This window comes from Salmo salar, chromosome 17, assembly GCF_965601325.2.
Source record: "Salmo salar chromosome 17, fSalSal1, whole genome shotgun sequence".
Lineage (NCBI taxonomy): Eukaryota > Metazoa > Chordata > Actinopteri > Salmoniformes > Salmonidae > Salmo > Salmo salar.
Window position 1 is genome coordinate 10,303,957 of NC_138307.1, and position 288,358 is coordinate 10,592,314.

At 42.7% G+C, this 288,358-nt stretch overlaps 5 protein-coding genes across 12 annotated transcripts; 2 read left to right on the forward strand and 3 right to left on the reverse strand.

Annotated features, from left to right (window-relative positions):
* Positions 1 to 35,285: 35,285 nt before the first annotated feature.
* LOC106575271 (gamma-aminobutyric acid receptor subunit gamma-3) lies at positions 35,286 to 83,205 on the reverse strand. Of its 2 annotated transcripts, none has more exons than XM_014151690.3 (9): positions 82,445 to 83,205; positions 81,699 to 81,850; positions 67,627 to 67,694; positions 61,978 to 62,198; positions 58,372 to 58,454; positions 45,644 to 45,781; positions 43,295 to 43,447; positions 39,539 to 39,747; positions 35,286 to 37,065 (listed from the first exon to the last, which is right to left on the reverse strand). In XM_014151690.3, exons 1-9 carry the CDS (start codon positions 82,495 to 82,497, stop codon positions 36,754 to 36,756), a joined length of 1,389 nt encoding a protein of 462 aa, XP_014007165.1. In that variant the 5' UTR covers positions 82,498 to 83,205; the 3' UTR covers positions 35,286 to 36,753. The 2 variants fall into 2 exon arrangements, with proteins under 2 accessions (XP_014007165.1, XP_014007166.1); XM_014151691.3 differs by having other exon boundaries at positions 35,286 to 37,035; positions 82,445 to 83,198.
* A 3,423-nt stretch (positions 83,206 to 86,628) lies between these two features.
* On the reverse strand, positions 86,629 to 122,157 carry LOC106575273 (gamma-aminobutyric acid receptor subunit alpha-5). The gene is made up of 10 exons (XM_014151698.3): positions 121,334 to 122,157; positions 120,591 to 120,675; positions 120,282 to 120,406; positions 118,687 to 118,754; positions 112,505 to 112,725; positions 109,401 to 109,483; positions 94,651 to 94,794; positions 90,053 to 90,205; positions 87,799 to 88,010; positions 86,629 to 87,537 (listed from the first exon to the last, which is right to left on the reverse strand). Exons 1-10 carry the CDS (start codon positions 121,350 to 121,352, stop codon positions 87,232 to 87,234), a joined length of 1,416 nt encoding a protein of 471 aa, XP_014007173.3. The 5' UTR covers positions 121,353 to 122,157; the 3' UTR covers positions 86,629 to 87,231.
* LOC106575272 (gamma-aminobutyric acid receptor subunit beta-3) lies at positions 90,234 to 155,687 on the forward strand. Of its 4 annotated transcripts, XM_014151693.3 has the most exons (11): positions 90,234 to 91,263; positions 123,041 to 123,088; positions 123,758 to 123,849; positions 123,988 to 124,055; positions 140,974 to 141,194; positions 143,345 to 143,427; positions 145,122 to 145,259; positions 147,911 to 148,063; positions 151,499 to 151,746; positions 151,917 to 152,000; positions 152,392 to 155,687. In XM_014151693.3, the coding sequence occupies exons 1-11, from the start codon at positions 91,136 to 91,138 to the stop codon at positions 152,746 to 152,748; spliced, it is 1,620 nt and encodes a 539-aa protein (XP_014007168.1). In that variant the 5' UTR covers positions 90,234 to 91,135; the 3' UTR covers positions 152,749 to 155,687. The 4 variants fall into 4 exon arrangements, with proteins under 4 accessions (XP_014007168.1, XP_014007169.1, XP_014007170.1 ...); XM_014151694.3 differs by lacking the exon at positions 151,917 to 152,000 and having other exon boundaries at positions 90,235 to 91,263; XM_014151695.3 differs by lacking the exons at positions 90,234 to 91,263; positions 123,041 to 123,088 and adding an exon at positions 123,164 to 123,672.
* Positions 155,688 to 175,007: 19,320 nt separating this feature from the next.
* nfip2 (NEDD4 family-interacting protein 2) lies at positions 175,008 to 183,613 on the forward strand. 3 transcript variants are annotated; one of them, XM_014151630.3, is made up of 8 exons: positions 175,008 to 175,283; positions 178,853 to 179,033; positions 179,390 to 179,526; positions 179,900 to 179,987; positions 180,436 to 180,560; positions 181,590 to 181,656; positions 181,872 to 181,976; positions 182,440 to 183,281. In XM_014151630.3, the coding sequence occupies exons 1-7, from the start codon at positions 175,254 to 175,256 to the stop codon at positions 181,973 to 181,975; spliced, it is 732 nt and encodes a 243-aa protein (XP_014007105.1). In that variant the 5' UTR covers positions 175,008 to 175,253; the 3' UTR covers position 181,976; positions 182,440 to 183,281.
* Positions 183,614 to 214,873: 31,260 nt separating this feature from the next.
* Positions 214,874 to 219,863, reverse strand: LOC106575275 (protein sprouty homolog 2). Of its 2 annotated transcripts, none has more exons than XM_014151701.2 (2): positions 219,611 to 219,863; positions 214,874 to 218,014 (listed from the first exon to the last, which is right to left on the reverse strand). In XM_014151701.2, the coding sequence occupies exon 2, from the start codon at positions 217,961 to 217,963 to the stop codon at positions 216,902 to 216,904; it is 1,062 nt and encodes a 353-aa protein (XP_014007176.1). In that variant the 5' UTR covers positions 217,964 to 218,014; positions 219,611 to 219,863; the 3' UTR covers positions 214,874 to 216,901. The 2 variants fall into 2 exon arrangements, with proteins under 2 accessions (XP_014007176.1, XP_014007175.1); XM_014151700.2 differs by having other exon boundaries at positions 219,340 to 219,858.
* Positions 219,864 to 288,358: the final 68,495 nt, after the last annotated feature.

Here is a 288,358-nt window from a genome sequence, read left to right on the forward strand (position 1 = left end):
TGAGCACGCCCCTATTCACATCGACGGGGCTGTAGTGGAGCGGGTCGAGCGATTCAAGTTCCTTGGTGTTCACACATCATAGTCCAAACACACCAACACAGTCGTGAAGAGGGCACAACTACTCCCCTTCCCCCTCAGGAGGCTGAAAAGATTTGGCACAAAGTTATACAGTTGCACCGTTGAGAGCATCTTGACTAGCTGCATCACCGCTTATTATGGCAACTGCTTGGCATCTGACTTGTAAGGTGCTTACAGAGGGTACATCACTGGGGCCAAGCTTCCTGCCATCCAGAACCTCTATACCAGGCGGTGTCAGAGGAAGGCCCTAAAAATTGTCAAAGACTCCAGCCACTCTAGTCATAGAATGTTCTCTCTGCTACCACATGGCAAGCGGTACCAGAGCGCCAAGTCTCGGTCCAAGAGGCTTCTAAACAGCTTCTACCCCCAAGCCATAAGACTCCTGAACATCTAGTCAAATGGCTTCCCAGACTATTTGCATTGCCCCACCACTGCCACTCTCTGTTGTCATCTCTGCATAGTCACTTTAATTAACTCTACCTACATGTACATACTACCTCAACTAACCGGTGCCCCCGCACATTGACTCTGTACTGGCACCCCCCTGTATATGTTATTTTTTTACTGCTGCTCTTTAATTACTTGTTACTTTTATCTCTTATTCTTATCCGTATTTTTTGAAACTGCACTGTTGGTTAGGGGCTTGTAAGTAAGCATTTCACTGTAAGGTCTACACCTGTTGTATTCGGCGCATGTAACTCATAACATTTGATTTGACACCAGATAAGACATGAGAATTTTACCAGATAGGACAGACTGGCCCTAGCCCCCCAGCACATAGACTATTGCAGCATAGAAACTGGAGGCTGACATCACCAACAGGTAGAATATATACTGTAGAGAAAACAATAGTGGTCCTAAAACAGAACCTTGAGGAACACCGAAACTTACCATTAATTTGTCAGAGGAAAAACCATCCATAGGCAAATTGATATCTTTCCGACAGATAAGATCTAAACCAGGTAAGAACCTTTCTGTGTAGACCAAATTAGGGTTTCCAATCTCTCCAAAAGAATATAGTGATCGATGGTGTCAAAAGCGGCACTAAGGTCTGATGCCATTAAAAGGTACCACCTTCAGAAGCTTTTAAAAACATTTTGTTGAGAGGAATGGGAGATTTGATATAGGCCAATAGTTTTTTTTTACATTTTCTGGGTCAAGGTTTGGCTTTTTCAGTAGAGGCTTTATTACCGCCACTTGTAGTGAGTTTGGAACACATTCAGAGGATATGGGAGCTGTTTATTATGTTCAACATAAGAGGGCCAAACACAGGAAGTTGCTCTTTTAGTCGTTTAGTTGGAATAGGGTCCAGTAGGCAGGTGGAAGGTTTAGAGGCCATGATGACCATTTTCGTGAATGTGTCGAGGGATACAGGATAAAAAAAACATTAGTGTCTCCATTGATCCTAGGTCCTGGCAGTTCTGTGCAGACTCAGGAAAACTGAGTTTTTGAAAAATAAGCAGATTCAAGAGGAGACTGTAATTTGCTTTCTAATGATCATTATCTTTTTGTCGAAGAAGTTAATGTATTTGTTCATCCTCACTTGGGGAATGCTTCTTTTCGACAGTATAAAAAATAAATGTTGGATTATTCTTATTCTCCTCAATCAGGTTGGAAAAGTAGGCTGATCGAGCAGCAGTGAGGGCTCTTTGATATTGCACGGTACTGCCTTTCCAAGCTAGTTGGAAGACTTCCAGTTTGATGGAGTGACATTTCCGTTCCAATTTTCTGGAAGCTTGCTTCAGGGCTCAGGTATTTTCTGTATACCAGGGAGCTACTTTCTTGAGATAAATGTTTTTTGTTTTTAGAGGTGTGACTGCGTCTAGGGTATTATGCAAGGTTAAATTTAGATCCTCGTTTAGGTGGTTAACTGATTTTTGTACTCCAATGTCCTTTGGTAGGTGAAGGGCATCTAGGAATCTTTGGGTTGTCTGAGAATTTATAGCGCATCTTTTGATAATCCTTGGTTGGAGTCTGAGCAGATTATTTGTTGTGATTTCAAATGTACTAAAATGGTGGTCCGATATTCCAGGATTATGAGGAAAAACATTTAGATCCACAATATTTATTCCACGGGACAAAACTAGATCCAGGGTATGACTGTGGCAATGCGTAGGTCCAGAGACATGTTGGACAAAACCCACTGAGTTGATGATGGCTCTGAAAGCTTTTTGGACTGGCTCTGTGGATTTATCCACGTGAATATTCAAGTCACCAAAAAATGTGAATATTATCTGCCATGACTACGAGGTCCGATAAGAATTCAGTGAACTCAGTGAGGAACGCCATATACGGCCCAGGAGGCCTGTAAACAGTAGCTTTAAAAAATGATTGAGTAGGCTGCATATATTTCATGACTAGCATCTCAGTCATTTTGTTTCTTTGTAAATTGAAATTTGCTTTCGTAAATGTTAGCAACACCTCCACCTTTGTGGGATGCATGGGGGATATGGTCACTAGTGTAACCAGGAGAAGAGGCCTCATTTAACACAGTACATTCATCAGGCTTGAGCTATGTTTCAGTCAGGCCAATCACATTAAGGTTATGAATTATGATCAGTGATTAGTTCATTGACTATGACTGCCATGGAAGTGAGGGATCAAACATTAAGTAGTCCTGTTTTGAGATGTGAGATATCACAATCTCTTTCAATAATGACAGGAATGGAGGAGGTCTTTATTCCAGTGAGATCGCTAAAGAGAACACCGCCATGTTTTGTTTTTCCCGACCTAGATCGAGTCTCAATCGGGAAAGCTGAGCTGACTACACTGACTGTGCTAGTGGCAGACTCCACTAAGCTGGCTGGCTGGCTATCTCATTGGGGAGCTAGAGGAACCCTGTCTATGTTGATAGATAAAATGAGAGCACCCCTCCAGCTTGGATGGAGTCCATCACTCCTCAGCAGGCCAGGCTTGGCCCTGTTTGTGGGTGAGTCCCAGAAAGAGCGCCAGTTATCTACAAATTCTATCTTTTGGGAGGGCAGAAAACAGTTTTCAACCAGCGATTGAGTTGTGTGAGTCTGCTGTAGAGCTCATCACTCACCCTAACTGGGAGGGGTCAGAGACAATTACTCGATGCCAACACATCTTTCTAGCTAAGTTACACGCTGAAGTTATGTTGCGCTTGGTGACCTCTGACTGTTTCATCCTAACATCGCTGGAACCGACGTAGCAAAATCCTTACCTCTGTCAGTCTGTGGGTTGCTTCTATGAGTGAGACAGAGAGACACAAGATCTCATCCAAAACGAACCAAAATACAGTGGTTTGTTATGGATCAAATATGAATATGTGCTGTACTGTATGTTTGGTTGAAATGACAGTTTCTCACCTGAGTGAAGAAGAGCTCAATGTCTCTCTTTAGGCCCTCTTCAGTCTGTCATCTGCCTTTTTTTCAATCTCCCTCCTCGTGTTCAATATTTTCACAGACTGTCATTGATTTCAAAGCCTCTGCCGTTGTTTCCCGACACCACCTCGATCCTCTCCAGCAGTCTTCTGACCTGTGTGCCATCATCGTCCCCGCTCACATTGTCAAATACACGGTACCTGTTATTGCATTTCTCCACCAGCTGCTTCCAGCTGACTTCTCTCTCCAAGAGCTGCTCTATCCTCAAGTCCTCCCTCAGAGCGTCACCCCCAGTGAACAGCACGATGGTGTATCGCCAGAAACTTTCGATGGGAAACTCCAGCTGCTCTTCCACCATCCACTCCTTCCCCCTGAACGTGTGTCCATGACTAGCAGGAAAATGTGTGGTCCCCTGGAGGACTCATGAACACGTTGTACGCCAACCTTTGCTAGGCGCTCTCCAGGGAGTCCAGGGGGAAATAGTGCCCCCTCTAGGCGGGGATGTCCATCACAGTGACCCTTCTCCCGAATACTTCCGCTTCTCGCCTCACACACTCCTCAGTTTGGGCTCTGACAGCGAACTCCTCTTGGCCTAGGATGGTGTTTCCTGTTGATCTCTTCCCAGAGTGGCGGCTCCCCAGGAGGTCAATCCTCAGCTCTGAGAGACTACCTTGATTCCTGACTGTAGAACAGATCTAGGATAAGTTCCTCCCCTGTCCATGTGATATTATTCATTATGATCTAAAAGTCTAAACTGATCCTAGATCAGCACTCTGAGAGGCTTTATGAATACAGGCCCAGGCATACTTTACCTTCAGCTAACATGCAGTACATACATCTGAAAAATCACATTTTCTTATTGGCAAGAAAAAGCCATATACTGTACGGTATCTACCCTGCCAAATATGACTATTAACACCATTAATGTGACATTAGGTCTACTATGTTGTAGGCCTACACATTATGCAACCCAAACAAACTTTGATTAGAATGCAGGCTTACTATTGTCACAGTCATGTTCACACATTTTGTTGCACTCCCGCTTTCTTCCAAATAGTAGAGTCATCTAATCTTGTTAATTTTGATGGTAGAATCAGTCATTAAATTGTCAGGAATGTCTAAATTCCGGTATACGGCATGTTATGACTAGCAGTGCTGTTGTCAGCACCACTCGTCTATTTGTACTTCTTGTTGCAGTGCAGTTAAAAACGTTTAGGCTTTTATGAGTCTCAAAGTCCCTCACTCATTTAACTCTGGAGGAGGGCCAATATCATGTTATTTAACTCTGGAGGAGGGCCACTATCATGTCATTTAATTCTGGAGGAGGGCCAATATCATATCATTTAATTATGGAGGAGGGCCGATATCATATCATTTAACTCTGGAGGAGGGCCGATATCATATCATTTAACTCTGGAGGAGGGCCAATATCATATCATTTAACACTGGAGGGGGCCAATATCATATGATTTTATTCTGGAGGAGGGCCAATATCATGTCATTTAACTCTGGAGGACGGCCGATATCATATCATTTAACTCTGGAGGAGGGCCAATATCATATGATTTTATTCTGGAGGAGGGCCAATATCATATCATTTTATTCTGGAGGAGGGCCGATATCATATCATTTAACTCTGGAGGAGGGCCGATATCATATCATTTAACTCTGGAGGAGGGCCAATATCATATGATTTTATTCTGGAGGAGGGCCAATATCATATCATTTAACTCTGGAGGAGGGCCAAAATCATATCATTTAACTCTGGAGGAGGGCCAATATCATATGATTTAACACTGGAGGAGGGCCAAAATCATAATTAACTCTGGGGGAGGGTCAATATCACTTATCTTTTTTTAGACTGTATTTTCCATGATGTCTCACCTCTCCCACTAAAATCAACAATATGATATATATATATATATATATATTAATAATATATGCCATTTCACAGACACTTTCATCCTAAGCAATTCATGCATACATTTTTGTATGGAGGGGCCCCAGCGGGAATTGAACCCACAATCCTTACGTTGCAAAAGCCATGCTCTACTAACTGAGCCAAACAGGAGCACCGTGATGAAGATCAGGATGATAATGATGATGATTATGAGGATAATGATGATGCTCCACTCACTTACATCACAATCTCTTTGTCCATTACAGCATTTACATGTCAACATGTCAATTGTGTACCTTACTGCATTGGAGAGGATTAATTTACCATTACCTTAATCTCAATCTAATCCATTTTCTGTGTGAAAAGTGATTTAATTCCAGGAATGGACACAATTAAGACATTTTATTTCCCGTGAATCTCATAATTCTTTCTCACGCTTTTTATCTCAGTTGGAGAGGCGAATAACTCTAATTTCTCTGTTACTTGTGCCAGAAAATAATTACAGACAGTCTCTACAGTCAGTTTCTACAGTGCCTTCGGAAAGTATTAAGACCTTTTTGACTTTTTACACATTTTGTTATGTTACAGCCTTATTCTAAAATGGATTAAAAAAAAAAATCCTCAGAAATCAACACACAATACCCCATAATGACAAAGCAAAAACGTAGATATTTTTTCAAATGTATTAAAAATAAAAACCGGATTTTATTTACATAAGTATTCAGACCCTTTGCTATGAGACTTGAAGTTGAGCTCAGGTGCATCCTGTTTCCATTGATCATTCTTGAGATGTTTCTACAACTTGAATGGAGTCCACCTGTGGTAAATTCAATTGATTGGACATTATTCGGAAAGGCACACACCTGTCTATATAAGGTCCCACAGGATTGTGTCGAGGCACAGATCTGGGGAAAGGTAACTTATTGCTGCAGCATTGAAGGTCCCCAAGAAGACAGTGGCCTCCATCATTCTTAAATGGAAGAAGTTGGAACCACCAAGACTCTTCCTAGAGCTGGCCACCCGGCGAAACTGAGCAATCGAGGGAGAAGGGCCTTGGTCAGGGAGGTGACCAAGAAACCAATGGTCACTCTGACAGAGCTCTAGAGTTGCTCTGTGGAGATGGGAGAACCTTCCAGAAGGACAACCATCTCTGCAGCATTCCACCAATCAGGCATTTATGGTAGAGTGGCCAGACGGAAGCCACTCATCAGTAAAAGGCACATGACAACCCACTTGGAGTTTGCCAAAAGGCACCTACTGTAAAGACTCAGACCATGAGAAACAAGATTCTCTGGTCTGATGAAACTAATGTTGAACTCTTTGGCCTGAATGCCAAGAGTCACGTCTGTGGTAAACCTGGCACCATCCCTACAGTGAAGCATGGTGGTGGCAGCATCATGCTTTGGAGATGTTTTTCAGCTTCAGGGACTGGGAGACTAGTCAGGATCGAGGCAAAGATTAATGGAGCAAAGTACAGAGAGATCCTTGATGAAAACCTGCTCTAGAGCGCTCAGGACCTCAGACTGGGGTGAAGGTTCACCTTTCCAACAGGACAATGACCCTAAGCATACAGACAAAACAACGCAGGAGTGGCTTCGGAACAAGTCTCTGAATGTCCTTGAGTGTCCCAGCCAGAGCCCAGACTTGAACCCGATCAAACATCTCTGGAGAGACCTGAAAATAGTTGTGCAGCAATGCTCCCCATCCAACCTGACAGAGCTTGAGAGGATCTGCAGAGAAGAATGGGAGAAACTCCCCAAATACAGGTGTGCCAAGCTTGTAGCGTCATACCCAAGAAGATTCAATGCTGTAATCGCTGCCAAAGGTGCTTCAACAAAGCACTGAGTAAAGGGTCTGAATACTTATGTAAATGTTATATATTTTTTATAAATGAGAAAATATAAAATAAAATGTTTTTGCTTTGTCATTATGGGGTATTGTGTGTAGATTGATAAGGGTGAAAAAACAATTGAATCAATTTTAGAATAAGGCTGTAATGTAACAAAATGTGGAAAAGGGGAAGGGGTCTGAATACTTTCCGAAGGCACTGTAAATGTCTCAATGTTATGGTTGTTCTAAATTATTCCCCTTTGTCTTTTATACAATAGACCAGATGTGCAACATGATTAACTCTCTTAAATAAAAAAAATAAATACAAGTATAATATAAAATGTACTAAATTTAATTGACGTCAGTTGGCTATTTGAACTATTCAGGATATTCACTCCCCCCCCAAAATGTCAGGAGATTAGTTTGATTTAATCCCTCAACTTCATATTTTAAACCCTTTATCATTTGATATCTCATTTTGTAGTGACAGCGTATTTGGACCTGTGCCTAAAAGCATTAACAATACAATACAACAATCCTTCACTCTCCTGTAGGCTGCTGTTGTCTATGATCTCTAAACCAACATATTCTACACAGCTCATACTCTTATGCATCACAGATCATGATATCAATGAGTTGTACTTTTCCTTTTGAGTACCTCCGTTTTAAAGAGGAGTAGTGGGTACATCAACACAATTGTGTTTTCTGTTAAATCCTTCAATCGTTTGACTGTACTACGTAAGTATGATGTGACTCTATTTAAAATGCACTGGCTATAAGAGTGGAAGAGTGGTGATGAAATATAATTCATTAATCTGGCAGTCACACAGGTTTTGTGTAGATTTTGTACTGATGGTTTTTGTGTTGACAGCCTCTAACTAGTGCCACTACTATCCTTAGAAGAAGTACACAAAAATAGCCCTTTATTTTAGGACTTTGTTTACACAGATTTGAAAGGCTTGGGAGGCATGGGGGCCTGGCTGGGGTTGAGGTCATTTCCGATCTTTCTTTTTAATCACGTCAAATGAGAACAGAGAACAGATGATTCCACTGGCGGTGTGGCACAGAGTGACCCAAGCCAGACGGTGAACTTGGGTTGGCAGATGGGGGCACTGCATGCTTCTGTCTCGCTCAAATCACTCCATCCATCTGCACAGGCAGAATATATCTGATTTTAAAAGGGGAACCCACGTTCACAGCTGTGGCGTGTTCAGTGGGGAGCTACTAGCTGAACACCATTTTTTTGGTTCAGTTGCAAAATGTTTAATTATTGTGTGCCCAATTGAACACAACCCTGACATGCAACTTCAGAGATGTACAAGGACTACAGTATCTGTCCACCTTGTGGCGCCAAAGCCCTCAATTGAGAATCACCTCCTAAACTGATGGTGCCTTGTATGAGACAGCCAGGCCTCGTACCTCACACAGGGCACAGTGGTCAGGTGCTTTGTCTGCTAGCTGGCAGAACACTTCGTTACTTTGGAGAAAGATCAGAATAGGACAGCTGTTGGTGTATTAGTTGGATGACACTTTCATTCATTAGGGTTAAATTGAAACAATAAGAATCACAGATGTGCCCAATCATTGCTTTTCACAAGGGAACTGAAGACAGAACATTCTGTAATAAAAACAACCCAAAGGTATGCCTATCCTGATGATAGTTGGGATTAAATATAATTTTCCCTTTCTTAGATTACGCCGTTCTTAAAGCTGTAGCATTTATATTATTGCTGTTTCCAGTTGTTGCATTGCAGCACCAAACTAATGATTTTAAAGCGTTTGTTCATAGAGTCCTACAGTGGAGGTGTCATAATACCCATAAACCTTGCGGTCAAACAGGGAAATGTTTCCAATCGTTTTTCCACCATTCATTTTTCACATAGGGGGTTTAAGAAACACTTAAAATAAGGGCTGTGTTTTGTGTAGGCTTACTCTCGCGTGACATTTTGAAAACCATGTAAATCTCTCTCGGACAAGGTGACGTTTATCAATATATCTGGCTCTATTTACTCTCAGATTCAAAAAATGCTAATTAGCATCAAAGTAGACATCATGCAAGACTATGAATCCCTGCAACTCCTTCATGCCATCTCTATCTGATACCTTTGCTAACAGGTATTGTGTCAATTTAAAACTTGCACAAGACAGTTCATAGAATTCTCTATTTAAAAAAAATGTAGCCTATTTATTCATTACTACATTTAGCTAACATTAGATAGTTAATCTAGAGATTCTTACTTTAGTATTGATTGGGCAGTCTCATCCAGATCATCATGGGATTTGTAGTTCTTTATGATAGCCACGCAGCTAATTAGCATTTTTTTGAGGGGGGGGGGGGTAAATACTGTCGACTATATTGATAAAAGTCACCTTGTCCTAGAGAGATTTACACGGTTATAAAAACGTCAAGCCTGGGTAAGCCTACACGAAACACAGCCCTTATTTTAAGTGTTTCTAAAATCCCCAATGGGAAAAATGAATGGTGTAAAAATGATTGGAACCATTTCCCTGTTTGACCTCTAGGTTATATGGGTATTATGACTCATACTGTGGTACTCTATAGCCTTTTCTAATGTTATGATCATATTCTCCCTATATCTATCAGCCTCAAGCCGCTGATACTGTAGTTTAGTAGTAGCAGGAGCTAAAGAATCCTTTCAATTAAAACATGCATTCATTGGGATGTGGGATTATTTGGCCCTGATTTAGCCTGCTTGGGTTTCATCAGAGTGTGCTCTGCTCAGGGATTAAGCACATAGGACCTGCTTAATCTTGGCCACAGATTACAGTGTTCTCCTATGGCCTGCCCTGTTTGCCGAGGCTACCCACAAACCCACCCACATGGAAGACAGACAGATGATAATGCTCCAGTGGGACATTTGTGCATAGTGTTACATATCATTTACCTCACTTCAGACATGTCCATTCGCCTCATACCTTGACTGGAATGTACTTACATATATGCATATGGCGAAGTATGGATGGATGGATGGATGTTCATAAGATTTAAATCAGGAAATTATTCTGTGTTAGTAATACTGTGTACTGTACGTAGCCTGCTTTCCATTAACTCACTACTTAGAGATTTGATGGGTTGAGGGGATTGGTTTAAACGGTGACCTACTAGTTCCATTGCATGAAGCTACTGCTTATCTAGCAATGTTTGGCTACCACGCGGTTCACGTGTGGCGTGTACTGATTTCTGATTTCCTACCTCAACAAGTCCTTACCCTGTGCACCTCGTGCCAGCCCTGTGTTGCACCGCTCGAGTGCCGTGGACAACATGAATCGAGTCACGTTTTTCCCAAACAATCTTATCAAGCCCATCCTGGTCGGTTATTAATCAGGAGTGCTGTGCAGACGTGCACTCCCACAGTGCACACTAGTGTGTATACACGCCCCCTGGACATAATCTGCCCAAATATCAGTGACAACAGCACAGCTGGAGAATTCTCTCAGGATCATCGTCGGACTGGAGCGATAGAGCAGAACCGCCCGGGATTAGGAAGAGAGTATCACCCGTAGCATTTTGCGCACAGTAAATAAGTGCGTGCGTGCGTGCGTGCGTGCGTACGTGCGTGCGTGTGTGCAGAGCCATATATAGACTAAATATATGGCCCTGGGTGTGTAGCTATGCATGTGTTTGTGCTTATGTGGGTGTGTCCAGAAGGGATTCCCTCAACCCATCCCCACTTGGTTGACCATACATACATTGTGGACACAGCCACTGCTGCCACATGCAATAAACAGACAATTACCTGCTACAGCAGATATTACATTTGATATATTCCTCATAGTATTGATACATGTCTTGCTAATAAGGTAAAGACAGTACAGTATGATGCCGTATGTAAGTGCTTAGAGTAACATTGTTCCATAATGCACACACCGATCTTCATATCATTTGATAGATGGTATGACTGACGGGACTTCAATAGCGATGTGTTCTATAAATCCTTGCCACTGTAAGATTGGCCAACAAACCTTGACCTGTAGACCTGCAGGTAGCCCTTACTGATTTAAACCAGGCCTCTGCCTCGATACGTTTTTTTTTAAACTGCTCACATCATAGAGATGGATAGATGGTGCTTCTACATCTGCATTGCTTTCCGTTTGGGGTTTTAGGCTAGGTTTTTGTTTAGCACTTTGTGACATCTGCTGATGTAAAAAGGGCTTTATAAATACATTTGATTGATTGATGGTACCCCTCCTATCTTTGCCATTAATCGCTCTGGGACAGCATGGGCAACACCATGGATGGCTATCTCCATATTAAAGTAGTCAATTGTCTTATTTTGTGTTTCAAACAAGCTTAAAGCCATCGTTGGCAATATACTGACATCATGTCATGCTGGAATGTTTTAACAGGAGAATACTTCATTGGCTGATCCCTCCTACTGACCTGGATTAAATTCTTACAAAGTACAGACAAACTCGTTTGAGGAAGACTAATATGCGTTGATCATTGGCCGATCACTCAGAAACCCTAGCAAATCCCACCAAGTTAACTCTTTGAAAATGCTGAAAGCCCTCCATGGTGTTGCCTGTGCTATCACACCATCACAGTATTTTGTGGCAAGTGGGCTCTCTATCCATCTCTATGGCTCACTTCTACTACAGTTGAGTGGACTAAATTAAGATAAACTACCGATCAGATGAATTATAGATTTTTCCGACGCATCTCTGTGACCTGACCTGAAAAAAACTAAACACTAATGGTTCCTGTCATTTCCTTTATGCACTATGTGGTAAACTGTGAATTATCCTCATGTTGACAGGAGGACATAGCCAGGTTATATTGATATTTGCTCAGGGTTAGCTGTCGGGTAGGTGGGGAGGGAGTGTTGTTTGTTGGGGTGGTGGAGGGGAAGCCATTGTGGTGGTCTGACAACCTGGATCCCCCCTCAGACGTTAGCCAGGCAAACCTTTCCAAATAAAAGCCCTATATTTAGGGAATTGAGGTAGAGGTAACATATTCTCTTAAGTTTATTGCTCATTTCTATTCCTCCTTTTTGATAGAGACAGACATTCGTTATTTGTTCAGTTGTTTGTGCTAAGCTAGGTTGTCAGAGGAGCAATGTGTTGCCTCAGTTTTAGGACGGGTGTGGTGAAGGTACAGTGGATGGGGGTGGTGGTTAGCCGTCACAGAGGCATGGAGATTCTGGCGGATGGATCAAACGCAAGCCTGTGTGGTTGTGATGCAATCACAGCCAAAACTGAGCAACCGTGACAACATTCGACATTGTGACTTGTATTTAGCCTACTCCAACAACATACAGTACATGCACACTCATTGGGTATTTATGTTACTGAACAACTAGCTATATGCAGCACGGGATGAACCTTCCGCACAATTACAACAAACACTCAGTCATTGAGAATACATTATCTTTTACAATAACGACCTGACCAAGATGGAGGAATAAACTGTGCAGCAAGCAGACAAGTGACCACGTTACAGACAAAGCAGACAATAAAAAAATATATATAAATCAACTCATAAACGGAAAAAGAAAAATGCATATTTACAACACATCGGTGGGGTGCAACAAATATCATTAAAAACATAAAGGACACAGCTACAGTTAAGGCAGTGTTTCCCAAACTCGATCCTGGGGACACCAAAGGGTACACACTTAGGTTTTTCCCTAGCACTACACAGCTGATTCAAATAATCAAAACTTGATGATGAGTTCATTATTTAAATCAGCTGTGAAGCGCTAGGGCTAAAATCAAAACGTGCACCCAGGGGGGCCCCCCAGGGTTGAGGGCTAAAAGCAGTCACGGGATGGATAACCAGGTTGTTTGGACTGTTGACGAAACTGGAGAGATGAAGGGATCATTAAGTGATCATTGATTATGTATATATCTGGGTGGTTGAAACTCTGAATGCTGATTGGCTGACAGCCGTAGTATATCAGACCGCATACCACGGGTATGACAAAACATTTATTTTTACTGCTCTAATTACGTTAGTAACCAGTTTATAATAGCAATACGGCACCACGGGGGGGGGGTTGTGGTATATGGCCAATATACCACGGCTAAGGGCTGTATCCAGGCACTTCGCATTGCGTCACGCTTAAGAACAGCCCTTAGTATGTTGACCATTTACCACACCCCCTCGGGCCTTATTGGTTAAATATAAACCATGCGTGAGAAGAAACACCCTATAATGAGCCTTGTGTTAAGCTCCTCTCTCTCACTTAACCCTTAGCATCAAATGGATCATTAGTGAGTGAAAAGCCCATATACATCCTAGTTGCAGGGATAATAGCAGTAATGTATTCACTCAATAACTTCAACCCCTCTCCAACCCCTGGTTGTGCAGGTTTTTGCCCCATCTTTCCTATAATACACCTGATTCAGCTAATCAATGTGCTGAGGATCAGCCGATCAGTAGAATCAGGTGTGTTATAGTCGGGGTTGAACTAGCTCCAACAGGAGTGTACTGCTCCCTAGAAGAAAGATCAGCCACCCATGCCCTTTAATACGTTTCCACACCCGCATACTGGCCTCTTTTCACTCTTCACCTACGTCTGTGTATTACTTATGCACATTTTAACAGCACTGTGGTGACAAAGCCTGCAATTCTCACCGGGCGGGTTCCTTCACAACAGAAGAATTGAAATGCCTCCATTATACCGAACCGTGTGTATATCCCGGTGTCCTTGTGACAGTGAAAGAGGATTTGCTCATTTATCTGCCATACAGGAACGAGCGATAAGGTTTCCTGGAGACGGACAAACCAGGGTCGTATTCATAAGGCACCAAACGAGAAGAAGGAAAATAAAAGAAACAGGGAAGGACTATCTGAACTCGTCCAATAAGAAACACTTATTTTTGTTGTCCATTGCAAAACGTTTTGCTACGGTGTGCACTAATGAACACGACACAGATCTGGTTGGCTGCCAAACACACCAAGCTTTTCGGCAACACAGCAGTGTCACCCACAAAGCAGGCAATTAACACGAGCTTCTCACCCCTTAATTATTTCTAAGCTTTCTTCCATTTCCCAAAGATAGAAATGTAGAGTTGTGCACCACACACTCACTTGTTATCACAATGGCAAATTTCCAGCCTCTACTTTGAGATATTTAGCTGTAAAGAGTCATCATTAGGATAATAGCGGGTATAGTAAATATGATCCGTTTGCATCGGTGTCTCTACTTTTTTGTATGTATTTTGTGTAACTCATGAAACCATTTTCCACTTACCCCAACTACCAGGATACGTATGTGGCCCAAGGTGATTTTGTTATGGGATTTCAAACCTTTGTGACTGATTGGTGACTGCATATCAACCATCCAATCAAAGGAGAAGGGAAAGTGGTGATTTCTGATTAGAGTTCACACTTAACTGTATTTGTTCTACTGCTCCTGATAGCGGAAGTAGTGAACATTTCCTACTAGAAATGTATGCATAAAATGTGTTGAAAATCAATTTATTGTGGCACAGCGGTCTAAGGCACTGCATGTCAGTGCAAGAGGCGTCATTACAGTCCCTGGTTCATTTTCAGGCTGTATCACATCCGGCCGTGTTTGGGAGTCCCATAGGGCGGTGCACAATTGGCCCAGCGTCGGCCGGGGTAGGCCGTCATTGTAAATAAGAATTTGGTCTTAACTGACTTGACAAGTTAAATTTAAAAAATGTAATATAGATTTTTTTACCCCCCTAGAGTCTCTTGGCGCACCCTTGCGTCAATCGAAGTAACATAATCAAAAAAATCCCTTTTCAAAATCTGTCAATTTAAACTAGAGATATCTGTGTAGATATAGGACATACACTTCAAAACCTTATTTCTTATTATTTATTTTTCACCATTTATTAATTCAGTATTTTCTCTTTGTTTTATATATATCTAATGGAACATATGAACCCTAATGGAACATATTAACCTTGTGTGAAATGTTAGTAGGAAAACATAGGAAGCCCTCTCAGCTATTCCTGCCTCCCATTAAAGCTCAGCACAATGCATTTCCACGCACGCACGCACGCACGCACGCACGCACGCACGCACGCACACACACACACACACACACACACAAAGACACAAAGACACACAAAGACACACACAGACGGACCTTAGGAACTGGTTTAGTGTGTGTTAACTACAACAGTAGTAATCTGATACAATTCTGCAGTCTGCACACACACAGACAGACAGTCTCATGCACTGTATACAGAGATAGCTCCGTGGATTAGAGTGGGGGAAAAGGAGGTTACAGTAACAGGCTTGTATGCGTGTGTCTTTACGGGAGATTTCCCTGCATGTGCCTCCAGTGGAAAAGAACTATGGGATCTTGGAGTGAGAGTCCTGCACATGAAGTTTCCTTGTTGGGACAGAACTGCAGGAATGTTACTACTAAGGCAGAAGGAACAGCCCGCCCTTGGAGCACCAAACCTTTCAAAAGGCTCATCACTTATTTAGACCGCTGAGCATGTAGTTCACGAGGGACTACTGTCAAGTTTGGCATGGTGAATCATTTGTTCTTGCCGTGTCGTGTATGCAATACAGTAATACCTCACCCGAAATGTCTCTTTCTCTACACTGCCGTTTTAACCTTCAATTTTGCTTCAAATCTTAATAGTGAACTCCCTGATGACGGTCATTTGGCGTTGAGGTCAGGGATGGGGGTCAATTCTTTATAAACAAGGAAGTGATTTTCAATTAGGAACGTTAACATTTTTGGGATTGTAATTTCAGTTTACTTCCTGAATTTACCAAACTGAAATGGAATTGGCCCCAACCCTGAATAGGGTGGTCTGTGTGTTCTACACTGAGTATACAAAACATTAAGAACACCTGCTCTTTCCATGGCATAGACTGACCAGGTGAATCCAACTAAAAGCTATGATCCCTTATTGATGTCGCTTGTGAAATCCACTTCAATCAGTGTAAATCAAACGAAAATGTATTGGTCACATACACATATTTAGCAGACGTTATTATGGGTGTAGCAAAATGCGTGTGTAGATGAAGGGGTTGGAGACAGGTTAAATGATTTTCAAGTCTTGAGGCAATTGGATGACATGTCTCAAAAGACAAAAGATTGAATTGCCTTTGAATGGGGTTTGTAGGAGGTGCCAAGCTCACCGGTTTGAGTGTGTCAAGAACTGCAACGCTGCTGAGTTTTTCACTCTCAACAGTTTCCCGAGTGTTTCAAGAATGGTCCATCACGCAAAGGACATCCAGACAACTTGGCACAACTGTGGGAAGCATTGGAGTCAACAGGGGCCAGCATCCCTGTGGAACGCTTTCAACACCTTGTATGATGAATTGAGGCTGTTCTAAAGGCAAAGGTGGGTGCAACTCAATATTAGGAAGGTGTTGCTAATGTTTTGTACACAGTGTATATCTGACAATAGAAACTCTTCAGGTAGCCTACAGTACCTGTGGCAAACCACTCTGAATGCTAATCCAGAAACATACAGTACCCAACTGAGAGTTGAATTTGATTCAATCAGTTTGGATTCAATTTTCCCACATCAAGTGTGATGCACATATTCAAACCAATTATAAACTAAGGAGGGAGTATTTTCGTCCTTGATTTGGTATTCGTGAAAAATAACACACCCAGTTCTCAATCAAACACTTCACTGTAGTGGCTCAGTCTATCATACGAGTTAATTCAAAGTAAATTGAGTTTAGTGGGCTTTATTTTCCCTGTTTGTTTCTAAGCGGAGTTCTACCAGTCCCACTGTAGCTCAGTTGGTAGAGCATGGCGCTTGCAACGCTAGGGTTGTGGGTTCGATTCCCACGGGGGACCAGTACTTAAAATGTAATAAAATGTATGCGCTCTGGATAAGAGCGTCTGCTAAATGACTAAAATGTAAAAATGTACCAATCTCTATAGCCTTCTGTTCTCCGTGCTGACCCCCCATCTCTCCAAATCCACTGGTGGTGTCTGTAATTGTCAGTGCCGCTTGGCGATTGGCTAGTCTTCGCTCCACTCGCCAAGGGTGTTGGATGATTCAATCTTCACCTTCCGAAGCATAGCTGGTGGCATTTTAGACCAAACACTTGGTTTGAAGAAAGTACATTGCATTGATTTGGTTGTGGCTTTGTTTTTATGATAAATAAGTCAGTTTCAAAATCTGATTCCGCTAATTAGCATTTTTAAGTCCCTAAGTTTTTCAGTTTTCAAAGACCACTAATGATCTATGCTCTCTGCTAAATAATCACTTCACACAAGCATGCATGAATTACTACTATAGGTAAACAATACCTCTATGTAAGCTATGTAGAAGTTTTTACTGGAGTTTCAAATCTGCAGCACCACACTACTGATTGTTTCAAAGCAGTTTAGTCTCAAACATGCACTTTTTGTCCTTAAAATAAATACCCCTTTTTTTATCTCAGTGGGACAAACTGGTAAAATTATAAAGGGGAAAAAAAAGAATAATCCTGAAATATTCTGATAGTGTTGTGTTAGATAATAATGTAGAAACAGTCACAATGACCTAAATCCTTGTCCTGCTAGCAGACTAGCCACACAGCGGTGGAGACAAGACACCCCTTGGTTTATGTTCTATTCTCTGCCCCACCACCACAGGGCATCTTTGGCTCCTCTCAGCTCCCATGGAAAAACATAACATAGCAGACCCAACATCTCCCAGACTAATGCATTTTTCATTTGCCATTAATATTCATTATTGTCAGCCGTACAGGAACAGGAAGCTCATCATATATCCTTCCCCTTTAATGCCCGGAGCCTGCTACCAACTGGTGTCATAGGTTATAACTGGATGTCTCAGTGTTCCAAATGAAATCTATCAAGGTTTTGGGGATATGTCAGGGATTGTTTTCCTTATGCATTATTCATGTCATAAAAACAGTTTTAAGGAGTTGGAGATTAACAGAAATAAAGGAAAATTCATATTATAGACTTTGCAAATTACAAAAATCTGGTATCTCTCCACTAAGCAAGCTTTACCATCTATTGTTCCTATCTTCCCATCTTCCTATGTGCCCACTTCGATTCTTTACCTTATGGACTCATACTGTAAATAGGCCGTTGGTGAGAAAAACTCGTCTTTTTGAGTGTCTTTTGGTCAATGTTGATTGAATGCTGTATACATTTACAGGGAGAGTGTAAACATTTGGAGCAATTTCCTCCCGTGTCATCCTTTCATTTCAATGTCATTTCCCATCGGCTGATTTATGCTGTTTGTCTGTAACTGAAACCGTCCCAGAGTCTCTGCTTTACGACTTTCTCACCGCTGCCTCCACCACCCTGCCTTGAATTATTATGGAATTTATGAACAGGAGGTTATATTTTCATTCCAGATATCACTCGGCAATATAATTTGAGAGTTTTATCTGTAGGAGTGAAGTAGAGTGTATTGTACTGTATATATCAATGATGTCACTCTTGCTGCTGGTGATTCTCTGATCCACCTCTACGCAGACGACACCATTCTGTATACTTCTGGCCCTTCTTTGGACACTGTGTTAACTAACCTCCAGACAAGCTTCAATGCCATACAACACTCCTTCTGTAGCCTCCAACTGCTCTTAAATACAAGTAAAACTAAATGCATGCTCTTCAACCGATCGCTGCCCGCACCTGCCCGCCCGTCCAGCATCACTACTCTGGACGGTTCTGACTTAGAATATGTGGACAACTACAAATACCTGGGTGTCTGGTTAGACTGTAAACTCTTCTTCCAGACTCATATTAAGCATCTCCAATCCAAAATTAAATCTAGAATCGGCTTCCTATTTCCCAACAAAGCATCCTTCACTCATGCTGCCAAACATACCCTCGTAAAACTGACTATTCTACTGATCCTTGACTTCGGCGATGTCATTTACAAAATAGCCCCCAACACTTTACTCAGCAAATTGGATGCAGTCTATCACAGTACCATCGGTTTTGTCACCAAAGCCCCATATACTACCCACCACTGCGACCTGTATGCTCTCGTTGGCTGGCCCTCGATTCATATTTGTCGCCAAACCCACTGGCTCCAGGTCATCTATAAGTCTTTGCTAGGTAAAGCCCCACCTTATCTCAGCTCACTGGTCACCATAGCAGCACCCTCCCATAGCACGCACTCCAGCAGGTATATTTCACTGGTCACCCCCAAAGCCAATTCCTCCTTTGGCTGCCTTTTTCTTCCAGTTCTCTGCTGCCAATGACTAGAATAAATTGCAAAAATCACTGAGGCTGGAGACTCATATCTCCCTCACTAACTTTAAGCATCAGCTGTCAGACCAGCTCACAGATCATTGCACCTGTACATAGCCCATCTGTAAATAGCCCATCCAACTACCTCATCCCCATATTGTTATTTATTGTTTTGCTCCTTTGCACCCCAGTATCTCTCCTTGCACATTCATCTTCTGCACATCTATCACTCCAGTGTTTAATTGCTAAATTGTAATTACTTCGCCACTACGGCCTATTTATTGCCTTATCTCCCTAATCTTACCCCATTTGCACACACTGTACTGTATATAGATTTTTTTCTATTGTGTTATTGACTGTACGTTTGTTTATTCCATGTGTAACTCTGTGTTGATGTTTGTGTCGCACTGCTTTGCTTTATCTTGCCAGGTCACAGTTGTAAATGAGAACTTGTTCTCAACTGGCCTACCTGGTTAAATAAAGGTGAAATAAAATATTGGGATGTCTGAGAATTGAGGGTATCGAAAGTATAGGGACCATAAGAGCATTCTGTGACTTTTCTTTATAATCAATCCATCACTCATAGTTCTGATCTCCCAAGACAACCCTCCAAAGCTGGACGTTCCGATGGTACTTCAAGCTACAATACAAAACACTTTCTAGGAACTACTCTCATATCCAATCTACCAAGTTAATTCCATACATATTTTCGTAACTGCCAATTCAGTTACTGTTTTTCTCGTAATCTCTTGATTAACTCGTCCCAATCCCAGATGAAGATGCAGCCGTCAGTCAGTGCATAAATTATAATCACCATCAGTAATATAGAGCATCGCTCAGTAAAATGCAATGAATTGCAATTTTGCTGTCGCTTTTCCACGTGTAATTCTTTTCCTGAGATATTTAGTACAGTGTCCATTTTAGGACACCCTCAGCCTCAAGCCGAGTGAGGCAGAGGGTGTCCTAAAGTGGACACCATAAAGGAGCTCTACTGAGAAGAGAAGCAGGGCTATATGCATTTATCTTCTCTCAAACCAATCAATATGCCACTGTAACCCAAGGCCATGCTATCGGAAAATTGCCACTGCAGATCACAATACCAGGCAGCAGGAAACTCAACAGAAACTCACTTTATCATATAGGCGGCAAAACAACAAATGACTTCTGTCTGTGCATGGTTTGGTCAACATGCCATCAATACCCTCGGGCTACAGACTGAGGTTTGAGGTATCTGAAATCCATCCCACTTTAGGCCTGGAATCCATAGCAATCGACCCTTTGTGTGACCGCACCATCTTGCCTTGCTCTCGGCGACTGGTACAGGTTCCCATCGTATTTTAGTCTTATTATAGTGTCACTCTGGAATCTCACCAACTGAACGTTTGCCCAGGTATATCTAAAGGGCATGTCACATTTCTACACTGGAGGGGTATTGCGGAACGTGCAAAGTCAGTATTTGTACCATAAATTGGGGAACAAATAGCCTGGTCCCAGATTAGTTTGTATTCTACTCTTATAACAATTGCTTAACAAATGTTTGGCATGACAATGACCAGGAGTTGGCAATACAGCACACACAGATCTGGAACCAGGCTAGGTAACAGATATGTAGTTATAAGGGCTCAGGGTCACACCCAGATGCAGACACGGGAAGCAGATAGTTTGAGTGTTTGATATTTATTAGTTCCAAAAGGGGTAGGCAAGAGAATAGTTGTGGACAGGCAAAAGATCAAACCCAGATCAGACTCCAGAAGGTACAGAGTGGCAGGCAGGCTCGAGGTCAGGGCAGGCAGACTGGTCAGGCAGGTGGGTTCAGAGTCCAGCAAAAGCACGGGAAAAACACGCTGGTTGACTTGAAACAGACAAGATGAACTGGCACAGAGAGACAGGAAACACAGGGATAAATACAATGGGGAAAATAAGCGACACCTGGAGGGGGTGGAGACAATCACAAGGACAGGTGAAACAGATCAGGGCATGACAGTAGTAAAATAACTGCACTATTAATTATGCAGTGAAAACCTCCTGTGTATCTCTTTTTACATAGTCTTGGCACTGTAAACTACAGTATAAATCAGCGTTGTAGTGACTCAGACTCAAGTTAGGATTTTCATGACTCGACTCGGACTCAACCAGGGGTGACTCGGACTTGACCAGTTATCACTTTGTAGTCAGAAAATCTCTCTTTTTTTGCATAACTCAACATACTAGTTACGTTACAGCAGCAAATGTTGGATAGCTGTATTATCTGTTTAGCCTTACAAATGTGCCACACTGTAATGAAATATAGCAACAACAAAAAATGGTTGGACAACAACTTTCAGCGCTACCAAGGGAGTTGTGACTCGAGTATAAAGGACAGGGGCTTGGACTCTAACACTGGGGACTTGTGACTCGGTACTCGACTCGGACTCGAGGGTTAGTGACTTTACTACATCACTGATATAAATTGCAGCTGAAAATCAATCCAGTCCATTCATCATACTGTAGAACCAGCCAAGCTTGTCTTTTGATATGTGTCGAATGAGATTTTATACAGGTGACACTCAAGGCAGCTTGATTTGAAAAACGTTGATGATTGTCACGAGACAACGAATTTTACAGGGCAGTGACAAGCAGAAAAGTCGGTCCTTTATGTGTATAGCTAAATATCTATTTTCGCTGCTGATTCTCCTTTGAGCCCCGCCACCTGCAGCTGTTGTTTTCACGCAGGCGTCAGAGGCAGATCTCTTGTGGTTTCACAGCTTTGGTAGCATCAGCAGTGCCACTAGAAGAAGGGGAAAAGGAACGAATACAAGGCTGATTGGGTTATAAATAGTCTTGACGGGGGTCTCTGCCTCGTAATGGGCCTTTGAAGCACAGAGAAAAGCAGAGTAAAAGCAGCATGCATTCAAAGTCACACAGAAATGTTTTATTCTACCTACCAAATATGCTGTAACATTCTTTTGAGTAAGAATACAGTAGACTATTTTGCGATCTTGTCTCATCTCTACGACTCCCCAACGGGCTCGGGAGGCGAAGGTCGAGTCATGCATCCTCTAAAACATGACCCGCCTAACCGCGCTTCTTAACACCTGCCCGCTTAACCCGGAAGCCAGCCACACAGACCCGGGATCAAACCCGTGTCTGTAGTGACGCCTCTAGCAATGCAATGCAGTGCCATAGACCTCTGTGCCACTCGGGAGGCCCGAAGTGATCTCACTTCTAAGTGAGATCAAGCATGTGAAGCAACATTCCATGAATGCATTCATTTTATTTTGAGTATGACTGTGTTCTGGGGAAAGGCTAGCACAGTGTATCTATTGACTTACCCATTTTAGATATCTAATTTGCAAACTGAGAGACGTGACCATATTACAAACCTGTGGTTCAAAGACACGTGATATGTGTGTGTTTAGCTATTATACATAAGCTGTGTGTGTGTTTAGCTATGATACATAAGCTGTGTGTGTTTAGCTATGATACATAAGCTGTGTGTGTGTTTAGCTATGATACATAAGCTGTGTGTGTGTTTAGCTATGATACATAAGCTGTGTGTGTGTTTAGCTATGATACATAAGCTGTGTGTGTGTTTAGCTATGATACATAAGCTGTGTGTGTTTAGCTATGATATATAAGCTGTGTGTGTGTTTAGCTATGATACATAAGCTGTGTGTGTGTTTAGCTATGATACATAAGCTGTGTGTGTGTTTAGCTATGATACATAAGCTGTGTGTTTGTTTAGCTATGATACATAAGCTGTGTGTGTGTTTAGCTATGATACCTAAGCTGTGTGTGTGTTTAGCTATGATACATAAGCTGTGTGTGTGTTTAGCTATGTTACATAAGCTGTGTGTGTGTTTAGCTATGATATATATAAGCTGTGTGTGTGTTTAGCTATGATACATAAGCTGTCTGTGTGTTTAGCTATGTTACATAAGTTGTATGTGTGTTTAGCTATGATATATAAGCTGTGTGTGTTTACAGGGATGCAAACTAGTCATCTTTTGGCGAAATTTGCAGTTTTGAATCCAAAATAGGCGACCTACGTGATTTGTGTAGATCTGATGAGAAATGTTTGGGAGGGAGGGCTTTGGATCACTACTGGCTGTAAGCGAACAAGTGATGCGCGTTTGGAACAATACTGGCTGTATCCAAAGCTCAGTCAGTTGTTCACATAACAACATAATGCAGCACACGACTGAAGAGAGAAGAGACAACCAATTTGCTAGTTACAGCATCAGCGCGCGCTCTGGAAAGACAGCAGAGAGTGGAAAGACAGTTTGCCATTTACAGCAGCGCGTCCCCTGAATGATAACAAAGAGGTAGGTGAAAAGCTTGACCACGAAGACGGGGGGTGAGAAGGTGATGAAGCGTACTTCATGAGCTGTAACCGAAAAACAACTGGCATTTGGAAAGGTTAAGGTGAGGTAGAAAGTGTGGTGGCATTGTTAAGTACAGTATCTTGCTAGCTGGATCGACTTCTCTGTTAGCTAGCTAATGTTGAGCAACATTAGCCAACTTAACTGATCAACTAATGGAGTTTATGGTGTAAAAATTAGCTGGCTAACACAGTCAGACAGCTAGCGTTATCTAGCTAACGTTACATCAGATGAGCTGGGCCCGGCTTAAGCTGGATGCCATTATAAAGGTGAAAGGAACACCACACACTTTCCCTCTTTCTCACCTTTTCAATACAGTGGATAAAAGGGGTATGCCAGGTGTACTCTGCCTGAAAGAGATCAATTATGTCAACAAAGGGTATCATGCTCTGCTGGCACATTGTAGAACATACTTCCACAGGCAGAAGGTGTACAATGTAATAATGTGCAGTGTAGCCCAAAGATATTGCTTTTGTTGTGTTGAACTTGACAGTAACACTTGTGTGAGTGAGGTGGGGATTATTACATTTTATACTCAGTGAACGTTATTTTGCACACGTAGCCTTGTGCACTTGATCGATGTCTACTATGTGGCCACTAAGTGCAATATTTAGATGTGTGTGGTCACTAGTGTTCTATTATAAAGGCTAACTGCAAAATTAGTGTATTGTTTTTTCTCAAGACTTGAGTGTCATTTTCAGTTAAGTCTAGGCAACAAATTACATTGGATTGCTTTCTTTACATTTTTTAGCTGTGAGTTAGGTTCACATGAACCACTTTTTATTTTACACACAGACTGATCATGTAGATCATATGTTTTGTTGTTTATTTAGTTAAAACCTACATTTCCCCCTAGCAGGGATTTATTGCATGTTTCAGTGCCAAAAAAAAGTGTTACCCTTTTGGGCCCTCACCAGTTTGCATCCCTGATTGAGCTATTTTGTCTGGTTTTATAGGTATCGCCTGTTCTTCTAACCCCTGTCCTCTCTAGGAACCAGTATGCACACAACACACACATTTGTTTGACTATCAAACAATTGATTCCCATTCCAATTATTTTTTTCCCCTAGTCCTAACCCTAACCTTAACCCCTAACCCTAAATCCTACACCTAACCCCTAAGCATAATATCGCCTTTTTCCTTGTCGGAACTGGCAAAATGTTCCTACTTGTTTTACTCCTTCCTTGTTTTACTATTCTTGTGAAGACTTCGTGCCCCCACAAGGATAGTAAAACCAAACACACACACTTGGAATGCCCAATTCCAGGAAAGGCCTTTGAGGAAACAGCTGGTCCATGCGATGATATAGCCTCGGGTCTCATAACAGATTCCTGAAAATGAACAGTGTGATAACAGATGCAGGACTAATGGTTCATTCTTCATCAACACTTTCCCCATTATTGGCATATACAATTTAGAGATGATAATCATTATGGGCAGCTAATGTCTTTGGAGATATCAACATACTCCATTTGGCGAGGTTCTCACTAGTTAGGTGTTGGGAGAGGGACATCTGAATGTTTGCACTGATGCATAGTTTATGTATATGGACAGACTGTGGGGTGATGTGGGCATTGATACCACACAATTTTGTATTAGTACTGTAAATTGAAGTGCTACCCACTTTATTGCCTTTATTGTCAGATCCTCACATTGGAGCAAGTTTAATTTTTTTGTCACGTCCTTCGCACATTTTTCAGATTTATTTTCATCTAACCTTAGTGTCGACAGTTCAGTATCTTCGGTCGGTGAATGTCAATGAATGTAGGTAAGCCCAAGGTCAAGATTTGATATGCATTCGGTAACTAGTTGACCCACATTGGATATTGGGGAAATAAACAATGGAGTCTTCCCATTGGAGCATCAACAATGAATACTTTTTCCATGCGTGCAGCTCAGTATTATGCCTGGGTCAGCTTTGGTCATACATTTTAGACCTGTTGGTGAATTTCAGTGAATGGAGGCCCCACTGTAGATCAAGAACTTGACCTTAAGTCGCATGTGTCAAGAAACAATTGGTCACAATGTTCATCAAGAAGACACATTTTAGAGACGCCAGAAGGGCCAATGAGAGCCTGTGGAAAGGTTGACCCACACACCAAAGTCAATGACACTTTGACAAATGATGAGCCTCAGCCTGCACGTTTTTGTGACATATAGACATTAAAGGTGGCCAAACAGGAGAGCAATTTGCGAAAGGCAGCAACTCCGACAAGTGAGGAGGAAAATATTGATAGGAGGTGAGAACCGTATGGTGCCACATTTGCACGTGTGTCTCTTGAGAGGATAAAGGAGAGAGGCTTCCAAGTGTGGGTTTGTTTCAGCTTGTTGTTCTCACTGTGCTTCTACTCAACCTCTGCTTGTGTACACAATTTACAAAACGGCCTGACTGGTATGGCATTATTATAGATATGCCTTTGCTAACGAAGAGCGTGGACTGACAGGTGTGTAGCGTCTACCTTCTGCAGCTTAAGGTTTTTGTAGACAGCCTTGTTGCTTGAATTTACGTTTTTTTAGAGCTGCAAGACCTCACATTTGTATTTTTATTTATTTATTTATTTCCCTTTTCTCCCCAATTTCGTGGTATCCAATTGGTAGTCACTGTCTTGTCTCATCGCTGCAACTCCCGTACGGACTCGGGAGAGGCGAAGGTCGAGAGCCATGCGTCCTCCGAAACATGACTCTAACCAAGCCGCACTGCTTGACACAATGCCCGCGTAACCTGGAAGCCAGCCACACCAATGTGTCGGAGGAAACACCGTACACCGGCAACCGTGTCAGCGTGCATGCGCCTGGCCCGCCACAGGAGTCGCTAGAGTGCGATGGGACAAGGACATCCCTGCCGGCCAAACCCTCCCCTAACCCAGACGACGGTGATCCAATTGTACGCCGCCCCATGGGTCTCCCGGTCGCAGCCGGCTGCGACAGAGCTTGGACTCGAACCAGGATCTCTAGTGGCACAGCTAGCACTGCGATGTAGTGCCTTAGATCACTGCACCACTCAGGAGGCCCAAGACATCTAATTTAAGTGTGGAATTGGTACAGTGTGTGACATCGGGAAGTACAGCCATTCTCTCAGTTTATTTCTGTTTTGGGGCAGTTATGCGTTAAACCTTTATGCTTTCCTTATGCCATGTCAAAGTTGGAGTATACCCAGCCTCTTTTTTTCCGACAGGCAAAGTGCCACTCAAACCTACAGCTACAGTGACCGTTTGGGTATCCAGGTGCCCACAGGAAACAGAAGGTTATAAAGAGGAACGTATCTATACAACCTTGCTACTCGACTGCTTCTGAATGGGGGCGGCGTGTGGGGTCGGCGGGGGGGGTGAAATTCCGAAATCGGGAAGTGCATCAACAGTTTCTCTTGTCATGTTAGTCATTGCATACCTTAGAGAGCTATTTCTAACTTGTCAGAAATGTCCAGATCAACTAGCCCATGTCAGCTAATGTTTTTTTTAGTCTTTTTTATTATCCCATATATATTGTTGTAATTTTTTGTCACTCAAATATCACATGAATACACATTAGACATGGCAAAATGTATAGAATTGCAAGAAAATGTGCATTAAAAGTGTAAAATGTTCTTTGCACACCATGACAAAATGTGTAGTATTGCAGGAAATAAGCATTAAACCTGCAAAATTCTCTCCACTAACAAGAGGTGTGTGAACAGTATGTATCATGAACAGTGCATGTGGCCATAGAAATAGAGGTGGCGCGTGCACATGTGCGCAGGGGGTGGGCTCGGGATGTTCTCCAATGCTGGAAGGGGGCCCCCAAGTGAAAAAGTTTGGGATCCCTGCTGTAGTCGACACAGTACAGGTGGGATTGGCTCTATACTACAGCATTTTGGATTTGAGCTCAAATGTTTCATATGAGGCAACAGTACAGAATGTCACCTTTTATTTTCATATATATCTGTTGAATGAAAAGCACTTAATGCAGGGGTAGGCATTCCTCGATACTGGAGTGTCGCAGGCACTTCATGTTTTTGACTTAACTGACCTGGAAGACCAGGTGTGTTGAATTTAGGCAGTCATTGAACTGATCAATTAGCTCAGTTGATCAGGTGTGGTGCCTATTTGGAACGATACTCCAGGAAAACCTGGTTGGCTACCACTCACTTAATATATCTAGTCGCCCCCATGTGAAGAAGTCATAGGTATTTGGACAAATATACTGATGGTATAATTAAGTATGACTCAGGGCCACTTTTTCCCATCTAACATGGTCATGGATTCTCGTAATCCTTTTGGGAGACCAGTCAGGCATATGCAGTCTTTTGTGTGCCCTTAATTTACTGCTAATTGTAATTACAAATCAGTTATATGAGCAAAACACGATAGACCAGAGTATTCTTTTTTTTATTGAGTGTGCCTTCAGCCCTGTTTCTGGTTTTCTAGGATGTAAATTATTTTTAGTAATTAGTTTTTCTTGCTTTCCATGGGTTATGATTCATTACTTGGGAACTATACATGTTTGTGATTCATATAGGTTGTTTCTACTGAATATATTAAAGTCACAATGGACTGGACCAAAATTTGTATGCAATGACGTATAAACAATGATTCATATGTACAGTGCATTCGGAAGGTATTCAGACCCCTTGACTTTTCCCACATTTTGTTACGTTACAGTCTTTCTATACTCTATACTCTCAAGCTCTGTCAGGTTGGATGGGGAACGTCGCTGCACAGCTATTATCATGTCTCTCCAGAGAAGTTTGATCGGGTTCAAGTCTGGGCTCTGGCTGGGCCACTCAAGGACGTTCAGAGACTTGTCCCGAAGCCACTCCTGCATTGTCTTGACTGTGTGCTTAGGGTCGTTGTCCTGTTGGAAGGTGGACATTTGCCCCAGTCTGAGGTCCTGAGCACTCTGGAGCAGGTTTTCATCATAGATCTCTCTGTACTTTGCTCCGTTCATCTTTCCCTCGATCCTGACTAGTGTCCCAGTCCCTGCCGCTGAAAAAACATCCCCACAGCATGATCCTGGCACCACCATGCTTCACCGTAGGGATGGTGCCAGGTTTCCTCCAGACGTGACTCTTGGCATTCAGGACAAAGAGTTCAATCTTCTTCAAATTTCATCAGACCAGAGAATCATGTTTCTCATGGTCTGAGTCTTTAGGTGCCAAACTCTAAAAGGGCTGTCATGTGCCTTTTACTGAGCAGTGGCTTCCGTCTGGACACTCTACCATAAAGGCCTGATTGGTGGAGTGCTGCAGAGATGGTTGTCCTTCTGGAAGGTTCTCCCATCTCCACAGAGGAACACTAGAGCTCTGTCAGAGTGACCATCGGGTTCTTGTTCACCTCCCTGACCAAGGCACTTCTCCCCCGATTGCTCAGTTTGGGCAGGCGGCCAGCTCTAGGAAGAGTCTTGGTGGTTCCAAACTTCTTCCATTTAAGAATGATGGAGGCCACTGTGTTCTTGGGGACCTTCAATGCTGCAGACATTTTTTGGTACCCTTCCCCAGATCTGTGCTTCAACACAATCCTGTCTTGGATCTCTACGGACAATTCCTTCAACCTCATGGCTTGGTTTTTGCTCTGACATGCACTGTCAATTTTGGGACCTTATACAGGTGTGTGCCTTTCCAAATCATGTCCAATCGAAATTACCACAGGTGGACTCCAATCAAGTTGTAGAAACATCTCAAGGTTAATCAATGGAAACAGGATGCATCTGAGCTCAATTTCGAGTCTCATAGCAAAGGGTCTGAATACTTATGTAAATAAGGTATTTCTGTTTTTCATTTTTAACGCATTTGTAAAAATGTCTAAAAACCTGTTTTCGCTTTGTCATGGGATATTGTGTGTAGATTGCTGAGTATTTTTTTTAATCAATTTTAGAATAAGGCTGTAACGTAATAAAATGTGGCACTGTATGTGTACAGTTGAAGTCGGAAGTTTACATACACTTAGGTTGGAATCATTAAAACTTGTTTTTAAACCACACCACAAATTTCTTGATAACAAACTATAGTTTTGGCAAGTTGGTTAGGACATGTACTTTGTGCGTGACACCAGTAATTTTTCCAAAAAATGTTTACAGACAGTTTATTTCATTTATAACTCACTTTATCACAATTCCTGTGGGTCAGAAGTTTACATACACTAAGTTGACTGTCCCTTTAAACAGCTTGGAAAATTCCAGTAAATGATCATGCCTTTAGAGGCTTCTGATAGGATTATTGACATCATTTGAGTCAATTGGAGGTGTACCTGTGGATGTATTTCAAGGCCTACCTTCAAACTCAGTGCCTCTTTGCTTGACATCATAGGAAAATCAAAAGAAATCAGCCAAGACCTCAGAAAAACAATTGTAGACCTCCACAAGTATGGTTCATCCTTGGGAACAATTTCCAAACGCATGAAGGTACCACGTTCATCTGTACAAATGATAGTACGCAAGTATAAACACAATGGGACCACACAGCCGTCATACCGCTCAGGAAGGAGACGCGTTCTGTCTCCTAGAGATGAATGTACTTTGGTGCGAAAAGTGCAAATCAATCCCAGAACAACAGCAAAGGACCTTGTGAAGATGCTGGAGGAAACAGGTACAAAAGTATCTATATCCACAGTAAAACAAGTCCTATATCGACATAACCTTAAAGATCACTCAGCAAGGAAGAAGCCACTGCTCCAAAACTGCCATAAAAAAGCCAGACTACAGTTTGCAACTGCACCTGGGGACAAAGATCGTACTTTTTGGAGAAATGTCCTCTGGTCTGATGAAACAAAAATAGAACTGTTTGGCCATAATGACCATCATTATGTTTGGAGGAAAAAGGGGGAGGCTTGCAAGCTGAAGAACACCATCCCAACCGGGAAGCACGGAGGTGACAGCATCATGTTGTGGGGGTGCTTTGCTGCAGGAGGGACTGGTGCACTTCACAAAATAGATGGCATCATGAGGCAGAAAATGATTTGGATATATTGAAGCAACATAGGAAGTTAAAGCTTGGTTGCAAATGGGTCTTCCAAATGGACAATGACCCCAAGCATACTTCCAAAGTTGTGACAAAATAGCTGAAGGACAACAAAGTCAAGGTATTGGAGTGGCCATCACAAAGCCCTGACCTCAATCCTATAGAAACTTTGTGGGCAGAACTGAAAAAGCGTGTGCGAGCAAGGAGGCCTACAAACCTGACTCAGTTATACCAGCTCTGTCAGGAGTAATGGGCCAAAATTCACCCAACTTATTGTGGGAAGCTTGTGGAAGGCTACCCGAAACATTTGACCCAAGTTAAACAATTTAAAGGCAGTGCTACCAAACACTAATTGAGTGTATGCAAACTTCTGACCCACTGGGAATATAATGAAAGAAATAAAAGCTGAAATAAATAATTCTCTCAACTATTATTCTGACATTTCACATTCTTAAAATATAGTGGTGATCCTAACTGACCTAAAACAGGGAATTTTTACTAGGATTAAATGTCAGGAATTGTGAAAAACGGAGTTTAAATGTATTTGGCTAAGGTGTATGTAAACTTCCGAATTCAACTGTATGTCATAAAGTAGGTCAGCAGTAGCATCTGTGAGAGCCTGCTGTTCCAGGAGAATCTCCCTATGTGGATGAGGAAGTCCCCAGTTAGTCTCCAGATCCAGCTTTAAACGTCTAACGCAGGCATTTTTATCTTAATATCAAATCATTTCTGTGTGACAATTAAGTACCTTACCGTGATTCTTTTAAATTAAAATGCTCAAAAAGAAAGAAAAATATCTTATCAAAGGGACTGTCTGAGTGGGGAGGGGAAAACTGATATTAGCTGTTGGCAAAGAGGTTTCAAACTCTTTTTCTTATTGGTCTAATTTACCGCATAGTGATGTCACTATTGAAGGCCAAAACTCCATCCCACTAAAACAGGCAGAAATTTCAGGCAGTCTTTTCATACAGCATTAACACTAAAAGGGAATTATCATAATTTTCACAATTTCCCAGTATTATTCCAATCTCATAGTGTGGAAATATATACTGCTCAAAAAATAAAGGGAACACTTAAACAACACATCCTAGATCTAAATGAAAGAAATAATCTTATTAAATACTTTTTTCTTTACATAGTTGAATGTGCTGACAACAAAATCACACAAAAATAATCAATGGAAATCCAATTTATCAACCCATGGAGGTCTGGATTTGGAGTCACACTCAAAATTAAAGTGGAAAACCACACTACAGGCTGATCCAACTTTGATGAAATGTCCTTAAAACAAGTCAAAATGAGGCTCAGTAGTGTGTGTGGCCTCCACGTGCCTGTATGACCTCCCTACAACGCCTGGGCATGCTCCTGATGAGGTGGCGGATGGTCTCCTGAGGGATCTCCTCCCAGACCTGGACTAAAGCATCCGCCAACTCCTGGACAGTCTGTGGTGCAACGTGGCGTTGGTGGATGGAGCGAGACATGATGTCCCAGATGTGCTCAGTTGGATTCAGGTCTGGGGAACGGGCGGGCCAGTCCATAGCATCAATGCCTTCCTCTTGCAGGAACTGCTGACAACTCCAGCCACATGAGGTCTAGCATTGTCTTGCATTAGGAGGAACCCAGGGCTAACCGCACCAGCATATGGTCTCACAAGGGGTCTGAGGATCTCATCTCGGTACCTAATGGCAGTCAGGCAACCTCTGGCGAGCACATGGAGGGCTGTGCGGCCCCCCCAAAGAAATGCCACCCCACACCATGACTGACCCACCACCAAACCGGTCATGTTGGAGGATGTTGCAGGCAGCAGAACGTACTCCACGGCGTCTCCAGACTCTGTCACGTCTGTCACGTGCTCATTGTGAACCTGCTTTCATCTGTGAAGAGCACAGGGCGCCAGTGGCGAATTTGCCAATCTTGGTGTTCTCTGGCAAATGCCAAACGTCCTGCACGGTGTTGGGCTGTAAGCACAACCCCCACCTGTGGACGTCGGCCCTCATGCCACCCTCATGGAGTCTGTTTCTGACCGTTTGAGCAGACACATGCACATTTGTGGCCTGCTGGAGGTCATTTTGCAGGGCTCTGGCAGTGCTTCTCCTACTCCTCCTTGCACAAAGGCGGAGGTAGCGGTCCTGCTGCTGGGTTGTTGCCCTCCCATGGCCTCCTCCACGTCTCCTGATGTACTGGCCTGTCTCCTGGTAGCGCCTCCATGCTCTGGACACTACGCTGACAGACACAGCAAACCTTCTTGCCACAGCTCGCATTGATGTGCCATCCTGGATGAGCTGCACTACCTGAGCCACTTGTGTGGGTTGTAGACTCCGTCTCATGCTACCACTAGAGTGAAAGCACCGCCAGCATTCAAAAGTGACCAAAACATCAGCCAGGAAGCATAGGAACTGAGAAGTGGTCTGTGGTCCCCACCTGCAGAACCACTCCTTTATTGGGGGTGTCTTGCTAATTGCCTATAATTTCCACCTGTTGTCTATTCCATTTGCACAACAGCATGTGACATTTATTGTCAATCAGTGTTGCTTCCTAAGTGGACAGTTTGATTTCACAGAAGTGTGATTGACTTGGAGTTACATTGTGTTGTTTAAGTGTTCCCTTTATTTTTTTGAGCAGTGTATATAGACACAGGAAAATAACATTTTTGACTGCACTGGACCTTAAACACCCCCACAACCCTCATCATCTCATACCTTTACTTACACACACACCCCTGGGATTTCCTGTCCAGGTGTCCTATCTCTCAGAAAATTGTATGCATGACTAAGTTAATTTGTTAAGTACTGTACAGTGGAATACGAAAGTGTTCACCCCCTTGGCATTTTTCCAATTTTGTTGCCTTACAATCTGGAATTAAAATAGATTTTGGGGGGGTTTATATCATTTGATACACAACATGCCTAGCACTTTGAAGATGCAACATATTTTTTATTATGAAACAAACAAGAAATAAGACAAATAAACAGAAAACTTGAGAGTGCATAACTATTCACCCCCCCCAAGTCAATAAGTTGTAGAGCAACTTTTGCAGCAATTATAGTGCCTTACAAAAGTATTCATCCCCCTTGGCATTTTTCCTATTTTGTTGCATTAAAACCTGTAATTTAAATAGATTTTTATTTGGATTTCATGTAATGGACATGCACAAAATAGTCCAAATTGGTGAAGTGAAATGAAAAAAAGTAACTTGTTTCAAAAAAATTCAAAACAATTCTAAATGGAAAAGTGGTGCATGCATATGTATTCACCCCCTTCGCTATAAAGCCCCTAAATAAGATCTGGTGCAACCAATTACCTTCAGAAGTCACATAATTAGTTAAATAAAGTCCACCTGTGTGCAATCTAAGTGTCACATGATCTGTCACATGATCTCAGTATATCTACACCTGTTCTGAAAGGCCCCAGAGTCTGCAACATCACTAAGCAAGCGGCACCACCAAGCAAGAAGACCAAGGAGCTCTCCAAACAGGTCAGGGACAAAGTTGTGGAGAATTACAGATCAGGGTTGGGTTATAAAAAAATATCTGAAATTTTGAACATCCCACGGAGCACCATTACATTCATTATTAAATTCATGGCACGCTGATGATGCTGGTGGCCATCACTTGAACGACTGTATCTTTGTCAAATAAGCACCAATCGTGTTCAAACAAAGCTAGCTAGATAGGCTTTATGGGAGTATCCGGAAACCATGTAAAATGTAGCTACTAACCTTGTACGACAGCATGCCTTTTCATTTTGGTCAAAAATTATAAGGATATTCAGAGTTATTAAGTTATGAAAACTGGTTGTTTTGTAAATGTTGAACTTATAATATGGCTACTAATACTTGGAAATCTAAATCAAAGTCCAAGTAAACAGATTTGACGATATTCTTGCAGATAGATGTAATATGAACGTGAATTTCTCCTTCACGATTTGCCCAAATGTACCTGGGGACTTCACACTAAAAGTCTTGTAGTTCACTCATACTTCAAGTTATCCATCTGAAACTTGCACATACAATTCCATCTTGTGGACACTATCGGAATTACAACCAGAGTGATGGCTAGAACTATGACCTTTCACTTGCATTTCAAAGATGGTGATAGAAAAAAAAACATTAGTTTTTTATTTGTATTTTCTTCTACCAGATCTATTGTGTTATATTGTCTTACATTCAATTCACATTTCCACAAACTTCAAAGTGTTTCCTTTCAAATGGTACCAAGAATATGCATATTCTTGCTTCAGTGAGCTCCGGGATCGTATTCAAAAAGTATCTCAAAGTAGATGCTGATCTAGGATCAGGTGTCCCCTGTGTATATGATCTCATATGATCTACACTGCTGCTCTGAAATTTTGTGAATACAGGCCCTGAACAATAACATCTGGTTATTTCTATATGGGGACACTAATTGTATAACGTTCTACTCTGCAATAGACATGAATCGTGTGTAGAGTTAATTTCCTTCTGTGGGAATTAAAGGGTCTGTTTTAGATTTCCTTGGCCTATTTCCTAATAGGTGTGATTATTATGCATAATGACTTTTCATTGACTTGCCTCCATAATTTGAAACAACAGGATGCACAGTGTGAGGTTTAAAGTGGGCTATCGCAACCACGTCAGAGACAAAACCATTCCTACAAAACCAGACCTACATGTGAATGCAAGCACCTACACACACGCACCTACCCACACACGTGCACACACACACTCCAGACCGTGAGCAAAGATAATTTTATTAATTTAAGCAATACCACAGACTGGATTCTCTAAAAAGCATAGCTGTACCTAGACAGTGGTTCTCTCAGATCTGCTGTAACAAAAGGGTGTGTTCCATCAGACTTAGAAAATAGTGTTTGATTTATTGTAAATGCATTATATCAAACTAAGACACTTATGAAGTGCAATATTTGTGTTCTTATACAGAGTTGAAAACAACTATTTGTTGTTGGTCTAAAGTATGATCTACATTCAACTATGAAAATAGCATGAAAACATCTCTCACATACAAGTTCTCTTAAAACATAGAATACAGGATACTACCATACTTCTAAGTCAAACCACTGCAGAAACAACAGTGAATAAACAGTGAATACAGTAAATAAAACGATTTTTAACTCCAAAAACACCTTTCACAATTCTTTGTGATGTTATTGTCTGTTTTTGTACAACAGCTACTGTATGATATAACATGAACTATACATGTTCTTACTCAAGAAAATAGCAATAGTGTTGCTGGAGAGAAACCATAAAAAAATGTATTACTACTGTACTGAATACTAGCACAATATATACAGTACTGTATTGACCCAAATGCTACCCTGGCCCTCAGCCTATGATGTATTGTAGGCCTGCTATATGGAGATAAATGTATGTCCTCATTCTGTAAATTAATTAAACAACATCTCCATATTACTTTAGTTTGAAACCTTACCATTCCTTGTCCTCAGACAATTTATTTATTTATCAAATAGTCTGTTAATACTTTCTGGAAAACTCTATATGTTACAAAAGAAAACTTTATTAGATACATTATTTTACAAAAGTAGTCTTTTCATCTTTAAATTATGTTATGGTGTGTTGTAAGGTATACTATGCATGTTCTTGTTGTATATCACCCTTGGCAGGAAACATAATTCAAATGTTTATGATATAAATGTATATTAATCTAAACCAAATCAATGTTATCAATGACCTAATATTTAAGATCCTGTTGATGCCTAAAATTAATAATATTGAGGTTCTATATATTTCAAATGGCTTGCAATGACTATGCAACTAAGAAATACAAAGCAACAATAGGATCATTTCATAGTGCAGTCCACACTAACTATTCATTGCTTTTAATGAACAGTATAGCATGCGTTGAAACGGCGTATGTGGGATAACCTATGTAGGAAAAACTCCAAAGCTTCTAGTCCTCTTATTGCACCTCTGTATAGGTGATGGCCCCTTCCTGAAGAAGGCACTGTGGATGCTTCATTACCTCTTATCTGGCTAGCATCCTGGTGTTAGGGTCTCACAGCTGTCTATTGATTGGCTACACTAACCCACCAACCAATCAAGTGTCAACGTGCACAAAGCTACCACTGAGTGACATCTTATGTCTTGTGACATCTCCTCTTCCCATTTGAGTCTTTCCACACTTGTCCAAACGAATTCTATCAAATCCAACTGAAACTGCTAAAGGTAGAGATAAGAGACCCAGTAGACAATGTTGAACAGGAGGAACGACGTAGGGAAGAAGACTCTCGAGTAAGCGTCCAGCTCCCTAATGTCGACATGGATGCGTCCTTTCCTCCACCCTCCCCCCTTACACTCCTCGTAACAGCAGAAGAAGCTCTGGCAGTCCTTCCCGTCCAGACACTCGTACACGTCCTCATAGTCCTGCCAGTATGAGTAGTTGTTGTTCAACGGAACCACGGTCGTGGGGGACCTGAGCCCCATGTCTAGCATCGAGTAGGTCTGTGGGAGGGGACAGAGGAAGGCCATCTCCTTAGATGTGTAAGCGATAAAGGGAGAGAAAGAGAGGGAGTGTGAGAGAGGGTGAGAGAGCAGGTAGGGCAAGAAATGTGGGGAGGGGGCAGAGGAAGGAAGGCCTCATACAGGGATGCAGCTTAAGCCCCACCCTCTTCAACATATATATCAACGAATTGGCGAGGACACTAGAACAGTCTGCAGCACCCGGCCTCACCCTACTAGAATCTGAAGTCAAATGTCTACTGTTTGCTGATGATCTGGTGCTTCTGTCACCAACCAAGTAGGGCTTACAGCAGCACCTAGATCCTCTGCAGATTCTGCCAGACCTGGGCCCTGACAGTAAATCTCAGTAAGACCAAAATAATCGTGTTCCAAAAAAGGTCCAGTCGCCAGGACCACATTTACAAATTCCATCTAGACATCGCTGCCCCAGAGCACACAAAAAACTATACATACCTCGACCTAAACATCAGGTAACTTCCACAAAGCTGTGAACGATCTGAGAGACAAGGCAAGAAGGGCATTCTATGCCATCAAAGGGAACATAAAATTCGACATACCAATTAGGATCTGGCAAAAAATACTTGAATCAGTTATAGAACCCATTGCCCTTCATGGTTGTGAACCAAGAATTCACAAAATGGGACAAACACCAAGTTGAGACTCTGCATGCAGAATTCTGCAAAAAATATCCTAGTAAAACACCAAATAATGCATGCAGAGCAGAATTAGGCTGATACCCGCTAATTATCAAAATCCAGAAAAGAGCCGTTAAATTCTACAACCACCTAAAAGGAAGCGATTCCCAAACCTTCCATAACAAAGCCATCACCTACAGAGAGATGAACCTGGAGAAGAGTCCCCTAAGCAAGCTGGTACTGGGGCTCTGTTCACAAACACAAACAGACCCCACAGAGCCCCAGGACAGCAACACAAACAGACCCCACAGAGCCCCAGGAGAGCAACACAATTAGACCCAACCAAATCATGAGAAAACAAAAAGATAATTACACATTGGAAAGAATTAACAAAAATACAGAGCAAACTAGAACGCTATTTAGCCCTAAACAGAGAGTACACAGTGGCAGAATACCTGTCCACTGTGACTGACCCAAATTTAAGGAAAGTTTTGACTATGTACAGACTCAGTGAGCATAGCCTTACTATTGAGAAAGGCCGCCATAGGCAGACCTGGCTCTCAAGAGAAGACAGGCTATGTGCACACTGCCCACAAAATGAGGTGGAAACTGAGCAGCACTTCCTAACCTCCTGCCAAATGTATGACCGACCATATTAGAGACACATATTTCCCTCAGATTACACAGATCCACAACGAATTCGAAAAACAAACCCAATTTTGATAAACTCCCATATCTACTGGGTGAAATACCACAGTGTGCCATCACAGCAGCAAGATTTGTGAACTGTTGCCACAAGAAAAGGGCAACCAGTGAATAACAAACACCATTGTAAATACAACCCATATTTATGTTTATTTATTTTCCCTTTTGTACCTCGTTACAACACTGTATATATACATATATGACAATAAAAATGTCTTTATTCTTTTGGAACTTCTGTGAGTGTAACGTTTACTGTTAATTTCTTATTGTTTATTTCACTTTTGTATATTATCTACTTCACTTGCTTTGGCAATGTTAACATATGTTTCCCATGCCAATAAAGCCCCTTGAATTGAATTGAATTGAATTGAGAGAGGCAACAGGGAGGGGGCGGGGGGACAACAAAAGCCAGACAGGAGACAATAAATACACGTGGGCAAACAAGGGAGAAAGACAGATGGAAAGATGAAAAGAGACAGAGAGAAAGAGATGAAGAGAGAAAGAGAGCTGATGCGTTGTGAGTGGAGCTGTGCTGTCATGCATTTAAGCTCCGCAGCGGGCCGTGTCCTCCCACACCCAGCAGGACGCTGTCATAGCCCAGGCAGGCAATGAGATAGAACCCCTCGGCTTAGTGCTCTCCCTGAGCTGGGACTCACTCACTGGCTCGACAGCACTACACGACATGACATGATGACATGACACGGCATTTACCAAGTACACTGTGTGACCGGTCGGCAGTGCAAGAGGATGGATATATGAAGGATGGGGGGATAGACCAGACCTCAACCCTCACCGGGGGGCAACCTCCCAATTTGCTACCATGCAGGCCAGAGACACTGACTGTAATACTATCCCAGCCCATGCACAGTGTGACTGATGCAAGAGGATGGAGATATGAAGGATGGACTAGACCTCCACCCACTGAGACCATAATCGCTACCATGGCTAGTGCTATTGACTGTGACAACACAAACAACTTCGGTCCATGTCTATAACAGCATTACACTGCGTCGAGAAAAGTTACACCATTTCGTCATATGGAGGAAAGGTACACCATTACATGGTACGGAGGAAAAGTACACCAGTACATCGTATGGAGGAAGGGTACACCATTACATTATTACATGGTACGGAGGAAAGCTCACCAGTCTCTGTGTCTTGTTTGTCTTGTTGTAGCGGGGCTTCTGTGCCCTGTAGGCGTAGTAGTTTTGGATGGCGTACTCCATCATGGCCGCAAAAACGAACAAGAAGCACACAGTGACGAAGAGATCCATGGCCGTCACATAGGAGACTCTGGGTAGGGAGGTCCTGGCCACTGTACTAAGGGTGGTCATTGTCAACACAGTGGTGATACCTGAAAGGACAAAGTCAGCGTCATAACACAGATTTTTCACCTACTCAGCTTGGGGATTCGAACCAGCGACCTTTCGGTTACTGGCCCAACACTCTTAACTGCTAGGCTACCTGCCACCCTGTACTAACTGTTTGATATCTCTCTTGGCAAAACGGCGCCAATATTTTTCTCTGGCAATAGTCTGAATATATTTTGCAAATATGTTTTTAAGATATTTTATCAATTACCGAGGGTAGTTTGTGTCTCTATGTAATTTTAACTTTAGAAATAAATGGACGCTTACATCAATACATTGTCAGTGCTTAAATATGCTGAACAAAAATATGAAGGCAACATGCAACAAGTTCAAAGATTTTACTGAGTTACAGTTCATATGAGGAAGTCAGTCAATTGAAATAAATTCATTTGGCCCTAATCTATGGATTTCACATGACTCGGCAGGGGTGCAGCCATAGGTGGGCCTGGGAAAGCATAGGCCCACCCACTTGGGAGCCAAACCCACCCACTGAGGAGCCAGGCCCAGCCAATCAGAATGAGCTTTTCCCCACAAAAGGGCTTTATTACAGACAGAAATATTCCTCAGCACCACCCCTCAGAGGATCCCGTATGTGAAGAAGTCGGACGTGGAGGTCCAAGACTGGCGTGGGTACACATGGTCTGCGGTTGTGAGGCCTGTTGGACGTACTGCCAAATTCTCTAAAACAACGTTGGAGGCAGATTATGGTAGAGAAATTAACATAAAATGATCTGGCAACAGCTCTGCATCAGTGCTAGCTGTGCCACCAGAGATTCTGGGTTCAAGCCCAGACTCTGTCGCAGCCGGCCGCGACCGGTAGGCCCATGGGGCGGCGCACAATTGGCCCAGCGTCGTCCGGGTTAGGGAGGGTTTGGCCAGCAGGGATATCCTTGTCTCATCGCGCACTAGCGACTCCTGTGGCGGGCCGGGCACAGTGCACGCTGACCAGGTCGCCAGGTGTACGGTGTTTCCTCCGACACATTGGTGCGGCTGGCTTCCGGGTTGGATGTGCATTGTGTCAAGAAGCAGTGCTGCTTGGTTGGGTTGTGTTTCGGAGGATGCATGGCTCTCAACCTTCACCTCTCCCGAGTCCGTATGGGAGTTGCAGCGATGAGACAAGACTGTAACTACTACCAATTGGATGCCATGGAATTGGGGAGAAAAAGGGGGTAATTTTTTTTAATAATTGGCCTTTTGTTCTCTCCAGCACAATGTGCACCTGTGTAATGATCATGCTGTTTAATCAACTTCTTGATATGCCACACTTGTCAAGTGGATGGAATATCTTGGTAAAGGAGAAATGCGCACTAACCCATTTGTGCACAACATTTGAGAGAAATAAGATTTTTGTGCTTGTACAACATTTCTGGGATCTTTTATTTCAGCTCATGAAACATGGGACCAACCTTTTACATGTTGCATTTATATTTTTGTTGAGTATATATAGTGAAAAGTGAGCTAAATGTACCGGCTGAGATTTTGCATGTTTAGAGCCTTTGATATAAAGTGATGGGTGTGACACGCACACACACTCATATGCACACACACCCTATATACAGTACACACACGCACACTCACACACACTCACACACACACACACACACACACACACTCTCTCTCTCTCTCTCGCTCTTTTATGCACAACACCAGGAACCTCTCATTTGATGACTGAATGTGGTGCTGTTTCCTAGCAGTTACCATGGAGACAAGAAGGCCCATCTATTTTGAGCTGATATTTCATACTCAATCCCCCCTTCCTTCCTTCAGACTCTGCTGGCCACGATGATTACCTTCACCTATTTCCCTTACCTTCTATACATACTTTGGCACTTAGTCAGCAGAGTTCCTTCATAACTTTCAAACAGGCAAGGTGTAAGAGCAACTTTAACTGGTTCCTCCAAATAAAATGGCAAAAATGTAATAAATGACAAAAGGGTATCGTAAAAAATACAAAATAGAACAGAAAATAATATAGATACAAAGAATGCATGTGGAAAGATGTCAGTACACCTTCACTAAATTAGGGACACAAAGACCCATAGATGTCATATGAACAGATACAGCACATGGAAAATAATACAGATAGAAAGAACATCGTACAAAGATATCAGTCTACAGTGCTGTCGTGACACAGAGAGAGAAAGAAAGAAAGAAAGAAAGAAAGAAAGAGAGAGAGAGAGAGAGAGAGAGAGAGAGAGAGAGAGAGAGAGAGAGAGAGAGAGAGAGAGAGAGAGAGAGAGAGAGAGAGAGAGAGAGAGAAAAAAGAAAGACAAAGAAAGTGACAAAAAACAGGGAGGGGTCACACTGTATGTGTCACTGAACTGAGCATCCCCATCCCTTCCTGTCCCTTACTCCCTGTCAGGTATAGCCTGATAGTCATTACCATCTGTGGTGGCCCTTGAGAACCTGACTCTTTGGGAATGTCACCCAGTACACCCTGTCACTGCCCCCCAACCACACTACACCCTCAGGGGGCACCCGCATGTCAGCACCTGCCTCCTCCTTAGCCCCCTTACCACCCCCACCAGCCACTCTGACATATCTCCTGCTCTTTGCAGTCAAAGCCCATTTTCCTTATCACTCCTCTTTCTTTTCAACCGCTATCAATCAGCGGGGAGGCCCGGAAAATCAACGCTGCGCTTTTGTGCCCCAGAATAGACACTAAATGACTTCTTTTGTCAAGGAGAATGGGATATTTATCTTTGCTCCTACAGTCAGCATCCTTACCTGTTAGCTAGGGGAAAGACAAACATGTTTCCGGGCTTATCTTTGTACTGTGTCGTAACAGGTGTCAAGACTGTCGAGGGAGACTATTCGATGTGATTGTGGTGGTTCAAGGATGGTTCGGTGATGAAACGGACTCGTTAATACACTTTAAGCTTTGACTTGTTTAACCACCATTGCAAATGTGGTTGTGTTGTCACTTAATTAAAGGCCATGTATAATGCTAATACTGTAATTTGGACTAAATGTGATATATTTGATCTTGAAGACAAAAAATGACCTGGTCAAGGTCACCTACAAGAGCTGCCTGGAGGAATTGAATCGTACTTACCGCAAAGTTCAACTCAAACTCCAAATCACCTTCAACAACATAATCCAGACGAATGTACATGCACTAATGGAAAGCATCGGGGGGAAAAAAATCATGAATGAATTACAAGTGTAAACAAAAAGGTGATTGTTAAGCCTTGATGAATTACAAGCACATCGCATAAACAAAATAAAACGGTACAAGAATCTGAAAAGCAGAACATAACATTGCATAATTGGACTCTAGTCTAAACAATAAAATATCAATTTTTCATGCAATCTTCCATTGTGGTACGCATCTTTTCAACCAACCAGCTAGACTCAGATGTATTTGTTTTCCTTTCAGAATAACACATGCAGAGGTAGTCATTTCTGAACACATACAGTGCACTACATAAACACTGGTGGAACACGTTTGATTGAAACCTTGGGGTTCTTCATCTACTTATTATCACATCAGTGTGTATCCTGTCAAATGGTATTCTTCAGATCAGGTACCTAGCGCTGTTCTGGCGGGGGCGGCATCGCTATTGATCCAGAAGGAGACCCAGGAGAGCACCACGGTGAGGATACAGGGAATGTAGGTCTGGATGGTGAAATAACCCATTCTCCTGCTCAGGTCAAAGTACACTGTCATGACCACATAATCACCTGGGAGGGGGGGGGGGGGGGGGGAGGGGGGATTTATATGGAGTGAGGGGCGAGGAGGAGGGAGCAAGTTAAGGAGGAAGAGAGTGAGGGAGGGGGAGAGTGAGGGGGAGTGAGGGAGAAAGAGAGCGATTGAGGGAGAATCAGAGCGTCAGGTGGAACAAGAACGAGCCAACATGGGGAGGGAGAGAGGGATGGAGGGAGGGAAAGAGAGAGATTGAGGGAGAATCAGAGCGTCAGGTGGAACAAGAACGAGCCAGCATGGGGAGGGAGAGAGGGATGGAGGGAGGGAAAGAGAGAGAGAGAGAGAATCATGAGAGATAGCATCAGGGGGAACCACAGAAGAAGGCACCATACACAATGCTTCAGGGAGTCTACTTTGGTGGGTTTTGAAGACGGATGCTGTAACAATAGAAAAAAAGGAGGCAGATATTACAGCGGTAGAACCAGAAGTCCCTGATGGCAAGGTGGCATGGGAACTGTCCACTCGCCACTGTCCTCATTACCACAATACCTATTCATTTCATGCGGGATGAAAAACAACAAGAAGAAATTTAACGCTTTGTTTTCCGAGTTTGTTGAGATGTAAATTAATGATATGCTATTTTTAGCTGCAGGAGCAAGCTAGCTAATCATCATGCAGCATGATGCAAGCTGGGAGTCAAGAGAAAGTGAAAACAAGATGAGAAACGTCTAATTTCCTTCAACAGAACTGAAGGAAGATCTGTGGAAGAACTCTGGCTTTCATGAGTTCTCCACTCAGAACTTGGACTTGTATCACAGTGCACCATACGTAGAATACATCATTTATTGGATCACCTGAGTTTTCAAGACAAGACTTCAAGACTTTCTTTTCAAAATGGAGATGAAATCATCGTTCTCCAAAAGGAATAAAGTACAGCAAGAACAATGTCACCTATGAAATTTGAGAATGGGTCAATATGGGTTAATTACAGCTTGAGGATTCATACATAAAATCAATTTATCAGCCCCTTAAAACGCTGCTACATTAATCTTCAATGCTGTCACGAATGCATTAAAAATGTATTGCAAAGTCATTCCAGCAAGCACCACTCATGAGTATAATTAGATACCTGTTTGTAAAACACGACCTTAGTCGCAAGGAATGATTGTTGGAAATAAATAGATGTAGAATTCAGTATTAAAACCAAACCACATCCTAGGCCTCTGAAAATCATTTAAGTGAATAATTAAATATTTTGAATCTTTAATCCAGATGGTTTGTATAAAGATATGTTTGCCTTTATACTGGAGGGGACTACTGATGAGCTTCAAGCAGCCTACAGAGAAACAATATGTTAAATGTCACATTGACTTATGAAAACAGGTAAATGCACTTTCATTGGGCACTATTTTATTGCACAGTGAATGATAAAGACAACGTCTACTCCCTGAGCACTACTCTTAAGTTCACTACCAAAGTACTACTCCTAAGTCTACCACCACAGTACTACTCCTAAGTCTACTACCACCGTACTACTCCTATGTCTACTATCAAAGTACTACTCCTAAATCTACTACCAAATTACTACTCCTAAGTCTACTAAGTCTATTACCATAGTACTACTCCTAAGTCTACTATCAGAGTACAACTCCTAAATCTACTACCAAATTACTACTCCTAAGTCTACTACCACAGAACTACTTCTAAGTCTACTACCAGAGTACTACTTCTAAGTGCAATTTCAACCTGTTTTCTGCCCTGCCAAATGCTGTCTTTGTCATTTCCATGGCACAATAATACTACATATCTTGACTATCTTCCAAGAAAAGGTATTGTCTTTCCTCTCTGGCAATATCTTGCAAAGCTGGCAAAGCAATTGTCTTTGCAATGCGATAGCTAACAAAGACTGGAAATGCAATTGACTTAAGCCAGAGTGGTGGCACCAGACCTCAAGACACCAGCTGGTAATGCCTGCTGTCCCCCGCTGCTAACAGACAGGAAAATATGACAGATCATTTACAGTAAATGTAGACCATTTGATTAAAAAACAGCTAAAAATAGCACTTTGTCCTTTTTCCTTTGAATTTTTATCAGTCAGTATCTAATAATTCAGAGAGAAATTGGATGGAGAACACAGGAGCCAGCGAAGGGCTGTGATGAGGATTTATTTTATTGCTTGTGAAAAACAGGTCAGCTGTTTGGGTATTAAATGTACGATAACTAATTTACTGTACCTGCTGTTGTTTTTAGGACGTCTGTGGTATTCCGCAGGCCCATGAAGTCAAACTGGTAGAGGCGCCAGTACTTCTGGTCTGAGGTTTCGATGGAGTTCCTTTTCCATCTGTAAATCATTTCATCCTTGGGGTAACCATCTGTAAGTCAAGTAAATACACAGTGACCCTGTGACCCTATGGTAGCATTTCATTCTAATAAAATACGATTTATGCTTCAATCTGACCCATACATGTTTCATTGTTTGATGGGTCTTACTGGACATATTCCTATGTATGTATTATATAACCTACTAATTGCATACTGCTAAATACACTTAAATCCGGGAACAGCACACGCACACGCCGGCACACAAACACACGCACAGTATAGCACCACTAGACTTTTAAAAAGTAAAAAACAGGGCCATAGTAAAGTTCTGTAAGAGCAGATGAAAAGGGACAGAACAGAGTGTAATAGGATACTTTGAGTTACTGTGAGAGAGCATTGTGTTGATGCTAGAGTTGACCTTCGCTTTTCGCAGAAGTGTGTGTGTGCCTCTGAAATCTAATTTGAAAGCCATGCAATGGAAATGAATCACTTCATTGTGCTCTGATGATTTCAAGCAGGTGAACTGTATCCCATTGACATGTTATTATGAGGTGTGTATCTCACACACACGCACACAAAGCGACAATGTTATTCACATTAGCGAAAGCTACAACAAAGGGAAGCTGGTGAGAGGATGTGGAATGTGCTGAGTATGTCCATATCTTAGAAACTATTATGCCGTGAAAGTACAATACAATAACGAGGAGGCAAAAAGCTAAGTTTAGGCTAGTGCTCAGCTGAAAGTTGGGTATCAGGGTTTGGCTCTGCAGTTGGCACTGCCTTCTAAAGGCGTGGTGTCCAGGGCATCCAGATCAATGAGAGAGGGGGCTGCAGCTTCGTGGCCCTGCAGCTGATCCACATGGAGGCGGTGCACTTTACCGACAGGCGTCCGAGTCCTGTAAGAGGCTGGTCCAGTTGCTTCTTCCACAACTGCAAGGACCTACATAGGGCCTCGAGAGTAGTTCCTCATGTGCACAGACTCGTCAGGTAGAAAACACCTTAAATGATCATGGCCCCTGTCTGCATCACCCTCCTGCCATGTCCGGGTGCAGCCAATCTAAAGCAGTTGTCAATTGCCTGTTCATTAACAGCTCGGCTGGACTCTTCCCAGTAGACGCCGTCGTAATATGTTAGTACAGCAGGAACCTAGACAGTCAGGCCTGCCAGTCACCCACCGAGATCATAGATAGATCCTCTTTGGTTGTCTGAACCATGTGTTCAGCTTGGCCATTGGAGGACGGATGATATGGGGCTGTGGTGACATGCCTGATTCAGTTCCACACAGCGAACTCCTTAAACTCAGCAGAAGTGAAGGCAGCTCCATTATCTGACACCAGGACGTCACACAACCCATGAATGGCAAACAGCAAATGGAGTGTGCTTATTACAGCACCACAGGGCATCAAGATAACCATGGCTACTTCCATGCACTTTGAATGGGAATCTACTATAATGAGAAAAGTATTTCCTTTGAATAGCCCAGAAAAGTCCATATGAAGACAAGCATTTCTTTGTGGTCCACTCCCATGGGTGCAAGGCAGCCTTGGGTGAGCAGGGTGTGACTCCTGACAGGGAACACAGCGGCGCACCACAGCCTAAATTTCCATGTGCATCCTGGGCCACCACACATAGCTCCGTGCCAGTGCCTTCATCCTCACTATTCCAGGATGCATATCATGCATCATGGAAAAGACCCCCTCGCTCGCCAGGCCAGGTACCCACAACCCGACTGGCCCACAACACACAGTTCTTGTGAACCGACAGCTCGTTCCGACGATACCATTGAAGCCCAAACTGTCTGCCAGGAACCTCAGAGGCCCATCCATGCAGCACCCAGCGAAGCACTCGGGATAGGACAGAATCCTTGAAGGTCAGTGCGGCTATCCTAGAAGCATGGAGAAGGGCATCAGGCACCATCTTCTACAGCATCCCTTCCCAGGGAGATGGTGGCTCAGACAAAGGGATAGTGAGTGACAGGCAACTCAGGGCATCTGCATTAGCCAACGGCTTCCTTGGATGATAGCAGAGCTCATAACTATGTCCCAGTATCAGACTCCATCTGACCATGCAAGTGAAAATATTTTTGGGCATAGGCTTCATATGATGAAGCACACCTAGCAAGGGCTTGTGGTTGGTGTAGACCACAAAATGGCAACCTGACAAATACTGATGTAACTTCTTGACAGAAAAAAATGTTCGCCAGGGCCTATTTATCCGGCTGTGCATAGTACTGTTCAGCGATAGTTAGGGTCCTAGATGCGTAGCACACAGGTGCTTCCCGACCATCAGATTCCACATGACTAAACAAAGCCCATATGGAGATGCATCACAGATCAGTAACAGGGGTCTTCTACCATCATAGTGGGCTAGCAGACCATCTGCTTGCAGCAGCTGCTTAGCCTCTTCATAGACTTCTTCATGAGCGGCAGGGTCCAGTAGGCAATGCCAGGGCTGTAGCTTTATCAAGCAGGAAGCAGTTGTAAAAATGGAGATGCCTCAGAAATGACTGAAGCTCAGACTTGTTCTGGGAAGAAGGTGCCTCCTTAATGTCCTTTACCTTATCCTGGGTTGGTCGCATGCCATCCTTGTCAACGTGGAACCTCAGGAACTCAACACTGGGTGCAGCAAAAATAGACTTCTCCCTCTCAGGCTGTGGCCCCCCATGGGTACTAAAGACAACATACTTCTCAGGGTCTGGGTGACAGTTTACCAAGTGTGTCTGTTGTGTGGTCCTAGTGGGCATGAATGAACTGCCTGAGGCCTGGGACTGGGACTGGGACCTTTGTCAAACAAAGTCGAGCTATATGTCCCCTCCGTTTACAGTAGTGACAGGTTGCAACCCTAAACTTACAGCTGTTGGAATTATGGGCACCTCCACATCTGAAACAAGCTTTGAAGTCCTCTCTGGACTCTGACTCCGCCCCCTCCGTGAGCACCGGCCTACTACGTTCAGTGAGATGAATGTCAGGCACAGTCGGAGGACCTGGTCTTTCAGGGTGAAGCAGGCAGGCATTATTTGCAGCAGTCTCAGCTGCCAAGGCTTTTACCTCAGCCACTCTAAATATCTGATTGGGCTCAGCCAATAGACTCATCTAACAATTCTGTCAAGCAGCATTGGCTCCAGCTGATCTCCAAAATGATGGTGCACCGAAAGACTGCGCAGACCAGCAATGAAACTGGAGATATTCTGATTTGCCTTTTGTTTACAATTATGAAAATAAAATCTCTGCACAATTTCTGACGGATCTGGGCTGAAAGGCCGCTTCAAACATGCCACTATGTGATCATAACTCTTTGCAGTGGGCAGGGCCGGAGCGAATAGAGAACCTAATGTACACTGAACAAAAATATAAACGCAACATGCAACAATTTCAAAGATTTTACTGAGTTACAGTTCATATAAGGAAATTAGTCAACTGAAATAAATTAATTAGGCCCTAATCAATGGATTTTACATGACTGGGAATATTGATACAGATACTTTTAAAAAAAGGTAGGGGCGTGGGTCAGAAAACCAGTCAGTATCTGGTGTGACCACCACTTGCCTCATACAGCGCAACACATCTCCTTTGCATAGAGCTGATCAGGCTGTTGATTGTGGCTTGTGGAATGGTGTCCCACACCTCTTGAATGGCGTTCCACACCTCTTCAGTGGCTTTGTGAAGTTGCTGGATATTGGCAGGAAATGGAACACGCTGTCGTACAGGTCAATCCAGAGCATCCCAAACATGCTCAATGAGTGAAATGTCTGGAGAGTATGCTGTCCATGGAAGAACTGGGACATTTTCAGCTTCCAGGAATTGTGTACATATCATTGCAACATGGGACCATGCATTATCATGCTGAAACATGAGGTGATGGCACGGATGAATGGCATGACAATGGGCCTCAGGATCTCATCACAGTACCTCTGTGCGTTCAAATTGCCACCAATAAAATACAATTGTGTTTGTTGTCCGTAACTTATGCCTGCCCATATTATAACCCCACTGCCACCATGGGGCGCTCTGTTCACAATGTTGACGTCAACAAACAGCTCGCCCACACGACGGCATTGTTACACGTGGTCTGCATTTGCGAGGCCGGTAGGACGTACTGCCAAAACGACGTTGGAGGCTGCTTATGGTAGAAAAATTAACATTAAATTATCTTGCAACAGCCCTAGAGGACATTCCTGCAGTCATAGCATGCCAATTGCACACTCCCTCAAAACTTGAGACATCTGTGGCATTGTGTTGTGTGACAAAACTGCACATTTTAGAGTGGCCTTTTATTGTCCCCAGTACAAGGTGCACCTTTGTAATGATCATTCTGTTTAATCAGCTTCTTGATATGCCACACCTGTCAGGTGAATGGATTAGCTTGGCAAAGGGGAAATTCTCACTAACAGTAATATAAAGAAATGTGTGCACATTACTTTTGAGATATAAGGTTTTTGTGCATATGGAATATTTCTGCGATCTTTTATTTCAGCTCATGAAACATAAAACCAACACTTTACACGCTGTGTTTATACATTACATGACCAAAAGTATGTGGATACCTGCTCGTCAAACCTCTCATTCCAAAAATCATGAGCATTAATATAGAGTTGGTCCCCCCTTTGCTGCTATAACAGCCTCCACTCCTCAGGGAAGGCTTTCCACTAGATGTTGGAACATTGCTGTGGGGACTTGCTTCAATTCAGCCACAAGAGCATTAGTGAGGTGAAACACTGATGTTGGGTGATTCGTCCCAAAGGTATTCGATGGGGTTGTGGTCAGGGCTCTGTGGAGGCCAGTCAAGTTCTTCCACAATTATTTCAACAAACCCTGCCTGAATGGACCTCACTTTGTGCATGGGGGCATTGTCATGCTGAAACAGGAAAGGGCCTTCCCCAAACTTGTCACGACTTCCGCCGAAGTTGGTCCCTCTCCTTGTTCGGGCGGCGTTTGGCGCTCGACGTCACCGGTTTTCTAGTCACCACCGATCCATGTTTCATTTTCGATTTGTTTTGTCTTCATTATACACACCTGGTTTCCATTCCATAATCATTGTTCCCTATTTAACCCTCTGGTTTCCCCCTTGATCTTGTGCGTGATTGTTATTGTCAAGTTGTCTCGTTTTGTGACCTGATTATTTGTCTCCTTTATGGAATATTGTTTTTGAGTAAAGTTACGGTTATTACTCATCTCTGTGTCCTGAGCCTAACTCCGCCTTACCCGCATCACCTAGACCTTTGACAGAAACACGCACCCGAACCAATGGAGTCAGCACACAGCCCGTCCCCTACCTGTGGAGCAGCGCGTCCAGCAGCACGCGACTATGTTGCAAAGTCTCGGCACAGCCATGGATCGCGTGCTGCAAACCATGGAGCGATGGGAGAGAGGGGGTTTTCCAGCAACCCCATCATCATCACCCCAGCTCCCACAATAACCCACACCGCTGTCCACCCACTCCTTCACCTGGACCCAGTGGGATTCGGCTCGCACTCCCAAGGGAATATGATGGGACGGGTGCCAGGGGTTCCTACTCCAGCTGGAGCTCTACCTGGCGACCGTCCACCCGGCTCCTTCGGGACGCGAGAGTGTGAACGCCCTCATCTCGTGTCTATCTGGGAAAGCACTTGAATGGGCCAACGCCGTCTGGGGAAGGGAAGGAGCGACGTTGGATAACTATGAGGATTTCACCCGCTGCTTCCAGGTGGTTTTCAATCATCCACCTGAAGGGAGAGCGGCGGGGGAACGCTTGTTTCATCTCAGACAGGGGATGAGGAGCGCACAATACTTTGGAATGGATTGAGCGGGCCCTGATCGACCACTACAGGTGTAGTCTACGCGAGGACGTTCGTCGGGAGCTAGCCTGCAGGGACACCACCCTTACATTTGACCAGCTGGTGGACCTATCCATCCGGCTGGATAACCTGTTGGCCTCCCGCGGGCATCCGGATCGGGGTCCGTCAGTTCCATCCCCCAGCACCTCCGATCTGACACCTATGGAGCTAGGAGGTGCTGCTCTGAGGGGGACCGGAGGGGGGGGCATTCCCTGTACCACCTGTGGCCGCAGAGGGCACACTGCTGGTCGGTGCTGGGGAGGTTCCCCAGGGAGTCGATGTAGCAGGCAGGGCACTGTTGGATCATCCCAGGTGAGTAGGCACCTGACTCACCCAGAGCTCCCTGTTGCTCACATGTTTGTGTTCATAGAATTTCCTGAGTTTTCCCCACATTCCCAGCATAAAGCGCTAGTAGATTCAGGCGCAGCTGGGAACTTTATTGATAGTTCATTTGCACATAGCTTAGGGATCCCTATTGTTCCTGTTGATGTGCCCTTCCCTGTGCACGCCTTAGATAGTCGACCATTAGGGTCAGGGCTGATTAGGGAGGTCACCGCTCCCCTATGCATGATAACGCAGGAGGGTCATGAGGAGAGAATTCAACTCTTTGTTATTGATTCTCCTGTGTTTCCCGTGGTGCTGGGCCTACCCTGGCTGGTCTATCATGACCCCACTATTTTGTGGCAACAGAGGGCTCTCAAGGGATGGTCACGTAAGTGCTCGGGGAGGTGTGTAGGTGTTTCCATAGGTGCAACTACGGTGGAAGGTCCAAACCAGGTCTCCACCGTGCACATCCCCTCTGAATATGCCGACATGGCCCACCGCAATCTGTAGTACATCCGGGCGGCGAGGAGAATGAACCCACGCCAGGCCAGGTGGGCCATGTTTTTCACCCGTTTTGTTTTCACCCTATCTTACAGACCAGTTTCCCAGAACGCTAAGGCAGACGCACTTTCGCGGATGTATGACACAGAGGAGCGGTCCACAGATCCCACTCCCATACTTCCAGCTTCTTGCCTGGTGGCACCGGTGGAGTGGGAGGTGGACGCGGACATCGAGCGGGTGTTACGCACAGAGCCCACTCCCCCCCAGTGTCCAGTTGGACGTCTGTACGTTCCGTCTGCTGTCCGTGACCGTTTGATCTGTTGGGCCCACACGTCACACTCCTCTGGTCATCCTGGCATCGGTCGGACAGTGCACTGTCTTATTGGGAAGTACTGGTGGTCTACCCTGGCAAAGGACGTGAGGGTTTATGTTTCCTCCTGCTCGGTGTGCACCCAGTGCAAGGCCCCTAGACACCTGCCCCGAGGGAAATTACAACCCCTACCCGTTCCACAACGGCCGTGGTCACACCTATCGGTGGATTTCTTGACGGATCTTCCTCCGTCACAAGGAAACACCACGATCCTGGTCGTCCTGCCGTCTCCTTCCTTTGCCCGGTCTCCCTATGGCCCTATCTCCCTATGACTACTTTAAAATGGTGGAAGCCCTCAATGTCCAGGTTATATGTAAGAGGAGTCCACTGATTCGCTTTATCTTGGCCAGGTCGCAGTTGTAAATGAGAACTTGTTCTCAACTGGCCTACCTGGTTAAATAAAGGTGAACAAAAAAAATACATTTAAAAAACAGCACTTACAGTTGACCGGGGCAGTTCTAGCAGGGGAGAAATTTGACGAACTGACTTGTTGAAAAGGTGGCATCCTATGATGTTGCCATGTTGAAAGTCACTGAGCTCTTCAGTACGGGCCATTCTACTGCCAATGTTTGTCTATGGAGAATGCATGGCTGTGAGCTCGATTTTATACACCTGTCAGCAACGGGTGTGCTTGAAAAATATACTTTTGTACATAAAGTTGAAGTCAGAAGTTTGCATACACCTTAGCCAAATACATTTAACTCAGTTTTTCACAATTCCTGACATTTAATCCCAGTAAAAATTCCCTGTTTTAGGTCAGTTAAGATCACCACTTTATTTTAAGAGTGTGAAATGTCTAGTGGAGAGTAACAATAGTGGAGAGAATGATTTATTTCAGCTGTTATTTGTTTCATCACATTCCCAGTGGGTCAGAAATGTATATACACTCAATTAGTATTTGGTAGCATTGCCTTTAAATTGTTAACTTGAGTCAAACGTTTCAGGTAGCCTTCCACAAACTTCCCACAATAAATTGGGTTAATTTTGGCCCATTCCTCCTGACAGAGCTGGCGGTTTTGGAGCAGTGGCTTCTTCCTTGCTGAGAGGCCTTTCAGGTTAAGTCGATATAGGTCGTGTTTTACTGTGGATATAGATACTTTTGTACCCGTTTCCTCCAGCATCTTCACAAGGTCCTTTGCTGTTGTTCTGGGATTGATTTGCACTTTTCGCACCAAAGTGCATTCATCTCTAGGAGACAGAACGCGTCTCCTTCCTGAGCGGTATGACGGCTGCGTGGTCCTATGGTGTTTATACTTGCGTACTATTGTTTGTACAGATGAACGTGGTACCTTCAGGCGTTTGGAAATTGCTCCCAAGGATAAACCAGACTTGTGGAGGTCTACAATTGTTTTTCTGAGGTCTTAGCTGATTTCTTTTGATTTTCCCATGATGTCAAGCAAAAAGGTGCAGAAGGTAGGCCTTCAAATACATTGTAACGGCTGTCTGGAAGAGGGAACCAAGGTGCAGCAGAGGATGTGTTCATCATTAGAATTTTAATTCAAAAAACAAGAGAACACTACAAAATGAACAAAAACGACAGCAAACAGTCCTGTTAGGAAAATACTCAAAAACAGAAACAATTACCCACAAAACCCAAAGGAAAAACATGCTCCTTATGTGTGACTCCCAATCAGCAGCAACGAGCTTCAGCTGTGCCTGATTGGGAGCCACACACACACGGCCCAAAACAAAGAAATACCAAAACATAGAAAAAGGAACATAGAACGCCCACCCAATGTAACACCCTGGCCTAACCAAAATAAAGAACAAAAAACCCCTCTCTATGGCCAGGGCGTTACATACATCCACAGGTACACCTCCAATTGACTCAAATGATGTCAATTAGCCTATCAGAAGTTTCTAAAGCCATGGCATAATTTTATGGAATTTTCCAAGCTGTTTAAAGGCACAGTCAACTTAGTGTATGTAAACTTCTGACTCACTGGAATTGTGATACAGTGAATTATAAGTAAAATAATCTGTCTGTAAACAATTGTTGGAAAAATTCCTTGTGTCGTGCACAAAGTAGATGTCCTAACCGACTTGCCAAAACTATAGTTTGTTAACTATAGTTTGTTAGAAATTTGTGGAGTGGTTGAAAAAGGAGTTTTAATGACTCCAACCTAAGTGTCTGTAAACTTCCGACTTCAACTGTATGAGGTATTTTTGTTCAGTGTAGAATAAGTCACCGCCCCGCACACACAAAGCAGCACAGTGCAATTATTTTAGTTATTTTCAATGTCATTAGCCACAAAAAAAACATTCCAGCTTTCCAACATACTTCTCCCAAGACCTATGCTTTTCATCAACAAACTCCTTAATCTTCCAATAAAAAGCCATGATCACATCAGAAAAGGAAAATCCACTTTTATTTATTGAACCTTTATTTAACTAGGCAAGTCAGTTAAGAACAAATTATTTTTTACAATGACGGCCTACCTCGGCCAAACTCTAACCCAGATGATGCTGGGCCAATTGTGCACCAACCTATGGGACTCCCAATCACGGCCGGTTGCGATACAGCCTCGAATCAAACCAGGGTCTGTAGTGACACCTCTAGCACTGACATGAAGTGTCTTAGACCGCTGCGCCACTCAGGAGCCCATTTTATGTTTACTCACAAATCCTCTTCAAACATTCCAGTCCAGATCCGCCTCGTGTTCAGTACTATGTCCGTGACATAGTGAAAGTACAATCCAATAACGAGGAGGCAGAAAGGCAAGTTTAGGCTATTTACTCCATGGTGCAGGCAATAAACATGAATGCCATGTCGGCAGGTGACTGAACTTTTACACCCACTGTATGGGGCGGGCACACTATATATGGGAGTGTCTGTGCGCGCTCCTTAACGTGCCCACAACAACATTACCCAATACACAACAGAAACCACATACTCTCCCGTCTCCATTAAGATGGTAGGAGTACACTGTAGGATTGACTCTTCACTGGTAAATGTCAGTTATTGACATATCCCACTCTGTACTGTAGGTTACACAGAAAGGAGCCATGGTAGACAGCCCAGCCAACCTCCTCTCTCCTCTGCACAGATAATAGCTTGGGTCAAAGCAAAGAGAATGTATAAGGGACAGATGTCTATTAATCCTTGTATAGCAGCCTATATGCACTGTGCTCTAGGTTTGGTCGTATATAAACTCTTCAATGGACAGAAATGACTAATCTCTTACCTGGGATTCTTTTTTTCTCATTAGATTGACTCACGATGCGCTTCCTGCTTAAAGGGATAGTTCACCCAAATTACAAAATGACATTGGTTTCCTTACCCTGTAAGCAGTATGTGGACAAGGTATGACATCAATCCATGCTTTGGTCTAGTTTCCCTGGCACTGTTTCCAAATGCTAACGTTTTAGCATTTGTGGCACAAAGCCCATTCAAGTCGTGGGCCCGATTTTAGAATTTTTCGCTAATAAGTGACTTTGTTGAGCTTCACAACACATTTGAGATACTTTGGGGATGATTTGGACGATGTGCGAACATTTGTAATATCGGTCCCATGACACAAATGCTATGAGAATTTGAATCAGTGCCAGGAAAGGTAAACCAAAGCACGGATTTGCTGTCATATCTAGGCTGCTTACAGGGTAAGGAAACCAATTATGTCATTTTGTAGTTTGGGTGAACTATCCCTTTAAAGATCTGAAAGATGAGAAAGTCCACATTGATTTAATAACCAAATAAAATGTTTTAGAGAAATCAGTGGAGGCTGCTGAGGGGAGGACTGCTCATAATAATGGCTGGAACGGAGCGAATGCAATGGCATCAAACACGTAGAGACCATGGGTTTGATGCCCTTCCATTTTTTACACTCCAGCCATTACCACGAGCCTGTCCTCCCCAATTAAGATGCCACCAAACTCCTGTGAGTGAAATGTGTTATTTTACAGGGTCAGCCATAGCAGTACGGTGCCCTTGGAGCAAATGATGTGCCTCAAGGACACATTGGCAGATCGTTCACTTTGTCGGATCGGGTATTCAAACCAGCCACTTTCGATTGCTGGCCCAACGCTCTAACCGCCAGGCTACCTGCCGCCATTGTCGCCATGGGAGCACAACACGCCACATGTCCAATGTTCTTTTCCCTGGGGTAAGTGAAAATATCAAACAGCAAGGATGTGTCTGCCGGCTCTGCCACGCCAGTGGGTGGGTGGTGTGGAGGAATGGATAGAGTTTTCCCCTGTTTCCAAGTCAGAGATTAAGCCTATTCTCTATTGAGCATGCTTTTTAAACCAGGACTATGCTCAATCTGCGTCTGGGCAATCAGACCAAGATGTTGACTTACAACAACAACAAAAACATTCAAATCCATAATAATATGATAGGACTATTTTCTGAAGGTGACATTTTGAGGATGACTTACTGTATGGATGTACATAGAGTATATAGGCTGTGGATGGTGAAGCAATGGTGAAGCAATTGGAAGGGTGGGGAAATGGAGGAGGCATACGTACACTGGTGGGGGGTGATTTATTGTAGACTGAATAGAAGTAAGATCAAGGTCTTTATCTGGGAAACAGCTGGAAATCCATTAGCTTCAGTGTGCATGGCCTTCACATCCTGTTCCCACCAATCCTTTAATAAGGGTAGAAATTCAATGTTCTACTTCACTTAATAATAACGCTCTATGTTCACTTCCCATTCTGCCTGAGCTGAATTTTGTCCCATTTTATTGCAGGTGACGTGCTGTTGATGTGTTGTTAATGGACTGCCCAGAAAGCCTGGTCCTTTTCCATGTGGCTTTAAAGAATGGAAAAGAGGTACAGAGTAGCTTTGCGTCAAGCTTTCACATTGGTGACTCATACATTCTCATGAAAAGCTGCAGTCAATCTTTCAGGCTACAAACCTATATACCTTTAAGAGAATCTGCCCAACAAGCCTCCTACTCAAAACAGTTGTATGTGCATCGACCTCATACTGTGACATAATGCAAACGGTATCATTTGGATCTAGTACATTGGACCTGTAGTGACCAATGGCGTTCATTGCAGGTACATCCGTCGTTTATATAAAAGCGAGTTGTAAGACTACAGTACGTGGGTGAGAAGAAAATGCCCGGGATAGTATGGTCTGGCTTTTGGTGTCTATTGTGTATCATACTGTGACTGTCTTGTGCGTATATAAGACGTTGATTGTTGTACAGTATATATTAGAGGTATGTGTGACAAGGGAGATGCACCTGTCCAGAGTTGATTATTAGGAAATGGAACTGTACTAATTTGCTCAATTTATGAAACAAACAACAATTTTGTCTGTCATTGTTTGTTGCCAATACCATTGCTGCCTAACCTTGCTGCACTCAACCCCCCCCCCCTTCCCTCTTCAAAAGGATCAGAATGGAACTAAGCTTTCAAGCTTTGTGTTACCCTAGATGATTTTCTTAAATTGTCTGTGGAGGCGTCAATTAATCAATCTATATGAAATACATTTCTTCTTCTCATGTATTTTTCATATATCTATATGAAATATGATGTTTTCCGATGTATTGTTCATATATTAAATATGTTACTTTCCCCCATACATTGTTCATAAATGCATATGATTTCTCCATATATTTCTTATGTTTATACAAAATATGACATGAATGGGTGACATTATTGCCTGGCCGTACAATACTCACAGCTAGAGAAGACCAGGGGACAGGAGTGCTCATCCATAGGGAAGTTGTGAAGCTGCAGCTGGCACTCTGCATTGATGGTCAACCTACAGCACGAGTCAGAGAAAGGCCGTGAGTGAGCATTGCCGTCGTTTCTCACATGCAGTTCACCTCTGCTCTGAGAGGGCAGTGCTACAACAACCACCACTGCGCTAAACACATACACCACTGGTGATGTGAACGTGTAATTTATTGATGAAGACAGCATAGGGTGTGAAATAAGGGAAGGCTGACTCTTGATGTTGTTCTTACATGCTGCACATGCTGAGAAAGAGACAGATAGCCATAATGCTGATTTTCGGCGGCTATGCTGTTTCCATTTTTTTTGTTAGTGTGAAAAGAATGAGCGATTGCGGGGATAACAAACTGGCACCTTGTTGCATGCCTGTGAGAGACCTAATGGGCCACCTATTATCCTGACATGACTGCCAGTGCCAAGGGGCTGTAGATTGCTGGTTGGCTGGCCGGCCGGTCGCCTCCGAGTGTGGTGAGCCTTTCAAATTGGTATTTTCCTTGAGTAACAAACTCCGACAGACTAGTTAAGAAAAATGAATGGATGAAGAAATGCTCTCGTCCCGGAGTTATGTAGGTCATCAGACCGAATTTCACCCTATTCGTCTTCTCTTTTTTTTCTCTCCTTCTCCTCTTCCTCTGTCTCCCTGATAAAATGTCACTCTTGTTTACGTTGGCTTGACTGAAGTTCACAGTGAAGAGGAATTAATGGGAGCTTAGATGGGAGCTTGATTCACTCCATTGTTTTAATCAGACCAGGATGCCACTCAAGAAGATTTATAGATCTGCTCAATGATAATACTGATGAATAACGCTAACTGAATGCTTACTGAAAATGCTCATTAATAATGCAAACTAATATTGCTCACTGACAACGCTCAATTATAATGCTCAACAATAATCATCACCAGTAAATCAAATCACATTTTATTGGTCACGTACACATATTTGGCAGATGTTGGGGGTGTAGGAACATAAGCATTTCGCTAACTCCAAAAGTGCAGTAATACCTAATAATTCACACAAATCAAAAAAATCGAAAGAAAGGAATTAAGAAATATAGAAATATTACAACGAGCAATGTCAGTGTCCGGAATATAAATATCTATGTATATGATGGTGTGTATAGACATTATGGGGATTATATGATGCTAACTAACAAATCTCAGTGATAATGTGCAATAATAATGCTCAGTGATAATGCGCAATAATAATGCTCAGTGATAATGCTCATACACTGTATAATGCTAAAAGACAATACTCAAAGATAATACTAACCGATACAGCTTACTGAGAATGGCTGATAATGGCAGATCTTGTATGATTCCGCCATGTGGAGCCAGCCAGGTCAGTGCTGACAATAATTAACCTGCCCACACATTCTTTTCCTTTGTCCTGTGCTTTGCCTGTTGCCAAGGGAATGCCTTAGTCAGTGACGCAAACAGCAGGGTGATGTCTCTTTTCTCAGTGGAGGTGAGTCCACGGTTGAAAACGTTGCAAAAAAGGACTGAAAGGATGACATTTACGCCCTAAAACGCATGACCTCCCTGAGACAGTGTACTTCAGTGTGTAAAGTGAGTGTACCAAGTACAGTGAGGGAAAAAAGTATTTGATCCCCTGTTGATTTTGTACGTTTGCCCACTGACAAAGAAATGATCCTCCTATAATTTTAATGGTAGGTTTATTTGAACAGTGAGAGACAGAATAACAACAGAAAAATCCAGAAAAACGCATGTCAAAAATGTTATATTGATTTGCATTTTAATGAGGGAAATAAGTATTTGACCCCTCTGCAAAACATGACTTAGTAATTGGTGGCAAAACCCTTGTTGGCAATCACAGAGGTCAGACGTTTCTTGTAGTTGGCCACCAGGTTTGCACACATCTCAGGAGGGATTTTTTCCCACTCCTCTTTGCAGATCTTCTCCAAGTCATTAAGGTTTTGAGGCTGACGTTTGGCAACTCGAACCTTCAGCTCCCTCCACAGATTTTCTATGGGATTAAGGTCTGGAGACTGGCTAGGCCACTCCAGGACCTTAATGTGCTTCTTCTTGAGCCACTCCTTTGTTGCCTTGGCCGTGTGTTTTGGGTCATTGTCATCCACGACCCATTTTCAATGCCCTGGCTGAGGGAAGGAGGTTCTCACCCAAGATTTGACGGTACACGGCCCCATCCATCGTCCCTTTGATGCGGTGAAGTTGTCCTGTCCACTTAGCACAAAAACACCCCCAAAGCATAATGTTTCCACCTCCATGTTTGACAGTGGAGATGGTGTTCTTGGGGTCATAGGCAGCATTCCTCCTCCTCCAAACACAGCGCGTTGAATTAATGCCAAAGAGCTCCATTTTGGTCTCATCTGACCACAACACTTTCACCCAGTTGTCCTCTGAATCATTCAGATGTTCATTGGCAAACTTCAGACAGGCATGTATATGTGCTTTCTTGAGCAGTGGGACCTTGTGGGCGCTGCAGGATTTCAGTCCTTCACGGCGTCGTGTGTTACCAACTGTTTTCTTCGTGACTATGGTCCCAGCTGCCTTGAGATCATTGACAAGATCCTCCCGTGTAGTTCTGGGCTGATTCCTCACCGTTCTCATGATCATTGCAACTCCATGAGGTGAGATCTTGCATGGAGCCCCAGGCCGAGGGAGATTGACAGTTCTTTTGTGTTTCTTTCACTTGCAAATAATTGCACCAACTGTTGTCACCTTCTCACCAAGCTGCTTGGCGATGGTCTTGTAGCCCATTCCAGCCTTGTGTAGGTCTACAATCTTGTCCCTGACATACTTGGAGAGCTCTTTGGTCTTGGCCATGGTGGAGAGTTTGGAATCTGATTGATTGATTGCTTCTGTGGAGAGGTGTCTTTTATACAGGTAACAAACTGAGATTAGGAGCACTCCCTTTAAGAGTGTGCTCCTAATCTCAGCTCGTTACCTGTATATAAGACACCTGGGAGCCGAAATTTTTCTGATTGAGAGGGGGTCAAATACTTATTTCCCTCATTAAAATGCAAATCAATTTATAACATTTTTGACATGCGTTTTTTTCTGGATTTTTTTGTTGTTATTTTGTCTCTCACTGTTCAAATAAACCTACCATTAAAATTATAGACTGATCATTTCTTTGTCAGTGGGCAAACGTACAAAATCAGCAGGGTATCAAATACTTTTTTCCCTCACTGTATGCTAACCCACATAGTGGAGTAATGATGAAAGAGAAAAAACAATGTTTGTCTTATCGTGGAGTAGACAGATGTTTATTTTTGTGTATTGTTGTAGCAACAGTATGTGGCACAGACGTCAGTGTGTTTGTGGCACCTTCTTATACTGTGTTGAACTCTACCTGAGTTCTGAAGAAGTTAGAACATTCTAGATGTAATCTTCAGTACAAAGACAGGTAGTAATGACACTATTTTAATTTATATTGTCTTTTTCTTTCCTTTCAAGGGAAAACCCAATGTTTCCTACACTGTAAATTCTGAACTCAGATGGAACGATAGTTGGCTGTTCAAAACAACAATGTCTGTGATATCTGATAAAGAAAATCCACTTATTTTACCTCAGCGTGTATAATATCTTCCCATCGTTCCAGATACGCAGAAGCTGATTGGGCATCGTAATCCAATGAGAGTCTGCGTTCTTGGAGTTTCTGAAGATGGTGTCAGGGACCCAGATCATTCCCACCATGTTGCTGTTTAGAGTCAGGATCTTCATAGAGCTGTTGTATTGCAGACGGCTGTCGATCCACGTCTGTGCAAAAATGATGTCAATTTCGTATTCCTGTAACAAAACAGAAAAAAATGACCTTTAACCTACATATATTATTACATATTTTATAATACATTTTGGTCCCAACTCTGGAGAATAATTTTTTGTTTTGCAATCCACAGTCATGCAACATATTTTTTTTCATTGAGAGAAGCTGCACGTCGCTGTGTTGATGGTCTACCCGAACATAGAGACAGGACGAGACAAGACCTTTATTCTCTTAGACAAAACATACCATAAATGATTCTATGATAAGACAAGTATAAATTGCCTTAACATTTAAAAGTGCTAAAAAATAGAAGTATTTCTCTTTTCCTAATCCCTTATGTTGACGTCCCCCAGAAACCACATCTTGATTCTGACGGGTGACCTTTTGGAAACTTTTACAGGCACATGGGAGCTGACTTTAATACAGCACTAATTAGAGTGTGATGGGTGCAGCATGACTGTAGCTGTTACCATGACCTTAAGGAGTAAAAGGACAGTTGATCACACAATACGTCAGTCTAAAGAGTATATTACTCAAGCCTCCCAGACAATAGCCACTGTAATTTATAAGATCTGGTTTGGCTCAGTTGGTAGAGCGTAGCGCATAGCACAGGTTTAATGGGTTTGATTCCCGCTGGGGCAACCCTAAGAAAAATGTATGCATGCATGACTGCAAGTTGCTTTGGATAACAGCATCTGCTAAATGGCATACATTAATGTATGAGAAATAAAGTGAAATGGGTTTGATCAGATAAACTAGTATCACAGATAAGATACATCATTTACCTACTGATGGCTACATTTTGAATTAATAATGCTGATCTAACATTTTACAATGTTATTTCACCCATGAGTTTCTCACTAGCTAAGTTACGAAGATAAATGCGATATGAAATCAGTGATTAATCGCTAAGGAAATCTAAAAACCCAAAATACCAAGTATGCATTTATTCCGCTCTCTCCCCCTCTAACAGCTTTTGTGTAGTCCTGTAATACCCTTTAAATGTAAGATGAAGGTCAATAAACTTTGTATAAATATGAATAGATATTTTCCTCAGAGGCATCACAATTAGTTTCACTTCAGTAAATTAATTACAACCTTAAGACTGCAATGACATTTCATAGTCTTGAAAGAATTGTTAAAACAAGAAGATTACTTGATTCCTAAACCATTGTTAGACCTGGCTTCCTTACATCATAAGGGTGTGTACAGTACACTACTATGTCATCCGACAGTAATTCAGGGTATCTTTTATATGTTTTATTTATTTAACCTTTATGTTCACAGCGAAGTCGCACTGAGATGCAGGTCTCTTTTACAAGGGTTAGTGCTATCCGGAATCCTTGGGACGTCCCTGCCCTAAACCCTAACCTTAACCCCTAGCATTACCCTAACCCTTACCTTAACCATTTTACATTTCAACTTGAAAGTGGTGATGTCAGAGTTGGACGTCCCAAGGATCCCAGTACAAAACGCACACATTAGGGAAGAGCTAATCAATCCAGGCATGTGCACTCATCACTCAACGTGAGTAGCCTAGGTCTCTAATTAAGGTCTTAACATGCCTGTAGGGGACTACATTTTCCAAATTCAGTCTACCCTGGAGTCTATTCCATCTCTACACTAAATGTAAGGAATTTAGAAAAAGCCTTGTTATCTACCTCAGATGAGGGCCATAAGCAGCTGGATATGAATGGGAGATGATTGCTACTGTTAAAATCATCACGCTGGCGATAATATTTGGTTCTAAAATACACGCTGTGCTCAAACAGCTTATCAATGTAGGGATGGAAAAAACCACATCCTCTTTACTCGTTCTGTGTCATTAACTATTATGGAAATCATTACGAAAGCTCACACCCACGCTTTTAATGACTGACGCTACAGGACGAGAAAAAGGCAAAGCAACAGTCTTACCGCCGTGAACGTGAGTTCAAATTAAACACGTAAAAAAATAGGTAACTTATGTATGTACCTTGGCCTCTGTCGGTCATTACAAGGCTAAGAATTACTCCCGGAGCGCAACGTCCAGGCAAACACTAAGCACCCCTCATGAATTTAAAGTCCAACGGCAGGCACTAAAATGAGCACGTCAAATGCGACATTATGAAAGGTCAAGTGAGGAAAAAAAGATGCTCGGAGGAATTACAGCATTACAGTACAATGCTACGACCTGGAAACCACAATATCAACCCGTTAGAAGTACTCACAGTCTTGTGTATGATTCATTACACTGGCTTCCACACACATTTCTTTTCCACATTGTTTATTTAGCCTGGTCCCAGATCTGTTTGTGATCTTGCCATCTCCATTGCTGTCATTGTCAAGCCAAACTTTTTTTTGTTGCAAATGTATTCTTTTATTTTTTTAGAAAGGCTCACAGTGAGGGACCAAAAGGTCAGTCTTGTGTAAAAGGTTGGCCAACAATGGGCAGCTTGCTTGTAGAGAGCTTTGAAATGTTTGCATGTTGTGTATGGCTGGCTGTGGCTTCTGTTACGGGTAGCCCCGTTGCCTTGGACACAGAGTGAGCCTCCCAGATATAGCCTAAAAATAGCAATTCCTTTCACAGAAAATTGTGAAGATGTCCCTTCAAACAAAATGTGTCAATAATTCAGTGAGTACATCAAGTAACCAGTGTCATTAAACGAGGGTAATTGTGGTTGAAATCTACAATCCAGAAACTCAATGTGTGGATACTTGGAGATTCTGTGAAAACAATTGTTGAAAACAAGACAATGAAAACATTTTGAAATGTCTCACATTTTTCTTTTCTGATATATACTGTACTATAGTAATGGTATTGGGTTAGTCCAAGGGAGTCACTGCATTCCTGTGTTGGCTAACAACAACAAAATTATTGTATATTTTTTTACTCTAATTGTAACTGTAAATCCTAGCTGACTGCTGTCAAACTGTATGAGTATGGATATTGGATAGCAAAGCTAATGGAATCCAACACACAAAATATTTCCTATGCTTATTGCTCTATGACGACAGAAGTATGATGACACCAATTATTAGAAAGGAGAGATACGATCTGGGCCTGTAGCCTTCATATAGTCCCATATAATCCTATAGCGATCTATTGGAATCTGGAGGAGGGTAGACAAAGTCTAAAGTTCATACTAGCACACCGCATAGAATGCACACCAAATTATGAATATTAGCTGTTAAAAGCATTGGACCAGAAACTGAAAGGTTGCTGGTTCGAATCCTGAAGCCGACTAGGTGAAAAATCTGTCGATGTGCCCGTGAGCAAGGCACCTAACCCTTATGCTACTGCAAATCCCTCTGGATTAGAGCGTCTGCTAAATGACTAAAATGTACATGTAAGTGGTATAGTATGGATATTGAGACAGATGTCATGATGCAATCCCTTAGAGATCTATCAGAAACTGAAGGTTAGACAGACTGCTCAATAGGATGAGTTCTCTGTTGGTCGAGTAAACACTACCCACTGATCTACTGTTGTTCCCCTGAGACCTGGTGTCACATCTTAGATGCACTCCATTTTAAACATGGCGTCGTCAAACATCTCTCTTCCTCTCTGTGGGGTGGCTCCTCACCAGTTAACATTATGTAACCCGTTGTTATCTAGGTTAGACGTTTTGGCAGACTCTTATCAGTCTATTTTCATTCTGAGGAGAGCAAACAATCAGACAGGTTCTGAAGAACTTATTTTTGTCTTTATTGGCGCTAATCCTGTGGAACATAAAAATAACCATGCCCTGTAGAAGAATATTGATTCCTCATATTAACACAATCTGTTTTCACTCAGCAAAAATGCACCAAAATAACATCATAGATCCATCATTTTTCAATGGCACCACATGAAGCACTGTAGCGTTGTGAGATCTCATGGAGAGAGAGTCATTATCTTTAACTGATGGACTGTAGGCCGAGATTACTGTGGCATAGTGTCCTCTTTTGGTCGGTTAATTCGACGTGCTATCTTTCCCGAATAGCACCAGCAACTATGACCACTGCGCTCTGAGTTAATGGTACTTAATCAGACATGCTCCCATCACACTCTGTCCTAGATTAATATCTGCTTCAGTGACGTTGACTCATCCGAGCACTCAGTCCCGTCGGTGTAAATAAACCCTAACCACTCCCCGATGGCAAAGAATACTCTCCTTCTCTTTGGATTGCTAACAATGCCGATGGAACATCAGGTCTGCGTGACTACATACTAGGCTTATACTGTAGATATGGCTTAAACAGAAACAATTATAGTAGAGTACATACCATGAACATAGAAAATCATGTCTGAGTGAGTAGCCTTCATTGACAATTTAAACCCAATATATATTATTGTACATTATCAATATGGACAGTTCCAAATTATATCAAATACTATGTCCATAGAACATCATGCCTGGGTAAGTCCATTGACTGCTAACCCTACTGTATATGAAGATGTAACAATTAGGGTAGATGATCAATATGGACGCCCTGTTCCATACAACCCATCGACTTGACCTGCTGATTCGTCTTCCAGAAACAGAGTTCTGATGATCTAAATACGTTAAATGGACATTCAAGGCATCGGAGATCAGTTCACAGGGTGATGCTCTGGGTGCACTGAAGTGTGACGGGGATTCGCAGCTAAACCGAGCTGAAGAAATCGGTTGTTTTTCTTTTCTTCCTGCCTTTGTAATGTTGCCAGGACAAACAGTTACAGGGGCGAGGCTAAGGGAGGGTGTCGGATGCTCCTATAGGCTATCGTAGTCTAGCCAAAGTCACATCGTGGTGGAGATCTGTGTGACTCACTAATCACTGTGTATCTGAAATAATTAGGTAAAAATCCAAGGTGGGGTGAACATCAGTAGCTGTTGATTCTAAACAAAAATGGCCGTATGCCCTGAATGAACTTCACAACAATAGAAAATAACAGCACACTACACTACCCAAGACCAGCTTAAAGTTGATTACAAAACATAGGGACATTACATATAGGATCGATTTAAGTAAATAAGCAACGAGGCTTAAGCACCCTGATGTATATCATGAATAACACACTAAGGGTTGTTCTTACTACAATGGGAGCTAGAGTTGTATTACATCATCATACAGTATGCATTCAATATTCGTTACGCTATCACTACTAAGCATTTGAGCCATGTACATTTGAGTCATTTTACATGTGAGTCATTTACATACAGAGCATACCGATACAGTTACTACGGTATAACAGTTGTCTGAGCACTGTGACCACAGGCTCTATTTCTCATTCCTTCACCCACACATCCCACTTCACCACCAGATACAACTGCTTTCCTCTGCAGCCCAGCTCACAGGGGATATGAAGGATGATGGAAAGTGCATCTTGCCTTTACTCTCTTGGCCCACTGTTGGCCTTTTTTTCAAGCGGCACAGAAAAACTAAGTAATCAAATTATGTTCATGATAAGCAGGAGAGACAGAGAGAGAGAGAGAAATATTCACTTACCATGTCTATTGATGATACAGGTCCGATGCTATTGACGTATATGTCGACGTCGATAAGCGTTGGTTTAACTGTAAAAGACAGAAGGAGAAATCACTGTAAAAGCACATTTTAACACTAAGCAAGTGCAGTAGCACTGCCAAGCCTAGGGTGCCATGTCGAGAGTGTTTGAAAGGACATGCCTACATATCTGTCGTTTGACTCTGGTCGTCTTTCAACCACGTCTGAGGGAGGAAAACACCTGAGTCATATTGATTTTGGGGGTGAACTATCACTTATCGTAAGTGATGCTTATACGAGAAGTGGTTCACCAGTTTCATTCCAGGCAGTCACCTTTCACTTGAGACGTAGGGAACTGTTTTCCACACGGCTCAAATCTGTTGAATAACATGCCATACACGAATCCAACCCTACATTTCACAATTCAATTTAAAGCCTGTTCTCTATACCTAATCTTACAAGGCGTCGCTGTAATGAGCAGTTCACGCTTATGTGGCTAAGTGCACCTCTGTCATTGCACATTAGCCTCTTTCATAGGCTTTGGCAACTGCGGCAATTAACTGTTGAGGTGGTGCAGTACACTCACATCAGACTATGACAGAAAGATACGCACAAATACCTATTTTAATTGCGACAGGGTGTAATGGAGGAATAGATATATGAGAGTTTTGCAGAATTCAGACGCAAGAAAATAGCAGAGTACATCTTGTCTTTTTTTTAAATGTGTCTTTTTATGTATTTATTGTTTACTTCAGTTTATTTAGCAAATACTTTTAAAAACATTTCACTCTAAGGTTGTATTCACCTGTTGTATTCGGCGCATGTGACGAATACAATTTGATTTGACAAGACATTATTAAGTTCCACTTTAGCCACTATCATCAAATAACAATGTACATGTATGGCAGCAACTTTTTTTGAAGTCACTGGTAAAGTACTTTCCTGGGGTTCCTGGGCACCCCTGGGTGCACGTTTAGTTTTTTTGCCCTAGCACTATACAGCTGATTCAAATAACCAACTCATCATCATGCTTTGAATCAATTGTGCAGTGCTAGAGCAAAAACCAAAACATGCACCCAGGAGGGACCCCAGGACCGAGTTAGGGAACCCCTGCTTTAAATGAAGTATAATGGCGCTATTGGAGTATTATTCAAAGTAGTAGTACAGTAGTTTTACTGTCAAATTCAATATAATCATGACATTTGGGAAGGTGAATGCACTGCCCATACAAATCCTCTGTTGAGTTTCCCCATATGTTTAATCTGCGCTGCTTTGACTTGAGTTTGTTCACTTACTGTTATCTGTGATTGATTTATTCGCGCCAAGGCCGGCCCTCCCTCCCTCCCCTTCCTGATCAAGCAAGCATGATTACAACTCCCCATCTGCAGAGTAAAATGCCCCCATGAGGGTTTTAATGGAGGAGCAGCTTTTACACCCAGTTAGCCTGTCAATGTGATGAGAAATCCATTTGCCCTAGTCAGCCCCGCCGGTCTCATTCACCATGACCGCTCAATTCTCCTAGTTTAATTCCCCATACATTGTATTAAAATGTTTTCTGTTGCCTTTGCATTGCTGTTGTCTGGTCTGATCTTTTCTGAGCTGGTGTCATATGTATCAAGTGTCTCGGGTAGGAGTTCTGATTTAGGATCAGTTTTGACTGTTAGATTACATTGAATATGATTCCATGGACAGTGGGATCCTGATCCTAGATCAGCACCCTTATTTTGAGATGGTAATAAGCTATATGACAGGCTCTCCAGTGTCTTTGTAGCACATGGGGATGTGTGAAACATACTACTCAGTCTGAAGCGTCACCACTTGCGCTGCTGAATCATTAACTGTTCGGTGCCGCCATTTGGTAAGACAATTCGGGAGGGTGGTCACGTGTGCTAACAAAGCAGATGTCCTGGGTTCGAGCCTTGGTGAGCCGCGTGACAGACGTTATACCTTGTCCAAGGTCTGCGTCTCTAGCCCAGTAAATGAGCACAATACCCCCAGTAAAGCCACTCTCGTCAGCCTCCAGTTGCTTTCTTCCCCTCTATCTCCTGTCAGCCAGAATTGTGACAAGCTAATTTCATCTTTCACAACAACAATCCAAACACAAACATCTTCAGATGAGATCAATGGGCGCCGGGTGATATCTGTCATCTGTCTTAGGAGTCGTGTTAAGTGTCTGTATCCCAAATGGCACCCTATTTCCCATATTGGGCTCTGGTTAACAGTAGTGCACTATAAAGGGAACAGGGTGCCATATGGGATGCAGTGAGGGTTAGATCGAGCCTTGCTGCACTCTGTCTTCTACTTCACTCTGCCAGACAGACAGAGGTCATTAAAAGCGAGGTGGTAGACAGAAATGACCTAGTGTGTTCTGGGAGTTTGGGGACAGAGTATATTAAAACAGGAAGTGAGACATCTCAGGTGGCTGTGTCCCTGGTCTCAGCTGCATCCTGAAACTAATATCCTCTACTTGTCCTTATCAAAAGAGAGACTAGGGGGGAAAGCCAGAGAGAGCTGTAGTTAATAACTACAAAGCATTTATTGGTGACAGTATTGCTGTACAATTAAAGTACATTTGAAAATGTTAATGAGACCCAATTCAATCAATCACACATAGTGGAAAATAAATTCTATGGGTATAAACATAACTACAGAAGGACAGGTGTAGTTTTTGTGTTAATTTGTGTTAATTTGCTGAGAAATACATATAGAATCCATACAGGATCTCTGAGACCTGATTTGTGGTGTGTTGGTTTTGTCACAATTAACACTGGCTGCATTTACACAGGCAGACCAATTATTGTTGTTTTTCCACTAATTGGTCTTTTGGCCAATCATATCAGATCTTTTTCAGAGCTGATTTGATTGGTCTGTTTGGGCTGCCTGTCAAAACACAGCCTCTGACTAACATTTTGAGTGAACCTGCAATGTGTTTTCTCCTGTATCTGCAATTGATTGAATTAGGGACCCAAGTCCACATCATCTCAACATAATTTCATGTTGCCTCTAACCATTGAATTGATTTTCATCTGCTCCCCATGTCTTGTTAGGGTCCCTAACAAGACTTATTAGGCAATTTTCTTGAAAAGTAGACATAGACTGGGGACACCATGTTTTGGGACATGCATTTCGATCTAATCTCACCAATTACGCACCAAATAGCATGAGTATATGGGGCTGCTTTGGGAGGAGAAAACAACAGCAAATTAATCTGTTGCTGGGTTCCAATGTTTGTGAATGCCCCGGCAAAATTGCTGAGCGTCCCTTTAACGATAGCACAGGGAATGGGTTAATAGCTTATTAATCCACCAGGCCCTGCTTTACTGGCGCTGAGACCTGAGACCCACACTAACAGTATTAAGTTCAGCAGAATGGGAGGGGGCATATGGCTATAGTTCATTATATGAGAGAGACTTTGAACATGTATTGTGCACCTCTGGCGATCCTATCTTCATTAGGATGTGTGGTTCTGTTTCAGGTCCTGCCATTGTGGCTCCTGCTAACCTGATCACTGTAGAGCCGGAGGAGATGGCTGAACTTTATCTGATGGGAAACAGGTGACATTAGGTTGAGTGATCGCTGTTATTTTCTGATGGAGGGGAATCCAAGATGGAGGCTCAGTTGCTTGATATGACCAGTGAGGTTGTTTCCTCGATGTGTCTGTGGGTAATTTATAGCATCAATCTTGTACGGCCCAGAAGTGGGACAAGTTGGTTGATATACAGTACCAGTCAAAAGTTTGGACACAGCTACTCTTTCAAGGGTTTTTCTACATTGTAGAATAATAGTGAAAACATCAGAACTATGAAATAACACATGGAATAATCATGTAACCAAAAATCGAAATATATTTTATATTCTTCAAAGTAGCCACCCTTTGCCTTGATGACAGTTTTGCACACTCTTGGAACTTTCTTAACCAGCTTCATGAGGTAGTTACCTGGAATGCATTTCAATTAACAGGTGAGTCTTGTAAAAATGTATTTGTGGAATTTCTTTCCTTCTTAATGCGTTTGAGCCAATCAGTTGTGTTGTGACATGGTAGGGTTGGTATACAGAAGATAGCCCTATTTGGTTTACTGACTAAGTCCATATTATGGCAAGAATAGCTCAAATAAGCTAAGAGAAATGACAGCCCATCATTACTTTAAGACATGATGGTCAGTCAATCCGGAAAATGCCAAGAACTTTGAAAGCACTGTATTAAAGATGTTTCGTCTTACACATTCTAAAAGGGCAGATGGGGAATATAAAGAGTAAGCAAACAGACAGACAGACAGACAGACAGACAGACAGACAGACAGACAGACAGACAGACAGACAGACAGACAGACAGACAGACAGACAGACAGACAGACAGACAGACAGACAGACAGACAGACAGACAGACAGACAGAGAGAGAGGCCCCCTACGCACCCCACCACCCACCCTGAAGCATATTCAGTTCCATATTACATCCCCTCTTTCACAAAAAAAAACAGAATAAAGATTAGTTGTGCATTAAAATCGTCAGAAACTGTTGCTTCCATTAGTATTATACTGTATATTTCACAGTAGATTCTGACAAAGTCTGGGGATTACACTGAGCTGGTTCCAAAGCCCTTTGCATTTCAACTGTGGAAATAATCATTTGTATTCCCCCCTTAAACACCCTAGTAATCCCTAACAATGGGAGGGTGGAAGACACTTAAGAAGTTGAACATCCATAAGGATAACCTCCATTTACACCCTTGCACCTCAGCAGTGCCCGTATCAAACCAATCAAAGTATTGCATGATTCTCTGGGCACCTGCTAGATTCAGGAAGTGGGGATGGCCATGGTGGAACTAAATGAGGAGTCAGAGATGAGTGCTCCCCTGATCAGATGTGGGTTCCATTTAATTGAGTGTCTGTCTGTCTGGGAATCTCGGCTCTCCTCTCCGGTGGGTGATCTAATCTAATTAAATTTCAGGGGGCTTAAAATAGAGAAAGGGGTATCAGGCATTCCCTGTCTGCTGGAAGGTTGCGTCAATGTGTCACTGTGGAGAAGCTTGAGAGGACTGAGTTTTCCCAGATTAGCCAAGCTAAGCCTATAGTATTCTAAAAGTCTACTAATCTACGGCCATTATCCATCTACTACACCTAAAGCAGATACAATGACAAGACCAATTTTGTGGGCCCCTGTTCTGAAATCAATTTAAATAGCGAACTGGATTTTGCGAGAGGACTGAGACTATCCAGTGCAGTCAAGCTAAGCCTTTAAGATTCTACAAGTTTACTACTCTCTGACCGTTGTCCATCTACTAAACCTGAGTAGATGAAATGTCCAGACCAATTTTGTGGCCCTCTGTTCAAAAAACTTTTTTGATCGAAAACTGGGTTCTGTGTCTCTGATGACATCAATCAAAACCAGGGATAACGGCTCTGGAAGAATGCATAGCTATCATCAAGGATATGAATGCCTGATAGCCCTGCAAACAGCACAAGAAAATCAATGGCAATACCGTCCAATAGCATACAGTCAATAACAGTCTACACAATCCAGGTAAAGTTGCACCACTTCTGCAGCCAACCTTGCCGAAATATCTAAAACAGATTCCATCTGATTGTGATCCAGCCAATGCAGCTTTAGCGCTGGAATCTCCATTCTGAAGAGATTGTCTAAAGACATTTGCTGAAGGCAAATGTGGAGGCTGTGCAGTCACATCTGACCCAGTGGAAATGGGTCAGTGGAAATGGGTAGTGGGTGTGCTGTTCTGTGCTGTACAGCCAGTCGAGCATTGCGTCTGGGTGAGCAAGGTTCATCTCCCTGAATAAGTGCCATCCAAAGTCAGAAAGAAAAATTAGTGTTGGCCTTGGATTGCCTTCATTGTGAATCTGGATGGTGTGATTTTGAAAATGGTTCAAACTCAACGTGGGGCCAAACTTTGCATTGTGCTAAACTACAGTAGCGCTACCCCCTCCAGAGTTATTGTCAAAGGTGAAAATGTATAACTAATGTTTTAAAATGCATCTTTGGGAGGGGATAAGCATTTCCGTTGAACAAATCGGCCACCATGAACAGGGATGTTCAGAGAAGAGCTGCCGCATTCATTCTAAATCCATTCGTGTCTGAGGGCAATTTACATTTAACAGTGATGCACCTGCGTTTTGTCAGAAATCAAAGTCCCTCTTCAATCATTTCCAACAGCAGCTTGACTAATGCCGGGGTTGTTAATTCACACTTCAAAAAGATAGACTGGAGTGAGGATCTCCTCTTACCCACCCACACACTCTATGCAAACACACTCACACACCTTCACATGCCATGCTCAAACACACACAGGCAAGCAAGCTCTCTCTATCTCTCTCTCTCACACACACTAAAACACACACACTATATATATATATATATAAGCCATGTTTTCGTTACTTGTCAGAACTTTTTGGGAAGTAAATATGTATTCCCATTAGAAATCCTAACCCTAACTCTAAACCTAACCCTAACCTTAACCCCAAACCCTAAACCTACCCCTTAAACCTAGAATAGCATTAGAACTTTTCAGGACACGCAAAATGTCCTGACTTTTCAGAATTGTTCTTGTCTTCCTGTCTTGTCAGGACATTCTGGTCCAGACAAATAGGAAAACAAGTCCACACACACACAAACACACACACACACACACACACACACACACACACACACACACACACACACACACACACACACACACACACACACACACACACACACACACACACACACACACACACACACACACACACACACACACAAACAGACTGATGTAGGTACGCGTGTGACGAACGTGACACTTTCCCATGTGCTACAACAGCTGGCAGTGGGTGGCCATGCCACTCAGACAATTAGCAACATCAAGTGTTACTCACACTCTCACACCCTTCAACATGGAAATAAACCCGTGACTTACATCTTTCAAGCGGACATGCCCTGTCAGTCATCAAACATAGCCCAACACATCCAGCCTAGCCCCATGGAGATCTAGAGGAGCAGCCAAGCTAGAGAAGCAGCCAAGGTTCAACTCTGTTCTCTGTGAATGAATCCCTCTGAACCCTCCACTGTGCCCGTGCCTGCACTGGAGGAGTGCCATGTGAGGAATGCTACTTCCTGAGTTTGATGCTGATGTACCGTGGTGTGATTCCCAAACTGGGTGGTGCATCATCTTGGCATGCTGAGGAATAATATTCTGACCCACTTTGTCTAGGATCCCCTGACAACCCAAAAGGAAGCTGACATAATAAGGACACAAAAGCAGCCACTTCCCTCATGTGAGCTGAACCGGGAGATGCATCAATATCCATAATCTGTGAGGTGATGTTGGAGCTCTGAACTCAGGGATTACAATGTTCCAAGGTGCAACGCATTGTAGTATACGGCTTGTATAACAGGCATGTAATATATTCATACATGTTTATGAATATACAATGCATATTATGGCATTGTACAGCATTCAAAAAGAGCAAATGTCTAGAGTAAATATGTGGTTTACATGGCCACATGAATAAGAGACAATAATACATAATACAACTAGAATAAAGAGTATATTTGGCCCTATTTGTAATACATTATATCTGACCTTCAGACATTACTGTAAAACCCCTACATGCAAAAGGGGCGGACTGGGACAAAAATTTGGTCCTGGTATTTTATCCATACCAGCCACATCACTGCACAGTGCACTACCAACTCAAAGCAAACTGTCACTTGCCACATCATCATGATGATGGTGGCAAATTACGATTTGCTTTTTGAAAGTTCTATATCTTGAAAACATGATTGCTGACATGCAAAACATTATGGGACTGTATCAACAGTGAACTAATAAAAATTAAATATAAATATACAGTGGGGGAAAAAAGTATTTGATCCCCTGCTGATTTTGTACATTTGCCCACTTACAAAGAAATTATCAGTCTATAATTTTAATGGTAGGTTTATTTGAACAGCGAGAGACAGAATAACAACAGAAAAATCCAGAAAAACGCATGTCAAAAATGTTATATTGATTTGCATTTTAATGAGGGAAATAAGTATTTGACCCCTCTGCAAAACATGACTTAGTACTTGGTGGCAAAACCCTTGTTGGCAATCACAGAGGTCAAACGTTTCTTGTAGTTGGCCAACAGGTTTGTACACATCTCAGGAGGGATTTTGTCCCACTCCTCTTTGCAGATCTTCTCCAAGTCATTAAGGTTTTGAGGCTGATGTTTGGCAACTCGAACCTTCAGCTCCCTCGACAGATTTTCTATGGGATTAAGGTCTGGAGATTGGCTAGGCCACTCCAGGACCTTAATGTGCTTCTTCTTGAGCCACTCCTTTGTTGCCTTGGCCATGTGTTTTGGGTCTTTGTCATGCTGGAATACCTATCCACGACCCATTTTCAATGCCCTGGCTGAGGGAAGGAGGTTCACACCCAAGATTTGACGGTACATGGCCCCGTCCATCGTCCCTTTGATGCGATGAAGTTGTCCTGTCCCCTTAGCAGAAAAACACTCCCAAAGCATAATGTTTCCACCTCCATGTTTGACGGTGGAGATGGTGTTCTTGGGGTCATAGGCAGCATTACTCCTCCTCCAAACACGGCGAGTTGAGTTGATGTCGAAGAACTCCATTTTGGTCTCATCTGACCACTACACTTTCACCAGTTGTCCTCTGTGTCATTCAGATGTTCATTGGCAAACTTCAGACGGGCATGTATATGTATTCTTGAGCAGGGGGACCTTGCGGGCGCTGCAGGATTTCAGTCCTTCACGGCATAGTGTGTTACCAATTGTTTTCTTCGTGACTATGGTCCCAGCTGCCTTGAGATCATTGACAAGATCCTCCAGTGTAGTTCTGGGCTGATTCCTCACCGTTCTCATGATCATTGCAACTCCACGAGGTGAGATCTTGCATGGAGCCCCAGGCCGAGGGATATTGACAGTTCTTTTGTCTTTCTTCCATTTGCGAATAATCGCACCAAATGTTGTCACCTTCTCACCAAGCTGCTTGGCGATGGTCTTGTAGACCATTCCAGCCTTGTGTAGGTCTACAATCTTGTCCCTGACATCCTTGGAGAGCTCTTTGGTCTTGGCCATGGTGGAGAGTTTGGAATCTGATTGATTGATTGCTTCTGTGGACAGGTGTCTTTTTTACAGGTAACAAGCTGCGGTTAGGAGCACTCCCTTTAAGAGTGTGCTCTTAATCTCAGCTCGTTACCTGTATAAAAGACACCTGGGAGACAGAAATCTTTCTGATTGAGAGGGGGTCAAATACTTATTTCCCTCATTAAAATGCAAATCAATTTATAACATTTCTGACATGCGTTTTTCTGGATATTTTTGTTGTTATTCTGTCTCTCACTGTTCAAATAAACCTACCATTAAAATTATAGACTGATGCTTTCTTTGTCAGTGGGCAAACGTACAAAATCAGCAGGGGATCAAATACTTTTTTCCCCCACTGTATATATATATAATTTTAAGGTGATTATTCCTTTAAGCTTTATACGTTATAAAAGCCAAGCTAATGACTTAGGATATATTGCAAATTAGAGCCTGTCATGTGTGTTCCCCTGAATCAACACATACCCTAAGTATCAGTTACTAATTACTAACATTATCCCATGGTGTAACTGGTGCCACTACCTTTTACAGTTGGTGGCACCAGCCCCTGATTTGGTCGGACCCAAATCATGGGCCTACAACTGCAACGTTTTTTGTTGTTGTGCCATTCAATGTACTGTTGGATGAATACATGGCTAGTAGCAGTCGGCATTACATTTAGAGTTAGCTATCTAGTTAATAAGCTTTGAGTTTCTACTTCCTCAGGTGAAGTCATTCATAGTGATTTATTAAGAAGTGTTATAAATAGACTACTGAGGTAATCAAGTAATATGTGGTTTCATCCAACACATCATCTAATACATCCAATCAGGTATGATTCAATATATTTTGATGTGCAACCTGATACAGTGATTGTCATGCATTTTGGTATGACAATTAGACTATAGTTTCTATATTCTACTGTCAAAATAGGACTCCAGAATTTCTCCATTTTTATGTGCACCAATACCATAGGCTAATTACTTTGGGGTTCAACACCTGAGGAAGTAGAAACTCAAAGCTTATTAACTAGATAGCTAACTCTAAATGTAATGCCCACTGCTACTTGCCATGTATTCATCCAACAGTACATTGAATGTCACAAAAAAAAACATTGCAGTTGTAGGCCCTCACAATGGCCGTTGTGCATTTCGCACACGCCGCTCCATATGTCAAAGCCATATCAAATACCTTGGTTGTAGAATAGTTGCTATTGAGGTGAATATTGAGAGTTGAGAAATAACAATTACACCTACAGAAAGCTGCGGCTCTCCTCGACAGGGACAATGGGCGTGAAGCTTCCAAAGCAGTGTTTTTCCCGCAATTGCATTTTGAAATGTTATACAATCAGAACATATTCTTCTCTCGAGCGCATGGTGGGAGAGGAGAGTGGCTTGGTCATCACAGCAGCAGGCCCCAGTGAAACATGGGCAGGGCAGACACTTTCATTACAGGAATCATGAGGATGATGCGCTTTACTGTTTGACCATATCATGGTTTTAGTTGCCCCCCCAAAAATTATGTTTTGAATGAGGTGACAATGTAGAATGTGCTCTTTCTGTTTTTTTACGATCCATAATATTGGCTGTCTAACTGATGACAGAGTAGGAGCAGGTATCTTCGGTTATGCTGCATTTGACTTTGAATGTGTTTGCATGGCCTCAGCTCAGCCTATCAGAAAACCAGGCCGGACAATCTTGGTAGGGGGGTCGGCTGTTGCCCACTGATCAGCCAAAGGCTCATTACAAATTAGTGTAACAGAGAAATTAAAAAGTGTTAACAGGCCCATGGGCCGCCGGCCATGTCACTTTTTTTTCATATATATATATATATATATATATATATATATATATCCATCACACCCATCTACAAAATGGTCCAGCCCATCTGGCATCTGCTAGAATTGCCAGATGACCAATCTGCCCCTGACATCATCATGCATTGTATATTAGTCTCTCATGGACAGCGCAAGATTTGGTTCTTAGTTGCCACGATTATATGTACACCTACTACATGTGAAACTTTTAGAATAGTGAATACAAATGAAACAGCGGTGTCTGTGGTATCATATTCATCAAATTATTGTATTGAATTATGCTCCTGCTGTATGTACGCTGAACAAAATTATTAGCACAGCATGTAAAGTGTTGGTCCTATGTTTTATGAGCTGGAATAAAAGACCCAATACATTTACCATACGCCCAAAAAGCTTATTTCTCAAAAATGTTGTACACAAAATTGGTTACATTCCTGTTAGTGAGCATTTCTCCTTTGCCAAGATAATCCATCCACCTGACAGGTGTGGCATATCAAGAAGCTGATTAAACAGCATGATCATTACACAGGTGCACCTTGTGCTGGTGACATTAAAAGGCCACTCTAAAATGTGCATTTGAGGTAGCATGCAATTGGCATGCTGACTGCAGGAATGTCCACCCGAGCTGTTGCTAGAGAATTGAATGTTCATTTCTCTACCATAAGCGGTCTCCTACGTCATTTAAGAGAATTTGATAGTACATCCAACCAGGCTCACAACCGCAGACCATGTGCAGGGGCGGAAATCCCAGGGGGGACGGGGGGGACACGACCCCTCCATCCTGGGAAAAATATGATTTGTCCCCCCCAATATATCACTGAAACATAACTATGTAATTAAAATAATATTAATAATACGCAATGAAAGCAATTGTGCTGATTATAGACACTTAATAGCGCGTTTTTAAGTTTCAAAAGATTGCAACCCCCCCACCCTTTGCCTCACAATGGTTTGATCCACTGCCAGTTCCTTAGCTTGCTCGGTAACAGAGAGGTCGTATCTTCTGTCTGAAAGGCACTCAATGCACGTAACTGACGTGAGGTTAATCCAGTCAATCGCGCACACACACTAGCTGAATATGCAGAGCTAGCGCGCAAATATTAACTATTAAGCTAGCTAGTACCTATTCCATTTATGTGGCGTCGTCAAAGATGGAATCAGCATGCAGATGATGTAAGTTAGTGCTTCAAAGTCCCTGTGATAAGGTTAGCGATAAACTGAAATCCAAACTGAACAGAACTACACTCTCTTCTACCATTGTCTTAAATATATTTAATGGTATCGTTGCAAAAGCTAAATTGTCGCAGTGAACTTTTATTTATTTATTTTATTTCACCTTTATTTAACCTGGGTAGCAAAGATTATAGCAAACACCACTGAAACTGAATTGGTGCTCGCTAGCTTTGCAAATTCAGCTATTGTTGGAAGCCAGCCAATATGAAACAAACTACTAAAATTACAGAAGGTTGCAGCATATGTTGTGTAAATGGTGAACTCATACAGCTGTCAACTCTTGTAATTTTAATCCGTTTCACATTTGCTAGCTACCTTTTAGATCGAAGCCCAAATAGAATGATTGAAGATGATAGAAGCCCATCTCCTACTGTAAATAACCTACACACTGTGTGCGTGTGTAGCCAGCCAGCCAGGTAGAAAAATGGCAGAAAAATAAAAGACGGACATCAGAGTATTTTTCAATACACCAAAACGCATAATAAGAACCCTAGTAGCCTAATATCTCAAAGACTAGTTGATAAAATGTTCATAAGAAAGAAATGAAATTCTAATGGAAATGTTTCACAATGATGTCATTAGGCAGAGCAGGCAACAGATGGCACACAGACAGCAGAGTTGGGGACAGATATGCAGGGACAGACTGGCAGAGACAGGGAGTCTCAGGTAAGTTTGTTGAGTCTTTGTTTGGCAACATTATGAAAGGTTCTAAATTTTTTTGACTTGTAAAGTAGGAACATAATTGGAAAATGCCATGGATACCCCCACTCTCAACTTAAACTGGTGACTGAACTAAGATTTGTTAAAGGCAATGGTATTGCTGTTGTGATTAGTTGTGTAGTTTTGGGTACCGGTAGTTAGGATTACGGCAAACACCTTATTTCTTTGGTTCCTCAATATACATTTACCATATTACAATGTAGGCTATGTGTTACAGCACTACTTTTGGTGTCCCCCCCCCCCAGGAATTGCTCTTGAGAAAATTTCATGTAATTGTCCCCTCCAAAGTTGATATCAGATTTTCGCCCCTGACCATGTGTATGGCATGTGGGTGAGCAGTTTTCTGATGTCAACGTTGTGAACAGAGGGCCCCATGGTGGCGGTGGGGTTGTGGTATGGGCAGGCATAAGGGAACACAATTGCATTTACGAGATCCTGAGGCCCATTTTGTGACCAACAGATGCATATCTGTCTGCCCAGTCATGTGATATCCATAGATTAGGGCCTAATTAATTTAATGAATTCACTGATTTCCTCATATGAACTGTAACTCAGTAAAATCAATAAATTGTTGTGTTTATATTTTTGTTCAGTATAGTTCTATCATTTAGTTGTCAAGACTCAGGAAGCTAAGAGAAACAGTATGTGTCTACTGTATGAAGACAGCCTTGTGGGAATAACTCAGTTTTCTACCGAGATAATTAACATAAATATAATGAATCTGTCTTTGGCTGCATGTTATCCTCAAGTGCAAATGTTAATATTTTATGACCAGCATTCAGTTTCTGACAACTGCCTTTCATCTAAATTCCATTTGTAATCAACAAGGGACAGATGCGGAGGGTTGTGTCACGGAAACTAACCTAGGCCTACTGTACAGTACAGTGCCCCACTCATCGTTAATGGGCTACTATTATTCCTGTAATCTGGGTTGGCCATGTACCGGTAAACAAATAGGCTGCCAAAATGTGTATCTGTTTATCTGGAATGATTTCCTCCTCCTGCTTGATTGATTAGGTTGTCAGGTGAAGCTCTGAGCGTGTTGGTGGAAAAAACACGCACAAAACCACCAGTGAGAGAGCACCGCGCCGGAGGAGGCCCTTTCAACACCATGGACAGCTCGCTTCGCCATAGCCATTGAAGGTGCGCGTATCACCAAAGCAATTTAGACACTCCATTGAAAGTTTTTATAATATCCGCAGTAAAAAATACAGAAATGTAACTCACCTCCAATATCAGGGCGTAGTGTCTTGTCGTAGTCCTTAAGTAAGTGATTTAATATGCGCGTGGCCTCGGCCTGGTGGTTTTTAGGAGCCAGCATCTGATTGACAGTAGTGTCCTCATAGTCCCCATCGTAGTCCCTTGGGTCTGGGTCGGAACTAAACATCATAGAGAAAACAAGTTCGTTTTATTAATAAAAACAAAATCCTCAATATCATAGACCTTAGATTAGAATTCAGGCATTAAACATCGATCAGTCTTAATAGTCTTACAGGCCTAGGTTTTTGAATTCAGTGCATAACAAGTGCAGATGAAACCAAACTTTAAACTGAAATCGTACAATAAGTAATTTATTGAACAGAAAAAAATATAATCCAAAATCAAACACATCTCAACACGAAACCATTTACTACGGACGTTCCCGGTCTTACATACAGTAAATAAACGAGGCTACCTACAGAATCCAACTACTTAGGCTACCTATTTATTATGTGATAGAATATACTATTAATATGAAAACACGTTCGACAATGAATAATGCAAATGGTAAGTATAAATAGCTATTTGGCCAAACAATGACTCTGAACTTCAATTAATTCTCTACAAGCACGTCCGTGTTGTTGCGTATCAAAGACGCGCGCGACATACACAGCACATAATAGGCTCTAATTGATTTAATTCATTTTTACCACAATTCACATTTCGACTATGTAAAAACAACACCTATTATCATAACAGTCCAAGAGACTTACCGCACCCGTTGGACTGACAGAAGTAAGAAAGACACCAGCAACTTGGTTGTCATTGTTCATGAAAATGACTTATGATGAAGACGGTGGAGACTTCTGCGTTGTTAGAGCGGTGAGTAGAGGGAGCCAGGGAGGAGAAGGAGCGGTATATATAAACTGGAACTATGCACCCTGAGTATAGTTTCTTATAGGAAATCCATCAAATCTCCTGATAGTCGACCATGGATTAGGTTGAATTCATCCGCGTTCGGGAAATCGCAGAGATTGTTTGAACCACTCCGGTCCTTCTTTGCAACGTCAATGATCAATGTCTTAAACAGCAGCACCCCACCTCCTTCCGTTCCATTCAATTACAGTAACCAGTTTATGCACCGACATGATGACGTTATCGTTCACAAGGTACAGTAGGGCGTCTACCTACAGAACGAGACTCGTAAAGAGCCTTAAACATTAAAGTATGCAAGCAACATCTTAACTTTGACTAGCCTATTCACTTTCACACGTTTTTCATTGCAAATTGTAGCTCCTTGGATCACATATCCAACCATTATCAATATTGCTATAAAACGCTTTTACTTTAAGATAAATTATCACTTGATACATTTCAAGCAGAAAGCCATGGAAAATGGCACCATATCCTCTGAAAGTTACTCCCTTTCTGAGAAAAGGCTGGTTGCCTACAATGCTTTCCCAACCAAAGTCGTGCTCTCCCTGTTTTTAGGATTCATGAAAATGTACAGTAAACTATCGCAGGCTAAACCCTGACACATAATGCTATTGGCCACCTTCGTGTTGGTAGCATTCGTTTTAGTATCATTTACTTTCGATTAAACCTATAAAAGAATCAACAAAACGTGAGGAAGTTTGCACTGACAAGCCAGACCACTTCCATTCGGCTGGCGGCAGTACTGCAATTTAGGGCTACTATATCTGTATGTCCAACCTAGTCTCAGAGCATTTCACATTATTCTGTACGGAAATCTGAAATACTGTTTTTAGTATGATATGTTCGTTTCATATGGTATGTATTAATTAGTGAATGTCCACCATCCATTTCGTATGATATCCTACAAATTACAATTCTTATTATATGTTACGAATTTACAAAACATACAAAATGTTACAATTTTTCAAATGTACAACATGTTACGGTTTTGTAAAATGTTCGATATGTTACGAATTCTTGCTAAGTAGCTAGGCGGCTAACGTTAGCTAGCTGGCTAATGTTAGCTAGGCTAGCGGTTAGGGCTAGGATTAGCTAAAAGGGTTAGGGTTAGCTAAAATGCTAAGTAGCTGCTAAGTAGATGAAAAGTAGTAAGTAGTTGAAAAATAGTCCGTGATGAGATTCAAACTCACAACCTTTAGGTTGCTAGACATTCTCGTTATACACCTACTCATCCCCCCCGACCAACCACCTTACTTTTGGTTTTGCTTTAAGTAACCATCTGTCTTATACTAAACGCAACATATCATGCTAATTTGAGTGTCCCCGGTTTTCATTTACTATGTTACGTCTAGTCTATGAGACCAGGCTGGTCTGTATGCCAGTGGAATAATACTGTACAGCAGATTTACCTTTTGATGTCTCAGACCCAAGATATAATCTGCCCTAGTAGGAAATAGCAGCTTGCCATGTGTGGAGCAGGAAAGCAGCCACAGGAGAGGGAGAGAGAGGCTTATTTTTCCCTGGATGCATATTATAATCCCACACCAATTAGAAAGCAAGCACCCATCTCTCCCATTTTGTCAAGCTAATGCATTTTGAAAGATGTTCATGACATATAAATACATCTGAATAAGGAAGTATTCATCCAAATTCTCCAACCAGTAGACCAGTACCCCTGCTTCCTCACAGGTTTGATTCAAATAGATGGATTATGTGGCTTTACTGTGCAATACAAGTTGCCTGATATAGGCTACTGTATAGCCTATCGACCTGCAACATGCATACACAGAGGATATAGTCTACTGTGACTGAAAACCATCCATTTTATTTGATCATTTCTCCCCCCTGAAAACAGAATAGAATAATATGGTAAAAAGCGATTTCAGTGTACTAATTTAATCAAATAATGTACATACATTTATTGACAATTTTTAGTCACATAATCCATTGATGCATCAGACACACACACAGGTGGTAGTGTATGCACTACGCTAAGCTACATCCTCATATCGATGAGCTATCATGTGTCTTTTTCTCAGCGTAGCATTGCAATTCTACATTTCTCCCTGCCTGCTAACACGAACCGCAGCTGTCCACTGCATAGGAGCACCACCATTTGTCATCAGTTAGGGCTTAAATTGGAGGGAAGAACACAGGGCTCCTGAATGGAAAAGCAACTTAAGCGGAACTAAATCCTTGACAAACAGATGTATGGCAGATGTGGCTGCCACAGTGACTGATGGGATGGAATCAGTCCTCTCTCTCCCTACACAACAGGACCTCATGGGCCAGTATTTCTGTAATCCATCGAGTCATCAGTGCAGTCCCCTCCTCTCCCATCATTTGCTAGTTGCTATTAGTGACAAGGGATAGCTCATACATGACACCTCCATGGGGTCATGTTCCATTTGTCCCCTTTAAGATGTACTTTAAGTCTGATTGGTGGATTTCTTTTCAGAGGGATGCTTCATTGTCAAGTGCTTAAAAAAATATAAACATTTGACTGCAACCTCAAATTATGTACACATTTACACCAGTACAAGGAGAATGGTACACATAACTAATTAATATACTGTATCTGAAATTACTTTAAATAGGTTTGATTTGTATTGTAATGACAGCATTTAGTGGTGTGGCAAGTGATTGCTGACATGCAAAACAATTTTGGGACTGTATCAATCGTGGACTAATGAAAAAAATACATACAAGTTTTTTTTGTGGATTATTCCTTTAACACAAGATGACACATAGAGACATACAAATAAATAAGTATTTTAGTCACTGTCTCTATTTACATGAAGAATGTCTTTGTTGCCTAGGAGATTTGAATATAAAATAATAATAATAATACATGTAGTTATTGCATTATCTACAACATGATACTTTAATGAGAACTGTAAAGTCAGTGACATTTAAAGTATCCATCTGTCACCAACATCATATCCATAATTATCCATATATTCTCTCTCTGTACATGCTGTGTCAACGGGTTTATATGATTCTCAGGAACAGCCTGTTACATATAGGCTGTATCTCCATCTTTTACTGAAGTTGGGATTATTATTTCTTCCCAGTACGGTGACCTTGAAGCACAAACTTATTCTTTCTTGTTTCATCCATTATTCTTCTTTCTCTCTTTTAAAAAAAGATACCGTCTCTCGGTCTCTTGAGTCTGTAACAAGAAAGTAGGTGTTACCACAGAGGCACCATGCCCCAGAGCCATACCCACATGCTCTCCTTCCCGTACCCCGAACAAAGCGCTCTGGGCCTGGGGTGAGGGTGGGTGGTCGGTCCCATGTGGTTGGTTCTCTCTCCAGGGGCCATATCAGATAGTGTTTAACAGGTACAAGCTCATTATCCCAGGCTAATTAGATCCTAGCGGACTTCAGGGACTGGGGCCAATCTGGTCATGACACAATGAGGATAGGACAGCATTGTAGGAGGGCTGTGTTCAGTAGGGCAAACTGTAGCAAAACGTTTTGAAACGGTAAATGAAAATAAGTGTTTCTTACTGGACAAATCCAGGAAGTCCCTCCCTGTTTCTGTCCGTTTCCCCCCCCCCCCATTTGATGCCTAAGCAACACGACCCTGAAAACGTATCCTGTTACAGTACATGAGTTCAACCTTTCACACCAAAGGGCAGCTCAATACTTCAAAGTAGGCATCCACTCCCTCTAGCTTAGGGAAAACACTTTCATTGCAATTGAAAAAGTCAGACCTAATCAACCAACCATTTTATAACTTGGTAATGATTAGAATGTTCCGACTGTGCACTTTCACCTAGGTTGATTAGACTGTATCATCAATTACATCACAGCATTGTATCTTGCTAGCTTATTTGGCCTCTGTCTCCACAGTTAGACCCACGTTTGTCAAAAATTATTAATCTGTACTATATATATATATATATATATATATATATATATATATATATATATATATATATATATATATATATATATATATATATATATATATATATATATATATATATATATATATATATATATATATGTAAGAAATAGTAACATTTTAAATTGTACAAACAGTACATGTGAGATGGGCAAAAATGACAAAAGTATAACAACGTATGTATCCAATAGAGATAAGAGAGATTTGTCCGCAGTATTATACAAACTTTACAAATTGACTCGAAATGACACTGAAAATCATTATTTTCGCCACTTTCCGTAACATCCTAGCTTACGCTATCTTACTTCATACTACTAACACAGCATGTGTTTCTCAGTCTCCAATTCTTCAAGATGACAGGGTTATAAACAACAACATAAATGCCATGACCGTTTTCAATTCATGTGAGGCCAGGACAAATGTCCACACCGCAGCAATTCAAAAGGTCCTTGTCGAGTTTCACTTTCAAAAATGCCATTGATTTTCACTTTCAAAATGTCATTGTTGAATTAAAGCAATGTACAGTAGGTATAAAGAGGGCATATCAAGGCAAACATGGTTAGAGTATCTCTCTAAAAAGCTTCATGCAAATGACAGTATGAGAAAGACAGAACCCATGACATCTCCCATCCTTTGTGATACAGTAGCATTTTTTTTTAGCAGTTTGTAGGCCAACATGGTTGAAGGTAGGGTCGTGTGTTTGACAAAGACACTATGTTGGAGCCAATATGTTGACTCCTTTGATGACCGGTTCTCTGTTGAGGTAAGTAGCCCAGTACACTAGGTTAAAGGTTCCAAATAGGACAGGGAAAACAATCCGGGACATTTTGTCGATTTTGCTCACGCTGTTGTAGGTTTTCTTGGGGTCCAGGACTTCTGTTTCAGACGATCTTAGTTGTATGGAGGTGCTGTTGGAGATGGTGGAGATAGAGATATCCTTAGTGATGTTGGGGGTGAAGTTCACTCCTGCTGTACAGACGTTGTTGGGCTTCTTAGAAAGCACCATAGGGTCCCTTTTCTGTTGAGATAAAACATTTAAAATGTATCGTTTAATATTTAATACGGTACTTTTTGTGTTGGATGGATACAAATAGTCTGTGTTACATGTAGACCCACACAAACCGGGTCTAAACGGTTTTTATTTTAACTTAACGATTTCTGTCAGTAATTATTATGCATGAACAGCATCAACGTTTCCATCACGTCATCCCAAAAACACGACCATAGCTCTATCACTTTTCAATAGTGGGATACATGCTGGGACCCTCCATGGACTCACCTTTGGGTGCTGAGCCTCCATGGCCTTCTTGCCATCCCACGCCCAGCTCCTCTTGGTGAAATAGTTGACGGTGGCAAACTCGATAAGCGCGGAGAAGACGAACGCATAGCACACAGCGATGAACCAATCCATGGCTGTGGCGTAGGCCACCTTAGGCAGCGAGTTGCGAGCGCTGATACTGAGAGTAGTCATAGTCAGCACTGTAGTGACACCTGGTAGAAAAACAGAGACGTCATGTTCATTAGGGCACACAGTGGAAAAGGTTTTCAAACATTTTGCAACGGAAAAAATTGAATAAGAGTTACTAATTGTACAAGGCCATGTAGTCCCTCCCTGTTTCAGTCCATTTTCTTCCATTCTCTGCCTAATGCACCCTACCCATGTATGATGAGTGAGCAACAGGTTGTAATATATTATTTAGTGTTTGGGAATCGATTGGTTGACATAATCTGTAGTGACGTGTGGAAGCTGTAGACATTTTGGATCATCAACTAGATTCAGCCGCGGGGACATTTGTTCTTGAGCGGATGGTCAGGGGGCTGGAACATAATTACAAATCATTTGTAGACTGCAGATTGACCGCAAGAAGACCAAACAAGTATAATATTTCACAAAAACATAATCATTTCAAACATTTCTACATTTGTATTCAATAACATACAGTATACAGTATATACAACAGTACGTGGACACCCCTTCAAATTAGTGGATTCTGCTATTTCAGCCAAACCCATTGCTGACAGGAGTATAAAATTGAGCACACAGCCATGCAATCTCCATAGACAAACATCGGCAATAGAATGGCCTTACTGAAAAGCTCAGTGACTTTCAATGTGGAACCGTCGTACAACAGCTCAGCTGCGAAGTGGTAGGCCGCACAAGCTCACAGAACAGGACCGCTGAGTGCCGAAGCGCGTAGCGTGTAAAAATCCTAGGTTGCAACACTCACTACCGAGTTCCAAATTGCCTCTGGAAACAACGTCAGCAGAACAACTGTTCATTGGGAGCTTCATGAAATGGGTTTCCATGGCCGAGCACACAAGCCCCAGATCACCATGCGCAATGCCAAGCGTCAGCTGGAGTGGTGTAAAGCTTGCCGCCATTGGACTGGAAACGCGTTCTCTGGAGTGATGAATCGCCCTTCACCATCTGGCAGTCCGATGGACTAATCTGGGTTTGATGGATGCCAGGAGAACGCTACCTGCCTGAATGCATAGTGCCAACTGTAAAGTTTGGTGGAGGAGGAATAATAGTCTGGGGTTGTTTTTCATAGTTCGGGCTAGGCCCCTTAGTTCCAGTGAAGGGAAATCTTAAAGCAACGGCATACAATTACATTCTAGACGATTCTGTGCTTCCAACTTTGTGGCAACAGTCCTGTTTCAGTCCCGTTCCAGCATGACAATGCCCCCGTGCACAAAGAGAGGTCCATACAGAAATGGTTTGTCGAACTTGGTGTGGAAGAACTTGAGTGGCCTACACAATGCCCTGACCTCATCCCCACTGAACACCTTTGGGATGAATTGGAACGCCGACTGTGAGCCAGGCCTAATCACCCAACATCAGTGCCCGACCTCTCTAATGCTCTTGTGGCTGAATGGAAGCAATGTTCCCAGAAGAGTGGAGGCTGTTATAGCAGCATAGGAGGGACCAACTCCATATTAACACCCATGATTTTGGAATGAGATAATCGATGAGCGGGTGTCCACATACTTTTTTTTTTAGCTCATGTAGTGTATCTCTCTATTATGCGTGGGAATACTTTGCAGTAGATTTTCAAAATTAAAATCACTTAGAGCTGATTTGCTGGTGTTTTTACAGTCTTATTTCCAACAATAAATAAATAAAAGTAGAAAAAAAACAATGCATTTATTTTTGCTCAGAAAACTTGGGGGGCCAAATAAAATCACCTGCCAGTGGGGAACCCTGCTGTAGACATTCAGGGGTTTTCTAGGGACAAGAGAAAGGTGGTCATCACCTGTGATGTCTATAATTGCCTGAAAATCTATTTCAAATTGGCGTCATCATGGATGATACAGATAATTGTAGTTTAACCAGGTCATTATTGTGAAAGATAATGTGTTCTCAATGACTTACCGGGCTAACTAAAGGTTTAAATAAAAAATCGAACAGGATTCGTGAAAATTGTGATGAGTGTATGTGTTGGGTGACGGGGAAACACATAGTGTCCATTTTGAGTTGAAAGTACACTTTTAGCTAGAGTTGATCCAAGTGGTTGTGGTGAGGTCATACTAACCAAAGACGGTCCTGGCTGGTACAGATTCACGGTTGAGCCAGAAGGACACCTGGGACAGGATCACGGTCATGAAGCAGGGCATGTAGGTCTGAATGACAAAGTAACCAATCTTCCTCTTCAGGTAGAAGTGACACATCATGACTGTGTACTGTCCTGTTGGTTTAGAGGACGGTGGGACAAAGAAATGAATTATTGCGGTGGTAACAATGATGGATATACAGTAGAAGGAGATAGTGAATCGCTAAGTCATCCTGCATTTTTATATAAATGTATTATATATTTGATAATTTTATCGAACTTTATAATATGCATTTTTGTAAAAAAAATAAAAATAAAAACACATGACAAGGATGCAACAATCGGCAACAAATATAATTATCTAAGAAAATAACTATGCAGATGAATAAAATATGATAGAAAAATATGTATGTTTCACACTCAATAATGTGACAGTTGCTGTGTGAGGTAAATGTTTAGTGGTAAAAAAGCGGAGAGGAAAAAAAACATATCCTGTTAACCAACTGAAGATTGCATTTGAAGCTTTTAAAAAATCCTTTCCAGCTTCCCACAGCCGGCGTCTGATAAACTATAGAAAATCCACTGATGACTGCTGCTTTCTCCAGGCAAAATCCGATTTTTGTATCTCACTAATCCCCTGTCACAATCTGCATCCTACCATCAGGGAAAACGCTAGCTCAGTCCTGCCCACTCACTCGGCTCGGCTCTGCTCTGCTGTGCTGTGCTCTGGCCTCGCGCAGTCGACAAGGACGCGACGCTACCAAATCTCCAGCGACTGACGGACAGATATCTGCACACCTTAGCTCCTAGTTAATCACAATTCTCCCAGGGGTGTGATGGAGGGGGGCTGACCTGGTGCTCCATGGGAAGTTTGTGTTTCTGTGAGCCAAAAGGACGCAGGGCCAACGCAGGCACCATCATGTCTCCAGCCCCAGAAGCCCCAGCTAGCCGCCGTCTTCTCGGCCCACCGGGGAGACACCCATGACTCCCAGCCTCTCTCCGCCCCGAGCGAGCGAGCGACCGACCGGGGACCGATCCTCTATCCGGACTGTTTGCTATTGATGCATGGAGCCCGATGAGACTCATAGAGGAATGAACATGTACCTTTGGTGGATTTTACTGCAAGGATTTTGGAGCGTTTATGGGGAACTTCCATTCATTGCAGACAATAACGCAGCCATGTTGGTCAACTGGTGAGTACTAAGGCAACGGTGGTCCCAGAATGTTCTTGAAATACTTAAGAAAATGTTACTTACATGTAAATATGCAAATATAAAAAAGAAAACAACTGGAATAGGCTGGGTTTTGGGATTATGTCCAAAGGAGACATTGCATAAAGGCACACTGTTCTAAACCCGACTAAGGGACTCCATTTTGCAGGATAAACTATATTTCCCTCTTTTACCAAACAGTGTACTATATAATTTTAGGGGAGTACGGTATTTATTTTGTAAATGTACTGTGAGGGGGTATAGGATGTCATTTCCCGTAAACCGAGCCATTTGATAATCTCGTCTTGATTTAGCCATAGAGGGATTGTACCTAAGATTAGGCACATGCTAATTCAAGAACCACCACAGAACTGACCCACTGGATTCCCATCGGGGACAGTGAACTCTACAGACTTGGCCCTGGGCCAGACAGACAGCCTACAGCCACCGCCTGACCTCTGCAGCTCCCATTTGTCACTGCTGGCAAGCAGAGAGGAGCAGGTGGAGGTACGGAGATCCACAGAAACACACTTTTAGCTCGCGGGCCTACTGAAGTTTGGGGTCAGTCCACAAATGGACTATAGTTTACACTTTACAGTGGCCCCGCAGGGAAGCTTATAGGATCCCGCTGCCTACTTAACAGGCAGGGAGGGTTTTAGTTCTTATCCATGATCAAGGGAGATTGCCATGGAGGGACTGTCCTGCCTCTCCTCGTCTTTCATGGCCAAAGAGTTAAAAGGCTATGATCATAACTCTGACTTGGCTGGATGGTTTCTGCCATTCTAGACACAATACTAGGGAAATCCACACTTTTAATAGCCATTCTGCAGACAGCAGCTGATGTGTATTACAGTTCCACTTTACATAAGGGAATTAAGCCTTTCAGTCCCACGTGTTCCTGCCCGGGAGCCTGGGATGTCCAATCCCTTGGGGGTCTGTGATGTCGTCCTGTTATGCAAAAGCCTGATGGGACAGTCAACGTGGGATTAACCCTTGACTCAGGACAGGAATAAGTGAGTCCATGTGTAGCCTAAGTGACATCTGGCTACTTCCCTTCCTGCTCTTGCTCCTTCTCCAAACTATTTCCTTTCCCCCCTCTAGCCTACAGTGAAGTACAGTGGAGTTTGGAGAAGTCAAACAAAAAATGACATTGAAAGGAATAGGATACTTTCCTCAAAATATGAATTCCCTAACTTAATCGTCAAGAGTCTACTGACGCGCCCGTGCGTCAATCTAAGTAACATAATAACAAAATCCCCATGAAAATCGGTCAGTTTAAGATGGAGATATTTGCATGGGCTATGCCTTAATCCACCTCATCCGCCTATGTCAGCCTTCCGCACCTGCGGTGGCCGAGCTGCATCGGTGTTTGTCAGACCATGAGACATCCAGGGCTTCGGTCTTCTCACGAGAACGTCTGTAGCGTCCGAACGGTTTGGCCTACCAACTAAGATGACCACTCTATGGAAAGACGACACTTTCTGTTTTGCTCTACAACCCCCACAAGTGTCACAGGACTCGTCTGAAGGTAACCCATACAAATGAACGGAAGAATGGAGGTAGTTTTGTGGCAACAAAAATAATGGGTTAAATGTGTCCAAAAAAACACATATTTCCTGAGCTTTCTTATGTCTCCTAGATATAGGACAGACATTTCAAAACCTTATTTTTAATCAATTTTGAATGTGTTACTCAATGCGTTTCTATGGGCTATAGTAGTAAAGGCCAAAATACAATATTTGATCCAACTTTTTTTGATATATTCTTTATTCTTATACCTATATTCTTATACCTAAAAAGGTCCTACAAATCTAAATCAAAATATCTGTCTACATTTCATTCCAACATCCATATGTGCATAGCAATTAGAATGCATGCCGTAATACATTTTTTAATTCTAGGGTATGCTAGTGTGGAAATTGGAAGAGACCTGGGACAGGTTGAGTATATACAGTTGAAGTCGGAAGTTTACATCCACTTAGCCAAACACATTTAAACTCAGTTTTTCACAATTCCTGACATTTAATCCTAGTAACAATTCCCTGTCTTAAGTTAGTTAGGGTAACCACTTTATTTTAAGAATGTGAAATGTCAGAATAATAGTAGAAAGTGATTTATTTCAGCTTTTATTTCTTTCATCACATTCCCAGTGGGTCAGAAGTTTACATACACTCAATTAGTATTTGGTAGCATTGCCTTTAAATTGCTTAAAAGCTTCCCACAGTAAATTGGGTAAATTAAGGCCCATTCCTCCTGACAGAACTGGTGTAACTGAGTCAGGTTTGTAGGCCTCCTTGCTTGCACACGCTTTTGCCGTTCTGCCCACAAATGTCCTATAGGATTGAGGTCAGGGCTTTGTGATGGCCACTCCAATACCTTGACTTTGTTGTCCTTAAGCCATTTTGCCACAATGTTGCAGTATGCTAGGGGTCATTGTCAATTTGGAATACCCATTTGTGACCAAGCTTTAACTTCCTGACTGATGTCTTGAGATGTTGCTTCAATATATCCACATCATTTTCCTTCCTCATGATAGAATCTATTTTGTGAAGTGCACCAGTCCCTCCTGCAGCAAAGCAGCCCCACAACATGATGCTGCCACCCCCGTGCTTCACGGTCGGGATGGTGTTCTTCGGCTTGCAAGCCTCCCCCTTTTTCCTCCAAACATAACGATGGTCATTATGACCAAACAGTTCTATTTTTGGTTCATCAGACCAGAGGACATTTCTCCAAAAAGTATTATCTTTGTCCCCATGTGCAGTTGCAAACCGTATTCTGGCTTTTTTTATGGCGGTTTTGGAGCAGTGGCTTCTTCCTTGCTGAGCGGCCTTTCAGGTTATGTCGATATAGGACTCGTTTTACTGTGGATATAGATACCTTTGTACTTGTTTCCTCCAGCATCTTCACAAGGTTGATTTGCACTTTTCGCTTGTGGAGGTCTACAATTTTTTGGCTGATTTCTTTTGATTTTCCCATGATGTCAAGCAAAGAGGCACTGAGTTTGAAGGTAGGCCTTGAAATACATCCACCTGTACACCGCCAATTGACTCAAATTATGTCAATAGCCTATCAGAAGCTTCTAAAGCCATGATCATTTTCTGGAATTTTCCAAGCTGTTTAAAGGCACAGTCAACTTAGTGTATGTAAACTTCTGACCCACTGGAATTGTGATACAGTGAATTATAACGGAAATAATCTGTCTGTAAACAATTGTTGGAAAAATGACTTGTGTCGTGCACAAAGTAGATGTCCTAACTGACTTGCCAAAACTATAGTTTGTCAACAAGAAATTTGTGGAGTGGTTGAAAAACGAGTTTTAATGACTCCAACCTAAGTGTATGTAAACTTCCGACTTTAACTGTACCTCACCTCGACTGGTGTAGATGTCCTCAGAGCCTGCGGTCTGGCCAATCAGGTGGTACTGGTTGAGACGGGATCCGTCTTCTGCCACCACTACAGAGTGGGCAGCACCAGTTTGCCAGAGGTACACCACCTCAGAGACTGGATAGGCATCTGAAAGAGAGAAACAGGACACTGTGAGGATGCTAATGAGATATTATACAGGCCAGGGCACATATCTGGAACTTGCATGTCTCAGATTGAAATCATTGTTGAAACTCAGATGTTGAGTCAAGCGACACTAGGATGAAGCTATTTCTAGGACTAAACGCTCTTTGGGCAACACAATTGGAGGCCTATATGGTGTAAGCATGAAATGCATGCTGGGAAAGGAACCTAACAGTGTGTTACTTATGTCCGGTACACAAGGTTCCTCATACTACGTAATGGTTTGGTGTTCAAGTTGATTTATTTAGCAAATGCAAAGTCCCAGTGCCAAAAGTTGCTTCTGATCCTACTGTGTTGAGTACAGCTAGGCACCCATTGTGTTTGTGGATTTCTCAGTTATGTGGTGAATGGTTCTCTCTCTAAGAACATATCTTAAGAGACAACACAGCTATACCCAATCTCTTTTCCTTTACCATATTAGGGAAATCCACCGGGAAGCTGTACAGTATAGACTAGAATAAGGGGCTCTGCCAACTTTGCGCCTCTGGGGGCTTCAGGCTTGGATTGAACTGTGGTTGAGCACATGTTTGCAACGCAACACAGCTTGTTAATCACATTGCCACAGTGGCTGATTGGAGCTGACAGTGTCGGCTAACGCTGACCCCCAAGGTCTGGTCCAAATTACACCTCTGCCACAGCAGAGAGGGTCATCAGGCATCGTGACATACAGAAAGACACAGATGCATATGTAGACAGACAGACAAATGGGCAGACGGACAAGTAGACAGACAGGCAGGCAGGCAGACACACACAAACCCACCAACTTCAGATTGTAGCCTACTAGTTTTTCGCTCAAGTCAGTGATCTGTAATCAAATTATTTCCCAATTAATCTAAAAGGGAAATGATTTCTCTTGTCAGCTCTCTGTGTCGATTTTCCACCCTTAGGACCTCATCCCTCTTACCTAGAGGATTATAGGAGGGTCCAGTGTGGAGCTCACTCTAAAGCTGGGGCAAAGCCCTAAAGACTCATGACATCCACAAGGAGTTGCATTGGCTCCTCTCCTGAAACACTGATCCAAGATAGAACACAAAGGCCTGCCAACCATTAGGATCACTTAATAGGCTGTATCAATAGAACAGTCTGGATCGATCAGTAATACAAAGTTCAGGACAGGTCAGCTATAGTTTACAGTAGCCAGGTAGGGCATGTCAAATATGAAGATTTTGGAGATCTGTTACAACAAGAAACACACTTTTTACACTACTCATGACAGACAGTTATCATTTGAAGTACAAATGTATCTATTTTTCCTTTTTTAAATTAATTAACGAAAGTATTGTTACTCTCAAATTTCCAATCAGATATATACTATGTACATTCTACACTGAACAAAAATATAAATGCAACATGTAAAGTGTAGGTCCCATGTTTCATGTGCTGAAATGAAAGATCCCAGAATTTTTCTAAACACATAAAAAGCACAATTTTTTTTCTCACAAATTTGTTTACATCCCTGTTAGTGAGCATTTCTTCTTTGCCAAGATAATCCATCCACCTGATAGGTGTGGCATTTCAAGAAGCTGATTAAACAGCATGGTCATTACACAGGTGCACCTTGCGCTGGGGAAAATAAAAGGGCACTCTAAAATTTGCCGTTTTGTCGCACAACACAATGCCACTTTAACGACACAGGATGAGACCCAAATGCAGACACAGGAGGCAGATGGTTCGAGTCGCTGATATTTATTAATAGACAAGGGGCAGGCAAGAGGCAGGTCGAGGACAGGGTCAGAGTCAGATGGGTACAGGACGGCAGGCAGGCTCGAGGTCAGGGCAGGCAGAATGGTATGGCAGACAGGGTCAGGGCAAGCAGAAAAGGTTGGAACCGGGAGGACTAGATAAACAACAGGAGTACGGAAAAATACGCTGGTATGCTTGACGAGACAAGACGAACTGGCAACAGACAAACAGAAACCACTGGTATAAATACACAGGGGATAATGGGAACAAATTGGAGACACCTGGTGGGGGGTGGAGACAAACACCAGACAAGTGAAACAGATCAGGGTGTGACAGTACCCCCCCTCTAGGGGCGCCACCTGGCGTCCTACCCGGGCGCATACCTGGTTGACCGGGATGCCGGCGGTGAAAGTCAGCGATGAGGGCCGGGTCCAGGATGTCCTTAGCGGGGACCCGGCACCTCTCCTCCAGGCCATAACCCTCCCAGTCAACCAGGTACTGGAAACCCCTGCCCTGAGGTTGAACACTCACGAGGCGTCTCACCGTGTATGCCGGATGGCCATCGATGAGACGGGGAGGGGGGTGGGCCTGAAAACAGGAGACAAAGGGCTGTGAGACAAAGGTTTAATCTTAGACACATGAACCATGAGATGTATACGGAGGGAAGCAACAGAAGATGAACAGCAGTGGGACTAAGGATTTTAGAGATGGGAAACGGGCCGATAAAGTGGGGGGAAAGTTAACGGGATTCCACCCGGTCGGGCAGATCCCGAGTGGAGAGCCATACCCTCTGCCCGAGACGATAACGGGAGGAGTTCTTAAGAAGAGCGGAACGGGATCTCTTCCAGGTACACCGACAGCGACGGACTAACATCTGGGCTGAGGGTATGCTGACCTCTTCCTCTTGGAAGAGTGGAGGCTGGTAACCCAGGGAACACTCGCAAGGTGAGAGCCCAGTGGCCGAGTAGGGAAGGGTGTTCCGGGCGTACTCCACCCACACGAGTTGCTGGCTCCAGGCGGTGGGATTGTCCGAGACGAGGCACAGAGAGTCGTCTCTGGGTCCTGATTGGCACGCTCCAAATGGCCGTTGGACTGAGAATGAAACCCGGAGGACAGGCTAGCCGACGACCCAATGAGGGTGCAGGTAACTTGAAGGTAACTTTGGGAGGGGAAAGAAATGGGCGGCTTTAGAAAACCTATCCACCACTGTAAGGATGGTGGTGTTGCTATCAGACAGAGGACCAGTGACCGGGATATATGGGACCTGGGGCGATGAGGCACAGGGAGTGGTTGAAAGAGGCCAGCCGGAGCATGCCGCTGAGTCTTGTTCTGAGCGCACACAGTGTGGAGACGTCAGAAACCATAGTGGGCCACCAAAAACTTGGTCGGATGAAGGCCAGGGTCCGGCGGGAGCCGGGATGATAGGTAAGCGTTGAGGAATGTTCCCATTCCAGGACTTGGGGAGCGGGTCCGAATCTGGGCCGCCTGGGGTACGGCTGGGAATGCTGCACCTTGTGGACCAGGCTCTTGATTCCCCAGACAAGTGTAGTAGCGAGACAGGAGGTAGGGGAGGATGGTCTCTGGGTCTGATGGTGTAGCCGCAGAACTATACAGGCGAGAGAGCGCATCAGGCTTAACATTATTGGACCAGGGCGGTAGGTGATGGTAAAGTTAAACCGAGTGAATAACAGAGCCCAACGAGCTTGTTTAGAGTTGAGGAGTTCGGCGGTGCGAAGATATTCAAGTTTCTTAAGGTCGGTCCAAACTAAGAATGGGTGTTCTGCCCCTTCAAGCCAGTGCCTCCACTCCTCCAGCGCCAACTTGACCGCAAGAAGCTCTCGATTACCAACGTCATAGTTCCTCTCAGCAGAATTCAGGCGATGAGAAAGGAAAGTGCAGGGGTACAACTTTTGGTCCTGGGCCGAACATTTGGACAAAACGGCCCCCACTCCAATGTCCGAGGAGTAAACCTCCACCACGAACTGACAGGATGCCCTGTCGGCAGCTTGGGACCATGGTAACCTTAGGAGAAGTGAGTGCAGAGAGGGAAGAAGCCAGGGTGCTGTGGCTCCGAATGAAGCAGCAGTAAAAAACATTGCAGCTGCACTCTAGAGGTGGGTTGGGGCCAATCCACCACCACTCTCACCTTGTCAGGATCCATTTGAACGTTCTCTTCAGTGATGACGTATCCCAGAAAAGAGATAGTGGAGCGATGGAATTCACACTTCTCAGCTTTCACAAACAACTGGTTCTCCAGGAGGCGCTGGAGGACTTGTCGGACATGCTCTTGAGCAGAACAGGAGCAAACAAGGATGTTGAAAGCGTTCTTCCACTCGTCTCCCAGCAGCCAGAGAGGGAATATAGCCGCCCATGAGGCAGTGTGGTGGAGGAAGTCATTGGCGCAATCATGGGGCGATGTGGAGGAAGGGAGGTGGCGCAAGCCTTGCTGAAAACCTCCAGGAGGTCCTGGTCCTCCGCGGGAACGCCGGAGAAATCCAAGGCTTTTCCAGAGCCTGCAGGAGGACATCCCGGGGCAGACTGCGCCGCTTTAAGGCAATGTGAGTGGCAGAACGGACTCCAACCCAGGATAGAACCAGTGGTCCAGTCAATCAGGGGGTTGTGCCTCTGGAGCCATGAAAATCCCAAAACAACAGGGACATGGGGAGATTCAATATGTAGAAGCTGTATGGACTCAATGTGATTGCCCGACACTCACAGGTTAATGGAAACCGTACTGTGAGTGACCCTGCCAATGGAGCGTCCGTCCAGTGCTCTGGCGTCCATGGGAATGGAGAGGAGTTGTGTGGAGATACACAGCTCAGATACTAGAGTAGCGTTCACGAAACTCTCGTCAGCCCCAGAGTCAATGATCACCCGGAGAGATTTACACCGATCACCCCACAGCAGGATAACATGGAAAGGGGTATGAGTAATAGGAGTTAGAAGACTCCCAGTATGGCCCACCAGTGTACTTGTATCTACTGATGAGCCTGGTCTTTTACTGGACAGGTGAATATGTAATGCCCTGTAGCACCACAATACAGGCAACTGTTGGAGCTCAGCCTGCGTAATTGTTCCTTAGGCGACAATTTAGCCCTGCCCGGTTGCATAGGCTCTGGAGTAAACGAGTCGCCCGTCCCTGATGATTCCCAAGGGGGCTCGGGAGACTCGGATCCTCAAGAATGCAGGCGTCGGGGAATTCCTGGGTTCTTCATAGGCGAGAAAGCAGTCATGGACGAGTGTGGCCGAGAACAGATCTCTCCCTCCTGCGTTCCCGTAGGCGCCCATCGATCCTTATGGTTAAGGCTATGATGGAGTTATGTCTAAGGGTAACTCCCAAGCTGCGAGTTCGTCTTTAATCTCCGCCAATAATCCATGAAGGAAGATGTCGAACAGGGATTCCAGGTTCCCGGCACTCTAGTCTTGCCACACTACGGGAGTCTTGACGTAGTAGAAGTAGCTTTCGGGCCGCCTCTCTCCCAGACACCGGAGAATCGAACACCTTCCTCACCTCCGCCACGAAATCCTCCAGATGAAGGCAAATGGCAGATTGTTGCTCCCAAACCCCCATAGCCCAGGTGAAAGCCCTTACAGACATCAGCGTTATGAGATACGCTATCTTCGAACGATCCGAAGGAAACGAAGAGGGTTGCAGGTGAAAAGATGAGGGAGCACTGGGAAAGAAACGCCCGGCAGGTTCCAGGATCCCCAGCATAGCGCTCCAGAGGAGGTACAGTGCCTTGCGAAAGTATTCGGCCCCCTTGAACTTTTCGACCTTTTGCCACATTTCAGGCTTCAAACATAAAGATATAAAACTGTAATTTTTTTTGAAGAATCAACAACAAGTGGGACACAATCATGAAGTGGAACGAAATGTATTGGATATTTCAAACTTTTTTAACAAATAAAAAACGGAAAAATTGGGCGTGCAAAATTATTCAGCCCCTTTACTTTCAGTGCAGCAAACTATCTCCAGTAGTTCAGTGAGGATCTCTGAATGATCCAATGTTGACCTAAATGACTAATGATGATAAATAGAATCCACCTGTGTGTAATCAAGTCTCCGTATAAATGCACCTGCTCTGTGATAGTCTCAGAGGTCCGTTTAAAGCGCAGAGAGCATCATGAAAAACAAGGAACACACCAGGCAGGTCCGAGATACTGTTGTGGAGAAGTTTAAAGCCGGATTTGGATACAAAAAGATTTCCCAAGCTTTAAACATCCCAAGGAGCACTGTGCAAGCGATAATATTGAAATGGAAGGAGTATCAGACCACTGCAAATCTACGAAGACCCGGCCGTCCCTCTAAACTTTCAGCTCATACAAGGAGAAGACTGATCAGAGATGCAGCCAAGAGGCCCATGATCACTCTGGATGAACTGCAGAGATCTACAGCTGAGGTGGGAGACTCTGTCCATAGGACAACAATCAGTCGTATGCTGCACAAATCTGGCCTTTATGGAAGAGTGGCAAGAAGAAAGCCATTTCTTAAAGATATTCATAAAAAGTGTCATTTAAAGTTTGCCACTAGCCACCTGGGAGACACACCAAACATGTGGAAGAAGGTGCTCTGGTCAGATGAAACCAAAATCGAACTTTTTGGCAACATTGCAAACCATTATGTTTGGCGTAAAAGCAACACAGCTCATCACCCCGAACACACCATCCCCACTGTCAAACATGGTGGTGGCAGCATCATGGTTTGGGCCTGCTTTTCTTCAGCAGGGGCAGGGAATATGGTTAAAATTGACGGGAAGATGGATGGAGCCAAATACAGGACCATTCTGGAAGAAAACCTGATGGAGTCTGCAAAAGACCTGAGACTGGGACAGAGATTTGTCTTCCAACAAGACAATGATCCAAAAAATAAAGCAAAATCTACAATGGAATGGTTCACAAATAAACATATCCAGGTGTTAGAATGGCCAAGTCAAAGTCCAGACCTGAATCCAATCGAGAATCTGTGGAAAGAACTGAAAACTGCTGTTCACAAACGCTCTCCATCCAACCTCACTGAGCTCGAGCTGTTTTGCAAGGAGGAATGGGCAAAAATTTCAGTCTCTCGATGTGCAAAACTGATAGAGACATACCCCAAGCGACTTACAGCTGTAATCGCAGCAAAAGGTGGCGCTACAAAGTATTAACTTAAGGGGGCTGAATAATTTTGCACGGCCAATTTTTCCGTTTTTTATTTGTTAAAAAAGTTTGAAATATCCAATAAATTTCGTTCCACTTCATAATTGTGTCCCACTTGTTGTTGATTCTTCACAAAAAAATACAGTTTTTTATCTTTATGTTTGAAGCCTGAAATGTGGCAAAAGGTCGAAAAGTTCAAGGGGGCCGAATACTTTCGCAAGGCACTGTAAGTGGGGTTTTCGGGAAGCCGGGGTAGGCTGGACAAAATCACCACTGGTAGCGCGATTACTGAGCATCTGGGAGGTCTCCGTTGTGGCATGCTGCCTGATCGATAGTCCACGGAATTTCTCCAGTAATGATTTGAAACACTGGCCATGGCGTTCCGCCAAAGTATGTCCTTCCATAAGGTTCTGGAGTAGCTCCTTATTCTTCCAATGGTGGCTCCATGCAGGGAGAGTCTGCTGGGTCAGTCATGCTCCATGCAGGGAGAGTCTGCTGGGTCAGTCATAACGACACAGGACAAGACCCAAATGCAGATACAGGAGGCAGATGGTTTGAGTCTCTGATATTTATTAATAGACAAGAGGCAGGTCGAGGACAGGCAGAAGTTCGTAAACCAGGTCAGAGTCAGATGGGTACAGGACGGCAGGCAGGCTCGAGGTCAGGGCAGGCAGAATGGTATGGCAGGCGGGCTCAGGGTCAGGGCAGGCAGAAAAGGTCAGTACCAGGAGGACTAGAAAAACAGGAGTACGGAAAAACGCAGACGACGAACTGGCAACAGAAAGACAAACTGGCAAAAGAAAAATGGAACCACCGGTATAAATACACAGGGGATAATGGGAACAAATGGGAGACACCTGGTGGGGGGGTGGAGACAAGCACAAGACAGGTGAAACAGATCAGGGTGTGACAGCCACAGATGTCTCGAGTTTTGAGGGAGCGTGCAATTGGCATGCTGACTGCAGGAATGTCCACCTGAGCTGTTGCCAGATAATTTAATGTTAATTTCTCTACCATATGCCGCCTCCAACATCGTTTTAGAGAATTTGGCAGTATGTCCACTCGGTCTCACAACTGCAGACCCTGGGTATGGCGTCATGTGAGTGAGCGATTTGCTGATGTCAATGTTGTGGTATGTGTGGTTGTGGTTATGGTATGGGCAGGCATAAGCTAAGGACAATGAACACAATTGCATTATATCCATGGCAATCTGAATGCAGAGATACCGTGAAGAGATCCTGAGGATATTTGTCATGCCATTTATCCGCTGCCATCAGCTCATGTTTCAGCATGGTAATGCACAGATTAGGGCCTAATGAATTTATTGCAATTGACTGATTTCATGATATGAACTGTAACTAAGTAAAATCTTTGAAATTGTTGCATGTTGCGTTTTATATTGTATGTAAAGTATAAGGGTGCAACCTTTAGGGTAGTCAGTAACTTAGCCTTGGGATTCGGGAAAGCACTGACTAGGACATTACCTGCAGTCCAACAAAGAGAATTCAATCAAGTGCAGATGAAGGATTTACACTTTATCAGAGGTGTTAACCTCATTTAAACTGAAACAACTAGCAAGCTGTTCCTCTCTTGAACACTGTCACTGTTGAAACAGTGTTGGATATTGACGTGAAACCACACCTGTCCTAAAAATACAGCGCCAACATTCTGAGAGAAACGAAACGGCACCTTTCCTATCTGCTATCAATTTGAGGCCTAGGTCTCTTTAAGCATGCAGGGAGATGCAGAGGAAAGTGGATAGTGAGGAATAATGGGCCAGTAAGAACCATGGGAAATGAGTGGAGGTACAAATATAGGATCTTAATTTGAGACAGTTTGCTATAGCAGAAAAAAAATCCTACAGCAACAGGAAATTTGAATTGTTATTTCGATTGTAATTGACGGACATTTTTCGTAAGTTAAAATCCAGTCTGAAATGAATTTCAAGGTGGAAATTACAAACTTCAGAAGCCTTTTAAATCCTCAAATACACTACATGTACATGTTCTGCATTGCAGAAAAGTTCTCCTGCAACAGGTTGATCAAATTAATATCCTGCATCTGTATAGATTCCTCAGCTTTTGTAGATGGTTTGTATATAAATTTGAAAAACACAAAGGCCTAGAGAACTAGGTTAAGAAAGGGATGAACCACAGGAACCTGGAAGAAAGTAAATGAGACAGAGAGAGAGGAAACACTGAGAGAGAGAAAGAAAATGTGAGGGTGAGTCATGTTCTTCAAGGCTATACACTGTACCAGTCTACTTCCTTTCAACTTCATTTCCATGTTCCATGTAATTTTTTTTAAATATCTTTTATTTTTTTTCTAATTAAGGATGAAAAGAATGACTGTAGTTTAATCCCCTGATGACAAAGTGTCTTTCTGGATTAAAGAAAATAATCAAAATGAGGTACATTGTGAATGTTCCTAGGGACTAAACAAGCATTTCTCCCTAGTTGTAGGAGGAAAATGCATGTGTGTGCGTGTGTGTGTGTGTGCGCGCGTGTGCATGTGTGTTGGGTGGGAAGAACAAAGAAAAAGAAAGTGATGGATCAATGTAAAGTGCAGTAACTAAGCAACCAAGCTCAATAGCATGTCATAGCACTTTGCTGTAGAACTGGTACTACTGGCCATGCCTAGTGGATTGCTATTTACAGTCAGACTTCTTGGATGGCTTTAGCTGAAAGCCAGGGCCAAAATGTAAAGTTGGGTGGGTTTAGAAGCATTAAGGATAATGACGCGGGAGACACCACGATTTAGTAGTAGAGCTAAAGGATTTGGCAGGCGGTGCCTGTCACCTATGCCAACTTAACGGCAACCTCTTCCTGACTGAGATTGCACGGTACAAACCCATCTATTATATAACATGAACATTAGGAGTTGTGATAGGTGAATGAATGGATGAATGAATAAACGAATGAACAAATCAATGAACAAATGAACAAATGAAATGATGGATAGATTTGATATAATGTTTGTTTATATACTGTCCACGCACCCATATATCCTAATCCTCTACTGTACCTGTGAGGAGACTGTGCTAGTACCTAATAGTAATATGATGGTTTTACAGCGCCTAAAACCCTCCTGTGATTTTAATTGACCATGGGAATAGAAAAGAGCTACACCGTGTATACAGCAATGCACTGAATGAGCCTTGCCTGTAATATGCAACCCATTTAAATCAGCCTCGTATATCAAAAGAGGCTGTGCCTAGGTCCCAAATGGCACCCTATTCCCTATATAGTGCACTACTTTTGACCTGAGTCAAAAGTAGTGCACAAAATAGGGAATAGGGTGCCATTTGGGGCGCATGCGGTCCTCTGTACTCTCCATACAGATAACCTTGTGTTAGTAATGCATGGATGACAATAGAGAACCCAGCTCCTAAAAGCACTTCAGTTCACCACAGCTCTGATTGGTTGAAGACTGAGAGAGACTTGAGTGTCATCATTCCACAGACTTCAATGACTGTTTATTACAGCACTATTGTAGATTATTTCTGTATCATGATATAGTTTTTTACATCAATTTAACCATTTTATGAATTTAGATGTGGAATAGTGTCAAAAGGGCCCATTTTTGACCTGTGATGTATTTTTGCTGGTAATTTCAATATTTTACTGTTCCTTGTAGAGCAGTGCACTAATTATGAGTTAATCTTAAAAAGAGTGTCTGCTAAAAATACAATATACAATAGTGTGTCAAAAAAGCATAAGGAGATCCCACGTCTCAAATATGACGTTGCATTGACCCCCGAATGACTTCTTAGCAACAGTAGCATGGTCAGGTCTGTCACGTCCTGACCATAGAAAGCTCTTATTTTCTATGATAGAGTAGGTCAGGGCGTGACTGGGGGTGTTAGTCTAGTTTATTATTTCTATGTGGGGTTCTAGGTTTGTTTTTCTATGTTGGTGATTGGGTATGATTCCCAATTAGAGGAAGCTGGTATTCGTTGTCTCTAATTGGGGATCATACTTAAGTAGCTTGTTTTTCACTTGGGGGTTATGGGATATTGTTTATGTGTAGTTTCATTGTAGTCACGGTTCGTTTATTCTTTATTTGTTTTGTATTTTTCTAAAGTTTCACTTTCTAATACATTATGTGGAACGCTACTCACGCTGCGCCTTGTTCCGATCATTATTATGACGAACGTGACAGAATATCCCATCATACCAAGATCAAGCAACGTGACCAGGTGAAGGAGTTAGGAGGAAAGCCAGGAGTGGAGGACATCCTGGACGTGGGACGAAATCATGGCAGGAGATAGAAGCTTGCCATGGAAGCAGGTGGAGGCAGCGAGGGAACATCAACGACGACTCCGGGGTTCGCAACCACGACGGAAGCCCGAGAGTCAGCCCCAAAAGGTTTTTTTGGGGGGGCACACGGGGTGGTTGGCGGAGCCAGGTTTCAGACCAGAGCCAACTCCCCGCACTCGCTTTAAGGAGCGTGTGACCGTTCAGGCATCATGTTATGCGGTGATATGCACTGTGTCTCCAGTGCGCATTCACAGCCCGGTCCGCTCGGTGCCAGCTCCTCGCACTTGCCGTGCGAAAGTGAGCATCCAGCCAGGACGGGTTGTGCCGGCTCAGCGTTCCTGGTCTCCAGTACGTCTCCTCGGTCCAGGATACCCTGCCCAAGCTCTACCCACTGTGTCGCCAGTGCGCCTTCACAGCCAAGTGCGTCCTGTGCCAGCGCCCCGCACTTGCCAGGCTAAAGTGAGCATCCAGCCAGGAAGGGTTGTGCCAGCTCTATGCTCCAGACCTCCAGTGCGCCTCCACGGTCCAGTATATCCTGCACCGGTTTTACGCACCAGGTCTCCAGTGCAGCTCCACAGCCCAGTGCGCCCTGTGCCTGCTCCCCGCACTCGCACTGAGGTGCGTGTCACCAGTCTGGGGCCACCTGTCCCGGCTCCACGCACCAGGCCTCCAGTGCACCTTCACAGTCCAGAGCTTCCGGCGACGGTTCCCGGTCCGGAGCTTCCGGCGACGGTTCCCGGTCCGGCGCTTCTGGCGACGTTCCCCGGTCTGGAGCCTCCTGAGACTAAATTTGACTTAAGTAGCTTGTTTTTCACTTAGGGGTTATGGGATATTGTTTATGTGTAGCTTCATTGTAGTCACGGTTTGTTTATTCTTTATTTGTTTTGTATTTTTCTGAAGTTTCACTTTCTAATAAATTATGTGGAACACTACTCACGCTGCGCCTTGTTCCGATCATTATTATGACGAACGTGACAAGGTCAGACATTTTCCATGCTACACCACAGACCTATACAAATGTAGGCTCTTAATTTGTTCCAGTTTGTTATAGCAGGAAAATAATCAGGAAGCAGGAAATAATTAATGGACATTTTTGTAAAGGTTGATCCATTTTTCGTTAGGGCAAATCAAGTCTAAAATTTCAAAGTGGAAATGACAAACTTCAGAAGCATTTTTAGCTCTCAAATAGACTACAAATTTTAAATGTCCTGCAACAGTTCTCCTGCAACAGGGTGATCAAATTACAATCCCACATCTGTACAAACATACACACACTCCCTCCTCCCCACACACTAGCACATCCATTGTACTTATCATGAACATTATTTGATAAGACTTAATTTTTCTGTGCCGCTTGACAAAAGGTCAACTGTGGGCCAAGAGAGTAAAGGCAAGATGCACTTTCCATCATCCTTCATATCCCCTGTGAGCTGGGCTGCAGAGGAAAGCAGTTGTATCTGGTGGTGAAGTGGGATGTGTGGGTGAAGGAATGAGAAATAGAGCCTGTGGTCACAGTGCTCAGACAACTGTTATACCGTAGTAACTGTATCGGTATGCTCTGTATGTAAATGACTCAAATGCAAATGTTTTCTGAGTGTCTGGCCTTTTTTGTTATTGCAAATCTAGTCTGACATTTCAAAGTGGAAATTCTAAACTTTAGAAGCCTTTTTAAAACTCAAATACACTACAAATTTGCATTTCCTGCTTAGCAGAAAAATTCTCAGAAAAAAAAACTGTGATCAAATTAAGATCCTACATCTGTAGGGGCAGTCCAATCAGCTAGGTAATCTGGCTATATACGTCCTATGGTGTGACAAAGCCCAGGCTTTACTATAGTGTGACATGCTCAGGGTATTCCTATTAGCTTCCCTGGGACTATCCATCTGTGGTGTCCCCGTCTAAAAGGTCAAGGTACGGCTGAGCTATTTCAGGCCAGCACTTAAACCAGGCAGGCAACACCCATACCAACCCCCCCTTGCCCCAACACTTCAGGAGAATGTTAACATAACAGGATGAGATGCTTAGCCGCAGATGCTGGTGTGACTGCTGGATACCACAGTACAAGCGGTTTCCAGTTCTGGAAGTCCTCTGGGTTTAGGAACTCATGGTTTTCAACTTGAGATGGGGTTGAAGGGTTTCACCTAACTGTTGAGCATTCAAATAGTAGAATACACCGGGTGCAATTTCGAAACTCGGTTGTGCATAAGCAGTTTTTTTCTTGTTATGTCAGTCACTGCCAGTCACTCAATTAGCCCATGTCAGCACAAAAAAAAGGTAAATAGGTCTAGCCAGCTATTTAAACTTGTAGTAGTGGTGGCAGGTAGCCTGGAGGTTAAGAGTGTTGAGCCAGTAACCGGACGGTTGCTGTTTGAATCCCTGAGCCGACTCGGAGAAAAATCTCTCTGTGCCCTTGAGCGAGGCACTTAACCATAATTGCTGCTAAAAGTCACTCTGGATAAGAGCGTCTGCTAAATGACTAAAATGTAAATGTAGTAATCATGGGTGAATTACCGACCAGGCACGAAGGGCCATTGATTTTGTTAGTCACTCTCACTCAAATATTATATTAACATGGCATGGCATAAGTCATTGCAAAATGTGTCAAATTTCTGGAAACTAGCTTTAAAACTGCAAATAATTTGCTCCACCCCAATAGCAAAATGTGTACAATTACAGGAAATTAGCTGTAAAAATGCAACTTTTTTTCTCTGCTCCATGGCAAAATGAGTAGAATTGCATAGAACGAGTTCTAAAATTGCTAAATGTTCTCTTCACCCCATGGCAAAACTTGTAGAATTGCAGAAAACATGCTTTAAAATTGCTGCATTTTTTTCCTATGCCCATGGCAAAATGTGTGGAATTGCAGGAAATGTACTTTAACTTTTTCTCTCCGCCCTCAAGAGGGGGGGCTACTAAAATGTTTTGCCAGCGAGGTGTGGGGTCCCCCAACCAAATCTCGCTGAGGGTGCACAAAAAGGCTAGGGCCAGCCCTGCCTGACCATAATCTGCTTTTAGGTCTAATTGGTAAATGGTAATACAACCCTGGGATCCCTGGTGAGGTGGTACAGTAGGATAGCCCAGGTGCTGAGGCCACAGGCCATGTGCCAGGTTACCAAAGGTAATTAAGGGCCTGGTTACCTGAGGTAATTAAGGACAAGCAATTTGATTAAAGGATAGATAGACCTTTTGGCCCTCCACCTAGTTTAACTGAACCAGGTTTAGCTCCTCCGGTTTCAGGATTCAGGTCATTCCTTATTGCAGCGCCGTCGTTGTGGCTAGATTCTGTGCTCTTTCCTCATTCCATATGTACCATCCTATACTGTGCAAGCTCAATTGTCTCTTTAGAGGAATTGATTTGGTAGTTTACTGCGTTGGAGGTTTACCGAGGTATAAATAGTGCTGTCATTGACTCGTTGTATAATTAGTGTGGCAAAGTGTAATACACTAAATATCAACAGATGGAATTTTACTCACAGCTTCCAAACTTCAAAGGGCATGCATGAGCATCCATTGGGAAGTCCTCCAACTGCATGGGACACTCTGCCGATATGGTTAACCTAGAGAAAGACCCAAAAGATCAAGACAAAAATCCCAAATCTCCTACAGATATACTATAATAATCCTGTTTATTTCAAATCCAGTGCCGCTGTCATCCTCGTCATCTTCATCTCCAGTGCTAATGTTAGTTGCATAGATAGCACAATGCCTGTACGATTACATCACAGGCCGAAATGTGTTATTTTATTTGTTATTTTTATCCCTTGTAGGCCTCATCATTTCTAGACAGAAACACCAAGAATTCACCCTGATCCAAGCACATGGCATTGCGTAGATTATACTGCCATCTTGTGGTGGTTGTATTATTTGTGAATTCCCAGCTGCGGTTCACGTCAAATCCCCCCATGTGCTGTATGTCAAGAGCGTATTCACCACAAAGTAACCACATATACTGACACATGTAAACACATTGATATAACAATGAAATTAAGCCACCTCTAGTCCTTGAGGACCATACAGACTCAGGTTGTGTTCACTTCACTGCATCCTTATTCAACGTTATTACTTTGCTTATATTGTGTCAAAAACAGCTGACATGTTTCAAGATCTTATTGGATCATACGAAGCCCAACTCTAATTCTCATTGGTCTGTATTATGAACACGGAAGGCTGCCATCATGTGGTTACAAGAGAAACTGCAGGACTGGAAATTGAACAACCTGATTTTTCTGTCTCACAAGGAAAGTATATTGGCATACAGGTAGGATTAGCTATATCCTAATGTAGGTCCATGCATAGAGAGCTGCCTTTTTCCCTTACAAAATTAGGGCTACAAATTCCCCCTCAAATGACATGTAACAGGTGTCATCTATTCTAAAACATCCCATTTAATCCATTTTTTTTTGCATTCACAATAATGAACCTGTATTTGTTGTGTGATTAACATCATAACATTTACGTGTCATGTGTTGATGTCACCAGTGCACCTCAAAGTAATGAACATGGCAAAAAGACTGCACTAGGTTCTCAATATGCATATTTCCTGCATCAGAGGTACAGTTTGCTCTGGAAATAAGAATTCTACATGATGTTCACTTGCTTCGACCTTTTCTGCATCATAATATAATGGGGTGCAGCCTGTTCTTGTTAAGCACATACATTATGATGGAAATGGATTAGAACAATGTAGGACTTATTTGTGGCGACAAATGTATGACTTGCTCTGAAAACTCTGTTGCTCTCGGGCTAATGTTTCGGGAATCGGCGGTTGAGAATGCAATCACATTTAGTCATTATCTCCACTGGAGAGAAGGAGCTTTCCCCTGATGTCGGTGGATTCTAAAAGGCTGGGCCATGCAATAAATCTAGGTAGCGCGCTAATCTCTTTCCTGGTAATGGAAATACATTAGGAGACAGGAGTAAAACCGGACCGATTAAAAGCAGAAACGTCCTGATGTTTCATTTCCTGAGTCGTTGGGAAATCTTTTATCTTTTTAAATTATGGGCCTGATATCCGCTTCTTCTTCTTCTTTCACTCATCAGACGTTGATTCCAGTGACGGCGATGCCTGATCGTGCTTAATAGTGCCAGGTCACATGGCTATAAGGGGTTAAAATGGTTCATCTATTTCTCTTGCATCTATTTATCTGGCATTAAGATGATCTTAGTGGGTGGTATTGATCTGGAATAAATTATACCTCCTAAAATGATACCAGGAAGTCCTGATCTATTCGTATGATTGCTATTGGTTGTCATCACTTCCTGTTCCTGTCTATCATGAATTCAAGGGTGACTATTTAATCTAATCTGCCACATATTGTTCCATAACATACATAATACAGCATCACAAAGAACAAAATAACCGAAAATTGTATGAGCCTATGTTACCAAGAGCTGGACTGAGTAGTATAGCTATGCAGAGGCTTTTGTTACCTCCTACACACACAACAACAATAACCAAACCAGTTCAGGGCCATATGTGAATCGTGGCCGGCTGTATTTCAGTGAGCATAACGTTTGTTTTTCAGACACAAAGCTCAGATATTATTCTCTATAAGTCTAAGCCTTTGGGTGGGGTAGGGGAGGTTCAGCTAACTTATGGAATTGTTTTAAGATGGTCATACCATGGATCATTTAGCTATTTGATTTGGAATTTTAGGGCCCCTGTAGGTATTCCACCAAAATATTTCATTTGGGCTTTACTACTATAGCCCATAGAAACGCATTGAATAACAGATTCATAAATGGCCAAACAGACACTCCAAATATAAAAGGGGAATACGATTTATAAGTGTCTTTCCTATATTTAAGCGATATAAGAAAGCTAAGGAAATATTTTAATTTTTTGGATACATATTTAACCCCCTGTTTTTTCTTGGCACAAAACTACCTCCATACTTCCATTGATTTATTTTTTACCAGTTACCTTCAGACGAGTGACACTTGTGGAGATCGTAAATCAAAAACAGAGAACACCATCGTATTTGTGAGAATCTCTCCTTTCCATAGTAGGGTCCTATTAGTTTGTAGCCATAACGGTTCAGATGCTACAGAGGATTTCGTGAGAAGACCGGTTTTCGGGATGTCTCATGGTCTGACAAACACTGCTGTAGCTCAGCCACCTTCCACCGTAGATGCGGAATTCTGACATAGGCAGATGCGCTAGATTGAGACGCAGCCCAATCCAAAAAACGGATATCTCTAGCTTAAACTGACAGATTTTGATGGAGATATTTTTACTATGTTACTTAGTTTGACGCACGGGTGCGTCAATAGATTCTTAAGGATTATGGTTCAGGGTCAGAGTTTCTCCTGGTTAGTCCACATGGTCAGAGCCCAAATTCAAGGATGTATTCAGTGAGGTGAAACATTTAGAACGTTGCAAATAGAAATGTGATGAATGATTACTGATTTAGAATGACAGACAATCCTATCTCTGTTCTACACCATAATTTTCTATCAGATAGAAATGTGATGAATAGACCTGACACGATTCCCCATACTACATTACCGGTACTCCTATCTGTCCTATGTGATACATTTCTATCTGAAATAGTACCGAACGGGCTCGTGGTTGGTACCTCATAGTGTAGAGCAGCGTCCCGTCATCCTTCAGTCTCAGTAGCTTGTTGGGTGTGGTCATGTTGTGGGCGATAGACTTTTTCCCGTTGAGGAAGAATGTGTCTGGGGTCCAGATGTTACTGGCCAGGAGGTTGTTCAGAGGCAGCATCTCCATGGGTCCTTTGAAACACAGGCGCTCATCTTTCCAGCTTTGTCGGAAAAAAACATCAATGGTGTATTCCTAAGGTGGAGAGAAACATGGTGTTGATACGTGGTGATAACACTCAGAGTCAAAGCCCATGGGGCCAATTACATGGACACATACAGATCTGCAATTTTAATTTGATCACTCTGACTCAGATGATGTTCCTGTGCAGGAGGAAATGCAACGTGTGGTGTACCTGAGGTTTAAAAAGGTTTGAAAGTATTTTCTTTTGGATTATTTTCTTTTATTAGATGTATTATTTTCGACTAACCTTACAACCCCTCTCTCCTAATTGGAGTAAACTAACGAAAAACAACACTTAAGCTTCTACTTCCAGCTTATACATGTTATCTTCGGGAAAGTACTGACTTTTTCAACATTTTGTTACGTTACAGCAGTTTTCTAAAATAGATTGAAAAAAGAATAATCCTTCGCAATCTACACACAACACCCCATAATGACAAAGCAAAAACAGGTTGACATTTTTGCTAAAAAAAATATTATTAAAAAAATGTATTTACATAAGTATTCAGACCATTTGCTATGAAACTCAAAATTGAGCTCAGGTGCATCCTGTTTCCATTGATCATCCTTGATGTTTCTACAACTTGATTGGAGTCCACCTGTGGTAAATTCAATTGATTGGACATGATTTGGAAAGGCACACAACTGTCTATATAAAGTCCCACAGTTGACAGTGCATGTCAGAACAAAAACCAAGCCCTGAGGTTGAAGGAATTGTCCGTAGAGCTCCGAGACAGGATTGTGTCGAGGAAGGGTTCCAAAACATTTCTGCAGCATTGAAGGTCCCCAAGAACACAGTGGTCACCATCATTCTTAAATGGAAGAAGGTTGGAACCACCAAGACTCTTCCTAGAGCTGGCCGCCCCGGTCAAACTAAGCAATCGGTCAAGAAGAGTCTTGGTCAGAGAGGTGACCAAGAACACAATGGTCACTCTGACAGAGCTCTAGAGTTCCTCTGTGGAGATGGGAGAACCTTCCAGAAGGACAACCATCTCTGCAGCACTCCACCAATCAGGCCTTTATGGTAGAGTGGCTAGACGGAAGCTACTCCTCAGTAAAAGGCACATGACAGCCCACTTGGGAGTTTGCCAAAAGGCACCTAAAGACTCTCAGACCATGAGAAACAAGATTATCTGGTCTGATGAAACCAAGATTGAACCCTTTGACCTGAATGCCAAGCATCATGTCTGGAGGAAACCTGGCACCATCCCTACAGTGAAGCATGGTGGTGGCAGCATCATGCTGTGGGGATGTTTTTCAGCGGCAGGGACTGGGAGACTAGTCAGGATCGAGGCAAAGATGAACGGAGCAAAGTACGGAGAGATCCTTGATGAAAATCTGCTCCAGAGCGCTCAGGACCTCAAACTGGGGCGAAGGTTCACCTTCCAACAGGTGAACGACCCTAAGCACACAGTCAAGACAACACAGGAGTGGCTTCGGGACAAGTCTCTGAATGTCCTTGAGTGGCCCAAGCCAGAGCCCGGACTTGAACCCGATCGAACATCTCTGGAGAGACCTGAAAATAGCTGTGCAGCAACGCTCCCCATCCAACCTGACAGAGCTTGAAAGGATCTGCAGAGAAGAATGGGAGAAACTCCCCGAATACAGGGGTGCCAAGCTTGTAGCTTTATACATTTACATTACATTTACATTTACGTCATTTAGCAGACGCTCTTATCCAGAGCGACTTACAAATGGGTGCATTCACCTTATGATATCCAGTGGAACAACCACTTTACAAGACTCAAAGCTTTAATCGCTGCCAAAGGTGCTTCAACAAAGTACTGGGTAAAGGGTCTGAATACTTATGTAAAAGTGACATTTCAGTGTCTTTTTTTAATATATAAATTAGTAAAAAATTCAGAACCTGTTTTTGCTATGTCATTGTATTATAGATTTATGAGGGGGGTAAAATAATTGAATACATTTTAGAATAAGGCTGTAACCTAACAAAATGTGGAAAAAGTCAATGGGTCTGAATACCTTCTGAAGGCACTGTACTTTTTAGACACAACATATTTTACAATAGTTATCTTTTTTTGTTTTTACTCCTATCCTTCCACTACCCTCAACCCATTCCGGCTATTTCTGAAGACCATCCAGTTTGATTCCTATTTGCCATATATTTTTAACTGTGCTTTTTCACAAAAATGTTGATCCAATATACATTTTACGGACACAGTATATATTTACATTAGTTATTTTGTTGTTATTAGTCCCACCATTCAGCTCTAGTCAACCCCTCCCATACAGTTGAAGTCGGAAGTTTACATACACTTAGGTTGGAGTCATTAAAACTCATTTTTCAACCACTTCACAAATTTCTTGTTAACAAACTATAGTTTTGGCAAGTCGGTTAGGACATCTACTTTCTGCATGACACAAGTAATTTTTCCAACAATTGTTTAGAGACAGATTATTTCACTTATAATTCACTGTATCACAATTCCAGTGGGTCAGAAGTTTACATACACTAAGTTGACTGTGCCTTTAAACAGCTTGGAAAATTTCAGAAAATGATCATGGCTTTAGAAGCTTCTGATATGCTAATTTACATAATTTGAGTCAATTGGAGGTCTACCTGTGGATGTATTTCAAGGCCTACCTTCAAACTCAGTGCCTCTTTGCTTGACATCATGGGAAAATCAAAAGAAATCAGCCAAGACCTCAGAAAAACAATTGTAGACCTCCACAAGTCTGGTTCACACCTTGGGAGCAATTTCCAAACGCCTGAAGGTACCATGTTCATCTGTACAAACAATAGTACACAAGGATAAACACCATGGGACCACGCAGCCGTCATACCGGTACAGGTACAAAATAATCTAAATCCACAGTAAAACGAGTCCTATATCAACATAACCTGAAAGGCCGTTCAGCAAGGAAGAAGCCACTGATCCAAAACCGCCATAAAAAAGCCAGACTACGGTTTGCAACTGCACATGAGGACAAAGATCGTACTTTTTGGAGAAATGTCCTCTGGTCTGATGAAACAAAAATAGAACTGTTTGGCCATAATTACCATCATTATGTTTGGAGGAAAAAGGGGGAAGCTTTCAAGCCGAAGAACACCATCCCAACCGTGAAGCACGGGGGTGGCAGCCTCATGTTGTGGGGGTGCTTTGCTGCAGGAGGGACTGATGCATTTCACAAAATAGATGGCATCACGTGGAAGGAAAATGATGTGGCTATATTGAGCAATATCTCAAGATATCAGTCAGGAAGTTAAAGCTACGTCGCAAAAGGGTCTTCCAAATGGACAATGACCCCAAGCATAATTTCAAAGTTGTGGCAAAATGGCCATCACAAAGCCCTGACCCCAATCCTATAGAACATTTGTGGGCAGAACTGAAAAGGTGTGTGCGAGCAAGGAGGCCTACAAACCTGACTCAGTTACACCAGCTCTGTCAGAAGGAATGGGCCAAAATTCACCAAACTTTTTGTGGGAAGCTTGTGGAAGGCTACCCAAAACGTTTGACCCAAGTTAAACAATTTAAAGGCAATGCTACCAAATACTAATTGAGTGTATGTAAATGTCTGACCCACTGGGAATGTGATGAAAGAAATAAAAGCTGAAATAAATAATTCTCTCTACTATTATTCTGACATTTCACATTCTTCAAATAAAGTTGTGATCCTAACTGACCTAAGACAGGACATTTTTACTAGGATTAAATGTCAGGAATTGTAAAAAAAAACCTGAGCTTAAATGTATTTGGCTATGTTGTATGTAAACGTCCGACTTCAACTGTATCTCTTAACACCATCCATGTTGGATTTCCATTTGCCATATATATACTGCTCCAAAAAATAAAGGGAACACTTAAACAACACAATGTAACTCCAAGTCAATCACACTTCTGTGAAATCAAACTGTCCACTTAGGAAGCAACACTGATTGACAATAAACTTCACATGCTGTTGTGCAAATGGAATAGACAACAGGTGGAAATTATAGGCAATTAGCAAGACACCCCCAATAAAGGAGTGGTTCTGCAGGTGGTGACCACAGACCACTTCTCAGTTCCTATGCTTCCTGGCTGATGTTTTGGTCACTTTTGAATGCTGGCGGTGCTTTCACTCTAGTGGTAGCATGAGACGGAGTCTACAACCCACACAAGTGGCTCAGGTAGTGCAGCTCATCCAGGATGGCACATCAATGCGAGCTGTGGCAAGAAGGTTTGCTGTGTCTGTCAGCGTAGTGTCCAGAGCATGGAGGCGCTAGCAGGAGACAGGCCAGTACATCAGGAGACGTGAAGGAGGCCATAGGAGGGCAACAACCCAGCAGCAGGACTGCTACCTCCGCCTTTGTGCAAGGAGGAGCAGGAGGAACACTGCCAGAGCCCTGCAAAATGACCTCCAGCAGGCCACAAATGTGCATATGTCTGCTCAAACGGTCAGAAACAGACTCCATGAGGGTGGTATGAGGGCCCGACGTCCACAGGTGGGGGTTGTGCTTACAGCCCAACACCGTGCAGGACGTTTGGCATTTGCCAGAGAACACCAAGATTGGCAAATTCGCCACTGGCGCCCTGTGCTCTTCACTGATGAAAGCAGGTTCACACTGAGCACGTGACAGACGTGACAGAGTCTGGAGACGCCGTGGAGAACGTTCTGCTGCCTGCAACATCCTCCAGTATGACCGGTTTGGCGGTGGGTCAGTCATGGTGTGGGGTGGCATTTCTTTGGGGGGCCGCACAGCCCTCCATGTGCTCGCCAGAGGTAGCCTGACTGCCATTAGGTACCGAGATGAGATCCTCAGACCCCTTGTGAGACCATATGCTGGTGCGGTTGGCCCTGGGTTCCTCCTAATGCAAGACAATGCTAGACCTCATGTGGCTGGAGTGTGTCAGCAGTTCCTGCAAGAGGAAGGCATTGATGCTATGGACTGGCCGCCCGTTCCCCAGACCTGAATCCAATTGAGCACATCTGGGATATCATGTCTCGCTCCATCCACCAATGCCACGTTGCACCACAGACTGTCCAGGAGTTGGCGGATGCTTTAATCCAGGTCTGGGAGGAGATCCCTCAGGAGACCAACCGCCACCTCATCAGGAGCATGCCCAGGCATTGTAGGGAGGTCATACAGGCACGTGGAGGCCACACACACTACTGAGCCTCATTTTGACTTGTTTTAAGGACATTACATCAAAGTTGGATCAGCCTGTAGTGTGGTTTTCCACTTTAATTTTGAGTGTGACTCCAAATCCAGACCTCCATGGGTTGATAAATTGGATTTCCATTGATTATTTTTGTGTGATTTTGTTGTCAGCACATTCAACTATGTAAAGAAAAAAGTATTTAATAAGATGATTTATTTCATTCAGATCTAGGATGTGTTGTTTAAGTGTTCCCTTTATTTCTTTGAGCAGTGGATTTCAACTGAGCTGTGATGTTTCACACAAGTTCTGAACCTTTCTATTGTCATAATTTCTACAGAATGGGTGATTTGCAAAGCGATAATCAGTCGATCAGTAATATAATAATATTTTTAGCCAAAACAATCTTTCATTTACAATCTGTATAAACTATGAGAATAAAAGGGTTTTAAAGTTTGCAATTTCCACCTTCAAATGTCAGATTTGATTTGCCCTAACGAAAAGTGTATCAACGCCCACAAAAATGTCCATTAATTATAATCCACATAATAATTCACATTTCCTGTTGCTGCAGGATTCTTTTCCTGCTGTGAGAAACTGGTCAAATTAAGATAAATTCTCCATTGAAATGACCTTTCAGTCCAGGACTGTGTTTAATCTGCATCCTGGAAACCGGCCGATGTATTTCTTTACAAGATATTGATTTATTACTTAACAAAAAACTATGAATACATGTCATTTATATGCGTCTAGGATAATTGCTGTGTGTTCGTAACATTTACAGGAGGGTTTGGGGTTGCTCCTATCGCAAATAATTACATTAATGGACGTCATTGAAACAGTGCATTATGAAATGGGCTGTAAATTGACTCACCATTTCAGTATCTGAAACTGGGCCAAAGCTTGTGACAAATATATTGGTTTTGATCTCCGTGACCTTTTCTGTGGATAGAATGGGATTTGGAATATGACCGTGAACATGAAGAGACAAGGGACAGGGGACAAATTCAATTTATGAGTAATCATCATTGAGATTTCCATTTCAAATCTTTACGGCCTTCAATGACAGAAATAATTCTAAGGAAGTGAGTGCAGCTTTGTTCTCCAACCCCATTTGGCATATCCATGTTGGATGTATCCATGTGTTACATTCGCAACATTATAAAAGAAGATTTAGAATGGAAAAAAGGGATACAAAAATCACTAAGACCAAATCGGTGGAAGAACATTTTCTTTTCTCTAAGAGATGCAGGATATTTCTATCTTCCAGTGAATACTCTTCGACTCCCTCTCTCTCTCGTCTGAGTAGAGGTCTGGATCTCAAGGTTACTTTTTGCAGATGGAGGTGGTGGTCATGAGGGGGGCTGTGTGATATATATGGCGTGTTGGCAGTGCAGGTCCTTCTCACTTAGGATTGATCTATTACTGTGATTGCTTTGCTCTTGGAATATATTCCAGTCAATGCAATTCTGTATATTAGAACAGTCTCTTGTATTTTTCTCACTGAATCCAAGAAGTCTATCGAGTGTGATTTTACAGAGGGGGAAAACGCTATGCTGGATCACAAATTATGTATGAGGCTAAGCATTGGCATACTGCAGTTTCGCGAGCCCCCCCCCGCAAGGTCCGAGCAAGTTTAATAGCTTATCTCATGCTATTCTAAACATTTTGCCATGAAACTGAGAGAAAATGTTGCGGTTTTAAAGTTCATTTGCTAATCATTTTGCCATGGCTTATGACGTGTTCATATGCTATCTGGGGGGGGGGGACCTCCAGGGGCCCCCCAACCGAAAAGAAAACGCCCCAGAGCTTTCCCCCCCCCCTCCCTGCAAGTGAGGGGGTGTTTCCAAAGCATATAGTTGGTCCCACGTGGGGCCACACAGCACATCTCGGTATAGAGCGCAGTTCACTATGCATTTATCATCTCATCAGCTGGTAACTTTTTTTCATGTGACAGGTCAATTTGCTGCAGCATAACCTGCATAGTCTTTAGGCTACAGTAATATAATTGCTTTAAATCAGTGCACACGCAAGCACACTCTCTTAGTATTTCTCTTTCCCCATCAAATCCCTTCAAGTTGCAAACGAACCAAAATACATTCAGTATATATTCCAACAAAGACAAGCTGTACGTTGAAACAGAAACATTTCACACTGTATTTTGATTATATAAATCTTCTGCATCAGCATGCTACAATGGTTCTGCTGCACCTGGCTTGAGTGTACTCTGAGGAAATCTAATGCCAAATAAGGGATTTTCCAGAACACAAGAGTATTAGTGAATGACATTTGCCCCAAGAAAATGAATACTGATATAATACTGCATTGTACTGTACTGTGTGGCATTGCATTGTACTGTATTGCATTGTACTGTATTGTATTGCATTGCACTGTATTGTACTGCATTGTACTGAAACCTCTAGTGATATGAGTTCGGATCAGAGTGGTCTGTAAGTCGCTACACATTACCTCCAAGTCCTGGTCTGAGTCTGTTGTCGTAGCCGTCCAGCAGTCCGTCCAGTATCCGTGTGAAGATGGTGATGTTGTCATTAGCCTCTGCCTCTTTCAATGCCTCTGCTGTGGTCTGGCCAAGACTGGGAAAGACAGAACACCAATCAGGCTGGTTAGTTCCACATACTGTAACATGGAGACTGCTCGACAAGGGTAGTGTTGATGTAAATAAAGCACATCAGAGTTGGATATGTACAGTATATCTACTGTTCACGTGAAGACGTAATGCAGTGTGTAGTCAGATTGGATGGTAAACGTTTCACTTACCCCACGTGACATGTAATACACACCAGCAAGACAGAGATCCACACGTGTTTCATCGTAGAAAAGCTGGGAGTTCTGTCCTCTATGTCTGGAATAACAACATATAATCCACGATCAGTACTTTCAGTAGTATGTATCGTCATCATACTTCCACTCCTACTTCTCCTTCTACACTATACTCCTACCAGACAAGTATTACTACAGTACTACTAACACTATAGCACACTAATGATACTGTAGGTACTTTGGTGTTATACTGTACCCCACCCTCCCCCAACACACACACCTGACCACACACACACACTTCCAACTAGCAGCCCTATAATGGACCTACAAGAGTAATCAGTAGGCTAACCTTGATACAATAACTGTTTGAAACTGGGAATGTACCAATCATGTCTTTCTACATTCCTGGCCGACGTCCTTGTGTGCATTCATTTTACCCAACGCTAAACACCTTGTTGCAGCAGTATTATAACATCTCCCCATTTTGCTGCAACTGTTCGTGTTCGCAGTGGCATTGTATTGGTGATCCTCACTGCGTATGAATTCGCAGGCAGTGAAATAGGTTTTCAATGTAGGCTAATGATGTACCCTCGCTGTTCCCTTTCCCCAGTGTCCCCCCCCCCCCCCCCCCCCCCCCCCCAACACCCACCCCACTCATACCCCCCTAACAAAGAGGGAAGGAGGGTGAGGGTGCTTCTGATGCCATCCTCATGCATAAAAGAGGGTTGAAAATCAATTACCTGTAGAAAGAGCCATCATCTTGATTTAAATCCAGGTTAGAAAACGACACAAAACCCGCAGCAATGAAAGTGAAGGATATGCTGCTGCTCCTTCAGAGGGATATAGATATTCTCCGTTTATTTTTGCCACCGCAGGCAGTCTCGACCGTGTATTGTTCTCTCCTGATCTGCTTGACTGACTTCCTACTCATATCAAGCAGATGTTTGCGTCTTGTGCCGCCACCTCCTTCCCGCCTTTTGGAGATGAGAGGTTTTAATGCCGAGCCCTCATCTTTTGGTTGTGACAACAACGTTTTTTCGTGTTACATACCCTTGGTCTCAAGTCATTTGTCCTCTCAGAGCGGACTAGCGGCCCGGCAACCCATCTAAATCAGAAAACACACTCATCTCCAGTTGCCGCTCACATGCACACCCTGCAACGATTTGCTAACCGGTGCGTTATCATAGGTGCGACAGTGAAAACGATCCTCCAGGAACTCCAAGCGTCACTTAACTTTCCCCTGTTATCTTACTTGCCACTTTAGGCTACTCTAGCCTATGCACATTGCTGTGGTTAGTTAAAACGTCATCCTCTCCCGCAAGCTAATAAGCTGTCTAGTCGAAATCAATTTAATGAATGAGGGGCAGTGGGGTTGATCCATCCAGAAGAGAAAAAAAATAAGGCTTTATCCCAAGGACCCAATAAAAACGGTATACCTATTCACCTACATGTTCAATTTTGGTCCTCTCTGTTTACTTAGCCTTTTCTCTCATTCAGTGGGAAATGCGTCAGCTTTGTTGAGAAGAAAATTACCGCTTATTATAGCTTTAATGCACATGGTACTGCTGCCTCCAGAGTACTGCCTATGATTTCGATCCGGCCTATTATGCCACGATGACTCACCAGCCTAAGGTCCATCTTTGAGAATTATAACGGTAATGACCAGAGGAAATCGAGAATGAACGCACTCAAACATTAAAAGAAGGATCGCAATAAATCGATGTCTATCAAAAGGTGTGATTACACAATCTTACTGAAAAAAAAAAACTTTTAATTTTAATTTTTTACAGTTAGCCTACATCAAACAAAGTCGTTATACCAATTGCCATAAGAGGGTACTCTAACTCCATATTTTTTTGACAGAACATTATGCTGACTAATCATATTTCACTCTACTGTAGCACGGTATTCATTACAATCAATAGTTGACAGTTCAGTTTGACATATCTATAATGCGTGAATTATTTGCACCAAGTAGACATGTTGCACTGTCTTGTAAATTGTTAGGTATTTTTGAGTTATTTAAGTGGTGCTAAGGCGTTTCAGCCCCATGTTTGAACTGTACAGCTCCGTCCCTATAGCGCTGTTTTGACCCTACCGTAATTCCATCGGGTGGTGCTGAAATTAACTTGTGCATGGAAAATACTCATTCCTAAAGTACAACGCTTATCATATAAAGCACTCCCAGTGTTTGGGAAAGAGAGTATGCCAAGTGTGTCCTATTATAAGAACATCACATGGTCCAAAATCAATTAATCCACTGCATACCTACTATAGCTACGCCTAAAACAAAATTGACTCAATTACATACTTTACACTGTGTTGTATGTTACCAGGTGTGAGTTATCACCGTATATATAAATCACAATCACCATGTGTGACTGTGCAGGTGTAAACCAAAGTGTTGTACTGAGTCATATTTCCTCTTGTTTTATTCCCCCCCCCAGGAATGCAGTCGATGGAAACAAGAAGTTGTTTGCAATCTATGATACCAGGTAAGTACGTCAGTCAGATAGACTGATAGTCCCCACGGGCTCGAGTGGTCGATTTTGATTATTGAATGGGACTTGGGGGAAGGGAGATAGACCCCTTATGACACTTTGCATCAGGTATAGCAATTCAGTCTAGGCCTACATCTATTTGGCCCATTATGTGAAATATTATAGGGATTAGAACATATTCAGGTTTATAGTCAATTAGATGACTATCTGGAGTGGAGTGGCTCCAATCCAAGCCATTACCTTTACTGCCTCCACCGGTGGCGTCTTTGCCAGTAGCCTATATACATTTCAGTGAGGAGTACAGTTCTTTCATGTCTCCCAGTTGCATAGAGAGAGAGGAGAGAAATCCGAAGTACGAGGGATGTCAAACCGAACAGATCTGAAGGGTCTGAAAAGCCAACGACTTCCTCCACGAGAATTTGCCAATGGAATAATCTGATTTGTAAACATATTGTACCGTTTTTTGCGTTGCACTTTTTTTCACCTAAACAGTAAGGAATGTGGGCTTTTCTGAGTGGACAATTATTTAGTGTTCTTTCAGCACCAGTGATTGTAGCTGTCGTTTGTTGCGCACAAAGGTGAGTGATTCCTCTAGTAAAAGTGTGACGGGAAAAACGAACGTGCAATTTTGTAGTAAACACAATCCTTTTGTTGTTATTTCAGCGTGAATGAACCAGGGAACATGTCGTTTGTGAAAGAGACGGTGGACAAACTACTAAAGGGATATGATATTCGTCTTCGACCAGACTTTGGAGGTACGTTTTCAAAAGTGGGGCAAACATGTTGCAGCGTGTCCATGTTTACTATGCAGATTCGCTCATCTTGGGCTCCTATTGCAGCCATTTTTGGAATTCACTGTCATTGTAAATGATACCATTGCATTTGCATTACAGGGGCCCCTGTTGCAGTTGGCATGAGTATAGATGTGGCGAGCATAGACATGGTATCCGAAGTCAACATGGTGAGTGAACACCCCCACCCCCCCAATACTGTAAACATTGGGACTCACACAATTGTGCTTTTTGCTTTGCTCACTTTCATATAGTACTTGAATATGTTTCTCCTGGGATTCACGAACTGCGTAAACTTTTATTCAAAATCATACAATAATGTCCTACAATTCGAGTTATTGTGTGCCTAACTATGTTTCACAATGTTTGTATTCGGACAATATCACGTCAGATACCGGCCGCTGTCCATCAGACTAGTGCTGAAAACATATGGTCTACATTAAGGATGCAGAGCGGTACTCTGCTCTGCACTCTTTTGTCAGTTGTCTTGTGTTTGTATGTGTGTTTTTACTCTAACTCAATTAACATTTGTGAGTCATTCTCCCCTTGATCTTGTTCGTCAGTTGTGATAACTGTATTGGTATGTGGCATTGGAAAGTGAAAAGTACAGTATGTTCAGCATCTCTCTCGCTCTCTCTCTCTCAATTCAATTCAATTCAATTCAACTTGCTTTATTGACCTGAAGTAACAATGTACATATTGCCAAAGCTTACTTTGGAGATTTACAATATTAGCATCATTAAAATAATAATAATCTATTGTCAACAGGACAACAGCAACAATGATAATCAAGGGTCAAAATAACCATACATTGAACAATGGCATAGAGGACATGTGCAGGTTGGTTGGTCTGACAGACACTGTAACTCATCTTATGGCAGGCAGCAATGAAGTGCGCTGCCAACGCAGTGCTCTCTGCGTCCTCCCCCAACAGGACGGGTAGTTTGTTCTCATCAGAGAGGTCTTTGAAACCTTGAATAAGGTTTTTTTCTCTCTCTCTCTCCCAGCTCTCTCTCTTTCTCGCTCTCTCTCGCTCTCTATCTCTCTCTCTCTCTCTCTCTTACTCTTTCTCTCTCAAGCTCTCTCTCACGAACGCACGCGCACGCACGCACACACACACATACCTCTACACCCCCCACCCCGCACACACCTTTAACACCCCCTGCATCTGTGGCTTGTCTTTGAATACACCTGCCTGGGCTCAACTTCTTACAACTTTGCATGTGTTGTGTGTATCCTGGAAAGTGGCGCAGCATGTGCACAGCAGCTGTTCGCTTCTCTATCAGAAATAATGATCTCTGGGCTGCTCCCCTATCTGGGACTGGCATTTCAGGTGAGAAGCCACTTAATTTGCCATGTGCGCAGGATACAACAGGTGTAAAACAGTACAGTGAAATTCTTACCTTGAGAATGCACTGTTAATAATAATAATAATAATATAGATAACAAAAATAATTTAAATAATAACTACGATGTGAGATAAATAAACAAGAGAATGCAAGGATATACAGGTCAGTTCCAGTACTTTATTCAATGTGCAGAGGTACTGGAGTGGTTGAGGTGGGTTAATACATAACAAGTGAATGGTATTAGGATATACATGTGAACAGGACTGAAAAGTGACTGGTAGTAGGATATAAAGTTTTGCAAACACACAATACCCCAGAATGACAAAGCAAAAACAGGTTTTTAGATTTTTTTTTGCTAATTTATAAAAAATAAAAAAACATATCACATTTACATAAATATTCCGACCCTTTACTCAGTACTTTGTTGAAGAACCTTTTGCAGCGATTATAGCATCAAGTCTTTTTGGGTATGATGCTACAAGCTTTGCACACCTGTATTTGGGAAAGATGGGGAGTTTCTTCCGTTCTTCTCTGCAGATCCTCTCAAGCTCTGTCAGGTTCGATCGGGAGCGTTTCTGCACAGCTGTTTTCAGGTCTCTCCAGAGATGTTTGATTGGGATCAAGTCCGGGCTCTGGCTGGGCCACTCAAGGACATTCAGAGACTTATCCCGACGCCACTCCTGCATTGTCTTGGCAGTGTACTTAGGCTTGTCCTGTTGGAAGGTGAACCTTCACCCCCAGTCTGAGGTCCGGAGCACTCTGGAGCAGGTTTTCATCAAGGATCTCTCTGTACTTTGCTCCGTTCATCTTTGCATCAAGGATCTCTCTGTACTTTGCTCCGTTCATCTTTGCCTCGATCCTGACTAGTCTCCCAGTCCCTGCCACTGAAAAACATCCCCACAGCATGATGCTGCCACCACCATGCTTCACCGTAGGGATGGTGCCAGGTTTCCTCCAGACATGATGCTTGGCATTCAGGCCAAAGGGTTCAATCTTGGTTTCATCAGACCAGAGAATCTTGTTTCTCATGGTCTGAGAGTCTTTAGGTGCCTTTTGGCAAACTCCAAGTGAGCTGTCATGTCCCTTTTACTGAGGAGTGGCTTCAGTCTGGCCACTCTACCATAAAGGCCTGATTGGTGGAGTGCTGCAGAGATGGTTGTCCTTCTGGAAGGTTCTCCCATCTCCACAGGGGAACTCTAGAGCTCTGTCAGAGTGACCATTGTGTTCTTGGTCACCTCCCTGACAAAGGCCCTTGTCCCCCGATTGCTCAGTTTGGCCAAGTGACCAGGTCTAGGAAGGGTCTTGGTGGTTCCTGTCACATCCTGACCAGTCTAAGGGGTTATTTGTTATTGTAGTTTGGTCAGGGCGTGGCAGGGGTGTGTTGTTTTGTGTTATCGAGGTTTTTGGGTATGGTTCTATGTTTTTGTATTTCTATGTTTTTTCTATGTTGTGTATTTCTTTGTGTTGGCCTGGTATGGCTCTCAATCAGGAACAGCTGTACATCGTTGTTGCTGATTGGGAGCCATACTTAGGTAGCCCTTTTTCCACCAGTTTTTTGTGGGAAGTTGTATTTGCACTGCTGTATTTTAGCCTGCAATACTGTTTAGCTGTCGTTAGTTTTTTTCATTTTCTTGTTTTGTGTAGTGTTCCTAATAAAGTAAATATGAGCATTAACGTACCCGCTGCATTTTGGTCTACTCACTACGACGGCCGTGACAGTTCCAAACTTCTTCCATTGAAGAATGATTTAAAAAAAAAGTGGGTTTGGTGACAAATATGTAGTGAGGACCAGCCAACGAAAGCATACAGGTCGCAATGGTGGGTAGTATATGGGGCTTGGGTGACAAAACGGATGGCACTGTAATAGACTGCATCCAGTTGGCTGAGTAGAGTATTGGAAGCTATTTTGTAAATGACATCGCCAAAGTCATGGAGAGGCAGGATATTCAGTTTTACGAGGGTATGTTTGGCAGCATGAGTGAAGGAGGCTTTGTTGTGAAATAGGAAGCCGATTCTAGATTTAATTTGGGATTGGAGATGCTTAATATGAGTCTGGAACGAGAGTTTACAGTCTAGCCAGACACCTAGGTATTTATAGTTGTCCACATATTCTAAGTCAGAACAGTCCAGAGTAGTGATGCTAGGCGGGCGGGCGGGCGTGTGCGGGCAGCGATTGGTTGAAGAGCATACATTTAGTTTTACTAGCATTTAAGATCAGTTGGAGGCCACGGAAGGAGTGCTGCATGGCATTGAAGCTCGTTTGGAGGTTTGTTAACACAGTGTCCAAAAAAGGGCCAGATGTATACAGAATGGTGTTGTATGTGTAGAGGTGGATCAAAGATTCACCCGCAGCAAGAGCGACATCATTGATATATACAGAGAAAAGAGTCGGCCCGAGAATTGAACCCTGTGTCACCCCCATAGAGTGCCAGAGGTCTGGACAACAGGCCCTCCGATTTAACACACTGAACTCTATCTGAGAAGTAGTTAGTGAACCAGGTGAGGCAGTCATTAGAGAAATCAAATTAATCAAATCAAATTTTATTTGTCACATACACATGATTAGCAGATGTTGATGCGAGTGTAGCAAAATGCTTGTGCTTCTAGTTCCGACCATGCAGTAATATCTAACAAAAAAATCTAACAATTTCACAACAACTACCTTATACACACAAGTGTAAAGGAATGAATAAGAATATGTACATAAAAATATATGGATGAGCGATAGCTGAACGGCATAGGCAAGATGCAGTAGATGGTATAGAGTACAGTATATACATATGGGATGAGTAATGTAGGGTATGTAAACATTATATAAAGTGGCATTGTTTAAAGTGGCTAGTGATACATTTATTACATCCAATTTGTAATTATTAAAGTTAGTGTTAGTGATGGCTGTTGAACAGTCTGATGGTCTTGAGATAGAAGCTGTTTTTCAGTCTCTCGGACCCAGCTTTGATGCACCTGTACTGACCTCGCCTACTGGATGATAGCGGGGTGAACAGGCATTGGCTCGGGTGGTTGTTGTCCTGGAGGGCAGGTAGTTTGCCACCGGTGATGCGTTGTGCAGACCTCACTACCCTCTGGAGAGCCTTACGGTTGTGGGTGGAGCAGTTGCTGTACCAGGCGGTGATACAGTCCGACAGGATGCTCTCGATTGTGCATCTGTAAAAGTTTGTGAGTGTTTTTGGTGACAAGCCAAATTTCTTCAGCCTCCTGAGGTTGAAGAGGCGCTTCTGCGCCTTCTTCACCACGCTGTCTGTGTGGGTGGACCATATCAGTTTGTCCGTGATGTGTATGCCAAGGAACTTAAAACTTTCCATCTTCTCCACTACTGTCCCGTCGATGTGTATAAGGGGCTGCTCCCTCTGTTGTTTCCTGAAGTCCACGATCATCTCCTTTGTTTTGTTGACATTGAGTGTGAGATTATTTTCCTGACACCACACTCTGAGGGCCCTCACCTCCTCCATGTAGACCGTCTCGTCGTTGTTGGTAATCAATCACTACCACTGTAGTGTCGTCTGCAAACTTGATGATTGAGTTGGAGGCGTCATGGGTGAACTGGGAGTACAGGAGAGGTCTGAGAACGCACTCTTGTGGGGCCCCAGTGTTGAGGATCAGCAGGGTGGAGATGTTGTTTCCTACCCTCACCACCTGGGGGCGGCCCGTCAGGAATTCAAGGACCCAGTTGCACAGGGCGGGGTTGAGACCCAGGGTCTCGAGCTTAATGACGAGTTTGGAGGGTACTATGGTGTTAAATGCTGAGCTGTAGTCGATGAACAGCATTCTTACATAGGTATTCCTCTTGTCCAGATGGGTTAGGGCAGTGTGCAGTGTGATTGCGTCGTCTGTGGACCAATTGGGGCGGTAAGGAAATTGGAGTGGGTCTAGGGTGTCAGGTAGGGTGGAGGTGATATGGTCCTTGACTAGTCTCTCAAAGCACTTCATGATGACGGAAGTGAGTGCTACGGGGCGATAGTCATTTAGCTCAGTTACCTTAGCTTTCTTGGGAACAGGAACAATGGTGGCCCTCTTGAAGCATGTGGGAACAGCAGACTGGGATAAGGATTGATTGAATATGTCCGTTAACACACCAGCCAGCTGGTCTGCGCATGCTCTGAGGTTGTGGCTAGGGATGCCGTCTGGGCCGGTAGCCTTCGAGGGTTAACACGTTTAAATGTTTTACTCAGGTTGGCTGCAGTGAAGGAGAGCCCGCAGGTTTTGGTAGCGGGCCGTGTTGGTGACACTGTATTGTCCTCAAAGCGAGTAAAGAAGTTGTTTAGTTTGTCTGGGAGCAAGACATTGTGATCTGCGACGGGGCTGGTTTTCTTTTTGTAGTCCGTGATTGACTGTAGATCCTGCCACATACCTCTCGTGTCTGAGCCTTTGAATTGCGACTCTACTTTGTCTCTATACTGACACTTAGCTTGTTTGATTGCCTTGCGGAGGGAATAGCTACACTGTTTGTATTCGGTCATGTTTCCAGTTGCCTTGCCCTGATTAAAAGCAGTGGTTCGCGCTTTCAGTTTTGCGCGAATGTTGCCATCAATCCAGTTGCTGCGGGGGGTGTAGAGCTGTTGGCCGGGGTTGGGGTAGCCAGGTGGAAAGCGTGGCCAGCCGTAGAGAAATGCTTATTGAAATTCTCAATTATCGTGGATTTATCGGTGGTGACAGTGTTTCCTAGCCTCAGAGCAGTGGGCAGCTGAGAGGAGGTGCTCTTATTCTCCAAGGACTTTACAGTGTTCCAAAACTTTTTGGAATTAGTGCTGCAGGATGCAAATTTCTGTTTGAAAAATCTAGCCTTTGCTTTCCTAACTGACTAACTGTATATTGGTTCTTGGCTTCCCTGAAAAGTTACATATCGCGGGGACTATTCGAAGCTAGTGCAGTGCACCACAGGATGTTTTTGTGCTGGTCAAGGGCAGTCAAGTTTGGAGTGAACCAAAGGCTATATCTGTTCTTAGTTAAAAAGATGTTGAAAGGGCATGCTTATTTAAGATGGTGAGGAAGGCACTTTTGAAGAACAACCAGGCATCCTCTACTGACGGGATGAGGTCAGTATCCTTCCAAGATACCTGGGCCAGGTCGATTAGAATGTCCTGCTCGCAGAAGTGTTTTAGGGAGCGTTTGACAGTGATGAGAGGTGGTTGTTTGACCGCGGACCCATAATGGACGCAGGCAATGAGGCAGTGATCGCTGAGATCCTGGTTGAAAACAGCAGAGGTGTATTTAGAGGGCCAATTGGTTAGGATGATATCTATGGGTGCCCATGTTTACAGATTTGGGGATGTACCTGGAAGGTTCCTTGATAATTTGTCTGAGATTGAGGGCATCTAGCTTAGATTGTAGAACGGCCGGGGTGTTAAACATATCCCAGTTTAGGTCACCTAACAGTACAAACTCTGACGATAGTTGGGCGCAATCAATTCACATATGGTGTCCAGGGCACAGCTGGGAGCTGAGGGGGGTCTATAACAAGCGGCAACAGTGAGAGACTTATTTCTGGAGAGATGGATTTTTAAAAGTAGTAGCTCGAGCTGTTTGGGCATAGACCTGGATAGTAGGACAGAACTCTGCAGGCTATCTCTACAGTAGAGTGCAACTCTGGCCCCCTTTAGCAGTTCTATCTTGATGGAAAATGTTGTAAATGGGGATGGAAATCTCAGAATGTTTGGTGGCCTTCCTAAGCCAGGATTCAGACACGGCTAGGACATCAGGGTTGGCGGAGTGTGCTAAAGCAGTGAATAAATCAAACTTAGGGAGGAGGCTTCTGATGTTAACATGCATGAACCCAAGGCTTTTCCGGTTACAGAAGTCAACAAATGAGAGCGCCTGGGGACACACAGGGCCTGGATTAACCTCTGCATCACCAGTGGAACAGAGGAGGAGTAGGGTAAGGGTACGGCTAAAGGCTATAAGAACTGGTCGTCTAGTGCGTTTGGAACAGAGAGTAAAAGGAGAAGACTTCTGGGCATGGTAGGATAGATTCAGAGCATAATGCACAGACGAGGGCATGGTAGGGTGCGAGTACAGTGGAGGTAAACCTAGGCATTGAGTGATGATGAGAGAGGATGCATCTCTGGAAGCGCCAATTAAGCTAGGTGCAGTCGCCGCATGTGTGGGGGAGGGGGGGGGGGAAGGGAGCTAACTGAGGCATGTAGAGTGGGATTAGGGGCTCCGCAGTAAAACAAAGCAATGAGAGCTACCCTTAACAACAGTATACAAGGCATATTGACATTAGAGGGAGGCATAAGGCAATCACAGGTGTTGATTGGGAGGGCTAAGACAACAACGGATAAACAGCTAAGACAACAACAACAACGGGTAAATGGCGATGAATGGGGGGTCAGTTAGCCACACACAGGGCCTGAGTTTGAGGCTGGGGCCGACAGATAAACAAAATGAAGTACCGTGTTAATGAACAGTCCAGTAGGCATCAGCTGTGTAGCCGAGTGATCATAGGGTCCAATAAGCAGCAATGGATGAAACAGGGAGCTGCTCAGCAGTCGTCACTACGCTAGGCGAGCGGGAGACACGGCGCTCAAAGAGGTAGCGGGCCAGGGCTAGTAGCTGGGCTCTCACCGACTTCAACGACGCAGAGGCCGGTTGAGAGCACATCAGACGATTTACGTCAGCAGACCAGTCGTGATGGATCGGCGGGGCTCCGTGTCGACAAAGGGTCCAGGCCAATTGGCAAGAGAGATATTGTAGTTGGTGTACTTCGTTTGCTAGCCGGCGGAATGGGCCTAGCTCGAGGCTAACTGGTGCTTGCATCTGGACAAGGGCGTTAGCCACGATAGCCACTCGGTAGCAGCTAGCTAGCTGCGATGATCCGGTGTAATGGTCCAGAGCATGCGGCAGGAATCCAGTGATGCAGTGGGGGAAAAAAGCTGCTCAGGGCTGATATCGCGCTATGCAGACTGGCAGATATTATCCGGGCTATCCGGGCTAAAGCGGCTGGTGTCTGTGCTAAAAGTAAAGACTGCTAGCAGTGGCTAACAATGACTAAATAGCTAGTAGCTAATTAGCTGGCTAGCTTCTGAAGGATAGCTTCTGATGCAGGTTCCAGTTATAAGGTCTAAAAAAAATTGCAGATCCGTACCACGTTGGGTGAAGTGGGTTGCAGGAAGGTATATTTAATTTGAAAATGGAAAAAGAGATTGAAATGTATACAGAAAAATTACAAAATATGAATATTTACACGGGACAAAAACAAACACGTCTTGCTGCTACGCCATCTTGGTTGACGCCACTGTGTTCTTGGGAACCTTCCATGCTGCAGAAATTTTGGGGAACCCTTACCCAGATCTGTACCTTGAGACAATCCTGTCTCTGAGCTCTACGGACAATTCCTTCGACCTCATGGCTTGGTTGTTGCTCTGACAATGTAATAGTGTTATAGTGGCCAGTAGCAGGATAAATAGATAGGAACTAATGGTAATATATACATGTAAACAGGAGTACTAGTGACCAGTAGCAGGATAAATAGATATATACTAATGGTAATATATACATGTAAACAGGAGTACTAGTGGCCAGTAGCAGGATAAATAGATAGATACTAATGGTAATATATACATGTAAACAGGAGTACTAGTGACCAGTAGCAGGATAAATAGATAGATACTAATGGTAATATATACATGTAAACAGGAGTAATGGTGACCAGTAGCAGGATAAATAGATAGGAACTAATGGTAATATATACATGTAAACAGGAGTACTAGTGGCCAATAGCAAAATAAATAGATAGATAGATACTAATGGTAATATACAGTCATATGAAAAAGTTTGGGCACCCCTGACAATTTCCATGATTTCCATTTATAAATAATTGGGTGTTTGGATAAGCAATTTCATTTTGATCTATCAAATAACTGATGGACACGGTAATAGTTCTGTAGTGAAATGAGGTTTATTGGATTAACAGAAAATGTGCAATATGCATCAAAACAAAATTAGACAGGTGCATAAATTTGGACACCCCAATAGAAAAATCACATCAATATTTAGTAGAGCCTTCTTTTGCTAAAATAACAGCCTCTAGACACTTCCTATAGCCTCTAATGAGTGTGTGGATTCTGGATGAAGGTATTTTGGACCATTCCTCCTTCCAAAACATATCCAGTTCAGTTAGGTTTGATGGTTGCCGAGCATGGACAGCCCGCTTCAAATCATCCCACAGATTCTCAATGATATTCAGGTCTGGGGACTGGGATGGCCATTCCAGAACATTGTACTTATTCCTCTGCGTAAATGCCCGGGTAGATTTTGAGCAGTGTTTTGGGTCGTTGTCTTGTTGAAATATCCAGCCCGGGTGTAACTTCAACTTTGTGACTGATTCTTCAACATTATTCCCACGAATCTGCTGATATTGAGTGGAATCCATGCGACCCTCAACTTTAACAAGATTCCCAGTACCGGCACTGGCCACACAGCCCCACAGCATGATGGAACCCCCTCCAAATTTTACTGTGGGTAGCAAGTGTTTTTCTTGGAACGCTGTGTTCTTTTGCCGCCATGCATAACGTCCCTTGTTATGACCAAATAACTCAATCTTTGTTTCATCAGTCCACAGCACCTTATTCCAAAATGAAGCTGGCTTGTCCAAATGTGCGTTTGCATTCCTCAAGCGACTCTGTTTGTGGCGTGTGTGCAGAAAAGGCTTCTTCCGCATCACTCTCCCATATAGCTTCTCCTTGTGCAAAGTGCGCTGAATTGTTGAACGATGCACAGTGACACCATCTGCAGCAAGATGATGTTGTAGGTCTTTGGAGGTAGTCTGTGGGCTGTTTTTGACCGTTCTCACCATCCTTCGCCTTTGCCTCTCTGATATTTTACTTGGCCTACCACTTCTGGCCTTAACAAGAACTGTGCCTTTGGTCTTCCATTTCCTCACTATGTTCCTCACAGTGGACACTGACAGCTTACATCTCTGCGATAGCTTTTTGTAGCCTTCCTCTAAACCATAATGTTGAACAATCTTTGTTTTCAGGTAATTTGAGAGTTGTTTTGAGGCCCCCATGTTGCCACTCTTCAGAGGAGAGTCAAAGAGAACAACAACTTGCAATTGGCCACCTTAAATACCTTTTCTCATGATTGGATGCACTTGTCTATGAAGTTCAAGGCTTAATGAGCTCACCAAACCAATTGTGTGTTCCAATTAATCAGTGCTAAGTAGTTACAGGTATTCAAATCAACAGAATGACAAGGGTGCCCAAATTTTTGCATAGCCTATTTTTCACATCTGATTTAATTTCATACAACTTAATATTGCTAGACTAAAAATCTTTGTCTGGACAATACCCCAGTACTCATCTTTTATTAGAAAATGAATGGCATGCCATTGTGATCATTTTCTGTGTCGACAGAGTAAATTATTATGCAGCCTCAGAGGGGTGCCCAAACTTTTTCATACGACTGTATACATGTAAACAGGAGTACTAGTGACCAGTAGCAGGATAAATAGATAGATACTAATGGTAATATATACATTTAAACAGGAGTACTAGTGGCCAGTAGCAGGATAAATAGATAGATACTAATGGTAATATATACATGTAAACAGGAGTACTAGTGACCAGTAGCAGGATAAATAGATAGATACTAATGGTAATATATACATGTAAACAGGAGTAATGGTGACCAGTAGCAGGATAAATAGATAGATACTAATGGTAATATATACATGTAAACAGGAGTACTGGTGACCAGTAGCAGGATAAATAGATAGATACTAATGGTAATATATACATGTAAACAGGAGTACTAGTGACCAGTAGCAGGATAAATAGATATGATACTAATGGTAATATATACATTTAAACAGGAGTACTAGTGACCAGTAGCAGGATAAATAGATATATACTAATGGTAATATATACATGTAAACAGGAGTACTAGTGACCAGTAGCAGGATAAATAGATATATACTAATGGTAATATATACATGTAAACAGGAGTACTAGTGACCAGTAGCAGGATAAATAGATATATACTAATGGTAATATATACATGTAAACAGGAGTAATGGTGACCAGTAGCAGGATAAATAGATAGATACTAATGGTAATATATACATGTAAACAGGAGTAATGGTGACCAGTAGCAGGATAAATAGATAGATACTAATGGTAATATATACATGTAAACAGGAGTACTAGTGACCAGTAGCAGGATAAATAGATAGATACTAATGGTAATATATACATGTAAACAGGAGTACTAGTGACCAGTAGCAGGATAAATAGATAGATACTAATGGTAATATATACATGTAAACAGGAGTAATGGTGACCAGTAGCAGGATAAATAGATAGGAACTAATGGTAACATATACATGTAAACAGGAGTACTAGTGACCAGTAGCAGGATAAATAGATAGATACTAATGGTAATATATACATGTAAACAGGAGTACATAGGTGGACCAGTAGCAGGATAAATAGATAGATACTAATGGTAACATATACATGTAAACAGGAGTACTAGTGACCAGAAGCAGGATAAATAGATAGGAACTAATGGTAACATATACATGTAAACAGGAGTACTAGTGACCAGTAGCAGGATAAATAGATAGATACTAATGGTAATATATACATGTAAACAGGAGTACTAGTGACCAGTAGCAGGATAAATAGATAGGATACTAATGGTAATATATACATGTAAACAGGAGTACTAGTGGCCAGTAGCAGGATAAATAGATAGGATACTAATGGTAATATATACATGTAAACAGGAGTACTAGTGACCAGTAGCAGGATAAATAGATAGGATACTAATGGTAATATATACATGTAAACAGGAGTACTAGTGACCAGTAGCAGGATAAATAGATAGATACTAATGGTAATGGCAATCAATAATCAATGAACAGCAGCGTGTAAAATGTGGTAATTTTTCATACACATGACATTCTCAAGAACAAGGCGCAAAATTGAAAATACAGAGAGCCAAAATGGAAGAAAGAGATGAACTAATTTATTCACTGATTACATAATGAATGTTCTGGGTGATGTTCAATTAAGACAACAAGTTTTGGATGATGTAATATTCCTCCTGGAGGATGTACAAGCGTCTCAGGATGCTGATCGAGGATCTGTTTTGCCCTTTAGATCATAATAAATTGAGGTTACGTCGACACGGAGAACCTAAACCTGGATCAGCACTCCTCCTTTTGAGACACCTGACACATACGGACCCTGGTCTTGTAGTGATTCCGATCATTCTAGTAAGCACTGTAACCCGACCAAGTAAACCATTCATGGGCTTTGATCTTCCTGAAACCAGGGACAGTTGTTTACGTTGGAACAGGAGGCACTTTTGCGCCGTGACAATGGAAGTAGCCTGTAGGAAATGTGTAAATGAGATGCTCCTCTTTCCCTTTGATAGAAGAATCTCTTTGAAGATAATATGGAGTCCCGTGGGGACTCCATATCTTTGAAATGGCAGAATTGGCTCTAAAACACTGGCTGGTCCTACATGTGTAGGTAAATACTGCTTTGTGTATAGTCAGTGATCTTGGGTTAATAAGCTGTTCTCTCTCTCTGTGAGAACCTCAGTGATGGCTACATTTGCAGTTTGTCTTCCAAAGGGATGTTGTCTCTCTACTCTTAACACTGCATGGAGGAGGCAGGGGAGAGACTGTCATAGCCGTAGCCATCAGTTACCATGGGAACTAGGGTAATTACTAGCGCATACTGTATGACTGTGTATTGACTGCACCCAGGTGATGGTAGAACTTGAAAAACAGTATTGACCAAAGCAAATTGATGAACCATCTGAATGGCCACTGTGCACTTCCTTTGTTAGATTTTCGCAGTTTATTGAACTTTAGATTTTTACTTAAATGACTGTCCATTTCAGGTTAGTTGAATCTCAAGCAACTGGAGTAAAAAGAGAAGAAATGTTGTAGGGTAGCGTCAGTCAAATTGTTGTTGTATGGAGGAGAGATGAACCCATAAGGGATTGCAGAAATGGATAACGATTTGAATTCGCTACGAGATAGCCCGAGTAACCAGCCATTAGTCCCTCTGCAGCGTGGGTGTGTGGGTGCAGAAAATCTGTCATATGAAGTGGATATTTTTTCTCTCTCCAACTGTTCCTGTCATTACTGTTTGCTTTTCTCTGTGTCTATCTGAAGAAATCCTGCCCCATCTACAGCCAATAGACCATACTGACCCTGGAATTTACATATAGGTTAATTTTAATGTTCCATCAGGAACTATGTGTAACCAGATGTCGAAGGGCATAACCCCTATGAATATTGGCAGGTCTACTAGGTGTTGTGAGGCAATTGGTCTCCTGAAGTTACGGTCGTATTTCCCAGAGTGCTGTAGGAGAGTTATAAGAGGTGTAATGGGGTTATGCTTAAACGCTGACCCCCACTTTATCATTTTTGATTGCTATCGGACATGATTCTATCGATCCATGAAGCCAGCTCTCTGCAGTAGCATGATCCCTCTACAAAGTCTATATAGCGAGCGGTGTGTGTGTGTGTGTGTGTGTGTGTGTGTGTGTGTGTGTGTGTGTGTGTGTGTGTGTGTGTGTGTGTGTGTGTGTGTGTGTGTGTGTGTGTGTGTGTGTGTGTGTGTGTGTGTGTGTGTGTGCGTGCGCGAGTGCTTCCTTTTGTGCATGGCAAAAGCTGAAGATGAGTGCCCACATTTCCGGTGCAATGCTTTGGCCCAGCATCATATCATGTTGCTTGTGTCGGTGTACACAGGCAGCTATTTATCCCTTCAGTCTTCTGTGTAATTCTTGGTCTCTTCCTGCCCCTTGGGAATCACTTGTAAAATCCTGTATGAAGCCTTATATCACAGTTTTAATCCTGATTTATCTATCAAACCCCACTAATGCACATACAGAGAGATCCATTGTTATCACAGCCAAAGCTCTGTGTTTAGAAGCCATTATTATCCATTACATCTCTATGTACGGCTCTGGGTCTCCCCTCTCATAGTGTATTTAAGATCATTTCTGGGGTAATCAGCTCCTCCCACTAAAGGCCCTTAGAGTAGATCAGAGACCATGCATGCTAATTTGAATATGCTGTTGAGGTTCACCACAGAAGTAGGGAGAGAGGGTGATTTCCCGCAGTGAAAAATGGGCTTCCAAGAAGAAATCTCTTGGGGAAGCCTGTGGAATTGCTTTGAAAATGACCGACTGCATCAAATTATTCTCTACTGAGTTTGGATTGACAATAATGTATAACCGAATTAGCTACATTGATTTGTTTTTATAACTGTGTTTGCAATTTGAGGGTCACTGTTAGTGTAGGTTATCGCTTCAGTTCAGTTATGAGCGACATACTGTAGTTTAATATAGAGAATGTTTACGATCAGTCCGTCAGAAACCGTTAGCTGACTATTGTCACTGCACTATGAATATCTCATTTTATTTAACTAGGCAAGTCAGTTAAGAACAAAACCTTATTTACAATGACGGCCTAGGAACAGCAGGTTAACTGCCTTGTTCAGGGGCAGAATAACAGAGTTTTACCTCGTCAGCTCAGGGATTCGATCTAGCAACCTTTCGGTTACTGGTCCAACACTCTAACCACTAGGCTACCTGATTTACATCAATCTGTTTGATAATATATAGCTAAGCACCTTATAGAGGTTGTGTTTGTGCATACAGTACATGATGGCATGTGGGGACCGCATGCAAATAAGCCGTACATAGCTACTCACAATGTCAGTTGGAATTGTATTGGCTAATGACCTTGTGGTCTACGCATAAATTCATCTTTCTACGAATGCATGATGTCACAAGGAGACCGTTTGTAAATGCGCTAAACGTACACGGATTTACGGCAAGGGGTGAGATCATAGAATTACGGACGTTGTTGGTGGGATAGGGCCGGTTCATAAAGAGTGGTTTTGTGTGAAAGCATGATCGTGATAAGCTAGCTGTTTGATAATGAGGAGCATCTGTTGGAGACAGGGAGCAGATGCAATGACAAATGAGAATAGTAGGCTGCTGCATCGGTCAGTATACAGGGGATCATCACACACTGTCGGTTGATTTAAATGACGCCACCAAACTAGAGCAGGTTCAACTCCCCCAAAGGTCTGCGTCCCAAATGGCACCCTATTCCCCATGCAGTGCACTACTTTTGCCCAGGGCCCACTGTGTAAGGAATAGGGTGCCATTTGGGACGCGCCCAGTGTCATCAGTAACATTAGGTCACTAAATGAATTACAGAAGGACAAAAAAAAAACGCTGTCTTGGAGAATGTAGTAGCAGTAAAATCGCAGTAATATGGACGACCATGACTGATAAGTCCTTACAGGGTGCGTTATTGAATGAATATAAATCAAAGGCTATACACAAGCATACACACACACACACACACACACACACACACACACACACACACACACACACACACACACACACACACACACACACACACACACACACACACACACACACACAGCTAAACAGTGTGCAGTAAACGTGCAAAGAGCCTTCCCCTCAGTCCTTCCAGGTTGATACTTTGAATGGAATTCAAACTACAGATTCCTCCTTTAAGAAGATTACCACAATTGCCACTGTTGCATGACAGCATCAGTGTGATAAACTGATTCAGGGTCAGACTTCACAAGGTGAGCTCCTTATCAGGACTACTCCTTTATTTGAAATGCTCTGTGATTGTCCCCGTGCAAGATTTATAAGAATTCCAAGGCAGCTGCGGCTTTGAATGCAGGACCGGCTACAGTGGTTATTTAAATCATTCATGCTCTTTCATGTAAAGACTTATCTAAAACTACATCCCTGACTGGTTCACACTTCTCACCCCTGGAACACTCCCATCTTGAAATACCTGAAATAATCTCCAGGGACATCATTGAACAGTTGGTTGGAGGTGTACGGAGTCATACATTTAGTGTACATTTTGTATCTCTTTATCCTAAAAACTGACCAAATAGAGGGAGTACGTGCCCCCTCACTTTCAATTGGCATGATGTCTTGCCTCTGGCTCTCCTCCATAGCAAGCTGCAAGGACTGAGTAGGCTGCACTGAAATATTGGACCCAATACTACACAATGTAATTGGCTTTAGTCAGAGACCATGTGGTTGGCTCCACTCATAACAGTGCTGCTGGCGTAGAGAGAGAAACACATTGCTGTTGGGTATTTTGGAGTGTGTGGCGGAGCCACTTGGACAGACTCCTGGTACAGCCTGGCCCTGCCTACAGGCCGTTAGGACTGTGGCTGAATCACACAGCCATGCCACACTGTTCCTCCTTCTACCTGCTGGGAAGCCTTCTACTGCGGCGGCCATTTTGACACAGAGGGTCGGTATTGAGGAGAAGTGGAGTGGGTTGAGTGGGTCTGAGGGGAAATTTGGAAAACCAGTTTGGTGGGCAGGAGGATGTGTCAGAGTAGCACAGTGTGTGCCACCACGTTGCAACCTTTCCCCTCACCATTCAGGCAGCTTGTGACTGTAAACTCCTCATCTCTCCTCCCAAAATAGGCTTATCCACAGTCATTCTCAGAACTATGGGGTGCAGACTCAAGAAACACACACACACACACACGCACGCACGCACACACACACACACACACACACACACACACACACACACACACACACACACACACACACACACACACACACACACACACACACACACACACACACACACACACACACACTGTATGGCAATAAAAAATAAGGAAGTGGATATACTACAGTATACTAACGTCACCATATGTTAATCTCCTTCCAGGACTACACTTTAACCATGTACTTCCAGCAGTACTGGAGGGACAAGAGGCTGGCGTACTTAGGGATCCCACTGAACCTCACCCTGGATAACCGGGTAGCAGATTCACTCTGGGTCCCTGACACCTACTTCCTGAATGACAAGAAGTCCTTCGTCCACGGTGTGACGGTCAAGAACCGCATGATCCGCCTCCACCCGGATGGAACAGTGCTCTACGGCCTGAGGTGGGTTCCAAAGCAGTGGAACCAGTGGGTTCTAGATGAATGCATCCAAGACTGATTCATTTGAAGGGATATCACAATATTTTAATATTTTATAGTAATACATGCTGTATGAGCTGCTAGGTTTTTTTTAATGTGTTTTTAAAGAAGTGGGGCATTCCCACTCCTCTCTTTTTTTCTGTTTATTGCATAGCATAGACGGAGAGGAATAATAGAGGAGAGAGCCCAAAAATAGCAGTGAACCAGATTTTTAGCCATGCTGCAGTGATCTTTGTGCTGCGGAGGCAGTGGCTTAGACCACTGGACCACCACTAGGCCACCAGCTGTTTTGTTTTTGGCTAGTAAATATAATCCCTTCCTATAGGCTCAATTTAGCTTTTCCCGTGACATATTGGTGCAGTAGCGTGTACATTGTGAAGCTTTGTTGAAATGAGTATTTTTAAAACATATGGTAAGATGAGAAGAAAACAACATAAAAAAAGAAAATGTATAGATGATGATGCAAGCTCAGCTGTTGCTTTGTTATGATTCCCTGTTTCAATATCCATAGCCATTGGTCTTTGTTGTTTGACAAGTCCTGAATTGTTCATCAGGATAATGAATATGGATAATGCATGTTTTTCTTCCAAATTGAGCCATCCAGCATGGAAATTCAATGATTTTTGCATATTAATCACTCGCACTGGACTAGTTTTGAATTATACGTAGTTGGATTCAATACAATGCATTGATTCTGTTCTTTTAACATCCTGTAAATCTGTTTCATGTACCCCCTCTAAAGAACATGCGCGCGTGTGTGTGTGTGTGTGTGTGTGTGTGTGTGTGTGTGTGCGTGTGTGTGTGTGTGTGTGTGTGTGTGTGTGTGTGTGTGTGTGTGTGTGTGGTGTGGGTGCATGAGCTTGACCCTGTTTACAGCTCATATGGAGTTGTGTTATTAGCTGTGTATGTGTGTGTATGTGTGTGTACGTGCGCACGTTCGTGTGTGTACTTCCTGTGTGTGTGTGTGTGTGTGTGTGTGTGTGTGTGTGTGTGTGTGTGTGCGTGCGTGCGTGCGTGTGTGTGCGTGCGTAGGTGGAATCATCCATCTTGTCTAATAGCTTCTGACAAACACACTCGTCTGGATGTAATGTATTTCAGAGATGACAGTATAGCTATGTGATCTGGCGTTCTTATCCATAAAGACATATATGACGTATTGTTTTACATTGTGGAGCTTATACTGTCTAGTGGTTACAGCTTTACTAATGGAGTCCAGGAATTCAGCAACTTGTACGAACATGGTTTGATTCTGACTTCTTCCTCATGTGCCGTTGGCTTGAAGATCAATCGTTGTTGTACCGAAAATATTCAACCTCATGATCTGACCAAAAGGACAAATCCCCTAGTGTTCATATCTATACCATTTAGCAGACGCTTTTATACAAAGCGACTTTCAGTCACTGCGTGCATATATTTTGCGTATGGGTGGCCCTGGGAACAAACCCATTATCCTGGTGCTGCAACACCCTGCTCTACCAACTGAGCCATACAGGACCACAGTCCACTTGTTATTATCCCAACTCAATCAATCACTCACCCTGAAACCTACAGTCCAACTGTAAGTGATAATGTATGGAATGGAATCCCAGAGTAGGATCTCCAGACATTACTATGTGGAATGTTCAGATGTTACATCACCTGTCCAGTAAAGTAACTGAGATGTGAGTGTAATGTAATGATGAGTTCTGGTTCTGAAGGCTTATTTCGTCATATCTTAAGGTAATCTGGTCTACCTGGCTGAACCTGATACCAACTGAAACACTATGAGTAAAGATCAATGCACATATATAGTTTCTCTTCAACAATTATAGTCTATACTGGAATGTATTCAGTTTCAGCTCTTCTTGCTTACAAGTGGGGACAGAGAGATATCCTTTCTCTCTGTGGAGTTGACTGTGGTTATTCAGGATATCATAACGTGATGGTGAATAACATTATACTGTAATTATATGGATTCATGCACAGATGAGAAGTTAAGGTGGATCCACAGCAGACACTATGGCTGGAGAATGTGTGTGTGGGCTCCAGTAAAGCTTAAGTTAACGTGATCCTCTTTCCCCCTTGTGTGTGTGTGTGTGTGTGTGTGTGTGTGTGTGTGTGTGTGTTGACCTCAGGATCACAACGACGGCAGCCTGTATGATGGACCTGAGGAGGTACCCTCTGGATGAGCAGAACTGCACTCTGGAGATCGAGAGCTGTGAGTATATATATATATATATATATATATATATATATATATATATATATATATATATATATATATATATATATATATATATACACTGCTCAAAGAAATAAAGTGAACACTTAAACAACACATCCTAGATCTGAATGAAAGAAATAATCTTATTAAATACTTTTTTCTTTACATAGTTGAATGTGCTGACAACAAAATCACACAAAAATAATCAATGGAAATCCAATTTATCAACCCATGGAGGTCTGGATTTGGAGTCACACTCAAAATTAAAGTGGAAAACCACACTACAGGCTGATCCAACTTTGATGTAATGTCCTTAAAACAAGTCAAAATGAGGCTCAGTAGTGTGTGTGGCCTCCACGTGCCTGTATGACCTCCCTGCAACGCTTGGGCATGCTCCTGATGAGGTGGCGGATGGTCTCCTGAGGGATCTCCTCCCAGACCTGGACTAAAGCATCCGCCAACTCCTGGACAGTCTGTGGTGCAACGTGGCGTTGGTGGATGGAGCGAGACATGATGTCCCAGATGTGCTCAATTGGATTCAGGTCTGGGGAACGGGCGGGCCAGTCCATAGCATCAATGCCTTCCTCTTGCAGGAACTGCTGACACACTCCAGCCACATGAGGTCTAGCATTGTCTTGCATTAGGAGGAACCCAGGGCCACCAGCATATGGTCTCACAAGGGGTCTGAGGATCTCATCTCGGTACCTAATGGCAGTCAGGCTACCTCTGGCAAGCACATGGAGGGCTGTGCGGCCCCCCAAAGAAATGCCACCCCACACCATGACTGACCCACTGCCAAACCGGTCATGCTGGAGGATGTTGCAGGCAGCAGAACGTTCTCCACGGTGTCTCCAGACTCTGTCACGTCTGTCACATGTGCTCAGTGTGAACCTGCTTTCATCTGTGAAGAGCACAGGGTGCCAGGGGCGAATTTGCCAATCTTGGTGTTCTCTGGCAAATGCCAAACTTCCTGCACGGTGTTGGGCTGTAAGCACAACCCCCACCTGTGGTCGTCGGGCCCTCATACCACCCTCATGGAGTCTGTTTCTGACCGTTTGAGCAGACCCATGCACATTTGTGGCCTGCTGGAGGTCATTTTGCAGGGCTCTGGCAGTGCTCCTCCTGCTCCTCATTGCACAAAGGCGGAGGTAGCGGTCCTGCTGCTGGGTTGTTGCCCTCCTACGGCCTCCTCCACGTCTCCTGATGTACTGGCCTGTCTCCTGGTAGCGCCTCCATGCTCTGGACACTACGCTGACAGACACAGCAAACCTTCTTGCCACAGCTCGCATTGATGTGCCATCCTGGATGAGCTGCACTACCTGAGCCACTTGTGTGGGTTGTAGACTCCGTCTCATGCTACCACTAGAGTGAAAGCACCGCCAGCATTCAAAAGTGACCAAAACATCAGCCAGGAAGCATAGGAAGTGACATCAACAATGGATCATAGCTTTCACCTGGATTCACCTGGTCAGTCCATGTCATGGAAAGAGCAGGTGTTCTTAATGTTTTGTATACTTGTATACAGAACACAGGTATATCATGTTTTTGATTGATTGATTGATTGCCCTGGGCCTTTTTAGTGGTTAAATTGAGAGAGTGGAGATTTAATGATCTGTGACTTAGTTTCTTCACATGGTATCCCAGTCCAGTAGGTTCATTCTAACCCTGTCTTTCTTTCTGTGGTTCAGATGGATACACGACAGATGACATTGAGTTCTACTGGAAGGGAGGAGACAATGCGGTGACGGGGGTAACACGCATTGAGCTGCCACAGTTCTCCATTGTGGACTACAAGCTGGTGTCCAGAAATGTTGTCTTTTCCACAGGTGAAGCCTATTTAAAAAAAAAAAAAACACATTCTCAGGAAATACACAGCCTTACCATGTTATTTTACATCTAGCTTTTACCAAACTAGTGCTTCACTATGAAACTCTTCACTGCTACTTCAGTTTTGTAGTGGCTGTATCTTCCAGTTTGGAAGAAATGTTATCGGTATCCTTGACACAATTTGGTGCTTGGGTGCGTGCATGTTCATGTATGCGTGCACATGCATGTCAGGGTGTGAGAGTTTGTATGTATATGCACTTGCTTGTATGTGAGAGTTCCTCACCATCCCTACCTTTATTTGAGTCCCCGATGGCAGCCATTAAAGTTGAGTGTCCAGTGTGGCCCCTCTATACTCTTTCCTCTCTCCCTGGCTCCTCTGTGGCCCCCTGTCTCCCTTCTCCCTGGCTCCTCAGTGTGGGCCCCTCTCTCCCCTCTCCCTGGGTCCTCGGTGTGGCCCCCTGTCTCCCTTCTCCCTGGCTCCTCAGTGTGGCCCCCTGTCTCCCTTCTCCCTGGATCCTCTGAGGGCCCCCTGTCTCCCCTCTCCCTTGCTCCTCTGAGGACACCTGTATCATACTTCAAAGGCCTGTCTCCCTCCCCGAGCCTGGCTAAAGACCAACTTTCCTCCATGTGCTGCTGTTTCTGGCTTCACTCTCAGAGACTCACACAGGAGCAGTGAATGATGGTAGGATGGCAATTACCCCGCTGTTTTCTTCAGCTCTTTAAAAGAGAGAAGCCATGGAGAAGCAGCCTGGGAAACAGGGCATCAGAAATGCATGTGGAAAGTAAGGCCCAGAGCATCAATTATTCCCCTCCAAGCTCACAGGGAAACATTGCCATAAGGATTTCAAGTTTCAAGTTTTAATGTCATGTGCACAGAGTACAGTGAAATGCCTTTCTTGAACCCATCAATGCAGTAATCAATAACAATGTAGTGCTAAAAATAACATAAGGTAGAAGAAAAACACACAGGAAACAGAAATAAGAAGAACACAAGAAAGTAAGTAAGCATACTATATACAGGGTTAGTCAGTTCCAGTACCATATTTACAATGTGCAGTGATACTGTAGTGGTAGAGGTAGATATGTATAAGGGTAAGGTGACAAGGCATATATGATAAACAGAGTAGTAGCAGTGTATATGATGATTGTATGTGAGTGGGTGTGCGGGTGTGTAGTCAGTATAAATGTATGTGCATATTATGTGTGTGAGCAAATTATGAATTGAGTGTTTGTGTGTTGGAGTGTCTGTGTGCGTGAGTGTGCAGGGCCCTGTGAGTGTGCATAGAGAAAGTACAATGCAAATAAATGAAATACAAAAGGTCAACTCCGATTGGTTGTTTCAGATTGGTTGTTTCCACATGCTTTTTTCCCCCTCTCACTTTAGTAGTGGATAAAGGGGATCTGTGTTGAACTGGTGAACGTTGTCGGACATCGCACCCTTACATTACGAGAGTTTTCACGGTCGTGGTCATCATGGGTGTTGTCATGGTTACCATATCACCATCATCACCATCCTCCTATTCCTTCCTCTCCTCCTTCTCATCCCCCTCTTCCTCCTCTTCCTCCTCCTTATAATATATGGTGTACTCTCCCCACTCACTGACGTACGTCCAGAGACACAGCTAGTGAGAACGCTTAGTTGCACACCTACATCCTCTGTACCACCAATCTTCTTTCAACACCTACTTTCGCCTCCCACTATTTCTTGCATAATGTTACCTTTCTTAAAGGGACAGTTCCCTCCCCTGACGAATGTACCTCATCTCACGTATACAGCACACGAACAGCAGTCCGTCGATCCAGATAGTTTGTGATTCGAGAGTTTGATTGGTTTGTTTAGAATGTTTGTGTGCGAATCAGTGGGAGTGGTATGATCCGTGTTAGCGTGACTCAAACCCCATGCTTTAATAAATAGCCACGGTAATGTGTAGTATTGGAGGATATTTCTTAGGTAAACTTTTCTTAGTAGCAGTGAAAGGACTTCCTCCTATCGCTTAGAGGTGTACAACTGACACCCTTGAGTTCTGCATTCCTTCTGGTACTCGTTTGTCCTTGGCTCTTAATGAATCAATAAGTGCCATTGATTGGCTGAGGAGTCCACACACTTGGATACCCAGATGTTAATTCATCTCTGATTAACAAGGCATGGACGAAAACCAGAAGACACTATGACCCTTGAGGACCAGAGTCATGCATCACTGGTGTAATGCTATACAGAGAGGAATGTGCAACTCAAATGGACATTTACGATGACAGATATGTGATAAATCATTAAGTGTGTTTTTCATAAGCCAGGTCAGAGAAGAAATACGTACATTACCAAATGCCTAACATATCAAGCTCCAAGACTTTTATACATGCATAAATTATGAAATAGTTTAAAATAAATAATATATGTCGATTGAAAGTGCAACATTTTCTATCATCACAGTTAGTATTGAAATATTTTATTATTGGCCTCGCATTCACAACCAACGTGTGTCAAATTGTTGTGAAGTATGGTTCAAGGATGCTTGTTTCCATAGTGATAAATCCAACCCATGCTGCCATTGCCATAGAAACAAAAACAAAAACACGAGGTGTTCCAGTATGCTCCTCGAACCAAGAAGTCGTTCATTCTATTCAACCGCTCAACATCTTGTTTTCATAGGTGCCTACCCACGACTGTCTTTGAGCTTCAAGCTAAAGAGGAACATCGGCTACTTTATCCTGCAGACCTACATGCCCTCTATCCTGATCACCATCTTGTCCTGGGTCTCCTTCTGGATCAATTACGATGCCTCGGCTGCAAGAGTGGCATTAGGTTGGTGTACAAGCCCCATATGTTACACATTGTACAATATTAACAAGCCTCTGAATCCCGTTTCCCTATCATTGTGACTGATCGCAACACGCCACTAGTTATACACTCTTAGAAAAAAAGGTGCTATCTAGAACTAAAAAGGGTTCTTTGGCTGTCCCCGTAGGAGAACCCTTTGAATAACCCTTTTTGGTTCCAGGTAGAACCATTTCGCATTCCATGTAGAACCCTTTCCACAGATGGTTGTACATGGGACCCAAAAGGGTTCTACCTGGAACCAAAAAGGGTTCTCCTAAGGGGACAGGCGAAGAACCCTTTTGGAACCCTTTTGTAGGGTCATACATATGGTCTAGTCTGTGAGATAATTATATTCTAATTATATTTTGATGGTCTGCTCTGTATTACTGAGTGGACAGATTCCCCTGCACTCTCTCATGAACATAAAGCAGAGAAATGGGAGGTCTTTGCAAAGGCCTGCAATATCCGGTGGCTTGCTAATAAGGAGTCCACCAGAAAAAAACATTAACTCCCTCAGTGATGGATCGTTATGGGATTTCCGTTGCCACCCAGAAGGGTGCTTTGTGGAGGCTGCATGCCGGTAAGAGCAGCAATCAAGATATCAATGCAGTGGGAAAACAATTGAATTGTTTGAAGGTAAAATTGATTAGGGAGCAGTGTTACAGTGAATTCCAAATCCAGACGACCCACTTGGCCCTAATCTTGTTCCAGCACATTTTCTTCACTCTCTCGTGGTGTACCTTTACTCAATAACTCTGAGCAAAAAGAAATAAAACTCCCCATTGAGTTACAGTACATACATTTTAGCAGTCTCTCTTATCCAGAGCGATTTACTGTAGTGAGTGCATATATTTTCATACTGGGTCCCACGTGGGAATTGAACCCACAACTCTGAGCGTAGCAAGCACCATGCTCTACCAACTGAGCCACACAGGACCTACATTGTGTTCAGTGTAGCTCACCTTCTCCATGCATTCAGTGATATACAGGATGCACGGTGCGAGTAAAGCAGGGTACAATAACCCGGACCTGTACATGCAGTGTTCAGCGATGTAACACTCCGAATGTTTGTTCAAAGTACCAGTGCTGTTCCATGTACCGGTGCTGTCTTAAAGTACTGCATTCCTTTGGTTAATGTCCTCTAGAGTTGCTAAGGCTCTGTGATCATACTTCCTCACTTTTAGACTAGAGTATCTTCTGACACTTAAGTGTGGGCCAAATCTCATTTCTTTATAACCTCGTACCCAATTTCAGAGAACAGATGATAGGAATAATGTATCGATAATGCCATTAGCAAGCAGAGTGCTACAGGATCTGAAGTCATTTGCACGATGCTTTAGTGGCTCCTTCATAATGATTATGCAGCAGAAATAGAGTATGGGGGCTGTCTGAAACATACAATTAGAGAGGCATTAAAGGGGCAGTCTGGGATTGGTGGATCCATTTTTGAACTTTTAAATGAACGATATGTACCCGTTGATTCTTAGGAGCTTAGTTCAACTGTCGTACCCCATCAGAAACCGACGTATTAGCTTGTTTTACGCCATAGTTTGTAAACAATGAAATGGTAAACATACACTGTATAGCCTGAAAACATGGTTGCAACTATGATTTTGGTATCATGTATGGTCAGTCCTTAGCACCAAAGTGACTTACAGTCATGCGTGCATACATTTTACGTATGGGTACCCCTGGAATTTAGCCAACAACCCTGGCGGTGTAAGCTCCATGCTCTACCAACTGAGCCATACAGGATCACATAGGCTCTATACCACAGTAATTACCGGTAGAATAACCCATATAGTTCATTGTTCAGTAGCAGACCAGTATGTTAGCAGATGTGGACTGCTTACCACTTTCTCACTTTTGGGAGGTACTATTTAAATGCATAATACCTACACACCTGACATTTTTCCTTTGAAAGTGGCTAGAGAGAGAGAGAGAGAGAGCGCAAGAGAGAGAAAGAAAGAAAGAAAGAAAGAAAGAAAGAAAGAAAGAAAGAAAGAAAGAAAGAAAGAAAGAAAGAAAGAAAGAAAGAAAGAGAGAAATAGAGAGACGGAGAGAGACAGAGGCTGATAGAGGCAGTGCGAGTGAGAGAAGCTCCATAAAAAATATATTTATCCCCAGAGAGTCCGGTCTCCTGATGAAAAAGGAGGGAGGCCCACGGGCACATGGCCCTGTGATTAAATTGTCAGGTCGGTGGGTGCAGTGAAGGACAGAGAGTAATAGAACCACAGAGGGAACACCGATAAAGAAGATGGCTGCCGTTCAGCAAAACCCCAGAGATCGCTGCAATGAATAAAAGCAAAAGGGGGAGAACGCTGCTGTTCCTCAGAGCGAGAAAAACGCACATGCACCCACGCACACACACACACACACACACACACACACACACACACACACACACACACACACACACACTGACACACACACACACACACACACACACACACACACACACACACACACACACACACACACACTGACACAGCAAACCGGTAACACTTAAAACTGTCCCCTTTAATGTATCAATAAATCAAGGAAAGGGCCAGATTGATCCTATACTCTAACTACCTTCAATGTTGCTTTATGACAGTACTAGCTACTGATGCACATGGTTTATATTTCTTGTAAAGGAAAATACATGTTACTATTTTGCTGGATGTCAGTTTTCCTACATATGTGTTTCTGCATGGACAACAGATTAAGCATGTGCAAAGAAAGCATTGTCTCCATAAAGGGACCTTTCTTTAGGACATAACGTAGAGTATATTGAACATGAGACATTCAATTCAACTCCTTCCATGGTTAAAATGTCACTCACAGCTGGAGGCTGAATGTACACAATTATTCAATGAGTTATTTGGGGTTGGTGGTGTCCGAGGGGCAAGTAGAGGACACATTTCTACTAGGGGAAGTTATTTTGGCTCAGGGCACAACAAGACTAGCCAAGTCCCATTCGTTATATACTGTAGCCAACTCTTCTACCATTGTCACACCATGCGTGTTTTGGAGGAGGAGTTAATTGGCCAAAGCACAAACAGACTGGAGCACCAGGCTACAACGAGGCAATCCAAAATTCTATCAAATAATATTCTGCTCTGTTCTGGGAGGTGGTTTGGCCAGACCATAATTACAAATAATTAGTAGACTGCAAATTGACCACAAGAATCCCAAACAGACATAATGTTTGACTAAAACATAATTATTTAAAACCTTGCTTACATTTGAATATAATAACATGTCTCTCCATTAAACGTGGGAATACTTGGGAACATATTTATTTAATTAAAATCACTTGGAGCTGATTTCCTGGCTTTTTTACAGTCTTTTTGTCCAACAATGAAAATTTAAAATATTCTCAGAAAACTTGTGGGGCTAGTTGGGGAACCCTGCCTTAATCTGTCTGTTGTAATCCAGGGATCACCACTGTGCTCACCATGACCACCATCAACACCCATCTGAGAGAGACACTCCCCAAGATCCCCTACGTCAAGGCCATCGACATGTACCTGATGGGCTGCTTCGTCATGGTCTTCCTGGCCCTGCTGGAGTATGCCTTCGTCAACTACATCTTCTTCGGCCGAGGACCACAAATGCAGAAGAAGCTGGCAGAGAAAGCCGAGAGGGCCAACAACGAGAGGGCGGCCAAATACGACACCAATCGGGTAAGTCTTCATGAAGATCTCTGTCGAGATGCTCTAACATCTTAAACGTTCTTCCAAGTTTCTTGGGTTTCAGGTTAAGAAGTTATCGGGCGTTATCTTTGCGGTCCGCACACTCATGCGACGGCAGATCAGAAACTCTGTAAATATGGTGTTGTGTTTCTTGTGGTTAGTCTCCTCAGGAAGGAGGTAAAACGTCATCTCTTAAGCTGACTAAGCAGCCTAATAGAGCAAAAACGCTCCGTGTCTCACAGTCGGTGAGTCTTGACCAGCGGACACGTCTTTTTTCACTATCTGTCTGACTTGTCTGTCACCATTGACTGACATTACATGTTTCATGTCCGCATGAGAATTTAATGAGTCCGTACGTGTCGCTTGTTACCCAAGTTGTCATTGTTCTTTGTTTAACTTCTGGTTTGACCTTTGCACGTCCAATGCAAGTCTGCAAGCCCACTAATGTCCATGTTCCATAGTGTCGCTACAAAAAAATATATTGTGCTGTGTTGTCCGTTCAAACGTTCATTCAAATTGTCTTGTTCTAATTCCTGCATAGTCTCATATCTTGATTCTCCAATGTATGGTCCAGAGCAGGACCATCATGTTGTCATAGATCCAGATCATACATCAATCCTCTACTTCTATCTCCAGGCGGAGTCCCACGGTAATATCCTGCTGACCACCCTGGAGATCCACAACGAGGTGGCAGGAAATGAGGTCACCACCAGCCTGGCGGACAGCAGGAACTCCTCCGTCATGGGATTTGACAACACCAGCACAGGTACCGGCGTCCAGTGCAGGAAGGCGAGCCGGGCCTCGGTTCCTCGCCACAGCTTTGACAGGCACGCCCAGCTCAAGAGGCACAAACTGCGGCGGCGCTCGTCGCAGCTCAAAATCAAAATCCCTGACCTGACGGACGTAAACGCCATCGACAGGTGGTCGCGGATTATCTTCCCCTCCGTTTTCTCCCTCTTTAATTTAATCTACTGGATGTATTATGTCAACTGATTGACTGATTTTAGGGTTAGGTGGTAGAATATTTTTTTTTCTTCGTCATTGTTTTGTCTTTTTTACGTGACAGGAAATGTTTTGCTATCGAAAAACAAGGGACTGCCTCTATATGGCACGGACAAAATGCTTTGACTTCTTTGTTAAAGTTTTTATATTGCAGTCATACTCAAATTGTGGATTGTGGTAGATTGCTAATTCTTACAATTTTGTACAGAACTATGTGGATAAATACTCATACTGTAGGACTGGGAATGTATACTTCCCAGTATTTTTGCCCTCTCTGTAGTTTGATAATGGAGATCTTTATACCCAATTCAATATGTGCAATTTGCAAGAAAGAAAAGGTAACCCTGACATTATTTTTTTTTTTTAAACAAACCCAAATAAAACCCAAATGTTATGTAATGTATTATGCATATACACAATGAATTGTAATGAATTGTAATGTATACTTTCTAATTATTTACATATTATTTGTCTGCGGAATGAATGCGGATCAATGCAAAAAATATATACTCATGTTTTGTGATGCTTTGTCACGTATATATTTTTTGTCTTGGTCAGATAATATCACTTTCAAGTACACATACAGTATTTGCAAATTTTACAGTGAAGTGGTCCTGTTAATGTATGTCTATGTACAGTGTATTATTATTAGTGGTAGTAGTATTGCTATTATTATTATTATTATTATTATCATTATTATTACATACTGAACTATACAATTTTAACATAGGTGCAAATTAATGTCTACTGTTGAGGGTTATATCTCAGGTTCTGTATTTTGCTAATTGGCAACCATTACGTTTTCAAAATCCTGTCAAACGGTCTTGAAATTGGAATATTGATTGGTAATCTAAACATCCCCACCACTGCACTCAATGAATCTGTTACGGTTCACATCTTTTCTACCTGATATTGTGAATGCTTGACAGGATTTCACTCAGTAAATTGACGACATTCCTTTAAATCAGCTCCATCTTTGATAGCTGTCGAACTCTCCTGCCAACGGCCTAGTGCTATATACTGTATAACATGTCTTTGTGAAATGTTCTGATATTTTTGTAAGGTGTAACGTTGACTATAACTACAGTGTATTAACTCCCTCTCTTGCGCGCTAGCATTGTAGAAAATAGATTCCCTCTGTTCACATCATTCCATGGAAGTGGCAGAGTTGAGGGTTTGTTTGGGTTTTAGCATTTGACTGATCTTTACTGCTGAAATGACCTCCAACTGTAAATATAATGTATATAACAGATTTGATGTAAGTGTGCACATTTTTATTTGGGGTAGTCTAATTAGTTGTCTGTTTTATAAGACAATGTGAAATACCGATGACATTTCTGTCCTCTTTAAATGCTTGAAAATCTATTGAATGAACATGTGGCGTTGATTATATATTTTTTGATTCCTTTCTTCAGGTTTATAAGCGATGAATGCCATGACACTATCTATCAAATGCACAGACAATATAAATAATACAACGAAACACATTGTAAATCAAGGGCATTGCGAACCACTGATATACACAGTATATCATCCATTTCTATATATCTATAACCTATTCTGCACAGCTATCATAGAAGCACATAGGATGTGTTAGTCTCTCAGTTTACAACTGATGCATGAATTCTGTTTCAACAGGGCAAGGACAACGAGCCATAATCATTAGATTGTAACAAAACATCTAACGCATCCCATTAGGAAATGTAATCAACGGCATGGAAGTAGCTAACATTTGGTGAAACATTGCCATTGTTCATATCATGCTGCTCTGGGCGAGAGACAATGCCAAGATGGCACTGTCTCTTGTTTCTCTATGCATGTTATATCGCATGAGTAATGTTGATTTAAAAAAACAACCTTAACCCTATCATCTTAAACCTGTATCGCAGGTTACAAGTACAGTTCAAGAGATTGTGATAAACTGCCATTCTCTGGTTGGTTACAGAGCAACCAATCATATCCTGGGGTCAATGGCTGGGATTCACAACGACAGTCTTCAAATATATAACACATTTATATACGCATAAAGAATAAATAGTTTGCCCATGTATTTTACCATTACCAACTTGCAGCCAATTGCTTATAGTAGTGACATGTATCTCTGGTACGTAAATATGCTTTGCTACTTGATCATTAAGCTTGTTGTGTGTTTTGGTTTTGAGTGATATAATGGTAGTGTGTGTGGTTACACACGCTGGCCTATAACAGTTACAGACCCTGGGGTTTCCCTTCTCTACTGTGTAGATGAGGCAGTGTTGGCTGGGTCTTGGTGTAAGATGAGTCATTTCTCTTGTTCTTGGTGTAAGATCGGTAATATCTCTTGCTCTTGGTGTAAGATGAGTCATTTCTCTTGTTCTTGGTGTAAGATGAGTAATCTTTCCCGAGACGTAAAGACTTGAGTTAGCCCTTCAGACCTAATGCCTAGTCTTTAGCTCAGAGGGCTGACAGTCTTGTGGCATGCAGGAGACCTGGGTTTGAATCCCGGTCAGTCACATTGGCACATTCAATCTGACACTGTTCCATGCATTAAGTGCACTCATCATTGCTGGCTTCTAATGTTGTCTGGCCCATTATGGAATGTCAACATGTTCTGTTCTGCCATAAATGTATATTTAGGTGTCGATATCTGTGTTCATGTTTTTCTCCCTTATTTCTTTAGGTTATAGTGTTGCTCTATTAATGAAATAATATCAATTGTATGATTGCATCCGTTCAAATCCATGCTTTTGGTAACACGTCTGTTGTAAGCTATAGCAATAGGATGAACAATGGACAGACTTCAGAGACAACATTTCTTGTTCCTAATGCATTTCTGTTGAATGATTGAATCTAGACAAAGCCCAGTAGTTTATGATTTCTATGTCAGGTGAAGATAAACAAATGATTACCAGTATTCCTGGATTGTGATTAAAACTGTATTTATCAATGAATATGTGTGTGTGTGTGTGTTGCATGTTCTGATATGCCTTCCGTGACTTTAAATACACAAAATAGGTGTTCATAGCCATGTACACTGAATATAAATGCATTTTAACTCTCACAGTGTACATATTAACTTCATGTGTACACTGAAAGTGTTACATTTAACACTGTCCCAGTTTAATTTGCTATGTACAATTATGATCTTCGACGGCAATCATGGACTGTAGGTCTGTGCCTCCTACAAATTGGGTATTCATACTCCAGTACATGTCCAAAGAATGCTTCACACTCCGCCTCTCCACCATCCAGCCATCTAGCTTGATTAAAGCAAGGGCCCTGGGCTGTGACCTACAGTATAAGTCGTCCATTACTCTGAAGTTGGACCCGCCAGACATACTATAATTTTATCAGAGTATGGAACCATCCACACTTTAGGTCAACCTGCCTGGGGCACAGAACCATCAACACACTTAACCCGCATGGCCCGAAGGATTATACTAGTCATAAAGTGCCCCAAAACACAACCCTTTTACAGCATCAATGAATCATGTGACTCCACCTCCTGAATTTATCATACTGTTTATTTTTATTTAACTAGGCAAGTCAGTTAAGAACAAATTCTTATTTACAATGACGGCCTAGGAACAGTGGGTTAACTGCCTTGTTCAGGGGCAGAACGACAGATTTTTTTACCTTGTCAGCTCAGGGATTTGATCTAGTAGCATTTCGGTTACTGGCCCAGCGCTCTGACAACTAGGCTTGCTGCCACCCCTGTTACTAGTAAGGCCAATAGGGTTTTGTATGCCAAAGTGCAGCCTACTCATCGTGGTTGCCGCCAACAAAACAACACATCTAAGGAGACATTGAGATGTAGCCAATAAAAATCACTCATACAATATAGGCAATATAACACGATGGAATCATAACTGTTATGACTCTGATTATTACCAGTAACCTTATGGGGCAAGTGGTGTGATTGTGTGGGTTGCCATAGTGTAGGCCTGTGTTGTGTAGGAGGTGTGGTTGATAAATTGGTTGTAATAACGGGCTGAGGGGAAATGATTCTGTATTTCCTGGAGGGGATCAGGAAGCATTAGAGTGTACAGCTGTCAGAATGGTGACAGAGGCAGCTGTGGAATAATTGCCACACCCTGATCTGTTTCACATGTCTTTGTGATTGTCTCCACACCCCCTCCAGGTGTCACCCATATTCCCCATTATCCCCTTTGTATTTATACCTGTGTTCTCTGTTTTTCTGTTGCCAGTTCGTCTTGTTTGTCAAGCCAACCAGCGGTTTTGTCTCAGCTCAAAATACAGCCAATCACAAGCACTCTACATTGTGATTAAACTTTACGTAGAATCGGTATAAAATACCTAATATGCAGTGATTTCGAGACTTAATCATGTATGCAATATTTATCCACCCTAAGGTACCGTGGGGATCTGGCGACTACATATAGACTGTGGAAATGAATTTCTTTGCAGCCTACCAGTTCTCTCAGGTAAAAAACAATAGTGTATATGAATAATTACAGGGGAAACTGCTGCGGTAGGCAGTTCAAACCCCAGGCACCCCCAGCTTCAATAGGGTTGCTCATGATAGATTTGTATACTTTCTTACTTAAATCTTGGTCTCCATGGATCTCGATCTCAAAGTTGCATTACGTAACATACCATTATTAGTATCATCTAAAAATAACAGGACTCAGCACTTTGAGCAGGTATGGTAATGTTTCATGAAATAATTATCAACACATCCAACCCTGGATGATATTCCTGTATTGTTGAAATAAGGCATACGTTCTTTGAGTCACCCACATTTAGCCTAGGATACGGCTACCACATAATCCCCATACAGTACACTCTATCCTCCCTTCTCCCCATACAGTACACTCTATCCTCCCTTCTCCCCATACAGTACACTCTATCCTCCCTTCTCCCCATACAGTACACTCTATCCTCCCTTCTCCCCATACAGTACACTCTATCCTCCCTTCTCCCCATTCAGTACACTCTATCCTCCCTTCTCCCCATACAGTACACTCTATCCTCCCTTCTCCCCATACAGTACACTCTCTCCTCCCTTCTCCCCATTCAGTACACTCTATCCTCCCTTCTCCCCATACAGTACACTCTATGCTCCCTTCTCCCCATACAGTACACTCTATCCTCCCTTCTCCACATACAGTACACTCTCTACTCCCTTCTCCCCATTCAGTACACTCTATCCTCCCTTCTCCACATACAGTACACTCTATCCTCCCTTCTCCCCATTCAGTACACTCTATCCTCCCTTCTCCCCATACAGTACACTCTCTACTCCCTTCTCCCCATTCAGTACACTCTATCCTCCCTTCTCCACATACAGTACACTCTATCCTCCCTTCTCCCCATTCAGTACACTCTATCCTCCCTTCTCCCCATACAGTACACTCTATCCTCCCTTCTCCCCATACAGTACACTCTATCCTCCCTTCTCCCCATTCAGTACACTCTATCCTCCCTTCTCCCCATACAGTACACTCTATCCTCCCTTCTCCCCATTCAGTACACTCTATCCTCCCTTCTCCCCATACAGTACACTCTCTCCTCCCTTCTCCCCATACAGTACACTCTATCCTCCCTTCTCCTCATACAGTACACTCTATCCTCCCTTCTCCCCATACAGTACACTCTATCCTCCCTTCTCCCCATACAGTACACTCTCTTCTCCTCCCTTCTCCCCATACAGTACACTCTCTTCTCCTCCCTTCTCCCCATACAGTACACTCTCTTCTCCTCCCCCCAAACAATGTGTGCGCTCTTCTCCTCCCCCATACAGTGCGCACGCTCTTCTCCTCCCCCCCATACAGTGTGCGCTCTTCTCCTCCCCCATACAGTGTGCGCGCTCTCCTCCCCCCACACAGTGCGCACGCTCTTCTCCTCCCCATACAGTGCGCGCTCTTCTCCTCCCCCATACAGAGCGTGCTCTTCTCCTCCCCCACATACAGTGCGCACGCTCTTCTCCTCCCCCCATACAGTGCGCGCGCTCTTCTCCTCCCCCCATACAGTGCGTGCGCTCTTTTCCTCCCCCCCATACAGAGCATGCGCTCTTTTCCTCCCCCACATACAGAGCGCATGCTCTTCTCCTCCCCCCTATACAGAGCGCGTGCTCTTCTCCTCCCCCCATACAGTGCGCGCGCTCTTCTCCTCCCCCCATACAGTGCGTGCGCTCTTTTCCTCCCCCCCATACAGAGCATGCGCTCTTTTCCTCCCCCACATACAGAGCGCATGCTCTTCTCCTCCCCCCTATACAGAGCGCGTGCTCTTCTCCTCCCCCCATACAGTGCGCGCGCTCTTCTCCTCCCCCCATACAGTGCGTGCGCTCTTCTCCTCCCCCACATACAGAGCGCGTGCTCTTCTCCTCCCCCACATACAGAGCGTGCTCTTCTCCTCCCCCCATACAGAGCGTGCTCTTCTCCTCCCCCACATACAGAGCGTGCTCTTCTCCTCCCCCCATACAGAGCGTGCTCTTCTCCTCCCCCACATACAGAGCGTGCTCTTCTCCTCCCCCCATACAGAGCGTGCTCTTCTCCTCCCCCACATACAGAGCGTGCTCTTCTCCTCCCCCACATACAGAGCGTGCTCTTCTCCTCCCCCACATACAGAGCGCGTGCTCTTCTCCTCCCCCCCATACAGAGCGCGTGCTCTTCTCCTCCCCCACATACAGAGCGCGTGCTCTTCTCCTCCCCCATACAGAGCGCGTGCTCTTCTCCTCCCCCCCATACAGAGCGCGTGCTCTTCTCCTCCCCCCCATACAGAGCGCGTGCCCTTCTCCTCCCCCACATACAGTGCGCGCGCTCTTCTCCTCCCCCACATACAGAGCGCGTGCTCTACTCCTCCCCCACATACAGAGCGCGTGCTCTTCTCCTCCCCCCCATACAGAGCGCGTGCCCTTCTCCTCCCCCACATACAGTGCGCGCGCTCTTCTCCTCCCCCACATACAGAGCGCATGCCCTTCTCCTCCCCCACATACAGTGTGCATGCTCTTCTCTTCCCTTCACTTCTCTTCTCCTCGCTTCTCTCCAACTTCCATGCTAATATAATATGGTGTTTCCACTTATGAGAACACTATTCATTTCTGTCTCAACATTTTAATACCAGATATTTTTCTTGGACTTCACCTCTCTTTGACCTCTCTTTGACCTCGTGATACCACCTCAATACTTTGCAAATAACCCCGCCAACACAAGAAGAGCCAACACAAATTCCGTTACCAGCTGGGTTGCTGTTTCCAAAGCCTGCCAAGTGAACTGAACTCAATTACAAACATGTCTTTGGGGCTTGAGGAAATGGTGCAATTCTCTAACAGTATCCCTTGCAAGACGTTGAAACGCCTCCTCCATAGGACCATAGACTGGTCCTATGTTTGTGTACAGTCACTTTACTTTTCCTGACCATTCACAGCCTTTCCTCTTGACCAGAACACCCTGGTCTAATCCATTGATCTGCTAGATTGACAAAACCTGCTTTATGCTGCATTCTGTTATCTAATTCACAATCTCTCACCAAAGTTTACCTGGCCCTACATCAATCAATGTGACAGTATCCAAGTGCATCAAACACAGATCTTTGTGAAAGCAAGATGAGTCAAAGCCAGTAGCTTGCAGGGCACCAGATAACAGCAAAGCTGTTTTGAACCACAGGGATCACTATCCAATAAAGCTTGAAAAGCTAAAAACATGTTGTTGGCCTTGTAGAGAGAAGTCCTCATCTGGCAAGACAGTACATGGTTTGTCACCAAAGGAGTATGAACATATTTACATTGAGAGTATGAGATGAAGCTGTGTTCGCAGTCCTTGCATTATCACATAAACCCATTATTTGGTGGCAGAAAACATTTTGAACTTGAAGTTACATAAATTTTCCATGAATTAGAATACAAATTAGAATGTCCACGCTTCATTTGTGCAGTTGTTTAATGCAGGGTTGCCTTTGAACATTGCAAGAGATTGTTCTATCGTGAGGTGTTACAGTTTAGGGTTTCCTATATTCAATGTCGGAAGGGATGGCTCGGGTATGTCACTGGTTTTGACCTCCATATGGTCAATATTTGTTGTTGTGTCTGAAATAGCAGTCATAGTTCTTGCCAGGGCATGTCATAACTAATAACAACATTAGTTTCCTTTAATCTAGGGACCTTCCAGTTTGTTCATTTTTATAGGCACAAGTGGGGTCTTTGGAGGGATGACAGACATATTGTGATAGACGGCTGAAATGTTTGGCCCCGGAAAGTTACAGAAACCACTCTAGAGGTCAGTAGATGCCATGTTGTGGAAGAAAGATATCTAATCTATTTCTACAGAATCTACCCCAAAGTTTACCTTGAAAAAGAGAGCAAATTCCAAATCCTACCTTTACTCTTAAGTTTATAGTAGAAGAGACCCCATGGATCAGAAAAAAATTGTGTAAGGCATTCAACATACAGTTGAAGTCGGAAGTTTACATACACCTGAGCCAAATACATTTAAACTCAGTTTTTCACAATTCCTGACATTTAATTCTAGTAAAAATGTCCTGTCTTAGCTCAGTTAGGATCACCACTTTATTTTAAGAATGTGAAATGTCAGAATAACAGTAGAGAGAATGATTTATTTCAACTTTTATTTCTTTCATCACATACTCAGTGGGTCAGAAGTTTACATAAACTCAATTAGTATTTGGTAGCATTGCCTTTAAATTGTTTAACTTGGGTCAAACATTTCGGATAGCCTTCCACAAGCTTCCCACCATAAGTTGGGTGAATTTTGGCCCATTCCTCTTGACAGAGCTGGTGTAACTGAGTCAGGTTTGTAGGCCTCCTTGCTTGCACACACTTTTTCAGTTCTGCCCACAAATTTTCTATAGGATTGAGGTCAGGACTTTGTGATGGCCACTCCAATACCTTGACTTTGTTGTCCATAAGCCATTTTGCCACAACTTTGGAAGTATGCTTGGGGTCATTGTCCATTTGGAAGACCCATTTGCGACCAAGCTTTAACTTCCTGATTGATGTCTTGACATGTTGCTCAATATATCCACATAATTTTCTTCCTCATGATACCATCTATTTTGTGAAGTGCACCAGTCCCCCCTGCAGCAAAGCAGCCCCACAACATGATGCATCCCACCCCCGTGCTTCACGGTTGGAATGGTGTTTATCGGCTTGGAAGTCTCCCCCTTTTTCCTCCAAACATAACGATGGTCATTATGGCCAAACAGTTCTATTTTTGTTTCATCAGACCCGAGGACATTTCTCCAAAAAGTACGATCTTTGTCCACATGTGCAGTTGCAAACCGTACTCTGGCTTTTTTATGGCAGTTTTGGAGCAGTGGCTTTTTCTTTGCTGAGCAGCCTTTCAGTTTATGTTGATATAGGACTTGTTTTACTGTGCATATGGATACTTTTGTACCTGTTTACTCCAGCATCCTCACAAGGTCCTTTGCTGTTGCCCTGGGATTGATTTGCACTTTACACACCAAAGTACATGTGTCTCCTTCCTGAGCGGTATGACGGCTGCGTGGTCCCATGGTGTTTATACTTGCATACTATTGTTTGTACAGATGAACGTGGTCCCTTCAGGCGTTTGGAAATTGCTCCCAAGGTGTGAACCAGACTTGTGGAGGTCTACAATTTATTTTCTGAGGTCTTGGCGAATTTATTTTGATATTCCCATGATGTCAAGCAAAGAGGCACTGCGTTTGAAGGTAGGACTTGAAATACATCCACAGGTACACCTCCAATTGACTCAAATGATGTCAATTATCCCATCAGAAGCTTCTAAAGCCATGACATTATTTTCTGAAATTTTCCAAGCTGTTTAAAGGCACAGTCAACTTAGTGTATGTAAACTTCTGACCCACTGGAATTGTGATACAGTGAATTTTAAGTGAAATAATCTGTCTCTAAACAATTGTTGGAAAAATTACTTGTGTCATGCACAAAGTAGATGTCCTAACCACAAGAAATTTGTGGAGTGGTTGAAAATCGAGTATTAATGACTCCAACCTAAGTGTATGTAAACTTCCGACTTCAACTGTATAAACCATTCTCACATCAGCGCGATGGCCATCTGCATGGCTCGTGCACTAACACATGACTGTCTCATTTGTTTTTCTACTTCATAGCTTGAAAGAGATGGCATTGAACATGCTGCACCAATTAAACCAAATTGGTAACAGTGCATTCATAATGCTGTTGTACTGTATGTTTTGGTATGTGTTTGAGTACCCCAAAGACCCTAATGGTAATACATCTCATCAGCTTTATTGTGATGGGCTTTTCTTCAAATAATCCTTCTTGTGTCTTCTTTGGTTCTCCCATTTCATTTGATTTGGGGGTGTTTCTGTTTGTGCGATGCCAATGCAGATATTATACCATGCAGTTCTGAATTTGTCAGTCCCTGCACTAAATCGATTCTGGGCCAAGCCACTCTTTCAGTGTTACGGTAATGACCGAATCACCATTGTTAGGTAATGACGGAATCATTTTCCCAATTAGGAGAAGGATGCAATCTAAAATGGTCAGGGTATCTTTGGTCCACAGTTCCAGTTTACTGACCCCACAAGTCCTGCTCATAGTCCCAAAATCCACAGGAAAACATAAATGCTAATGTGTAACTCCAGCCACTGAAATTGAGATTTAGTTCTACAGAGAACCCCTCTGAATAAATTATATCTGATGTTTTCCTCTTTCTCTTTTTTTCCAGGCCTCCTGACACACTTTCTGCTCATTCATCAACAGCATAGTGAGTGAGAGGGAGGAGGGATGGTTCTGCATCAAAAGACTGTCCCGGTGACTGGGGGAATACATCCCTCTCTTCAGTGTGTGTTTGATGATGCCTTTCTGTTTTAAGAACTCAATGACACATTTCAGCTGGGTATTAGCCTACTTACTCATCTCTCTTGTATTGTCTTCTATTCAGACCTGGGTTCAAATAATATTTGAGTTTTCAAATACTTGCAGTGCTTGTTTAAGTCTGCATGGAGTGCCAGATGGGCGGCGTTAGCACTTTTGCAACTATTCTATTGGTTCCATTGCACCAGGTAAACTCAATCAAGACCATGTTAAAAATCATTTCCAAAAGTATTTGAACCCAGGTCTGGTTCTCTTTGACATACAGACAAGCTGCTGGATTTTTCCTCTTACTGTATATACTGTACATTACCTAGTACGTCAGAAGTTATGTCCTAGTTCATGTATTGTATCAGTTGTACACTTGAATATAACTGGAACAATTTTTAAGGTTGACTTTCTACTTCAAAAGATGCTACCTTAACGGCGCGCCTTCTTTTGCTAAATAACATCCTCTTATATAAGATCCTCTTGACGAGGGACTGTGACGAAGCCTGAAGCTACACAATGGAGTATAGCTTACTGATCTAACTTAAAAGGGTAGTCCCATGAGATACCACAGCGACGGAAACCAGTGAACATTGTTAGTAGAAGTCTGTGGATTTGGAGAGGAAGAGAGTCTTGTCCAATGTTTTCAAATGATACCCACTCAATAAATATTTTTTTTGTGGCAGTGAGAAGAGAAGACAAGATTGTGGAGGTTGTGTGTTTGGATACTGGGTGACGTGGGAGGCTTGGCCACAACTGCCCCTGACTGATTAAAGGTAGAGGAACTTGTCTCTGGGCCTGAATGTATTGTATAATGAAAATAATGACTTACTCTTTAGCAATACAATGCTGGCTTATTCAAGAATCCATTCCACACTAAAAAAACAAAACAAAGAGTGGACCTTTACCGAATTCAAAGTATGGTCTTAATTTCAATGAGAAGAGGATGCATTAGTGTTTTATTAGTTAAGGTTACACAATGCAGAAATTGCTCCAGAATTTCCCGGTTGAAAAAATTCTAATAGTTTCTCTAATTTCTTTTTGACAAAACAAGTAAGTATATGTTTTTTATTTTCCATAACCAAAAATATTGTATTTTCAGCTGTTTGAAGCTGGTATACAAAACTGAAAGTAAAAGACATAAAAACTCAATGCAAGAACAGGAAGCATAGAAATGGCGCACATATAGCGTTTCTTAGACTTGCTTTCAGTGAGTGACAGATCTATAACTCACATTTCTATGTGAATTTGGTCGGGTCGCCCTAAAAGTTACATATTGCAACTTTAAATGACTGTGGTTTCTGCTTTACAGTACCTCCTGTTTCTGCATTTGTCTCAACCAAGGATGCCATGTAACCGTCACTACCTTTGGTATACTGCCTTCTCTCAACTCATGTAGATGATGAATCCATTCTGCTGCCCAGTAAGGATATAGGATTAAAGACATGCTCCTGAACTTTGACGACTACTAAGTCTTTTTTAAATCTCCTGCTTTGGGCTGGATGTGTGAATGTGTAGTTCATACATGCATAATCTATGACCAGAATTATTGTCTTACCACCAAATCCATAGTTTGAAAGCCACTGTATTTCTGAAAGCTGTGCTGCCCTACATTTCCCCCCACGTGGGTCAGCCCCCTAGTAATTTGAGCTCAACAAATGAGCTTACAGTTTTTCTCAATTGCTAAAACACTAAAACCCACTGGCTGAACAAAGTTCTCAGTTGCCTGGACTCATTTAGCTAATTATGCAGTCTGTTGTCAATACCTTAAACCATTTCACATGGTAAAACACAATTTGCAGATCTCACTTAGACTTTTCAGCAAAACTCTAAACACATTCTCATTCTCAAAACACATTCTGCACTCTAATGCACATGTCATCCATACTGGTAAACACAAGTGGCAACAATCAAATACAAATAGAGAACTCATGTCATTGATTGAACACAACCACTCAACCCAATTTGAGCCGATTTTCTGTGTCTACCATAGTAAGGACATTCAGAGAAGAGAACAGGTACAGTATACTACTGTATTTTTGTAATTGCAAATTTACTGTACTACACTATATGCAGCTGTTTCAATAGATATTTGTAAAGGTAATCACTGTATGTATTGTACTTCATGAATATGTTTTGTAACTGCACAACTACTTTTTGTAGAATTGCAAGGCTGCCACATGCAGGTGGAAGGACAGCTATATTCACTCGGGAGCAAGAGGCCGTTATAGTTGGCATGGTCCTTCAAGATAATGCAATACGACTCAGAGAAATCCAGGAACGAGTGAAACAAGACAACACACACTTCCAGGGAATCGACAGTGTGAGCATTTCCACAATTGACCGTGTCCTCCATCGTAACAGGATGCGAATGAAACAAGTATACAGAGTACCTTTTGAGCGCAACTCACCAAGGGTGAAAGAACTGCGAGCTCAGTATGTGCAAGTACGTGTACATTCAGAAACATTTACTGTAATCCAGATTGTCTACAGTACTAACACATACTATGTGAATGACATTACTCTTCAGTACAAGCAATGTATGTGAATCAGAAGTGCATACAGTAGGCCTAATTGTACTCTACAGTATAGCACTGTCCCTGTACGACTTACAAAATCCTACATGCAGTATATTGTATTTCTACACAGACAATATTTGACTTTGAATCCTTGGACAGACCCCATGAGTTCATCTTTGTCGATGAAGCAGGCTTCAATCTAACAAAGAGGAGAAGGAGAGGCCGAAACATGATTGGACAGCGGGCCATTGTTGAAGTCCCTGGTCAACGAGGTGGCAATGTCACAATCTGTGCTGCTATCAGCAACCATGGTGTGCTACATCACCATGTTACACTCGGGCCATATAACACCCAGCACCTTCTAAGATTTATTGCCAATCTAAGAGATATTTTATTTGAGCAGCAGGTTCAAGAGCAGCAGGATCAAGAGCTAAATGAGAATGCCATTCCCACCTATGTGATAGTGTGGGACAATGTCAGTTTCCACCGAGCTGCTCAGGTAAGGGAATGGTTTAACATCAATGGGCAGTTTATGAACTTGTACCTCCCTCCATACTCGCCTTTCCTGAATCCGATTGAGGAGTTTTTCTCCTCTTGGAGATGGAAAGTGTATGATAGACAACCCTACACCAGAGTAAATCTGCTGCAAGCCATGGATTTAGCCTGTGGTGATATAGGTGAGGAATCATGTCAGGTCTGGATACGGCACACAAGAGACTTCTTCCCCCATTGCCTCAGGAGGGACAATATTGCTTGTGATGTCGACGAAGTGCTCTGGCCTGACCCAGCCCAAAGACAAGAAGAAGCACATTGATCACATGTTTACTCCTTTGATTTTTGTCCCTTTTAGTATTGTATACTGTAGTACAGTGCATTGTAGGCTGTATACTGTACAATGGACAAATTGTATGGCCCTGAACATTGTGCTTTCCATTTATTAACAGTACTGACTGCTCAATAGATTTTGACTGGTTGCAGGTTCATATCAACAAAGAACAAGAATTACAGTATCACAGAGACAAAGGACAAGCTTGTGAGATGCAGGGTACAGTACTGTAAAAATAGGGGTACAAGGAGGAGGAAGAACAAAAAACAAAATTGCAAAGAGCAAAGCAGAGTAGTAATTTCTGATACATTTTGAGCTACTATGATAGAAAATGTTTTCGTTCATCAAAAGACAATGACGGAAAAATATGCATTTTTTTAGATTAAAAATGTACTTCTCCCTGAGAATTGTATGTTTTGAACAATGTGTTTTCTATTTTTCGGTGTATTGTTCACTGACTGCTTGAGAGTGTATATCATTTTGATCACTTTGTTTTTGATTTGAGAGCAGTATTTGATTTTGAACACAAGTAAAGCTGTTTTGAGGTGAATATTTCATTTTGCGAGAGGAGTCAGAGGTTATGTAAATAGTGCTTGAAGATGAGGTTTTGTGTTTAATGTTTTCAGGAAATGGAGCAAGATTTCAGAAATAGTGTTTTAGCAATTGAGAAAAACTGTAAGCCCCTCGCCATGTGAGTGACAGCTAGCAAGAGGCACATAATGCACACACAGGAGAGAGCGAGAGAGAGAGAGCGAGAGAGAGAGAGAGAGAGAGAGAGAGAGAGAGAGAGAGAGAGAGAGAGAGAGAGAGAGAGAGAGAGAGAGGAGAGAGAGCAATGACGTTGCTGAATCTGTGAATCTGCACGTGAGTGCTACTTTCAGAACTACTGGCTAAAAAGTAAACTAAAGTTCATTTTTCACTCAGTGTAAGGCGTTACTTATAAGAGGTCATTTTAGGATAGGGCCTACTGTATGAATCTTGTAAAAGTCACATGATAATTTAAGCTTTAGACATTTCTGTTGAAGTCTTTGGTGGCTTTTTTAATGGATACATGCTAAAAGAGACAGCTGGCATGTATAAGGACAGAATTCAAAGGAGAGGTTTGTAATTTAGTTGCTGCCAATCAAGAGTGAATGGAGGAGCTTGACACATAACGGAAAACTGTTAATTCTTCAAAGTTGTAGACAAGAAAACAATGATCCATGCCAGCTTACCCTGTCATTTCTTAGGCAAGTGATACATGCCTTTTCAGTATCCACTACAGTTTGTAGTACAGATTTCTCTGAGATTCCGCTCAACATTAACCTTGAATCACCAGGCCTTTCCTCAATGAAAGCATACATATTTCTCCACCAGCTCCATGCAAAATCATTCATTCTGTACATTCATCCCATTTCTCCAATCTTCTGTGAGTCTTTAAACAGCAGATTGATTGGTGACTTTGCCTGGATCAGCATGTTTGAACCGAGCAGCACTCAGAGTGAGCACTGTAGCAGGCTTCCATTTGTTTTCCCCGTGACAGAAGCAATATCTATCCTGTAGACTCATTAGAAGACAGGGAACCAAGTGAGTAGCAGCTGGGCTCAGGGGAGAAGACATTTCTTGCAGCACATTTATTTTATTACCTTTATTTAACTAGGCAAGTCAGTTAAGAACAAATTCTTATTTCCAATGAGGGTTAACCGCCTTGTTCAGGGGCAGAACAACAGATTTGCACTTGTCAGCTCGAGGATTTGAACTTGCAACCTTTCTGTTAGTAGCCCAACGCTCTAACCAGTAGGCTACCCTGCCACCCCATGCCATGCCATACCATACCATGCCTTGAGATGGTTTAATGGTTAATGGAGAAGGTTTAACATTAGCCCTTTGCTGATAGCACCTTGGCCCCATCTATCAGCCATTGAGGTTTTATTTATGGGTGTCTCTGAGGCTGCAGTCGCTGTGACAGACAGTGTGGGGGAGTGAGAATAGCTGTCTTGGTATCACCGGGTCTTTGAGTTGATCTCTGTACCCACCGGGAGAGCGCTATGTCTCAGCTCAAGTGAATAGGCCCAATGAGACTCTGACACTGTCCGAATACGGACGCCACGTGTATTGCCTACCAAATGTATGTAATGGTAACCAAGACACACAGCCAAAAGCTGGAACACAATGTACTGGCAGTCAACTAAACCAATTCATGCTGAAAGGTATTCCAGCTTTCCAAGGCTGGACAAATAAAGAGGAGTTATTTTGATGCTCTTACAAAACATACTGTACATCCAACCTGGTCTCAGAGCATTTCGTATTATTCTGTACGTAAATCCGTGACCTCCATTTAGGATGATATGTTACGTTTCATATGGTATGTATTCATTTGTGGATGTCCATGACCCATTTAGTATGATATGTTACGTATTACAATTTGTATTATATGTTTTGAAGTTTCAAAATGTACAATATGTTACGTATTTGCAAAACGTATGATATGTTACGAATTCTAGCTAGGTGGCTAATGTTGGCTAGCTGGCTAACATTAGCTAGGCTAGGGGTTAGGAGTTAGGGTTAAGGTTAGGGTTATGTTTAGAAGTTAGGTTAAAGGGTTAGGGTTAGGGGAAGGGTTAGCTAACATGCTAAGTAGTTGCAAAGGAGCTAAGAAGTACTAAGTAGATGAAAAGTTGCTAATTAGCTAAAGTTGTCCGTGATGAGATTCAAACTCGCAACCTTTGGTTTGCTGTAAATCCAAGTTATACACCCAGCCATCCACCCCAACCAACCACCCTACTTTCAATTCTGCCAAAAGTAACCTTCTGTCTTATGTAACCATACGGAATGTAACATTTCATACTATTTTGATAGTCCCAGATTAACTTTTACTATGTTACGTCTGTATATGCAATTCTCTGAAACAGTAAACAAACTGGAGTCTCACTCCCTCTGCTGTACACTCAAGGTACATGTGTAGTGTGTTCCTGCCTGCCTACCTCCTTTCTAACTGTCCACCATATTCATACCATCAGGACATTAATTAAAAGAGAACCATACCCAGTAATTATGAAATGTTCTCTAACTATATCTAGCTAATTAAAGTATTACAAATAATCTACTAATGAATACCAAGTCATTGAATCCATTAGGTGACATTATGTGTATGTTTGGACACTTCAGTAGATTCAGCTATGTGATAATTACATATTTAATTAATAGCAATAACAGACGGATGAAACCTACAGTTGAAATACATGACATGATGACCTAGGAAGCTTTTAAAAGTGTTTCATTGGTTCGTACACTGTCTCTAGACAACTGCTGGCATATTTGTGTGTACAGTAACGCAGCCGGAGTTCCCAGCATTCACTTTCTGAGCAATCTCCTCTCTTCTCCTCTCACTGTAATTATATTTATTTGGAGGCTGCTATTATTCAGAGTAAAACGCTTTCAACCTTCCAAGAGTCAAGCGAGGGTGTCTTTGTCATGGCGTACATCTCAAATGGCACCTTATTCCCTGTCTAGTGCACTACTTATGTAGGATCGGGTGCTAATTGGGATGCATAAAAAGTCCTCGCCGCTGGACAGGAAAAATAAATACACTCATCTTTTGTTGGGTTTTCTAAAGTCCGGTTACCTTGTCATGTTGCCAGGTAACTGCAGCCATGTGTGAGGGGTTTGTGTCACACACATGGTTAATGGCATTACTGGGCACTGAAACAGGGCAGACACCCTGTGAAATGACTTGAAGCCATCACACATACGTGTACACACACACCATAAACACACACGCACACGACTGCACGCATGCACTTGGCGTACAAACACACACAGGAAAAATACTAGAGCCTACAAAACCCAGAAACATATCACTACACCTTAATCCCTAATAACCCCAATGTCTTCTCCTCTTCAAAGGGCAAAGCTCATCCCCCTCTGTTTTAACCTGCTGATGTTGGATAATAGGAACTGGAGGAAGGCTCTTAGCAAAGATGTCTGAACTACTTAGCTAATACAAGTTCCAGGATGTAATCCTTTATTATAAAGCAATGGGATTAATGTAAGGCTTATTTCAATATCCCCTATGTAGTCATGATTCACTGTATTTGATGTGTTCGCCAAAAAAGAAATCAATTGTGAGTAAAAGGAAGACTAGACATAAGTCAATAACAAAGCTAATCCCCTTTATCCTCGCTGCAACAGCACAACAGATAGTTATAACATGCTTAGGCCAATAACATGCCATCTCCAAATCAACCTTTGTCAGAATTCTCACTTCTGTACTGCACTATCAATACGTTTTGTGTCTTTAGGGGAATCCAGGAATGTGCTTTAATGCGATCTGACAGTCATTGGATTATACACACTTTACAGAAAAGGATAGATTTTCATGGATGGACATTCAGGCTTTAATTTGGTTCACCGAGAGGTAGGTTCAGTTTTGAACTGCTGTGAGTAGAGATATCCGTCCCAGCTCTGTGAACCTTCGACAGGGCATGAGTCTGCCCGACAGCTACCTGGGAGAATCCAGAACCTAAAATCTCCATATTTAAGTTATCTTGATTCTGTCCACTCCTTTCCCTGTTGAGGTTGGTGATATTCCAATCACAGACACCCACTTGCCAAAAGCCAGTGTTTCTTGACCCTTCATAGTATTCCATTGGGGTCTCTTTACTCAAATGTCTAACAATGTTAAAGCTGGAATCCTTAATTGAAACAATTGTAAAGTGCACCCCTGACTGTGTTTTTGGTTAAAAAAAACCTGAGGGATGGGGCCCGAGAAATCAAACCAGTCTCAAATTCAAAGCAATGGTTGCAAGTACTGACCATCCATGATATCAAAATGATAGTTTCAACCATGTTTTGAAGCTATATGGTGTTTGGTTACATTTACATTGGAGTAAAACAAGCTTATATTTTGTGTTCTGATGGGGTATGACAGTTGAACTTAGCTCATGAGTTTTCTAGCTTTAAGCCACCTAATTGAAAAAGGTACACCTAGTTGTTAGTATTCAGTGCAACATGCAAAGTGCCATACAGACACATTTCATTTCACTGCTTTCTGTTTATATGCAGTCTCCCTCGTCATGCCCTTACAGGAGGGCTGCTTAGCGAGGGCTTGCCATCTCTTTTGCCTGAAGCATTACCGACCAAACTCGGATGGAAAACCATTTTGGGGTAGGCTTTGTAAGTACTTTGAGAGCGTTGGGTGCCTCTGGAGTACTCTGACGGTTTGGATCCGACTCTGCGTTTAGCTCTGTGGGTGTGATGCGGCTCTCGTTTGAAGTACAAATGTAGAACGCGGGCTCTCAATGTGAAGGGTATCTGAAGAAGTTATTGCCATGGGCTGTGTAATGTTCATCTTATCATCTTATGAAAAGAACTGCAGGTAAAGCATGAGTCAATACAGCCCAGTCTAGTGCATCTATCTGCATGGGTTATCATGATTCATTGGAGGGTAGCATCACTCACTGTCCCACCTACGCAGCTAAAAAATAACCCTGATTGAAGAACCCAGTTTGTAATGGATACACATGGAAACAATAATAGCCTGGAGAAAACAAACAGTAATCAGGTCACTGGCCCACCTGAACACATTAAAACAAATGAGAAATGTGAACGTCATGGAATACCCAGTAAAATGTTCACATCATAGGTACAATAGCATTTTATATATTTGTGAAATAATTTTGTTCAAGCAGGACTCCCACTGAGATGAAGAAGAATACCTGGTATTCCAGTATGTCTTGCCTATGCCGACAAGGATAAATGAAACAAATCTTCTTGAAAGTTGCATGCATCATTTCACACAGCATCATGACACTCTACACTTTGGTTCCAGTACACCAAATGCATAAAGCATATCAAGATTTTGCTCAGCAGTATGATGTCCTTGCAGTGTTCCAAGCAGACCTGGGTTCAAATACTATTTTGAATCTTTCAAATCCTTGTTAAGCCTGTCTGGATTGCCAGATGGGCGGGGTTTGCTATGTTGCTTCTGTTCTATTGGTTCCATTACACAGAGGAAACTCAATCAAGCCCAGATAAAAAATTTGAAATGACTTCAAATAGTGTTTGAACCCTGGTCTGGTTTCAATAAGCTCGCCTGATTTGTTTCAAATGAGGAGAGCTTTTTAACTACACCATTTGTACTGATCAGCATGATGTAAGCAGCTGAGTCAGCTTGTTAGCCAAGGCTAAATGGCTGCCATGAGCACTAAACTTGGTCAGACATCACTGGTCTCAGTTGTAAGGCAGTCAGCATTCAGTAGCCTCAGGGGTGAGAGAAAAACTGTAAAAGCAACGTATGTGGGTGGATCATGGAGCAGCAGACCCAGCTCTGCTGACAACCTGCCTGTGACCCACAGGTCATAGGGCCTCTGGACAGAGCACCCTGTTGTAATGATGGGCTATGAAATGTCTCACTATGTTCATGTATCTGGATAACTGTGCACTCATCTAATCCATATTGTATTTCTTACATAAAAGGGCAGCTATGGAGGCATCCTGGAGATGTTGATCAGCAAAGGTATTCAGCTGTTGCATGTATGCATCTGTGCCCCACCACGTTTGCGTGAGTGCCCTCCTCAGATGGTCCCAAACTCCCAGCGGAGTGAGTTAATCTCAGCTGCCTGTAAGATCCCATGGGTTCTGACCCCCAATCCCCTCTCTCTCTAGATGATTTATATGCACACAGTTCTCTTATAATCAGGTGAGACAAAACTGGCCTGGAATAAAAACCTGCTCACACTGTAGTTGTATGGGACAGGGTTGGTCACCCCTGTTGCATGTAGTCAATGTTTTACATACATTTTCAGCCAAGGACACATGTACTAATTGGTGTGATTATGGGGACTCCCTGTGGTCATGTATGAATACTGCAAGTTAAAGTAAGAATCAATTCCTCTCAAACACACTTGTTGCAGTCATGAAGCTATTGATTTACTTTTGATATGTGGGAACTATCCAACAGTTCCAAATGTAACAGAAACTGTAAATGTTGCTCATATATTTGTTGTGTTTTTGGTCTGATTGAATAGCTATAATCTACTGCTCAGTTACTCCCAATTTGTAGTCCACATGAGCCTAGATAGACCATATCTTGCACAGCCTGCATTGCATATAATTTACAACTGTCTCAGTCGAATTAAAGACAGAAATAGCCATGCAATTGAATGCTCTCCCTCCTTCTTTCTCTCCCTTTCTCCTTTAATGGCCAAACACATATTTCACTAACAAGCACTTGCAGGGAAAGAAAATAGAAGGAAAATAGAAGTTGATTGGGTCCTCTGGGTTTGTTTTGGAACTCTCACTCCATGGTGGTAGGAGCCAAAGGGGCCTAATGTATTCTCTATGAAATCAGGGCCTCATAAATTCCTAATATCCCCAATGTTCTCCCCAATGTTTTCTAACAAGGTCTCGCCTTACCAACGCTTACAGCATGGATCATCAACTAGATTAAGCCGCGGGCCGATTTATTCTTGACTGGATGGTCTGGGGGCCACGTGGGGAATACTTTGGAACAATCAATTGAAGATGATTTCCTGGTGTTTTAGTCTTATGTCTAACAATGAAAATTGTACATAAAAAATATAATTAAAAAAAAAGTGTTTTGGCTCTGAAAACTTGGGGTGCCAAATAAAACCAGCCTCAGTCCAAATTTGGTCCGTGGGCCGCCATTTGGGGAGCCCTGGTTTACAGTTACAGCAGCCAATCCAATGAGTCCTGATAGACTATAAACCAAGAGTACTACCAAGTAGGCCTACCTGTCCAAGTGCAAAGTCCCACAGCCCAAAATGGGGAAATAGCTATTTTGCCGACATCTACGGTGGGCTTATAGCGAACAGTGTGTGTGCGTGTAGACTTCTGACCGTCCGTCTCTGCCTCTCTGAATAACTTTTGACTTTTTGCACCACCTAGTGGTCAAATGTTTTTAGTCCCCGGTAGAGTAGAATGCCCAATTCCAATTCGACCACTAGCACCTATTTCCTAACCTATACACTGTCTTGTCTACAGTCAAATCTGATGAGATTGGATAGGTATTACGAATAAGATGATGTCTTATATTTTCACCTTATTGTTTAGATTCATCCAATATCTTTAAGATATACAGGGATGAGGTAAGTGTAGTGGATATGAGTAGATTTGGAATTCGGAGGCATTGCGTCACAAGTCAAAGAGCCCTATGTGTTTCCACTCACTCGACGTTTCCTATCAAAAGGAGTTTTGCTTCAGTTGAAGCGTAAATGGACGGTTTATTGTACGTCCCAGCGTCTATATTTAATCTACTTCACCTGAATGCTGTCCATTAAAAAGTAAAATTAAGTTACGAAATAGCTAAATACACGATTGTTGACTTTTCGCTTGCTGGCTAGCTCCGCCAGCTGAGTCTAACGTCAAGATGGACCAGGCAGCGAGCCGATACCAAGTGGTGAGCCAAAACAATCGACATTGCCATCTGTTTGCGAACTACAACTAATATAAACAACCTATTTACAACATGACCTGGTGTCAACCTAGACTATACATGTTTAAATTGACGGCTTGTAATCAAACTGATGTTCCTCGTGCCTATCACTTCCGCATTATTCAGCAGCAGATCAACAATGCAATAGCTAACCTAGCTAAACGTTAGCTAGCATGTTGCAATTGAATTTGAGTCGTTAATCATCCAAATGACAGCATTTTGGCGTTTAGTTAACTCAGTTTGTATTGGTTTTCTGAACGGATAACTAACTTGGCTAGCTAGCAAACGTTAGTTCGCTGTATGTCATCCAGTGCCAGGTAAGCTAACCCAACCCAGGCTAGACTTCAATTATATGCAGCCATTTGTGGCAACGCCACCAAATAAGCTACTTTGCTCAAGTATAGTTAGAGCCCCCAAAACACGTACATAATACAAACAATGTTCCATGACGTCTCTGTCGTGCTCAATAATTGGCTTTCCATGAGAACAATGTACACCCCCTCAAAGAAGATGCCATTCCTAGTTACATAATATTGTTCAGTCCAGTTTGCTAGGTAGTTATTAGCTATTTCAGCAGCAGTGGTGTGGGAGGCCGGATGGAATGTTTTACAGTTTTAAAGCTAATTTCCTGCATTTCTATACATTTTACCATGGGGCTGAGAGAAAATGTGCAGTTTAAAAGTACATTTTCTGCAATTCACACATTTTGTCATGGTTTATACTGTGTTCTTGTGCTGTCTGAGTGACTCAAACATAACATAACATGCCATGACATTTGTTTTATTTGTATTCCCCCAATCTAGTTTTTATTTTGGTGGTTGTTAGTTCTCAAAGATGGTCTTATATATATATATATATATATATAGCTACATTATGTTCTCTACATACATTATTTCTGGTCTTAGTCATTTAAGTTTACACTGAAAATGTTTTAACATCCCCCAAATTATTTTCACACAAAAAATACTAAATATAAAAGATAGAAATGACAAAAAATAAATGTATGTATTATATAAACGCAACATGTCAAGTGTTTCATGAGCTGAAATGAAAGATCCAGAAATGTTCCATATGCACAAATTTGTTTACATCCCGGTTAGTGAGCATTTCTCCTTTGCCAAGATAATCCATCCACTTGACAGGTTTTGCAAATCAAGAAGCGGATTAAACAGCATGAACATTTCACAGGTGCACCTTGTGCGGGGGACAATAAAAGGGCACTCTAAAATGTGCAGTTTTGTCACACAACACAATGCCACAGATGTCTCAAGTTTTGAAAGAGTGCTATTGGCATGCTGACTGCAGGAATGTCTACCAGAGAATTTAACGTTAATTTCTCTACCAAAAGCGACCACCAACGTCGTTTTAGAGAATTTGGCAGTGCGTCCAACCGGCATCACAACCGCAGACCACGTGTATGGTGTCGTGTGGGTGAGCGGTTTGCTGATGTCAACGTTGTGAACAGAGTGCCCCATGGTAGTGGTGGGGTTATGGTATGGGCAGACATAAGCTACAGACAATGAACACAATTGCCTTTTATCGGCAGCAATTTGAATGCACAAAAATACAGTGACAAGATCCTGAGGCCCATTGTGAGGTACATTTTTGTTAAAGGTATCTGTGATCTACAGATGCATATCTGTATTCCCAGTCATGTGAAATCCATAGATTAGGGCCTAATTAATTTATTTAAAATGACTGATTTCCTCCATATGAACTGTAACTCAGTAAAATCAGTGAAGTTGTTGCATGTTGTGTTTGATCTTTTTTCAGTATATATTATAAAAAATACAAATTGGAGTGGAAGTTGTCATTTAGAAGTGGCGGCCCACCGCTTCTAAATTTAATGTAGAGAAACACTGGTGTTCTAGAGTAGGATGGGTAATGGATAGGGGAACAGTGTTCAACCTACCTTTCTACTTGGCGACGCTTCCATAATTATCGATTTGGTAGGCACCGGTGTCTTATAAACACCAGTTTCAGGTGGAACTCCGATAACGAGGAATTATTCAGAAAGATATCGAATTCACTTTTTGTGCCAATTGAAAAATGACTTACATGTGTGTAAATATTTGTTTGGGTCGCGCTGTGTGACGCGCTGTCATCTAATTCACTTGGCCTCTAGCGCCAGCTTTAGCTATGCTGCTGGAGGTTTGCTATTGCTCGGATGTCTGGTTGTCAGTGTGAACGCTGTGTATCCAAGGCTAGGTTCACTTCTGGTTTAGTCATCTATCGGCCCCTCACTCTCTAAAGCAGAAAACTTTTACTTTCATAGTCGTTATCATGCCAATGTGTATTTAGGTTATCAATAATTACTTCCATAGACTGACTGATTTGATATGGGATGAGTTAATTAGGCAGTTGTAAGCCTTTTGAAAAATGTAGCCTACTGGCCTTGCGTCAAAAATGCCCACTGCTGCACTATGCTGGAATGCTTGCTAACGTCAGACATACCATGGTATGCCTTAACTTTTTTGCTTCTCAAAGTGCAAAACTTTTTCAGCCACAGCCATGCTATTTTGATCCTGCCTCTGCACTTTTCTCAGTCGCTAGGCAACAGTGGATTTGCCTCTGTGTCATCTCTTTCAGGTTTTGAGGGTAACCTGTATTTAGATACGTCATACAGGCTGTTTTATAATGTAAACCTGTTTAATGTAAACATGTTTAAAGACCTGTTCAGAATGAGTGTACACAAATAACAAGGATGGTTGGGAAACCATCCTTGTTATTTGTGTACACTCATTCTGAACAGGTCTTTAAACATGTAGGCCTAACCTAACTATTTGGACTTATATACTAGACGTATCAGATGAAAATAGGACGTACTGAGAGAACCTCAGGAGTTCTTGTTTAGGCCTTGGTGTGCCGATGGTTGAATAACTCATTCACCCCTGGCCAATTATGCAGTCGTTTAGCTCTTGCATAACTGGTGTCCTTGACACCGGATAGCATCGCACTCAATCATTCTCCTGGCTTTGCACATTGACCCGAGTGCTGCTGGACATGATGACAAACTTCATCTACAGCTAAGCCACAAGTTAAACGCTGGTCTCTTGACCTACGCAAAACGCCACAGCCTCAAGTGAGCTGCAAGACTAAAGCAACATTTGGCACTGCTGCCACACTGATCAAGGCCGAGGCTATGCATCCGCTTAAGCTACATCATTTGTCATTGGCCAGATATAAGGCTGTGCTGTCTTCTCTATAACATTACCGTCACCCTTCTGTTTCCCATGACCATGTTGTCTTCTTCCAACTGGATGCTATGCTGGCAGTTAGCCTAGATCACATGTTTTGGATGTCTTCAGCGCCCTTAGCACTGGAATCAAATGTTGCCTACTTAGTTTATTACAAAACAGCAGATGATCTTTCAGTGTTGGGCCATGACCATATCTATCCAAGTGTCTCAGTTTACAGGGCTTCCCTCTCCTTCCTCACCTTTTGACATTCTGTGTCATGAACTTGTGACGTGGGTTTTATTGAAGTGACACTTAACTCCTTCTCTCTGCCCCCCCGCCCCCCTTCTCTCTCAGTTTGAGAATGATGAAGACGACTCCTGTGAGCCCTCCACCAGCGCCCAGCAGCCGTGTACCTCGGCCCAGGCCAACGCGTCCTCCCAGGCCTGCCCAGTCCCAGTAGCCCTGGAGGGGGACGCAGAGGCCCCACCTCCCCCGTATGCCAGCATCGCCCTGGGAGCCACCGCTGCCATGCCTGGTACAGAACCAAAGACTCCATATACTGTCTGTTTGGCTCTTTATCCCCGTTCTACTCTTCAGTTTAGCTTATGTCTTTGCTTCTGCCTTTTTCTGTGTCTCACTTTGTCTTTCTGCCCCTTTCTCCATCTCATTCTCTCGCAGCGTCTGTAGCTCTCATGTAGTTCTTTCAAACACGTTGGAACCAGCCAGTTGCCCTAAGTATAGGCCGATAGTTCACACTCCTCCTGGAATTAAGCCGATGTGATTTCCTTATTTGATTGAATTGATTTCCGAATTCCATCTTCACCTTGTGAACAGTGTTAATTTGCCCTGTCGTAGTCTAATGGGCCATGTCTTTTCCCTGTGGTCCCCCAGTAGAGAGCAGTTGTTACCCAAGTGATTTCCCCGTGCCGCCCCCCTACAGCGTGGCCACCTCTCTTCCCACCTACGATGAGGCAGAGAAAGCCAAAGCTGCAGCCATGGTACTCTCTGCTGTGGAGGTGATACCAGGGGTAGGACACACACACACACACACACACACACACACGTGTGTTTGAGTATGGGATGTTTACCCATAAAAACAGGATTATTCTGCTGGAATGCTGTAAGAAAAACTTCAATGCTGCTATTAACTACACAGTGTAACAACATATTTCAGGACCAAAACAACTTTGATAGCTATATTGTCCAAGTCATAGCTACAACAGTATTTACAGTATATTAGCTCTATTTTATGTAGGTTTAGTCCAAATGCCCATTGAGCTTTATTTCTGCTTTCTCAACATCTCTAAAAGAGAAGGAAATGTCGACACACAACAGTGCTATTGCTACGTTTCTTCAGAAGATGTGGATGAGTTGTTTTCCTGTCCTCTTTCTTTTAAACAGGAGGATGACTTCCCTCCAAGGGATGATTTCAGCGATGTCGACCAGCTGAGAGTGGGGAACGATGGCATTTTCATGCTGGCCTTTTTCAGTGAGTGGATCTGTTGTTTGTGCACGAAACCCCCCTATTCTTCAGTGAGTTGACAAGCCCAAATAGCCTCTTTCACTGAGCGGACTGGCCCATTTCAGTCTGAGCAGGGGAACTTAACAAAAGTTTGCTTGGATGAAAATGTGAGTAAGCAGTTGAAGGTGTTTTCTATGGATTCACCACAAGGTGGCAACAGTCACTCATTGAAGACAACATGATCTCTTCCTCCAATAGGAATGGAGGTGGGAAAGGTCAAAGTAAGTCAGCTTAGTGATTCTCTGGCTGCATTCATTTGGCCTCAGAATGTGTCTTTAAGTATGTATAGAAGGACATCCAATTTGTGATATACTGAACAGTGACTCACTCAACAGAAATGTTAGTCAACCTTGAGAGTGGTGTCTGTCTGTCGGTCTGTGCTTGTAACTGCATGCTTTCTTCCGTCTCCAAACAGTGGCCTTCCTGTTCAATTGGATTGGGTTCTGCCTGTCATTCTGCCTGACCAACACCATCGCCGGCCGATACGGGGCCATCTGCGGCTTTGGCCTCTCTCTCATCAAGTGGATTCTCATCGTCAGAGTAAGTGCAGTATTGGGTCAAAGGGGCCTAATCAATGTATCTAAAACAACGTACAGAGTTGATTTCAATATGGGACAGGACATACAGTCCACAACTTTAAAAGCAGTCCATACAAAGAGTGTCTACTTCAAACATCAATGTTGCAAATGGTTTATGTTAAATTAACAAACTGGCTAGCATTATCCTGCTTAATCCAGACAATGCTGTGCTCGTAATTGCGGCAGGTAGCCTAGTGGTAAAGACCGTTGGGCCAGTAACCAAAAAGGTCGCTGGTTCAAATCCCCACGCCGACTAGGATAAACATCTGCCAATGTGCCTTTGAGCAAGGCACTTAACCCTAATTGCTCTTGTAAATCGCTCTGGATAAGAGTGTCTGCTAAATTACTAAAATGTAATTGTTTTTTTTTTAAATAATGTAAAATGTTTCACTTGGCTAGCATGTTAATGAGTTGAATGTTACAAAATACATTTCAAGTATGTCCAGTATATCACTGCTTGTGCAGCAGGAAGCAGATGCTTGCTAAGGCTTGTTAGCCCTAGATGTGAGGAGGACACCCTTAAGAGCAGGAACCCAGTGTAATCTCTGTGCTCCGGGCATCAATCAAAGCTCTGTACAATTTCCACATGAAGAAGCAACACACTGGTGGGCATAGAGTTATTAACCCCGGGCTTTCATCATTGATCTGGTGCACACAGCTACTTCCACTAGATGTTGTGCAATACTAGGCTATACAGGAGTTTAGGCCTTTATCTGAGCAGTGCCAAATTAAAGGCCTGGTTTCCTGGTGTCTGGGAATAGGCTTATTTATTTTTTTTGGTCCTGGAAACCGGCCCATAGTCTCAATTAGGATACCCAACATTTGAGGAACTGAGGCTTGAGGAGTCCTAATCCTAGCGCAAGTACATTTCTGCCATGTTGATTCTGAAAATCTGTATGTGTTTATAGTAACTGATTGTCATTCAAGTATTCTCATGATGGTCGGACATGTTGTTGAATGTCTATTTCCTGTAAATTCTACTTTCCCACAGTTCTCTGACTACTTTACTGGATACTTCAATGGGCAGTACTGGCTCTGGTGGATTTTCCTGGTCCTCGGTAAGTTTACTGATCTGTATAGCAAATGCTGCGTTCTTCAACTAGCCAATTGCTGAGGAATTAAGCTGTGCTAATATATCCACCTAGAATGTTGTACACCAATGCCATCTGGTGGCTAAAATGATGTACTACTAATCTTCCCACAGTAAAGTGAATTCCTTGACCTTGGATGAATAGTGGTGTTTTTTACTAATGATTTCGAATCCCTTCCTCAGGTCTCCTGCTTTTCTTCAGAGGGTTCGTGAGCTACCTGAAAGTGCGCAACATGTCTGAAAGCATGGCTGCCTCGCACAGAACACGCTTCTTCTTCCTGTACTGAGGTAAAACATATCTTTTTTAATTGAACCTTTATTTAACTAGGCAAGTCGGTTAAGAACAAATTCTTATTTACAATGACGGCCAAACCTGGACGACACTGGGCCAATTGTGCGCTGCCCTATGGGACTCCCAATCACGGCCGGATGTGAACCAGGTACTGCAGTGACGCCTCTTGCGCTGCGATGCAGTGTCTTAGACCACTGCGCCACTCGGGAGCCCAACTACTATTGAAGACCTTAGTACACAGTCACCGCATACCAGCATGTATAGTAGATATTATCCTTGAGACTTGACATTCATATAAAGACATGCATATAAATGAAGTTGTTTATGAAATAATACTATATATTGTTGTTACCAATTTGTCTTTCTGTAAATGGCATGTTGTTACACCTGCTACCCGTAGTCTGCGAATTCTACAACAGTTGCGCTTTCAGAATTATTTTCCCACTTCCTTTGCTCCAGGTTGTCGCACCAAACATTCCTCCTTAATGTGAAATTCCCTGAGGATTTGCGACCCTCTTCTCGAATGACCAGGACAACAAAAAAAAACACAGTGAAAAGAAGTGAGGAAGAAAAGAACCAGTGCATCATTACAGCTGCGAAAGTCTGGCATCTTTCATTAAAAGCAAAAACGGCTGACTCGTCTCTTTTTCAGAAAGTCCGTACAGTACAGATTAACCCAGCTAATTATACCCTGTGTGTTTTCTGATATTTCCACCGGCATTGTTTGGCTCTCTAGATTTCAATTGCCTTCCTGATCTAACCCCTGTTATGGTCCCATCCTGCTTAATATCCCAAGTCTTGTACAGTGGATACACCTTAACAGGGGGTAGTATAGTGCAGTGTAATAGCTGGGTCTACCTGTTGTGGACGTTGGTTGAAAAGCACACACGAGAAGATGTAAGAAAACGGGTATGCAGCCAAGAGGTCTTATGCAATTGTGTCCTTACCTGAACTGGATATATGCTCCGATGATGAAACGGTTAGTCATCTTTTTTTCTTTTTTTTTTTACTTTTAGAGCTCTATCGGAGTATCAATATTACAATTTGAATTTTATCCCTTGATTTTAATCCCGTATTTAATTGTCTTTGGTATAAAAATGTTATTTGATGAAACTCATGACTTATTGTGAAATGATTGAACTGTGTCACAGCTTATGCCAATTTACATGTGCAACCTCTTTCTCCATCAGTTGTGAATTGCTTACTTGTCATAGTGCGTATACTGATCTCTTTGTCAGTCCAATTTTGAACTGGAATTTGTGTTTATCCCAAAAAAGGATATCTGCCTTTTGCACTTTTTTATTTTCAAAAAAATTACTTTTTCATTAAGTTGATTATTGCAATTAGCCTGAACTGTGACATTTTAAAGTATTGTCACGTTTCTTTAATGCTTGAATGATGCCTTTGTCATTTTGTTTCTGTTACACAGAAGCCTCATCAGCAATATCAAAAAACGTAACTTAGTTGGTTCTAGTAGTATTCAGCTAAAGCAACGTTATTAATGTTCTATTTGTATGTTTGTAAAACAGCCAAACTAGTTTTGTCGGAAATGATGGTACTCAGAGATGATGATGCGTGCTTGTTAACTCTTTAACCTGAAGTCTTGCAAAATGCCAATAAAGTTCCAAATGCACCCTGTGACTGCCTCATGTTAGAATTAATTTGATGTTGAATAGGCCTATCGTGTGCTATAGTGAGCCCTGGAGGATGTTGACTAGCCTCTCTTATTTAGGGCTGTGTCTGAAAACGCTACTAGCCGTTAAGTCCTTGCTTCCGTCCTTGTTTCCTCAATTGCTCTCAAAGCGCATTGGAGGACAGGATACAAGGTCCCTCCCTCCAACCTCTTCCTCCATTGGTCTTTGAGAGGAATTGAGACACAGCCCATGACTGATTCTCTCTAAAACCTCAGAGGTTATAGTATGGTTGTTGGTTTCGTTAGATGGCGTACCTTTACCTCACTCTGGCATTTGTCCAACCAAATATGTTTTATCGAAATGACAAAGTATAAACCTCTTCCTGAAAAGCTCATTGTTTGCCATACAGAGGCCTGCTTCTACTGAATGCATGTGGGTTTTATTTGTTCTTTCTTTGGCTGTCCCCAATCCAGCCTCTTTATAAACTGTTAATGAGTGACCCATTTACAGGACTCCCTTCCGGTTGGCAAATGTTCTCTTTTATGAGGCACTTTTTTTCCCTTTTTTTCCTTTTTATCAGGCCAGGATAGCTTAGGCCCTACTTCTCACAACCTCAATACTCTCCCACCTCCTCCCTCCCTCCATCCACCCTTTAACTAGAGCGATTTGGAAGAGAGGCCAGGGCACAAAGTAAACTCTGTCACACGCACAGGCCCAGAGGGAACAGTGCTGACAATCGCTGTCGGCACCATATCTGAGGTCTCGTTAGCCTATAGCTACTTACGGCCAAACTAAGCATGCGCCTGCCCTGCTGCTACAGGTTCCCCGCTTCCCGGCCCGTTGTGGACGCTACCGGGGCTTTAAGTCAACACTCTCCTCACACTCTGAAGGGTGATCAAGCTGAGCTCTTAGAATCAGTTGACTTAAAGATGACAACTCCCTCCAGGGGACAGGAGAGCGCGAGAGGGGAACTGAGTTGAAACTAAATAGTAGACAGTAATAGGGTTGCTGTGTGGGCTTCCTGATGACTTTGGAAGTCGGTGTGTATAGGTGTAAATAATCGTGTGTGGTGTGTGTGTGTGTGTGTGTGGATGCATAATGTGTACTAGTGAGTTTCATACATTCTATGTTGTTAATTTCTATATTTGTGCCTGCATACATGAGGATTTGTAAGTGTGTGTGTGTGTGTGTGCCTCTGTGAACGTATTAGCACACGCGCAACGAGCATGTTGACAAGAAACTGCGAGATATGTAATCTCAGCAGCACAAGGCTGCTACAGCTTTCAAGTGGGCACGGAACATGCCAGTGTGGAGGGAAGAGTGGCTTGGCTCACCTGTTGGTTTGGCAGATACACTCTTGTCTCTTTACATCAGAGTAAAGTAACCACAAATAGAGCCTTGGGCTCTCTGCTGTGTGTGGAGGGTTTTGGGAGGATTTCGTAAATGCATGCCTGCCTGTCTTCAGTCAAAGCGGGCTGTGGTTCTTATTGTCATACAGGTATACTGACTACAAATTGGGTTGTTGCATTTCATTGTGTACACATTTAGCTAATTAGCACAAGATGAGGAAATATTCCTTCTCACTGAATGAACTGACGTCAAGTGATGCTCATAAAGAATTGCAGTTTTTGTCGCCGTTATCAAGCACATTTCCAATTGCAATCAAATCCACAGGACTTACGTATTGTATGTCTGTGTGTGTTCGTATGTGTGTGGTTGTGTGCGTATGTATAGCAATCCAGCCAGGTCTAAACCTACATAGGAACTCTTGGTCATTTCACACATCTGTGGGCTTTGGAAAACCCACCACAGCCTGACCCTATGGTCATCTCTATACCTAAAGAGGAATTCTACACCTGGCTGCAGAAACCAGTTCAAAGCCAGCCTTTCCCACACTGCATGCCAAACTATCAATACCCCTGAGGTGTCATGGTGCAGGGTTAGTCAGAATGGGCCTAAATGTTCAACAACTTCTATTTGGATGAGAAGAATTTCAGGGGAGTGGAAGATGTAGGCTGCTGAGTTAAGGATAAGCACATTATGGCTGAGTTTCGTAGAAGAGTTAGAGGGCTGATTCAAAACACTATTCCCATAACAGCTGATCCAGGGTTGTTTAAGTTGCTAACCTCATGTTTACGGGTTTCACTGAGGCATTGGAGGGCTGATGCTAGACCAGTTGTTAATGGCAGATTCTAACCATAGCCAATATAAAGACTCATCGAGGGGAAGCCAGGCCTCAGATCTGTTGTGGGGACTGGTGGTGTGGCATTGGAGCTGGCAGGGAATTTTTTTTGCGCTCACTTCCCAAGCGCTCCCCACTTTGACAAGGTTAATCTGCTCTGACGATGAGCAGTTGTGCTCGGCTCCTCTTAGATTCCTCCCTGATTCCTTCCCATAACCGTAACATGAACTCCTCCAGCGCGATAGGGAATCTGGAGAAGAAAGTAGAGGAGTGTGAGTGTTTCACGTTACTTCCTTGTGATGTGATCAAGGGATGCATCCTGTCAATGAGTTTTGGTGGTGTGTGTGTGTGTGTGTGTGTGTGTGTGTGGGTTTGCATCAAGGGAAAGGAATATGGAACAAATAAATACCTTCCATGTGAGGACCGACATGGACTTAGCCCCAACAGATTTGTCTTGAAACGGGAAACATTTTAATCTGCATAAAATATTTTTTTCTAAATAAATGTCAATGGAGTCAAATCAATCAATTTAAAAGGATCATAGCCTACAGTATAATCTGCAAATAAGCACCTATTCCTGTATTCTGAACTAAAACATCTAATCATGAAAAATACAATAGATTTCTTGCGTAATAAAACATACAATACATGTTAAACAGATTTTTTTTTATTTTTTAAACACAGATATTATGTGTCACTTCTAGCCCCACATAAAAGAGTTGTTCTGGCAGAGCTCCATCAGGAACAGGTTCTTCATGAAGTGAATCAAACCAGCTGTTGCTGAGCCATCGCCATGGCAACTGCCACACAATATTTGTATTAGGATGTGCGAGAGACATACGATACAGACAGTTCTGCTCGCCGCCGGCCCTAGAGTGCACAGCTGTTACGCACAAGGAAAACAGTGCCAGTTTTCTGTGCTTTCGATGACGAGCTTGTTTCAGTCAGTTGCATTGGGTCATCTTGAGGATGGGTTCACGAAACAACCAAAGAGATGTTTCCAATTCCTGAACCCCAATATAACTGTTTCTTTTCTCTTGTTTGTGTTCCACATAATTTACCTCCTGTCTGTTGAGCCATCCATCCAGCCAGTAGCAGAGCGAGATATCAGCTCAACGTCTGCAAATATTGACATTCTTTGGAGGGTGCCACCTGGCCAACCTGTTGAGTAGTATTGCCCCACTTACAGACCAGACCCTTTTAGCCACACCCCAAATGGCAAGGCTTACTTACTACTGTAGAGTTTGAGGAGTTGTAGGCACATAGAGAGAATATCATTCCTTTCAAACACATTTATACAAACAGATGTTGATCTAACGTGCATTCGATACCTCATTAAAGAGTGCCTTGATTGGATAAGTAAACACCTATAACATGTTCTATTTTAGATTTAATGAACGGTGGCCACCATCATCCCCTTTGTTTTCTCCAAGTCCTATAGACTACCCTTTCAAAGAGCACATTGCATAGTTATAGAGCTATACAAGTTTGACCCATTTGAGAGCTCTGGCACATTGTCTGCATTTGATGATATTTCCTATTTGGCAATATAGTGATGATTCATCTTCGCCTGCCTGTCTTGGCATATTTCTCTTGAAGCACACCGTCCAAGACATTTTGTCCTCTGCATAATACATTTTATTTTGCACTTAGCTAATACAGTGGAGGACTTCTGCTATTTTATGGGCTCCCATATTTCACAGATACACAGGAAAGCCATTTATGGTACTGCTTGTGTTGACTCAACACAACTTACAACTGAGTGCTAAACCTGCCTTTTAAAAGGAATCTTGTTAAAAAAAAGTCTCTAAATTGATGGTAGGTGGGTTACAGGCGGAGGGATATAATGTTCCTTTCACTGAGGTTGAAATGGAACACAGTTTTTGCAGTTACCGTAGTCGTTTTTGCTTTAGTAACTGATTGAGGATCAGTTCTTCTTAACTCCTACTGCAACCTAATCTTAACCAACAACTCTTAATGAAAGCAAAGTTGGCCTTGCACCAGTCCATCGCTATTGTAATCCTCCATTGGGATGAAACAGTACCATGCTCAAATTCAGCAAAATATAATGTACTGAAACTAAAGTTTTCAATATAGATGAAAAAGAAGTCCAGCTGGTGTCAGGTGATGCTTGGAGTTTGCTGCCGTGTTTTTAAATGGCACTGGCCAATCATCTACCATGGTGTGGCCACTTTGGCCTCAATGTTCCGTCTGGGCCACACAGTGGACTGCAGTGTTAGCCTGGCATGAAAGGCCTCAATCACCGCCTTTCACCCACAGCCTGGGGCCAGAGAGAGGGAGTGGGGAAGAGTGAGATGGAGGGAGGGAGGAGAGAAGCAGAGAGAGAAAGTGGGAGAGGGGATAGCGAGTGAAACCTGCTTTAACTCTTTCGTGTTTAGCGAGCAACCCCTCCATGTTTTCTCAGCAAACACATTCTCCCTCATGTTCTCTCCATGTCCGAACAACGGCAGCCTTTGATTTGCATCACTTAAGGGCCCTATTAATAATTTGACAAGTTTTCTCAGAGATTAATTGAGGTAATGCCTGGGGCCAGCGATTATGTGTGGCCAAAAGCTCCATAAACCAACTTAAGCTTCATTTCCACCCCTCATTTTCCACTTATCAAACTGTTGAAGGGAAGCATGGCATGTCACCGTGATGCATAGGTGGCGTCTGTTTTTAGGCTAAATCCCAATACCTCCCCTTAGTCCTCCCCCTTGTTTTCGAGCGTCCCTGGGTGGGGGAGTGTCCCTCAAATGGAGCAACTAGTGGTAGGGAGAGATGCATAATCCTAGCGAATGGGACATCACTACGTCACTCGCGCACAGCAGAAGCCACCAAAGGATAGCCTACCACGCAATTCTTCCACCAGCACAATACCTGTACTGACGCCAGAAAAAGCTTTCCTTATATTTCTCAACAAATGAACGGACAGAAAAAAACAATGTTTCCGTAATGCACCCATCATCTGGCTGTAGTTCAATGTGGGATAGTATTGAAGCAGGACTTTCATTCCACAATAGCAGTTTGACATGTAACAATGTTTTTCTGCGATTTCCTAGGCATTAATGATTAACCAGTGGAAGCCATAAAAGCCACTGTGCTTTTATTTGGTATAAACTAATATTTATACCAAATATTTTAGGGTCCATACACAGATCTGCTACATAGCTATAGGCATACAGCTCTTTTTATCCTCCACTACACAATAAGCATGAAAAGCGTTAGCTACGTTGCTTCTGCTGCATTGCATGACAAATATCTTCAATCTCTAACGTTAACGTTATTACAACAATGAACAGCAAGGCAAGCTTAATAAATTGTTTATTCAATTTGCGGTAAATGCTTCAGCTAGATTCTTTACATCCACTGGGTTTCACAAGATGACAGCCTGGTTTGCTCAGGAGTCCCTCAAATATTAAACAACACAAATTACAATTCATACAAATCTCAAATGCCCATATAGCAGGCTAAATATATAGGGCGGCGCACAATTGGCCCAGCGTCGTCCGGGTTTGGCCGGGGTAGGCCGTCATTGTAAATAAGAATTTGTTCTTAACTGACTTGCCTAGTTAAATAAAGGTTCAATTTAAACACTTTAAAAATATATATAGTTAGCTGGCTAATGTTAGCTAGTCAGATAGCTTGTTAAATAGCGATTTTATGTGCATAATCGTTTGTCTCTACATAAACTAAAATATTCATCTTAACTTAATTTTTTTGTATGACAATTTTTTTTGTATGATTAATTATGAAGGTATAATTACTTAGATTTGCTTCCATCCTAGTATTTTTGTCAGCCATATTTTCTGAAGCAAAGCTCTAGCCTTGGGTCGCAGAGCTTCATGGGTGTTTTGGGAACCGCTCGATAGGAAGTCTGCATTTCGATGAACTTTTGTTTGAAGGGTCAACAAGAGGTCTGTAAAGGCACTATGCCTCACTCAAAGTTGAATTGGTATACCACTTCATCTCGATGGTGCTCCCGCGATCGTGCAAAATGGACGGGTCGGCCTAAGTGGTAGCGCTAAGGGAGGGTATTGGGACTGAGCCTTAGATAAACCGAACGGCAGTCGTCTGAAATCGTAATGTAACCATTCAGGAATGTCAGGATGTTTGCAGTAACCCTATATATTGATGACCTGAACTCCTGGCTATGAGGCCCCAGCCTCATAGCAGACAGACATCATGCATTACTGCGTCATATACACCCCCGTGGAAGAGTATGGCTCCTGTCCTCCCAGCAGATGTTGGTTAATTGGCAAGCCAGCAGGCGCACAATGCAGTGAGTGTCCCAACTGCACAGGGTCTTGTAGATAAGAACCACCTGCTTGTCTCACTCCAGTCTCTCCACTAAGGTTCAGCCGCACTAGGATGGTGTCCAGCCCACAGGCAGCTTTAGGAAAGACACATTTTTTGGTTTGTTTCAAAGTATTTCAATCGCATCAAATGTTAAGTAACAGCCATAGCTTTTTTTAACCACAGACACATTTTACAATAAAAACTGTACATAAAACTGCCCTTTCACCCATCCCCCCTAGGATGAAAATTAGATGCCGAAAGACTAATTCAACTCAATCTTTCATTGAATCAGATGGCTCATATAACACAAAACCTTTCGATGTTGCCAATTACTTTAATTACTATTTCATTGGCAAAGTAGGCAAACTTAGGCATGAAATGCCAACAACAAACTGTAAGCCATCATATTCATGCATAAAATACCTAATAACGAAGAGGAAGCATTGTAATTTAGAATTTTTGTGGTTGAGGTGGAAAAAATAGTGTTGTCCATCAATAATGAGAAAGCACCTGGTATTAACAGATGGAAAGCTACTGAGGATGGTAGCGGACTGTATTGCCACTCCTATTTGTCATATATTGATAAAAAAATTCCTCAGACATGGAGAGAAGCCAAAGTCCTTCCGCTACCCAAACACCCTTTACTGGTTCTAACAGCAGACCAATCCGCTTGCTGCAGACTATAAGCAAACTTTGGTAAATATGTGTTTGACCAGATACAATGCTATTTCTCTGTAAACAAATTAACAACAGACTTTAAGGATGCTTGTAGAGAGGGGCACTCAACATGTTATATTACAACACAGAGGGTTTTCTTTAAATTAAGCTTCTCTAATGTTAAGTGTGGTGTACTGCAGGGCAGCTTTCTTAGCCCTCTCTTTTCTATTTTTTCCAATGACCTGCCATTGGCGTTAAACAAAGCCTATGTGTTTATGTATGCTGATGCTTCAACCTTATATGCGTCAGCAACCACAGCTAGTGAAATCACTACAACACTAAACAGAGAGTTGCAGTCAGTTTTAGAATGGGTGGTCAGTAATAAACCAGTCCTGAACATCTCTAAAACTAAGAGCATTGTATTTGGTACAAATCATTCCCTAAGTTTAGACCTCAGCTGAATCTGATAATGAATAGTGTGGCTGTTGAGAAAGTTTAAGGAGACTCAATTACTTGGTGTTACCTTGAATTGTAAACTATCATGGTCAAAATATATTTATTCAGTGGTTGTGAAGATGGGGAGAGGTCTGTTGTCTGTGATAAAAAGATGCTCAGATTTTTTGACATCACACGCCCTGTGGGGCTCTAGTTTTATCTTATCTTGATTATTGTCCAGTCATATGGTCAGGTGCTGCAAAGAAGGACCTAGAAAAACTGCAGCTGGCCCAGAACAAAGTGCCACGTCTCGCTCTTCACTGTAATCAGAGGGCTAATATCAAAACTATGCAGGGTAATCTCTCTTGGCTAAAAGTAGAGGAGAGACTGACTGCATCACTTATTGTTTTTATAAGAAACAATGTGTTGAAAATTGCAAATTATTTACATAGTCAACTTACATACAACACTGACACACACACTTATGCCACCAGGGGTCTTTTCACAGTGACCAAATCCAGAACAAATTCAAGAAAACATAGTGTTATATAGAGAGCCATGATTGCATTGAACTCCCTTTCATCAAAGATTGCTCAAGTGAACAGCAAAAGCAAACTTGGTTTAAATAAACAGATAAAGCAACACCTCACCGCACATCGCCTCTCCCGTATTTTACCTAGATATTGTGTATGCACTGTGTATCTACTGATATACAGTACCAGTCAAAAGTTTGGACACACTTACTCATTCTAGGGTTTTTCTTTATTTTTTTTACTAATTTCTACATTGTAGAATAACAGTGAAGACATCAAAACTATGAAATAACACATGGAATCATGTAGTAACCAAAAAAAGGATTCTTCAAAGTATTCACCCTTTTCCTTGACAGCTTTCCACACTCTTGGCATTCTCTCAACCAGCTTCACCTGGAATGCTTTTCCAACAGTCTTGAATGAGTTCCCACATATGCTGAGCACCTCTTGGCTGATTTTCCTTCACTCTGCAGTCCAACTCATTCCAGACCATCTCCATTGGGTTGAGGTCAGGTAATTGTGGAGGCCAGGTCATCTGATCCAGCACTCCATCACTCTTCTTCTTGGTCAAATAGCCCTTACACAGCCTGGAGGTGTGTTGGGTCATTGTCCTGTTGAAAAACAGATGATAGTCCCACTAAATGCAAACCAGATGGGATGCTGTGGTAGCCATGCTAGTTAAGTGTGCCTTGAATTTTAAATAAATCACAGTGTCACCAGCAAAGCAACCCCACACCATCACACCTTCTCCTCCATGCTTCATAGTGGGAATCACACATGCAGAGATCATCAGTTCACCTACTCTGCTTCTCGCAAAGACACAGCGGTTGTAACCAAAAATGTTACATTTGGACTCATCAGACCAAAAGACAGATTTTCACAATCTAATGTCCATTGCTTGTGTTTCTTTGCCCAAGCAAGTCTCTTTTTCTTATTGGTGCCCTTTTAGTAAGGGTTTCTTTGCAGAAATTCGACCATGAAGGCCTGATTCATGCAGTCTCCTCTGAACAGTTGATGTTGAGATGTGTCTGTTACTTGAACTCCGTGAAGCATTTATTTGGGCTGCAATTTCTGAGGCTGGTAACTCAAACTTATCCTCTGCAGCAGGTGTAACTCTGTGGCTTCCTTTCCTGTGGCGGTCCTCATGATAGCCAGTTTCATCATAGCGCTTGATGGTTTTTGCGACTGCACTTTCCGGATTGACTGACCTTCATGTCTTAAATTAGTGATGGACTGTCATTTCTCTTTGCTTATTTGAGCTGTTCTTGCCATAATATGGACTTTTACCAAATAGGGCTATATTCTGTATCGCCTCTACCTGGTCACTACACATCTGATTGGCTCAAACGCATTAAGAAGGAATTCCACAAATTAACTTTTCGGAAAGGTACACCTGTTCATTGAAATGCATTCCAGGTGACTACCTCATGAAGCTGGTTGAGAGAATGCCAAAAGTGTGCAAAGCTTTCAAGGCAAAGGGTGGCTACTTTGAAGAATCTGAAATATAAAATATATTTTGATATGTTTAACACTTTTTTGGTTACTACATGATTCCATATGGGCTCCCGAGTGGCACATCGGTCTAAGGCACTGCATCGGTGCAAGAGGCGCCACTACAGTCCCTGGTTTGAATCCAGGCTGTGTCACATCCGGCCTTGATTGGGAGTTCCATAGGGTGGAGCACGATTGTCTCAGCATCATCTGGGTTTGGCCGGGGTAGGCCATCATTGTAAATAAGAATTTGTTTTTAACTGACTTGCCTAGTTAAATAAAGGTTACATAATAAAAAAATAAAGATGTTATTTCATAGTTTAGATGTCTTCACTATTATTCTACAATGTAGTAAATAGCAAAAATAAAGAAAAACCCTTGAATAGTGTGTCCAAACCTTTGCCAGGTACTGTATATAAATGTATTTCGTTTTGTTCTTTAGCTGTTCTTGTCTGTTAATGTTCTGTATTAGTTCATGTTTTTTGTGGACCCCTGCTATGGCAACAGCTACTGGGGATCCTAATTATATACCAAATACCACCAAAGTTATACATTTAACAGAAATCAGCTGAATCAGTATCAGTTCAATCCATCATGAATTCTGAAAAGTATTTTCACCAGGCTCCAAAAGGCCTTCTCGTGTCCTTCACCACTGGCACTCCATTATCTAATACTGACCCCTCTTTACCCCATCCTCCCTTATCCTCCACTGGTCCATCCCCGCCCCATCCCTCCATTTCTCCTCATCTACTGTGTCTCATCATGAAGGCCTGTGAACAGCAGGGAAGATGTCAGAGCTCTGCTGACACGTAAACAGCCCAGTCGGAGATCTGGCATTATGGCTGCATCTGGCAGCAGGGTTGCATCAGGAAATCACACTCGCACACACGTATGCATACACACATGCATGTACATGCACATATGTACACACGGACGCAAGCGCATGCAAGCGCTCATCAAGTCACAAACATACATGCATGCGTGTACACACACACACGCACATGCACACACACAAACACACCCACCCACCAAGAGATACAGTTCCTTCAGAAAATATTCACACCCCTTGACTTATTGGACATTTTGTTGTGTTACAGCCTGAGTTTGAAATTGATTAAATTCAGATGTGTCACTAGCCTACAATTTGTTTTTCAAATTGTTTACAAATGATTAAAAACGAAAAGCTGAAATGTCTTGAGTCAATAAATATTCAACCCCTTTGCTATGGCAAGCCTAAATAAGTTCAGGAAAAATGTGCTTACGTCACATAAGTTGCATGGACTCACTTTGTGTGCAATAATAGTAATTCAAAAATCATGCTAAACACTCTCATCTCTGTAACCCACACATACAATTATCTGTAAGGTCCCTCAGTCGAGCAGTGAATTTCAAACACAGATTCAACCACAAAGACCAGGGAGGTTTTCCAATGCCTCGCAAAGAAGTGCACCTATTGGTAGATGGGTAAAAAAATAAATCTGACATTGAATATCCCTTTGACCATGGTGAAGTTATTAATTACACTTTGGATGGTGTATCGATACACTCTGTCACTACAAAGATACTGGTGTCCTTCCGAACTCAGTTGCCGCCGGAGAGGAAGTAAACCGCTCAGGATTTCACCATGAGGCCAATGGTGACTTTAAAACAGTTACAGAGTTGATAGGAGAAAACTGAGGATGGATCAACAACATTGTAGTTACTCCACAATTCTAAACTAAATGACAGAGTGAAAAGAAGGAAGCCTGTACAGAATGAAAATACTCCAAAACATGCATCCTTTTTGCAACAAGGCACTAAAGTAATACTGAAACAAATGTTGCAAAGCAATTAATTTTTTGACCTGAATACAAAGTGTTATGTTTGGGGCAAATCCAATACAACATATTACTGAGTACCACTCTCCATATTTTCAAGGATAATGGTGGCTGCATCATGTTATGGGTATGCTTGTAATTGTTAAGGACTGGGGAGCTTTTCAGGATAAAAAAGAAATGGAATGGAGCTAAGCACAGGCAAAATCCTACAGGAAAACGTGGTTCAGTCTACTTTCCTCCAGACGCTGGGAGATGAATTCACCTTTCAGCAGGACATTAACCTAACATTAACCGAGTGGCCGACTGACAGTTTGGACTTAAATCTACTTGAAAATCTATGGCAACACCTGAAAATGGTTGTCTAGCAATGATCAGCAACCAATTTGCAGAGCTTGCATAATTTTGAAAAGAAATGTGCAAATATTGTACAATCCAGCTGTGGAAAGCTCCTAGAGATTTATCCAGATAGAATCACAGCTGTAATCGCAGACAAAGGTGATTCTAACATGTATTGACTCAGGGGTGTGAATATGTATGCGAGTTCCATTTTTATGTATTTCATTTTCAATACATTTGCAAAAATGTTTTCACTTTGTCATTATGGGGTATTGTGTGTGTATAAGGGTGAGAATTTATTTTTTTTAATCAATTTTGAATTCTGTCTGTAACACAACAAAATGTGGAATAAGTCAAGGGAATGAATACTTTCTGAATGCAATATTTATCCAACCCAGTGTGAAAGAGACCCATTTCATCTTTTACGTGTTAATGCAAATGAAAACAGAACAACAATGGTGTGGGGCCATGTTGTCAGGCTCACAATAGACCAAGGGGGCAGGGACAATAAACATGAACTAGAGACAGACAGGAACTCCTTTTTGTCCTCTTGTGACCTCTTGTGTACCTGGGTACATGATAAGAGCAGGTAAAAGAATAGCACAATCTATTTTACCATAACTATAGAAACATTTATTTTACTATACATTCTGAATACTATTAAGAAAGGTGTTCAACATCAGGTTCCAATCTGTCATTTCAACACCAAAACACACAAAAATCGGGAAGTCTGACAACTATTTCTGATAATAAATCCATTTCATACATCCCAAAGGATACGCAAACAAGGAGAAATACTCCTGAGTGGAATTGAGGATAAATCATAGGCCTGTAATCTGGGTTTTCAACAAGTCAAATCTACACTGAGAATCCCAGCCAAATGGCAAAATGGCCAATCGTGCCAGGAAACAAAAGGGCAAATATTGAAAGGGGTTGACCCTTCAAAACATCTTCACGCAACACAGGCATGAAAAGTGGTGGAAAATACAACTTGGCACCCCCGACAATAGTTTTGGCAGTGTTGCCAACAAAACCAAGTGCCATGTTTGATAAGAAACAGAGGACATAATGCACACGTTTGTGTACTCTCTGAGAAACAATAAGTACAATATTTGCTTCATTCTCAACATTCCTTTCATCAAACGATCTGCTTTTGACCCTTATACATACTGTATATAGTATACAATCACAATGTCACATACAAGAAATGCAAGAAGAGAACCCTATGTTTCTCTCAAGTGTGCTTCAAAAAGGAAACTCAGCCTACATTTTCCTCCAAATAATAAAATGTACACTTGTTTCAGTCCAGTTTTTGCTGCTATTTTGATAGCACTCTCTCAAAACCAAACAGCATCCCCCATGTGTATTGGCAGATCAACCAGAGAGTATCTGGTTTGATTTACACTATCAGAAATACAGTTTCACAATGCTGACATGTAGATTGAGTCTAACTGGTTCAGGGGCGTATTGCTCTCCGAGCCATGGCAGGGAATAGGCTCCATCCAGACTTGTGTTCAAATACTATTTGAAATCATTTCATATACTTTATCTGTGCTTGATTGAGCTTGCCTGGCTTAATGGACCAATAGAGTAGTCCCATAGCTGTAAACCTAAGTGCATCTTTCCCTCCAGGCAGGCACGATCAAACTCTCAAAAGATTTCAAATAGTATTTGAACCCAGGTCAGCTCCATTGTAATTAGTAACACGCTACAGGAACTGAACGAGTCAGCCCAGAGCAGAGCAGGAGATAAGCTTGTTGCGTGCTAGTCTCCTCAGAATCACAGGGGTGATGTCACTGTGCCTGGAGAAGGGTCAGAGGTTACTTTCATAACTTTATAACATGTTTGTGGTTGGACTTGGGCAGGCATGCTATATGCTCCCCATTCTTTTTCAGAATGTCATACCATTGGTCAGAAGTGGGTTACATTGGCTACCTGGACTCATTAACATATGGCTAGTTCAGGGTTATAATAACTGACTATACATTTGCCTTAGACATTGACAGCCATTGATACAGATGAAATCTTCTATAACAAGGGAATCATTGGGGACAGAGTGATAAAATCGCTGGAAAATTGAATTTGCATTATGCAAAACCAGGCATACAAAGATGTTATTGGGTTAGTGGTAATGATGACATTCATGCAAAACGTTAGAACAAGGTGAGTATTGAGACATTAGCTGTTATTATTTATTATGCTACTTTCCTTTTAGACCTCAAAACCCAAATCTAATATACCAACACGCATGCCTGCTCGCACATACGCACTCAAACACACACACACACAGATAGAGAGAGAGATGCCAGCATGGGACACAAAGCCTGGATTGTTCTGACTGTCCGTGTTAACAATGTGCCATTCTGTACCTCAGCAGAACTTAATGTATTCCAACTCCATGCCCTGACCTGCAATCCCCCTTCCCCTCCTTCTCCCCATCCTCTTCTCTGCCACATCCAGCTCTTCTATATCTTTATCTCTCATCCTCCTCTAATATCCTTCCTTCATCCCTTTTTCCCCATCCAACTCAACTCTTTCCACTTTTCCCCTTCTTTTTTTCTGCCTTCCATCCTCTCCTCTCTCCATCCCCCATCCTCCCTCCCTGTGCCTCTTCCGACTCATCCATGCTTAATTTCCCCCCGTCCTCCGTATCCCAAACAGTGCCCCTGGCCCCGGGCCCTAGTTAGGATCCCCTCTGCTCGGACAGAGTTTGGCTGGGTTTCTCTTCCTGCTCCTTGCATCCGAAAGAGAGAGGGCGGGGGGGGGAAGAGAGAGAGAGAGGTGGGGGGACCATGAAATGGGGAAGGGGTCATGGTTGGGGGTTTGGGGGGAGAGAAGGGATGGGGGTTGCAAAAGAAGAACAGAGGCTGCTTTGTCAATAGCAACGGCAAACTTTCTGGAAGCACTTTCAATCATTTGCTCTCTCCTCCATACCCCAAACTCTAGTGCATTAATGCGATCAGCATCAAGCCTATTCGACGGCAGTTTTTATTTTGCCCATACCCACCCCTTAAGTGAATAGAGAGCTAACTAATATTCCAGGCATGTATCAGTATCGCCCCCCCTACTTTGCACCCTTTCCAAGAAACACGTCTAGGACTTTTTGAATCGGAGAAGTGGGACCAGAAAGCTTAGCTTGGCACCAGTGGAGATGATTCTTAATAAGTAACTTCCTATTCTGGGAGCAGAGGCTTCGAGTTACCAAAGTAAAGGTACATCTGATAGTGCTTCACAGTGTAACATTATCTGATGAACAATAGAATTAGCTCTGATAACATCATCCATAAATGGTTACAGAGGTTATTGCAGGTAGCTTCAGGTACTGTAGTTTGTTGAGAGCGTAGACCAGTGGTCGCCAACAGGCGGGCCGCAGGACAAAATCGTCCCGGCAAGTGTTTTTTTGTTTTGTTTTGTTTTGTAAAGAATACAATCAAACAATAATTGTGTAAAATCACAAGGAATTCAGCAAAAAACATTTAGGAAATCTGTTCCCAAGTATTCCCACGAATATAAAATAGAGACATGATCGTGTCTCACCATAATGAAGGTATGAAATGAATGTTCTTTTTTAAATACAATCTCTTTTTGGGATTAGTTGTGGCAATTTTCATTGTTACCATCCGCTCTGACAAAAATTGTCCCTTGGCTGAATCTAGTTGTCTAACCCTGGTGTAGCCTTTACCATAATAGCTAAGCTAGGTGCATACATTATGCTCCTAGCCCTATATGAAAAGGTCCATTGTATTTTTCTCTTGCTCATAATTGGCTTAGAAGTAATTATCAGTTGGCAGTTGTCATGGGCCAAAAGATGCCATGGAACATCTTCAATGCCCACTTGAGCCAATTTAAGTGAAGATCTAACTGGGATTGTATTGAGCACATGGCGGGCCAATGCACTGGCCTCTAATGTCAGTGTCTGTATTGTAACTGTCACCCCAACCCCCACCGTGACTAGCGCCGCCCAACACCAGCCCATCGGACCAACACTTGGCAGGCATACAGCTTGGCAGCACCCAGGCTTCTCGCTCTCTCTTGCTCTCCCTTTCTCCCTTTCTCTCTCTCTCTCGCTCTCTCTCGCTCTTTCTCTCTCTCTCTCTCTCTCCTCTCTCTCTCTCTCTCTCTCTCTCTCTCTCGCCATAGCACATTGACAATCCATGTCATTGTTAGTATAGTCTCACTGTCTGGGTTGTTCTAGAATCTGGTGTGTCCCCATTTTGAGTCTGCCATTTTGGAACATGAGAGAATGCATGGTGGGACAGTAAGAAAAACACAAGGTCTTCGTTTTGGACCTACACTATGTTTTTGTTTCTCTGGCTTGGGACTATATGGCCAATGGTTACTCAACAATCTGTTGGTTCTTGTCTAGGCTACACAGTGGGGTTCAGGACTTTAAGTACCACATTCACTACAATTCTATGGGGACTACAGCTCCACCAGCCAATGTATTTGGATAAATATATTTGTGCAACCAATCTAGTAGTCTATATCAACTTGAACTTGGACGTGTGACATGGGAAATAAAACATGGCTTCCTGGGGCCCCTTTCTGTATTACAATGAGACGTTCACCTGAAGTTTTGTACAGAGCAGACACCAATAATGACTTTCCGTGAAAACATCACTGGCCTCAACAGGAAAGGGAAGTGTTAAAACCGCAGGGAGTGGGCCCTAGCTTTCCATACGAGTTTGAATCGCGTCAGTAGATAATTGGTTACAGTTTTAATATGACTGCAAGGGTTCACTGATTTTAAATGCCTGTACACTATACAGCAGCCTAAAACTGGAACAGACTAGAATCGATGAGACCTGGTAGTAAGATGGTGCCATTTGTGATTGAATTTAAGTTGATTTCGGTAATGTGTATTTTTAAATGAATGTTTTGTTACAAATGCCATCAAGGTAATCTGTTATAAACTACAATTTTCAATGGTAGACAGAAGTGTTTACTGGAAACTATTTCCCCAAAACATGAGACTACCCAATATGGCCTAAAACACACCTGAAATGGCATAATCACCTTCCCCGAGAACAGGTTCTCATTCTTTGTCTCTCCACCCAAGTAGCTGAAGAAATATTTACCCTATAAGAAGTAATTAAGCACAAGAGTACCTGTGAGATTTTTTCCCCTCCCTCTCTTTCCTCCCTCCTTCTCTCTCTGTAATTTTCTCTTAAGCCCCTATTCATCGTGGCTCTGCCTGGATGTCACAGCCAAGGCCCGGGCTACTGATTCACTCAGGCCGACGAGGGCCGCCCTCCAAAACCAGCAGGGCTACGGCTCGGAGGGCGCGAGACATTATTTATGAGGCCCTTTTTCCCTTTTCCTCCCCGTCTACCGAATCACATGTCGGCGGGCTCGCTTGCGGGCGGACAGAGAGGATCAGGGCTTCTGGTGGGGGTGGTGGGGAGGTTTCTAAGGAACCCTTTCTTCTGGGTCACAGAGCCCAGGTGACCACAGGAAGTTGTTGAGAGGTTTTCCAGCCTAGGCGCACAGGGCCGTCTCACCACAGGAACTTCCTCCTTGGGCTTACGGGTCCATTTCAACAGCAGCAGTAGCTCTAGGCCTCCTGTATGTTATGTATAACTTCTAGTGAGAGAAGAATACGTGTCAGCATGGATTAGGTGGAGAGAAAATCGAGGTGAAAAATACATTCTGTAAGTGTAAGTCGGTGAAGTTATGAGCAGCTATTGAATTTCATGGATGATGTACAGTATGATTGCAATGCATGTTCTGAAGGATTAGATACGTCTATGATTAAGTATTCTATTATCCTGAGATTTTGTAATTCCCTTTTACATGCAAACCATTATTGTAACATTAGTCCAGCTTTATAAATGTTTTAAGTATACAAAATCTATACAAGATGTCTCCCAGTATGTGAGTCCAATCTATAGCTCCACCACTTTATCGGAATCTATAGGCAATCTATGTGCAATCAAGGAGACAGGCCTGCCTGCATATTTTGAATGGTATCTCAATTTGGTTGTAAATGGGAATACTTACACATAATCAACCCTAGGGTTGGACTGTGTGTTCTGTATTAATCAAGCAGAAATTCCAAGCTGAAGGAATTGAGTTTGGCTTGGCTCCACTCCAGCAGCGCCATTCCTTGGCCCTCTCATTGGAATTGCATTTTAAGTGTGCGGCTTATTCGACAAAAATCGGTACAGTGCACACCCCATTAATATAATGAATATGTTACATTTCAAGATTGGTGTTTCTCCGCACGGCTATATTTTTTTTTGGGGGGGGGGGGGGAAATGAACAGCAAAAATCCACCTCTCTGATACCCTTTCCTCACATTAAGCCCTTTGTTCAAGTGAAATATTGCACCTGTGTTTGTTCCACATTCGCTACCTTTGGCAGAAAGGGGGCTTCCTTTCTCCCTGCTCTCTTGTCACTGCTTATTTTGAGTTGGGAGGAATCCCAGGCACGCTGACAATCTCTCCTTGCCATTGACAAATGTCTTTCTTCGGGGCCGTGCGCGAGCAAAACCTCACCTTGGCTGCTGTCAGCGGCTTGTCGGAGCGTTGCACCTGCGCCACGGAAACCTGACACCATGCCTTGCAGCACCTCATAGTTGGGTGACAGGCTCAAGAGATCCATTTCCGCCCATCAGGAGAGACTCATGGTCCGGGAGGCTGTTCTAACATGGCTGAAACTCAGGGGGCTTTCAGGCTATCAGGAAGGCATTAGGGAAAACAATGAAGAGGACATTTATGGTTATTTACCACCATGATCATTTATGGATTCATGACTTAATGCTTCAGATACTGACATTGATTCACCATATGCAAGGAAATAACAGGCATTCTGTCTAAGTTAAGTGGAGTTTTCTACCAACTCTTCAATAAAGTCTCAATATTAAGTGTAACAATAGCCAATTCTTCTAAACATCAATATTTGTTTGATCAAGTTGTATTTCATTTTTTTCCTTTGCTGCAGCAAATTCGCTGACAAACATCATGAATAAGCCAGAGCCTGCTATCTAAGAGCAAGCTGTTTCTAATGAGATAGAATTGCACATGGTTTCATCACATCTGTTCACACATCAGGTTTCTCCCTTGGTTAGCTCCGGGCGTCCATCTGAGGAGAATGTGCTGCACAGCTGTTTCAGTTTTATGTCTCACCAAGCACGTCACACCAACAAAAAACACCATATTACTGAGAGGGGATGAGAATACCATTTATTCAAGGAAATGAACCCCTGCAACAACAACAGACTACGTGAACTTCCCCAAGCCACATTTTATGCTAACACTGAATATAGGTACTATTAAAACTCATCTGCCCATCGATTATAGTCGGCCACACTGATGTCCTAAAATGGACGCCGTACACATGGCCAGTTTGTCAAGCTAAAACATATCACAAACTGCCACAGAGAAGAACACACATAGCAACGTAAGTGGACTTCTTTTATGTCCTGGCTAACCAGCAGCACTAAAATGAATCAAAAGATGAAAGTTTTCATGTGCTCCAGAGATATTGGGACCAGCCTGAATTCAACCCCATACGGGCCAGCTTGAGGGCAGACCTCCGCGGTGATTGGGGGAATCGCAAGAGTCAGCCACAAATCCTTTCGGAAATTGCTGGTTTGATAAAATAACATGACAGGAAACCACTCAAGATGTCACCGTCTTTTGGTGTGCTTGTGTGGGTTCTTGTCCATTTGCATCATGGGTCTAGCTGGTAAACGGACACAGCATGGGACTGTATCTTGGACACCGTGTGGATTTGGTTGTACATTTTATAGCATAATGTACTGGAGGTAGTTCAGTGAAGAGTTGCATTAGCTACCTGAGCCAATCCCAAGGTTTCAGCCTAGAGGGCTAAAAGGTCAGACACATAGGATGTGCTCTTCTGGCATGTAGAAGACCCGAGTGTGAATCCCGTCAGTTGCAAGTACATTATGGATTTTCAGAAGACTTTGCAGAATGGGGTAGTCAGTGTTTCTAACAGCAGTGTGAGAATCAATGAGACATCTGTATGAATGATCAGCAGCTGCAACTTTCTGTTTCCTCCTGTGTAACTTTCCCTCTTTCTTAGGCTTATTGATCTTATTAGTTAGACTCAAATGCTATTTCATTCAGACCTATAGAAATAAGCACTAATAGCAATCCATGTCTCTCCACTATCGCCACAAAATATCTGTTGCCACCTTTCTGGGTGGTTGCTGCTTAGGCTACGTCATGGAAATGGCTTGTGCCAGTTACATCATTGGGTGTTTGGCTTGCAAATTCCCTCATGTATCTCACTGCTGGATTTTGAATATGTAAGCCGGGTCTGAAAGGATCCATTGAAGCGTGAGGTTTATGACACCATTGAGGTGAATGATCCCCCTTTTCTTTTGACGAGGAAACACAAGCCCACATCATTAGAATGATCACGAACACCCAAAATGACTTTTCATAACTGTAACACTTTTTGCATATATTTTAATTAGCTGTCGTACCTCTGGCTGTTTGTTCCCCTTGGGAACAAGAACAAAAACACATTGATTAGAAAAAGTTCCGCAACACATTTTGCAGCCAGGTCCCACAAGTTTAGTTCCTGGGACAAGATATGCTGATAGAGAGCTAATGCAATGATAGTACTGCACCTTTCTGAATTCCAATTGCTTTCATGTTTTAACCCCATGCAAATGTTACTGTGCACAAAAGTCTGCATCAAGACCATTAGCAAATGTCACATTTATACAGTGCATTCGGAAAGTATTCAGACCCCTTGACTTTTTCCGCATTTTGTTACGTTACAGCCTTACTCTAAAATGTATTAAATAAATGTTTTTCCTCTTCAGTCTACACACAATACCCCATAATGACAAAGCAAAAACAGGTTTGTAGAAATTTTGGCACATTATTACAAATAAAAAACAGAAATAACTTATTTACATAAGTATTCAAACCCTTTGTTATGATTCTCAAAATTGAGCTCAGGTGCGTCCTGTTTCCATTGATCATCCTTGAGGTGTTTCTACAACTTGATTGGAGTACACCTGTGGTACATGCAATTGATTGGAGATTATTTGGAAAGGCACACACCTGTCTATATAAGGTCCCACAGTTGACAGTGCATGTCAGAGCAAAAACCAAGCCATTAGGTCGAAGGAACTGTCCGTACAGCGCCGAGAAAGTATTGTGTCGAGGCACAAATCTGGGGAAGGGTATCAAACAATGTCTGCAGTTTTGAAGGTCCTCAAAAACACAGTGGCCTCCATCATTCTTGAATGGAAGAAGTTTGGAACCACCACGATGGGAGATGGGAGAAGGACAACCATCGCTGCAATCAGGCCTTTATGGTAGAGTGGCCAGACGGAAGCCACTCCTCAGTAAAAGGCTCATGACAGCCCTCTTGGAGTTGGCTAAAAGGCACTTAAAGGCACTCTCACAACATTAAAAACAAGATTCTCTGGTCTGATGAAGCCAAGATTGAACTCTTTGGCGTGAATGCCAAGCGTCATGTCTGGAGGAAACCTGGGACCTCAGACTTAGGCGAAGGTTCACCTTCCAACAGGACAATGACCCTAAGCACACAGCCAAGAAAACGCAGGAGAGGCTTCGGGATAAGTCTCTGAATGTCCTTGAGTGGCCCAGCCAGAGCCCGGACTTGAACCCAATCGAACATCGCTAGAGAGACCTGAAAATAGCTGTGCAGCGACACTCCCATTTCAACCTGACAGAGCTTGAGAGGATCTGCAGAGAAGATTGGGAGAAACTCTGCCAAGCTTGTAGCGTCATACCCAAGAAGACTCAAGGCTGTAATCGCTGCCAAAGGAGCTTCAACAAAGTAAAGGGTCTGAATACTTATGTAAATGTCATATTTACGTTTAAAAAATATATATAAATCAGCAAAAATGTCTGAAAACCTGTTTTGCTTTGTCATTATGGGGTATTGTGTGTAGATTGATGAGCGGAAAAAAACGATTTAATCCATTTTAGAATAAGGCTGTAATGTAACAAAATGTGGAAAGAGTCAAGGGGTCTGAATACTTTCCGAATGCACTGTACTTCTTGGATGGAACTTCCAAGTCCAACCAATGTTTGTGAGCACAAGTATTGTAGTAGGGAAGATCTATGCTTTGTAATTAGAGTGGGCTTTTATGTGTGTTTTAAAGGGAAGTAGCAGCAGGGTTCAATGCAATATCCCTCCCTTGAGATGAAGTGGTTTGGTTAACTTTTGAGGACGAAGTAGGCACCTAGCCTCATAGGCGGAAGGCAGTAAAATTCACCAAGTGTTTGATTTTTTTTTTTTTTACAGCCTCAAATCAAAATAGTTTGGTTGGCCACGACATTTCACACTTACTAAAATGCCTTGTCATTGACATCATTTTAATTCATGTTCGTAGAATGTTCCAGCTAGACACGGACGGTGTGTCTTGTCTGGGTACAGAGATCTAATTTAATGAGTACTTGTAGCAGTAGAGACTTCATTACTTCAAAACAAAGTTCAGCTTATCCTCATTTCACCACATGTACACAACACACACCAACCCAACCCACACCAATCCCAGTCTGGCATTTCAGCCCCTACCGCAGTAGGTCCTATATGTATTTATATAGAATTCATATTCTCCCCTAACAAGGACGGGAGGATCATTGTTGCTTTCATGATAACAATTGCCCCTAAAGCTGTAAAGCACGTCCAGCGCCTCGGTGTCGCCATCAAACGTGCACTGGTTAATGATTTGCCAGCACAGCGCCTCGCTTCCTGCCGTGGATTTATGTTAAATGACTGTTATTAGTCTTGCCTCTCCAGCCGCCCATTGTCTGTGAACTGGGACAGAGAGGGGTTGAAAGGCTACAGTCAGCCTTTTATTACACAACGTGTCAATCAGGACGGCGGGCCTGCAAGCCCCACACTGCTTTATATAATCTCTCCCCCTGAGCCCGTGCTTTTGAACACACCACACACACACACACACACGCACACAAACTCGTGCACGCACACACGCACACACAACTGTAAATGATTGACTCACCCCTCCCCTTTTTCACCTAGTGCTCTCACAGATTTTGCTGATCATAGACTCAGCCACACGGAACACGAACGAAATACATCACACGTTAGCTGTGTTCTTTTTGATTGCGACGCTGAAGTGATTGTGTTGTGGCGGTTGACTGATCCATCTGTTTCATCAGAGTGCGTGCTTCATGCGTTGTGTGTATTTGGAGAGTGGGAAGGATGACTTGTGACTTGTGACATGCTGTTTGTCTTAGAGTGTCAGTGTCCTTGAAGGTATATTTAGAGTTTTTTTTTTTAATAATTAGTGCACATTTGACAACATTATGACAATCCATTAAAGTGGATATACTGTATACTGAACAAAAATACAAATGCAACATGAGCTGAAATAAAAGATCCCAGAAATTTTCCATATGCACAAAAAGCATATTCTCTCTTTTTTTTGTTGCACAAATTTGCTTACATCCCTGTTAGTGAGCATTTCTCCTTTGCCAAGATAATCCATCCACCTGACAGGTGTGGCATTTCAAGAAGTTAATTAAACAGTCAGAGGAAGGCCCAAAAAATTGTCAAAGACTCCAGTCACCCAAGTCATAGACTGTTCTCTCTGCTACTGCACGGCAAGCTGATACCGGAGCGCCAAGTCTAGATTTATTGTGTTACTTTCTATATTATTTTTTACTTTAGTTTACTTAGTAAATATTTTCTTATTTCTATTTCTTGAACTGCGTTGTTGGTTAAGGGAATTGGTGGGCTCCCGAGTGGTGCATCACTCTAAGGCAGTGCATCTCAGTGCTAGAGGCGTCACTACAGACCCTGGTTTGATCCCGGGCTGTATCACAACCAGCCGTGATTGGGAGTCCCATAGGGCGGCGTACAATTGGCCCAGCGTCGTTTGAGTTTGGCTGGGGTAGGCCGTCATTGTAAAATAAGAATTTGTTCTTAACTGACTTGCCTAGTTAAATAAAGGTTAAATAAAATAATAAAACAGTTAAATAAGGGCCTGTAAGTAAGCATTTCACAGTAAGGTCGACACCTGTTGTATTCGGCGCATGTGACATATAACATTTGATTTGATCATTACACAGGTGCACTTTTGTCACACAACACAATGCCACAGATGTCTCAAGTTTTGAGGGAGCATGTAATTGGCATGCTGACTGCAGGAATGTTCACTGGAGGTGTTGCCAGATAATTTAATGTTTGTCTCTCTACCACAAGCCACTTCCAACGTTGTTGTAGAGAATTTGGCAGTATGTCCAACCGGCCTCACAACCGCAGACCAACGTGTAACCACGCCAGACCAGGACCTCCACATCTGGCTTCTTCACCTGCGAGATCGACTGAGACCAGCCACACAGACAGCTGATGAAACTGTGGGTTTGCACAACCAAAGAACTTCAGGGAAGCTCATCTGCATGCTCGTCGTCCTCCCCAGGGTCTTGACCTGACTGCAGTTAGGCATCGTAACCAACTTCAGTGGACAAATGCTCACCTTTAAATGCTCACCGGGCAGATGGCAGACAGCGTGTATGGCGTCGTGTGGGCGAGTTGTTTGCTGATATCAACAGAGTGCCCCATGGTGGCGGTGGGGTTATGGTATAGGCATGCATAAACTACGTACAACAAACACAATTGCAATTTATCGATGGCAATTTGAATGCACAGACCTTCCGTGACGAGATCCTGAGGCCCATTGTTGTGCCATTCATCCGCCGTCATCACCTCATGTTTTAGCATGATAATGCACGGCCTCATGTTGCAAGCTGAAAATCTCCAAGTTCTGCTATGGCCTGCATACTCACCAGACATGTCACCTATAGAGCAGGTTTGGGATGCTCTGGATTGACGTTTAAGAAAGCGTGTTCGGGTTCCCACCAATATCCAGCAACTTCGCACAGCCATTGAAGAGGAGTGAGACAACATTTCACAGGCCACAATCAACAGCCTGATCAACTCGATGCAAAGGAGACATGTCACTCTGCATGAGGCAAAATGTGGTCATACTAAATACTGACTGGTTCTCTGATCCCCGGCCAATTTATTTTTTGGGAAGGTATGTGCAACCAACAGATGCATATCTGTATTCCCAACCATGTGAAATCCATCGATTAGGGACTAATGAATGAATTTCAATTGACTGATTTCCTTATATGAACTGTAACTCAGTAAAAAAAAATAAATTGTTGCCTGTTGCGTTTATATTTTTGTTCAGTATAGATATGTTGTGTGTCTAGTTCTTTAAATCACATTAAAATAAACATACAGACACATTAGCCCTCTCAAATCCTGCTCCAAACCATTGACTTGATAGGTTTTTTAAACATCCACCTAACCACTTTCTTAGTTAGTTTCTTGGTTAGCTAGTTACTTAGTGTTAGGATGCCTTGTACAGTTGAAGTCGGAAGTTTACATACACTTAGGTTGGTGTCATTAAAACTCTTTTTTCAACCACTCCACACATTTCTTGTTAACAAACTATAGTTTTGGCAAGTCGGTTAGGACATTTTCTTTGTGCATGACACAAGTAATTTTTCCAACAATTGTTTACAGACAGATTATTTCACTTGTAATTCACTGCATCACAATTCCAGTGGGTCAGAAGTTTACATACACTAAATTGACTGTGCCTTTAAACAGCTTGGAAAATTCCAGAAAATGGTGTCATTGCTTTAGAAGCTTCTGATAAGCTAATTGACATAATTTGAGTCAATTGGAAGTGTACCTGTGGATGTTTTTCAAGGCCTACCTTCAAACTTAGTGCCTCTTTGCTTGACATCATGGGAAAATCTAAAGAAATCAGCCAAGATCTCAGAAAATGTCCATAATGCCTGAAGGTACCAAGTTCATCTGTTCAAACAATAGTACGCAAGTATAAACACCATGCGACCACTCAGCCGTCATACCGCTCAGGAAGGAGACCTGTTCTGTTTCCTAGAGATGTACATCGGTGCAAAAAGTGCTAATCAATCCCAGAGCAACAGCAAAGGACCTTGTGAAGATGCTGGAGTAAACAGGTACAAAGGTATCTATATCCACAGTAAAACGAGTCCTATATCGACATAACCTGAAAGGCCGCTCAGCAAGGAAGAAGCCACTGCTCCAAAACCGCCATAAAAAAGCCAGACTACGGTTTGCAACTGCACATGGGGACAAAGATCGTACTTTTTGGAGAAATGTCCTCTGGTCTGATGAAACAAAAATAGAACTGTTTGGCCATAATGACCATTGTTATGTTTGGAAGAGAAAGGGGGAGGCTTGCAAGCTGAAGAACACCATCCCAACCGTGAAGTATGGGGGTGGCAGCATCATGTTGTGGGGCTGCTTTGCTGCAGGAGGGACTGGTGCACTTCACAAAATAGATAGCATCATGGGGAAAGGAAAATTATGTGGATATATTGAAGCAACATCTCAAGACATCAGTTAGGAAGTTAAAGCTTGGTCGCAAATGGGTCTTCCAAATGTACAATGACCCCAAGCGTACTTCCAAAGTTGTGGCAAAATGGCTTAAGGACAACAAAGTCAAGGTATTGGAGTGGCCATCACAAAGCCCCGACCTCAATCCTATAGAAAATTTGTGAGTAGAACTGAAAAAGCGTGTGCGAGCAAGGAGGCCTACAAACCTGACTCAGTTACACCAGCTCTGTCAGGAGGAATGGGCCAAAATTCACCCAAATTATTGTGAGAAGCTTGTAGAAGGCTCCCCGAAATGTTTGACCCAAGTTAAACAATTTAAAAGCAATGCTACCAAATGCTACTTGAGTGAATGTAAACTTCTGACCCAATGAGAATGTGATGAAAGAAATAAAAGCTGAAATTAATCATTCTCTCTACTATTATTCTGACATTTCACATTCTTAAAATAAAAAGTGGTGATCCTAACTGACCTAAGATAGGGAATTTTTACTAGAATTAAATGTCAGGAATTGTGAAAAACTGAGTTTACATGTATTTGGCTAAGGTGTATGTAAACTTCCAACTTCAACTGTATGTGCATATATATCCCCCCACACACACACACACACACACACACACACACACACACACACACACACACACACACACACACACACACACACACACACACACACACACACACACACACACACACACACACACACCACACACACACACACACACACACACACACACTACATGACCAAAAGTATAAGAACACCTGCTCGTCGAACATCTCATTGCAAAATCATGGGCATTAATGTGGAGTTGGTCCCCCGTTTGCTGATATAACAGCCTCCACTCTTCCTGATTAAATGTCAGGTATTGTGAAAAACTGAGTTTAAATGTATTTGGGTAAGGTTTATGTAAACTTCTGACTTCAACTGTATATATTGGTCAAAGGTGTAGTTTTGGAGGGTTTCTCATTCCTATACCATTAGAATCTCAGTCAGTCCATATTGATCAAAGGTGTAGTTTTGGAGGGATTCTCATTCCTATGCCATTAGAATCCCAGTCAGTCCCCAGACGTACATCCCCCTCTCGCCCCACATACACGCACACACATACAAACACCATAGATTCACACAGTCTCCGTCTGTCTGTCTGCTCCTGTTCCATACTCATTAGTACTCGCTTCGGCTAACGAGCACTTCCCTTCAGCTCTCTGCTAATCTATTAACCCAGGCAGGCAGGTCTCTGCCCCCCCTCCTCCCTCTATCTCTCCCTTTTTCTCCCTCTGCCCACCTCTCTCCCAGAATCATTCACCTCAAGGCAGATTGTTCATTTGGAGGTGTAACCAAGACATAATGTGTGGTGACGCCGGTTACGTAAGTTTAAAGAGCCCCATTCTTTGATTTCACAGCGCGGCTGCCCCTAAATTCCCCTTGAGCTGGTCGCAGTTAATTCTAATGTGGCTAACTGATATCCTATAGCTATATAACTGTGCTATAATTGTATGGGTTACACGCCATGATAACAATTAACAACAGTAGTGTGTAAAATTATGTTTTTGAAGGGAAATCCTTTACATTTCAGACTGATAATGAATTATATAAATGTGAAAACTTATACAGTGTATAGTTTTGTTATACGACCTGCAGCCTGCAGTGATTAGACATTTAAATACAAACATTGAAAGTTCATTTTAGATGTCCCACAAGCAGACACACATAATATAAATGGAAACAGAAGTCAGGTAGGGACTAGAACCCGACACACTGAGCCTCTGTCACCCACAAACACCTGCCTGCACTTCTGGAAACAAGAACTCTGCTTCTGTGAAATCCACAAGTCGTGCTGTTGGCGTTCTGATGCTCAGGTTTATACACCAGTTTGAGGTCTGAGGGCTGTATCCTGTCTAGGTCTCTGAGAGATTGTGAGCGCTCATTGTCACATATTGACATGCTTTCATCTATTCCAGGAAGGGCATGTGAACAACCGCAAGTCAGAGACACAAAGTAAAAGCACTTTTTTGATTTTGATGTTTGGATGATTTGAATAGTAGTTGGCCTGTACTGCTGAACATACTGTACATACATTTCCTGCATTGCATCTTCTAAAGTAAATCATTTCAAAATGAGATTATTATCTTGTTCTGTAGTTCTTGGAGAAAGATCTATTCATTATAGTATTACATATTTGCGTAATACTATAATCTGTGCCAATTAGCCAACATTATAGAGAGCTTTTGACATGTTCTACTTGCTTGTGTGAAAGGAAGAGAGAGTCTCTGCAATTATGGGATTTTATCCCATTCTCACTCTGAAACCCTGTCTGCAGGGCCTTTGGGTAGAGCTGTAAGATCGTTCAGACAGGAACGGTGCATGGTAATAGCTTGAGATACGATTGAAAAGAGCTTGCTGATGCCACGGTAAAGACTTACAGATGGGGCTAGTGAAGTGTTTCGCTAAATTTGCAGCATTCAACCACAGCTCCTTCGTGACCACTCTGAAAATGTCTCATTCCCTCTCTCCCCCTTAACATGGTTCATATTTAAGTTCTGGAATATAAACCTTTTTTCCCAACTTCAAAATACAGGATGTTTATGTGAAGTGGACATTTGAAGTGAGGAGTGGTAGAAAGTATATATGAATACAGACAGGGCTTAGATACCTACCCCTTCCCTAACTCCCACAGTAGCCTGCCTATTTGGTGAGCTCTCTCTCTCTCCTTTGTGTGTGTGCGTGCGTGAGTGTGTGTCTCCCTACTCTCTCTGTCTCTATCCTTACCCTCTCTCTCTCTGTGCTCTTTCCCCACATAGCTGTTTGATTGCTTAAGCCCAGTGGTCAGACAATGGGGGTATAAAGAATGTCTGCTTCCTTCCTTCCTTCCTGTTGAGTGTTCTGCCTTGGTGAGCAGATTCAATAGCACTCCGCTTCACAGCAACGCTGGAGCGCGGGGGCCTGGCTACAACCAACAAAGAGCCATTCTGGGGCCCGCTCCAATCGCTGCCTCTGCCAAGTCACTGGCTGCAATGAGGGACACACACACGAACCCTCTCTCTCTATATATCTCTCTCTCTCTTTCTTTTTTTGGATGAGTGAGCAACCGATCTGTGTTTTTCGGTGCATGTTTAGGAGGAAGTGGTGGGAGTGGAGGGGTAATGTGGTAAATGTAGGTTTCCTCGGAAAAAATGTAGTTTGTCAGGTTTTTATCATCAGAACGTGACATCATGGCTATTCGGTTCAGAGCAGTGGTGATGACACACCACAAACAGTATATGAAATATTCCTGAGAGTCTAGGACCCTGAAAAATTGGGGGATATCAGTTTCCATCTTCTAATCATTGTCCATCGCTGAAAAGTAGTCTGCTATATTTAATAGAGTCATGTAACAGTGAAAGGGAAACATCCAGGATGTATGATCCTGTATTCAGGTTAACCCAACTCTTATTCATCTGACCCACTCATCATCTCCAATATGCAAGTTCCATATTCCACGCCATCATGAACTCCTCATTCACCCATAATGGCGCCTTTTCAAAAGGGTGTCAGTTTTCAGCTTCCCTCCCGGTCCTGCTTTTGTTGCTGGTGAACCCATAACATGTTGACGACTGGTGTCCCTTGCCAACAACCAGAAACGCTTGTGCGCGTTCAGACACACACACACACACACACACACACACACACACACACACACACACACACACACACACACACACACACACACACACACACACACACACACACACACACACACACACACACATACTGAATGAAACCCCCCAAAATGTTGCTCTGAGAATACCAGGTAGGGGCAGATAGTTGAGAGGGGCTTAGAGAGCCAAAATAGTAGAGGCCATAGAAAATAGGATGAATACATGAGGCTGAATGCGGGGTAAACTGTTAGCCCTTTGTCATTTAAAGTGATGTCTTTAACCCTTTGCGGGCCTTCCTCCCAACCACCCCCAACTGCCTTTTCCCTCTATTCACCATTAAGACAATAGCGGCAAGGGGAAGCCTTGCCAAACTGTGACATTAAAAACCCCATGCACTCCAATGGGCGTCCCCCCCCCCCCCCCCGCCGCTGATTAAATGGGGGAAAGGGGATAATTATATGAAAGGGGGAGGTGAGACGAACTGTCATTCAAGCTCCGAGACGAATAACAAACAAGTGCGTGCAGGTCAGACTGGGCTTGTCAATCAGCGTTCGTCATGCATACCGTGTTCCAAACATGTCCGCGTGCTCTTCAACCGGTGACAGGGCTTATGTTTTAAACAGCTAGCCGAGAGGAACACTCCGTACCCGAGGAATTCCTGGCAAAACCATTGATAATACAACAGAGCAAATGTTATCTTGGTTCCTTTTCTTCTCTATGGGTAAGGCCATCTGCTGCTTGTTCACAAGGAACACGTCAATCCCATATTAGTGGTACATTTAAGATATTCACATCGTAAGACTAATCGTAAGCATGAATGTACCCCTTGTTTTCTTATGACGTCATAATTATCCTGACTAAATAACAGCCACTGATAGACAACATAGTATAAGCCTTATAATAAGATAAAGGCTTGTACCTGGTTATAACAAGTAATGAAGCGTTATACCTGTCAGCTTTAGACTGAGGGAGCACTTCTGATACGATGTTACCATTGAGTGTGTGAATGAGAGGACAACCAAATAATGTGTTCCCACAGCTACAAACGATGGTCCTCCCAATGCAGAGCAACAGTTCACAGCCCCAGTTAAATGATTCAACGAAAGCCAGATGTTTCCCTTAGAGGTGAACTCGTTCAGTATGGCTCTTTCCTTATTTCATAGCTCTAATCAGTTCGGGGAAATGATCCAGTCCAGTCTGGCTATCCAAAATAGGAAATTGGAATCAAGAATAGTGTAGGGGTTTGGAGTTTGACTAAGAAGTGAAAATGTCTGCGTTTTGTTAGTTATGGAAACTAGATTATTTCCAACAATCTCTCTTGGTTAAAGCTAATGCAGTTACTAAAGTTACAGTTAATTCGGAAAGTATTCAGACATCTACACTTTTTCCACATTTTGTTTTTGTCCCACATTAATCTACACACAATACCCTATAATGACAAAGCAAAAACTGTTTTTTAGAAATGTCTGCAAATTAAAAAAATAACTGAAATATCACATTTACATAAGTATTCTTTATTGCGACAAATGATGGAAACTGTTTTTAGAATACATTATGATCATTTTTAAAGTACGCAATGTCATCACATAAAGCTCCACTCCACATTTAATTCTAAATGCTTACTGCTTGCTAAATACATTTTTCAACAATAAAAAAAATCATGTTTCTTTGCAGGACAAGGATTGTTCTGACTTTCAAGAATGCATTAATTGCTTTGCCTTGCTTTTCTGGTTGGCTGGATGCAAATGTCACCATCCAATTATATGGCAAATATTAGTCAATTATTGCATTCTATCAAGGCTTTCGCAGGCTACCTGAGATATGAAACCGATAGGTGGGAGGGCATAGGCTAGACTGTCGCCAAATGATTTGGCCTAATGCGCAATTTACCTAAATGGAAACAGTTCAACCACTTTATTAATTCGACACTGTAGGTTTTTGGCGAAAAAGTGTTTTTTAGGTGATATGTCATTAAGCCCAGCAAGTTCAATGGAAACGCGGCGTAGCATGCAATTGTCACATTTATTTTCTTTGCAAACTGTAAATGTCAACAAAAATAAATAAATCACTGGACAAGTTAATGGAAACATAGCTAGTGATGCAACTTGGTAAAGAGTAAGACTAAGTGAGAAATCATCATTCTTGGTCTCTGAAGTTTTGAGTTTGAAGCTGTGGAACGTGAGGCTAGGGGGATAAGAGCATGTGGTTGTATGTTCCTCCCTACCATCTGGCACACAGGAAACACAGATGGGTTAGTGAGTTACTGCTCTGCTATAACCCCCCAGCTACATACCTCAGAAGAGGAGGCTATCAGACTTCTCTCAAACATTCTACTGAACTAAAGTGAGTAGAGGGGTGGGAGATCTTGAGTTTAGTCAACATTCTCCTCTCCTACATGAAGATACATAAATGAGTTCGGATTCAAATCCATATAGCCTTGTTGTTCTGCTTTTTAATCCATCTAGAATGGAAAAGTCTAAATGTAAAGTGTCAGTTTCTCTGACTCTGACAGTGTAGCATTTTGGGTTATTACGTAGATTCCAAAGGATTGGTTCTGGGCAGTGAAGCCGTAATGTCAAGCTGGCAAAGTGTGCATTGGAAGATCAGTCCCTGCCGAGACAATTCCAAGACAATAAAAGATAGTGTCCCAATCTGATGTCATAAAACCTTACCCTGAGAAGAGCTTGAAGATACTGGGCACGCACACACAAAAACTGACAGAAACAGCAGGGTTTCATTTCAAACGTTAATATATTTTTCTATTTCATAGTGAACATATGCATCCAATTTGACACCCTAGTCACCCTAACTTGCAACAACATCAGAGTACTTGAACAGGCTGATGTTTTCTAAGATGCTTCTCAAAATAAATATTTTCTTTATAAAATAATAAAACTTCAAATAAATATTCTTTCCACTAAACAATGTTGAAAATAGAAAATAAAGATTTTCTTATAGGGTCACTGTACAATTTACAAGTAGAGTTGAAGGGATAAGATGTGTAAATGTCCTTCTCTTGCAAGGCAAACATAAAAAAATGATTGATATACATTCCCATGAATGTACAACATTAAACATTGTATTACATAATATATATGGATCTATGATCAAGGTGCCTCTGGTTTGGCAGAATGCTTTTCACAGTTGAAATATTATATATACAAAAATAAAACATCTCTGAGGAGGTCATTTGCTAATTTACATACTTTTGCGATTACTATTCACAAACAAGTTAGTCAGGAGAGTCTGTCCATAGCATATCAGTTGTATTAGATGTCAAAAGGGCTAACATTCTGGACTTCGATTAAAACAGTACAAAATCAGGACACTTGGTGATCAAGCAGCCTGTATTAACAACCATAGCTGAAAACAAATGGCACAAACCACGACAAACAGCTCAGCTTAGACAATCCCCCAATCAACTTCTGACTACTGGGCCAAAACGTGATGAGGTGATCGTTTCAGTCGCCCAAAGTTGTCAACCCCCATCGATTCTCCACAACACCCAAGGTACTTTCCCTTTACGTTGGCTTACAGTCGACGCTCTTACAGTGGACTACGTTAGTGTTCTTACACCGGCACCCCGGTCGCTTGACGCGGTCATAGCAGCTCTGGCACGCGGCGAGACACCCTTTAGCTGGGAGGTAGCACAGGAGACAGGGTAGGAACAGGGAAAGGAGGCCCATGGCCGACCAGCGCACGCAGCAGTGTGACTGGCTGCAGGAGAAGGGCTTGTCGGCGCATGTATCCTCGTCGTCACTGGAGCAGTGATAGAACAGGCCCTTGACGCAGCACACGCAAGTCCCATAGTCCACCGCGTTCTGCGCCGAGCACACGCACCGCCGGCCGCACATCCAGCAGGAGGGCAGGGCACGCGGGCACATGCACTCCTGGCACTTGCACCGGCCACAGTCCTCACAGCGGTAGGCGTGTTTACCCAGCAGCCCCTCCCTAGCGGCGGGGGCACCGCCACCGGGCACCGTGACCACCACCGCCCCTCCGGCCGTGCTCGCCAGGGGCTTCAATTCCTCCTGTTTAAGCTCCACACTTTTGGGCTGGGTCATTATTATCTGTTCGCTAACCTCCGGGCTATTCAGGAGCCTCTGCACGGAAGACGTGCTGCCTGTACTGGTCCTCGGACTGTTTCTGGAGCCCTCTGTGCTAGAAGAAAGAGATAGGGCATCCATAGGGGGGACTGTGGAGTGTGTGGGCTGGGGATGTTGTTCAAGTTGGGGGAGTAAGTTCCTCTGGTTGGGCCTGGGGTCCTGGGGCTCCAGTTGCTCGTTGGTCCCCAGGCCCAGTGGCACCACCAGGTCGTTCTTCTGCTGGGTGGGCAACGAGCCAGGGGGCCTAGGGACCACAATGGGTCCCACCGTTGGTCCCTCTGTGTACTCATTACTGCTCCCGGTGATCCTGATCTGGTCCAGCGAGAGCACAGGGGCCTGCTGGCCGGGGTTTACCCCAGGATCGGGCTGCCCTTCCTGGGCATGGTGAGGCCGGTGTAGCCTCCCGCTGTCACGCAGAACACGCAGCAAGCCGGCCGACCCTCCGCCACCACTGCCATTTTGAGTACTGGTCTCCATCTTGGCTCTGAAGAAGGACCCCTCCGGCTGGCATTGAACACATCTGAAGTCCTGGAGAGAAAGACAGGCAAATATATATGAGACGACAAGGTGACATTTGAGTAGAAACGACCCTATGTAAATCATAACTGATGTTACAACTGTGTGGGCAAATACATACAATATGCAAATCTCAACTCTACACATACACCCCTGAAATTTGCATTGAAGAGATAAGGGTTTAGCAACCAACTGGAGTTGTTTTGCGTGACAAATATATCAACACCTCACATTCGGAATTACTGTTCCAATGTAAAAGTGTAGGCCTATGCCAATTCCAATCACATCCCCTAACCCTAGGCACTTTCTGTTGGTGTTAAAGGGATGTGATAGGTAACAACAACATAATATATACCTAACGGTACCTCTAAGGCAACATTTCACCATTTGTTCCCATTTCATATGATAGGACAACAAAAAGAAAGATTTGACATAATGAAACAGTCAGTGGATTGATCATGTTTCTGTATGTTGGGAAATTGACAGTAGGCATGTTAGGCCCTTCTGATTGGAGGATTTAGGTACATACCAACTATTTCCATTACATGAGATATAGACAGGGAATATAAAGAGCATGCAAGGAAGAGAACATGAGGCACTGCTGAGACAGGCCTAGTCTACAACTTCAACAAAAGTTGAGGCAATTATTAGCCTAATAAATCATGGTGTGCATGGCGCGCGCGTGTGTGTAGGGCAGCGGATGAGCACAACGATCATGACATTTGAGATGGGCATTTGATAGGTAAATGGACAGGCGAGTCAGAAAAGTAAAAACCCTAATTTCCTATTATGAAATAGCCTAACAAACACCAATAGCCCCACCCAAACGTCAATACAAAATATTGACTTTTATCATTCCACCTTTCTTCTATAATGTAAGATAGCCCTCTATTTTTGTTGTTCGGAATATAAAACAACAACAAAACTATTTTAAACGGCGCTAAATCTGTGTTTATGTGTAGGCTACCGTTCACAGGTCAGTATTTACTTCATTTATCTAGTCAAAATGCATTATCTACTGACAGGCTATCCATTCTTGAATAAGAGGGTGATGTCTAGACCATTATTCAGAAGGGGGAAAACTACAACCCTACTTTTTAGAGCAAGAAGCTGTAGGCCTATGATGAGAAAATGTTGGGGTTGCACGGGGAAGGTTGGAGAGAGGATGGGGAAAGTCAATGCGGGTCGGCAGTTGGAACTCCCGAGCCCGAGAGCATGCACAATGCTGAATTGTTAAAGCTACTCTTTCTTATGTTACAACTTTTAAACATTGTAACGGCCATAGTTTTTGGCTACATTGTTGTTGAAATAGTACAAACTTGTTTTCACGAACTCACCGTGTTCGCACCACTTCAGCCCCGTTTGTTGTATTAAATTCCAAAATCTGAACGTGTATTCCTACTTAAATTAATCGGTAAACCCATCCACACAATCCAGTGCAACGATAAAGTAGCTACACAACAGTATTTCCAGATTCCAATTTTAAGAGATCAAAAACATAGCCACTGCGAGAGTACCCCGAGGCGAAATACTGCCAACAACGAATCAATCACTAAGGGCTTGCTGGCTCTCCACTTTTTTGTGAATTAGAAAAGTGAAAATGCGCACTTTTGAATCCGTTGAGTTTACACAAATAGCCAACGGCCTTCGAGTTTGTTGCACTCCGACGTAGGCTGGACAGTTCTAAAAAATACTCGCTGTAATTGTTGAATGCTTGGCTGCCTTACACGCCGAGGTGCTTTCAAGTTTTTCTCGTCTTGTTTTTTCCTCTTTCCGGAGAAGAGGTCGGGTTTATGCTGTAAATGGCGTCATTTGGAAGTGAGGGAGGACAAAGCAGTTGCTGTTTCAGAGGATATCTCGTATCCGGTCCCAGCTCATTGGCTGTAGCTACAGGGCTCGCATTCACACCCTGTGCTATCAAACTGTTCTCAACTGCAAAGGGACGGGCCACATTCCCAGTGACAAAACTTCAGGCATTGCAAAACGTTCTAACATAGCCTAGGCTACGTTCATTGAAGGAATATCAGGTCTGCAGCTTGATAGGCAGCATTTGTTCAGATCGTGTCTAGTAGCACTGAATCCAGTTCTAAAAGTATACTTTCTTGCAAAACAATAACCTATCTTTTTCTGTTTCCAATGGTTATTGCAATTGAAACTATCGATAATAGAGAAGGTGTAGGGTAGGCTGTTATCAATCTATTTCAATATGCTTATTACTGTGCTATTGTCAGAGGAGAGGACCATATAGGTTGTAAGAAATGCCCTGGTTTTCACTTGGGCCATTTGCAGAAGTTGGACAGCAATTTCAGATGAAGAACAGTAAGGCAAATGAGGGGGTGATTATGCATGTAGGGTGGAATTCGATGGTGTGAGTAGGCCATTTCTGAATGAGGCAACATGGAGGGGCATCATGCATTTCCAAAGGCGTGCTCTTGAACTCTCAAATGCCTTGTAAATGTTTCAGCTGTACCAAAGCATGGGAGATACAGGAAGCAAATCCACGTCAGAGAGGGAAAAGCATGGGAAGTGGCAGTCAGATCATCTCTGGGAATGGGATAATCATTCCTACTCATGATGCAGTACTTGTATTCCCTACATTCTACTTTGTTATGTTAATGATTTACTGGAATTAAGAAAATGGTACTGTACACAACGTTTGTGTTGATTGCACCTCTATGACTGTGTTTAGACCTTGTTTACCTCAATTTTTAGGTGTATTAAATTTACAACGGATATTCACTTTAGGCTGCATTTTATATAATTCACCTCAATTTGTGATTATGTGAAAAGTAGTGCCCTCTTGTGGAATTACAGATGAACAGGACACTACTTGTTTCTGCAGGAACACCCTTCAGATGATCATTTTCTTGTTCAACTACATTGAACCTATACAGAGATTAATTCATTGATATGGATCGTCTGCAAATACTACCCTTCCCTCCTTCAATACAGCCCACACACTATCATTCTGTCCTGACTCGTTTCCTTCCCTCCATACTTCATCCAGTATTCAAAGCCAGTCCTCCCATCCCCCTTTCCCTAGCAGGGCCCATGTAAAGTTGGGATGTTCATACATAGTAGTTCAGGCCTCCGTATAGAAATGTCCTTAAAACCATTTGATTGACATAAAGCGTAGCCTTAGCTACTTACAGAGAATACAAGTTCGGTCCACCACAACTTGGTTTGCCTAACTGTTTGTGGTAGGAGTTGAACTTTAAAGGAATGGAAACCTAAACATGGCAACAGCATACATTTTTTTTATCATCATCAAAGAAAGAGAGGGAGATAGAGAGAAAGGGGGAACATGCATATACCTCTCTAGAATGCAGTGAAAGAGAAAGGAGAGTGGTGAGGGGTCAAGGTAGGGTTTCTATAGTGATGAATGCCTCTTGTTGGCTGGGAGTGTTCCCAAAAAGCCGGAGACACTGCGACCTCCAGCTGAGGGGATGCCATTGTTCGGGGCCTCCCTTTCAGCGGCAGAGGGGAAAAGGTAAGTGACAGCACTATTGTCTGTCTGGAACTCCCGCTGCTCGATAGGTCCTAGATTCCCCTTGTCACATGTTGTCAATGCCAAGCCCCCCGGGCGAGAAGGGAGGAGGGGGAGTGGAGTGACGAGGAGAGAGGGACATTCAGGAAGTTAACTTTTAAAAAGTCTGTCAATAAACGACAATATCCTGTCTCTTACACCGACCCCCTCCCTCTACACCCCCCTTCCAGGGGAATAACAAGGACTGTGCCCCCACCCCTCCCCAGCTCCCTTGGCTTCAGCTGTGTTTCCTGTCTTCACTGCTGTGTCCCATCCATCCCAAAATAACCCTAAAGCCATACTTTAAATCCTGCTTCCTGAACCATACAAGGAACAGCTGTCTCCATCTCTCTCTAATTCTCTCTCTCTCTAATTCTCTCACACTCCCAACCCCCCCTCTCTCTCAAACCCTTTCCCATCTCTACACAAAAGATGAAATGGGGATGCAACGGAAATGGTGCATGCAGAGTTTAGGGATTTCAGGCAAAAGATAAACATGACATGATGGAGTTTGGCTTTACAAAGCCACCCCCCGCCAACATCTGAGACAATCTCCTCTATACTTACACTGTATGGGGTTGAAATGAATGGGAGTTCGCTAATGGAATAAAATAACATGTTTATCAATTAATTCCACAGCTACTTGTCTGTCTTTATTTTCACTGTTACTTTACCTGTTAATTTACCTGGCTTAAGACACAGTTTGTTTAGTTTTTCTCATGATGTAAAAATAAGAGATAGCGAAACAAAGAGACATGACTTTTATTAACGAGAAAAGCCTATCGAGCCCTGAGTAGAAGCAGGAAGTGGTATGTGGTGTGTGGTCTGTAATAAAAGCGCATCACATATTGATAACACAAGTGGGTTAGGCTTCTCACTCTAACCACAACTGTTGACGCCGAAGACTGTTGGTCCAATTAAGACCGGGTTATGAACAGCCATTACACCAGGTTAGACTGAGAGTGCAGGAAGTATAGCCTCATATTAAATCCTGACTGATTTTGAACCACTAGGGCATTCTCTCTCTCCACTGTCATAGTAACAGAGCCAGAAATTGAGTCACTGAAGAATGCCAGGTCTGGATTAATGAGAAAGTCCTGGCACTTGATTGGACTGGCGAGGTCAGTTACATAAGATTAGGACACAGTGTAATAAACCCCATATCTCAGGTCATATTGGTTGTGTGATCACTTCGGACAGCTACGTTTAGCTTTTAAGCTGTTCATTCCTTTTTTATAACTGGTTGTGTTGTAAAATATATGTGCCATGTTGCGTATTGTGCTGTTGAGACTGCTAGGCTAGGTGTACTAGGCTAGGCTACATCAGATTAAACTCAATGTCTGTTTGTTAGGGCTACTTATAAATGGATTGTTCATATGTGCCCGTCAATTAGTTTATTTGACTTCCATCTAGGTTAGCTCAAATTAAGGTTCAACCTTTTCCCATTTGTCCCTCAAAATTCCATAACAAATTCTCAAAATCCCTTTATCTCAGGGTCAGACGAGGTAGAGTATTTACAAGTCATGCACAGGTTAGAGTACTTACAATGAATGGTCTTCACAGATGTCAGACCCCTATTATACACATTCTTGACCCATAAAACGGACCGTTGGTGTACATGAGAGGAGTACGTTTGCTACTGCTTTTGCACACTAGACTGAATCTGGTGCATTGGTTGATGCTTAGGTAGGAGGGGGAGACTGGACAAACCACTAACCACTCATTGGGAATCAATGAGGTGACGTAAGGAGTGGGGCCAACTAGAAGACACTCAGAGTGACACAAATTAGGAGCTTAGTGGCTTTTAACGGAGTGAAACATTTGTTGTTGCTATATGGATTGCATCATTGCTTACAATGGTAGTATAATCTATCTCGCCTCAAGCCTAAATTATAATACGTATTGGACTTTTGGAGCATTTCAGATTCAGATCAGGGCCTTTACACTGTTTTTTATATTCACTTTTCTGGAAGAACGCTGGCATAGGAAAACTGATACTTGGCAACCTTGTCCACACTCCAGAATCTAGGAATCCAGACCAACATAAATAACTATTCTAATTTCCTCAGCCTATTTATCTTAATAGAAGTATTGCACATAAGAACACAAGCGGAGCAACACGACGACGTTTTTGATGACAGTATAATGTACACTAAAGCAGGATAGGTATCACAAATTAACAGCCCAAACTATTACCCCGGAGGAGGTAAAATCCAGAAGGAAATATGTTTACAAGATACAAACTGATTATTCTCCACCCTTGCACACACCTGGGCTATATGAACTTGACTGTATGCTTTTATTCATTAAAATGTACCTCCCAAGTTGACAGAAATCACAATTTTTTTTTTTTTCACTCAGAGTATACCATGCAAAAGCAATCATATCCATCACGTTAATAGATTTGAATCCTTAATAGCACAATGATTCCTGAGTGCGCCCATATCCATAAAACAAATAGTAAATCAGTGTGTTTATTCATGAAATAAACATGCCTAATCTCCCTTTAAGTACCTAATTTAATGGTGTAATCATTACTTTGGAGAAAAGGTGGCAGGCCAGTCTTCTAGAGACACAGTTTGGACTGTTTGGGTCTCTGGAATGCAAAAAGTCTCTCATGGAAATGGATTAAAGGAAAGAACTTGGTCTGCTGCAGCAACCCTCCACTGTTAAGGGCCTCTGTGCCCATTCACTCTCTGTGCTCACTGTTAGACCGCTGTGTGTGTCTATGTTTTGGCTGATTTATGGATACCTCCCTAAAGACCGGAGACAAAAAATGTCTCCCTGGGCACTCTCTGTTTATCCACTCTTTGTATCTGAAAGGAGAAAAGTGCAGCAGTACACAATTTCTTGGCAGTTGGGCATGGTTACAATGTGACTATGATCATATTGAAATAGTCAGAGAAAAAAAAATGTGCTGGGGTCGAAGTGAAAAGTTGGCTCCACTGTTAGAAATAATACCTCCTTTTCGACTGTGAGGGTGTTTTTTGTCATTGTTGTTTCTTTTATATGAGTTGCTATTAGCTAAACTTGGATAACATGTTTATGGTAACAATAGGACACCAGAATAGCAGTCAAAATCTCAATTTGTACATTAGGTTATATAGTGTCCCCAATGACTAAATCTAACAATACATACCACACAGATCCCCTTTTCTGTTATATAGTGTATCCAATGACTAAATCTAACAATACATACCACACAGATCCCCTTTTCTGTTATATAGTGTATCCAATGACTAAATCTAACAATACATACCACACAGATCCTCTTTTCTGTTATAAAGTGTATCCAATGACTAAATCTAACAATACATACCACACAGATCCCCTTTTCTGTTATATAGTGTATCCAATGACTAAATCTAACAATACATACCACACAGATCCCCTTTTCTGTTATATAGTGTATCCAATGACTAAATCTAACAATACATACCACACATATCCTCTTTTCTGTTATAAAGTGTATCCAATGACTAAATCTAACAATACATACCACACATATCCTCTTTTTAGAGCTAAAGTTGCATGTATTAATGATTTAGTTTAGTATTTACTGGAAATGATCTCTTTAGTCCTCAGAGTCTCTTAGGACACCATACAATAATCAAAAACATAATCACATAATTGGCCAATGTTTGGCTATTTGTAACATATACCGTTTCTGTTTTTACCTCACACAAAGCCAATTAGTTTGCTATATTCATTTAGAACCACTCTTCATCTTTGTTCCAATGGGTGGTATTTGAATGAAATATTTTGTCTCATAATTCAATAAGGTGCACCAATCCTGCAACAGGACTACAGAGATCATACTCTATGCATTTTAATTAACCACATATCTCTTTTTTGTCAAGTTTCTGGCACACAAGGCTGTCCAGGAAAGTCTCAACAGCACGAGACGTTGTTCATAAGCATGCCATCGATGACATGATTGGGGAAAATGGGGGAAACACTACCCACAGTGCTTCTACAGGACCATCACTAATTAGATATGTACACAAGTCTATAAAAAACAACATTGCTAGAAGACTGACAGGTTCTTACTTTGGATGAAATACCCAAGCAGTAGCCTATGGTCACTCAACACCATTTTAGTTGAAGTGTATGAATGTGTAATGTATTCTCTCTGCTTTAGTGGCTAGGCCTAAGTCTTTGCTCTTGCTTTGCTCTCCCACACACCATGTATGTGACCTTTAAAGCACATTTTTTTGTCACGTCCTGACCAGCTAAGGGGTTATTTGTCATTGTAGTTTGGTCAGGGCGTGGCAGGGGGTGATTGTTTTGTGTGTTTCGGTGTTTTTGGTTTAGGTTCTATGTTTTCTATTTCTATGTTTAAATCTAGTTTTCTATTTCTATGTTGGGTTTTTGGTAGGACCTCCAATTAGAGGAAGCTGGTTGTCGTTGCCCCTAATTTGAGGCCATATTTAGTTGTGTTCGTTTCACTTGTGTTTTGTGTGTGGTTGTTTTCCTGTATAGCCTGTGTTGCTTTACAGAACTGTTTCGTCGTTTTGTTTAAGTGTTTTCTTTAAATAAATTAAGAAGATGAGCACTTTACCCGCTGCGCCTTGGTCCAATACTTACGACGCCTATGACATTTTTACTCCTGAACTTATTTAGGCTTGCCATAACAAAGGGGTTAAATACTTACTGACTCAAGACATTACAGCTTTTCCTTTTTAATTAACTTGTAAACATTTCTAAAAACACAATTTCACTTTGACGTTATTGGGTATTGTGTGTGGACCAGTGAATAAACATCTCCATTTTAAATTCAGGCTGTAACTCAACAAAATGTGGAAACCGTTAAGGGGTGTGAATACTTTCTGAAGGCAAATCTGTCTCTAATAGTGCCAGGATTTGGTGCAGGGGAAATTGCCACTCTTCTGCTGGTGACACCCTGTACGTGTCGAAGGTATAATCACATGATGTGTAGATTTACAATTAGTGTGGCTCTTTTGTTGTCCATTGTTTCCTGTTTGCACCAATGATGTGTAATTTGCGAATGAACGGCTCATTTTGAACAGATTTCTTGGTGGACATGGAGATCACAATCGCATCGGTGAAAGAGACGTTCATTTGGCTCCCTGATTTGCACACTGCTACTACTGCTTGTTGAGCTATAAACAACGATTATCTGTCGATCAGTTACACCATCATTCTCTGAAGATGGTGAATCCTCACTGCAGGAACAATAGGTAGGGACGAGAGCGCCTCATTCTGGTCAACGCACATTTTTTACATTGTCAATTTCTTTTAAATAAATCTTCCTTTTTTTGTAAGCGATCTAATTTTGTCAGGTAAAATGTATTTGAACTCAGATTTGAAGATCTGACATAATGGCTTTACATTAGAAATGTGATGTTTGACATGGTTTTTCATCCATTTTAAAGCACTACTGAACGAAGAGCCGTTTGGGAGCCAAATTAACGTCTGATTTGGTTGAGGTGAGCCAAAAGATCCATCTCACTGAACAGACAGAATGCCGATGGGGTTTTTCTAATTTGGGCAAATGGCCGTCCTCCGTCCTCTCCTCCGTCCTTTCTCCTCTGTGACACGGAAATCAAGTGGGTGGTTTCGTGGTCGAGGAGTGTGTCAATTTAGTTAGTAGGCAGTCCTCTCCTCCTCGATAGCCTCCTTTTGGTGAGGAAGCGCAAGTGTATCCTACCTTAGAAGAGTTTTGATATCTGCCACAACCCCTTTCAATCAGCTGTTGTATTGTCAGAGGAGAAAATAATGCACACATTTAAAAACAATATGCTACTTATCCTTTTATCTATAAAATGTCTACAAAATGTAATTTCATTTGTTTTTATTACTTTACACATTTATTTTGCGATCCACCCCTGTAAATGTAATTTGCCTGAGGACACGCGTGAGTGGAGAAGGAGCTTCTCATTTCATACAAGTGCAATTTTGTCCACATTCACTCTCCTCGCCACCTCTCCTCAATTACCATTGACCTTTTTCAAATTGAGGCGAGAGAGAGGACGCGGGAGTTGATCAAATCTAACTCTGAAAAGGCTGATAACTAGTATGCACAGGAAGTGGGATGACACACTGTTTTCTGTCCGCCATATTTTTATTCTTTACATTGTGATTTGTCCAAATTTGTTGCTGGTTGACCTTATGAAATCCGTAGTGATTCAATTAAACTCTTTGGGATCCTTCTGAAAGTAACGGTAAGACGTGTGGGAGTTGAGGCACAGTTCAGTGCTGTTTTCCTTGATTTAAATGTCACCTTATGTGTTTGTGTTGTAAAGACAGGGTTACATACAGGGTATTTTGATGAAGCCTTCTCCTCTTCTCAGAGGCAAAAAAGTTGCCCAAAAGTAAGATGTACAGATGCTGGATCTCTTAACTTTATCTTTTTTTTTGTTGCGGATAATTTTCCTGATGCGTCAGGAAATTCAAATGAGCCTCGTGTGGCTGTAAATGTGCTGTTCTCGTTCAGTCCATGCGGGGGCAGTCGTGTCATTGGGATCAGGGCTTGCTATCAAAATCTTCTCTCACGCTCGCTCAAAAGCTAGGCCTAGGTCCTATTACTTGAAATGTGCAAAAATGTATCTGAAATGCAGCTATACACATCCACAACCATTGTTTTATATTGGGTGGCAGGTAGCCTAGTGGTTAGAGCATTGGACTAGTAACCGAAAGGTTACAAGATTGAATCCCTGAGCTGACAAGGAAAAAATATGTCATTCTGCCCCTGAACAAGGCCTAGGCTGTCAATCAAAATAAGAATTTGTTCTTAACTGACTTGCCTAATTAAATGAAGGTAAAATAAACCAAAAAATATGTTGCTTATAAAAGGATTCCAGCCCATGCCCTTCTGGCACAAAAAACTCTATCCCCTGATTGACTAATGTATTGTAGTTACACATTTCAAATATGGACAGTCCGGGTTATTTTATACCTGATCTTAATAGTAAAGTACCATACCAGACACTTTTGGATAACATAAATAGGAAACTCATAAAATAATAACAGTCAGTAGGCTACACCAACAGTAGTTTCCATCTATACAAAGTGTCAGGTAAATTGCCATAGTAGATTTGCCATGGTAAACAAGGAAATACTTTATTTATACTGTACGAGATGCTTGTCAAATGCATAAACGCCCTTAGTCTGTTTAAAAAGGATGTTGCGATGACAGTACCAACCAGAAGGGGAACATATCTTGAAAGACTTTGGTTGCAAGCAGGACACACCTTTTAGGGAGTGGTAATGAGTTGACCAATAAGGGTTGCTATTGAGATCAGCTGTGCAGGTGAATTTAGCACATATTGATAGTTTAACGAGACATCAGCTGACGATAATAAGGATGCTGCCTTTTGAGGCAGAATTTCTAGGCAGGCCACATTATTTGCGTATTCTGTCAAAATTGGCATGTCCCAATCTCATGTATCCTTCGCCAGGGAGGCTATCCCATATCACCTTGTTGGCAGCCAAAAAAATACAACTGAATTAATGACGGACTTAAGTCCCCGCTTGGGATAACCTATTCCAGAAGAATAAGGAATAACGTTCATGTCAGATGCGATAGCTAACTAGCAGGTGATCTCATCCTGCTTATAGGCTGTTTAGAAATGAACAACTTAACTACCTAATTGTAGATTCAGCAATGTGGCAATTGTGAAGACCCGGACAGTTTTTAAACAATGAATTGGTGAACTTGCCAGCCAACTTTTCTCCATTTGTTTTCAGGGACTAAAGTGGGTACCTGATCGCATTTCACTCCATTGCATTGGCTTGGCAGGAGAAAACAGTCCTGCCTGACACGTTTTGGAGGTAAGACATTTTAACATTATCTGATGAAAAACATTGGAAAGGCAGCCAGCTGTGTTCTGTTAAGTCTAGGCTTGCTAGCCAGCCACATTATTTGCACACCCAATCTACCTACCTCATCCCCGTATTGTTTTTATTTACTTTGCTGCTCTTTTGCACACCAGTATCACTACTTACCATCATCTGCTCATCATCACCTGCTCATCTATCACTCCATTGTTAATCTGCTAAATTGTAATTACTTTGCTACTATGGCATATTTATTGCCTTACCTCTTCATGCCATTTGCACACACTGTGTATAGACTTTCTTTTTTTTCTATTGTGTTATTGACTGTATGCTTGTTTATTCCATGTGTAACTCTGTTTCTGTCGCACTGCTTTGCTTTATCTTGCCCTGGTCGTAGTTGTAAATGAGAACTTGTTCTCAACTAGCTTACCTAGTTAAATAAAAGTGAAATTAAGAAATTCTGTTGAAGAGTCTGTTTTTCTAGCTAACGTTAGCTAAATGTATCTTTCCACATTCCCTTTCCTTAATGTGTTGCTATGTTATTCTACTCTTACTGTAAACAACTTGACCAAGCCTAAGAATATGTAAAACTTTTAACCTGTTGAGGACAGACGTTCCGCTAGCAGAACGCCTTGCCAATATCCAATGGTAGAGCGTGGCGCGAAATACAAACAAAACAATTGCACATTATTAAAGGTAGTTGTGGCTTCAGCACCTTGAACCATCACTGAAATTGAATCAGCGAGGTTAATTTCTCCCCCCTTGTCTCTGCTTGTTCCAGGTAAAGGACATCCCACCCTGACACCCTGCAGATGTAAAAAACTTGTTTTGACCCTCCCAACCACCAGGATAATCACCATACCATCACTGTCTTTTTTTTGTGTGTGTGTGTGTGTGTGTGTGTACAAAAAGTCTGTGGACACCCCTTCAAATGAGTGGATTCGGTTATTTCAGCCACACCCGTTGCTGACAGCTGTATAAAATGGAGCACACAGTCATGCAATCTCAATAGACAAACATTGGCAGTACAATGGCCTTACTGAAGAGCTCAGTGACTTTCAACGTGGCACTGTCATAGGGTGCCACCTTTCCAACAAGTCAGTTAGTCAAATTTCTGCCCTGCTAGAGCTGCCCCTGTCAACTGTAAGTGCTGTTATTGTGAAGTGGAAATGTCTAGGGGCAACAACGGCTCAGCCTCGACATGGTAGGCCACACATGTTCACAGAATGGGACCGCCGAGTAGCGAGTACAAATCGTCTGTCCTTGGTTGCAACATTCACTACCGAGTTCCAAACTGCCTCTGGAAGCAACACTAGCACAATAACTGTTTGTCGGGTTTTTCATGAAATGGGTTTCCATGGCTGAGCAGCCGCACACAAGCCTAAGATCACCATGAGCAATGCCAAGTGTCGGCTGGAGTGGTGTGAAGCTTGCCGCCATTGGACTCTGGAGCAGTGGAATTGCGTTCTCTGGAGTGATGAATCACGCTTCACCATCTGGCAGTCCGACGGACGAATCTGGGTTTGGCGGGTGCCAGGAGCACACTACCTGCCCCAATGCATAGTGCCAACTGTAATGTTTGGTGGAGGAGGAATAATGGTCTGGGGCTGTTTTTCATGGTTCGGGCTAGGCCCCTTAGTTCCAGTGAAGGGAAATATTAACGCTACAGCATACTGTACAATGACATTCTAGATGATTCTGTGCTTCCGACTTTATGGCAACAGTTTGGGGAAAGTCCTTTCCTGTTTCAGCATGACAATGCCCCCGTGCGCAAAGTGAGGTCCATGGTTTGTCAAGATCGATGTGGAAGAACTTGACTGGCCTGCACAGAGCCCTCACCTCAACCCCATTGAACACCTTTGGGATGAATTGCAATGCCAACTGGGAGCCAGGCCTAATCGCCCAACATGAGTGCCCGACCTCACTAACGCTCTTGTGGCTGAATGGAAGCAAATCCCTGCAGCAATGTTCCAACATCTAGCGGAAAGCCTTCCCAGAAGAGTTATATCAGCAAACGGGGGACCAACTCCATATTAATGCCCATGATTTTGCAATGAGATATATATATATATATATATACACACACACACACACAGTTGAAGTCAGAAGTTTACATACACTTAGGTTGGAGTCATTAAAACTCATTTTCAACCACTCCACAAATTTCGTGTTAATTAACAAACTATAGTTTTGGCAAGTCGGTTAGGACATCTACTTTGTGCATGACAAGTAATTTTTCCAACAATTGTTTACAGACAAATTATTTCACTTACAATTCACTGTATCACAATTCCAGTGGGTCAGAAGTTTACATACACCATGTCTTTAAACAGCTTGGAAAATTCCAGGAAATTATGTCATGGCTTTAGAAGCTTATGATAGGCTAATTGACATCATTTGAGTCAATTGGAGGTTGTTTTTCAAAATCAAATCAAATTTATTTATATAGCCCTTCGTACATCAGCTGATATCTCAAAGTGCTGTACAGAAACCCAGCCTAAAACCCCAAACAGCAAGCAATGCATGTGAAAGAAGCACGGTGGCTAGGAAAAACTCCCTAGAAAGGCCAAAAACCTAGGAAGAAACCTAGAGAGGAACCAGGCTATGAGGGGTGGCCAGTCCTCTTCTGGCTGTGCAGGGTGGATATTATAACAGAACATGGTCAAGATGTTAAAATGTTCATAAATGACCAGCATGGTCAAATAGTAATAATCATAGTAGTTGTCGAGGGTGCAACAAGCACGTCCGGTGAACAGGTCAGGGTTCCATAGCCGCAGGCAGAACAGTTGAAACTGGAGCAGCAGCACGGCCAGGTGGACTGGGGACAGCAAGGAGTCATCATGCCAGGTAGTCCTGAGGCATGGTCCTAGGGCTCAGGTCCTCTGAGAGAAAGACAGAAAGAGAGAAAGAGAGAATTAGAGAGACCATATTTAAATTCACACAGGACACAGGATAAGACAAGAGAAATACTCCAGATGTAACAGACTGACCCTAGCCCCCCGACACATAAACTACTGCAGCATAAATACTGGAGGCTGAGACAGGAGGGATCAGAAGACACTGTGGCCCCATCCGATGATACCCCCGGACAGGGCCAAACAGGCAGGATATAACCCCACCCACTTTGCCAAAGCACAGCCCCCACACCACTAGAGGGATGTCTCCAACCACCAACTTACCGTCCTAAGACAAGGCCGAGTATAGCCCACAACGATCTCCGCCATGGCACAACCCAAGGGGGGGGGGGCGCCAACCCAGACAGGAAGACCACGTCAGTGACCCACCCCTCCCATGGACGGCATGGAAGAACACCAGTAAGCCAGTGACTCAGCCCCTGTAATAGGGTTAGAGGCAGAGAATCCCAGTGGAAAGAGGGGAACCGGCAAGGCAGAGACAGCAAGGGCGGTTCGTTGCTCCAGCCTTTCCATTCACCTTCACACTCCTGGGCCAGAATATACTTAATCATAGGACCTACTGAAGAGATAAGTCTTCAGTAAAGACTTAAAGGTTGAGACTGAGTCTGCGTCTCTCACATTGGTAGGCAGACCATTCCATAAAAATGGAGCTCTATAGGAGAAAGCCCTACCTCCAGCCGTTTGCTTAGAAATTCTAGGGACAATTAGGAGGCCTGCGTCTTGTGACCATAGCGTACGTGTAGGTATGTACGGCAGGACCAAATCGGTAAGATAGGTAGGAGCAAGCCCATGTAATGCTTTGTAGGTTAGCAGTAAAACCTTGAAATCAGCCCTTGCCTTAACAGGAAGCCAGTGTAGGGAGGCTAGCACTGGAGTAATATGATCAAATTTTTTGGTTCTAGTCAGGATTCTAGCAGCCGTATTTAGCACTAACTGAAGTTTGTTTAGTGCTTTATCCGGGTATCCGGAAAGTAGAGCATTGCAGTAGTCCAGCCTAGAAGTAACAAAAGCATGGATACATTTTTCTGCGTCATTTTTGGACAGAAAGTTTCTGATTTTTGCAATGTTACGTAGATGGAAAAAAAGCTGTCCTTGAAACAGTCTTGATATGTTCTTCAAAAGAGAGATCAGGGTCCAGAGTAACGCCGAGGTCCTTCACAGTTTTATTTGAGACGACTGTACAACCATCCAGATTAATTGTCAGATTCAACAGAAGATCTCTTTGTTTCTTGGGACCTAGAACAAGCATCTCTGTTTTGTCCGAGTTTAAAAGTAGAAAGTTTGCAGCCATCCACTTCTTTATGTCTGAAACACAGGCTTCTAGCGAGGGCAATTTTGGGGCTTCACCATGTTTCATTGAAATGTACAGCTGTGTGTCGTCCACATAGCAGTGAAATTTAACATTATGTTTTCGAATGACATCCCCAAGAGGTAAAATATATAGTGAAAACAATAGTGGTCCTAAAACGGAACCTTGAGGAACACCGAAATTTACAATTGATTTGTCAGAGGACAAACCATTCACAGAGACAAACTGATATCTTTCCGACAGATAAGATCTAAACCAGGCCAGAACTTGTCCATGTAGACCAATTTGGGTTTCCAATCTCTCCAAAAGAATGTGGTGATCGATGGTATCAAAAGCGGCACTAAGATCTAGGAGCACGAGGACAGATGCAGAGCCTCGGTCTGACGTCATTAAAAGGTCATTTACCACCTTCACAAGTGCAGTCTCAGTGCTATGATGGGGTCTAAAACCAGACTGAAGCGTTTCGTATACATTGTTTGTCTTCAGGAAGGCAGTGAGTTGCTGTGCAACAGCTTTTTCAAACATTTTTGAGAGGAATGGAAGATTCGATATAGGCCGATAGTTTTTTATAATTTCTGGGTCAAGATTTGGCTTTTTCAAGAGAGGCTTTATTACTGCCACTTTTAGTGAGCTTGGTACACATCCGGTGGATAGAGAGCCGTTTATTATGTTCAACATAGGAGGGCCAAGCACAGGAAGCAGCTCTTTCAGTAGTTTAGTTGGAATAGGGTCCAGTATGCAGCTTGAGGGTTTGGAGGCCATGATTATTTTCATCATTGTGTCAAGAGATATAGTACTAAAACACTTTACTATCTCCCTTGATCCTAGGTCCTGGCAGAGTTGTGTAGACTCAGGACAATGGAGCTGTGGAGGAATACCCAGATTTAAAGAGGAGTCCGTAATTTGCTTTCTAATGATCATGATCTTTTCCTCAAAGAAGTTCATAAATTTATTACTGCTGAAGTGAAAGCCATCCTTCATTTGCGAATGCTGCTTTTTAGTTAGCTTTGCGACAGTATCAAAAAGACATTTCGGATTGTTCTTATTTTCCTCAATTAAGTTGGAAAAATAGGATGATCGAGCAGCAGTGAGGGCTCTTCGATACTGCACGGTACTGTCTTTCCAAGCTAGTCGGAAGACTTCCAGTTTGGTGTGGCGCCATTTCCATTCCAATTTTCTGGAAGCTTGCTTCAGAGCTCGTGTATTTTCTGTATACCAGGGAGCTAGTTTCTTATGACAGATGTTTTTAATTTTTAGGGGTGCAACTGCATCTAGGGTATTGCGCAAGGTTAAATTGAGTTCCTCGGTTAGGTGATTAACTGATTTTTGTCCTTTGACGTCCTTGGGTAGGCAGAGGGAGTCTGGAAGGGCATCAAGGAATCTTTAGGTTGTCTGAGAATTTATAGCACAACTTTGAATGCTCCTTGGTTGGGGTCTGAGCAGATTATTTGTTGCAATTGCAAACGCAATAAAATGGTGGTCCGATAATCCAGGATTATGAGGAAAAACATTAAGATCCACAACATTTATTCCATGGGACAAAACTAGGTCCAGAGTATGACTGTGGCAGTGAGTAGGTCCAGAGACATGTTGGACAAAACCCACTGAGTCGATGATGGCTCCGAAAGCCTTTTGGAGTGGGTCTGTGGACTTTTCCATGTGAATGTTAAAGTCACCAAAAATTAGAATATTATCTGCTATGACTACAAGATCCGATAGGAATTCAGGGAACTCAGTGAGGAACACTGCATATGGCCCAGGAGGCCTGTAAACAGTAGCTATAAAAAGTGAGTGAGTAGGCTGCATAGATTTCATGACTAGACGCTCAAAAGATGAAAACGTCATTGTTTTTTTATTTGGAAATTGAAATTTGCTATCGTAAATGTTAGCAACACCTCCGCCTTTGCCGGATGCACGGGGGGTATGGTCACTAGTGTAACCAGGGGGTGAGGCCTCATTTAACACAGTAAATTCATCAGGCTTAAGCCATGTTTCAGTCAGGCCAATCACAACAAGATTATGATCAGTGATTAGTTCATTGACTATAACTGCCTTGGAAGTGAGGGATCTAACATTAAGTAACCCAATTTTGAGATGTGAGGTATCACAATCTCTTTCAATAATGGCAGGAATGGAGGAGGTCTTTATACTAGTGAGATTGCTAAAGCGAACACCGCCATTTTTAATTTTGCCCAACCTAGATCGAGGCACAGACACGGTCTCAATGGGGAAAGCTGAGCTGACTACGCTGACTGTGCTAGTGGCAGACTCCCCTAAGCTGTCAGGCTGGCTAACAGCCTGCTGCCTGGCCTGCACCCTATTTCATTGTGGAGCTAGAGGAGTTAGAGCCCTGTCTATGTTCGTAGATAAGATGAGAGCACCCCTCCAGCTAGGATGGAGTCCGTCACTCCTCAACAGGCCAGGCTTGGTCCTGTTTGTGGGTGAGTCCCAGAAAGAGGGCCAATTATCTACAAATTCTATCTTTTGGGAGGGGCAGAACACAGTTTTCAACCACTCCACCAATTTCTTATTAACAAACTATAGTTTTGGCAAGTCGGTTAGGACATCTACTTTGTGCATGACACAAGTAATTTTTCCAACAATTGTTTACAGACAGATTATTTCACTGTATCACAATTCCAGTGGGTCAGAAGTTTACATACACTAAGTTGACTGTGCCTTTAAACAGCTTGGAAAATTCCAGAAAATTATGTCATGGCTTTAGAAGCTTCGGATAGGCTAATTGACATCATTTGAGTCAATTGGAGGTGTACCTGTGGATGTATTTCAAGGCCTACCTTCAAACTCAGTGCCTCTTTGCGTGACATCATGGGAAAATCAAAAGAAATCATCCAAGACCTCAGAAAAAATATTGTAGACCTCCACAAGTCTGGTTCATCCTTGGGAGCAATTTCCAAATGCCTGAAGGTACCACGTTCATCTGTACAAATGATACGTATGCAAGTATAAACACAATGGGATCACGCAGCCGTCATACCGCTCATGAAGGAGACGCATTCTGTCTCCTAGAGATGAACGTACTTTGGTGCAAAAAGTGCAAATCAATCCCAGAACAACAGCAAAGGACCTTGTGAAGATGCTGGAGGAAACAGGTACTAAAGTATCTATATCCACAGTAAAACGAGTCCTATATCGACTAGAAAGGCCGCTCAGCAAGGAAGATGCCACTGCTCCAAAACCGCCATATAAAAGCCAGACTATGGTTTGTAACTGCACATTGGGACAAAGATCGTACTTTTTGGAGAAATGTCCTCTAGTCTGATGAAACAAAAATAGAACTGTTTGGCCATAATGACCATCGTTATGTTTGGAGGAAAAAGTGGCAGGCTTGCAAGCCGAAGAACACCATCCCAACCGTGAATTATGGGGGTGGCACCATCATGTTGTGGGGGTGCTTTGCTGCAAGAGGGACTGGTGCACTTCACAAAATAGATGGCATCATGAGGAAAGGAATATTATGTGGATATAATGAAGCAACATCTCAAGACATCAGTCAGGGAGTTAAAGCTTGGTCACAAATGGGTCTTCCAAATGGACAATGACCCCAAGCATACTTCCAAAGTTGTGGCAAAATGGCTTAAGGACAACAAAGTCAAGGTATTGGAGTGGCCATCACAAAGCCCTGACCTCAATCCTATAGAACATTTGTGGGCAGAACTGAAGAAGTGTGTGTGAGCAAGTAGGCCTACAAACCTGACTCAGTTACACCAGCTCTGTCAGGAGGAATGGGCCAAAATCCACCCAACTTATTGTGAGAAGCTTGTGGAAGGCCACCTGAAATGTTTCACCCAAGTTAAACAATTAAAGGCAATGCTACCAAATACTAATTGAGTGTATGTAAACTTCTGACCCACTGGGAATGTGATGAAAGAAATAAAAGCTGAAATAAATCATCATCTCTCCTATTATTCTGACATTTCACATTCTTAAAATAAAGTGGTGATCATAACTGACCTAAAACAGGGAATTTTTACTAGGATTAAATGTCAGGAATTGTGAAACTGAGTTTTATATATATATATATATATATATATATATATATATATATATATATATATATATACTGCTCAAAAAAATAAAGGCAACACTAAAATAACACATCCTAGATCTGAATGAATGAAATAATCTTATTAAATACTTTTTTCTTTACATAGTTGAATGTGCTGACAACAAAATCACACAAAAATAATCAATGCAAATCCAATTTATCAACCCATGGAGGTCTGGATTTGTTGTCACACTCAAAATTAAAGTGGAAAACCACACTACAGACTGATCCAACTTTGATGTAATGTCCTTAAAACAAGTCAAAATGAGGCTCAGTAGTGTGTGTGGCCTCCACGTGCCTGTATGACCTCCCTACAACGCCTGGGCATGCTCCTGATGAGGTGGCGGATGGTCTCCTGAGGGATCTCCTCCCAGACCTGGACTAAAGCATCCGCCAACTCCTGGACAGTCTATGGTGCAACGTGGCGTTGGTAGATGGAGCGAGACATGATGTCCCAGATGTGCTCAATTGGATTCAGGTCTGGGGAACGGGCAGGCCAGTCCATAGCATCAATGCCTTCCTCTTGCAGGAACTGCTGACACACTCCAGCCACATGAGGTCTAGCATTGTCTTGCATTAGGAGGAACCCAGGGCCAACCGCACCAGCATATGGTCTCACAAGGGGTCTGAGGATCTCATCTCAGTACCTAATGGCAGTCAGGCTACCTCAGGCGAGCACATGGAGGGCTGTGCGGCCCCCCAAAGAAATGCCACCCCACACCATGACTGACCCACCACCAAACCGGTCATGCTGGAGGATGTTGCAGGCAGCAGAACGTTCTCCACGGCGTCTCCAGACTCTGTCACGTCTGTCACATGTGCTCAGTGTGAACCTGCTTCATCTGTGAAGAGCACAGGGCGCCAGTGGCGAATTTGCCAATCTTGGTGTTCTCTGGCAAATGCCAAACATCCTGCACGGTGTTGGGCTGTAAGCACAACCCCCACCTGTGGACGTCTGGCCCTCATACCACCCTCATGGAGTCTGTTTCTGACCGTTTGAGCAGACACATGCACATTTGTGGCCTGCTGGAGGTCATTTTGCAGGGCTCTGGCAGTGCTCCTCCTGCTCCTCCTTGCACAAAGGCGGAGGTAGAGGTCCTGCTGCTGGGTTGTTGCCCTTCTACGGCCTCCTCCACGTCTCCTGATGTACTGGCCTGTCTCCTGGTAGCGCCTCCATGCTCTGGACACTACGCTGACAGACACAGCAAACCTTCTTGCCACAGCTCGCATTGATGTGCCATCCTGGATGAGCTGCACTACCTGAGCCACTTGTGTGGGTTGTAGACTCCGTCTCATGCTACCACTAGAGTGAAAGTACCGCCAGCATTCAAAAGTGACCAAAACATCAGCCAGGAAGCATAGGAACTGAGAAGTGGTCTGTGGTCACCACCTGCCGAACTACTCCTTTATTGGGGGTGTCTTGCTAATTGCCTATAATTTCCACCTGTTGTCTATTCCATTTGCACAACAGCATGTGAAATTTATTGTCAATCAGTGTTGCTTCCTAAGTGGACAGTTTGATTTCACAGAAGTGTGATTGACTTGGAGTTACATTGTGTTGTTTAAGTGTTCCCTTTATTTTTTTGAGCAGTGTATATTATTATTATTATGCAGGGAACATTTAGAAAAGATACCTAGGTCTCAATATGTCTTCCCTGTTGAAATGATGGTTAAATAAAAAAATGTAATCCCAGGATATTATTCAGGAGTGTGCAACATCAATGTTAGAGAGAAATAGATTCAGCCGTTTTATTGTCATGTATATTTGTCAGGGCATTGTAACTTATGAAGCTCATTCTATAATACAGATGTGATTTCTGACCCTGGAGATTGTGCTCTGTGCCCGTCTTCAATTTAGACCACAATTACGTGTTAGTGAAGAGTTAGAACAAAAACCTGTAAACTCTTGTCCTGCTCATAAAAAAAACAACCTGTGGATATCATGACAAAATGTGCCCTTGTAGTTATCAAGCTTATGAATACTGGGGTTAATCTCCTTGATGTACCTCACTTGGGAATTACTTATTTTGTACAATGGACTGTGTTTTAAGGACTCATGCACAGATACAGGAAAACAAACACGTTTTACATTTTGAAAAAATTACAAGTGTTGATGTCTCGTAATGTTTCTGGTTTTAAGGCTTGGCCATCAGGTGACTTCAGTTCATGTGTCCAATCCCCTGCAAGGATAGATAAAGGCAATAATATTACAATACTGTATTCATTTAATTGAATATATAATATATATATATATATATATATATATATATATATATATATATATATATATATATATATATATATATTCATGTTTGGTATGCATTTATATATAATTATATTCATGTTTGGTATGCATTTATATATAATTATATTGGTATATACACAGTACCAGTAAAAAGTTCACCTGTGCTTGTCTCCACCCCCCTCCAGGTGTCACCCATCTTCCCCATTATCCCCTGTGTATTTATACCTGTGTTTTCTGTTTGTCTGTTGCCAGTTTGTCTTGTTTGTTCAAGCCTACCAGCGTTTTGTCTCAGCTCCTAGTTTTCCCTAGTCTCTCTTTTTCTCGTCCTCTTAGTTTTTGTCCTTTGCCTCTCCCCGCCCGCCTGACCACTGCCTGTCTCTGACCCTGAGCCTGCCTGCTGTCCTGCACCTTTGCTCCACCTCTGGATTACCGACCTCTGCCTGACCTGACCCTGAGCCTGCCTGCCGTCCTTCACCTGGGCCTCTGCTCTTGATATTCGACCCTTGCCTGCCTTGACCTGTCGTTTGCTTGCCCCTGTGGTTACAATATACATTGTTACTTCACACAGTCTGCACTTGGGTCTTACCTTGATTCCTGATAATTTGAAATTATTCAAATTAGCCACCCTTTGCCTTGATGACAGCTTTGCACACTCTTGGCATTCTCTCAACCAGATTCATGAGGTAGTCACCTGGAATGCATTTTAATTAACAGGTGTGCCTTGTTAAAAGTTAATTTGTGGAATTTATTTCCTTCTTAATACGTTTGAGCCAATCAGTTATGTTGTGACCAGGTAGGGGTGGTATACAGAAGATAGCCCTATTTTGTAAAAGACAAAGTCCATATTATGGCAAGAACAGCTCACATAAGCAAAGAGAAACAACAGTCCCACATTACTTTAAGACATGAAGGTCAGTCAATCCGGAAAATGTCAAGACCTTTGAAAGTGCAGTCGCAAAAACCATCAAGCGCTATGATGAAACTAGCTCTCATGAGGACCGCCACAGGAAAGGAAGACCCAGAGTTACCTCTGCTGCAGAGGATAAGTTAACTGCACCTCAGATTGCAGCCCAAAGAAATGCTTCACAAAATTCAGGTAACAGACACAGCTCAACATCATCTTTTCAGAGGAGACTGCGTAAATCAGGCCTTCATGGTCGAATTGCTGCAAAGAAACCACTACTAAATGACACCAATAAGAAGAGACTTGCTTGGGCCAAGAAACACAAGCAATGGGCAATAGACCAGTAAAAATCTGTCCTTTGGTCTGATGAGTCCAAATTTGAGATTTTTGGTTCCAACTGCCGTGTTTTTGTGAGACGCAGAGTACTGTAAGTGAACGGATGATTTCCGCATGTGTGATTCCCACTGTGAAGCATGGAGAAGGGGGTGTGATGATGTGGGGGTGCTTTGCAGGTGACATTGTCAGTAATTTATTTTGAATTTAAGGCCCACTTAAACAGCATGACTACCACAGCATTCTACAGCGATACGCCATCCCATCTGGTTTTTGTTAGTGGGACTTTCATTTGTTTTTTAACAGGACAATGACCCAACACACCTCCAGGCTGTATAAGTGCTATTTGACCAAGAAGGAGAGTGATGGTGCTGCATCAGATGACCTGGCCTCCACAACACCCGACCTCAACCCAATTGAGATGGTTTGGGATGAGTTGGACAGCAGAGTGAAGGAAAAGCAGCCAACAAGTGCTCAGCATATGTGGGAACTCTTCTCTTTCAAGACCGTTGGAAAAACATTCCATGTGAAGCTGGTTGAGAGAATGCCAAGCGTGTACAAATCTCTCATCAAGGCAAAGGTTGGCTACTTTGAAGAATCTAAAATCTATTTTGATTTGTTTAACACTTTTTTGGTTACTACATGATTCCATAGGTGTTACTTCAAAGTTTTGATGTCTTCAATATTATTCTATAAAGAAGTTTTAAGGGATCATTCACCTCGAAATTAAAGTTAGCCAGACGATTTCAGACATCAAAAGTGGCCTTATGTCGAGAATCGAGATGAGCCCAAGTCCCACATCATCTGTTGTGACAGTTCAAGCTGTATGCCTCAATCCCAAATGAATGGGAAAGAAAGACACCATCTAATTGCATCACTTTATCTTTCCCACAAATTTTGCAAGGAAGTATTGTTGGGAATTTTATGTTGGTCAGGTGTGGAAATGCTGGATTCAAAGGATAAGGCAAACCACGACTGTACTTTGATGGTTTATTAACCGTACCCGATAGTATATAACCTCCAGTAAATGGATTTGCTCATCAACTTTATCCATCAACATGCATTGATATTGATGATTACTAGCAATGCATGTGACTACAGAGGAGACAGGTGGAGGTGATGACATTCTCTCTCTCTCTTGCTTCTCTTTAATCCAGAGGTAAATAGAGCAAATACACCTACATATTTAATTTGAGCCAGTTTGCTACAGCAGGAAAATAATCCTGCAGCAACAGGAAATGTGAATTATTATGTGGATTATAATTAATTGACATTTTTGTAGGGGTTGATACATTTTTCATCAAGGCAAATCAAGTCTGAAATTTCAAAGTGGAAATTGCAAACTTTAGAAGCCTTTTCAAAACTCGAATACACCACGGGTTCCCATTTTCTGCTGTGTAGGAAAATTCTCAGCAACAAAAGAGTGATTAAATGAAGATCCTACATCTGTACACTGATAGCTATTAATGTAACTTCTACTCAGGGTGTCTGTGACAGCTAGAACATGCTTACAGTGAGGGAAAAAAGTATTTGATCCCCTGCTGATTTTGTACGTTTGCCCACTGACAAAGAAATGATCAGTCTATAATTTTAATGGTAGGTTTATTTGAACAGTGAGAGACAGAATAACAACAAAAAAATCCAGAAAAACGCATGTCAAAAATGTTATAAATTGACTTGCATTTTAATGAGGGAAATAAGTATTTGAACCCTCTGCAAAACATGACTTAGTACTTGGTGGCAAAACCCTTGTTGGCAATCACAGAGGTCAGACGTTTCTTGTAGTTGGCCACCAGGTTTGCACACATCTCAGGAGGGATTTTGTCCCACTCCTCTTTGCAGATCTTCTCCAAGTCATTAAGGTTTCGAGGTTGACGTTTGGCAACTCGAACCTTCAGCTCCCTCGACAGATTTTCTATGGGATTAAGGTCTGGAGACTGGCTAGGCCACTCCAGGACCTTAATGTGCTTCTTCTTGAGCCACTCCTTTGTTGCCTTGGCCGTGTGTTTTGGGTCATTGTCATGCTGGAATACCCATCCACGACCCATTTTCAATGCCCTGGCTGAGGGAAGGAGGTTCTCACCCAAGATTTGACGGTACATGGCCCCGTCCATCGTCCCTTTGATGCGGTGAAGTTGTCCTGTCCCCTTAGCAGAAAAACACCCCCAAAACCTAATGTTTCCACCTCCATGTTTGACGGTGGGGATGGTGTTCTTGGGGTCATAGGCAGCATTCCTCCTCCTCCAAACACGGCGAGTTGAGTTGATGCCAAAGAGCTCCATTTTGGTCTCATCTGACCACAACACTTTCACCCAGTTGTCCTCTGAATCATTCAGATGTTCATTGGCAAACTTCAGACGGGCATGTATATGTGCTTTCTTGAGCAGGGGGACCTTGTGGGCGCTGCAGGATTTCAGTCCTTCACGGCGTAGTGTGTTACCAATTGTTTTGTTGGTGACTATGGTCCCAGCTGCCTTGAGATCATTGACAAGATCCTCCCGTGTAGTTCTGGGCTGATTCCTCACCGTTCTCATGATCATTGCAACTCCACGAGGTGAGATCTTGCATGGTGCCCCAGGCCGAGGGAGATTGACAGTTAATTTGTGTTTTTTGTAGCCCATTCCAGCTTTGTATAGGTCTACAATCTTGTCCCTGATATCCTTGGAGAGCTCTTTAGTCTTGGCCATGGTGGAGAGTTTGGAATCTGATTGGTTGATTGCTTCTGTGGACAGGTGTCTCTTATACAGGTAACAAGCTGAAATTAGGAGCACTCCCTTTAAGAGTGTGCTCCTAATCTCAGCTCGTTACCTGTATAAAAGACACCTGGGAGCCAGAAATCTTTCTGATTGAGAGGGGGTCAAATACTTATTTCCCTCATTAAAATGCAAATCAATTGATTACATTTTTGACATGCGTTTTTCTGGATTTTTTTGTTGTTATTTTGTCCCTCACTGTTCAAATAAACCTACCATTAAAATTATAGACTGATCATTTCTTTGTCAGTGGGCAAACGTACAAAATAAGCAGGGGATCAAATACTTTTTTCCCTCACTGTAATGCGTGAGCAGGTAACCTCTGAGTAAAAATAAATACCCAAATCAATCACGTGATCCTTGTAATGATCACTCTCCATTTTGACTGCAATTCATTTCACAATGTTCATGCTTTATCATATGAGAATGTGAGGTTATGAAAGGTTATGGTATCTTTTCATCTCTATGTAAAGTTGATCACACCGTTATTTCAATTGTAGCGTATTCGACTGAATAAGAATGGACATTTGTCACCATAGTTACCAAGCACAGTAAATCCTTATTTGCAGATGTCGCTGCTACATGCAGTGCTGTTTCAGCAGTGTCCATCTTAGATTGTTTTGCTTTATTTGTTATTCTGGGAGATGGCATAACTTTACAGATAATAAAGATAATCATTCAAATATTCCTTTTAAGGGGAAAGCATAGCAGCTGTAATAGGTTAGACCTAATGTAATGTATATAATGTTATGCACATTTATTTGCCACTCAAACATTCTAACATGTCTACAGTATGTGAGCTTAAACCTTCAGCCCCTGCTCATAGCGACAAAAAAAGTGTGTTGCCATGACAACTCCTCCAAGTGTGTTATGCACCATCATATTCTTGCTCTCAGAGAGAGAGAGAGATGTGATAAGAAAACTGAATAGGATGTGCTACATTTTATAGAATTGTGATGTGTGAATGTCTGACTATGGAGTAGTTTCAGTTGGGAAAGGAAACCCAATCAACTGGGTCAACAGTTGCATATTTCCAGTCTCTTATGAAATGCAGATGTCTTTATTTTGAATAATATGCCTATAGTGCCAAAATGAAGAAGCTCGAGATAGCCTTTCATTGTATTTCAATTGTATTTCTTGTATACAGTATAATATTCCTGGTGGATAGTTTATCATTCAAATAGGGTGTATGAAGAAATATAGCTCAACGTGAAATCAAAATCAACAAGAAGCTATTAGCGTAGATCATTACCACACACACACACACACACACACACACACACACATCACCACTGTGCAGTCACACCTCCAGCTCTCCTCCCCCTCCAGAGTTCCCTTCCAAGAAGCAAAATTAGATTTCCACCTCATAAGTCTGCCATAATGTGATATACCCGGCACTAAATTGCTCTGATAACCTTTATCAGCGCAGAGGTGAAAGACCCAAACCATTGGGCACTTAGTCCTGTGCTGGGGAGAAAAAACAAGGCAGTGGATAATATCTACTTCCCCTCAGGCATGGCCACAGACACCTCCGTGGCTTCCTGAGCCATTTGGACGAGTGCCAAGCAACCAGGGAATGTTGTGGAAGACAGAGTGAGAATCGGAATGATCCTCTATCTGGATGGCTGTCACAGACTTTAATTATTATTATTATTATTTTCTTTTTTTACACTCGGAGCCCCCTTCATTTTCAATAGATCTTTGTAAGTCACCCAAAGAGGACGTATCACATATCCCGGACTCTTGGCAGTAGTTGCGTTGGTCTGGATGCCTGTGCTTTGAACAGTGTTTCAAATCCTAAAGACTTGTTTTCTCCTAGTCTTGTTTTTCATCCTCGGGGTGGACAATAAGAATGATTTTATGTCTGATAGGTGCTTTAAAATGATATTTTTCTGGTCCAAGAGAGGAATCTTACGAAGTCATTATTTTTCATCCATTGGCATACTGTTTAGAGAGAGAGGTTTTTCCACACAACTAAAAACATTTCACCTTGATATTTATCATGCCTCTTTCTTGGCCTTTTCAACACATTCAACGCAATGGTGCATATTACGTACATATTATGGCGCATTTGACCTTGAGTAATGGTCATTTGTATATTTCTCTCTTAAAGGCTGAAGTTCTGATTAAAATCAATAACACAATACAAAAAAAGGTGCTGTTGGTTTACACATTACATTACGGTAAGTTATTCCCCAGCATTATGTGAGCTCTGTTGCAGAACAAAACGGCTACTGTCAAGCATATTGATAGTGCCTTCCATTGGATATTTCAGTGATATTACAAAATGCAAACGTGATATGAAAAAGTGCTATTTTCCCATTAGAGCTGCATATTTGCCACTACAATTTTATGATAATGCCCAAACCCCATTAAAGATATTCTCCGGTACTTTTGTATACTTTTTAGTCGCACCCACGAGCCAAAAGTGGTTCTCGAGTATTGCGTACTACGTCACAAATGTGCAGATATGTGCACCACGTCATTGCTCTCTCTTGCTTTACTGTGTGTGGGTCTTGCAAGCTGTCAACCAAATGGCGAGGGGCTGAAGCTCATTGGCTGAAACTCAAATTGCTACAGGTCTGGTCCACTTGGGTCTAAATGTAGGAAAAATGTCGCCGCATAGCTTCCAGAAAACGATTTCTTTCAAACTAGGGATTTCTTGACTAATTGAGGTGAGACAGCAATTCTGCTCATATATTATGCATGTATGAACTACACATTGACACATCCAGCCCAAAACGGGAGGTTTAAAAAATACTTATTAGTCGCCAAAGTGCCGGAGCACACATTGTTAGTGGGCGCAGATCAAGGTTCAAATGAATCTAACAACAGAGCCCTTCATTAGTGTGTCCCTCACTATACTTACCATTCCTGCCTCATTAACAGTACACACACACACACACACACGTCTTGCCACAAGCTTGCCAAAGAAAATGACCAATACTGTGTCTTTATCAGTCATGTTTCATGTTGGACAATTACCCGACCAGAACTTCATTATTACCTTCCAGTTGCAATTGTGTAAAAAGTAGTTTCACCCTCTAAGACTCCATGGAAATTGCTGTTGTGCCGGAAATATAGATTTATTTTGGAGAGGTAGAAAAAGTTCAGACATGGCCCACGGTGTCTGGGCTATGGTTTAACTGAGATAATTGACCATATTCACTGTTGCTGAGCCTGTAATGACACTATATTGATAGCTGAGCTCATTGGTGAAAGATAAAGGAAAGCAGGCTTCCATTCCATTAGTTTGAATAGTAGTTATATTTGTTCTAAGCAAAACAGATGAGAATCTTAACGTCTTCATTTTTGTGTATGGGTTCGCCAAAATCATTTCAAAGTCCTTCATTGATGAGAGTGAAGTATAAATTCAGCAACTCTTGGATTGGAAGTTTATACAAAGGCTTCTTTATAGTTAAAAACAATGTGTCTTGGCCTGTTGCCTTCATCAGGCTTTTCTTATAGTTATACATTTTCATAGCAACTAAAACCCTGTCTTACCCCTCTCCCTGGCAGTCCTATAGACAACGGCCATCTTGAAATCTACTCTGCCCTCCTTTGGGAGATTGCACTGTTCCTGAGCATTAACCATCAACTCCGGACCATCTCTCCCTCCCACAACTCCTACCTACAGTGCCTTTTGAAGGTATTCACACCCCTTTCTTTTTCCACATTGTGTTGCGTTACAGCTTGAGTTTAAAATGTAGATTTTGTGTCACTGGCCTACACACAATACCCCATCATGTCAAAATGGAATTATGTTTTTAGAAATGTTTACAAATGAATTAAAAATGAAAAGCTGAAATGTCTTCAGTCAATACGTTTTAAACCCTTTTGTTATGGCAAGCCTAAATAAGTTCAGGAGTAGAAATGTGTTTAACAAGTCACATAATAAGTTGCATGTACTCACTCTGTGTGCAATAAAAATGTAAACACATGATTTTGAAATGACTACCAGGGCAGTGATTTGGGACATTGCCCTGTGTAGGGTGCTGTCTTTCGGATGGGACGTTAAACAGGTGTCCTGACTCTCCGCGGTCACTAAAGATCCCATGGCACTTATCGTAAGAGTAGGGTTGTTAACCCCAGTGTCCTGACTAAATTCCCAATCTGGCCCTCATACCATAATTTCCACCTAATCATCCCCAGCTTCCAATTGGCTCATTCATCCCCCCGCCTCTCCACTGTAACTATTCCCCAGGATGTCGCTGTAAATAAGAATGTGTTCTCAGTCAACTTAAGGGTTAAATAAAATACATAAAAATACCAATCCTCTGTACCCCACACATACAATTATCTGAAAGGTTGGTAGATTGGTCTAAAAAAGCAGACATTGAATATCTCGTTGAGCATGGTGAAGTTATTAATTACACTTTGGATGGTGTATCAATACACCCAGTCACTACAAAGACACAGGCGCCCTTCCTAACTTAGTTGCCAGAGAGGAAGGAAACCGCTCAGGGATTTCAACATGAGGCCAATGGTGATTTTAAAACAGTTACAGAGTTTAATGGCTGTGATAGCAGATAACATGATGAACTACAACATTGTAGTTACTCCACAATACTAACATAAATGACAGAGTGAAATGAAAGAAGGAATCCTGTACAGAATAAAAAATATTCCAAAACATGCATCCTGATTGCAATATGGCACTAAAGTAATTCTGCATAAAATTTTTGTCCTGAATACAAAGTGTTGTATTTGGGGCAAATCACTGAATACCACTCTTCATATTTTCAAGCATGGTGGTGGCTGCATCATGTTATGGGTATGCTTGTCATTGGCAAGGACTATGGAGTTTTTAAAAATAAAAATAAACGGAATAGAGCTAAGCACAGGCAAAATCCTAGTGGAAAACCTGGTTCAGTTTGCTTTCCAATAGACACTGGGAGACAAATTCACCTCTCAGCAGGACAATTTTCTAAAACAAATGGCCAAATCTACACTGGAGTTGCTTACCAAGATGACATTGAATGTTCCTGTGTGGCCGAGTTACAGTTTTCACCTAAATTGTCTTGAAATTCTATGGCAAGACTTGAAAATGTCTATCTAGAAATGATCAACAACCAAGAATAAGAATAATGGGTAAATATTGTACAATCCAGGTGTGCAAAGCTTATTGAGATTTACCCAGAAAGACTCACAGCTGTAATCGCTGACAAAGGTGATTCTAAAATGTATTGACTCGGGGGTTGAATACTTATCTAATCAATATATATGAGTGTTTTATTAATACATAAAAAAAAATGCATTTTGTGTAGATCATTGACAAAAAAATTACCATTAAATCCATTCAAATCCCACTTTGTAACACAACAAAATATGGAAAAAGTCAAGGGGGATGAATACTTTCTGAAGGTACTGTACCTCCCACTTTCTCCTCAGACACGGAGACTGTTCATAAGGCAAAGAGGGGCTGCTGGAGGCTGCTTAGGCTTCATTTAGCATGGTCTGAGGAAAGGATGCTGCTAATGTTGAGACCATACTGATGAAATCCCAGGTGATGAGGTGATAAGCGTCCTATAGATCAAATAAAGGACCATCTCTGGCAGACTTCGCACTGTCAACTACCTGCTATAGTTTTGTATAGCTTGGCTTACTAAAATGGTGTCAGTTCAACTCCGCTCAAAGCTTAAGATATTCCTCAATTCCAATTCCAAAACCGGCAATTCTTTACCCTTGCTACATTTCTACCACCGCGCAAAAGCGCTATTTGTCTGCAGTTCCATTTCCACCTCTTACCACCTATCGGCTTATCGATCCGGATAGCAAAGCTAATTGCTAAACAACACAGCGAGCATTCAGAGACAAGACCTTTTCCCAGGCTCCAGTCCTCTCCCCCCAATATCACTACCTGTCCCTTGGCTGAATGGGTAACGCCCAGAACAACAGCCGCAGGCCACTGCAAACATTTGGCGTCTACGGTCACACAGAAAGGGGCGATTGATGGCGAGAGGGTGGCTGTATAATGCACAGGAACCCTCCCCCTTTCGTTGATGAAAAAGGTCCAATACGGAGTGGTAACACTTTCCTTGGGGTGGAACTTATTGAGAAAAGCCTACAACCCCTTCAAGAACAAATGCAGATATGGAATTTCTAGATTAGAAAAAGGAAGAAATGAGGTTGAGCATGATGGTTTATCATCCTGCAATCACATCACAACTTGGGTATCGTACATGGATAATTATTTATTCTGTATCGTTCTGGCTTTGTGAGTGGGAAAGAATCATCTTCTACTTACTCATCTGGCCGATGGATAAAACAACTGGCCCTTTTGGCAACCTCTTTCAGACCATGAAACATACTTGGCCGCTCTTGTTTGGCCCAGTGTTGTATGTACTCACGATAAGTTCACTGACAGGATGTCCTTGGAAATAAGATTTGTACAATGGCCTCTGAAGAGAAGAGAACTTCCTCCCTGAGGGATGAGCATTAATACAGACAGCTGGAAAGACAGGAAGTGTGGAGGATTGCGGTCGAGACACTGAATGAATAATTCCAAAAGAAGCCAAAGAGACACATGCTATGTCCTATAACTGCCTAAATACTTTTTTAATGGTTAAAATGTCTTTATAAGGGCTACTTATCAATATCGAGTTTGGACAAGGTTTATTACTATCAATTCAGTTTGGCCTGTCAGCATAGCATTTGCTCTAGTTGATTAGTGTAATTTTTATTAGTCAACGACCCAGTTTGTGGCAGTAGTCTGTGAAGCTTTTGGTAGAGAAAGGAAGTCAGGTTGCAGAATACCAAAAAAACAAAACATTAGGCAGCTGACCATGCAAAAGCAAGATAGTGTAATCTTGCAATGTAGGCCGACTCTTTATAAAATGTAAATACTAATTTATGTTTAGTTTCTAACCTCCTTTGTTCAGAGCCCTCTAATGCAGTTAATCTGTTTTATTACTTAATTATTTGTGTCTTATTTCGTAGATTAACACTAATTTGCCAAGTAATCATGTCAGTAATCTCCTAGCTGCAACCGTGCTCCTAGATATCAATTGCAGCCAGTCTCATTAACGGCACAATGGGAAGTCGATTGAGCAGTTGCACAACAAAGCTGATGAGAATCATCTCATACTCTGTATCAAAAGGAATTTCAATCCCAATTTATTAGATCATTAGCTTCTGGAATTATTTTCTGGATTGCTATCAAGTTATAGAAGGAAATGGAGCGTAATGTAATGAGGCGCAAAAAAATATAGCAAAGTATCAAAGAAAAACATGGCTGTGTGTACATGCAGTATACAATATTATCAATTGGCATGATCGGTTCTGCTCAGGCAGTGTAATTGCACTCTACAATACACTTCCACGCATTCAAGCACGTGTTTAGGAAAAATGTCCACCCTAACGTTGTAACACAACGCCAGCCTTCCCTGAGTTTACAGGTGACCCAACACATGAACGGAAGGGAGCACGAAAGGAAAACATACAGATTGATGCATTTGGACTTTAGTGAAGGGTCATGGCACTCCTACAGGACTCCAATTGCTTCCAATTACCCGAGGCCACACTCCTTCTCTCCATACCTTTTCCTACTCCCTAATCACCTCTCCTCTACCTTTTCACGCCTCTGTTTTCCCATATATGCAGCATGCGCTGGTAATGGATCATGCTTGTTGATGCCCCAGGGCGGCTCATTTCCTACCTTCGTGTGTGATATGAGAAAGTAAGTTCCTTTTTACTATGATGTTGGAGATGTAAATAAATGATGTATATTATTCTGCCTGTTACCCTGTTGAGGTCCATGTTCTCAGTATGCTGATGACATTGCTCTTTTATGTTTATCCTGGCGGTCTCCTTAGTTTATAGATGTTATACACTGAGAATACAAAACATTAAGAACACCTGCTATTTCCATGACATAGACTGACCAGGTGAATCCAGGTGAAAGCTAGGATCCCTTATTGATGTCACTTGTTAAATCCACTTCAATCAGTGTAGATGAAGGGGAGGAGACAGGTTAAAGAAGGATTTTTAAGCCTTGAGACAATTTAGACATGTATTGTGTATGTGTACCATTCAGAGGATGAATGGGCAAGACATACTATTTAAGTGCCTTTGAATGGGGTATGGTAGTAGGTGCCAAGCACACCGGTTTGTGTCAAGAACTGCAACTCTGCTGAGTTCTTCCCAGTCAACATTTTCCTGTGTGTATCAAAAAATCTTCCACCGCCCAAAGGACATCCAGCCAACTTGAATTAACTGTGGGAAGCATTGGCGTCAACACGGGCCAGAATCCCTGTGGAACACTTTCGACACCTTGTTGAGTCCGTGCCCTGATGAATTGAGGCTGTTCCGAGGGCAAAAGAGAGGGGGGGGGGGTTGTGTTCCTATTGTAGCTCCGATCCAGAACACCACATCCTGTGTTATTCACATCCTATCTCCAAGTCCTTACAAGCCATCCTTACAAGCACATCCTTCCTACCGGCCTTAAAAGCCCTACCAAAACCTCTGTTCCAAACCCTCCCCCATGTGCCTCTGTTCATGTGTGTAATAAATACCCATGAATCTGGATTCCTGATTCGCATTCTGACCAATGCACCATGGTGGCAGAAGCAGTCCTGAACATACCTTTCAGTTTATCTTGGCCCTAGTCCTTTTTTTCACTGACATTATTCAGCGGATCAATGTATACCTACTTGTGTTAATCAGTTCCGGCCATAGAGAGAATCTCAATGCTAACTGCATCCAGCTTTGACGGACAGTGCCTGGGTCAGCTGAGCCAAAACATGTCACAATACCCACACTTCAATGGGGAAGCCATCACAGGGTCTCTCTCCATCTGCCTCACAGGTGCAGCAAGATGAGGTCAAAGGTCATGGGAGTGTGGCCTGGCTAAGCCCAGGATGAGGTGTGGGGCCATTGTCCCCCCTTGACCCTGTGGAGTGTTCCCTAATGGTCTCCTGTTGAAAGGGAACCATGCTAAACTCCTCCACTTCCTCCCCTAATCCACCCGCTCCTCCTTTGTGACTGAAGATACTGGAGTGAAGGTGGTTGAATATCTAGTCCACTTTTCACCCTAGCTGTCCCATGGTGTGGTGCCTACCAGGAGGCTGCTGGGAAGAACCCCCCCACCCGTCCTTGGTGAGGAACAACTAGATTCTCACGCCATTCTCACCATTGGTCTTGTGCTTTGTTCTCTTCATGTTAAGTGAGAGGGTTTCAAAGGTGGGACTTATCAATAGAACACTCAGTGGTGGATTACCCATTCAACCCTACATGTTTTTATTTTAATGAGATTTGAAGGATGGATATTTCTTTAATCTCAGATTGTATTCCGACAAGCTAGGATTCTTCATTTTTTTTAAACTTGCGTCTTCTCTGAACTTTAATCCCTATCTGAACCAATGAAGAGTATATCTTTGTGAATGTTTGACACTGAGTGAATTAAATGCACAGAAAACTTGGAGAGAAAGATCAGACGCTTCCGGGTGGAGAAAGATTACCCACTATCTGTAAGAATATGAGTAAGAGCTTAGGTCTACATAAATATGCCGGGGAGAGGAAGCGAAGGAGAGAGAAAAAAAAATGAAAGGGAGAGTGAAATGAGAGAGAGATGGGGGAGGAAAGGGAAGGAAAAAGAGAGGATATTTTTTCCCCCTGGCCTGCACATACACCCCTCACACCAGCTACTTGCTGAGAAAGGCATATTGTTGGGCGGGGTGAAGGTAAAGTTCAGACCGTTTGAACCCTGGACGACCCCTTCCTTGTCCAAGCAAATGGTTAAATAGGGCCAATAAGTGGAGGCGGGGGTGACAATAGCCTGCTTCAGCACAAAGAGGGCCTGCTTTTACGGGCCCAGAAGACGACACCAGTAGAGCCTGACAGTTCCCATGGTAATGGAATAAATGCCCCTTAGCTCTCAGTGTGTGAAGGCTGTAAAATAATTACAGGGGAATTGAGGGAAAAACAACAGGAAATTGACCCAGGCCACAATGAGAGGTACCCCTTATCAATGATGCTGTTGACACGGTCTGTCCACTCAATCACTTGATGCAAGATGTTTCGAGTCTCAGTGTATTAAAATTGGGACAGACATTGAAGCGATTATTTTCCCATGGTCATGTTAGTGAATTATGTACGAAGGTTAATATACATATAATATATAATATACTCATCCTTGACCGCTGGCTACGTCCCTTCCGTCTTCAAGAGAGCGAGAGTTGCACCCCTTCTGAAAAAACCTACACTCGATCCCTCCGATGTCAACAACTACAGACCAGTATCCCTTCTTTCTTTTCTCTCCAAAACTCTTGAACGTGCCGTCCTTGGCCAGCTCTCCTGCTATCTCTCTCAGAATTACCTTCTTGATCCTAATCAGTCAGGTTTCAAGACTGGGCATTCAACTGAGACTGCTCTTCTCTGTGTCACGGAGGCTCTCCGCACTGCTAAAGCTAACTCGCTCTCCTCTGCTCTCATCCTTCTAGACCTATCTGCTGCCTTTGATACTGTGAACCATCAGATCCTCCTCTCCACCCTCTCCGAGTTGGGCATCTCCGGCGTGGCCCACGCTTGGATTGCGTCCTACCTGACAGGTCGCTCCTACCAGGTGGCGTGGCGAGAATCTGTCTCCGCACCATGCGCTCTCACCACTGGTGTCCCCCAGGGCTCTGTTCTAGGCCCTCTCCTATTCTCGCTGTACACCAAGTCACTTGGCTCTGTCATATCCTCACATGGTCTCTCCTATCATTGCTATGCAGACGACACACAATTAATCTTCTCCTTTCCCCCTTCTGATAACCAGGCGGTGAATCGCATCTCTGCATGTCTGTCAGACATATCAGTGTGGATGACGGATCACCACCTCAAGCTGAACCTCGGCAAGACGGAGCTGCTCTTCCTCCCGGGGAAGGACTGCCCATTCCATGATCTCGCCATCACGGTTGACAACTCCCTTGTGTCCTCCTCCCAGAGTGCTAAAAACCTTGGCGTGATCCTGGACAACACCCTGTCGTTCTCCACTAACATCAAGGCGGTGACCCGATCCTGTAGGTTCATGCTCTACAACATTCGCAGAGTACGACCCTGCCTCACACAGGAAGCGGCGCAGGTCCTAATCCAGGCACTTGTCATCTCCCGTCTGGATTACTGCAACTCGCTGTTGGCTGGGCTCCCTGCCTGTGCCATTAAACCCCTACAACTCATCCAGAACGCCGCAGCCCGTCTGGTGTTCAACCTTCCCAAGTTCTCTCACGTCACCCCGCTCCTCCGCTCTCTCCACTGGCTTCCAGTTGATGCTCGCATCCGCTACAAGACCATGGTGATTGCCTACGGAGCTGTGAAGGGAACGGCACCTCCATACCTTCAGGCTCTGATCAGGCCCTACACCCAAACAAGGGCACTGCGTTCATCCACCTCTGGCCTGCTGGCCCCCCTACCTCTGAGGAAGCACAGTTCCCGCTCAGCCCAGTCAAAACTGTTCGCTGCTCTGGCACCCCAATGGTGGAACAAGCTCCCTCACGACGCCAGGACAGCGGAGTCAATCACCACCTTCCGGAGACACCTGAAACCCCACCTCTTTAAGGAATACCTAGGATAGGATAAAGTAATCCTTCTAACCCCCCCCTTAAAAGATTTAGATGCACTATTGTAAAGTGTTGTTCCACTGGATATCATAAGGTGAATGCACCAATTTGTAAGTCGCTCTGGATAAGAGCGTCTGCTAAATGACTTAAATGTAATGTAAATGTACAGGACGCTGTACAATTAATACAATTGTTATGAAAGTTGGAACCGTGCGGGAAAAGACAATGTGAAATGAAAATACCTGAACTAGCATAATACAGTTCAGGTCGGCAAGATGGTGAGAAAAGGGCATCAACGCTCCACAGATTAGCTGGTCAGGCTTTAGGTCAATTTTCCCATAAAATGTCTCCCTGCAGGGAGAGACATTACTGTTTAGAGAACAACTTCCAAACACGGACGTTACTTCATTAAATGACTGTCCTTTTAAATGTTAAATTGCTACATCCTTTTTTTGGGGACTTAAAAATGATATGTACCCATTGATTGATTGAAGAATATAACTTCTAAATGCCTCATGAGCTTAGTTCAACTGTCGAACTCCATCAGAACCCAAAATATATGAGCTTGTTTAACTCCAATACTGTAAAACAAGTAAATGTTAACAAACACCACATAGCCTTAAAACATGGTTAAAACTATAATTTGATATCATGGATGGTCTGTCCTTGCATCCATAGCTCAGTCTATTAATTTGAGTGGTTAGGTTCCTCCAGCCTCATCCCTGAGCTTTTTACCGAAACAGGGGCGCTTTGTTATTGCTTTTGTTATTGTTTCAACTAAGGATTGCCGCTTTAAACCTAGGGAATGGTGTGTTATGATGTCTAGGGAACATTACTTTATATAGTCTCCGTTCTCAAACCTGGAGGACAAACACAAACAAACAAAAAACACAAATGCCCTTTTGTCACTTCCTATGTCATTCTTCTTAAAAATAGCAACATAAGTCAGCCTTGTTTTTTTGTTTTTATCTCTGAGTATTGACCCAGTTTTCTGCCTGCTACTGCAGTGTGAAGTCTTCCACAACTCATGTGTGTGTGTGTGTGTGTGTGCGTGACTGCATGTGTCTTCCTATCTTCTTCTAGTGTGAGGGATGTTAGAGATCATGCGGGAGCCTTGGCGTTCAGCTCTGTGACTGACGATGAGGGGAAGTTAAGAGCAGCAGCGGAGCCACTTGTTCAATGGAGCTTTTGATTCGATCGCCAGCCAGACGACTCCGAGCCAAAGTCTTCCTCTGTCACTGGCACCTTGTGCTTTGATTGCACAGCCATTTGAAAAGGATAGAGTATCATAGCAACTGTGACACGGACATACCTTCACACAGGAAATAAAATGGTTTGATGGAAGACTACATAGTACTGTAATGTAGGCACAAAGTCAAACCAACATACTCCTTTAAAAGGCTCACAATAGCAAAGGATATACTTAAATGCATGCTGGCCTCACCATTATTGAAAGGACTTTTTATTTTTAAACTGCAGAGGTATAAATGTTAGTGTTATAGCTAAATCCCAGACCATGCTATCCACCTAAATCACCCACTCTAACACGAGACGGATAATGCCACGTTATCCTGTGACCTAATATATTTGAAAAATTGTGACATCAAACCTACTATTGTAATGTTTCCGTTTGAAAAACAAACCAGGGAAACTGGATCGGTTTCCAAGTGGTGTCATACATTCTCCTCAAAATGAAGATATTCAGTGCTGTTATGTTACTTCATAGAACACAATTCATCAAACTTTGGCAGTATGGATTTGATTTTATTTGTTGCAAAACACAGCTTTTTGCAACGGTTTGGACTAATGATTACACCCCTGAATGATTTATGGTGTGTTCAAGACAACTGGGAAAATCAGTTCAGACTGGGAAAAATTGTGACGTCAGTGATCTTCAGGTCGGATAAGGTGGAGCTCTAGGATGATGCCCGAGTTTCCGAGTTGGATGACTGTTTAAAAACAAAATCCCAGTCAGAGCTAATTTTTTTCCTAGTGCCTAGTTGTCTTGAATGCACCACAAACAAACCTGGAAATGGAAGACCAAGATGGTTGAAAAAACTGGAGAAGGTAAGCTGGCTATAATAGGGTACACAAACAAACACGTCTCTGCTTATTCTTACCTACAACTCCTACAAATATATATTGGGTTAATAATCCATTAGGTAGGCCTAGGAGCCTAGACATAGAGGGTCTAGGCTTTTCAGTATTCTTGCTAACTGGTTTTGTAACAACACAAAATCCCTCAAAGATGGTTTAGTCTGAAGATGCCTAGAAACTGCTTCTCCAAAATAAATCCCAGATCACGCTTGTAGGCAATGTGATGACAATGTTAGCTAGCTAAACTCATGTATGGAAATAGGTCATCGGGTCTAACGGTCGTTCGCGTGTTTTGCGAAGCATTCCCGGAAGAATGGTGATGTTGGGCCTCTGGGTTTAGAAACTCTGTGATTGAAACAGTCTTAGCATCTAATGCTTTTACTGCCTGTGTGATGGACATTATTAAAGGCCCAGTGCAGTCAAAACGAGATTTCCTGTGTTTTATACATATTTTCACACTATGAGGTTGGAATAATACTGTGAAATTGAGAAAATTATGATAATGCCCTTTTAGTGTAAGAGCTGTTTGAAAAGACTGCCTGAAGTTTCAGCCTGTTTTGGTTGGATGGAGTTTAGTCTACCTGGTGACATCATCAGTCGGGTATTAGTTAGACCAATAAGAAAGAGTTCCAAATATCTCTGCCAATAACAGTTACTTTTCAGAACTCTCCTCCCCACTCAGACCACTCCCAGACAATCCTAGCAAAATTCTTGCTTGGGAAATTGCTCTATGTAAATAAAATGTTTTGTTTTCTTTTTGACCATTTTAATTGAAATTCATCACAGTAAAGTACTTAATTATTAACCAAAAATGATTTGATATTGAGTTGAAAAATGGCTTCATTGGATCTTTTTAATGTCACCAATCAGCCTTATATTTAACCAGTATCTTACCTTTATTTAACCGGTATAACCTAGTTGCTATTACCTCAACAACTGGACAACCAAACAAAGATGGCTGACCAAGATGGTCTACGCTTCCGGTCAGAGATGGGGAAGGTAAGCTGCCTGCCTTGGGGTACACAAAGAAATATGTTACAAATCCTTTACACATATGCTTATCAGGTTATGGACCCATTATTCAGGCCTAGGACCCTAGAAATAAGCAAGTGAGCATAGGCTTTTCATTTTAGTATGGCAAACTAGTTTCATAACACAATTGTTGTGCTAAATAGTTACCTGTCTAAAAGAACACAGAAGGGTGTTCTTTAATGGAAGCCTCTCCAACATAATCCAGGTAGAATCAGAAATTCCCCAGGGCACCTGTCTAGGCACCTTACTTTTTTCAATCTTTACTAACGAAATGCCACTAACGAATAAAGCCAGTGTGTCTATTTTTGAGGATTACTCCAAGCTATACACATCAGCTACTACAGTACTGAAATGACTGCAACACTTAACAAAACGTTCCAGACAGTTTCAGAATGGGTGGCAAGTTAGTCCTAAATATTTCCAAAACTAAAATCATTGTATTTGGGACAAATCATTCACTGGACCCTAAACCTCAACTAAATCTTGCAATGAATAATGTGGAAATTGAGCAAGTTGAGGTGACTAAACTGCTTGGAGTAACCCTAGATTGTAAACTGTAATGGTCAAAACATATTGATACAACAGTAGCTAAGATGGGGAGAAATCTGGCCATAATAAAGCATTGTTCTGCCTTCTTCAAAACACTATCAACAAGGCAGGTCTTCCAGGCCCTAGTTTTGTCCCAGCTGGACTACTGTTCAGTCCTGTGGTCAGATGTCACAAAGAGGGACTTAGGAAAATTACAATAGGCTCAGAACAGGGCAGCATGGCTGGCCCTTAAAAGTACACAGGGAGCTAACATTAATGATATGCATGTCAATCTCCCATTGCTGAAAGTTGAAGAGAGATTGACTTCATCATTACTTGTTTTTGTAAGAAGTGTTGACAAGCTGAATGTACCGAGCTGCCTGTTTAAACTACTAGAACACAGCTTGAACACCCATGCATACCCCACAAGACATGCCACCATAGGTCTCTTCACAATCCACAAGTCCTGAACACACTATGGGAGGCGCACATTACTACACAGAGCCATGACTACATGGAACTTTATTTCACATCAGGTAACTGATGTAAGCAATAGAATCAGATTTAAAAACAGGTAAAAATACACCTTATGGAACAGCGGGGACAGTGAAGAGACACACACAAAGGTACAGACACACGCATATGCACACAGGCGCTGGCACACGCACTCTACACACACGTACATTGTAATTTTGTAGTAGGAAGGTATTATACATTTTTTTTATTGTAGATATGTAGTGGTGTAATAATGTTATATCATGTACTGTTTTATCTTTTGCTTTATATGTAATGTAAGTGCCTTAATGTGTTTGGACCCCAGGAAGAGTAGCTGCTGCCTTGGCAACAGCTAATGAGGATCTTCTTTAAGAACTACAAATACAAATAACTTAACAGCATGCGTCTATATCAAAAGCAAACAATGTTAATAAAACTATCTTTGCATCTATTGCTTGTACTACCGGTCTGACTGATGGTAGCAGTCAGCCTCCTATCCATTGTAAGTCATGTCAAGTTCAAATGTGGCTCTTTCTGTGTGTCACATTACAGCTCTGTTCTTTTCAACTACTCCCTTCCTCTCCTCATTAGCTCCATACTGAGCCAACTCCAGGCCATTGATCAGCAGGGAATACTCTGCAGAAGACCAGAACTTTCTGTCAACTCCTTCTCTCACATAGTTATCACAGTTCTCAAGGCAATAGTGTTGTAATCATAACTGTCTGGATGTGTAATTTGTTTCAGTATGATATGTTGGATAAAGGAATAAAGACAGACACCAATGTCAAGTTCAATAGCCTTGTTCATGCATTGTGCAAATCCCTACACACGGAGTCTGGGGAACAGTCCGGCTAGTCGATTACCTATCAACTAGACTCCGTAACATCATCCTTTTCAATAGAAAGTGCAAACATAACGGCATAACATTAAGTTCTTAACAGTCAAGTCATAACAATTGAAAAAGCATGACATGTTCTTTTTACTTCAGTTATCATCTTCCTTTTTACTTTTTAAATTTTTTTTATAAACAGAGGACAAGATAACACAGTCTCTTGCTTACAGAGTAAGCCTGTCCGGTGGCTTGCACAGCCGACCCACCCGTGAGTAAGTATTGGCTTCGACAGGGGTAGGATTAGGGCCACGAGCTGGAGAGCTTGGTGGGGTAGAAGCCTCACCTTCAGTTGGCTCATGTCTCAATTCTGCGCCCCTTACCCTTAGGCCTGGACTATGATCCAGCTCATCTAGGTGAGTGTATCGCGTGTTCTGGTTTGTCTGCTCTGCTACGTGCAGATCCACCCGATTGCAACGATAGAGGTAGCCACCAACGTCCACCAGGTAAGAACGTGGTGCAACTCTCTGTAGGCACGTGCCCAGCCTCCAAAGTCCTGTGTGGTCTCCCGGCAGCGGTTTCATCCTTATCGTTTCACCCACCTCCAGCTCTGGTAGGTCTCGAGCAGTCCAGTCGTAGAAGCACTTAGCGAGCTGCTTTCTGTGACGCAGTTTGTCCGTGACACCAACCATGACGCAGGGCTCAAGTAGCTTGTTAGCTATGGGGATGGTAGTCTTCAGACGTCTGGACAGAAGGCGTTGTGCTGGGCTGCTGTCCATGTTTTCGGTGGGTGTTTTCCTCCACTGTAAGATTGCTTTCCATGGGTCGTTGCTGTCGCCCACGGCCCTGCTTAACAGGTTTTTTGCTATCTTGACAGTTGACTCTGCCTTGCCATTTGCTTTTGGGTGTCTTGGAGAGAAGGTCACGTGGTCAAATTCCCATTCTGAGGCGAAACGCTTGAACTGTGCTGTGAATTGTGGGCCATTGTCCGTGATTACCTTGTCAGGCTGACCTTGCCTTGCAAACTGCGCCTTGCAGCGCTTTATGACCATCTCTGCAGACAAGTCAGGGAGCAGTTCAATTTCCCAAAAGTCAGAGTAGTGATCAACAATGAGAAGATATTCAGCCACAGACAAAAGGACTAAGTCCATGCTGACGATTTGCCAGGCCCTTGTGGGTAGTTCGTGTGACATCATGGTTTCCTTTTGCTGTTCATGAGCGTACTCGTTGCATGTGGTACAGTTGCTGACAAAGTCTTTAATTTCTGCTTGCACGTTTGGCCAGTATAATGTTTCACGAGCCTGGCGGTAGCATGCATCACCTTCAATGTGACTGGAGTGTATGCGGGTAAGCATCTCTGGACGTAGTGATTTGGGAATAATGACCTTCTGACCTCTGAACAAGAAGCCATTTTGCACCCTGATCTCATCTCGAAAGGTCCAGTATTCTCTCACTGTGAAAGGTGTCTCCTCTTTCAGGTATGGCCAACCTGCGAGAGCCATGGACTTCAGTGACTGTAGGTGTTTGTCCTTGTCAGTGTGTTGCCTGATCTGGGCTAGGCGGTGATCTGTGACGTTTAAGTAGTCTGCCTGATTGATCTGTTGAACATCTTGTTGTTCCTGCTGTAGCGAACAGATGGCCTGCCGCTGATAGGCAGTGCCTCTGTCTGTACATTGTGCTGTTGCCCTGCTCAGTGTGTCGCTGATGTACATCTCTGGTCCTGGCTTGTAAATTACCTTCAGGCTGTAGTTTTGCAGAGTCAGGAGCATGCTTTGAAGCTCTTGGGCGCGTTGAGGAGAGGTTTACTGAATATGGTTAGTGGTTTGTGGTCAGTTTCAGCGCTTACCAGCTCTCGACCATATAAGTAGTGATGGAATTGCTGGCAGGAGAAGACGATGCTGAGGCACTCTCTCAATTTGTGCATAGTTTTGTTCGGTGGGGGTGAGAGCTCTCGAGGCAAATGCAACGGCCTGGCCTTCCTGCATAAGGCAGCATCCAAGTCCCCTTTGGCTGGAGTCGCTCTGGATTGTGACAGGCTTCGTGACATCGTAGTAGCGCAACACTGGCACGGATGAAGCCAGAGATTTCATCTCCTGCACTGCGGCCTTGTGCTTGGGTAGCCAGTGCCATGGTGTGTCTTTGTCCAGCAACCGGCGCAGAGGCTCACAGACTGCTGATAGGTGTGGCATGAACTTTGCAAGATAGTTTGCAAAAACGATGAGACGCTGTACTCCTTTTGCATCAGACGGGTTTGGCATGTCGAGGATCGCTCGGACCTTGTCTGGATCCGGCTTCAGGCCTTTTGCCGAGAGAATGTGGCCATGGCAGTGGACGTCTTTCACCTTGAACTGCAGCTTCTTCAGGCCAAGACGAAGCTTAACTGATCGACAGTGCTCCATCAGTGCCGGGAGCGTCACATCGTGGTCGCGTTCTGCTTCTTCGTCTGTGTCACCACAGCCTATGATCAGGACATCATCGGCGATGGGTTCAATGCCCTTGAGCCAAGCCAGTAACTCGTGCTGCTTGCGTTGGTATACCTCAGGTGCCACTGAGACACCAAACGGGAGCTTGAGCCAGCGTTTCCGACCCCAGGGGGTCCAGAAGGTAGTCATGAAGCTGCTTTCTTCGTCCAGCTTGCATTGAAGGAATGCATCTCGGGCATCCACCAAGGTGAAAATCCTGGCCTTGGGAAGCTTGTAGAGGACATCCTCTAGTGTCAGCATGATGTAGTGGGATCGTTTCAGTGCTTGGTTCAGATGCTTTGGGTCGATGCAGACCCTCAGCTTCTCTGTTTTTTTCACTATGACCATATTGCTGATCCAGTCAGTTGGTTCGGTCACAGATGTCATGTGGCCATTGGCCTCATACTTGTCCAGCTGGGCCTTCACAGCCACTTTCATTGCAATGGGCACATTGCGAGGAGCACACTGGACTGGAGCTTTAGTCTTGTATCGCTGGGCAATAGATGTGTGTCAGGTGCCAGATTGATTTTGTCTTTGTAGCTCATTACGTTGCACCGGAATCCAGTTGACATTGTTGTTGCTTGTTGTGTAATCGTAGTGTCACAAACCATTTCTTCCCTCGAGTGTACAGCCCCAATAGATTCATGCATGTAAATGTCACTTTCACTGTTCAGCTCTGAACATTGAGTGACATCATCAACACAGTGAATCTTGCCCTCACTCACCCTTCTTTTGCTTTTGAGACACACTTTTGCAAAGTGATTATTAGTTCCACAAGCTCTGCATGGTTTTCCATAGGCAGGGCAGTGCTCTTTGCCACGTGTGTGGGTATTCACACAGTATTTACATGCTACGGGGCTCTCTGTGTTCACCGTTCGTGGTGAATTACTCTGCCTCGATTGGTTCTGTCTGAATGTCTGCCTAGCAACAGCGTGAACAGTATCAACGTCGGAGCGTGGGGTTTCGATTTCCATTGCTCTCATTCTCATGTCAGTGACTTCAGCAGTGCGTCACATTTTGATGGCAGTTACTAATGTTAAGCCTCTCTCTCTCAGTAGATGCCGGCGCGTATCCTCATTTGCAATTCCCAGTACTATTTTGTTCACGAATCAATTCATCTTTCAATCCCCCGTATTCACAAGTGGAGGATTTTTCTCTCAAACGGGTTAGAAAGTTGTGTACTGACTCACCCTCTTCCTGTTTGCAGCTTCCGAAAACGAACCGCTCGTAAATGACGTTTCTGGCGGGTTTGAAGTAATTCTCCGATGCATCCAATATAGCCTTTGCATCACACTGTTGTCGTGCTGGGAGGGTGAGATTGTGCCGGTAGGTATGCCTGCATTTGCTGCCCATTAAATTCCTCAGAGTTGCCGCTTGTACCTCATTGGGTTTCTCATGTAGACCGGTCGCCAGCGCATAGTCCTCGAATTCATCCCTGAAGTTGTCCCAATTAGTATTCCAGTCCCCTGTGAGAACCATGGGATTTGGTGGCGGAATGTTTGCTGCCATAGCAACGGAATAGGAGATTTCTTTGCCTTCAGTCAGAGGTAGGTAGTGATGCTAGCTAGCCAGCTAACAACGAGTTTATCAGTGTTGTGACTAGGAGTAGGAAATAGCGTGTGTTCGCATATGGAACGCAACTGCGCCTATACTGTACTTAGCTACAAAAATAACAAACGTGTGGTTTTCAAGCCACTTCTGATACCATGTTTCAGTATGCTATGCTGGATAAAGGAATAAAGACAGACACCAATGTCAAGTTCAATAGCCTTGTTCATGCATTGTACAAATCCCTACACGCGGAGTCCGGGGAACAGTCCGGCTAGTCGATGTGACGCTCGTCGTAAGGAGTAGACCAAGGTGCAGCTTGTTAAGTGCTCATGATAAATATTTATTTCAACTCAGAACACTAAAGCAAAAAACAACGGAAAACGAACGTCACGTTCTGCAGGCTTTACAGAGCTGTGCAAAAACAAGATCCCACAAACCCTAGTGGAAAAAAACCCTACTTAAGTATGATCTCCAATTAGAGACAACAAAGACCAGCTGCCTCTAATTGGAGATCATCTCAAACAAACCCAACATAGAAATCGAAAACTAGAACCTGAACATAGAAATACAAAACATAGAAAAACACCCCCTGTCACGCCCTGACCTACTCTACCATAGAAAGTAACATCTTACTATGGTCAGGACGTGACAGTACCCCCCCAAAGGTGCGGACTCCGACCGCACTAAACAAAACAACAAACCCCCCCCCCCAAAAAAAAACGAAATCAAAAGGAAGGGTATGGTGGGTCCTCCAACAGAGGAGGCGGCTCTGGTTCGGGGCGTAACCCCTGCTCTGCCCGCTGATCCCTCTGCTTCTGTGCCACCGGACCGAGGATCATCGCCGGAGGTTCTGGGCTGCAGACCGCCGCTGGAGGTTCCGGGCTGCAGGCCATCTCTGGAGGTTCCGGGCTGGGAACAGTCGCCGGAAGCTCCGGGCTGGGAACAGTCGCCGGAAGCGCTGGACTGGAAACTGTCACCGGAAGCGCTGGACTGGAAACTGTCGCCGGAAGCGCTGGACTGGAAATGCGCACTGGAGGCCTGATGCATGGGGCTGGCACAGGTGATGCCAGACTAGTAACACGCACCTCAGGGCGAGTGCGGGGAGCAGGGACAGGACACCCTGGACTGGGCAGGTGCACTGGAGGCCTTGTGCGTGGAGCTGGGACAGGTGGCACCAAACTGGTGACACGCATTTCAGGGCGAATGCGAGGAGCAGGCACAGGACGTACCGGGCTGTTGAGACGTACTGGAGACCTGGTGTGTATAGTCGGTATCAATTGTTCCGGAACTTCCACACACTTCTCAGGACGAGTAGGGGGAGCTGACTCAGGTGGCATCAAACTGACAATACGTTCCTTTGGGAAAAACTCGTGCATCCTCCACCAACTCAACAACTCTCCCATTTCTCTCTTCTCCCGGATTGGCTCTGGTCCACTCCTCGGCTCCGCCGACTGCTCCATGTGCCCCCCCCCCCAAAAAAATGTATTGGGGTTTCTGTAGCCTTCCTTCCCGACTTCGTAGCTGTCCCTCCTTCGCTGCTTCCGCCTGCTTCCCTGGCAGGCTCTTTTCTCCTGCCACTATTTAATCCCAAACCCCGGATATACTCCTCCTGATCTCCTCATAAGACCAGGATGCCATTACCTCCTGGGTACACTGCTTGGTCCTTTGGTGGTGGGATCTTCTGTGACGATTGTCGTAAGGAGTAGACCAAGGTGCAGCGTGTTGAGTGCTCATGATAAATATTTATTTAAACTCAGAACACTAAAGCAAAAAACTACAGAAAATAAACATCACATTCTGCAGGCTTTACAGAGCTGTGCAAAAACAAGATCCCACAAACCCAGGTGGAAAAAAACCCTACTTAAGTATGATCTCCAAATAGAGACAACGAGGACAAGCTGCCTCTAATTGGAGTTCATCCCAAACAAACCCAACATAGAAATAGAAAACTAGAACCTGAACATAGAAATACAAAACATAGAAAAACACCCCCTGTCACGCCCTGAACTACTCTACCATAGAAAATAACATCTTACTATGGTCAGGACGTGACAGTCCATTACCTATCAACTAGACTCGGTAACATAATTCTCAGCCCAAGAGGGGTTTTGAGATTGGAAATTAGCTTTATATTCCATATTAGTTTATTTGTTTATTTGTCAGTTCCTTTTTCACTTTCTAATCAGCCACAATTATTTTGCTAGCAGTATGTCTCTCTAACTTGGTGATAATGGCATCCGTGTTTTTTTTAACTGGATGTCTACCCCCCAGTGCTGAAATACAATTGTTATACATAATGTATATGTGCAATTTAGCCTATTCCATATAACATGGATGTTAGTCAGAACAATGCAACATAAGCCATTGTCATAGAAACCAGCTCTTTCTATATACATACTATACAGAACAAAAATAGAAACGCAACTTGCAACAATTTCAAAGATTTTACTGAGTTACAGTTCATATATGTAAATCACTCAATTGAAATAAATAAATTAGGCCCTAATCTATGGATTTCACATTTCTGGGAATACAGATATGAATCTGTTGGTCAAAGATACCTTAAAGAAATTAAGTAGGGGTTGTGGATCAGAAAACCAGTCAGTAGCTGATGTGACCACCATTTGCTTCACACAGCGCAAAACATCTCGTTCACATAGAATTGATTAGGCTGTTGATTGTGGCCTGTGGAATGTTGTCCAACTCCTCTTCAATGGCTGTGCGAAGTTTCTGGATATTGGCTGGAACTGGAACATGTCGTACGTGTCGATCCAGAGCATTCCAAACATGCTCAATGAGTGACATGTATTGTGAGTATGCAGTCCATGGAATAACTGGGACATGTTCAGCTTCCAGGAATTGTGTATAGATCCTTGTGACATGGGGCCGTGCGTTATCATGCTGAAACATGAGGTGATGTCGACGGATGAATGGCACAATAATTGCCATTCAAATTGCCATTGATAAAAAGCAATTGTGTTCATTGTCCGTAGCTTATGCCCGCCCATACTATAACTACCACCATGGGGCTCTCTGTTCACAACATTGACATCAGCAAACCGCTCGCCCACACAAGGCCATACACGTGGTCTGTGGTTGTATGGCCAGTTGGACGTACTGCCAAATTCTCTAAAACAACGTTGGAGAAGGCTCTGGTGGACATTCCTGCAATCATGCTGTTTAATCAGCTTCTTGATATGCTACACCTGTCAGGTGGGTGGATTATCTTGGCAAAGGAGAAATGCTCACTTGTGCACAAAATTTGAGAGAAATACATTTTTTTGTGCGTGTGGAATATTTCTGCGATCTTTTCTTTCAGCTCATGAAACATGGGCCCTACACTTTACATGTTTTGTTTATATTTTTGTTCAGTGTAGTTTGGGGAATTCAGTACTGTGGTTGAGTTTTATAGCTACGGCATTTGACAAGGCATCTTGGTAAACTTTGCTGAAACAAAGTTCAGATTGGTATTGCACCCATTTCAAAACTGAGTAGAGTGAGACAAACTAAACTCAGTAAAATACAGTTGGAATGTTTTCATGGCATGCTGGAAAATGTCTCTAATTGCTGTCCTTTGAGTTGTTGAACGAAACAGTCAGCATTTCCCTTGTCTCAAATTTGAGAGAAATTCATCGCCTTGTGTACTTCATCTTCAAATAATATTTTTGCAGGAATCTCCTTGCGAATGATTTTGCCGAAGATTGTATCTCCGCCGGCCTGGGCAATTTATTGTGCAAAATGAGCAAGATAAAACCATAAAGTGGATTGGCATTATCAGGTGCTAAAACAACAGCTCACCTTTCAGACATCAACTCTCTAGAACACACTGAACACATCTGTTTAATAATCCAGTTTAAGCAATAAACTAATTATTGGGGGGGGAGGGAGGGAGGGAGAGAGAGGGAGAGAGAGAGAGAGAGAGAGAGAGAGAGAGAGAGAGAGAGAGAGAGAGAGAGAGAGAGAGAGAGAGAGAGAGAGAGAGAGAGAGAGAGAGAGAGAGAGAGAGAGAGAGAGAGAGAGATTGAGAGATTAAATTCACACAGGACACCGGATAGAAATACTCCACATATAACAGACTGAAAGCAAAGCCCCATACCACTAGAGGGATATCTTCAACCACCAACTTACCATCATGAGACAAGGCCTAGTAGAGCCCATGAATATCTCCACCACGGCTCGAACCCTAGGGGGGGGGAGGGGTGCCAACCTGGACAGAAAGATCACGTCAGTGACTCAACCCACTCAAGTGACGCATGGAAGAGCGCCAGTGACTCAGCCCCCGTAATAGGGTTTGAGACAGAGAATTCAGGTACACCTGCAGTTTGACCTGCCATTCAAAAAATTACCTATGACAATAAAGACACTTAACAAAACCATTAACAGCATGAGGTGATGCTGATAGAAGGCGTTTGGGGATGAATTAATAACACCCAACAAATACATCTTGCTCTCAATTAATAACTTGCATATGAATTTAAGAGTCTGATGTCTAGTGAAGGAGCATCTCCTACACATTTCCATACTATATAATAACCTCTAACTCGTATTATACAGCATACAAATGTATTTATCTCAGATCGCCTTCATGAGCAGTGAAGGTATGTTAGTGATTCATTACTATATAATGACAGTTTACATATGTTGCACAGTGAGGCAAGCAACAGTGATATCTGAGAGCCAACACACACACACACACAATCCTCCCTCTCACTCACACACATAACTCCCCCCCCAACCTTACCCATTATCATATCAGCACAGTTGAATTGAAAAGATGAACATCAGTCATTCAGATGATATCCAGTGGGACAGGACTGGGTGGCAGTTAATGGAGTCTCCCATGGAGGTTGGCTGGCGGTAGGGAAAGACGGGTCCCATGGGCCGGCGATCTGATGGGAGATGTCTGAGTGTCAGACATGGTGAGGGGGATGTAATCCCAGTCGTATGCACGGTTTGTCCCCTCAGGGCTGATTCCCTCTATACAAGGCCACGGTCTACTTAGCTCACGCTCAACATCTCCAGTACATCTCGCCTACACCGGAGAACCTCGCATTGATTTTCTGGGCCTACATTGTATTTGCGCTACTACTCGTTTTGTGTGACGTGTTGTTGATTTGGCAGTCTGATGATTTGAGTTAGTTGGTTTAGCTGGTTGTCGATTGGTTGCGTTGAATATGCCAGGCTGTCTCAATGTCAGAATTCAGACTGCATAAACTATTGTGCAAATCATTTTGTCTCAATGTCATCTCAGATGACCCGATTCATTTTTTTTTTGTTTTTGGTCTGTGACACGACATTGCTATTGAGTCTAGAAATATGTAAATGGAATCCCTAAGCAACGTTTATTGGTATGATCCAGTCTTCCATTTGTGCTTCCGTAGTACAACTGAAAATGCCTCTGGGATGATGAGACATACAGGGAAAAGAGATATCTAGTCAGTTTCACAACCGAATGCATTCAACCGAAATGTGTCTTCTGCATTTAACCAACCCCTCTGAATCAGAGAAGGGCGGGGGACTGCATTAATCGGCGTCATCGGCGCCCAGGGAGCAGTTGTTGTTGGGGGTTAACTGCCGCGCTTAAGGGCAGAACAGCAGATTTTTTCCACCTTGCCGGCTCTTTGATTCAAACGAGCAACCTTTCGGTTACTGGCCCAATACTCTTAACCGCTGTGCTAACTCCTGCCCGCAGCATATAGACTTGCGTTTCAGAACTATAATTGTCTATACTTTATAAATAACTATGATTCTCAGCGGGATTAAATATATTGGGAACTGCTATGAGAGAAAGCATTGGAGGTCCCCATAGAGCTTACACAAAGTGTTACACATTCACACTGCGCATTGCCACCTACTGTACTGTACACACTGATCATTGGGGACAATGGGAGAATGGTCAAGGGAACCTTTATGTGATAACTGGAACCTTGCACTGAAATTACCCCATGCCCCTTTAGTTTGCCCCTGAAGAAAAGCAATTATAAAAGTCTGATGCACCTTGGTGACTAATTTCCCACCTAACAGGCAACGAAGGGCCTGGGGGGGATTTCGCAGCTCATGCAATCGCTCCTCTCAACAACGAGGAGGAGAAAGAGGAGTGGAAACAGAGTGGGATTGGAGGGAGGGAGGGCGTCAGACATATTAAGCATTAATATTTTACACACTCGAGCCGCCATTTGTCTCCTTCCTATTTTCCTTGGATTTAATCATCTCCACAGATGCGTCAGAGGGAGTCAGGGGCTCGCTGAAATATGCACGTGGTGGTTATGTGTTATAAAGAGAGCTGGGTTATAAAGAGAGCTGGGTTTTAAAGAGCTGCCGAGCCATTGTGATGGTTCTCTCTTTGTGATGAGGGACCGCAGGAATCACTTTCAACACTCAATGAGATTTGGTCTACCATGGGAAATTGGCAATTCATAGGCAGGTCGGAAAAGCAGGTCTATGGGAGATAGGCCTACGGCCAGACATTAGTATCAGCAATGTATGTACAGTTCTTACTTCTGGAACCTCTCAATATTTCTTATATACTGAACAAAAATATAAATGCAACATGTAAAGTGTTGGTCCCATGTTTCATGAGCTGAAATAAAAGATCACAGAAATACACACAAGCATTTCTGGGACCTGTTAGTGAGCATTTCTCCTTTGCCATGATAATCCATCAATCTGACAGGTGTGGCATATCAAGAAGCTGATTAAACAGCACAATCATTACACAGGTGCAGCTTGTGCTGTGGACAATAAAAGGCCACTCTAAAATGTCACCAAGTTTTGATGGAGTGTGCAATTGACATGCTGACTGCAGGAATGTCCACCAGAGCTGTTACCACGAACATGATTGCATTTATCGATGGCAATTTGAATGCACGGAGATACCGTGAGGAGATCCTGAGGCCCATTGTCGTGCCATTCATCCACCGCCATCAACTCATGTTTCAGTATGATAATGCACAGCCCCATGTCATAAGGATCTGTACACAATTCCTGGAAGTTGAACATGTCCCAGTTCTTCCATGGCCTGCATACTCACCAGACATGTCACCCATTGAGCTTGTTTAGGATGTATGACAGCTTGTTCCATTTAGGGGCATTGGGAGTGGGACAACGTTCCACAGGCCGCAATCAACAGCCTGATCAACTCTATGCAAAGGAGATGAGTCGTGCTGCATGAGGCAAATGGAGGCCACACTTCTACGGTATCTATGACCAACAGATGCATATCTGTATTCCCAGTCATTTGAAATCCATAGATTGGGACCTAATGAATTTATTTAAATATCCTGATTTCCTAATATGAACATAAAAGTTCCTATGTGTATTGTCAAAATCATTTAGCCATAAAACTTAGTTAAGCAAGAACATAAGGTTTAGCGCCTGCGGGCGTAAGATCCATTTGTCTAGCTTCTAGACATGTTTATTGTTTTTTATATTCCGTATATTTATATATTCTGTATATTTATATTCTGTTTTTATATTCTGTCATCATCTGCCCATTATTTCAAACACACATCCTCCTACGCACAAATCCTACTCTGTGGAATCTGGAAGTGTCTTTGGATATAAAATCCTCTTCCTTTGGCAATATCTTTACTACGACGCGCCGTCATCCCTGGTTCTGGTTCCGTTGCTCTCTCCTTACTTTCACTCGTCTTTTGTCAGACTGTCGTGTCAGTCACTTTTTGCAGCTGCGGGTGCCAGAGAGGCTTCTCGACGTCCCATTGTGACATCAGTGATGAGCGCCACTTCAGGTGTGCGCTGACTCCTGCACAGCTCAGCCCAGAAAGCCATAATCTGAGCTGGGACGGAGCAGGGAGCCGGGAGCTTCGGACCATAGCCGTGTCTGCGTTTCAACGATAAGACCTTCAAATTCAGGAGCCTTCTGCTGTCTTCTTCTTCCCCTCCCTCCATCTTGCCTCCTCCTACTTCCCTTTTATCCCTCCATCCTCACTAAGGGCAGGTGAGAACCTGACGGGATGGCCTGATGGGAAATAAATAAGCCCTGCATTTAAAGGAATGAATTACATTTTTCAAACCTTTTTGAAGCAGCAATTTCTTTTTTTCTCCTTGAGCTGTTCGATTAGGAAGAAAAAAAACTGCTCTATAATGGAATATATAATCCATGAACCAAACCATTGTGAAATTAGAAACTGGGCCTCACAAATATATGGGGGAAATGAACTTGAATCTTTCTGAAAGGTACTGGATGACTAGAGGCTGCTGCTTTTTCAACTGTTGATCGTAGTGCAAAGTAGATTTCAATGGGTTGTATTGTCAGCTGCAAATCCCATATATATTTGAGCTTCTGCAAATCCCTGGCTCTTTGCAACAAGGAGGTGGGAATTCATAGAGGGATTCCACATCTATGATGCCACTTTTCCATTTCCATCAATTCACATATTTCCTCTTAAATCCAGGAAGGATTCATTTCAATTGCAGACTACGTAGGCATTTGGAATGGCTTTGACACTAGCTTCATATTGAATCCCTCTCAAATTCTACAGCACTAGTGCCTGTGGTTATACTGTTATGCTGTCATGTCTTTTCTTATTAAATAGAACAAAATCATACACACACAATCCCAGCTCTTACATACAGGCCACTCTTAAACCCAACAGTGTGTGATGTATAGGGCTCGTCTGGTAACATATACAGTATACTACATACATGCTCGTTTAGACAAAAACATACACGCAGCATTCTCCTCGTTAACCTTTGGAGAGGCAGCTGTGTGATTGTTTATGCTCTGTGCCTGTGTGACAGGCAACGCTCAGGGTGATAGAATACCCCTGTCAAACACGCACCAAACAGCCTCTGTGGTGCCATCTGGTTTCATAGAGGACTTACCCGGTAAGTATCAGTGCAAGGTGAAGAGTGTACATCCCACATTCCCCCCTCCTGCTCTACCTCTGACACGTCTCTGACCTCCCCCCCCCCCCTCAAAATCTAGATACATGAGGTTTGAGGTTATTTATTTATCTATTCCCCCTTCACTTGACAGACTTGACACACTTCTTCCTACCACCAGATGGCAGTGTTAACTCGCAGCGCCTGTTTTACACCCTCTTTTTTTTCTCTCTTGTATAAAACAAAGTAATTGCCTGCAGCACAGTTCAGAAGCTGCAGCTCCGGCTGACGCAGTTCTGGCTGGGCCCAGTCAATCCTTATTCATCACAGGAACACAGTTGCTGCTCTGAGGATGAGGGTTTAAACACGACCTGTTGACAACACCGTTTGTATGTGTGTGTGTGTGTGTGTGTGTGGCAGGTGAACCGTGCTGCCATCCAACCCCTTCCTCTTGATATTCATCTATCTCTCCACCATTTATAATTCAAAATGAGGAAGCAAGGGATTTTTGGGGCACTCCGAGAGGGGAGTATTTTTTTCCCTGCACCACACAGCAGCAGCAGACTCTGATCGCTCCACTCGGTCTGATCAAAGCGGGAGGAAGTGTTATCGCGCCAGTGTTTGACACCTTCCACGCTTACTGCTGACAGAGAGAGGGGAAGGACTAATTAATACAGAATTCACTATCGTTCTGCGGGGAGTCAAGTATCTAGATCGGCTCTGATTGTGGGTGGAGGGGGGGTGGAGGGGGGGGGGGGGGTTACTGGAGTTACCTGAGGAGATAGAGGATTGGGGTCACTCTAAATGGGGCTCTAGCACCAGCTCCATCAGACCCTGTGTGCGTCTCAAATGGCACCCTATTTGCTATGTATAGCACTACTTTTGACCCAGGCCCATAGGATTCTGGTCAGAAGTAGTGCACTATAGGCAATAGGTTGCCATACGGGACGCATCCCATGTCATCACCCATTCCATTACTGTCAAACTTACAGCTTGTAGGTACTATGAAGAGGGGCCAAAGAGTATTAGTTACTGAGTGTGTTCAGGGTTTTTGGGGGAACATTTAGGGTATTGGGAGGAGGTATGCATGTCTGGGATTTCATAGATCTGTCCTGGCGTTAATCGCTTGGAAAAATGCACTCCGGAGAGAGAAAGGTGGATGTTGTACTCTTCCAAATCTTTTTGCTGTTTTTGATGCAACTAAGGACTAACCAGAAATGACATGTAGTTTGACTGTATGTCAACAAGAGTGCATGAGATCAATGCATTATTTCTGCAGAAAACCTATTTTATTGAAGCCATCATTAGTTCAACAGTACTTGGACACCCATCCTCTGTAGACATTGATGTATCCAAACACACATGTTCTTTGATTCAAATACTCCATAGACCCATTCAGAAAAGGCAATTATTACATTTTCATCATACAGCAACTTACAGTAGTGAGTACATATATTTTAATACCTTTTTCATACTGGTTCTCTGTGGGAGTCAAACCCACAACCCTGGCATTGCCAGCACCATGCTCTACCAACTGAGCTACACAGGGCACAGAAGCATACAAAAATAAGCAACATATTGAAGATAATCAGTAGCTGTCTGACTCTTGCAAAGTGACAAAATATTTGTAGATTTCCAATGATTTGGCTGCAGACAGTGCACTATTTGATTCAATAGAATGCTGTGGTTGTCATTTATGAAGGATGCAGTACTCTGGCTTCTACAGACCAATCAACCTAGCCGAATATAAAGAAAAGAAAAGCTCAGTGGAGGTTATGTACTGTATAATGATATTTTTTCATCAAGGCTTCTGTCACTGTACACACAGTGTGTGTTTGTGGGCATATACAGTGCAATGAATAGTGAAAACATACTGTATGTAAATGCTAGCATCCACCCACGGATGGACGCAGGCATGCACGTGGACACACTCCTCCCTGTCACATGTTGTAGCAAACCATGGTCATCAAGGTGAATCTCAGATCTTAGCTTGGCTGATTGAACCACTGTCAAAGTGACCAGGACCTTGATATGTCCAGAACTCTCCCACTCACAGCCAGAAAACACACAACTATGCTCTATTAAACACACCAAACGACCATGTCTCATAGACCCTATTAGGCCAAAGTGACTCGTGTCTCCGGTTCCCACAACAACCGGTTCAAAGATGATCTGACAAGTGAGGAAGGAAAGATAATAGGACAAATTCCATACGCCAGGCCAATTACTGCTTCACAAATCCATCACACTGGGGACTCCCGTGGGACCTGAACCTCACACTGTGTGTTGAATGAATGACTGGAAATCAATGGTGGCTGTGTGTTCACAGTGGTGGTATGTGGTGGTGTGGAGACATACCAGGGACGGGGTTGGTGTGTTGACTTGATCTGTTTCCACCTTACCTGGTTGCACCAAAATGATCCCACCACTCAGAATGACTCGGCTCTTTCTTTGCTACCAGTGTAGTAGACACAAGCCAGGTCTTGGCCTCTGATGGTAGGCTCAGGTAGCAATCTACCAAGGGTTGATGAGATCCGTTAAATTGTTGAACTCTTCCAGATTACCAGTGTGCTGGATTTCTTCTTCTTATCGGGCAATCTACCGCTGCATCAAATGTAGATTGTGTGGACATGGTGTATACTGGTATAGTCAGTGCTACAATTGCAGGTAGAGGATGAATAAAGTGGAGTTAAAGTGCCCATGGAATTATTTATTACACACAACGTCATTGATGGGCTTCCACAGAAAGAACAGGCTGTTCCTCTCTATAGTGTGCAACGTCAGGGTCAAAACACTCCAGAACAGTCTACTCAGAAACTCTATTTCATGTCTCATTCTAGCTTCTCTGACCCGCATTACCTTAACCTTCGGATGTCTTTTCAAAGGGAAAATACTTTTGTTATTGGAATGAGAGCAGAATTTTCTGGTAAGAGGGCACGTCTGAATACATGTTGATTTTCCATTTTCCAATAATGTTGATTTTTATTTTCCAATAACTCTCAGGGTAGCTTTCTTCATGACAAATTATTAGAAAATGTAGTAATATAATCTTTGATAATCTTTTAGTAATATAATATTTGATAATCTTTTAGTAATCTAATCTTTGATAATATTTTAATCTGATAATACATGATTTGCCCTCTTTATCAGATCAAAAAATGGTTTATCTCAGCAACATCAGCACTGTGCATCACTGAAAACATAGACATGAGAAACCTCCCCATTTAGTGAAAATATTTCAAACCCATTCCTTTGTCTCTGTGTGCCATGTGTGGTACCTCCTGGTTATATCACACACGGCCTTATAAAAATGATGCTGTCATTGGCAAATTTTCACCTAACTCTAAACTTCCCATTTTCCTGCTATCGAATCTGATCTTAGTATTCCTGCCACCCAATGTGTTGTCATTGGAATCCCATAAAGGCTTTAGTTACTTGACTTTTCCCAGTGACCTATTTCAATGAACTGCCTGAAATAACAAGGTTAATCGAGACACTTCCTGTGTTTACTTGAAGCTCAGGTGTTTGGGAGAGGGATTTCATACTTATTTATGCATCAGAATCATCACGAAGGATAGGCTGGAGACAAATGCAGAGCATGTGACCATTTTCAACAAAATGTGTAAAAAAATAAATAATAATAGATCAAAATAAACACTAGGTGAGGTCATAGTGACACTACCATTGATTCAAAATGAAAGACATTTTGAAAAGGGGTTTAGAATGACATGTCAATTGATTTTCATAGAAATAATGAGATTATGTTCTGGCACAACTCTAATGAACATGCAATCCAAATAATCAGATCTTTCAAGCCATAATATTGTTAGTGAGGGTATTGGTGTGATAGTGTCACCAAGTTCATGTCACAATGCTATTTGGCTGTGTGACTCAGAACATTGTGAACACTTACATCACTGCTACTGTGTGCCATTCAAATAATTGAACTACACTTACATCACTGCTACTGGGTGCCATTAAAATAATTGAACTACACTTACATCACTGCTACTAGGTGCCGTTAAGATAATTGAACTACACTTACGTTCACTTTTCCCTCTTTATACTATATATACCAGCCACTCGCTGTTACAAGTTCTGCTTCCTGTGGTCTGCTTCCTGTTGGGAGGCTGCTCTCAGAAAACCTACTTACATTTGCCATTCTGAACCTTCTGATTACAGCCATTCATCTCTATGGAGGGTCTCAAACAGAGGCGTCATGCCCATAGGGGGCACAATGGCACGTGCCCCCTCAGATTTGTCCTATTTTAAACATTGTCAGATGTTAAATTAATTAATTAATTACACTTCATTTTTAAGCCCACGTTTTATCATCATTATTTATAAAAAAATATCTGTCAACTGTATTTTGCAGAGGGGGCACACTTCTCCCGCCCCCCCTCTATCCTCACATACTTCTTGCCACCTCTAAAATAATGGTGTCAAATATGCAGGTTGGGTTCCAAGTTTTTCCTTTCAGCTGCCTTGATGCCCGCCAGCACAAAAAGCTAAACAACAACAACACAATCACTGCTTTTTTCAAAGCCGTGTATATAAACAGAAGTGGGTGGTGGCAGTGCACTTTCATTATGCTATGCCGTGCTTGGCTGAGTGACGTTTCAAAGCGTTTACATTCTGCAGGGCTTGGCCTAGAGGTTGACTTGCCTCAAGCAAGAAGCTCTTTATTTCACTCCACTGATAAGACCACCTAAATAGGCCTGTCTTTGCTGCTATCCGAACTATGATTATTGTCTTGTCGTCTTTCCTTTCATATTTGTGTTAGTCTCTCTTCCCCTAATCTCTTTCTTATGTTGTTTGGTCTTGCTGTGAAGCTTCCCGGGCCCTGTGAGTGCCATGCGAACAGCAAGCTTTTGAGTGACGCGTGGTGCTGCCAACCTCACAACGGGGGGCGATCCCTCTCTTCCTCTTGTCACCTTTCATTCACTGGGGCGTGGATAAAGGCAGAGACTGGGAGAGGCACATCAAGGCTCTCAGAGAGGGGGGCACAGATGTTCCGTTGAAGCGCTGGCAGCCATTATCCCTCCTTTTGTTTCGGGCATCTAAAATGATGCCTGAATGACACCTGACAGATAAAGCTAGTGGAATAGGAGTCTAAAGGAAATGGTGAAAAATTGCTTGTACGTTCTGCTGTGACAGTGAAAAGGTGAATCCTTCATCGAAATGTCATTTTGAGATGGTGTTAATGTGTTTGGAAAAGGGTGCACATTGTGAATAAGGGGAAATTGCTCTTTGGTGAATGATCTTGTTAAAGGAAAAATCCAGTTAAACTACATTTTGTTATTTTTTCATTAGTCCACCGTTTATATTGTTACAAAAATGTTTTGCATGTCAGCAGTCAAGTTTTCAAGATATAGGATTTTCAAAAAGCGAAGTGTTACTTGCCACATTGTCATGATGATGTGTTTTGCATCATATGATTCATTTTGTATCATTATCATGACGGTAGCAAGTGACATTTTGCTTGAAAATCCTATATCTTGAAAACTTGACTGCTGACATGCAAAAAGGTTTGGGACTGTAACAGCGGACTAATGAAACAATACCAAAATATCGTTTTTGAGTGGAGTTTTCCTTTAAATGCCTGGGTGCAATTTGGTGTCATTATGTTTTTCAAACAAGTCTGGTCATCAAGACAGTAATGAACGAATACCCGGATGCATTTAAGTAATATCAGCAGGGAATCACCTATGTCTGTAGAACAATAAGGGCCACAAGACAAGTATGGGGTTTCATGAAGCAACTGGGAAATGTGTACATGAATCACTCACATATGTCAGGTATGGAATCTCTATAAAGTACATGTGCTGTACTGAAGGAAATCTTCATCTATAGCCCAACTCAAATACAATTACTCCTTCCGTTGTCGCTGTCTGTTCATAGTGACTCATCCAGAAAGACAGGAGACAACATTAGACTTTAGTTACCCCCACTCCTTTCAGATCAGAGGCCTTACAGGAAGGCCAGGATATACTGTACCTGTAGGGAGCCACTAGAGAGAGATGGGACGTAGCCTTTCCTCTCTCCCCTATTGCCATGGCTCCCAGCATGCCTTGTGCCTCTGATGACAGATAGGGAGAACGCCCGAGTGTTCTGAGGGAAACATCCGTTACCTTTCACACCAGTCACCCTGTGTCTCCGTGTCATCTGTCACCTCAGCCTCCATTAGCAACCGACCATGCACCAAGAAGTTCTGTTTGGTTTTTCTTCGACTGAAAAAACCCAACCATAAAGCCATGTGTACATACCCCCACCTCCCTGGCAATATAGAAATATAAATACCGGCAAGCAGTAGAACATTCTAGGTGCCGGTACTCAGCTCCAGTGAGCTCCTGGCCAAGTCAAGCACCTCTTTTTTCTCCTTATGCTACACCTTGAGATAACACATTCACTTGAAGCTTCTCAAAGCTTGGGAGTTTGGCAGCACTAGAAATTCAGCTCTGAAATTTCCAAAATATGTATTCAAGCAGGTGATTAACTGAGAACACACAGGACTTGGTGAACAGTAGTTACTAATGGGCTATAAGTATTACTCCCAAAAGGATCTCATCAAAAACATACTATCTTTAAAAGACGTTTGAAAAATGGAACTGAATATGACAGGATATAGTGAAAGATTTCTCTACCCTGGGCTACCAAAACGGAAGCTATACAGGTCCATCATTGATTTTTATCTGCTTAGTGATAAGGGAAGTGATAACTCTATCACTGTTTCCAGATATTTGTTCTCATTTGCCGGGCCTCATCCATGGCACGTCTGTCAGGCTAGCTGTAATAATGGGCTTTGCAGAAGGGAAAGCAGTCTGGCTGGTTTTCTGAAATCTACAGCAATGGTAAATCTGTTGTCTTGACCAAGTTAATTGTTCATTTCTGTATCATACCTCTATATTATGTGCTATTTAGATTGTTAGTATTGCAATGTCCATCTGGTAGTGGACATCAGGACATGTCAGAAGCGAGCTACAATATGTTTAGCTTGAAATTAGTCTACATCTGTTTTCTGTACATTTATTTATAGAAAATAGTCTACATATCCACTTAGTCACGGACAATTCCACAAATGCATGCATATGTTCTCAATTTGTCATAGAAAAACGGGCAAAAAAAACTATTTTCCCTTGTAGGACATCATGAATGTTCTTTTTGATGGGCTGAGAGAAGGGCTTCAGTGGAGCGGTAGTTTGCCAATTGAAGCTCAAAACAGGGTAGAGTGGAACAACTCCATTAGCAAACTCCACCTCAAAGATCAATTTTGCTAAATCAATTAGAAAACTCTGTGTAGTTCGGTTTCCAAGTAGTAATCTTAATCCTTCTCCAATAAGATTGCATTTGTGCAAATCAACAATATACACCCAATTCATAATTATTCCATTATCAACGCTTTGGTTGTTAACTGGGGAACAATTGATTTCACAAGCAGCAGAGAAGCAGGGACCAGAGGTTAAAGGCAAAATACCCTCAATGTCACGCCCTGACCTTAGAGAGACGTTTTATTTACTCTGTTTTGGTTAGTTCAGGGTGTGATGTGGGGTGGGCATTCTATGTTGTGTATTTCTTTGTTTTGGCCGAGTATGGTTCCTAATCAGAGGCAGCTGTCTATCGTTGTCTCTGATTGGGAATCATACTTAGGTAGCCTTTTCCCCACCTGTGTTTGTGGGTAATTATTATTTCTGTGTGTGTTTTGTGTGCGCCTCAGTTGCGTCACGGTCTTGTCTGTTTATTGTTTTGTTCGGTTTCACCTCAATAAAGGATGCGGAATTACAGGCACGCTGCGCCTTGGTTGATTTACGACAGGGAGTTTGAGGACAGTGAGCGTGACACTCAATCTATGTTTTGTTATTGTTTTGTATTTTGCATTATCACGATGTGGCCGGTGACACTTTGCTTCTTGAAAGTCCAATATCTAGAAAACTCCACTGCTGACATGCAAAACATTGTGGGACTGTATCAACAGTGGACAAAAAATACTAAAATATAGTTTTTTAGTGGTTTTTCCCTTTAAAGCCGCTCCAACTCAATCTTCTGAGCGCCTTTGGCTTCTATGTATTATACTGTATGGCAGAAATTCAATACCCCCTCAGTTACTGAATGTTTTTAAACAGAGTCAAGTGTCTGCATCCCAAACGCTACCCTATTCCTTGTATATAGAACTACTTTTGACCAGAGCCCTATGGTCCCTAGTCAAAAGTAGTGCACTAAGGTAATAGAGTGCCATTTGGGACTCACTTAAATGTATCCGTGTCTACCGCCACTCTCCCTCTGACTTTGGTCATAAACGATGGAGGTCACAAATGAAAAATATTATTTTCATCATTTGACCAGGCCCTTTTTCCAAATTGCTGTTCTTTGATGCAACAACTTGAAGTGGGGTCCACACATTGCTTTTTGCTTTCTGTTATTTTGTCGGGTGCAGTTTCAGGCCGATGATAACAAGCTGGGAGCTTGGTTCTGCACTGTCCATTTTGGAGTAAGTGGACCTGGTTTTGATGTGAACCGCCAGAACAATAAGTAATTTTGTTGTTCTGGTTCACCGAACACACCATTCTCTATGCTCGCTAGTTGGCCCCAGTGGGGGGGGGGGCTTTGTCTGCTGCATGAAAATAGATACATTCAATCATGACTACAAACTCTCCATTGAATCTTTTAGCATCTTGTGTATTATGGAGAAATGGCACCACTCGGCAAAGATGCCAGAGAAGCAACCAATTGTGATATTTGATTGAGTTGTCATCTACCCAACCAAACTTGATGGCCTGCGAGTATAGCTAGAATACATGATGCGTATAAGGCATTAAAGATGACCTGCAGTATATAGCATTATAAAGGAAGTTTTACTACTTATAAGCTACAATTGTCACGTAGTCAGTTTTATAAAACATGTGCAATGGATGTTATAAGGCACATGTATTTACCTCCGAATGCGTCAGCAAAAATCTGTAAAGTATGTGAAATAAAGTTCATCAAATAATCAATCAATCAATGAAGGCTAGCTGAACCTATTCCCTATTTACAGAATGATTGATTGACCACCATTTGCATAATTGCCACAATGAATGACATCACAAGGGCTTGGGTGGGAGTGACTCACCCCAGCCACTACTGTGTTGCCAACCATTGTTATTCAAGCCTCCTAGAAACATCCCATAGACTTTGACTTATTTAAATCAAATTAATCCTCTGTTTTGTATCTGAGGCAGATGAAGTAGCCTTGGTGTTTTACATGAGGGGCCATATGACCACCAACATCATTCAACTCAGCGTCCTCCGTGTGTGAGAGTGCTCTCACTCTGTCACACAATCCTCTGAGTGTGTTGTGTGTGTGTTTGCTGACGAGTGTGTGTGTGTGTTGACGAGTGTGTGTGCATGTGAGTGCTGATGAAATCACTTCCCAAGACATAATGTTGTTTGCCTCCTTTCTCCCCTGCTGCAGACACATCAGCACGGTAATGTATAGGTACGCCCACGCACTCAGTTACACACTTTTTCTCAATCACACACACACACACACACACACACGCACACGCACACACACACACACACACACACACATATATATACACACACATATATACACACACACACACACACACACACACACACACACACACACACACACACACACACACACACACACACACACACACACACACACACACACACACACACACACACACACACACACACACACACACACACACACACATCAACTCAAGGACAAACACAAGCATGCCAACACATACAGTTGAAGTCGGAACTTTACATACACCTTAGCCAAATACATTTGAACTCAGTTTTTCACAATTCCTGACATTTAATCCTAGTAAAAATCCCCTGTCTTAGGTCAGTTAGGATCACCACATTATTTTAAGAATGTGAAATGTCAGAATAATAGTAGAGATTTTATTTCATTCATCACATTCCCAGTGTGTCAGAAGTTTACATACACTCAATTCGTATTTGGTAGCATTGCCTTTAAATTGCTTAACTTGGGTCAAATGTTTCGGGTAGCCTTCCACAAGCTTCCCACAATAAGTTGGGTGAACAATAAGTTGGTTGAATTTTGGCCCATTCCTCCTGACAGAGCTGGTGTAACTGAGTCAGGTTTGTAGGCCTCCTTGCTCACACGTTCTTTTTCAGTTCTGTCCACACATTTCCTACTTTGTTGTCCTTAAGCCATTTTGCCACAACTTTGGAAATATGCTTGGAGTCATTGTCCATTTGGAAGACCCATTTGCGACCAAACTTTAACTTCCTGACTGATGTCTTGAGATGTTGCTTCAAAATGTTCACATAATTTTCTTCCTCATGATGCCATCTATTTTGTGAAGTGCACCAGTCCCTCCTGCAGCAAAGCACCCCCACAACATGATGCTGCCACCCCCGTGCTTCACGGTTGGGATAGTGTTCTTCGGCTTGCAAGCCTCCCCCTTTTTCCTCCAAACATAACAATGGTCATTATGGCAAACAGTTCTATTTTTGTTTCATCAGACCAGAAGACATTTCTCCAAAAAGTACGGTCTTTGTCCCCATGTGCAGTTGCAAACCGTAGTCTGGCTTTTTTTTATGGTGGTTTTGGAGCAGTGGCTTCTTCCTTGCTGAGCGGCCTTTCAGGTTAAGTCAATATAGGACTTGTTTTACTGTGGATATAGATACTTTAGTACCTGTTTCCTACAGCATCTTCACAAGGTCCTTTGCTGTTGTTCTGGGATTGATTTGCACTTTTCAAACCAAAGTACGCTTATCTCTAGGAGACAGAACGTGTCTCCTTCCTGAGCGGTATGACGGCTGCGTGATCCCATTGTGTTTATACTTGTGTACTATCATTTGTACAGATGAACGTGGTACCTTCAGGCGTTTGGAAATTGCTCCCAAGGATGAACCAGTCTACAATATTTTTTCTGAGGTCTTGGCTGATTTCTTTTGATTTTCCCATGATGTCAAGCAAAGAGGCACTGAGTTTGAAGGTAGACCTTGAAATACATCCACAGGTACACCTCCAATTGACTCAAATGATGTCAATTAGCCTATCAGAAGCTTCTAAAGCCAATTTTCCAAGCTGTTTAAAGACACAGTCAACTTAGTGTATGTAAACTTCTGACCCACTGGAATTATAAGTGAATTATAAGTGAAATAATCTGTCTGTAAACAATTGTTGGAAAAATGACTTGTGCCTTGCACAAGGTAGACGTCCTAACCAACTTTCCAAAACTATAGTTTGTTAACAAGAAATTTGTGGAGTGGTGAAAAACGAGTTTTAATGACCCAAACCTAAGTGTATGTAAACTTCCGACTTCAACTGTACATACACATACACACACTCCCCCCCCAAATAGCTTTCCACACTGCAGCCTCCAATCTGCAATGTTTAATGCTATGTGACGGCAAACTGACAACAAAGTGCTCTCATTGGAAGAAGGAGGGAGGGAGTTGGCCTGTAAGTCAACCATTCAAACAAGTTGAAGAAGAGCTCCCCTCTGGTTGTTAGCGGTGGGGAGACTACCTCTCATGCACTCTGCTTGTCCTTGAATGAGAGACGGTGCCTCAGATGAGAGCAGATTGAATTGAAGCGCCTTCAGTTTCCACAGGCATTGGCTGTGTACATCAGCACATTCACCGTGTTAGGTTTTGTTTAGGTAGAACTGTCCGTTTCAATCTTTGGGTTTTTCGTCTGCATTGATTTCTATTTAATGGCTGAGGTAAATAGAACCGTTCAACTCATTGTTTGTGATGCCTCTGTGCTTTGTATATGAACTAATATGAAAGGGAATTGATTTTCTGTGGACACCATGTTCAATGTATTCTAAAAGGCCTGTCTGGTCATTGCTCTGATTCAACTATTTGAAGATGGTGTGGAAAGCCTGAGTTTTTGCTGCTCACATCGACTGATCATTTAAAAGTGCCTGCAAGAGCTTGGGTTAAAAGGGGTTGGAGGCAGTCAAATTAAATTGGGCTTTGGATAAGAATTTAAAGGGATATTTCCTGGTCAGGTCACGCTTGCATTGATTCAGTTTATTAGACAATGATGCAATCCTGTACTGCGCAGAATTGCACTGCACTATCGGCTGTCCCAAATGGCTTCCTGTGGTCAAAAGTAGTGCACTATAAAGGGATTAGTGTGCCCTGTTGGACACTACCTATGGGTGCCTCTGTATCAGATGAACACAGTCCTTCCTATGAGCTATATGGTTCTCCCACTTGTCTACAGGCCTATAGCTTTTTGAGTGATTGGACTCCTTAAAGTGGTGGGAGTTGATAGCCTTTAAATGTCAATAAAATGTACCCTTCACTGTGACACATTTTTATGAGATAGCTATTATTTGTCGATCCTCGCAAAACATCACATAATTTCCAGATGCGTGGGTGAATCGAAGCGTGTTAGGAGGAAGAAACCTGTGACACAGGTAGCAAGGTTACAAATCATCCCTGTTGGCTAGAAAGAAAGACTGGGTGATGCAATGGTGATGCAATTATTTTCTATCTTACTTATTGTCGAGAAATCTTGCAAGGCAGGTGTGAGAACTTTCAACTGTATCTTGGCCTGTTCACCACTTCCAACTCTCGATTCTATACCACTTCCAGCTCTCTATTCTATACCACTTCCAACTCTCTATTCTATACCACTTCTAGCTATCTATTCTATACCACTTCCAACTCTCTATTCTATACCACTTCCAGCTCTCTATTCTATACCACTTCCAGCTCTCTATTCTATACCACTTCCAACTCTTTATTCTATACCACTTCCAGCTCTTTATTCTATACCACTTCTAGCTATCTATTCTATACCACTTCCAACTCTATTCTAATCTACTCTATTCTAAAATCAATCAACCAATCAAACAGGGGAAAAAAACATCAGAAAAGAGAGCAGAAGGTGCATCTCCTACTCCGCTCCTCTACACTACAGTGACTCTAAATACACTGATCATCAGTCTAACCCCAAATATACATCAGCTTAATGTTGCCTCATTACGATAGCACCTGCTATTTACTGTAGTTGGTGCTAGACATATATGTTGATCCAACACAAAACAATGGTGTGAACAAAAGCTTGCTGTGTTGTGATGTGTTGCGGCTTGGCAGCGTACAGCAGTGTGAACATCCTCGTTAATTCTCTCATCATATTAACCCCTCCATTAATCATTGGGTGTCGTCTGTGAACAAAGCACATCTCGCCGTCATTAATCAAACCACCCCACCAGGGTCAAAACAACAGGGGAACAAACAGTAGAGTTGTGCTGCTCCCGGCGCTCCCCTACTCCCACACAGCACAGCAGTCCTCTCCTTGGTCCCTAGATGGAGGGAGGAGAGGGAGGTATGGATGGAGGGAGAGAGAGAGGAAACTTAAATAGAATTGTATACAGTATGTATTGGTAATAGGGAGGCGGGGTACAGCAGATGGAGAGGAGAAGAGGAACACAGCACGGCTGGCTGGGCTCAGTCGCCTCTGGTCTGACATAAATAAAAGACGGTTATGGTGACATAAAATAAGCTCGCTTCACATGTGGAACTACCAGAAGGGTTGTTTGGTTGGGGGGGGGATGAGCGGGCCGTGGTCGCAGGGCATAAACAAATAAAGAAGGACCTCTTTCCTTTCTGCAAGTAGGGAAATTATTCTGCACACACACACAAACACACATATGCACACGCACAAATGCAGACGCCCCCTCAAAGTCACTGTAGTCTCTCTATTATTTTCCCAAACACACTTCTGCACTCAAACACAAAAAACAGCCGCCCCCAACATCACTGTTACCGCTGCAACACACACACACACATACAAACACACACACACACACACACACACACACGAGCTCCCTGTTATCTTGCTCGTCCTTGTTTCTGTGTGAAACATTTCCCTCTTTTCTGACTCACTGCACCGAGAGTGTACCAGCTGAATGCCCAAGTGTGTGATCATGGCGTAACGTGAAGCAAGGAATGGCGGGAAGCATCAGCAAGTTCTTAATTAGGCTTTGAAAGAAAGACAGAATGCCTGCCAACATATTTAAACAGGGCTGCAGATGGTGCGTTTGAGATTTGTTTGCTGCTACCCTGAGAGCTTGATCTAAACCAAGTTGACCTAGATTTTAAGGGTGTTAAACATTGTCCACCATTCTACTGTTATGTGACAAACAATACAAACAGACCATAATAACCTGTAGTATTGTGTAACTTCCTGTTGGAATTGGAAGAGACAAGTGCCTGTGAATGAGTGAATCACACTAAAAGTATTTTATTTATTTGTCATTTTCCAATAGGAAATCTCTTGAGAGGCACCATCTCGTTTTCAAGTGTCCAAATAAAAAAATTAAAAAATGTACTTAGTAACAAGAATAATATGGCAACTACTGTCTAATAAAATGTACAATAAAATAATACTGATAATAATAATACAAGTACATTAACAGCATACAAAAGTTGTACAACTACTAATAGGCCTACGACTAATAAAACAAATTACCTATAATATATACATACATACAGTACTTATAAATATTTATGAATATCTTCACATGGGGATGTTTCCATTAGTTAAAACACAAACCGTTTGTTCTAAACATATGAAAAAGGGCTTTCTTAAATTCATTGTGATTTTAATGCCCTGATTTCTATGGGCAAATGATTCTATTCAGTTGGGCCTTTGTATCCTAAAGATCTTACTCCAACCTTACGATGTACCCTTGGACTTTGCAATTACTTCTGTTGTTGAAAGGAGCAGTGTGAGTCTTGTAAAGTTAGGTGTTCCTTAAAATATACAGGGAAAGTTAAGTTGATACATTTGAAATAAATTGGTACCAATGCAGTTGTCTTCTTTTTGGGAGCCAATTTAGTGTTTCAGACATTGTGCATTGATGTGTCTTTTATAAAAAAAATTACGCCAGGACAGCGGAGTCAATTACCACCTTCCGGAGACACCTGAAACCCCACCTCTTTAAGGAATACCTAGGATAGGATAAAGTAATCATTCTACCCCCCCCCCCCCCCCCCCCTTAAAATATTTAGATGCACTATTGTAAAGTGGTTGTTCCACTGGATATCATGAGGTGAATGCACCGATTTGTAAGTCGCTCTGGATAAGAGCGTCTGCTAAATGACTTAAATGTAAATG

Coding starts and splice junctions, on each gene's coding strand:
- LOC106575271 (XM_014151690.3), bottom strand. CDS start 82,497: ATGACAACCAAGTTGCTGGTGTCTTTCTTACTTCTGTCAGTCCAACGG. Junction 67,695..81,698: donor ACTACGCCCTGATATTGGAG/GTGAGTTACATT, acceptor TGTCTTTTACAG/TTAAACCAACGCTTATCGAC. Junction 37,066..39,538: donor CAAACAAGACACAGAGACTG/GTGAGCTTTCCT, acceptor TACACATCTAAG/GAGATGGCCTTCCTCTGTCC.
- LOC106575272 (XM_014151693.3), top strand. CDS start 91,136: ATGGAGCCCGATGAGACTCATAGAGGAATGAACATGTACCTTTGGTGG. Junction 91,264..123,040: donor GCAGCCATGTTGGTCAACTG/GTGAGTACTAAG, acceptor TCCCCCCCCCAG/GAATGCAGTCGATGGAAACA. Junction 151,747..151,916: donor CCAAATACGACACCAATCGG/GTAAGTCTTCAT, acceptor TCTTGTGGTTAG/TCTCCTCAGGAAGGAGGTAA.
- LOC106575273 (XM_014151698.3), bottom strand. Junction 118,755..120,281: donor ACTCAGACCAGGACTTGGAG/GTAATGTGTAGC, acceptor TTCTATCCACAG/AAAAGGTCACGGAGATCAAA. Junction 109,484..112,504: donor ACGCTGCTCTACACTATGAG/GTACCAACCACG, acceptor GTCTTTCTCTAG/GTTAACCATATCGGCAGAGT.
- nfip2 (XM_014151630.3), top strand. CDS start 175,254: ATGGACCAGGCAGCGAGCCGATACCAAGTG. Junction 175,284..178,852: donor CAGCGAGCCGATACCAAGTG/GTGAGCCAAAAC, acceptor CTTCTCTCTCAG/TTTGAGAATGATGAAGACGA. Junction 179,034..179,389: donor AGCCACCGCTGCCATGCCTG/GTACAGAACCAA, acceptor GTGGTCCCCCAG/TAGAGAGCAGTTGTTACCCA.
- LOC106575275 (XM_014151701.2), bottom strand. CDS start 217,963: ATGGAGACCAGTACTCAAAATGGCAGTGGTGGCGGAGGGTCGGCCGGC.